At 40.0% G+C, this 288,358-nt stretch overlaps 3 protein-coding genes and 1 pseudogene across 10 annotated transcripts; 2 read left to right on the top strand and 2 right to left on the bottom strand.

The window, feature by feature from the left end:
- Window positions 1-48,583: 48,583 nt before the first annotated feature.
- Window positions 48,584-93,690, bottom strand: LOC125123281 (plasma membrane ascorbate-dependent reductase CYBRD1). Of its 2 annotated transcripts, XM_047772867.1 has the most exons (4): window positions 93,232-93,690; window positions 80,272-80,480; window positions 52,759-52,913; window positions 48,584-52,207 (listed from the first exon to the last, which is right to left on the bottom strand). In XM_047772867.1, exons 1-4 carry the CDS (start codon window positions 93,422-93,424, stop codon window positions 51,907-51,909), a joined length of 858 nt encoding a protein of 285 aa, XP_047628823.1. In that variant the 5' UTR covers window positions 93,425-93,690; the 3' UTR covers window positions 48,584-51,906. The 2 variants fall into 2 exon arrangements, with proteins under 2 accessions (XP_047628823.1, XP_047628824.1); XM_047772868.1 differs by lacking the exon at window positions 80,272-80,480 and having other exon boundaries at window positions 51,930-52,207; window positions 93,232-93,662.
- Window positions 93,691-120,188: 26,498 nt separating this feature from the next.
- LOC125122219 (structural maintenance of chromosomes protein 6-like) lies at window positions 120,189-122,969 on the top strand (annotated as a pseudogene).
- A 21,396-nt stretch (window positions 122,970-144,365) lies between these two features.
- On the bottom strand, window positions 144,366-186,598 carry DCAF17 (DDB1 and CUL4 associated factor 17). Its single transcript, XM_047772858.1, has 14 exons — window positions 186,113-186,598; window positions 185,596-185,699; window positions 180,259-180,349; window positions 176,145-176,281; window positions 175,304-175,382; window positions 173,711-173,800; window positions 171,499-171,603; window positions 171,088-171,193; window positions 163,322-163,464; window positions 152,197-152,306; window positions 148,339-148,429; window positions 147,547-147,630; window positions 145,437-145,592; window positions 144,366-144,650 (listed from the first exon to the last, which is right to left on the bottom strand). Exons 1-14 carry the CDS (start codon window positions 186,236-186,238, stop codon window positions 144,483-144,485), a joined length of 1,590 nt encoding a protein of 529 aa, XP_047628814.1. The 5' UTR covers window positions 186,239-186,598; the 3' UTR covers window positions 144,366-144,482.
- A 122-nt stretch (window positions 186,599-186,720) lies between these two features.
- METTL8 (methyltransferase 8, methylcytidine) lies at window positions 186,721-272,969 on the top strand. 7 transcript variants are annotated; one of them, XM_047772863.1, is made up of 12 exons: window positions 186,721-186,972; window positions 221,131-221,189; window positions 224,904-225,171; window positions 228,198-228,343; window positions 245,924-246,015; window positions 257,647-258,014; window positions 259,619-259,668; window positions 265,383-265,446; window positions 266,903-267,042; window positions 270,853-270,959; window positions 271,106-271,171; window positions 271,955-272,969. In XM_047772863.1, exons 3-12 carry the CDS (start codon window positions 225,160-225,162, stop codon window positions 272,143-272,145), a joined length of 1,236 nt encoding a protein of 411 aa, XP_047628819.1. In that variant the 5' UTR covers window positions 186,721-186,972; window positions 221,131-221,189; window positions 224,904-225,159; the 3' UTR covers window positions 272,146-272,969. The 7 variants fall into 7 exon arrangements, with proteins under 7 accessions (XP_047628819.1, XP_047628817.1, XP_047628816.1 ...); XM_047772861.1 differs by having other exon boundaries at window positions 270,853-270,965; XM_047772860.1 differs by lacking the exon at window positions 221,131-221,189 and adding an exon at window positions 199,545-199,742 and having other exon boundaries at window positions 270,853-270,965.
- Window positions 272,970-288,358: the final 15,389 nt, after the last annotated feature.

The raw sequence follows: 288,358 nt of genomic DNA, 5'->3' as shown, positions 1-288,358 counted from the left end.
CCCTGGTCTCATGTAGTTGAATTTTAAATTTAACGACAGAAAATCAACAAAGATTTGACACCAAGAAAAAAATATATCTAAGGGGCAGGTGAAGAAAATATTACATCCTCCTTAAAAATAAACCTAAAATCCCTTAAATCTTGAATTTTTATGGTTTTGAAACCAAGTTACCTTTATCTTCTCTGTTAAGATTTTGAAGAATTGTAATTGTACATTTTGTGAGAAAATGCAAAGTCTGACAGTAACTTACTCTTCTACTCCCTAGCAAAAAGTCAGAACTATTTATTTCAGAAAGGTTAATTTCAAGTCAAGCGTCACTTTTTGTTTTAAAATAGGTCTTAAGAGAGAATATTTAAGCATAGCCTCAGTTTAATTGGTTTAGCACCCTGGAAACATGTTAAAAATAAGGACATTTATAACAAAGAGAAACTGCCATGGCAGAAAAATTATTACATTCTCAGCTCCCCTTGGATTTTTAATTCATTGTTTTACAAGCCCACCTCAACCTAATTGCTTTTAATTTTTTTCCCCCTTTTCTCCTTCATAAGCTTATAGAGTAGTCTCAACCCAGGAAACTGCTGCCATTTGCTGGAACCGGCAAATAGGTCATCCCAGTTAGTAACAGCAACCAAGGGCAGGTATCAAAAGATGCAATTTCAAGAATACAGCTTTTAAAAGAACATACATAATGGTTTTCTCCTTGCTGAGAGAGCCAGTAAGTGTCAGGAACAACATTTAAATTCAAAGTCTCTGTAGACATCATCCCACAAATTTTGGAAGAGTTAAGTCCAGGCCAAGAGTTAAGGTTGATCAGGATCAACCTTAGGAAAAAGATTTATCTCAGTTTACTTTTTACTTTTTTAAAATTTTAATGTTTTTATTTTTTATGTTTTGTTTTTTGTCTTTTTAGGGCCATACCCATGGCATATGGAAGTTCCCAGGCTAGGGGTCGAATCGGAGCTGTAGCTGCCAGCCTATGCCACAGCCACAGCAATGTGGGATCCGAGCCCCATCTGTGACCTACACCACAGTTCACGGCAACGCCAGATACCTAGCCTTCTGAGTGAGGCCAGGGACTGAACCCATGTCCTCATGGATCCTAGTTAGTTAGTTAGTTAACCACTGAGCCACAACCGGAATTGCTCACTTTACTTTTTAAATGACAAGTTCTGAAAGACACTACTGCTTCTTAGAAAATCGCCCTTCTGGCTCTTGGTTTCAGCTTTATTTCATTCCCTAGGTCACTATCCATATGACATTGGGCTGGACAAAGATCAAAGTCATGCACAGGCTGCAGAAAGGTTTAACCTGTGATTCGAGGAACAGGGACCAAAAGTAGAGACAAGGAGCAGCCTCAAAAGTCCATGAAGAGACTCCGACAGCTTAGCAAGAAGGTCGTGAAAACTACAGTCCAATAAAAGTCTGAAGAAATCAAGCAACAAATGTGTATTTTCAACAATAGTGGGAAGCTTACAAAATTCTGCTGAATGGCACTGGGCCTGTGAGAACTCCAGAAACTCAGCACAAACAACTCCATCCAAATACTGGCATTGAGAGACCTGAACAAACTCTACCATGGCTTCTAGCAGCTGAAGGCCTGAGAAGATTTAGTGACAATTCAGAATCCAAAACCAGACAAACCAAAACCCAACACAAATACCCAACCTCATAATGTTTAATTTAAATGCTGCAGAAATGCACAGCTGAAATGAACCTCAAGGCTTTTGTTTATGAAGGTCGAAGAAAAGCCTAGTAAATGAGACATGAGGAAGGGGAACAAATACCTTTTGGGGAAAACCACTGATGCTTTTCAAACATCATAGTAATCAGTTATATTCGAATGGGTAAAGTGTTGATTGGAATGAAAAGAATATTTTTGTATCATGATGATATTAAGAGGGGTCTTTTTTTTTTTTTTTGTCTTTTTGCCATCTCTTGGGCCGCTCCTGCGGCATATGGAGGTTCCCAGGCTAGGGGTCCAATTGGAGCTGTAGCCACCCGCCTACACCACAGCCACAGCAATGCGGGATCCAAGCCGTGTCCTCGACCTAGATCACAGCGCACGGCAACACCGGATCCTTAACCCACTGAACAAGGCCAGGGATTGAACCACAACCTCCTGGTTCCTAGTCGGATTCATTAACCACTGAGCCACGACGGGAACTCCCTAGAGGGGTCCACTTTTATTGAGATTCAAAGCATGCTATGAAACAAGATAAAATCATCTAAAGGATTATAACGTTTTCTCTAATACGTGTTCCAGGGTTAATTTTAGCAGGAAACTTTGTCTCAACACTCAAAATGAAACGTTACAGTGAAGAAGATTGAGCACTACCTGCTGATAGAATGACCTGGAATTCAATCTAAAGCAGTGAATTCCCTTGAGGTGGGGGATGGTGAGGTGAGAATGTCATGTTTGAATGCCACGTGGTTTAGAAGATTGTGCTTGAGGGTATATGCAGGTCTATTTTCCATCTGGAAATCGATAGTCATATGAAACTGAATATAAACTGTCTTGGATGTTGGCTCCCAAATGTCTAGGAAGCTCAGCTATGGAAAGTTTTGAACAAAGACTGCAGACTCTGCATTCAGAAATCTGAGTGCCTTGGAGAATTAAGAGAAAGGGAAAGGAATGGGAAATACCAACTCAGACCCAAATGGCTTTTCAAGCATGGGGCTCTACATTTACCCCTGGATGAGAAAACGAATATGCTGAAATCACCCCTCTGTAAAGTTGAGGTTTTGGTCCTGAGACAGAAATTTAATAAATTATAAGAGAGGTGATTTTTAGTTTTAGAAATACATTATCCAGCAATTTCTTGAGGTTAAAATACCTGTTTTATTTCCAAAACCAGCCCAGAAGTCTATATCTTGGTTTCTTACTCTGAGAAGAAGAATGGAAGTAGTTTAAAAATGAAAGAATTCTTTAATCTGGCTACTTCTGTGCTCAAGCTATCCCCAGAGAGTAGTACAGATATGCAATCCTGACCCCTCATTTCCTTCCTTTACTTGTTTACATTAAAAAAAAAATATGTATTTTTTTTTTTTGTGCTCAGGCAAAGAATTCACACTTTCTTTAAAAAAAGAAACAACAACATTGTATGGATAATATGTTAAATAGTAACATGAAATGATAAGCTAAACCAAGGCTGTGATTTATTTAATAAATACTTTTTGAGCTTCTGCTATGTAACTGGTACCATAATGATTAGCCTAACAACGTGAATAAGAAAATGTGGGGAGTTCCCATCGTGGCTCAGTGGAAACGAATCTGACTAGTATCCATGAGGATGCAGGTTCGATCCCTGGTCTTGCTCAGTGGGTTAAGGATCCGAGTTGCAGTAAGCTGTGGTGTAGGTCACAGATGTGGCTCAGATCTGGCATTGCTGTGGCTGAGGTGTAGGCTAGCTGCTACAGCTCTGATGAAATCCCTAGCCTGGAAACCTCCATATACCGAGGCGTAGCCCTGAAAAAAAAAAAAAAAGGAAAAGAAGCTATGGAAGTGCTTATAATATTAGTATATACCATTCAAGTCAAGCCAGATTTTTCTTTTTCTCTTTTTTTACCAAAAATGATAAGGGGAATTTATTGGAATTTATTAATACTGAAATTTTCAAGAAATGCTTCAGGCACTGCCAGATCCCGGGTCTCAGTGTCATAGCTCTCTTTATTTCTAGGTTCTGCTTTTCTCTAAAGAAGCTGGATAAACTAGAAAGGAAACCCACAACATAAAGTCTTGGAGGACACATTCATAATCACCATTAAGGGAAATCTCCCTTGAGACTCTTATCTCTTGGTCCCACTTCCTTTGTCTTTAAAATGAAAGATCTGAACTATTGTTTCCAAGGTTTTTTCCAGCTTCAACCTTTAGGTTTAGCAAATAAAAATAAGTACACTTCAAATTCAGATGAACAATGAATAATTTTTCAGTCTAAGTATGAACTGAATATTGTATGAGACATACTTATGCTGAAGAAGTATTTGTTATTTTAATTTCAACTTTAACTGGGCATCCTGCATTTTACCTGGCATTCTAATCCTAGACCTTAAGTTCCATCCAACCACCCATTCCTTCCTTCCTTCCTTCATTCTTTTATCCATCATCTACCCATGCACAGATTTATTCAGATAGTAATGGAGCACCTGCCATGGGGCCAGGTAGGTGCTAGGGATATAGTGATAAAAACAGACCAGATTTCTGCGGTCATGGAACTTTCAACCTCTCTAGCTGGGAAGAGTGACAATAATCATATAATTGCCACGGTGAATACACAATTGCTAGCCAAGTCGAGTGTGCTGAAGGAAAGGAGAGCACATTACAAAGGACCAGAGGTTAGCAAAAGCTTCCCTAAGGAAGTGATGTTTAAGTGACAGCTGAAGGCTGGGCTAGAATTAGCCAAGTCAGGGAAGGGCATTCAAGCTGGAGGAACCAGCCAACATTTTCTGTGTTGAGTGACTACAGAGTTGGACTGAAAGATTGGTTGGCCTCTTTTTGGGCAGAATTGGAGAAAAGCATGCGTAGACTCACCTTCCCACCTCCTCAGTCATACACATAACCCCAGTTTTGCTTTGTGACCATAACAGGGTACTTTCCATGAGCAGTACCACAGTTACCCTAGGGAACCTTTCCGTAGATGTCATTGTAAGGAAATGTGGGCATTAGGCTGAGATACAACTTATGATGCCGGTCCTGAAAACACATTACTGGTCCTATTTCACATCATTTGTCCAAGATGAAACTGCTGCGAATTCACCATAAATGACAACACATGGAATTGTTTTCTAAGTCAGGAGACCTAGATTCCGGCATTCACTCTGCTTCTAGCTCGCTAGGTAAGTGTGGGCATGCCATTTAACCTCAGTGTACTTCCTTTCCCTCAGCTGTCATATGTGATTCACATCGTGAATTCAGCCTAGCTCACTAGGACTTCCCGTCATGGCTCAGCGGTTAACGAATCCGACTAGGAACCATGAGGTTGCGGGTTCGGTCCCTGCCCTTGCTCAGTGGGTTGAGGATCCGGCGTTGCAGTGAGCTGTGGTGTAGGTCACAGATGCGGCTCGGATCCTGAGTTGCTGTGGCTCTGGCGTAGGCTGGTTCGACCCCTAGCCTGGGAAACTCCATATGCCGTGGGAGCGGCCCAAGAAATGGCAAAAAGACAAAAAAAAAAAAAAATAAAAAGATAAAATAACATGGAACCTTATGTTTGAAAATGAGTTGTATTGTTCCTGTATTATTAGTTGTACTGAAATACAACTAATGATAGTTACTACTATCATTTTTGGTGTGGAATAACTTCTATATGATAGTCAACAAAATATGTCTCCTGACATTATACTGGTATATTGAAACTTGGACACATACGAATGTGACATGAATAAGTGCATTTACAGGTTTTTTTCCATCTGTTTGATGAGAAGACTAGTATAGTATTTGCTGGTTTTCCGCCAATGTGGGGTTGAGAGGGTTAATGTAACCAGAGCTCTTTGAAAGTAGGTTGCTTCCTAAACACAAATATAAATCTCAGTTGTTATTATTACTATCATTATAGTTGAAGTTGCTTTTTTAACACATTAACTTCCCTCCACTGAGCAAACTGCTCAATTGTTAGGAAGACATGTCGTCATTCCTCTCTTCTCAATGTGTCTCGCTACTGTTGAGCTAAACAATTCTTTAGCTCCCAGGGTGCTTATTTAATAAATGACGCTGTGAAGTTCCCAAAGAAAGACTTTCAATTTTCCTCTTGTGTGATGGCTGTGATCAAGCTCCAACACCCTGTGGTCTGGTTCAATGAGAATGTATACTTGGAACTCATTCACTAACCTGCTTGTTGTATTTAATCTGTTAAGTTCTATAAACTATAGAAGTACCTAATGCTTTTCTTCTTCTCTTGACAATTTTCTCTTTTACTTTCCCCCAAACTTGGGGAAAAAAGGTTAATTGCTCTATACTTTTGAGCTAATTTTCTCTGACTTTTATAGGACACTATGAAATAAGGAAGTTATCAGTATTTTATGTATCTCTTAAAATGTACACACACACACACACACACACACACACACACACAGATACACAATACATCCTGGCTAGAAGTTGAGTGGAAATAATAGTTGGGGCCCTGAAACTGTAACATCATGGAGAATCTGAGATTTTGAGATCAAGTTCAACTTCTTCATTTCACAGGTGAAGAAACCAAGGCTTAAGGATCTGCTTATTTAAAAAGCTTCTCCCATGAGGGCTGGTCACCCTGAACTTTGAGAACTGTTGATGGATTTAATGGTTTTATTTTTCACGGTTTAAAAATGGTAAAGGAAGATGGAGTTCCCATCGTGGCTCAGGGGTTAATGAACCTGATAGCATCCATGAGGATTCGGGTTTGATCCCTGGCCTTGCTCAGTGGGTTAAGGATCCCTCATTGCTGTGGCTGTGGTGTAGGTATAAGCCAGCGGCTACAGCTCTGATTCGAACCCTACCCTAAGAACCTCCATATGCCACAGGTGTGGCCCTTTAAAAAAAAAAAGGAAGACAGCTTAGCCTAAAGTCATTTTTTTCTCTTCCAAATATTTATTTTACAGATTTATGGAAGTGAAAAAATGCAGGGAAGCTCTCCACCTGTGTACAGTGGGATCCACCATTTCCACAGTTATGCTACAGGCTCCCAAGAAAAACATCAGGAGTTCAAATGCTTCCTATACACACAAATCTGACTTGTTTTCAAGCTTCCCCCAAATGACCTCCAAGTTGGGCAATTTCTTGACCTCTGAACAGAAGAGGTGCCCAACAAAAAGTCAGATCTGAAGGGAAAAAGAAAGTGGCCTTTGAGAGCTCCTGAAATACCACATGATCCCGAGAAGCCCTGCTACACTTTCTGACAGTGACATGGGGGCACACAGGTGGTGGCCCAGGGAGAGGGGAACAAAGGAACGAGAGAAAATCTGAGGACTCTGACAGAGGCAATTCAAGTCCCTGGGAAGGTTCTATGTTGTGGGGTCTCTCTCTCAGAATGTTAGCTACAAGCCAACACAAGTAGATGAACGTGTCCACCCCCACCCTCCCCTCATTTCCTCTAAGATTTATTCAAAGGTTAAAGTACACAGGGCGTATATAGAAATGTTAGAAGAGATGTTTGCCAAAATAGAAACAGTGGCTACCTCTAGATAGTGGATTTCAGGTGGTTGCTATCTTTATAATTTTTGTACTTTCTTTTCCCCAATGAGCATATATTATTCACAAAATCAAAAAGTCAATCACTGTGATTTTAAAACAGTTGTGCATATGAGTTCTTTAAATATGCATGTGGGAGGCTAAATAAAATAATAGCAAAGGATCATAATGGTTTTGAATAGAGATCCGGTCCATTAATTAAAATTCCTCTGTTCTTTGTAGCTGACCCTTGCATCGTGAAGTAAGTCAGGAACAAAAAAGAATGACAGAGTTCTGTGGCTCCCTAACAAGTGGTTTTATTTTCTCCCTCTTTCCCTCCTTCTTCTCAAATTTGAGGAGGAGGAGGAAGGAATAGAGAGAAGAGGTGAGTCAGAGGAGGAAGGAAGAGGAAGGCAGTCGGCTGGGCCCCGGGTGTGGCTGAGGTGGTGGGTGGACAGTAGAGAATTGGCTGGAAAATGGATCGAGAGCTGGAACAGTCCTTTGAGTCTATAAAAGGGCTTGCTGAGATTTTTATTTACTCATCAAGGGTGGACCAGACAAAGTGTATTGCATTAAGAAACCAATGTGGTTCCAACTGCCCCATGGGGTCACCTTACTCTTTTTTTACACAGAAGCCTGTGCCTTATCAGATGCTTTTACTTAACGTAGCAGTAAAGGTAATTTTTCTTTAGGTATTATCTCAGCTCTTAAATAATGGCTTCTAGAATATTTCTTTCTTTCTTTTTTTTTTTTTTGTCTTTTTGCTATTTCTTTGGGCAGCCCCCACGGCATATGGACATTCCCAGGCTAGGGGTCAAATCGGAGCTGTAGCCACTGGCCAACACCAGAGCCACAGCAACAGGGGATCCAAGCCGCATCTGCAACCTACACCACAGCTCACAGCAACGCCGGATCGTCAACCCACTGAGCAAGGGCAGGGACCGAACCTGCAACCTCATGGTTCCTAGTCGGATTCGTTAACCACTGCGCCACGACGGGAACTCCTCTTTCTTTCTTTGCTTTTTTTTGCTTTTTTTTTTTTTTTTTTTTAGGGCCGCACCTGCAGCATATGGAGGTTCCCAGGCTAGGGGTTGAATCAGAGTTGTAGCCGCTGGCCAGTGCCATAGCCACAGCAATGTGGGATCAGACTGAGTCTGTGACCTACACCAAGACGGGGACTCCGAACATTTCCAACTAAAGGGAGTTTACAGGGTTCAGAGTTTTAAAACACCAGCTTACAGAATTAAACTTATATTTTTATTCTTTATATTTTCTTCTGACATGTAAAACATAACTTTGAGGAGTTCCCGTCGTGGCTCAGTGGTTAACGAATCCGACTAGGAACCAGGAGGTTGTGGGTTCGATCCCTGGCCTTGCTCGGTGGGTTAGGATCCGGCGTTGCTGTGAGCTGTGGTGTCCGTCGCAGACGTGGCTTGGATCCCCAGTTTCTGTGACTGTGGCGCAGGTCCGCAGCTGTAGCTCCGATTAGACCCCTAGCCTGGGATCCTCCATATGCCGCGCGGGTGTGGCCCTAGAAAAGACAAAAACAAAAAACAAAAAAACTTTGAAATCTTCACCACACAGCAATATATGTACCCATAATCCACACTTCCAAAGACAACATGATTTTTGCTGGGATAGAAAGATGCCAGGACTGACAAGGGATTTTCTATAAAACTCCATACCACCAAGACCCTTGGGAATTTACAGCGCGTGTGGAAGGGAAACAGGTGGGGAGAGGCCAAGATGAAACACGATAGAGCAACAGAAAGGAGGAGATTTGGCTAAGGATTTTAAAATATAAAGGAGTTCTCATTGTGGCTCAGCGGTAACGAATCTGACTAGGATCCATGAGGATGGGAGTTTGATCCCTGACCTCAATCAGTGAGTTAAGGATCCAGCATTGTCATGAGCTGTGGTGTAGGTTGAAACATGGCTCAGATCCTGCACTGCTGTGGCTGTAGTGTAGCCTGGCAGCTGTAGCTCTGATTCGACCCCTAGTCTGGGAACTTCCCTATGCTGCAGTGTAGCCCTAAAAAGCAATAAAATAAAAGAAAAAAGAGAAACAAGCAAGCTGGTTAAAACTGGGGGGTAAGTGGCAGAGCATTCGGAAGGGTAAGGGGGGCTGGAGGTGAAAAGGAGCCATGGGTATGGAGTTTCAGTTCCACAAGATGAAAAGAGTTCTGGAGATTGGTTGCACAACAACTGAATGTACTTTTTACGTTATTGAGCTGTATATTTGCAAATGGTTAAAATGGTATTTTCTGTTACAGGCATTTTAATATCAGTTTTAAAAGAGAAAAGAAAAAAAAAGGAATGAGTACTGATACATACCATGACATGGATGAACTTGAAAACATTACAGGAAGCAAAAGAAGCCAGACACAAAAGGCCACATATTGTACGATCTCACGTCTGTGAAATGTTAAGACCAGGCAAATCCATGGAGACAAAGAATAAGTTAGAGGCTGCCAAGAGCTGGAGGGAGGGATGAATGAGGAATGACTGCTCAAGCGGACAGAGCTTCCTTTTAGGGTTTTTTGGTTGTTTTTTTGTTTTTGTTTTGCCAAACCCACAGCATGTGGAAGTTCCTGGGCCAGAGATCCCACCCATGCCACGGCAGTGGCAACACAAGATCCTTAACCCACTGAGCCACCAGAGAACTCCAAGAGCTTCCTTTTGGAGTAATTAAAAAGGCATGGAATTAGATAATGGTGATGCTTGTACACTCTGCGTATATACTAAAAACTACTGAACTGTATACTTTAAAAGGATGATCTTTATGTTAATTCTATCTCAAAAAACACATTAATTAATTAATTAATTAATTTTTCTTTTCTTGGCTGCCCTGTGGCACATGGGGTTCCCAGGCCAGGGATCAGATCTGAGCAGCAGTCACAAGCCAAGTTGCAGCTGTGGCAATGCCAGATCCTCAACCCACTGTACCAGGCTGGGGATTGAACTGACGACCCTGTGCTCCCAAGACGCTGCTGATCCTGTTGAGCCACAGCAGGAACTCCAAGATGTTATTTAAAAAAAAAAAAAAAAAAAAAGGCTGCAACAGACTTCAGAGCATATCAGTTGCTGGGGGAGCCCTGTCAATGACACTCCCAGTAGTTACAGACCTACAAGCTGCATTTTTATGGCTACCACACGTGAAGTTCTATCACAAGTCTGTTTTTGGTGTTGGTCATGATAATAGTTCCCTAAAATGCATAAAGTGCAAACCTGAGCAGAGTAATGGGCTAAATTATTTCCCCAAAGGATTTCTTTTTCCAGGATTCAGCAAATACATGGTCCTGGATTTCTTACTGAAGATATAGGCATCATAAAGAAGGTGGACTTTGCACATTTTGAAAGAATAAAAATATGCATTCCAGGTTGACAGCATGAGCAAAGACAGGAATGGAAGAGGCTGGCATGTGTGCTTCACTGCTCTGGAGGTCTTCATTGCTAAAGTTCCTGTGTATTTCAAGTCATTACTGTTTTACTAATGGGAAATTTCAATTCGATAAATTTTCAGTGCCATTTAATTAGTACCTAGCAAAGCAAACGAACAACTGAAATTTTGCTCTCATTTAAGCAGTTTCTATGCACTTAACACTCCCCCAGAGTCTAGGAAGGGCCCAAGAGAAATAATAGGAAAAACTCCTAAGGATTTTCTGGTCCTGGTAGAAAAGGAGTATTTACATGTGTGGAATAATTACAGAGAATGATTAGAGAATTCCTGAAGAAGGCAAAAAAGCAGAGTTTCAAAGAGTCTTGGGAGAAAAAGAAATAGGCCAGGGTTTTGTTGTGAGCTAATTTTGTTGGTCATGACAGCCAGCAGTGAGGGCTCCAGGACACATCAGGTCTTGCGTGGAAGCACTTAAACGTACTAGCTCATTTAAGCTCATGTTCATGAACAGAAAAATCTAGGTCCCAGTGACTTGTATAATGGATGTTTTCCTTCCGTGTTTTACCTACAGAGGCTGATAACACCATCTAGTAGTGTTATCAGCATCTATTAGCTGGTCTTCATGTACACATGTGTGCCCTCATGGGAGCTGGGGACCATGGGGAGGTTGGGAGTGTGTTTCATGGGATGAGACTGATACAGGGAAATCTTTGGGCTGCCTGACTATGGTAAGACTTGGTGTGAATGGATGAGCTGGGCCAACGTGATTCCTTCTCCAGGCTGGTCTACAAACACGGAACGAATCGGATAGTTAGAAGAAGAGAGAAGAGAGAAGGAAGCAGGTACATGAAAAGCAAGAAGCTGAATCACGTTAATGGCCAAACACCAGTGGCCCTTATGGCCCAACCCAATGGCCCATTCTGATTTTTCTAAGGTCTAGTTACTTGGGTTTTTCAAGGGCTCTTTGCACATTCACCCTTTTATAGCTGCTGTGAACTTGAGAGTGTTAGGACTCAGATGTGCAAAGATGTTTTTCTAACTCAACTCCTGTTTTTGGTTTCAACTCAGTCTCTTCTGGGTAATCAAGCATCAAACATAGAATTCTCCTTCCCCTCTTCTCCCTCCTTCTCCTTGGAGGGATATGCATTCCCATATGAAGAGGAATGGGCCCTGGCATCAGGAGGGAGCCCTGGGCTGTGCACTATTCACCCTCCGCCAGAGGCCTACATGGTCCTTTCTATTGCTTGCTGATGCTCTAACCCTAATAGCTCTGAGGCTGGTCCTACATTGTGCCTTTTCCTCCTTCAGTGGCCTAAGGAGCCCTTCTGTCCCTGGAGCCCCCCTCCCAAATGCTCACTTTTCTTTAACAATCTGCACTCTGCCACATATGATTTAGCCAGGCTAAATGTAACCCAAATCGTGGATGAGTTCTTCTAGAAACTTCATTCCTATCCCCTGCTCAAAATTCACTTTTGAAATGTAGGTATCCTGTTCTTGTGTGTTCACACATTCTTTTCCTCTCAAGGGGTTGTTGTATCATGTTCTTGGTACTGAGCGCTTTCAGGGAACACAATCAGACCTGCCTCTCTCTCTCTTTTATTTATTTATTTCTTTAGGGCCACACCTGTGGCATATGGAAGTTCCCAGGCTAGGCGCAGAATCAGAGCTGCAGCAGCCACAGCAACCCAGATCTGAGCCAAATCTGTGACCTACTCCACAGCTTGCAGCAACGCCCAATCCTTAACCCACTGAGCAAAGCCAGGGATCGAACCTGTATCCTCATGGATCCTAGTCGGATTCTTGAGCCACAATGGGAACTCCCAGACCTGACTCTCTTAGCTGATGTGGATCCTGCATTAGAAAATTTACTTCCAAGACTAGTTTCATTTCTTTTTTTAGTTTTAAAAATCTAAATTGGAACTCAAAGGTGAACAATGATTTCTTTGTTCTTGCCTTCATATGCTCTCTTCCTACAGACAGTGAGCATGCCAAGTTGCCTGCTGTCTAAAAGGGAATATAATGGTTACAAGAAAGCTTGAAGAGAAAACCCTGATGGATATTGCAAAATGTTATCTGCTATATAACAATACTTGAATATCTTGATGCCATTTCTTACAACCTGTGCAACAATGCACTGGAATCTCCTTAAAATGCTGATATTTGTGTTCCAGGATAATTTACAGTATGGATTTCCTGAGTTACAGTGCAAGATTTGTATGACATCATTCTGTCCACAGGAAACAATCCAACTCATAATAAGACCAATCCTTGAAATAGCTCCATGATTAGATTTTTCTACACAACTAATTCTTTCAATTTTACATGTAACATGCATGAAATCCACAAATAATCTACTCACTTCATTTTCACCAGTCTCCAAAATCAATCTAAACATATTCTTTTTATGAGCATGAGCAATTATGTCTAGTAAAATAATTAAAACACTAGTTTGGAATTTTTCTCTCTTTTCCAATCCTTGAGGAAGATATTAAGAAAGCGAGAAATTTTTAAAAAGCCAGGATATGACAAAATGGTAGAGACTTTTAAAAACCCAATCAATTTGGAAGAATTAATATTATTAAAACAGCCATACTACTCAAAGCAATCTACAGATTTAATGCAATCTCTATAAAAATACTCAGGACATTTTTCACAGAACTAGAACAAATAATCCTAAAATTTATATGGAATCACAGAAGACCCTAAATTGCCAAAGCACATCTGAGGAAAAAGAACAAAGACAGAGGTATAACCCACCTAGACTTCAGACCATACTACAAAGCAACAGTAATCAGACACATTGATCAATGGAATGGAATAGAGAGCCAAAAATAAACCCACGTAGCTACAGTCAACTAATCTATGACAAAAGAGGTGAGAATATACAATGGAGAAAAGGTAGTCTTTTCAATAAGTGGTGCTGGGAAAACTGGACAGCCACATGGAAAACAATGAGATTAGAACATTCCCATACAACATATATAAAATAAAGCTCAAAATGGTCTAAAGATCTAAACGTAAGGCTTGAAACCATGAAACTCCTAGAACAGAAGAAAGGAAGAACACTCTTTACCATAAATTGTGGCAATATTTTCTTGAATCTGTGTTGTAAGGCAAAAGAAGAGCAAAAATAAGCAAATGGGACCTAATTAAACTTAAAAGCTTTGCACAGCAAAGGAAATCGCTGACAAAATGAAAAGATAACATAGAGAATGGGAGAAAATACTTGCAAATGATGTGACTAATGAGGGGTTAATAACCAAAATGTAGAAATTGCTCACACAACTCAGTATCAAACAAAAAAAATTCAATGAAAATTACACAGAAGAATAGACATTTTCCAAAGGCATACAGATAGCTAACAGGCACATGAAAAGACGCTCAATGTTGCTAATTATTAGAGAAATGCAAATCAAAACCACAATCAGAATCACCTCACACTGGTCAGAATGGCTTTCATCAAAAAGTCTACAAATAACAAATGTTGAAGAGGATGTGGAGAAAGGGGACCTTTGTATACTGCTGTTGAGAATGTAAATTGATGCAGCCACTATAGAAAACAGTATAGAGATTCTTTAAAAAACTAAAAATAGAAGTTACTGTCATGGCTCAGTGGAAATGAATCTGACTAGTATCCATGCAGACGCAGGTTTGATCCCTGGCCTCTCTCAGTGGGTTAAGGATCTGGTGTTGCCATGAGCTGTGGTGTAGGTTGCAGATGTGAAAAAACTGAAAAGAGAGCTACCATACAATCCAGCAATCCCACTTCTGGGCACATATCTGAAAAGACAAAAACTCTAATTTGGAAAGATACATGCAAACCAATGCAAATAGCAGCACCATTTACAACAGCCAAGACATGGACGCAACTCAAGTACCCATCAACACACAACTGGATTATATATGTGAGATACACACACACACATATATAGAATAGAATACTACTCAACCACAAAAAAAGAATCAAATAAGGCAATTTAAAGAGACATGCATGTACCTAGAGAAAGTTATGCTTAGTAAAATAAGACAAAGACAAATATTTATATGTGGAAATTAAAAAAATACTACAAATGAATATATATGTAAAACAGAAATAGACTCACATATATAGAAAACAAACTTGTGGTTACCAAAGGGGAGAGGGAAAGGAGGCGGAACAATTAGGGTTATGGAATTAACAGATACAAACTACTGCATATAAAATAGATAAGCAACAAGGCTAGTACTGTATAGCACAGGGAATTATACCCAGTATCTGCCAATAACCTATAATGGAATATAACCTCTAAAATACTGAATTACTATGCTATACTACTGAAACTAACATAATATTGTAAATCAACTATACATCAATAAATAGAATAAATTAAGAGTACTCCCTGTTGGTCTAGTGGTTAGGACTCAGTGCTGTTACCACTGTGGCCTGAGTCTGATCCCTAGTCTAGGAACTGAAATGCATGCTGCAGCCTAGATAAAAAAATAAAACCCCCAATCCATGCTAGGATCACAACTAGGTAAAATGAATGCATGCAAATTCAGGGCATAAAGGAAGCTTGGAAAACAGATACCAGGTGACTTTTTTAGTGAGATGGGGCTATAGTTTTTTTTAACCCTTTAAATTTTTAAACTAATATTATTGTGTTAAATAGAGGAAACATTCTAAAGCACACAATAATTTGGATTTACAACAGAAAGATCGTTGTTAAAGATTGAGATGAGACAGGAGAGAGAGTAGAAAAATAAAGTCTAAATAATCTTGAAATCTTGATGAATTCTAATCAATTCTCCTTGTCTGGGAAGAAATGACAGGAAACCTATGATATTTAAAAATCACATTAAAACAAAGCTAGACCGTGTCTCACACGTAGGCTCTGGGTAATTCACTTCGTTAAATGGGTGTGCAGAAAGGAGACAGTTTCCCTCCAACTGAACAATTTAGATGTCTAATTTGAGGTCGGACCCATCTTACAGAAGATGTTTTTTGTCTGGCGAATACAGCAAATGCCAAGCGTCTCCTACTCACCCTTTCTCTGGATTATTTGCTTACTCTGGGAAATGAAAGGATGGGATGGCAAGGTTTGTGAATCAGGAGTTGTTATTCTTTGCCTGCATATCATGTTGACTTTTTTTTGTAAGAAAAATTACAAGAATATATAAAAGTTTTTGATGAATAGAACCCTTTATTTTTGGAGAAAATGGATGGAATGGTTTGGCGCTTTGGGGCCGCCTGTTGCTCCTGTGTGAGCACCTCCCACTGCCTTGACTTTTTATTCTGCCGCGTACTTGGTGCCAAGATTTACATGGCCGCTGTGGGGAACAACTGGATTTAGCATAAGTAAGAATAACTGCTTTTCCCCTGGGGAGAGACAAAAAGGATAAGTGCACAAGGTGCAGAGACAATATTATCGGGAGTTATATTCTTGTTCAGCTCTTTTATTCACTCTGAATCCTGGATTCTGTTGCGAATAATAAAAGCAAGAAGCCAGTTGGCTTGGAGCCAAGGTCTGGGATTAGCAGAAGAGCCTATTTTTTTGGAGGCTGAAAATATGTTTGCCAGTGATGATTCTATATATTACAGATATGGCCATGTGGATTAAAAATCGTGGGGTTCCCCCCCCCAACAAACTGAGATATTTGCCAGGAAAGCACAAATTAATAATGATTTGAATTAAGCAGGGAATGGCAGGTTTCTATGAGTGCCTGGACTCCACATGCTGTCCATGCACACCTGTTACTGTTGCCACAGTCTCAGTTTGCACCATGTTCTCTGAAGTTGGGTTGGATTATTATCATTCCCTTAATAAACTGCATCTTGTTCTCTCCCTTAATTCAAATTGTGAGATGTTTTTTACCCTAACACTCTCAAATGATGTCATTTTTTCCTTTTCTCCCTCATTTCAAATATCCCCTTCCCCCCCCCATAAAATACATCGAATTAATTACAAGAACTCATTTTGAGATCAGGCAAACCTCGACAGGAATTCCAGTGTCCCTGTGTGTACCTCTTTGTGATCTTGAGGAAATTAATTTTTCTTTATCTGAATTTCCTGATTGACAAAATGAGGAATAATTATAGCACCTATCTCGTTGAGTTTTGTGAAGATCAATGATATAACACATAAAGAGCATTTTGCATTGCACCTATGCAATGGTAATATTGCATAGTAGTGGTAAGTACTCAACATGATTTTATCTTGATCTTTAGTGTGGAGTAAAGTGGTATTCAGAGGGAAATTTACAGCTTAAAAATATAAAAAAAAAAAGAAAGAAAGCCTTAAAAATGAGATAAGCGTTCAACTTTAAAAGTTAGGAAAACATAAAGAAAATGTCTATATTACAAATATGATGACTTCCATTTCTGGTTACATGGAAGATGTCCAGAGAAGTCTTTCAGTATGGAACTGAAAATTCTGGAGAAAAGATACTTAAAAAAAAAAAATCTCTTAAAATACTTGGCTGGGCTATTGGGAAAAGGAGGATTATCTTTGCCATTGATAATAAGTAAAAAGTCAGAGATGCAAGCCTATACGACGCTGATATTTGCCATGGAGGTGCCTGGCTATCTTAGGTGGCCATGTGCTAAAGTGGACAAGCGCAAGAACTGAGACGATGACTGGAAAACATCCACAGGAAGCCAGAATCCTGGAAGGGTTATACAGGTACATTCAAGAGTGTTGACCTCAAGTGTGGTGGTGAGGGCGGGGTACCCTAGACGGAGAGAGAGTGGAGTGAGTTTACCTATCGTCCTTAGATCTAAATGAAAAGTAAATACAGGCGAAAATACTTGGAGAATCTCTAACCCCAAGTTTGTTGTCTCATGTGTTTGGGACCAGAATTTGTATCATCTGTGTTACCCACCCTCAATCAATCTGAGCCAAATATTTGGTTAGCAAGAACAAAATACTGGAATAAATCTTAAGAAGGTAGAAGGATGGAAATAATGAGAAAAAAATAAGCAGAAAGTGAAGAAACAGTAAAGCACATCTTTTGAAAAGATTAATAGTAATGACAATCCTTCAGAGCTTGACCAAGAAAGAGGAAATAGACAACATTAGCAATGACAAGAGAACATAATTGGCCAATAAATTTGAAAGCAGGTGAAATGCACAAATTCCTACAAGTGTTTCTCAGACTCCAGTATGTATCAGAATCACGTGGAAGCTTTTTACCACCAGAGATCGCTGAGACTTCCTCCCCATAGAAACTGATTTAGCAAGTCTGAGATGGAGTCTGAAAATAGGCAGTTTTAGTAAGTTCCTAGGTGATGAAACACTGAGAACACTGTTCTAGGAAATATAAATTACCAAACATTCTGGAGGAAATAGAAATTATCTTATAATCCCATGTTTATACCTTTTTCACATCATGGCACATACATACAAAATCCAATAACACTGTCACACTGGGGTAAACAGATGAGGTTGCTCTTGCCTGGGAATAATACGCTCCTGAGCTCTGCTTATCCCGGCCCGCCTTGCCCTACCTGTTCTTGGCAGCCCCAGTGACTGACGGAGCAATATCTGAGCTCACGTGTGATCCCTACACCACATACCCGTACGCCTTGGCGCATTTGCTAAGAACTGTGCTAGGATTTAGGCTCAGATGTAATAATTATCTATTGCATCATTATTAACTACCCCGGTTTTGAATAGCTTAAAACAACATACATTTATTATCTCACAGTTCAAGACAAGGCTTAGCTGGGTCCGCTGGCTCAAGGCTCTCACCAGGCTGCTATCAGGACATGGGCAGCTGCGCGGTCATCTTCTGGGGAAGCGTCTGCTTCCAAGCTCTCTCACTTTGCTGTTGGCGGGAGTCAGCTACTGTTAGGCTGCTGGGCTGAACGCTGCTGAGCACCTGAGTTTCTTGCCCTGTGGATGTCTCCATGGCTGCAGCTTGCGGCAAAGGCTTGCTTCTCGCGAGAAAGCAAGGAGAGCCTGAGAACGAGAGTTGGGCCGAAGTCAGTTTTTTGAAACCTCATCTTAGACATGGCATCCCATTACTTTTGCTGTATTCTATTAGAAGCAAGTCACTAGGTGCTGGCCACCCTTCAGGGGGAGAAAATTACACACGGGCATGCAAACTAGGAGGTGGAGATCCCTGGGAGCCGTAGGGTTAATGCACATGTTTAGGTTTACTAGAGAGTTACAGATTCCTGTCTAACTCTGTATGATAGTTGCCATTATCACATGTTTCAGCAACACCTGCTATTGTCAGACATTTTCATTTCTGTCAGTCTTTTATACTGGGGATAAAACAGGAACTCGTATTTCTCTAGTAACTCTAGAGAATAAGATCGGACATATTTTCATATGTTTATCATCACCCAGATAATCTTTTGTGCAACGCTATTCATATATATATATATATATATATATTTTTTTTTTTTTTTTTTTTTTTTTGCCGCACAGAGAGCTCATGGAAGTTTCCAGGCCAGAGATGGAACCTGAATCATAGGAGTGACTTGGTTGCTGCAGTGACAATGCCAGAATCTTAATATGCTGCACTACGAGAGAACTCCTGGCCCATTTTTATGTTAGAGTTTTAGCTTTTTCTCATTGATTTAAAGGAGCTCATATGTCAGGTTACTAACCCTGAGTCCACTATGTTTGTAGTATCTTCCTCCAGTGTTTGATTTCTGGTTTCACTCTCTTGCTAGCTTGACATTCTTTGAGGAACAGCAGTTTCATTATTTCAATGTAGTTAAATTTATGCTTCCAGCTTTATGGTAATAAATCCTTTATTACCTGAAAGTTAAAAAGCTAATTTTCTAAATAGTCTTCTAAAGTTTTAAAGTGTGTTCTTTAAGTCTTTTATCTGTTGAGTATTGATTTCTATCTACAGTTGTAAGATAAAGGGGTCACAACTTTTTCCCTCTTATGACTAATCAGTTAACACCGAGTAGTCTGTCTCCTTCCTCCTAAATCTGTAATGCGGCAGATAAATCTTCCTTGTATTCATCTATTCATGAGTCTTATTCTGGACTGTGTTTTGGTCCACTGGACCTATCTCTGAACTGATAACATGTTCTTAATTATTAATGACTTTATAACAATCTTAGCATCTGGGGGTAGAACCATAGCTTCTCCTGGTTCTTCATGATTGTTTTGGCTGTTCTTGGCTCTTTGCTCTTTTGTATCTTAGAAACAGCATGTCAGGGTCCATGAATAGAATATCATCAAGTCTATAAGTTGTTTTGGGGAAAAATATTGCTTACATCCTCTTTAATGTCCTTTACTGCAGTTTTATGACTTTTTTCCCCATAAAGGACTTGCACATCTTTTCTTAGATTTATCCTAAGGTGCCTTATTTTTTGTTGTTGTTGTCATTGTAATTACCATCTTTCTTTGAATTGTGTCTTCTATATATTTAGTGGTAAAGGGTAGATTTGCATTATATTTTGTCTATTGAGCTTACAGTGGCCTAAAAATTTCTTTTCCCAGTTCTTATCTGGGTTTGGTACTGAGGTTGCTCTAGCCTCAGATAATGAGTTGGATGCTATTCCCTTTCTTTCAGTTTGTCAAGGTTTGGTGTATGATAGGAACTATCCTGAATGTTTAGCTGTGCTTGCCTTTAGAAATAGCAAGGACTAGTGTTTCCTTTGTTGGAAAGTTTGTCACTACCAATTAAATTTCTTTAAATGATAAAAGCAGACTTTTCTATCTGGCGTGTCGTGTAAGCAAACTGATGTGTTCTGGATGGGCTTCAGAGTTTTTACACCCTCAGCGCTGAGGCCAAGGCAGATAGGTGGGAGGTGGAAATGGGGCTGCAGGAGCCAATGGCTGAGTTGCCTCTGTTCATAAGCATCCTCACCCCTAACCCCACTGTGCCTTTGATGTATATCACTAAAGGTTTTTTGATGTCTTCATAAGGATCTTGTACATGTTTTGTTGAATTTATTCCAAGGTGCCTTATAATTTGTTGTCATTGTAATTGGCATCTTTTTGTTCTGTTTTCTAACTATTTGTCGCTAAAAGATGGATGTGCAATTTTTGTCGGTTAATCTTACTTATGGCTCTTCTTAATTCTAGTACTTTTTCTATGTAATAGGTTGTGTGTGTGTGTGTGTGTGCCATGATGTGAAGAAAGTAGGGAAGGACTGCCTCAGAGAAAGATTAGCCTTGGTTTCTTCATCTGTGAAATGGGATTGAAAAAAGTGTTTGCTTTATAAGATTGTTATGAGGATTAAATGAAGTAATTAATCCAAATTAGACAACAGAACTTGGTGAACAGTAAGTGTTTAATTACTAGCTGCTATCCCTCCTCTTCCTTAAGACTTTAAGTTTCCCTCCTGCAGGCGCACCCTGATACCTTAGGCTTTTAGCGGCAGTTTGGACCTTTGTGGGGTCTTATACTCATTCTTAAATGCTGAAGGAAGCTTTGTATCCGTATCCCAGGAAAAGTTAAAAACACATAATTTTGCATGTAATTTGAGGAAGGTCAAGTTTCCTTTATCTATGTGCTTGCATGTTCCCCTTCCTACAAAAAATGTATAGCATCAGGATGAGAATCCTGCTATAGAATAATGCTCCTGGTTTCCTAGAGGCTTTAAGCGGTTCTGGTGGGACTCTCTGTGGATTTGGGATTAATTTACTTCACTCCTAGTCTGGCTGTGACATCGTGCCCCTGTTCTGATAAAGGTGGTTCAGTCCTGCTCCTCTGATTGGCAGCCCAGCTTTGGTAATCAGGGCAAAGTCTTCCTTTCCTTCTGAGCCTGTATGTAAGCAGACAGCTCAGGACCCCTGACATCCCTGAGGTAGGGCTGCTGCCCTGTTTGGTTTTTGTTTTTTTGTTTGTTTGTTTTTTGCCTTTTCGCCTTTTCTTGAACCGCTCCCATGGTATATGAAGGTTCCTGGGCTAGGGGTCCAATCGGAGCTGTAGCCACTGGCCTATGCCAGAGCCACAGCAACGCCAGATCCGAGCCGCGTCTGCAACCTATACCACAGCTCACGGCAACGCTGGATCCTTAACCCACTGAGCAAGGGCAGGGCCCGAACCCGCAACCTCATGGTTCCTAGTCGGATTCGTTAACCACTGCGCCACGACGGGAACTCCTGAGGTAGGGCTGCTGCCCTGTTAATGTTAGTCTCCAAGGCAGGGTTTCTCCACATTGGCACTATTGACATTTATGCTGGACAAACGTCTGAGTGTGTCTGTGTGGAGGGGCTGCTCCATGCATTGTAGAATGTTTTGCAGCATCCCTGGCCTCTTCTCATTAGACGCCATTAGCATCTCCCAATTATAATAATTAAAAATGTCTCCAGACATTGTCGCCATGTGCCCTGGAACGAAAAATCTCCTCCACTTGAGAATCACTATTCTAGAGCCCAAAGTCCTATCCTTAAACTTCTGTTTGTTGCCTGAGGTCCTGCTCTCTGCTGACAGACCTCCCTAAGACCAACTACAAGCCCAGTTCTCCAAATACAGCTTGCTCCTGGATATCCCAGTGCCAGTCTGCCTTCCCATAAAGAAGCCACTGTGATTCTTGCAGCATCTTGCTGGTGCTAACAGCTTGCCCGGACGACCAACTGTTCCGTCTCAAGTTACAATTCTCTCTGGCTTCTATGAATGACTCTTCACCCCCCAACACCTGCTGGCTTTCCTTCAGGGATGGGGTGGGGCTGATTTCAGTCTTTGGATCCAGTTGAGATCCAGTTAGTTCTTCCAAGAGTGGCTGTGTCATGAGAGACAGGAGTGAGAATTTGTTTGTTTTCCTTAGAAAAGTAACCTTCCCAGTGGTTTTTATGTGAGCGAGCCTGTCCTTTTCCTATGTAAGTAGAGATAGTTTTCTGAAGGCAATAAATTGCCCCATTCTCCTGGGCAACAAGTCAGCTAGGAATGAGCAGCAGAACAACAGAATTGCAGCCTTAATAGATGCCAGCCGCACTAAGCTTAATAGCAGAGCCTTAGAGAGAAGGAGAAAGATTGATTGATTGACTGAAAGCTTAGTGCAGAGAACAGAATGAGAGAAAGAACACTGTAGCGCTTTTCAAAGAGAACTTATCTAAGAACCACAGGAGAGAGAGAGTAGAGGAAGTAAGTACAGAACAAATTGTACCTGGCAGTACCCTAAGCCTCCCCTAGTTTTTTACAGTGAGGCAGGGGGCACTGGGAATGGCCCAGAGCCGGAAAGGTATACTCCAGGGGCTGACACAGATAGTGACATTGGGAGAAAATCCATTTGAGAAGGTAGAGAAATGGTATCCAACCGTTTTAACAAGTTAGACGATTATTTCTCTCTCATGGGACAGGATGGTGTTTTTTTCCGTTGCAAAGCAGTCAAGGGGGAGTTCCTGTCGTGGCTTAGTGGTTAACGAATCCGACTAGGAACCATGAGGTTGCAGGTTCGATCCCTGGCCTTGCTCAGTGGATTAACGATCCGGTGTTGCTGTGACCTGTGGTATAGGTCGCAGATGCGGCTTGGATCCCTCATTGCTATGGCTCTGGCTTAGGCCGGTGGCCACAGCTCCGATTGGACCCCTAACCTGGGAACCTCCATATGCCGTGGGAGCAGCCCAAGAAATGGCAAAAAGACAAAAAAAAAAAAAAAAGCAGTCAAGGGCCCAGGTTTTTTTCCCTCTTGTTGCTTTATCATCTTGTGGATGTTACCCTCATTCTTGTGACCAAGATGGTTCATTCTCCCACCCACCGTCCTGTTGGCAGTAAGAGGGAAAGAAGGGACGACACACCCCTTCCTTCTAAAGGCTTACCCCAACAGTTGTGCACTTTATTTTGGCTCACATCCCACTGTCCAGAACTTAGTCACATGGCTGCACCTTGCCTCCAAGGAAGCTAGAAATTCTAGAAGGGCAGGTGCCCAGATAAAAATAAGGGGAACTGGAGTTCCCGTTGTGGTGCAGCGGAAACGAATCCGACTAGGAATCATGAGGTTTGGGGTTCAATTCCTGGCCTCGCTCAGTGGGTTAAGGATACGGCTTGGATCTGGCGTTGCTGTGGCTGTGGTGTAGGGCAGCAACCGTAGCTCGGATTAGACCCCTGGCCTGGGAACCTCCATGTGCTACGGGTGCGGCCCTAAAAAGCTCCCCCCACCCCCCCGAATCAGGGGTCCTCTCTGAGAAATTTCTCTACCACTATTAGCCTGAGTGCTTCTTGGCCTCAGTCTTTTGTCCAAATTCATTTTCCCGTGTGCCCTAAGAACCTGTCTGGCAGATCCATCCTTGGAAAACAGAAGATAGAAAGGAAAAGAGTGGACAAAGATGGAAGTCTCTTGAGCAAAAGGGGATCGGTAAGCACTTCAATTTTGTTCAATGTCTGAAAGAAAGGTGATTTTAAGTATAATGCCATCATGCAGGCAAAGTGACCTCATCCTGTGCCGGGGCCTCTCTTTTACCAGAGGAGTTGCTGGCTAGTAATTGTTGTGAAACTCCAGAGAAGACTGAGGCAATGCTTTGGATTCTTGGACAGCCGGGGCACAGGCTTGTTAAATTGGGACCTGAAATACACCCAGTGTTCTAAGGCAGTCTTCTCTTGTAATGCTCATCTTCCAAAGGAGACTGAATTTGTGGATGCCAGCACAGTTCTGAGAGCGGAAGAGTTAGAAACCTAGAGGGGAAATGCGTCTTTGGCCACAGTGGAAAAGATGCTTCATTATACTGTGAGACTTTGCATCATGCGGGATGTAGTCTCTTGGCTGGAAAATCTCAGCACTACCAGTCTTCACTGTCAGGAGGCCGGGAGGTCGGTGCTTATAGGATATCTCAGGATTGCAAAGCAGTGAAGGCAGAAATGGAGATGAGGAAAGAACGATTTATAGAAAATATATGTTGAGATGATGTATGTAATTGGATGAGACTATCATTTTTTAATATTTAAATAAAAATGTTTAGAACAGTTTCTGATTTACAGAAAAATGGAAGAGGGTGCAGAATCCTCTACATATCTTATATTTTAATTTCATCTTATTTTCACAGATAAAGGAATTTATCATAGCACAGCAGAAAGCATGAACATCTGTGTATTTTTATCATATTTTTACATGCATGTTGTTTATTCCACAACATTTTAATAAGGAAATTAAGAACAAAAATTGGTCAACAATAGAAAAAGCCAATAAGGTACCATTTTCTCTGTTCTGCCACCCCCAAATATGAGCTTTTTAGCAGAATTTGAGCCTCAGTTTTGTCACTTACAAAACAGAAAAAAAAAAACAACCTAATGTTTCATAGAGTTGCTATGGTAACAACATAATAAAGTACATGTAAAATGTCTGTATATGGACCTATTGTAAACTCTGAAATATTGATCAAATCATAGTTCTAGTAATTATTGGGCAGTGCCCTGTGATATTTTAAGTGACTGAACACATTTATGAGCTGACATATAGGGGTTAACATATTTAATTAGCTTGTCATAGGTGAGCCGCCAACTCAAGGAAGGGTTACTAAACTGATGTTGCAAAAAAGCTAAAAAAAAAAAAGCTAAAATCATTAAACAATGAGATTTTCACTATGAAAATAAATATAAAATTTTAGATGACCTAATCATAATTTTCCTTAAATAAAACATATTTAAATATGACTGTTGAAGGGTATGAAGAATAATAATTTTTTTTGGTCTTTTTTTTTTGCTATTTCTTGGGCCACTCCAGCGGCATATGGAGGTTCCCAGGCTAGGGGTCGAATCGGAGCTGTAGCCACAGGCCTACACCAGAGCCACAGCAACGCCGGATCCAAGCCGCATCTGCGACCTACACCACAGCTCACGGCAAAGCCGGATCGTTAACTCACTGAGCAAGTGCAGGGACCCAAACCGCAACCTCATGGTTCCTAGTCGGATTCGTTAACCACTGCACCACAACGGGAACTCCAGAAGAATAATTTTTAAATGTCCTGTATTTACCATCCCTACCTCCTAGGATAAGCAGCAGAAAAAACGGACGGGATTTGTATCTGGAGGGGCTGTGTGAACCAGACAGGAAATAAGGATTTTCCTAACTTGCTAAGGTTCTTGGGGTGTTTGTCATAGATGGTTATCTCTGGATGATGGAATTTAGGGGTAAATTTTTGTCTACTTTTAAACTCATCCAAACTTCCGATAATGAACCTGCATTGTTCTTTTGTAATAAAAGTTGTTTAAGGAGAGATAAATTAAGAGTTTGGAACTAACATATACACACTACTATATATAAAATACATAAACAACTGTATAGCACAGGGAACTATATTCAATGTCTTATAAGAACCTATAATAGAAAAGAATCTGAAAAAAAGATATACATACATACATATACTTGTATGTAAAACTGAATCACTTTCCTTTACACCTAAAACTAACACAACGTTGTAAATTATACTTCATTTTTTTTTTGTCTTTTTGTCTTTTTATGGTGACACCTGCGGCATATGGAGGTTCCCAGACTAGGGTCCAATCCGAGCCGTAGCTGCCAGCCTACACCACAGCAGGATCCGAGCCTTGTCTGCAGCCCACACCAGAGCTCACTGCAACACAGGCTCCTAATCCACTGAGCGAGGCCAGGGACTGAACCCACATCCTCATGGATGATAGTTGAGTTCATTAACTGCTGAGCCACGACGGGAACTCCCTGTACTTCAATTTTTATAAATGCTTTAAAAAGAGTTATTTAAATACTAGGTGTTATTAGTATTCAAAGTAGATGGTGGGTCACCTTGTTAAAACAAAAGCTGTGATGTATTTGTTTAGTTTTTTTCTGGTTGCAAAAAAAGTCATATTTTCTGGAAAATCCCACCAACTACTGAGCATGTTCTTACATTTCCTGCATCCAAGATAAGCCACTTGTGAAGGTGGAAAGTCTCCTATAACGAGCAGACAAGGGTGTGCTACCTTAGTGGCTTTGGGGATCCATGGCATCTCATCAGTCTCAGCGATAAAACCTCGAACGTTTCTCTCTTTTTTTTTGTCTTTTTTGTTGTTGTTATTGTTGTTGTTGTTGTTGCTATTTCTTAGGCCGCTCCCGCGGCATATCGAGGTTCCCAGGCTAGGGGTTGAATCTGAGATATAGCCACCGGCCTATGCTAGAGCCACAGCAACACCAGATCCGAGCCTCGTCTGCAACCTACACCACAGCTCACGGCAACGCCAGATCCTTAACCCACTGAGCAAGGGCAGGGACCGAACCCGCAACCTCATGGTTCCTAGTCGGATTCGTTAACCACTGCGCCACGACGGGAACTCCCTTTTCTCTTTAAATATAATTACTGGCATTGAAAGAAAAGTTGCCTAACAGTCACCTGGAAATTAGAGAAAGTACTAAAAATAAAGAACCAAAAAAAATTTTTTTTTTCTTTTAAAAGCAAGGTCCAAATGAACTGGCTTGAATAAACACATGATTGAAAGTAGATACTTTACTCCTGCCCTTGATTTGTGAAGCCCTCATGTTTTATATAATTGGGAAGCCCAGGAACAAGACCCAGGTGTACTCAGTAATCGGGGTGCAAACTTGGTCTTTGCTGCTCAAGTGTGGTCCACTGATCAGCAGCATCAGCATCACCTGGGAGCCTGTTTGACCATCAGAATCTCAGCCTCCTCCCCAGATTGGCATTTTGACTGGCTCTGCCTTCGACAGGCGATTCGTAGGCACATTAAACTTTGAGGCCCACTGATTGGTCTATTGAATGTTTGGCTAACTTTGAGCTGCCTTACCTGACAGTATTGGCTAAAAGGTCCAGCTATTTGGGACCACTTGGGAATGTGGAGGTGAATCAGTGGCGTCGACATTTCCAAGAAGCTCATCAAAAACCTGCCCAAATGCATCAGGAGTAAAGATGAAAGATGGGGTTAGTTATTCAAAGAAATTATCAGAGCTTTGTGCAAAAAAGCATACTATAGGAGTTCCCGTCGTGGCGCAGTGGTTAACGAATCCGACTAGGAACCATGAGGTTGCGGATTCGGTCCCTGCCCTTGCTCAGTGGGTTAAGGATCCGGCGTTGCCGTGAGCTGTGGTGTAGGTTGCAGACGCGGCTCGGATCTGGTGTTGCTGTGGCTCTGGCGTAGGCAGGTGGCTACAGCTCCGATTCAACCCCTAGCCTGGGAACCTCCATATGCCGCGGGAGCGGCCCAAGAAATAGCCACAACAACAACAACAACAACAAAAAAGACAAAAGAAAAAAAAAGTACAGTTTTTTTTTTTTTTTTGGTCTTTTTGCTATTTCTTGGGCCGCTCCCGCGGCATATGGAGGTTCCCAGGCTAGGGGTCCAATCAGAGCTGTAGCCACCGGCCTACGCCAGAGCCACAGCAACTCAGGATCCGAGCCGCGTCTGCAACCTACACCACAGCTCACGGCAACGCCGGATCGCCAACCCACTGAGCAAGGGCAGGGACCGAACCCGCAACCTCATGGTTCCTAGTCGGATTCGTTAACCACTGCCCCACGACGGGAACTCCTAAAGTACAGTTTTTAAAGTCCTCCTGCCATCATTTACTTAAATGATGCAATGATGTAAATAACAGTCTTCAACAAACATTCATTGAGCATCTAGATTATCTGCTCCCCTTGAGGCTCAGAGTAATGCAGCAGGTCAGTAGGAGAGGTATGAAGTCCATTTCATGGAAGAGGGAGCTCAGATCCCACGGTGGCTTAGGGAAAGGGCTCGAATCTGTGTTCCCAGAAGCCAAAGCCAGTGGTCTTCCTGTCACCACATTGGTCCCAATATTCCACAATTTTGTTCAGTTTAGAGAAGGTGTTTTTCCTAGTTCACGATTCTTTTTCTTTGTATATCTCAAGCTGCTTAGAATGCTTACATCCGCAAGAGTCTTCCTTTACATTGAAAATTAGGCAATGTCCTCTCAGAGATTTCTGAACACTGCTATTATAATCACCTTTTTTTTTTGTCTTTTATTTTTTTAGGGCTGCAGCGAGGCATATGGAAGTTCCCAGGCTAGGGGTTGAACTGGAGCTGTAGCCAATGGCCTACACCACAACCACAGCAATGCAGGATCCCAGCCGTGTCTGTGACCTACACCACAGCTCACGGCAACATCGGATCCTTAACCCACTGAGCAAGGGTAGGGATCAAACCAATGTCTTCTTGGACCCTAATTGGGTTCCTTCACCACTGAGCCACGACAGGGACCCCTACATCATCATTTTGTTGCCAGAGCTGGCACCAGATCCTTGCTCAAAACTCACCAACCCCACCTTACACAGGAGTTAAGTAAATCTTTAAGTCACAGGTTTGGAGATAAGAAAGGAAGCTGTAGGAAGAGAAAAACAAAAATCAGATGGAACCCACTATAACTAAGATGGAAAGGAATCTGACCTCCAACAGACACTGAGTCTCATTAGACACTTATTTTAATACATTAACATATTAAACAACACACGTATGGGCAGTCATGTCAAGAAGTCAAGGACCGACAAAGAATAAAAAGAGGGTGGCACCTCATACCCTTGGAAAGCCCCACCCCTCCCCTGATCAACAAATGCATATGCCTCCTGTTCATTAGCCTCACTCCTCCCTTGGTCTTTACTCTTTATTTATTTATTTTATAATTTTTCTCCCATTATAGCTAATTTACAGTGTTCTGTCCATTTTCTGCTGTACAGCAAGGAGACCCAGTCACACATATATATACATTCTTTTTTTCTCACATTATCATGCCCCATCATAAGTGTCTAGACATAGTTCCCAGTGCCACACAGCAGGATCCCACTAGCTTATCCATTCCAAAGGTTATAGTTTGCATCTATTAACCCCAAATTCCCAGTCCCTCCTACTCCTTCCATCTCCCTCTTGGCAACCACAAGTCTGTTCTCCAAGTCCATGATTTTCTTTTCTGTGGAAAGGTTCATTTGTGCCTTGTATTAGATTCCAGATATAAGTGAAATCATATGGTATTTGTCTTTCTCTTCCTGACTTCACTTAGTATGAGAGTTTCTAGTTCCATCCATGTTGCTGCAAATGGCATTATTTTGTTCTTTTCATGGCTGAGTAGTATTCCGTTGTGTATATATACCACATCTTCTTAATCCAGTTGTCTTGTCTATGGACATTTAGGTTGTCTCCATGTCTTGACTATTGTCAACAGTGATGCTATGAACATGCAGGCACATGTGTCTTTTTCAAGGAAAGTTTTGTCTGCATATATGCCCAAGAGTGGGATTGTTGGGTCATATGGTAGTTCTATGTATAGATTTCTAAGGTACTTCCAGACTGTTTTCCATAGTGGTTGTACCAATTTACATTCCCACCAACAGTGTAGGAGGGTTCCCTTTTCTCCACACCCTCTTTGGCATTTGTTATTTGTGGACTTATTGATGATGGCCATTCTGACTGGTATGAAGTGGTACCTATAGCAGTTTTTGCTTTGCATTTCTCTAGTAATCAGTGATGTTGAGCATTTTTTCAAGTGCTTGTTGGCCATCTGTAGATCTTCTTTGGAGAAATGTCTATCCAGGTCTTTTGCCCATTTTTCAGTTGGGTTGTTGGCTTTTTTGCTGTTGAGTTGTATAAGTTGTTTGTATATTTTATTTTATTTATTTATTTTTATTTTTTAGTCTTTTTTTTTTTTTTTTGCTATTTCTTGGGCCGCTCCTGCGGCATATGGAGGTTCCTAAGCTAGGGGTCAAATCGGAGCTGTAGCTGACGGCCTAGGCCAGAGCCACAGCAACTCAGGATCCGAGCCGCGTCTGCAACCTACACCACAGCTCACGGCAACGCTGGATCATTAACCCACTGAAGAAGGGCAAGGACCGAACCCACAACCTCATGGTTCCTAGTTGGATTCATTAACAACTGCACCACGATGGGAACTCCCTTCTAAGTTTTTTTTTTTGTGTGTGTGTGTGTGTTTGTATATTTTAGAGATTAAGCCCTTGTCATTTGCATCATTTGAAACTATTTTCTCCCATTCTGTAAGTTGTCTTTTTACTTTTTTTATGGTTTCCTTTGCTGTGCAAAAGCTTGTCAATTTGATTAGATCCTATTGGTTTATTTTTGCTTTTATTTCTGTTGCTTTGGGAGACTGACCTGAGAAAACATTTGTAAGGTTGATATCAGAGAATGTTTTGCCTATGTTCTCTTCTAGGAGTTTGATGGTGTCTTGCCTCGTATTTAAGTCTTTAAGCCATTTTGAGTTTATTTTGTGCATGGTGTGAGGGTGTGAACGTTCATTCAGAAATCAGTCACATTTCTGTATACTAACAATGAAATATTAGAAAAGGAATACAAAAATACAATACCTTTTAAAATTGCACCCCCCCCAAAAATACCTGGGAATAAACCTGACCAAGGAGGTGAAAGACATATGCTGAGAACTATAAAACATTAAACAAGGAAATCAAAGAGGATGCAAAGAAATGGAAAGATATTCCATGCTCCTGGGTTGGAAAAATTAATATTGTAAAAATGGCCATACTACCCAAAGCAATCTACAGATTCAATGCAATCTCTATCAAATTACCCATGACATTTTTCACAGAACTAGAACAAACAATCCAAAAATTTATATGGACCCACAAAAAACCCAGAATTGCCAAAGCAATCCTGAGGAACAAAAAACAAGCAGGAGGCATAACTCTCCCAGACTTCAGGCAATATTACAAAGCCACAGTCATCAGGACAGTGTGGTACTGGTACCAAAACAGACACATAGACCAATGGAACAGAATAGAGAACCCAGAAATAAACCCAGACAGCTACAGTCAATCTTCAACAAAGGAGGCAAGAATATAAAAAGGGAAAAAGACAGTCTTTTCAGTAAATGGTGCTGGGAAAACTGGACAGCTGCATGTAAATCAGTGAAACTGGTCTTTACTCTTTAAAATCAAATCCCTTTTGCCATGTGGGTGAGAAGTTAATTTGTGAACTAAATTCCCATTTCTCCATTCTCTGGCCATTGAATAAAGCTTATGCTGCCTCAGTCTTGGCTTAGGTTTTGTTTTGGGGCTGCATGAACCCTAATGGAAAAAGAACCTTCCCCACTGAGGCAGAGGGCCCCCGCCAAGTTGAGTCTAGGCAGGGGGTCTGTCTGACCTAATTCAGTAACACTTTGAGGGGCTTAAGTGCTCAGGGGTCCAGAGTTTCCAAAACTGGGCACTGGGAGATTCAGTAAGAAAACTGGAGACTGGGTGTGACATTTCCCAGCTGAATATGGATTTTAGCAATAATGTCCTAACAAGAAGATCCCACTGAAACCAGCTGTAATTTACCTGCTGTCAAAGGATTCTGCCCTTTATAAAATGCCAATTGTTTGAAAGAAATATTGTTTCTCTGAATATTGTAGCTGTTGACTTCCACTGTACTGTCACAATATAAATGTATGTCTTATTACCTGAGATTATTCACAGGCCTAGTACACTTTGAAAAACAAGTATGTTTTTAAAATAATGAAGCATTTCACCAAGTGTATTGAAAAAAAGAAAAAATAAAGAATGTGAGGCGGTCTGTACCAGATATCAAACGACTATTTATGTTAGTTGTGGTTAAACCTGAATGATTTTTAATTGAAAATGGTCACAATATTTTTCTAAATCCCAGCACTAAAAGAAAAAGCCCTGTTGGCGATGGGTGAGGAAGTCAATGGCGGTCTCGGTTGTCCTTGGAGGCCATGGGTTGCCGGCTGTGCAGTTGCTGCCACCTCGTGGACAGTCCAGATAGCGCAGCCAGGGAGGCGGCTGAGGCCACCCAAGGGAGCAAGCGCCCATAGCCCTGCTAGTCAGTGACACTTTGATAATGCCTCAGCTGAGCTCACTTATTACTTCGGAAGATGGAATGGCCCGAGTGGCTTATTACAGGTATGTGGTGTTTATTAATCCACAACAGTATTGTTTTTGATAGACAACCTAAGATTAAGGCTAATAAAGGACTCTGGGAATGTGGGCTCAATAATTTTATTGGCTTGAGAACAAAGAAGAAAGTCAGTAAATAGTACCTGGATCCTCCAGTAATTACTCCATCTTATAAATTACTGTTTTCTCTTATTCCAGCCCACAGTCTGTCATTCTAGAAAGTATGATATATTAATTTTTAGCTAAGCCATATCCACAGGGAGTAATCAGTCGGCACTGTACAGGTGTTTTTCCCATGAAAAAGGTTACTACTGGAATTATTTATAAACAACATCAGAACCCTGAATATTAACAAAGTGATTTTCATCTGCTTATGAAGTATCTGGAGATACATATGCACCAAACCATGTTGTTCTGGCTGACATTTGAAAGGTCATGCATTATCTAGGAAAGAAGCTCCTTGCCTTCAAGGTGCCATCATTAGTCTTCCTTCTTATCCTTTTTTCTTATTCCTTTTAAATTTTATTTTAAATTTAATTATTATTAAACAAAGTCCTACACAACAATATAAAAATACAATATTGATCATGCTTGACCCCACCACTCAGCTTAAGAAACACAGTATTATCAATACAGGTGAAGCCCTCTGTATCTCCATTGTGTCGCCTTTCTTCCATCACTTCACGCTCCCCTAAATTTAGTTTTTGTCACTCCCATTTCTTTCTTTCTTTCTTTCTTTCTTTCTTTTGGCCACAGTGTGTAGTGGGTTGGTGTGGGATCTCAGTTCCCAGACTGGGGATTGAACCTAGGCTGCAGTGGTGAAAGCACCAAATCTTAACCACGAGACCACCAGGGAATTCCCTCCCATTTTCTTTATGCTTTTTGTCAATATGTATATATCTATAAATAATACAAAGTATCCATTACATGTTTTTAAAGCTTTAAATGGTTTTTTTTCTTGTCATTTGAATTTTTTTCCCCTTCATCCTTGTGATTTGCAAGATTCTTCCATTGCATTATATTCGTAGGGCTGCCATAATGAATCATCACAAACTTGGTTTCTTAAAACAACAGAAATGTATTCTCGCAGTTCAGAGGGCTAGAAGTTGCAATCAAGGTGTCCTCAGGGCTGTCCTTCCTCTGGGCTCTAAGAGAGACTCTGTTCCCACTTCTCCCTGCTTCTGTGGCTCCAGACTTTGCCTGGTTTGTGGCTATATAACTTCTCTCTTCCCCTGACCTGCGTGTGTCTGTGTCTTTGGATAGGGGGTCCACCCTTGTAATCTAGGATGATCTCCCCCCAGTATCATTATTCACATCTACAAAAACCCCAGATAATACATGCTGGAGGCAGGTTTCCAATTGCATGCACTTTGACTGACTCTGCTAATCACTGCATTATATGCCTCCTAAGATCAGATGGCTGAGACTTCCAGTTATTTAAATAAAGGCATTTCGTGTGGCTTAGCCTATACAGGTGAAAACTAGTACTGTGAGGTTACAGGTGGAAGAAATAGTGTGCTAGCTGGGGAGGCAAGTAATCTGGGTTCTGGAGTCAATCCTGTATTGACCCCCAGATTCCAAGGGATAGGAAGCTGTTTCATCACTGTTTTCTCTTCCAAACCATTTACCTGGTTTAACCTGAAGGGAGACTGAGAAGAAATAACCATTGACTTATTCCCTGGGTTTGGGCTGGGAGTGTGCAATGGGATTTTGGGGAACACTTTTTAATTTTTTATTACTAAAGTAAATCATTTTAAGGAAATCTGGAAAATAGAAGGAAAAAAATATTTTTAATTCCACTAACCTAATCCATCTATTTCTGTACATTTTTATAGTTGTAATCATGTGAATCCAATACATCATCCTTTTGCTTGTTGCTAGATAATATTCATAAATGACTTTTTTTTAGCTAACATCCGTTATCTCACAACATAAATCATTTTTTTTTAAGACAAGTACTTTCATCTCCATTTTATAGTTGCAGACACTGAAGCTCAAGAGACTGACTTACTAAAGGTCCCACAATTAGTAAGTGATAAATCTGGGAACCATAAAGAAATTATAATTTATAATGCCTAAAATGTTGTGACTGTTACAAGGTTGCATTTGCATATGGGGATATTTCTAGCAGGTATTTGCACATCAACATCCAGTTAATCTGTTGCCACATAACAAACCACTCCAAAAAGTAGTGCCTTAAATCAATGATTACATTCATTTTCCTCATGAATTTATAATTTGGCTGGGGCTTGGCAAGGACAGTTTGTCTTTGCTCCCCGTGGTATCTCTGCGCTGGGACCACATCTGAAAACTCACCTTCCTACTCACAGGTTGCCGGGTGAGAGTGGCCCTGGGCTGGGACCGCAGCTGGACTGTGGCCAGAACACCTCTACCCTGCCCTCCCTGGTGGCTGCTGGCCCACCTCCCACAGGGGTCAGTGGATTCCAAAGCAAACCTGGCAAGAGAAAAGAAACAAGGCAAAACTGCCTCCCCTTTTGTGAGCTTGTCTGAGAAGTCAAACAGGATCCCTTCTGTCATATTCTATTTGTTAGAAGCAAGCCCCTTTCAAGGGAAGGGGAATTGGGCTCTATCTTTTGTTGGGAAGAACATCAATGAATTCACAGGCATGTTTTAAGACTTCACAGGTGGCCCATGGGACATGAATTCTTTGCATTTCCCCCTACATGTAAGATATACTCACTCCCCCTCCTCTCCATCTGCCAAGACAGCTCAGCAGGTGAGGGCGGAAGAACAGGGTGCCGTGAAACTTAAGGAAAAGTTAACATAAAACAAGACACAGAGACATTTATCTTAAGTAAAGGTGGGAACTGGGGGACTCGAGGTCTCAGGGACCAAGAGCGCTGCCTTAAGAAACCACACTGCTTTTACTGTGCTCTTTAGGATGACATCAAGTGAGGAGGGGGCTATAGGTGTAGGATATAGTTTTTTGTATTATTTTAGAAGTTCTTTTATTATTTTAGAAGTCACACAGCTGGTAGATGGTTAAGCTTTTATTTTGACCTTTAGGCATTTAACAATCATTAGCATTTGGGGAAGCTTGGCTATCTGTGCATAGCATCTAGAGAATCACCATTGTGCTTCCACAAAGGGCGTGTCTATCTGCGGCAACGGGGTGGGGGGGGGGGTGCCTAGGTTTGCACCTTGGTTCTCCTTGCTGATGCATATTCTGCTAATGACCATTCATAAACCACTTGGGGCCATGAGGTTCCTCTTTCTCTTATTTTGATAGGACATATGTTGTGCAGACGCCCTGCCCATCTGCACAGGCGTGCCCATCTGCACAGGTCCGGCATCCCTAGACCAACGCATTATGTCCTCATTCAGCTGACCCTAAGAATAACTTATGCCTTTAGGTCTTTGTTCTTAAGCTTAAGTCGTTTACCAGCACTGCAACTGTTTTTCGAGCAGGAAGATGGGGTAAAGTAAGGCAGGACAAGATGGAGGTTTTAGCATAGAAAATAGAAACAGAGTGGCTAAGAAAATATTGTAGAAACATGTCTCCCGACATCGATCCATGCTTCCAGATCCTATTGTAGCATGTGGCTGAGGCTCCCTGGCTACTGTCCCCTAGGGTAGCTCCACCCAATCTGAACACCTGTGACTCAAGAGACAAGCCATCTCCCCACCATACCCAAAATACAGCAGTGGGTCAAGGTATAGACACTTAGGCTCAAAAGGGAGAAAAGTGTAGTCCCTGGCTCACAGCAGTTCTGCAATCCTCCTGAGTGTGTGCTGCCAGTTCCCTGATGAGGACTCAGTTCTGTTTCCTGGAAGTCATTCACCATATCTGCTCTTGAGTCTACCCTTTGGGTACTTTTCCTTTTCCACTAAAAGTAGCCCATCTTTGCAGCTGAGTTGTTCTCTTAGACTGCTTCCTGCCGTTTGGGAATTCGAAGGCCTGATGTCCCTTATGGTTTAAGTTCATCATAGTTCTTTAAGGAAAAAACATTGCAGGCTTCTTAAGAATCAATTTATGGAGTTCCCGTCGTGGCGCAGTGGTTAACGAATCCGACTAGGAACCATGAGGTTGCGGGTTCGGTCCCTGGCCTTGCTCAGTGGGTTAATGATCCAGCGTTGCCGTGAGCTGTGGTGTAGGTTGCAGACGCGGCTCGGATCCTGAGTTGCTGTGGCTCTGGCGTAGGCCGGTGGCTACAGCTCCGATTAGACCCCTAGCCTGGGAACCTCCATATGCCGCGGGAGCGGCCCAAGAAATAGCAACAACAACAACAACAACAACAAGACAAAAAGACAAAAAAAAAAAAAAGAATCAATTTATGACCCACTCCATTAGGCAAAACCATACCCACAAATCTCATTTAGCTCTTCTCTGCCTTAGTCTCTGCAAAGCTACTGTCTGAGCTTATAGTTTGCAGGTCTTTGTATGCTTGAAAGGGTCTATGAAGCAACACCTTAAAACTTCCTGAGGTCTTAACACAGATTTTTTGTTTTTCCTTCTTATGGCTGCTCCTGTGGCGTATGGAAATTCCCAGGCTAGGGGTTAAATCAGAGCTGTAGCTGCCGGCCTACGCCACAGCAGCGCCAGATCTGAGCTGTGTCTGCTACCTATGCCTCAGCTTGCAGAAACACCAGATCCTTAACCCCACTGAGCAAGGCCAGGGATCAAACCTGCATCCTCATGGACACTAGTTGGGTTTGTTATCAGAGCGGGAACTCCCTACTTTTCATATTTAATTACCGAATATGTAAGGTATAATCTGTAAAGCATGATAGTGCTACAATATTTTACTTGAGAAAGCAGAGCTGTAGGTGTGTGAGGGAGAAGGAGGCAAGGGCGGAAGATTCCTAGTAGGCCTTTGTACACATAAAATCCTCCAATATTGTGAGAAGATACACAGAGCCCTAGTCCATGCCTGCAATGTCTGCAAAAATCCTCAAATGGCTCTTTTCTGGATTAATAGGATCTCAATTATTAATTAAATGAACATTAAGATGATCTCAAGTGAGCTTTTCTAGCTTCTTAACACAAAGAAGAGACCCTCTCAGCCACATGGGTTACGAATCAGGAAACATTATTTTTGTGTGTGTAAAGGCACATGAGTTTATGTTGCTATTAGTGTTCTTTTAATGAATCAAACTCTCTGGCCAGAAACATCTTCAGTTCTGACTTCCTTCTACATTCCTATCAACCACCCTCTAATTTGACATACAAAGCACTTTTACCTGGCCGGCCCCATATTTACCTAAGATACCTGAGCACAGGGGAGCCCTTTAAAACAGCCTGACATTGGGCTCCTTGGACTCTCATTAAGAGGGAATTTGCTCACCAACTGTTGCCCAAAGGTATTTTTGGTCTCAAAGTGAAATTTGTTTTTCTTTTTACAGTTGCACCTGCAGCATTGCAAGTTCCCGGCCCAGGAGTCAACCTAAAGCTGCAGCTGAGGCCATAGCAACACCAGATCTGAGCTGCATCTGCCACCTACACTGCAGCTCACAGAAACCCTGGATCCTTAACCCAATGAGAGAAGCTGGAGATCAGATCTGAATCCTCACAGATGCTATGTCGGGTCCCTAACTTACTGAGCCACAACGGGAACTCCTCAGAGTTAAATTTTGATTAGTAGTCAGTTTGCCTTATGGAATACCTCATGTTTCTTTTCCTTCGACGGCATTTATCCCTGTCTGTGCGTGTTTGCATTTGAACATGAACGTATGTCCTTATGTGAGTGAGTTCCAACTAGTTTGTTTTCCAATTGTTTCTTGATGAGAGGCCTTCGATTTTCTTGGCCAGCACGTTGCTGTACAATGAAGAAAAACAATCAAATGATGATAGGTTAAAATCACAATAAAGGCTGTGTCTAGCAATGGATCTAAATTTCTTCTGAGAAGTAGGAAAATAACATTCCCTGACACTATTATATCCTTTATGACCATGTTTAGTCTGTGTAGTTTTTCTGGAATGAAATACCAGTGTCTATGGATTTTGGCTCTTGTTCCCTATATCTGTCAAAAACCTGTGATCTTAACCATTAGATAGTCAATCTCCAAGGACAACGTTGTTGAGCTTAATCTCACCCTCTCCTGTAGTAAGAGCAAACATATCAGCATTGTTCGGTTCAGACTGGGGTTGCCTGAGAAGAATAATGAATCATACATTGAGGAAAATAAGGCATTTAGACAATCATGCTTAGGAATTTGGCACCATGAATTGCAACTTTCCCCACAGCTTTGGCTCAGGGTTTCTCCCCTTTGCCCCCTCCTCCAAGATGCTCTGAACCACAGGAATTAGGTTCCGGCCCATCTCCCATTCTTTCCTCTGTTTATCCTTTACCCTAGTCCCTTACAAGGACCACTAACTTTCTCTTATTTCTAGAGCTCTCAATACCTAGATTACAAAGGTTTTACTCCACTCTTAAAGCTTGAGAATTCTAGCAGTTCCTGTCGTAGCTCAGCGGTAAAGAAGCCAACGAGGATCCATGAAGACGTGGCTTCGATCCCTGGCCTCGCTCAGTGGGTTAAGGATCCAGCGTTGCCGTGAGCTGTGGTGTAGGTTGCTATGGCTGTGGCGCAAGCTGACAACTGCAGCTTTGATTTGACCCCTAGCCTGAAACTTTCATATGCTGCAGGTGCAGCCCTAAAAAGCAAAAAACAAACAAACAAACAAACAAATCTTGAGAATTCTACATAATTCTGTTGCAGAATGATGGAAATGGTGGTATACATTAAATGGAGTACAAGTCTGCAAAATAACACACTCATAGCAAGTCTGTAAAATAGCACAGGGTCACAGCATTCCAGCATGAGCCGAGGTCAGTGAGGCACCTCAGTAAATAATTGGTGAGTGAATAAGAAGAGCTTGTTTGGGGAGAGGATGGAGGGATCAAGTGACTTGCTGGAGGTTCCACTCCCAGATGACAATGAGTTCTTACCAGAATCCAGATCTTCCTGTTTTATCCAGTTCTCACGCTTCTACATGGCCAAGCTTCCAGTGATTTGCATTACTTTCGGAAACTGGTGCCTCTGGGGATCTGGGGATCAGCAGTGCTGCCAAACAAAGGCATCCTGGGGCCATCTGGTGTCTGACCAAGTTGGGCTCTTAGCAGGGGCTTTGGTTCCTCTTTCCTGGTGTTAAGAAAGCAGTTATTTTGATTTAAAAAAATGGTCTTTGATTTCTTGTTAAATTAGACTAAACCAAGATTCAGATGATGTCAACCATGCAAATGGAGTTCTGCCAATACATAATTTTCAGTGCCATGTTTATCTTAGTACAAAAGTAATACGTGTTAAATATAGGAAATGATATAACAGATAAAACAGAGGGGAATTCAAAATGCCCATTATCCTACTCTATCCCAAAGAGAACCATTATTAGTCAATTAACTGTTTGGTATATCATGTCTTCAGTTATGTATATATGCATATACACACATATATATGCACATTCATATTTACGAATTGTTTTACATATTGTTTATTTCACTTAATATTTTATGAACATCTTTCTGTATTAAGTACTCACCTACAACATAATTTTTGTAATTCCCTACTCAGTGGACACTGTTTCCAAAGACAAGAAATCTTTAAAGACAATTTGCCATACAGATAGTCACAGCAAGAGTGATTCTCAGCCTCCAATGGTATCAGCTCACAACCCAGTGCCCTGCAAATAGGAGAGAGAGCGGGGCTGGCTGCCCCCAGTGGCCTCTGGGCCTCTGGGAGCAAGGATCCACCAGATCACCAACAGAGGAAAAGGTCACTTGACCACCTGATCCTCAGGGCCCCTCTCCTCATCCACCTTGAAGGAGGAACAAAGATTCTCACAACTTGCAGATTTTGTATGCTTCCTTCTTGAAATCATTCAAGCATTTGCACTTGGGAAGGTTGGGGACCAGAAACTGATTGGAGAATGAGGAGAACAACTTTATACATTTAATATAATTATGGAGGGTGGAATTTTTTAAAAGTCTTTTTAGGAGTTCCCTGGTGGCCTAGGAGTTAAGGATCTGACATTGTCATTGCCTTGGCTCAGGTTGGACCACTGGCCTGGGAACTCCCACATGCCCTGGGGCATGGCCAAAAAAAAAGTCTTTTTTTTTTGGCCACCCCAAAGCATACGGAGTTCTGGGGCCAGGGATCAGATCTGGGTTGTCACAGCTGCAGCAATGCTGGATGCTTAAGCCACAGTGCTGGGCTGGGGACTGAACCTGTGTCCCAGGACTCCAGAGATGCTGCCTATCCCAATGCACCACAGTGGGAACATTTTTTTTTTTTTTTTTGGGCCACACATACAGCATATGGAATTTCTGGGCTAGGGGTCAAATCAGAGCTGAGCTGCTGGCCTACACCACAGCCACAGCAACTCGGGATCCAAGCCTCATCTGTGACCTTTGCTGCAGCTTGTGGCAATGTCAGATTCCAATGAGCAGAGCCAGGGATCAAACCCACATCCTCATGAATACTAGTCAGGTTCTTAATCCATCAAGCCATGATGGGAACTTAAAAAGTCTTTTTAATGAAGCAAAGAAATGTGTATCCAGTTCTGCATGTTGATTTAAACTGATGAATTGCAGGTAAGGGAGGATGTGTGTGCACAAGTGTGTGTGTGTGTGTGTGTGTAAGAGAGACAGAGAGACAGAAAATGGGAGTGGAAAGCTAGGTAGAAAAGGAATGATTCTCTTTTTCTTTTTTTTTTTGGCCATGTCCAGGACACGTGGAAGTTCCTGGGCAAGGCATCCGACCCACACCACAGCAGCAACCTGGGCCTCAGCAGTGGCAATGCCAGATCCTTCACCCACTGAGCCACCAGGGAATTTCAGGAAGGAATGATATTTGAAAAAACTACCTGGGGAGTACCATTGTGGCGCAGTGGAAATGAAACTGACTAGTATCCGTGAGGATGTGGGTTTGATCCCTGGCCTTGCTCAGTGGGTTAAGGAAGCCCATATTTCTTATTAAAAAAAAAAGTTTCAAAGTTCTGCTTTCTGATAATGGAGGAGTAGCTTCTATTGGACAAACTTTTCTGCAGATAACAACTAAAAATCCTGCCGTGAGCTGTGGTGTAGGTTGTAGATGCATTTTGGATCCTGAGTTGCTGTGGCTGTGGTGTAGGCTGGCAGCTACAACTCTAATTTAACCCCTGGCCTGGGACCTTCCATATGCCACGGGCGGGGCCCTAAGAAGCCAAAAAACAAACAAACAAACAAACAAAAACTACCTGAAAACTCTAGAAAGCAATGAAAAGCAAGCACGAACTGGAGTAGAGCTTACATTTGGAAGCAGCAAATGACTGCTTTTTTTTTCCACTGTGGGAAGGCCCTGGTCTGTAAAGCAAGGAGACTGAAACTAAGTAGAAAACTCTCAGTTTTACTTGATTGAAGAACGAGAGGACAAATTCAGTGAGACCACAACAGCGTGAAAGAAGGGGGAGAATCCTGGGAAGAAGAAAGCCTGTAAGGAGAGCCTTAAATTCTGCATGTAAACCCTTATTCACATCTCTGACTGACCCTGTATGTAAACCCTTATTCACATCTCTGACTGACCCTGAACTATATATTCCTGGGCAGATTCCAAGAAGTCCATCTAAGGCTAAAAGAACTGAGCAGAGACTTCAGTTGCTGCTTGCTACAAAGTAAAATAGTTTACAGTTTCAATCTGCCTTAGTCAGTACTCTTCAGAGGAATGTAACAGAACCCAGAGTCTCTTCAACCATTCACAATATCTGGGATACATAAAAATCGGTGGACATACAAAGAATTACCTAAATGTAGTCCATATTCAAGAGAAAAGGCAGTAAATAAGAATTCTTCTCAGAATGATCAATAGATTGGTATTAACAAAGATTATAAAGCAGCTATTGAAGTTACACTCAGGAACAGAAATGGAAATATGTTTGTAATAAATAGACAAAGAAATCCATGCCCATACACATCCTAATCAAACACTCAAAAACAAAAGCTCAAGGAAAAATCTTGAAAGCAACAAGAGAGAAAACAGTCTAAGGGGAAAACAATGTAAATGAGCACAGATTTCTCATCAGAAACTGTAGAGGCCAGAAAGGAATGTTAACATTTGCCAAGTGCTTAAAGAAAAAACTGGCAACCCAGAATTCAATATTCACTGGGAATATCTTTCAAGAATGAAGAGAAAATAAAGTCATTCTCAGACACAAGAAAACTAAGAGAATTTGTGGCCAGCAGACATACCCTAAAAGAGAGTAAAGAGAGATTTCTGAACTGAAAGGAATTCTGGAACATCAGGAAGAAAGGAAGAACAATAGGGTAAATATATAGGGTAAAAACAATAGATTTTATTTGGGGTTTTCTAAATTTTGATAGTTGAATCAAAAATTATAATACTGTCTAATGTGATTCTCAATAGGTAGAGGAAATACTTAAGACAACTATAATAAAAATGGTGTGTGTGGGGTAGAGGATATAAATGGAATGGGGGAGAGTAAGTGGATATAAAGATAAAAGAGTATGTATCATGAGCGATCTTTTGTGTGAAGCAATAATTCTGAACATTGATGGTGGTGGTGGTTTCATGGATCTACACATGATAAAGTGGCAAAGAACTATACACTCACATTGTAACAATGTCAATTTTATATTATACCATACTTACGTAAGATAAAATCGTTGAGGCAAACTGGGTCAAAAATACACACAAGATATCTCTATACTATCTTTGCAAGTTCCTGTGAATCTATAATTATTTCAAAATTAAAAGTTTTTTATTTTTAAAAAAATTATTTATTTATTTGTTTGGCTGCGCCCATGGCATGTGGAAGTTCTGGGGCCAGGGACTGGAGCCACAGCAGTGACAATGCTAGATCTGTAATATGCTGTGCCACCTGGGAACTCCTTAAATTTTTTTTCTTTTTTTTTTTAATGGCTGCATCTGCAGCATACGGAAGTTTCAGACTAGGGGTCTAATTGGAACTGCAGCTGCTGGCTACAGCCACAGCCACAGCCACACCACATCCCCGAGTTGTGTCTGTGACCTACAATGCAACTTGTGGCAATGTCAGCTCCTTAACCCACTGAGCAAGGCCAGGGATTGAACCTGTGTCCTCATAGATACTAGTTGGGTTCTTAACCCACTGGGCCACAATAGGAATGCCTTAACAATTTTTCTTAAGTAGAAGAGGGAATATAAAATACAGGAATGTAAACTAACTTGCGGGAGTTCCCGTCGTGGCGCAGTGGTTAACGAATTCGACTAGGAACCATGAGGTTGCCGGTTCAGTCCCTGCCCTTGCTCAGTGGGTTAAGGATCCGGCGTTGCCGTGAGCTGTGGTGTAGGTTGCAGACGCGGCTTGGATCCCGTGTTGCTGTGGCTCTGGTGTAGGCCAGTGGCTACAGCTCCAATTCGACCCCTAGCCTGGGAACCTCCATATGCCGCAGGAGCGGCCCAAGAAATAGCAAAAAGACAAAAAAAAAATAATAATAATAACTTGGACTCTTATTTACTAAAAAAAAAAAAAAGAAAAACGAGAACAAAGCCACAGTGACCTGGAAACAGTATCAAAAGCTCAAACACATAGTAAATGGAGTTCTAGAATGAGAAGAAATAATGGGGGAGAAAAATATTTGAAGACACAATGGCTAAATTTCCCAAATTTGATAAAAGACGCTAACATTTATAGATTCAAGAAAATCAGTAAACCCAAAGCCTGATTTTTTTAAAAAGTGTACACCCAGGTGTATCATAATTAAAATCCTGAAAACCAAAGGTAAAAAGAACATCTTGAAAGCAGCCAGGAACAAAAGGGGAAAAAAATGATACAACCAACAACTGTCTTAACATTATAGATTATTAAGGCCAAAACACAGCAAAATGACATCTTTTGGGTGCCAAAATGAAAAATCTGCCAACCCAGAATTCTATATCCAGAGAATATATCCTTCAAAACTGTTAAGTATGTAGATATTTTTAGAGAAATGAAAACAAGAATAATTTAATCAGCAAAACTGCACTAAAGAATTACCAGTATAAGTTCTTTGGGATGAGGGTAAATGATGCCAGCTGGAAACTTCGACTTCAGGAGAGGATGCAGAACACTGGAAAAGCAAATACGGGTAAATTTTAAAACGCCATTTTTGCGTTTTTTTTTCTTTTTGTTGGTGGGGGTAAGATCTTTTTATTTGAAATATGGTCTGGGCAACACGAGTGTAGTACTTCTTCATTTCTTTAAAATGTCCCTTCATTTCTTTAAAATGTCCCTTGTGACACAGTGCGCTAAGGATCTGGCATTGTCCCTGCAGTGGCAGGTCACTGCTATGGTGTGGGTTCAATCCCTGCCTTGGGAACATCTACATGCCACAGGCGCAGTCAAAAAATATGTATATTATATAAAGCAAAACTTTCTTTCCCCTTTTTAGGGCTGCACCTGTGACATATGGACGTTTCCAGGCTAGGGGCTGAATTGGAGCTACAGCTGCTCACCTTTGCTCCAGCCACAGCAAACCAGATCAGAGCCTGTGACCTCCACTGCAGCTGGAGGCAACACTGGATCAAATCCACTGAATGAGGCCAGGGATTGAACCCCCATCCTTATGGATACTGGTCAGATTCTTAACCCACTAAGCAACAATGGGAACTCCATAAGGCAAAACTTTTAATACTATATTGTGAGTTTGTAATATATGCAGTTGTAATACAGAAGACAAGAGTACTGAGTTGGTTTAGTTTTCATAAATCAAAGTATTTCACCTATTAACAGAATTGGAGAGAAAAACAGTACAATTATTTCAGTAGATGCAGAACAATCATTTGGCACAATTTAACAATTTAACTCAAGATTTTTAAAAAACACTAAGCAAGTTAAGCTTCTTTAACCTGATGAGGGCTGTATATCACATATTTAATGATAAAATATTGAATATTTTCCCTCTTTGATAGTGAACAAAGTAAGAATGTTCCCCCACACCAATTTATTGATTGCAACATTTTGACATGTATAAAAATTTAGGATTGAGTATTTGATGAATAAGAGGATGGATACATGGAGAGAAACATGGTAAAGCAAATATAGCAAACTGTTAATTACAGACTGATGCGGTAGGTATATGCATGTTCACTCTGTAATTCAACTTTTTGGTATGCTTTAAAATGTTCATAGTAAGATCTTGGGGTAAAAGTCGGCAAAGTCTTATATTAGAGAAACCTACTTGTTCGTTTAACTCTGTCTCCCAAACTTCTTTTTCCTTTTTAAAAATTTTATTTTATTGATGTATGGTTGATTTACAATGTTGTGTTAATTTCTACTGCATAGCAAAGTGATTCAGTTATTAATAGATATACATTCTTTTTCATATTCTTTTCCATTATGGTTTATCACAGAATATTGAATATAGTTCCCTGTGCTCTACCGTAGAACCTTGTTTTCTATCCATTCTGTATATAATAGCACGAATTTCTTTTTTCAACAAAACAAAATAAATAAAACCCCTAAGGAAAATGTAACTACCCCTGCAGCACATATTCTGGAAAACATTACCTATTTAGATTTAGTCTACACTCATTTAGGTTTTTAAAATAAGAATGGTGTTGCACATGCACTGATGTATAGCAAACCACCCTAAAACACAGTGGCTTAAGATGAGGACAATTTGTTATTTCTCATGATTCTGTGGATTGACTGGAGCTCAGCTGAGTAGTTTTTTTTTTTTTTTTTTGTCTTTTGTTGTTGTTGTTGTTGCTATTTCTTGGGCTGCTCCCGCGGCATATGGAGGTTCCCAGGCTAGGGGTTGAATTGGAGCTGTAGCCACTGGCCTACGCCAGAGCCACAGCAATGCGGGATCCGAGCCGCGTCTGCAACCTACACCACAGCTCACGGCAACGCCGGATCCTTAACCCACTGAGCAAGGCCAGGGACCGAACCCGCAACCTCATGGTTCCTAGTCGGATTTGTTAACTACTGCGCCACGACGGGAACTCCCTCAGCTGGGTAGTTTTATTGATCTTACCTGGAACCTCTCATGCAACTGAGCTCATCTGAAGCTCAAATATCCAAGATGATTTCTCACCCCCTAGGGTCTCTCTGTGAAGCCTTCAGGTGGCCTGGTCTACCTTCCTCACAGCATAGTGGCTCAGCTCCAAGAAAAGGAAACAGATGTTTTGAGTTCAGTAAGACTATGTCAGTCTTTATTCTAGCACCTCCCATTCCTCTGAGTGGGCCCCTCCCTGAGAATCGTCCACTGCCCACTTGTGTTTCCTATCCCCAACTGTCAATTCTGCTCTCCACCATGAGTTTCCTCTCTTTACCACATGGTTCTTGATTTCTCATCATTTCAGCCTGCCACGAGCCATCATGGCCCTACATCATGATCTGGACCAGGGATTGGCAAACTCTGGGCCTGCGGGCTCAATGTAGCCTGCATTGCTATTGTAAACAAGGCTTTATTGGAACATAGTCATACTCATTCATTTACTATTGTTTCTGGCCTCTACTGGCTACGATGGCAGAGTTGAACAGTTGCAACAGAAACTGTAGTCCACAAATCTACTTGGCTCTGTAGATTTTTTCCTGATCCCTTATGGCTCCTGTTTCTAGGCATTCATTTAGGTGCCATTCTCACTGACTTATTCTTCAAGTATTTTCCAGTCCAAGCACCTACAAGAGAGAAAACCCAAATCCTCTGAAATCCTCATTCCTCAATCTGGAGTGAAATGAGAGAGGACATCCTCATTTCATGCCAGGCCATTCCATAGTGAGCTGGCCAGCTATGGAGAGGCTACACATGGGTGTTCTCCCCCCACTTCCTCCAATTAGCTGTGGCTGAGGAAATGCAGGGAGTGTCAGTAAAACAGAGCAGCCTGGAGGGGCCAGGGCACAGTGGGCATGTGACATGTCTCACACAACTGCAAGTCAAATTGAATGAGCTAATATATATAAAATTACATGATAACGTGCTTGAGCCATATATTTATCAAATGTCAAAAGTACTTACCAATGAAGATCACTCTGATTATAAAAAAAGGATCACTCTGAAATGAACTACAGCACCCCTGTAGTGTATAACATAAATCAGTGACAAAATATGATGTAACCTATACAAATTCAATTCACATACAACATCAAAGCTCTATTGCATAATAGGGCATATGATATTAAGGTGTTATACCTATACCATAACATAAAATACCATTAACATTTCCCAGGAAACAAGAAGTAGGTGAAAAAAGATGAAATGAGCAGTTAAATTAAGATTGGATAAGTATTGGTACCACTTAGAGGCTAATTATCCTTCTTTTGGGAGTTCCTGTTCTGGCTCAGTGCATTAAGAATCCAACTAGCATCCATGAGGATACACGTTTGATCCCTGACCTTGTTCATTGAGTTAAGGATCTAGCACTGCTTGCAGATGTGGCTTGGATCTGGTGTGGGTGTGGCTGTGGCACAGGCCAGCAGCTGCAGCTCTGATTAGACCCCTTGCCTGGGAACTTCCATATGCTGGCGGTGCCACCCTAAAAAGGAAAAAAAAATTACCCTTTTTTTTACTTGGGGAAAAAAATACAATTCATCTATTGTGGATTATGTACTTTCTCAAGGGTAAAAATTCCTATAAACAAGGAGACCTATAATAATCAGCATTTGTAACAGGTTCTTTCTTCCTTGACTTTCCAAATTAAACAGTATCTGTTCTGGTTGCCTCTATCTTGGCCCCCTTCTATGGGACAGAGTACAGCTCCAGTTCAGGTCTTGTACAAAGGAGAACACCAGTTTTGAAACAGTCCTTTGATCCTTGTAGCAATGTAAAAGGATGGCATTCAGAGCACACTTTATAGAGAAATCTGACAGCATTTTCAATAAACAAAGTTAAAAAAATTTCCCTGTTGAACAATAAACCAAACATGGGAAAGAGACTTTCGGAACAATGCCTACAACTTCTGGTCTGGACAAATTATTAACATACACAAATAGCTTCCAAAATAACTTTTATTGCTATATAAAAACAAGGCAAGAAAAAAATAGATGCATATTTTTTCTACAAAATTATAAGATATTCAGGCTGTTTAATATTTTTACATAAATGTATTGAGATAAAAAAGGCAATTTTAAACATAGAAATCTTTTTCACTTAAAGTTTTCAGGTACCTTGTAAGGGGATAAAGAAAATAGTTTTCTTTCTTCTATATTTTCCTATATGTACATTGCAGTTAAGAGTCTGCTAGCAGAGTTATCTAAAAAAGGACATACAAAGATTAAAAATCCCATCATACTGCAATACAATTAGCATAAAGCTTTACTTCTTCCTTTGGGCTTTCAGATTTGGCAGTTGTGGTCAACAGTATTGCACCGGAATTTCCAACACAACAGGGTAAAGAGCCTAATTAAAAACAAGACGTCCTCTTTATTTTGTCCTTTAGAAAACAGAAACCACTTGTCAGTATTCCTTAAAGCGTGCAATTACCTTCTTTGTCATTTGATTGTAAGGTCTGAGATGCTGTCTCTAACCTGCCCGGCTTAAATGAAACCATAGGAGGAGAGGGAAGAGCATACTTTGGAGGGTGGATGTAGCCTGACACAAGGAGCACAGGAAGCTATACATTTTTGATAACATTAATTCAGAAAGTATATTCATTTGAGTTTCTCAATAAGCCCTTCGAGACAAAAGGTTTTAGTGTTGATTTAGATGAGTGTTAAAATAAAGCTTTTTTTCCCCCCTGAAATTAGATTATGGGGTAAGACAAGCCAAACCACCTCTGCAGATGATACAAGCTATAATTATTTGGGAAGATTTCAATCACTGTTTTGGAATTGATACCTAAGGCTTTCTTCTCCTCTATTCTTTTTGTGGGCTTCTTAATGAGATATTTCTGGGGGGGGAGATGCTTTAGTAGGAAATATCAGCTTTTGAAAGATAAAGGTACAATTATCATTAGAATAAAAAGCCCATTAAAAGAAGAGTCTCAAACAGAAAAGTTTTCTAGATATATTTTACTATGCATTGTTTTCATAAAGGTTGAGAATGAAAGAAAAGAAGTTCCTATAATATCTGTATGATTACCCTCACATTAGCCCACAAGACGGATTAAAACAAAGAGCTGAGATGAGGGTGCTCAGATACGCCTCAACAGAGCACAATTTCTAATGCCAAATCCATAATTAACTTTTCACTAATAACCTCTTTCTTGGCCTGTATGAAGGGAGAAGGCAGCTTTAATCCTTGAGGTCGTCACTAATCCCTCCACTTCCCACCCCACCCCCCAAAAAAAACCCTGGAATTTTTTTGCACATCCATATAATGAAACATCCATTTATCAAAGTGTGTGTGTGTGTGTGATGATGCAATTACTCCTTCCACTTAGCACCCAAATTGTAGCACGCTCTACCTACATTGAATTTTATGTGTCTACTATGTACCAGGCATTTTGCAGGGTATTGGGGATCCTGATGACACTATTGCCAATTTTGGAAAAAGAGTTAAATAAGAAGAAAACAGTGTTTTGTCAAAGGAGTTTTGAATGGTTATGGTGAAGCTTAAGGGACGGACGTGATGGAGTGTAGCTGGCACTCAGTCTATAGAAGTAATTATCAGCTACCCTAAAAGGAAGTTCACTAAGTACCAAAAATGTTACGTTTATTTGGTGTAAACTGTGCGGTTTTAATTCACCTTAAAATGTTCCAGTTAAAAATTGCAGGGAGGAGTTCTCATGTGGCTCAGCAGCTGAAGGACCTGGCATTGTCACTGCAGTGGCTTGGGTCACTGCTGTGGTGAGGGTTTGATCTCTGGCCCTGGAACTTTCGCATTCCATGAGTATGGTTCCCCTCCCCCCAATAATAATAATAAATTAACTTAAGAAAATTGCAGGGTAACCAAAAATCAACTCCAAGGTGAAAAGCATCATTTCTGCATGGGCACTGCTGTAGGTTTTTGCTTAAGTCAGCCCAGAGCCTAGACAGAGGTCTTCATGCATGAAAGTTGTCATTTCTGAGTCTCAATTCACTGCTGAGAACCCAAAGCTCAAGATATGCCCTAAAATTCCACCCACGTCGGGAAGGACCCTAGCTTTTACACCTGGAGAAGGGCAGACAACGAAGTCATTCTCTCCTATCTCCAAACCCAGAGCTGGTCAGCAGCTAAAGACCATGAAGAGTTAAAATTACAACTGATGAATCTTCGAAAGCTATGGATGTTCCTGCCTAAATCTTTCTTTCTTTTTTTCCCCTTCTTTTTTGGTCACCCTGAGGCATACGGAGTTCCCAGGCCAGGGATCAGATCCGAGCCACAGTTGCAGCCTATGCCACAGCTGCAGCAATGCCAGATCCTTAACATATTGTGCTGGGCCTGGGATCGAACCTGCATCCTGGCACTGTGGAGACACTGCTGATCCAGTTGTGCCACAGTGGGAACTCCACTAAACCTTTCTTTTTCATCAAGATACAATTTGAAGATCAAAGGGGTATGAAGGTAAGCCGTGTCTGGTTGGCAGTGGCAGGGTGCCCATGAGGAAATTCCAGGTAAGGGTTGGCCCTTTGCCATGGCTATTTGGAGACTCTGCCTTGGAATCAGAGCCAGAAGGTAAATTTTAACAACTCTATTGCACTCCAGCAAATGATGTTTATCCAGAGGGGGGTCAAGGCAGGTATAAATTAGTGCATAACAGCAAAAACAGCCTAGTGAAGTGGTTAGGATCATGGACCGAGGTGTCAAACTGCCAGGTTGTGAATCTTGTTCCAACATTTAAGAGCTGTGTGACCTTTGGGCAAGTTTCTAACCTTCCCCAGTCTCAGATCTCTCATAAGCAAAATGAAGATTTTAATAGTACCTACCGAATGAGGTTTTTCTGAGGATTGAATGAACTGAGATTTGTAAAGTGTTTAGTGTATTGTCTGGCATATAGTATGTTCCATATAAGTACTTTTTAAAATAAAACCAGAAGCTTGGGAAAAAGTGCTCTTTGAGGTTTGGAGAGCAGTTTATACTGCCTAAGCATGCAGGCATATTCTCATTCTAATTCAGTTTGAAATCTGAATCATAAAGTACACTAAACCCAAGGAAGCCTTGGGTGAAGTCAGTTTTGGAAAAACGTCCAGGTCCGATCAGAGGTGACCTGTTTAGCTACATAGGCCCAGTTACTTCTCCAAATGCCCTAAGAAAAACCTCAGTCTCCAGGGCCAATCTAAGGTCAAACGAGCTGGGGAAGGAGCAGAGGGCAGGCACAGGGAAAAGGGAACCGGTTATTCTCCTAAATTTTTTTCTGTGCTCTGGTCATATCTGTGCAGCATAAACCCTTCCCAGATCTTCATGACCTGATTCCGAAACTTTAGAACTAGACTCCCAGAATTAACAGAGAATGACTGCATGACAAGAGCCTGGGGAAGGTGTCAGTTTATCGCATTTACCAACTGATAGAAACATTCTCGTCATTCGTTCTACACAAGGCACGATGCTAAATGCTTTGGTCCTCAACAAGAAAGAGGTAACAGAACCCCAATTTATATCCACTGTTATTTACACTGATCATCTCCCTTTCAATTCAGGTTAAGTTCATAGGCCTCAATCAATACAAACATTTCCAAGAAATCCTACTTCATGATTAGAATAAATATTGGCTCTGTGGAGCTCAATCATCTAACAGCTGAACAGGAGAAGCTAAGCTCTAGAGCTTGTTTGTAAAAGCGATGTTACCTGGTTACCCCTCCACCCCATTTACATGGTGGATCTCTGTCCAGCCTCATCCAGGGCGAAGTTTCTTTTCCTTGCTGCTGCTTCACTGTTTAACTCTGAATCTGATTTGTCCATGTTGCCAAAGTTCACTGCCATGGTACCTTCGGCTCCCTCTGGAGCGCCTCCATTTGGGTGAAGAAGGACAGAATTTGGTTCCTTAGGACGTTTCCATTGCGGTCTGGTGACTATCCAAAAAATGAGAGCCCCAAACACCAGAACCAGAAGGCCGAAGGTATTTGTGAAAACACCTTCTGGTGGAAGGGTTTTGTATGCAGGAGATTGCCTACAAAAAAGGAGAAAGTGTGTCCAATTACAGAGGGTGATACAACAACACGCCACAGAGTCTTGAATGTATCTGCTCAAAATACACACTGGTATGGCTTCAACATAAATCCCTTTAAGGCTTGATAATATGGAGAAATTTAAGTGAGGCCATAATTCACTCAATGGACTAGTATGAAATCGTTAAAAATCATAAGTATGAAAATAATTTATTATCTAAAACACTTGTATTACTTAAAATTGAAAAAAGGACACACAAACATATGCATGCCATAATTACAACTAATATAAAAACATGCACATCAAAAGGACTGCAAGAACATGCATAACTTTAATAATAAAGAGTGGTACAATCTGTTCGACTGTTTTTTCTTCCAAGCATTATTAATGCTAAATTACCTGTATAATATATTTTTTAAAATAAATATTTAACCTTTTTTATTTTCAACCTTTAAAAATTTTGCTACATTTATATTATATTCATTCAATGAAGAAGTATTTAACATTCTGTCACGTAACTACTGCAATTAGGAAAACTATGAACAAACTTACAGGGCAAAAATCAGTTTCTCGGTCACTCCCATAAGTACTGTTGCAATCACTGTTCCAAAGATGAGAAGTCCAGAATAAACGTGTATGGGCATGAGAAGTGCTCGGAGAGAAAGTGGAGCCCAAGGAAGCAGAAAGACGAAAAAACCTAGAAGCAGCTAAATACCGAAAAGTACAAAGGTTATCCTTTATAAGTTTTAACTAATTTAAAAATTATTATCATAAAGCAATACGTATGAAATGAAAAAACATTTCGTGTAAAACTGGCACACACACAAAAAAAACCAAAAAAACAATGGCATAAGATGAAGCTTCCCCACTCCAGTTCCACTCAAAGGTGACGCCTACTATCACTTCCTCAAGTATCCTTCCAGAAAAATTTCTATGACTGAACAAGCGCGCGCGCGCGCGTGAGTGTGTGTGTGTGTGTGTGTGTGTGTGTGTATGTGTGTGTTTAAAGAGAGAGGGAGTTTTTTGAAGTGTAAGTGGGATTTTACTATATATATTTGTTCTGTATATTGCTTTTTTCCTTAGCAGTATATCTTAAGAGATATTTTCATATCAACACATGCTTATAATAGTTTATTCTTTAATGGCTAATATTTTATGTTAAAACTCTAACTTAAATTATTCAGTTCCCTATCAATGGACATTTCCATTTTTTTGCTGTCACTAACAAGGCTACAGTGAACATTCCAAACATTCTCACTTTTTTATTTTTATCAATTTCCTTCAGGCTGCCAAGTAGGAAGGGAAGTACAAGATTTTTAAGTCACTAAACCCAAAATAGGACATATTTCTTCAGTTCAACCTAAGAAAACTCTGTGGAAAAAACCTGAAAATTTTGTTTGACGAGGAAGAAATGAATTCTGCAGAAAATTCCATTTCCCTGATGATTAAATCTCTAGTGGGATAACTCTCTGCAGAGAAGACAAGATTCTTACGTAAACTAAAGTCTGTGAATGCACTCACAATTTTATTTTGTTGCCCCACATCCCTGTACATTAAGTACTCTCTTCTCCTCAAGAAAATGGAGATGACATAGTGACCAATGAGTTACTGAGTTTAAAGGAACATTTTTTTTTTCTCAGATAATCTCTTTGGGATCTAGCACCCCAACAAAACGACTATGAGAAGAGAGGAGAATGAGAGGAAACACTAGCATTGCTGTTCATTTTTCCTGGTTGAGATCAAAAGACTAATGGGAGATGGAGAAGAATGAAGGCAGAAGGGGCATGATGCCCTGAAGCACATTTAGAATCAGCTTTTTTTTTTTCTTTTTGCCTTTTCTAGGGCTGTTCCCGCGGCATATGGAGGTTCCCAGGCTAGGGGTCGAATCGGAGCTGTAGCCACCGGCCTACGCCAGAGCCACAGCAACGCGGGATCTAACCTACAACACAGCTCGCGGCAATGCCAGATCCTTAACCCACTGAGCAAGACCAGGGATTGAACCCAAAACCTCATGGTTCCTAGTCGGATTCGTTAACCACTACGCCACAACAGGAACTCCTAGAATCAGCTTAAAGGTAACAGGGATGAATGGAAAGCAACTGAAAATGCACTGGATAAGCTGATTTGGATGTTTTACTGTCCATTAATAACATGAACTCCTGAATATATTAGAAACAGTTCAGAGTTCCATTGGAGGTTCAGAATGTTCCTAATTCTCCTTCAGTGATCTTTAGTGATTCTTTTAATATCAAATGGCAAGCATCCTGATGTACAAGTTGTACTTTCTGTTTAAAAATGTGTCTTTGGCAGGTGAGTGACTGCCAAAGATTTAGCACAAATTTAAATTTCTATGAATAAGTTATTACATTTTTTTCTGTGACTTACCCATGGGAATATATTTTTCCATATTCCTATTCTCCTGCCTCTTCTATTCCTAAGATTCCTATTGTTTTGAATCTCTTACTGTTTTCTCTTATTTCTTTCAAGATGTATCATGTGTGTCTCTTGTAATCTGTAGAGCTCAATGATCTAAGTAGATGGGACATCAGAAATTTGCTCACAGGGCCCCAAGACAATTTAACTCCTCTAAATTGTACTTTTACCATGAACACATTTCTTTTTTCAACAATAGAAAATTATTTTTAAAAGGAAAGGAAGGAGTTCCTGTTGTGGCTCAGTGGTTAACGAATCTCACTAGGAACCATGAGGTTGCAGGTTCGATCCCTGGCCTCACTCAGTGGGTTAAGGATCTGGCATTGCTGTGAGCTGTGGTGTTGCCGTGAGCTGTGGTGTGGGTCACAGACACATTTCAGATATGGCATTGCTGTGGTGTTGGGTGGCGGCTATAGCTCCGATTAGACCCTAGTCTGGGAACCTCCATATGCCACAAGTGTGGCCCTAAAAAAGACCAAAAAAGAAAGAAAGAAAAAATTTATAGAATGTCTAACTTTGATGGAAAGTGTTACAAACAACACAAATTTATAACATAATAACTTATAAACATTTAAAATTTATATTAATCATTTTTTATTTCCTTTTAACCATCTTAGCCTTACTATCTCACAAATAATATGGCAACTTAAAACCTAGTGGACTGGAGTTCCCGTCGTGGTGCAGTGGAAACTAATATGACTAGGAACCATGAGGTTATGGATTTGATCCCTGGCCTCACTCAGCGGCTTAAGGATCCAGCATTGTCATGAGGTGTGACGTAGGTCACAGATACAGCTCAGATCTGGCACTGCTGTGGCCGTGTCGTAGGCCGGCATCTACAGCTCCAATTTGATCCCTAGCCTGGGAACTTGCATATGTCATGGGTGCAGCCCTAAAAAGACAAAAGACAAAAATAAATAAATAAATAAATATAAAAATAAAAACTTAGTGGACTGAATATTACAAAATCCCTTGGTCCCTTTAAGTCAGTATTTCTTTCCTTTTTTTTTTGGTCTTTTTGCCATTTCTTGGGCTGCTCCCGCGGCATATGGAGGTTCCCAGGCTAGGGGTCTAATCGGAGCTGTAGCTGCTGGCCTACAGCAGAGCCACAGCAATGCGGGATCCAAGCTGCATCTGCGACCTATACCACAGCTCACGGCAATGCCGGATCCTTAACCCACTGAGCAAGGGCAGGGGTCAAACCCGCAACCTCATGATTCCTAGTCGGATTTGTTAACCACTGAGCCACGACCGGAACTCTAAGTCAGTATTTCTTGAAGTGTTGTTCACAGAAGACCTTCATCAGAAACTCTTATTAAGGTGTTTATTTAAAAGATCCCTAGGCCACATCCTACATCAGCATTTCTAGAAGTAGGGTCCAGGGATCTGCATTTTGATGGAACACCAATATGGTTCTTAATACATATTAAAGTCTGAAGACAGCTGCTTTTGATTCACTCAAACTATTTCAGAGATGGGGGTTAAGTACAGTCTGGAAAATTCGTAAAAGTGAAGGCAGTAGAATCTTTTGTCACCTTCAGTCTACAAACACTTATTAAGTACTATAGTGTTTAGGAACCATCACATACAGAAAACTGCTCTTCACCACAACAGAATTTTTAGGCAAGCTAAAGAAAAGTAAAATTTCATTTAAAAAGTTATTACTTGGGAGTTCCCATAGTGGCGCAGTAGAAGCAAACCCGGCCAGTATCCATGAGGTTGCGGGTTCGATCCCTGGCCTTGCTTAGTGGGCCAGAAGCTGTGGTGTAGGTCTCACATTGATCCCAACGTGCTTGGATCCCATGGGGTGGTGTAGATCCCAACTTGGCTTAGATCCCACATTGCTGTGGCTGTGGTGTAGGCCGGCAACTACAGCTCTGAATGGACCCCTAGCCTGGGAACTTCCCTATGCCATAAGTGTGGGCCTAAAAAGACCAAAAAAAGTTATTATTTAGCATTTACACTGTATTAGGTATTATAAGTAACCTAGAGATGATTTAAAGTATACCAGAAGATATGCATAGGTTATATGCAAATACTATGGCAGTTTATATATAGGACTTAAGCATTTGTGGATTTGGAACCAATCATTCGTGGATACTGAAGGATAACTTGTTCACTCATTCCTTCATTTAAAGCACACATTTCTGAGTCCCATCTCTAGAGTTTCTGAGTCAGTAGGTCTGGAGTAGAACCTGAGAATCTATATTGCTAACTTCCCTGGTGATTCTAATGCTGCCATTCTAGGCACCACAGTTTGAGAAGCTCTATCTTAGGTCATTTGTAAGCTGTGTTTTTCAAACATAACAGCACATTTCTTCTGGGGTAAAACGTCTAATCAAAACTAACTATAATATGTTCATAGTTTTTTATAGAAAGAAATGACAGGCATTCAAACTGGACACTAAGTTTCCTGTCAATACCCTACATCTTCTTGCTGCACTGTCTTTCATCACCTTTTCATCCACCTGGTAATTTCTCAACCTGGCTCAGCCATCCTCAAGACAACTCCTGGTCTACCAGGTACCACTGGAGTTAATCACACAGTCAAGGAGAAGATCCTGATGTAGCCTCTGTAAGGATGTGGGTTTGATTTCTGGTCTCTTAGTGGGTTAAGGACCTGGTGTTGCCACAAGTTTCAGCATAGGTTGCAGATATGGCTCAGATCTGGTGTTGCCATGGCTGTGGTGAAGGCTGGGAGCTGTAGCTCCGATCTGACCCTTAACCCTGAAACTACCACATGCAGCAGTTACAGCTGTAAAAAGAAGAAAAAAAAAAAGGAGACTACTATTGCTATAAATTCATGGTTATGATGCTCATGATTATAAGCTCTTGAATGCTGCTCAATAATCCTTCTCTTCTCTGATTTATCAACTGGTCCTCCATGCTCCTCCATGCTCCAATTTGGGCTCTCTTGTGCACCTCCCCACTATTGGCAGATGATCCTACTACTACCACATGAGAAAAGCAGGCAATTTCAACTCTCCCTCTTTTTCAATGGCCTCACGCACAGCATATGGAAATTCCTGGGCCAGGGATCAAATTCGAGTCTATGCCACAGCTGGATCCTTAACCCACTGTGTCAGGCTGGGTATTGAACCCGCACTGCTACAGAGACAACGTCGAATCCTTAACCTGATTCACTACAGCAGGAACTCCAAGAGTGTCATTTTTCTGCCAGCAAACCAAACAAAGCAAAAATCATCCCAAGCCAACAATTCCTTCCCTTCTTCAATTATAATGGAGTTGGTATCCTCCAATTTTCCAGCAGTCTCTGTAATCTGCTTCTTGAAGACACAGCTGTAAAAAATTATTTCCTCTCTCTAGTATTCACTGCCTTTTCCTTTCTGTTGGTGCTATCCTGTGAGCATGTACAAACTTCTCACAATGAAACAAAGTAAAAAAAAAAGGCACCCAAGTGCCTGCCTTGACTCCTGTCTCTGACTGGTAACCACCCTCTCTCTCCTTCCCTTCTTACTCAAACCTCTTGATTGAGTTGCCTCTATTTGCTCACTGTAAATAAAGGAGAAAAAAAGAGAGTTCTGTTCAATATTCTATTCTGCAAGGATTAACCTACTGCACTAACTGACCAACAGACTGAGGAAATGAAGACAAAAACAGAATGCTCTGGGTTTTGAACAAAAAGTCCCCTTAATGAGTTAGATACATGTATCTTGAGAAGAATTCTAATGAACCAGTATTCTCACATCTTCTCATACATGAGAGAGCACTAAAATCATAAACTTGAGATATCCATTCTTTCTAACAGTAATCTTTTACCGAGATGTATACGTGACTGCACATATTCTCCAGCTCTAAATCACATGTACACTGGCTTCTCCTACATTTATTTGGAGTAGGTTACTCAGAGCCACCGAGTGGCTGTCCCCCAGGCTACACTCCTCAGTTAAAACCTTGAATAAAACTTAAACTCACAACTCTCATGTTGTGCATTTTTCTTTCAGTTGGCATTTTTGGCAACCATGAAGGGACACAGAGCAGACTTTTCTCCTTCATCCCAATGCTACCAGAATTCAGAGCCTTGGTACGAGCAAGGGCCCCTTATGCTTGTCTGCTTCCTTGATTCCAGACAACTGAGTGAGTCTTTCTTGGGTCTTAGATCTCCTGTTTTGGTTGAGAACCCTGAGTTTTATTTGGTGGTGGATAAACTTGCTATGAGGAGGAGGTTTTCCCTGAAATTAAGGCAAATCAGGAAGAGGTACCCAAATTCTCAGTGGAAAGACACTGAGAAGGTTGCTCATTTGAATGACACTGAGAAGGTGCAGGCTAAGTGAGTGGATATAGGGCTGATGTGGGTGTCTTTCCTCGAATTGGCTACTTTAACAGTTTGTTGGCATAAAAGTGATGGTAACTTACGAGAGATTTTAGCTCTAAAGACAAGGGACAATAGCTCCTCCTGGCCAGCTATGGCTTTCTCAGGCAACCTAGAAACTTAGGGAAGTAGAGACAAATTCTTGTACCATGCAGTGGACCAATAGGGAAACTCATTCATTAATTAAAAAATAACTTGTCTGGGGTTGCACTTTAAGAATCGGCCATCCAGTGCTCCACATCACCATGGCAGTTTTAGACTGCCAGAGAGAAAGGCCGATGCACATAAAAGAGCTGAAATAACTCTAGGATGATACCTGGAGAAGTTAAACTCACAAAATAGCACACTGGCCCACCACAGTTTCAACAGTAATTTTATCCTGACAAACCAACATCAAAAGGGAAATAAGGTTTCCCAAACAGAAGAGGAGGCCCCAGATAATCGATCTCTAACACATCAGTCAGGTTTATGTACATATGGAGCTGATACTTCTAAGTACTTACTTAGATAGGAAAACTATGCTAAAGGAGATCTTTCCATGAAATGGCCAAAACAGGGCTCTTTCATCATTCTGCATAGGCAGCAAGGAACACTAACTTGAAAAAACCCAAACCCACCTTTTCAAAATTCTGACCCTAAGGAAAGAAAAGTCCTTCTTAAAAGGAGCTTACATTTGTCCCCCTGTGCCTTTGAGATGTAAATGTTTTACCAGGTCTTCTCAGGAAACATTTATCTAGACCATCCCCAATTCCTGAGACAGAGGGGGAAAATGGGAAAAGAAGCTGTTTTAAAGTCAAGTGAGCAAACTTATTCCAACTGTTCTTTATATATAAATTAGTGAGTTTTATACTGTAACATCTCATTCATAACTAAATTTCAAATGAAGCTATGCAGGAGTTTCTGTTGTAGCTCAGTGGTTAACGAATCCGACTGGGAACCATGAGGTTGTGGGTTCGATCCCTAGCCTTGCTCAGTGGGTTGAGGATCTGGCGTTGCTGTGAGCTGTGGTGTAGGTCGCAGACGCGGCTCGGATCCCATGTTGCTGTGGCTGTGGTGTAGGCCAGCGGCTACAGCTCCGATTAGACCCCTAGCCTGGGAACCTCCATATGCCGCGGCCATGGTCCTAGAAAAAAGGCAAACAAACAAACAAACAAAAATAAGATAAAATAAAATAAAATGAAGCTATGAGATCTGTGGTTGTGTCTGTCTGCAGGTCTGTGTGTATGTTATAGATATGACATGTTTCTACCTTTGAGTGGTATTATCAAAATTAATTTGTAAAAGACCTCTATTTAATTGGCTTGAAAGAAAATGCCTATAAGTTAAATATTTCTAAATGTAATAGAAACAAACCCAATGTTTTTCAAGATCATGTAATCTAGGATTAAAGCAAGTTTCAGTTTGTTGGTTTAATAGGCCTAACTTTAGAGTTAACAGCATTAAATGTAAAACTTTTATTGGACCTAGGTTTAATCAAAAGTCACATAAGTTTATATTATCTCTGTTACAAAATCTGTCAGAAAAATAATTTGGCATGATGATATTTTCATAAGTAAATTAAATGTAAATTAAATAAGACATTTTAGGTAAACCCTTTAAGAATAATTATGTTCTATGATAAATCTACTTAAAAATAATTTCTCCAAATCATTTTGGTAACTTGAAACTTTACGATTTTGCTACATTAAGCTAAATGATAGGAATTCACTAAATGTCTGGATCATTCTATATAAAATGAAATAGTGAAACATTAATTGCTAAGCAAGTCTAAATTTACCTACTTTTGTCTTATTAGAGAAAATTAAAGATGTTTGGTTTTTTTCAGACACTTGTATTACACCATGTTGAGAAAAAAATTATGCTACAAGGAAATACATGTTTCTATGAATTATAAAATGTGTTTATAAGTTTGCCAATCAAGAAATTCTGATGTGACAGTCAGTTCATAATTGCTTACTTCTTTGTTTTTTATTTTTTTCTTTCTGGGGTTGCACCCATGGCATATGGAAGTCCCCAGGCTAGGGGTTAAATCAGAGCTGCAGCTGCCGGCATATGCCACAGCCACAGAAACGTGGGATCTGAGCTGCATCTGCAACCTACATTGCAGCTCATGGCAATGCTGGATCCTTAACCCACTGAGTGAGGCTAGGGATTGAACCCACATCCTTCTGGATACTAGTTGGGTGCGTTACTGCTGACCACAAGAGGAACTCCCATAATTGCTTACTTCTTAGTTTTTACTAGCAATTACAGATTAGCAATGAGACCTGTTATGTAGCACTGGGAACTATGTCTAGTCACTTATGATGGAGCATGTTAATATAAGAAAATAGAATGTGTACATGTATGTGTAACTGGGTCACCATGCTATACAGTAGGAAAAAAAATGTATTGGGGAAATAACAATTAAAAAAATAAAAACAAAAATAAAAAGATTTTTAAAGATTAAGAATTCTAATTAAATTATATAATTAAAACTACTGAAATTAATACGGAAAATATCTTTATTTGCAAGAAAAAAATGTGTAGGAAATGGAAATACATTTTGTTAAGGGAAAATAAATAAATTTCGTCCTAAAAAGATGTTAAAAGGAGACACATATTCTGTTCTAAAGAGAGGTTAAAAGGAGAGCATAGGATAAAAACTTGGAGGTAAAGTAAATTATAGAAAGTTTGTGGAAAAGAAACCCTGAGAAAAGAATTTTGTGCACAGTCAGGACTGTTTAAGATTAGAATAAATTTAACTGAGCAAATGAATGTTAATATTAAAGATTAATTAAGGTGGTACAAAAACTAGAACTCAGTTTTCTTTCTGTTAAGAGGACAAATTTTTCTTATAATATTGATCTGTCTTAACAACAGATCGTAAAGTTTATTTACCTTTTAAGTAATCTGCTGTAACCACCTGTATTTGCTTTCAAAATCATTTATTATGACTTTAGTTAGGTGAATAAGCATTGTTTCACAGTGACCTGTGACCCTATTGGACCAGTGTTTTAAAACCTTCTGGAGTTTCTGCTGTGGCTTTATGGGTTAAGAATCTGGCTGCAGCAGCTTGGGTAGCTGTGGAGATGTGGGTTTGATCCCCTGACTGGCACAGTGGGTTAAAGGATCTGGCATTGCCAGGGCTGCAGCACAGATTGCATGGCCCAGGAACTTCCATATGCCCCAGATGCAGCCATAAACAAACAAACAAACAAACAAACAAACCCTTTTGATATCCTTGACAAACTTCTCCAAGTGAAGTCCTTCTGACCTCTACCTAAGTTTGGGATGCTTCAGAGAGCTCCTGAAACATCTCAAAGAGAGATATTAAACTAATTAGGCTTATTTGATATGTTAAATTACATGGAAACATTGTCAAACAAGTGATGATAAACCTTCTTAGGGTATATTATATGGATGAAAGTTATTAATATAAATGTTCTAGAAATTATATGAAATCTCTAAAATTTGGATGTGTCCTGGTATCATGTTATCAGTTATAATTCTAATTATTATCTTAAAAAGTTGTATGTCACAGAAATAAATGTCTTGTCAGATCTTTAACCATTCATTTTAAGCCTTTCCTCATTTATAGACAGGTCTTGTTTTATTCTGGTGCTTTTTCAAACATGCTTCAACTTCAAGAAGATTTATAGAAAAGACTTTCTGAAAGCACAGGTTTCTGATAATGTTCAGAGTATACCACTGAACTGGGTTAAAAAATTAAAGCAGTCTAATGAAAAATCTGATGGTTTCATAAAACTGTTAACAGAATATTAAGATCAACAAGAATTAGTTACATAGGACTGAATGAACTGATAAATTTTATAACATTTATGACTTTTTGTCTGAAATATTACTGGTCCTTTTACTCTTTGCTTTTCCAGATTTAATGAAATCTTTTCTCTTGAGCTTACTATGACTTACAGTAGCTTAGTAAATTATACCTTCGTAAATAAAGATGAAACTTTTATCTTTTTCTCTCTACCTGATCCCTTGAGAATTTGGAAATTCTCACTGAGTATTCTTATTTTCATGGCAATACAGTTATAGCATAAGTTCAAGAAGAATCTGTTCTCCTTATAACAAAACACATTTGGGGCGTTCCCGTCATGGCGCAGTGGTTAACGAATCCGACTAGGAACCAAGAGGTTGCGGGTTCGATCCCTGCCCTTGCTCAGTGGGTTAACGATCCGGTGTCGCTGTGAGCTGTGGTGTAGGTCGCAGATGTGGCTCGGATCCCACTTTGCTGTGGCTCTGGCGTAGGCTGGCAGCTACAGCTCCGACTGGACCCCTAGCCTGGGAACCTCCATGTGCCGTGGGAAGTGGCCCAAGAAATGGCAAAAAGACAAAAAAAAAAAAACCAAAAACATTTGGAAATATTGGTTATATTACCATGGCTTTGACTGGAATGTCATTTTGAGAATATGCATAAAACCAGACATGACCAGACAGCTTAAAAAAAACTAAGATGGATTTTAAAGAGCCATAAAGCTCTTTGGAAAAAAAAAACAGCCTAATGCCTTTTTTACGGGGTTCCCAACAACCTGGCCAGGTGAGTAAAAATGTCCCTTCTTGGTAGGTGCAGGAACCTCAGGATATTTGGGAGACCTCAAGAGAGAGGAATTCCCTCAAATCTGTAGGTATTGCAGATGGCTCTGATGGCAAATCCTTGCTGTGGCTTTCCTGGCCTTGAGAGCCCTTTTTAAAAGTCAATTTGAGATTCCTTATGAAAAGTTCCAGCAAAATAAAATTTAAAATAGCCTATAAGATCTTTAACTATTCCTGTTACCCTTATGCAAACAATGAGGCCAAATTTATTGAAAATAGGCTTATTTTGCAAACGAGTTAGCCTGAAGTTAGCTATATTTGGTAGAAATAGAGATAGAAGAATTAGGTTTCAGTGGATATGGATATTAAGTTCTAGTATTTGTTCACTGTCTTTGAGATTTGGTGAGCCTAAGACTCACTTCCTGGATAGCTCCTTATTTATAATAATGTTATATACCATTATACAATTTTAATGAATTATTAACAGGACATCCTAAACCTGTTTCTGAGGCTTATCACAACAATCTATCTTTGGATTAAGATCAAATGCCCCATAACCTACAACCAGGAGATTATGCATATCACAAAAGACATCATTTAAAGGACGCTTTTCAGCCTACATGTCAAGACCCTTATCAAGTATTCCTAACTAACTCACGCACAGCAAAACTAAAGGGATTCCTATTTCCCACTTAACAAGGGTCTCTGCACCGAACTGGTCTATGGGGAAGACAGCTGACCTCAAAATCACCTTAAATAATGCTCAAACAGAAAAGAAATGACATCCATATCAGCACAAGAAGAAGATGACATCAGAAACAGCTATTTCAAGATATCAAATTTGACGTATACGAATACCTATAGTGTTTTCTTGGTTTCTTGGACCTTTGCAAATGAATCAAAAGTTTTTCTATGATGAGCACAATTCTATACAGTGTTTAAAAATTCAACCCAATCGTTGGGTTTTATGGTCAACTGCTTTGGTGGATTTCTCTTCTCCAAGACCCTGATTGGATGTCCCTAGAAAATTTAGTTTAGAAGAAAGAAGTTATAGTTCTATTTGGGCCACTAATGATATTACTAGATGGGATCCCTTTACTCGGCCCATGAATCATACTTGCTCTGACCCTGGATATAAATATGAATTTTCTTTAAAGGGTATTCAAGCTCAGTCAGAACAGAAAGCTAAATTTCAGTCAAAAAACATAACTTCAAATATTAGGAGGGATCCTCCCTTAGTTATGGGATAGATATATACATGGGTAACACCAGGCTGTAGTCACTTAAGTTTAAAAACTCCCTTATGTTGGGAACAATGAAATCATACTAAGGATAAGCACCCGAGTAACACTAGGAAATTGGGCTGGGTGGCTTATGAACAACATCAACATATCATTACCCTTAACGATAGTGATGGTACGGCACAGACTGGGTTTCATGACCAGAGATATACTGGGTAGCATCTAATGGAACTCAATGGATTTGCAGCACCAATTTATGGCACTGGCTTCAGGCACAATGGATAGGAAGATATACCCTGGGACTCCCTGGGGCTCAAAGCTACAAGCATGTCAATTTGGACATGACTTTCAATATCCTATAGCATCCCAAGGGGGCACTTGAGCTATAATTCAGACTGAAAGCTGTGTCTTTATGCCTGATGAATCCTCTAATATAACACATTTAATGTGCCACATGAAAAATCAGATTTTTGTCTTAAGTGAACCTCTTCCTAGCCTTGATGATTTTTTTCTTTTTTTTCTTTTTCTTTTTTTTTTTTTTTGGTTTGTTTTTTTAGGGCCAGACCTGCAGCCTGTGGAAGTTCCCAGGCTAGGGGTCGAGTTAGAGCTGCAGCTGCCAGCCTATGCCACAGCCATAGCAACTCAGGATTTGAGCTGCATCTGCGACTTACACCGAAGCTCATAGCAACAACTGGATCCTACCCCACTGAATGAGGCCAGGGATTGAATCCGCATCCTCACAGATACTAGTCGGGTTCGTAACTGCTGAGCCACAATGGGAACTCCCACCATGATGATCTTTTGAAGAGCTGGTTTGGTTCTGGAAGTTCTTGACTTAAATTCTTACTTATGACCTTATAAATGCTACCAGCTATATTATATTCTGCCTATTATGCTAGACTTTTGCTTTTTGTTTGTTTGTTTTGGCCATGCCCAAAGTATACAGATATGACCAGGCCAGGGATCGTCCCACATCACAGCTGTAACACGAACCACAGCAATGACGACACTGGATCCTTAACCTGCTGAGCCATGCTGAGCCACAAGGGAACGCCTCTTGTTTCTTATTTTACTTAGTGTGTAACCGACACAAAATTAATGACTAAGTAACTTGAAATGACAGACCAGTTATATAGTTCTATATAAGATCAAAATAATTCTAACAGTGTAACTTTTAGATGCAGGAAGAAGCAATAGAGAGAACCATTTGCTGGACCATAACAGACCTATGGGTGGCCCCAAGGCTCTTAGGGCTCCCATTAGAAGGGCTCAATTTAGTCACTGAATGAAATCTTCACTATCAACAAAATCCTCACTTGACCTAGGAATGAGCCTTCCTAATGCCACAGGTCAGATTGGTTAAAAAATGCCTCCCAAACCTGGGTTGAATTTATAACCAAAAAGGGAGAACAGTAAACAAAGGAGAACAAAAGAGTGTTTTTGCTCAGCAGACTGACAGTGTACCCTGTGTTTCAGACAGAGGAAATGAAGATAAAAACAGGATGCTCTGTGCTTTGACAAACAGGCCCCTTAGGTAGTTAAATGTGTATCTCAAGAAGAATTCTATGAAGCCCAGATTTTTGCATCTTCCCTTATATTAAAAAAAAAAACCACTATAATCATAAACTTGAGACACTTGTTATTTGTGACCAGCAGTAATCCTTTACTGGAATGTAACCTAATGCACATATTCCCAAACCCCAAATCACTTATATACAGGCTTCCCTCCTACCTCTTTGGAGCTACTGAGTGGTTGTCTCCCAGGGTATAGCCCTCAGTAAGACCCTGAGTAAAACAAACTCATAGATCTTACACTGTGCATTTTCTTTCAGTCGGTATCACCTTCCATTCCCTGTTCAATCTCCTGATATCTGGCTTCTGCCTTCCAAAGAAATTGCTCCCCAGGGTCATCAGTGACTTCCAGTCACTAAATCCAATGGATAGTTTTTAGACCTTATTTTCCCTGAACTCCCAGTAGCATCTGGCACTCTTAAGCCCTCTCCTCCTCCTCTAATGCTCCCTTTTTCAGCCCCTACTTGCTTAAATCTCTAAGTGACTCTCCTTCCCCAAATCACTGACTTTCTAAATCTCATTAATTGTACCTCCTGAAAATCTTTAGGAGATTGCTAAAGATATCTAACTTTGCTAACTGCTATTGCTGCTCCTCTAAGCCACCATCGTTTCTCACGGAAAACTCTATAAACATTTGAACCTAGTCTCCCTAAATTTACTCCTGTGCAACCTCCAATTCATCTTCCATACCCTGCTCCAGGCAGCTCGGCCTCCTTCCTGTTCCTCAAATAAAGCTGACTTTTACCCACATACTATTCCATGCATAGAGCACTCGCTCCCATTTCACCACCAACCTCATGATTCCTGGTGTGGGTCTGACTTCCTTTATCCTCTATACCATGTGAGAGCTCTCCAAGAACACTCCTGATTTACCAAATACTCAATGACCTGTCTTCCCTTGAAATCTTCATGAGGGCAGAGAGCATGTCTCTTTGGGTCCCTGTCTTTTGGGACCCTTCACAGTCCAGTAAGGTATCCAATACATAACAGGTATTTAACTGTTGAATAAATGGATGGATTCATGAATAAGATTTCACTGATAACAAAATGCATGTTCTGAACAATGAAGGTGCCTCTGATCCACACCTGAAATGAAAAATGCCATCTTCAGGTCATAAAGGAGCCTAGCACAAGACTTACACCTCTAATAACAACAGCTGACTTGTGTCATTCCAGGAGGCTAAGCCCTAGGCCAAGCGTTTCCATGCATTATTTATCTTTGGTTTCTGTGATGTTGTCAAGGATGTATCAAAGTCTTAGTTTATGGGTGAGTGAACTAAGTCCAGAAAAGTTCAATAACATGCCCAAGGTCACCATCTACGCACAGATGTACCTGATTCAAACAGAGGTTTTCCTGACTCCAAGTCCTATGTTCTTAAATAGTACTTGCTCCCTGGAGTTGAGCAAGGTAGAAACAAGGGGCTAAATTTTCTACTGCTAAATGAAAGTCATGAAGTTGTGACATGACATTTTTGAGAAGCCTAGTTAGCACACAAATAAAATGACAGGAGATAAGAATCTGAATATTTCAGGAGTTCCCGTCATGGCTCAGTGGAAACGAATCGGACTAGCATCTGTGAGGACGCAGGTTCGATCCCTGGCCTTGCTCAATGGGTTAAGGATCTGGCGTGGCCATGAGCTGTGGTGTAGGATGCAGACATGGCTTTGATGCCGCGTTGATGTGGCTGTGGTGAAAGCCAGCAGCTATAATTCCAATTTGACCCCTAGCCTGGGAACCTCCATATGCCATAGGTGCGGTCCTAAAAAGACCAAAATAAATAAATAAGTAATCTGAATATTTCAGAGAGCAAATGAGAATCTTGAGATAATTAAAAATGTTTTCACTTCACTCAAGTTTTAACATGAGAAAATCTATTGATGTAATTACTGCATTAACAGACTAAAGAGGAAAAACCATATTCATCTCAACAGATACAGAAAACACATTCAATAAAATTCTACATGCATTCATGATTTCAAAAAAAACTCCACAAAACCTTTTCACAAACTATAATAAGAAGAAATGTGAAGCACATGTACTGAATAGTGAAATACTAGAGGCATTCTCTTTAAAATAAGAACAATTCGAAGATTCTTTTTTTTTTTTGTCTTTTTTTAGGGCTCCACCCTCAGCATATGGAAGTTCCCAGGCTGGGGAATGAATCAGAGCTACAGCTGCTGGCTTATGCCACAGACACAGCAATGCCAGACCCGAGCTAGTCTGCAACCAACAACACAGCTCACAGCAACGCTGGATCCTTAACCCACTGAGTGAGACCAGGGATCGAACCCACGTCTTCATGGATACTAGTCGGGTTCGTTAATGCTGAGCCACAATGGGAACTCCCCAAAGATTCTTATCTCTACTATTCTATTCTTTGTAAATACTTCTATATACTCCTATATACTTCAAAACTTCTATACTCTTTCAATCCTGTATGGCACTGGCTAGGATGCAGGGGAAAGAATGTATGACAAAACTGTCATTGCAGAAAAGTGGCAAGGACAGGGAAAATTCAATACAAGATACCAAGGAAAGAGTTTATTGATACGGGAAAAAAAGAAGTTAGAGAACCATATCACATCATGAACTAAAATTAATTCTAGATGAACTAAGTACTTAAATATCAAAGACAAGACTTTAACACTCCTAATTAAAAAAAGCATGATAAATTAAAATTTTCATTAATATTACTGTAATGTAACCTCTTGCCTAGTGCAGGCTTTTCTCTTAGGCCAGCTGTTCTCAGATATTGGCACACATCTGGATCACCTGGCGGGCCTACAAAAGCACAAATTCCTGAGCCCCACACCCCCGAGTTTTCTGATCTAAGAGGTAGATCAGAACCTAAGAATCTGGTTTGGGGTAGAACCTAAGAATCTGGTTTGTTTTGAGCTAAGGGTAGGAAAGGATTTCATAAACAAATCATCAAAACAAAACAAAAAATAATAACCTTAAAGGAAAACATGATTAACTTGTTTCATTAAAACTGAGAATTTGTTTATCAAAAATACTAACAAAAGAGAGAAAACACAAGCTCAAAATGGAAGATATATGCAATACATACAAACGAAAAGGAATTTGACACAGAACGTCCACAAATCTTTAGGAAGAAGTAAAACAAACTCATTTCATGAATGGACAAAAGACATGAACAGTTTTTTTTTTTTTTTAGAGGTGAAACATAAGTAATCAGTGAAATAAACAACACTGCCATAAGAAGACATCATTTTATACCCACTAGTTTCACAATATTTAAAAAGTTTGAAGAGGACACATGTTGGCAAGAATGTGCCATGTGAGAGCTCTTATTTGCTGCTGGTAGGAACATTAACTGGGATCAAACGCTATGGAAAACAACTTTGCATTACTTTTTTTTTTTTGTCTTTTTAGGGCCTTACCAGCAGCAATATGGAGGTTCCCAGGCTAGGGGTTGAATCAGAGCTGCAGCCTCCAGTCAACACCACAACCATAGCAACACCAGGTCTAAGCTGCATCTGCAACCTGCACCACAGCTCATAGCAACGCCAGATCATTAACCCACTGAGCAAGGCCAGGCAGGGATTGAACCTGCATCCTCATGGATACTAGTCAGATTGAACTCTGGCATTACTTTTTTAGACGAAGTATACTGTCAGAGAAACTTTTGCATATGAGGATCAAGAGATGTGTATATACATGTTCAATGCAGCACTGTTTGTAACAGAAAACAACTGAAAATAAGCCAAGCGTCTAAGAGCAAAATAGATAAGCAAACTTGTGCCTTATTTATACAGTGGAAAACAAAAGAAAAAGTGAACAAACTGTATATACCTAGAGGACTCAATGCAGTAGAATGAAAAAGTTGTAATCAAATATATATATTATGATTTTTTTTGTCTTTTTTGCTATTTCTTGGGCCACTCCCGCGCCATATGGAGATTCCCAGGCTAGGGGTCCAATCAGAGCTGTAGCCACCGGCCTACGCCAGAGCCACAGCAATGCGGGATCCAAGCCGCGTCTGCAACCTACACCACAGCTCACGGCAACGCCGGATCCTTAACCCACTGAGCAAGGGCAGGGACCGAACCCGCAACCTCATGGTTCCTAGTCGGATTCGTTAACCACTGCGCCACGACGGGAACTCCTGATTTTTTTTTTAAAGTAAAAAATAGGAAGTTCCCTTGTGGCATAGCGGGTTAAAGATCCAGGGTTATCACTGCAGCATGGGTTGGATCCTTAGCCCAGGGAACTTCCACATGGCCGAAAAAAAAAAAAAGCCAAAACCAAACAAGTAAAAAGTAAAAAATAAACAACACATTGTTTCAGAATTTATGGTATGAGGTAAATTTATAAAGAAAAGTAGGAATGAGAAGAAAACTTCTGGGGAGTTATTGTGGCTCAGTGGAAACGAATCCGACAAGCATCCATGAAGTTGCAGGTTTGATCCCTGGCCTTGCTCAGTGGGTCAAAGATCTGGCATTGCCATGAGCTGTGGTGTAGGTCACAGATGTGGCTCAGATCCCATGTTGCTGTGGCTGTGGCAGAGGCCAACAGCTGTAGCTCCGATTCTACTCCTAGCCTGGGAACTTCCATATGCTGCACTTGTGGCCTTAAAAAGCAAAAAAGAAAAAAAGAAAAAAGAAAAAAGAAACTTCTGGAGAATGGTTACCTCCAGGAGTTGCGATAGGTAGAGAGACATGGGATCAAACTGGAGATCAAAATGGAGAGGTTCTATGTTTTCTGAATTAAATTGGATGGTGGAATCATGAGAGTTACCTCTATTGTGCTTCATAACTTCTATATACACACAATGGTTTGTTATTTTCCTACTTATGGTTTAGATCTCATAAGTAGAAAAAAGTCTACATTTGAAATGCTTTGTAATTAATGTATAAACATGAAGAAGGGTGGGGACTTTTCCGTTTTAGTTGTATTGGTTTGGTGCTTGTCTTCATCCTTTCCTCCTTTTATTTATTGAAACAACCTGGACATTGGCTGCATTTGGTGGGTAAATTATGACTTTGCCTAGTGGTTAAAGCAACCCCCAACAAGACTAAGGAAAGCTCTTGACAATCCTCCCCATGCTCTTCATACCCTGTAGTAGATTTGTTTCTGGAGTTGGACTTGGGAGGAATGTAAATAGACCTCACAGGGGTCTGCACACAATTACAGCTTGCAACTGAAGTGCACAAAGGTTCTGGCTGTGTAAGTGAGCAGCAAGCAGGCTGCTGCAGCTGCTGGGAGAGAGGGTGGGCCTTTTCTGCCCTCCACCCACAAGTGGCAGCTCCTAGAACCTCTACTTAGGGAGAGCGAATGCATTGTAATTCACAAAGAGGAACTGCTTCCCCTTTTTACTCCTAACTTAAGAAAATCTAACAGAGGCATATCTCTGTCGAAGCATGTTTGGGGGCCCATGAATTTTTGCAGCTAAGAATAGGCAGGAATCTTTGTAAACCTAATGAGAAAGGAGTGCCTTCAAACAGTGAAGAAAGCAAGCTTAGAATTGGTTTCTTTCCATGGGTAAATGAAACATTCTTTCCTTTAATTTCTCCCTGAGAACATCTGGGTGATTTGTTCTGTCACTTCTACAGAGAAGCAATGCAAACAACTTAAAAACAGCTTGTATGCAACAAAAGAATAAAACTGGAATGCAGTCATCTTTTCCAGAATAGGAAACTATTCATCTGGTTCCTGAACGAACAACCAGAAGGCACCACACATGACATGAATATTCATAACCTGAGGTGAGGGGACACTCTTTGCTTATTTAGTTTTAAAAATTATGTACATATGATTTTTATGTAACATATGTGATTTACTTATCTTTAAAAGAGCCACATGTTCAAGCTGGAAAAACAAGATATATTAAAAATTTAATACCCTTCCAAACAATCCCCCCCACAATAGTAATTTGGTATATTCTCCCATACCTGTTTTTACGTACCTTTTTTCCCTTTCTTTCCTTCCCCCTCCCCCCAAAATGACACTTTATACATTTTTATTCAGTATTTTTTCTACTAAACACATCATGATTTCACTCTTGGTCAGCAGACAATGCTACATTCTTTGTAACAGCTGTCCAACATTTAACATGGAGTTCCCACAAATTATTCAACTATTCCCTTATGTTTTTGTTTGTTTGTCTTTTGGCCATGCCTATGGCATGTGGAAGTTCCCGGGCCAGGGACTGAACCTGAGCCACAGCAGTAACTAGAGCCACAGCAGTGACAATACTGGACCCTTAAGCCACCGATCCACCAGGGAATTCCATAACCTTATTCCCTTACTGATGGACATTTAGGTTGCTTCCTATTTCCTGGCCGCATAAACATGGCCACACTAAAAATCTGTTTTCGAGTTCCTTTTGTGAGAGTATTTTCACAATACTATTGCTAGATTAAAGGTATAAAAATTAAAAGTATATACACACACATATATATACATATATATTTTTTTGGTCTTTTTGTCTTTTTAGGGCTGCACCCGTAGCATATGGAGGTTCCCAGGCTAGGGGTCTAATCGAAGCTGTTGCTGCCAGCCTACGCCAGAGCCACAGCAATGCGGGATCTACATCTCGTCTGCGACCTACACCACAGCTCATGGCAACGCCAGATCCTTAACCCACTTAGCGAGGCCAGGGATTGAACTTGCAACCTCATGATTCCTAGTCGGATTTGTTTCTGCTGCGCCAAGACGGGAACTCCAAAAGTATATTTTAAAAAATATAGTAGATGTTAACCAACTACTTCCCTAATTTGGTGGCAATTCACTTTCCCACTAGCAGTGTAGGAAAGCACCCTTAACCCCACATTCATGCCAGCAACAGACATCACTGTTGTTGTTCTGTCAGTCTCATGGGAGGAAATGGTATTTTACTGCTGTTTTAATTTACATTTCCATAACTTCTTAGTGAGGTTGGACATTTTATCATATGCTCCTTGGTGATTTAACATTTTTCTTTGTGGAACTACCATTCAATCTTTTGTTCATTGTTCTATTAGGTTGCCTTTTTATTATTAATTTTCAGGAGTTGTTTTGTATATTAAACACATTAACCCTTAACAGATGACATGATTATTCTCCATATCCCCTTGTGCAGTTCTGCTGATTTTAATATCATTTGTCACATAGACAGTTGGCCCTCTGTATTCACAGATTCAGCATCCATGAATTCCATCAACCTCAGATCAAAAATATTCAGAAATAAAACAAATTCCAGAAAGTTCCAAAAAGCAAAACTTGGAGTTCTCTTATTGTGCAGCAGGTTAAGGATAAAGCATTGTCACTGGAGCAGCCTGGGTCGCTGCTATGGTGCAGGTTTGATCCCTGGCCCAGGTAATTCCACATGCCAAAATCCCAGCCAAAATAAACAAGCAGAAACAAAAAGCAAAACTTGAATTTGCCACTGATCAGCAACTATTTATATAGGCTTTACATTGTATTTACGTATCATTTATATTGATTTGGCATTTTAGATAATCTAGAGACGATTTAAAGTATAAAGGAGATGTGTGTAGATTATATGCAAACACCATGCCATTTTATTAAAGGAACTTAAGCATCCTCAGATTTTGGTGTCCCAGGGGGTCCTGGAACCAATCCCCCAAAGATACTGAGATGACTGCATTTTTTTTTTTTAATTTTATGTAATGAATGGAGTTCCCATCGTGGCTCAGTGGTTAACGAACCTGACTAGGATCCATGAGGATGTGGGTTCGATCCCTGGCCTTGCTCAGTGGGTTGAGGATCTGGTGTTGCCGTGAGCTGTGGTGTAGGTCACAGACGTGGCTCAGATCCCCCGTTGCTGTGGTTGTGGCGTAAGCTGGTGGCTACAGCTCCAATTTGACCTCTAGCCTGAGAACCTCCATATGCCAAGAGTATAGCCCTAAAAATAGCAGAAAAAGAAAAAAGAAAAGAAACTGCACCATAGCAGCAACCCAAGCCAATGCAGTGACAACACTGGTTTCTTAACCGGCTGTACCACAAGAGAACTCTGATGATAACATTTATTAAATAAGCATTCTTTTATACACCTGGGTTGTTTCAGTCCTCTCTATTCTTGCCAGGAATGTATTTTGTTTATTTCTACGTGAATATCTTGCTTTGAATAAAGAAAGTCTCCCTTCACTTCTTCAAAATTCTTGGTTATCTGTGGATACTTGCTTTTCTGAATAAAGTTTAAAATTCCCACTGGTCTTTTTTTTTTTTTTTTACATTTCCATCATTTTTTACTTTTTATTATTGAAAAATTTAAACACATACAAAAGTAGATGGAACTCTGCATAATGAATCCTGAGTATCCATCACTCTGCTTCTACATTTCCAACCAATTTACCAGCCTCCTCCCTCATACAGGATTTTTTTTTTTTTCAGACTGGATTAGGGCAATACCCTAATGGCTTCATTTTATTTTATTTTTTATTTTTTTATTCACTCAATGAATTTTATTATATTTATAGATGTACAACAATCATCACAACCAAATTTTATAGCATTTCCATGCCAAACCCTCAGTGCATCTCCCCATCCCCCAACCTGTCTCTTTTGGAAACCATAGGTTTTTCAAAGTCTGTGAATCAGTATCTGTTCTGCAAAGAAGTTCATTGTGTCCTTTTTTTAGATTCCACATGTAAGTAATAGCATTTGATGTTGGTATCTCATTGTCTGAGAAAACCATGATTCGAAAAGATACATGTACTCCAATGTTCACTGCAGCAACATATACAATAGTCAAGACATAGAAACAACCTAAATGCCAATCGACAGAGGAGTGGATAAAGAAGATGTGGTACAATTTACAATGGACTATTACTCAGTCATTAAAAGGAAAGAAAGAACGGTATTTGCAACACAGCTGGACCTAGACATTATCATGTTAAGTGAAATTAAATTAGAATTATATTAAATATAAATATTAGTTGGAGAGGGAATGATGTTTCTATACTATTCTTTCTCTTTCAGTAACATGGTATTGCTCTAATCATATCATGTTTCTTGTTTTTCAAAAAGATGTTATAGTATTCTACCATAAGATTTGTAGGCTTCTACTTCTTATGCTAAATGGTTATTTCTAACATGATCAAAAATTATTGGATTATGTACGTCTACCTTATATCCAGACACATTTTCAAATTATCTTATTATTTTAGTCATTTCCTGGGTCTAGACATACATTATATAATCTGCAAACAGGAAAAAAATCACAAATTTTCTATTATTTATCCAGATTTTTTTTCATTGCCTGTACATGGATTAAAACCTCTAAAACGTGCTTGAGTGACAAAGGTAGCAAGTATCAGTGTCTTATTTATTTAATGAAAATTTCTTCAGTATTTCAGAGTTTAAGCTTGTGTTTGCTGCTGGATGTTGGTAAAGGTATTTATCATCCGAGCTGCCACCTTAGATGTGAAGCATGTACTTAGATGTGAAGTATGTAGTGCACGTTTTCACCCCGTGCACTGGATCAGTTGAAAGTATCTGTTCTCTTTTTTTGGCCTTTTGTCTTTTTAGGGCCACACCCATGGCATATGGAGGTTCCCAGGCTAGGGGTTGAATCAGCTGAAGCTGTCAGCCTACCCCACAGTCACAGCAACACCAGATCTGACCTGTGTCTGCAACCTGCACCACAGCTCATGGCAACGCCAGATCCTTAACCCACTGAGCAAGGCCAAGGATCGAACTTAACTCCTCATGATGCTAGTCAGGTTCATTAACTGTTGAGCCATAACAGGAACTCCTAAAGTATCTGTTCTTTGAAGGTCAAAGGTATAAAACTATCTGATGCCTTTTTTAGTGATAGATATCTTTTTTTTTTTTTCATTTTTTGGTTGGGCCCAGGGCATGTGAAAGTTCCTGGGGCAGGGATTGAACCTGTGCCACAGCAGCGATCTAAGCCACTTCAGTGACAATGCTGGATCCTTAAACTGCCGTGTCACAAGGGAACACCAGTAATAGATTTCAAATGATTTTACCAATTGCTTATAACGTTATTAGTCTGCTTAGGTTTTCTAATTCTTCTTGGGTCAAATTTGGTAGTTTCTATCTGGCAAGAAAATAATTCCCTTTTCTTTAAGATTTTTAAGAACATTATCATATATTAAAATTTAATTCATTGTCCTATTTTAAAATATTATTTGTATCTATGATTACATTTCTTTCTTATTCTGAATGTTGTATTTTTTTCCATAGATTGGCAATGGTTTATCTTTATTCTGTTTTGTTTTTATCTTTTTGTCTTTTCTAGGGCTGTACCTGCAGCATATGGAGGTTCCCGGGCTAGAGGTTTAATCGGAGCTGTGGCCACTGGCCTATGCCAGAGCCACAGCAACTTGGGAACCGAGCCGCGTCTGCGACCTACACCACAGCTCACGGCAACACTGGATCCTTAACCACTGAGCGAGGCCAGGGATCGAACCTAAAACCTCATGGTTCCTAGTCAGATTTGTTAACCACTGAGCCACGACAGGAACTCCTGTTTGTTTGTGTTTTAAGAACCATTTATCATTTTATTGATAACTTCTGTTCTTTATTTACAGTTGAGATAGGCTGAGTCATGCTCCTTCCCAAAGACGTCCACAACCTAATCCCTGAAAGCTGTGAATATGTTATATGGCAAAACACACTTTGCTGATGTAATTAGGGTTATGAATTTTATGACTGGGAGATAATACTGGATTATATGGGCAGCCCAACTGAATCACACAAACCCTTTCAAAAGCAGAGAACTTTGGCTAGAGGAAGAAAAGATGAAGAGGAGAAAGAAGGAGAAGTCAGGAAGATTCTAAGCCAGTGAGATGGAAGGGGCCGTGTGCAAGGAACAGAGAGAAGTGATAAGAGCTAAGGACAACCCTCAGCTGAGAGCCAGTGAGAGAATGGGGACCTCAGTCTTACCACCACAAGGAACTAGATTCTGCCAATAACCTGAATTAGGCTGCAAGCTCATTCTACCCCAGAGTCTTCCTATATGAGCCCAGGCTGGCTGACGCCTTGGTTTTGGTCCTTTGAGACCCTGAGCAGAGAAACCAGCCACTAAGTTTGTGGTAAACTGCTATGGCGACAATAGAAAATTAATACAATTTTTCGTGGATTTTTTTGGTCTTTGTTTACTTTTCCTTGTATATTTTATTCTCCTCTTTAGTTTTTTTATTTTAGTTATATTGAGATATAATTAATCTTTCAGTTTTTAAAGTGAATACTTAGTTTAAATATTTTGTTTTTCTTCCCAATAAAGGCATTTAAGCCTATATTTCCCAGATACTTCTCTTTTTTTTGTCTTTTTGTTGTTGTTGTTGTTGTTGTTGCTATTTCTTGGGCCGCTCCTGCGGCATATGGAGGTTCCCAGGCTAGGGGTTGAATCGGAGCTGTAGCCACCGGCCTACGCCAGAGCCACAGCAACTCGGGATCCGAGCCGCGTCTGCAACCTACACCACAGCTCCCGGCAACGCCGGATCGTTAACCCACTGAGCAAGGGCAGGGACCGAACCCGCAACCTCAGGGTTCTTAGTTGGATTCGTTAACCACTGCGCCACGACGGGAACTCCCCAGATACATCTTTATCTAACATATTAAGATATAGAGCACAGAATAAATTGGTTTTTAGAAAATCCAGATTGAAAGGCATATCTAGTACAGAAAACTTTTTTTTTTTTTTAGCTTTAAAAGCTTTTTATTGTTATACAAGAAATGCAGGTGTATTTACTAGGTACAGAAAGTGAAAAGAAAAATAATCAACTAGAATCCAGCCACCTAGAGATTATCACTGTTAACATTCTGATGTGTATCTTTCCAAAAATGTTCAGAGAATGCTTTGGCATATAACTAACTCAGTAGAGGCATTTTATCCAGTCCATTTCAACCACTCAAGACTACAGATGCTTTCACAGGGAAGCTACATAGAGTTTTGGGGTTATTTCCATTCTGTTTGTCAGAGATACAGCCCTCCACTGAGGATCTCAAAAACAGGCTGAGTGATTGTGGGGACACAGTGGGACAAAATGGGGAGGGCTTGGGATTGGAAAGACCAGGGTCTGAGTCCCAGCTCTGCCACCTGCTGTGCAACCTGTGCGTCCTCAGCATCTGTAAAGCCTGTCTTACTTAAAAGACTATGTGAGATAAGCAGAATGCTTCCCACTGTGCTCTGACTGTGGTGTCTTGCAGCCTGTCCTGAGTGGTGCAGAGGATCTGGGGCAAAGGGAGAGGAAGAGACCAGTGAAAGCAGAACAGAGAACTGAGAAAGTCCCAGAGAGATGCCAGGAGGCCAAGGGGATCCCCAAAGCAAGTGATAGCATCTCAATGGCCACTGCTCTTGCCTCTGTCTGAAGGGAGAGGGTCCACCAGTTGGTAGCGGAGGAGGAAGCTGGCTCCCAGATGAGAACACGGAGGGAAAATCAACTTTGAGAGCAGATCTGAGCTAAGCTCAGCCATCCAATATGAGATATTTTCCTTGTTCCTTCTTGATCAGGAAGATCATGTTTGATAAGGGTTTTCCTCATGCTCTCCTCCTGTCTAATCCCGTTCAATTTACTAATCCCTACCTCCAGGCATGCTAGTGCAACCTTAAATAATTAACATCTATACAGATATCAAGTTTTAGTTAATTAAAATTCAGAAAGCCTTAAGGCTTTAAAAGCCTTACTTTTAGAAGAATGTCTGCTAAGAGATCCTTTTTTTAAATTAAAAAAAATTATTTTTATGGCTGCACCCACTGCATATGTAAATTTCCAGGCCAGAGACTGAATCTGACCTGCACCTGCGACCTACACTGTAGCTGTGGCAGCATCAGATCCTTTAATCCACTGCACCAGGCCAAGGTGAACCCATGTCTCAGTAGTGACCTGAGCTGCTGCAGTCAGTTTCTTAACCCACTGAACTGCAGCAGGAACTCCAAGAGATTCTTTTCTTTTCTTTCTTTCTTTTTTTTTTTGTCTTTTTAGGGCCATACCTATGGCGTATGGAGGTTCCCAGACTAGGGGGTGATTCAGAGCTGTAGCTACCAGCCTACACCAGAGCCACAGCAGCGCTGGATACAAGCTGCGTCTGCAACCTATACCGCAGCTCATGGCAATGCCGGATCCTTAACCCAGTGAGCAAAGCCAGGGATCAAACCTGCGTCCTCATAGGACAGTCGAGTTTGTTAACCGCTGAGCCACAATGGGAACTTCCCCCAGGAGATCCTTTTTTAAAGATGTCACACATTCACATAGTCTAAAATATGCCTTGGGGTTTTGTGAACTCACACCAGTTTCTTACTTCTCCTATATCCACAGAAAAGTAAAATTCACAGTGATATCCCAGTCAGGAGTTGGATATATGTACTAAGAAAGGGAAGGGAATTGACATAGTTTACAAACATTTTAACAAGGTGGGTAACACCCAAAACTTTAAAAATGAACCTTTACTTTAGTGACCTAGAAGAGCCAAATTCATTTTTCATTCCATTGACTTATATTTAAATATAGTGCACATATCTTTAACACATTTGAGATTAAACACATCTCAAGAGTATGTGTTTTTAATAACTGAAGAAAAGACGGGGGGAAAGAAAATAATCACTGAGCCTTCAAAATCTAACAGAGATAAAAATTCATTTTTCTACTCTTAAAGTTAAACTTAGAAAACAGAAGTAACAGACAGTGTGGGAAAGAAATCAATAGCTCTTGCTTATGCTAGTATAACCAGCACATGGAATTTCAAGTTCAAACAACAGCAACCTAGATGTTATGAGATGGCAATCCCTACATCCATAGGTCCATATTTAAAACCTCACATTCTGGCTCATAACTGCAAATTCTGCAGTTCTGGTGCCCCTTCAGGGGAAAACACTTACTAGAAACAAACTGAAACATGACTAGTGGGAATAAGATGATTTCCAAGAAATTATGAATGTACAGACAACATTGACAGTATGTGAACTTTTGTGAACTGTTTTACTTTTTATATCTGACTTATACACACACTGAGACACTGACCTGTAACATGTAGAGGATGACAGCTGCCAGTCCAACCCAGCTATGCAGACTGTACATATTGGGGATTTTTGCGGCATTGTGGAAATCAAAAACGGCCACGAGAGAAATAATTGCAAGAATGGCAGCAACAGTATTCAACCCTGCGTGGATGGATTTCATCAGGAGCTTGCTGCATTTCCAGGTCCACGGCAATCTGTATACGATGATGGCTAGAAAGAGAGGAAAAAGGGATAGAATGTGTTATTGTTGTTGTTTTAATCAACCAAGATGAACAGTTTGACACTCAAACCCTTCCGTGAAACCCTTTTGTCTTGGGTTTTCTCTTGGGTTCTTGGGCTCTTTGCTGGCATCTTTTTTATTCCCAACTTATGAATGAACCTTGGTACCCCTCAGGCTCAGATTAGAACTTTTTCCTCCCTCTGCTCCTCTGTGGAACTTATTCTTTCAAGGAAATGCTACCTACATGGCAGGGACTCCAAAATCCTCATCTACAGCCCAGAACTTTCTTTTGAACTCCAGACCCACATAATCAAATGGCTTCTTGACATCTCCACATAGCTATCTCCCAAATATCTCAAGCTCAACGCATCCAAAACTAAATTCTTATGATCTGGTTTCTTCATATAAGTGCCCTAGTTTGGTAAGAAAAAGACAGACTAAAGAATAGAAAAACATGCACACACATTTAAACAAACAAAAGAATACATCCAAATATTTCACAAAAGTGTATACCCAAGTGGCTAATAAACATAATAAATACATGAACTTCATTAGTCAGGTGAGAAATGAGAATACCTCTACTACAAATCAGAATGGCTAAACATGGAAAATACTGAGTACTGAAGAGGTTGTGAAGCAATCAGAACTCATGTCCTGTTGGTAAGAGTTTAGATGAGAACAAACACTTAGGAAAACTAGCAGTATCTACTTATGCTAAACTTACATATACTTTACGATCTAGTAATTCTACTCTTGGGTATGTGCCCCAAAGAAATAGGTACATGTGTTTGCCAAAACACATGTACCAGAGTATTATTACAGCAATATTTGTTGTGGCCAAAACCTGGAAACTTCCCAAATGTCCATCATTAAGAGACTGAAAAATAAGTTGTGATATATTCACACTATGGAATAAAAACAGCAAAGAGAATGAAGGATCTAAAACTAGAAATTTACCTGACAATATGGACCAACCTACAAAGTTAATGCTAAGAAACCAGACATAAACAAGTATATACTGATATGAAGTATAAAAACAGGCAAAGCTCAACTCTGCAATAAGAAAAGTCAGGAAAGCGGTTGCCCTTGTGAGGAAGGGGTATAGCAACCCGAAAGGCATGCACAAGGGTTTTCTAAGCTCCTGGTAGTATTCTGATTTCCAACATAGGTTCTGGTCATGTAGGTGATTTCAGAAGGAAGATTCATTAAGCTATACATCTATATGTATATTTTTCTGAATGTAGATTAAACTTCAACAAAAAGATTCTTGAAAAGCTTTTTTTTTTTTTAGTGTCTTGGTTTAAGCAATATATTATATGGCTTCCCTAATCAGCATGCAATTTATTTTTGTTCTCAAGACAATATCATGCCCCTACCCATCCCCTTTCTGTCCATGTCAGGGAAAATTTAGATACCTGGAAATGTATGATTGAAAAAGTTTATTTTGTTTTTTGTTGTTGCTGTTGTTGTTTTTTGTCTTTTTTGCTATTTCTTGGGCCGCTCCTGCGGCATATGGAGGGTTCCCAGGCTAGGGGTCCAATCGGAGCTGTAGCCACCAGCCTACGCCAGAGCCACAGCAACGCGGGATCCGAGCGGTGTCTGCAACCTACACCACAGCTCACGGCAACGCCGGATCATTAACCCACTGAGCAAGGGCAGGGACCGAACCCGCAACCTCATGGTTCCTAGTCGGATTCGTTAACCACTGCGCCACAACGGGAACTCCCTGTTTTATGTCTTTTTGACAAAGTTTAAAGCATACTTCCTTGGAAGATGGATTCCATTATACCAGTAGTGAATCATGTATTTCTAGAAGGAGAAGAAAGGAAGAAGCAGCTGCTGTCTTTTTCCTTCAAAGACATTTATAATTTGAATATATGAAACTTAATTGGATCATAAAAATGTAAAAGATCTCATCCATTTTCAGGTAGAAGCACAAAAACGCCACAAAGAGATGTGAATTCTGCCTCTTGAAAGCTTTCGGCGCAAGATGTCAATCTTCTCATTCTCTGATCCCATATTCCAACACTTGACGGCTTCACCACTAGGACAGTTTTCCTTCTATCTGGTTCAAATTCCAAAGGATTACTACTTACTAATTTTAGTGCTTATATCTATCTTATAAGCGTTGATTTATTATATTCCCTTGAGGACATGGAAACTTTGTAGTAATCATTTCTATACTCAACAAATCTTTTCAAACCATTTAATGCAATACTTTTAAAGGTACACTTTTCAAAGTTCATTCAAGGCTCCTTCTCACCCTACTTCCTCCTCTTTGAGGGCAGAAACGTGTCTTGCTCTTTCTCCTTGTATCTCCACAGGTGAGGAGAGCCTTGAATTCAAAATATGTATGTAGGAGTTCCCGTCGTGGCGCAGTGGTTAACGAATCCAACTAGGAACCATGAGGTTGCGGGTTCGGTCCCTGCCCTTGCTCAGTGGGTTAAGGATCCGGCGTTGCCGGGAGCTGTGGTGTAGGTTGCAGACGCGGCTCGGATCCCGCGTTGCTGTGGCTCTGGCATAGGCCGGTGGCTACAGCTCCGATGGGACCCCTAGCCTGGAACCTCCATGTGCCGCGGGAGCGGCCCAAGAAAGAGCAAAAAAAAAAAAAAAAAAAAAGACAAAATATGTATGTAGCTCTATGAGTATTTTTTAACTCTTATTTTGAGATTACTGTGGATTTACATGCAGTTGTAACAAATAGTACAGAGAGATTCCACATACTCTTCACACAGTTTCCCCCAATGGTAACAGCTTCCATAACTACAGTACAGTGTGACAACCAGGGAACTGATATCAATGTAATCCACTGACCTTATTCAGACTTTGCTAGTTTTATTTGTGTGTATGTCAGATCCTTAAGGTTTTTTTTGTTTTGTTTTGTGTTTTTAGGGCTGCACCTGCGGCATATGGAGGTTCCCAGGCTAGGGGTCCAGTGGGAGCTGTAGCCACCAGCCTATGCCACAGCCACAGCAACACTGGACCCTTAACCCACTGAGCAAGGACAAGGGTCGAACCTGCATCCTCACGGATGCTAGTCAGATTCATTTCTCCTGCACCATGACTGGAACTCCTTAAGTTTTTTTTCTAAACAAATAAATGTAAGGCATTTTCTGCAGGCTGATCAAAGTCCAGAAAACAAATTGATGTCAATTCCAATACTACGGTTTCCCTCCTTATGCTTTTTCTTCTCATTAAATTATTTTTATACTTAAAATTATATCAACATTTCACATATTAAATTATCTTTGAAAACATGAATTTAAAGACTGTACAATATTCTCGTACACATTGTTTCCTAGATAATAGACTAATCAATTGTATGTTGACATATAATGGACATATAATTTCCAATAATTACTAAAATAAATTTCATTGTTGTAATTTTATGATTCTCTACTTTTTTTTTTGTCTTTTTGCTATTTCTTGGGCCACTCCTGCGGCATATGCAGGTTCCAGGCTAGGGGTCGAATCAGAGCTGTGGCCACTGGCCTGTGCCAGAGCCACAGCAACGCGGGATCCAAGCTGCATCTGCAACCTACACCACAGCTCCCGGCAACGCCGGATCCTTAACCCACTGAGCAAGGGCAGGGATAGAACCCGCAACCTCATGGTTCCTAGTCGGATTCGCTAACCACTGAGCCACGACAGGAACTCCTGATTCTCTACTTTTTAAGGAAGGCAAAAGCCTCTTTACCCAAGGACTTAGAGACCTTTTATCCACACAGTCAAGCCTTTTGCAATCTGTGTGATTAGGCAGGGATAAAAATGTGCAAAATATCAAAACCTAATGATATTTTTTCCTTCCTCTTGGTTTAACCTTATTTATCTCTCTCTCACACACACAGACACAGACACACAGACAAACCTGAGCCCTTTTTATCATCATCACCATCATCATATCATTCAGGTACCACCTCAGGGAAAGGAATTTTTTTTTCTTTTTTTTTGCTTTCTAGGGCCACACTCGCAGCATATGGAAATTTTCAGGCTAGGGTCAAACTGGAGGTACAGGTGCCAGCCCACACCACAGCCACAGCAACGCCAAATCTGACCCATGTCTGCAACCTACACTGCAGTTCACAGCAACATCAGATCCCCAACCCACTGAGCAAGGCCAAGTATCGAACCCACATCCTCATGGACACTAGTCGGATTTCTGCTGTGCCACAACAAGAATTCCCAGGGAGAGGAATTTTAGATGAGGGAACTTAAACATCTACATGCAAAAAGAAAATACTCAAGATGTTTGCTTAAAAAGCAAATTCTGAACATATAAAGCACAATGGCTTTTCCTCCCCAATCTGAATCATATTATATCAAAAATTTCCAAAATGAAAACTAACCTCAGATGTTAAAAATGAGGGATAGCTATCAGGATTGAGGAGAGTTATAAGGGTTACCAGGACGACTGTGGGGTGCTGGGAATGTTATTTCAGGATTGGTACATGAGTGTGTTCATGTGATGAAAACACATCACTTATGATTTAGGTACTTTTCTGCATGTATGTGGTTCTTCAATAAAAAGTACCTTTAAAATGATGCCCCAGGAGTTCCTGTCGTGGCTCAGTGGGTTACAAACCCAACTAGTATCCATGAGGATGCGGGTTTGATCCCTGGTCTCATTCAGTGGGTTAAGGACCTGGCATTGCTGCAGCTGTGGTGCAGGCTGGCACCTGTAGCTCCTGCTGAGGTGTGGACCTAAAAAGAAAAAAAAAAAAAGCCCCAAACCAAAGACAGCTACGTTCCTAGTAAAGAATTTTCACTCTTCTCAAAACTGTGGGCACCACAGAGATATCTGCTAAATTTTCCATGAAACTGAAGTCTTCCCCCCTTGAGTGCCAAAACTTGATTTTTAAATCTTTCACATTTACTCAAAGGTTTTTCAAATTGATTGCACACTAGCTTGCCCTCTCCAGCAGTAGCCTGAATGGAACACAATTTAATCTTGTACTGATGATTATGGGTGATCAATAAAACATATTGTCCTACTACTATAAGAGAAAGTCCTTAGGGACTTTTGAAGCAGGAGAGGTCCTTACCTCTGATCCAAACAGGGCCAGACAATTATGATTTTTCAGTCCTGGGTCTAGTTTAGAGTTTTTCTATCACCTCTTTCAGTTTCTTGCTCAGGTTAGGGTGCCTGTCACCAACCTAGCCCCTCCATCAGCCTGCATTGTCTTTTATTCATACCAGCTTTAAGTTCTAGTTTATAAATTTTTATGATTGCAAAAATTTTAACATCTGTTAAATCTGGGCAGTGAGTACACAGGGATCTGTTATACTATTTTTTTGTATGGTTGAAAGAGTTCATAATGGTTTTAAAGTTAGAACAATATTTTTGTAAGCTTCCAAACCCAATAACCAATTAGTCTCAACTGCTAAGTAGGCAGCTTGTAGAAATCCCAGGGGCTTCCACATGCATTGAGGCATGGAGTTTTCGGCACATATTCTGATGATAGAAAAGTTTTGCTGGGTGGCTGACTTTGTTTCCAAATGCTTTCTGGATAAATGGAGGATAACTGCAAAACATTACATTTGCATAAGTTGTTTACATGCTTTTAAAAAATGCATAAATAACCAAAATACGGAGGACTTCAGGAGAAAAGGGCGACCTTCACAAATGGACCACATTTCTTAAACAAGAAACTCTTTTCAACAGTTGTAAAAACTTCCTGGCGAGTGGAATTTAAATATCTCTTGCTTTGGCTTGGCACTTACCTAGACACCATTCCTGAAGTTCAGTGAGAAGGAAGAAAAAGTTCTCATAAGCCCATGAGGATGGAAATGTTATCAAACGGCTACTTGTGACTGAAACAAGGGTTTTCTGTTAGAGGCCCTAGCTGGCAAGAACTTTTTCACCCAGAAAATGAGGGGCAACATGAACACATATATGTGAAAAACATTTAAAATCTTTTCAGGAGTTCCTGCTGTGGCACAATGGGATCAGCAGTGTCTCTGCGGCTCCAGGGCACAGGTTTAACCCACAGCCTGGCACAATGGGTTAAAGGATCCAGCATTGCCGCAGGGGCAGCATAGGTTATGACTGTGGCTGGGATCTGATCCCTGGCCTGGGAATTCCATATGCTGCAGGGAGACCAAAAATGAAAAAAAAAAAAAAAAGAAAGAAAGAAATCTTTTCTGAAGAAATATTATTAGCTGTGGAACATGCTATTGTGATGAACTTAAAAAGGATGGAAAGAAGGAAGGAAGGGGAAGGAGGGAGGGAGGGGAGAATGGAGAGAAGGAAGGAAAGGAGAAAGAAATCAATCCCTATGTATAATTACTCTTTTGACAATGAAGGGGAAAATGCAGTTAACTTGAGCTGAATTATTAGAAAATTGCTCAGTTGCTAGCAGAATAATCAACTCAGGAATATGTGAAATATATATTCTCTAAGGTATCTGTTTTTTATTATTATAGTATATTATTAACATAGTATTATTTGTTGTGTCAATTTCTGTTGTATAGCAAAGTGACTCAGTCATACATATATGTGTATATATATATATATATATACATTCCCTTTCTTATATTATCTTCTATCAAGATCTATCCCAAGAGACTAGGTATAGTTCCTTCTGCTAAGGACCTCATAATCTTTGGTTTGATACCAGTTTTCCATCCATAGATCATTATGGGAACTATCCATATATACAAGGCTGTCTCATAGCAGGCAATGCATATTTAGAATTTGCTGAAGTGACTATGAGGAGAAGGGTACTTAGAGGGAGAGAAATCTCCCCAAACATAGAAAACAATAATGTGAGAAAAAGAATGTATATATATGTATATCTGAGTCACTTTGCTATACAGCAGACATTGACAGAACATTGTAAATCCAGTATAATAAAAAATTTTAAATATAAATAAGTAAAAGAATAAATTATTGAGGTTGAAATACAGTGGAATTTTAAGACACTTATAAATTCTACTTAAATACAATGCGCTCGGTACACTTTCTCTTTGAATAAAGAATTATTTTGACCTCCTTGGTAGAATGTTCTGAGCAGGATTATCGAGATTTACAGTTGATTTCCCTGTGCACCCCAGAATTTATCAGACTCAATCCAAAGGACCTCAAGTTTAAATGTAAAAGCAGAGACCCCTCTTTAAATACACATCTTGAAAAGAGTCCTGAAGGGGCTATCAAAGGAAATCTAAGCTCTGAAACATGCCTCTGCACTCAAACTGTCTCACAGCATGAATAACATGAAACTGAAAACCGCTGGAGAATCAAAGTGAGGGAAGTGATTTGGAAGATTTGTTTTAGCATCTTGGCATCAGAAGCAGCTCTTTGAAGTGACTGAAATGCTCACAAAGGTGGCAACTTGGTACCAAGTAGTGTATGAAAAGAGAATAATTCAGTTAACTGGCTATACATTTACAAATACCCAGAAATTCTTCACTGTTAGAAACACCAGCTATATTTACTTGTGCCTCATATCAATGTTAAGACAGATTAGAAATAGTATTGGCTCTGATATTACCTGGTGGTCTAACCCTGGTCAGCGCTAAATATTTAGGGCTCATGTTTTCTGAAAGAAAACCCTAACTTCGGCCTAACAAACTCAAATGAGAAAAGCCTGTAGGCAGGGCTACATTTTACTCATTTGTTTTACACAGTATCTGGCATACAATTAGTGCTTAATATATGTAGGCTAATTAAATAAATAGGATAATATATGAAGAAGTTGAAAGAATGAGTGAGTGAATGCACAGACTCAGGGAAAAAATCTCCAGCTGAAGTCTGTAGTCATTTCAAAGCCTGTTTTAACCTTTCAAGAAAGTTTCTATAGGAAGAAAAAAGTTATAACAAAAACATCTGTCTATCTTTCTTAAAAGGGAAGACTTTTACTTTCTGTTGTCGTTTGGTTTCTTTCTTTTTTTTTGGCCATGCCTGCGGCAGGTGGAAGTTGCAGAGCCAGGGATCAAACCCACACCACAGCAGTGACCCAAACTACAGTAGTGATAACACCAGATCCTTAACCTGCTGAGCCATCAGGGAACTCCAGGTGTGGTCGTTTTTAAGATGGTAGAAATTATAACACATTGGAAATAACCCAATGAGGGAGAAACTTGATGCACAAGGAAAGAGAGAATTGATGAGTAATGTCCTTAGGCAAAAGGAGGCGTGTATAATAGTTAGGCAGTAATATTCTAATGAGCTTGAGGCCTTTGGAAGAGGTACATTTCCAATATAATATAATACCCATGCTCCCCTGAGGTTGACTAAATCAGTGATTCCCAACAGGCTGTAAACAAGAGAATCGTGGAGGGGAAGGGAGGGCACTATTACTTTAGATGCTACTGTTATCAACACAAATGAGTGGCTGTGAAATGGCATTTTGTTGCTAACAATTAACAATGATACCGAAATTATCACTCATTCATTCAACAATTATTTATTGGCCTACTTTGTGCTAGTTAGTTCTAGGTGTTATTCTAGATGCTATGGAAACAACAGTGAGCAAAATACTCATTTCCAAAACAGTTTGATTAGTTACATTACGAAGAGATCTGCATGTATTTATTTACAACAAAAAAATGTGTTCGGGGTTGTCTTTTTATTATTATTCATTCTTCAATGTGGTTGTCTTCAATTGTGTCTTCATGTTTTGCAAAACCCTTTTCTTTATGAGTAATAGGTTTATTATCTTTGGTGTCCCCCAAGCTGGTTTTGGGGTAGATACCTGAGGTACTTTCTCCATTTTCCTCTTTGCCAGGCTTTACTCTGAGAGCCTTTTCGAATATATTTAAGAGGTCTTGGAATTTGGTCACTTTTAGATACATTAATAGGATATCCCATTTAACCTTTTAAGAACTACCCTTAATTTCTTTTTGTTAGTCTTTTAAGTGTTATTTAAATGAAGTTATATTCTCTCACAAAACCACACTGAGATCATCATACTATTGAATTTCTCTTCCTTCAGTTTATATAGTAAAAAGAGAGTTCTACGTGTGGAATAGAAAGGAGTATAGAATTGCTGAGATTTCTTTTCACTAAATTTATATACTTGAATTTTCCACCTTTTACTAAAGAACACATTCCACCTTGCTGAACCTTTTAAAAGGCCAACAGGCACTTTGAGAGCATTTATTTGTTTCAGTCTTTTCTGGGGCCTTATTCAAGTTTTGTTTCTCTGATTTCCTGGCAGTATATTTATTTCATGGGAAACATTCCTCTTAGAGAAGCACAAAGCTCTTCTAACATTCTCCCTGCAACTTCCTCATTCATGTTCCCTAGATTTCCTACTAGTTTAAAATTTTCTTTCAGTTTTAGATATCCTATTGTGTCTGTTACATTTTATTTTAGAATATAAATATTTTCCAAAATACACTCATAGATTTTTGTCACTTCTTCATTAAGCTTTGCCTTCTTTAGAGCTTACTTCTTAAAGGTGTTTCAAAGGACACATGTTTTCCCATAGTTTTAAATAGTGTTTACTGTTTGCATTTGTAAAACATTTTATGCTTAAGAGTAATAGTTGTACTTTGGCCCTTCCTTTGCATCTCGAAACATTCATCTATCAATTACATCATGTTCATTATCAGGGCTCTGAAATAACACAGCCTAAAAATGTGCTCCTTGAAGCAATTACACATAGTAAAAAAGCTTTCATAACATGGCTAGTCTGTAACATGTGTGTTTCCCTTCTGGCCTTTAAAGTCAACTATTTACTCCTTCTACCGGATGCTTCCTAACACTGGATATGAGGAGGTGCAGGTGGGCCAGGATTTGCAAGAACTTATGAGTGCTATTCCTGTGCCTATATGTATGAAAGTTTACATTCATGTCAGTTAAATGCATTATCTGATTAAACTGCTTTGCAAATCTGGAAGCCAAATAGTAAACAGGATGGATAATGTCAACAGGACAAACATTCCAAAACTAACACAAACACAGCAGCTAAGCTTAAATAAAAGCAGCAGATGAAAACTTCCAAAATATTCATGTACAGAGTCTTGCCCCAAAGTGAATATAAACAGATTAAGCCTAAAGTTTAGGAGTCCCATCGTGGCTCAGTAGAAACAAATCTGACTAGCATCCATGAGGAGGCAGGTTCGACCCCTGGCCTCGTTCAGTGGGTTAAGGATCTGGTGTTGCCGTGAGCTGTGGTGTAGGTCACAGAAGCATCTCGGATCTGGCGTTGCTGTGGCTGTGGTGTAGGCCTGCAGCCACAGCTCTGATTTGATCCCTAGCCTGGAACCTCCATATGCTGCAGGTGTGGCCCTAAAAAAAAGACAAAAAGAAAAAAAAGAAAATTGCAAAGTTTAGACATACTATAAATTCTTTTAGGAAAACTGTAATGGACTCTAACATGAACAAAGAATTTCAAAGTATTTCAGATGAAGCTTTTTGCTTCTCTTAAAAGAATACTTTGCAGAAAATATGCATATTGCCATAAAAACAAAGAAGTGAACCTTGAAAATAAAGCTACTGAAGAGACATACTACTTCTGTGGGTAAATTACTTACCTGCTCTGTGCCTCAGTTTATTCTCATATATCTGTAAAATAATCCACTTACTGGGCACACAGAAGGCACTCAAATGTTAGACTCTCTCTTTTTATGTTAAGAAATAAGTACTATTACCACCTGTGTTTCCCTTAACCTTAATTATGAGAAGATATCCCAGCCCATCTGGAAGGTTTCTTAGTATTAGGAGCTGCTCTGGAGAGTTGGTTGGAAGGGATGAAGAGACTGTTCCTACTGCTTTGAGCAAAGAGAGCTGAGAGCTCCAGCCAAACCTAAGGGCTCCACCACGAAGGAAAGAGTGCTTCTGCTGACAACGACTTTGGAACTTGAGTATGTTTTTCTCTTTTTAGTTTAGTGGGGAAATAACTGGGACTTACGCAATGAAATAACTCAGCTGGCCAGTGGCACTCATACCCGGATGCCAGTCTCACACCAGGAAAGCCTCAGAACCACAGGTGGACCACAGCTGGACACTGGCAACATCTTCCAACCACTGTCTCCCAGAGCAGGAGGATGCCGGCCATGCCGGCCACACCGGCCATACCGGCCAAGGCTGCTGCCCAAGTTTTAGACAGAAACAAAAAATCTTTTCTTTAGGAATGAGATCGGCACTTTTTTGTTCTCTTGTTTGTTTGTGGAAAATTAAATACTGGAGGAGAAAAGGCAGCTTGCTCAGAAAAGGACTCCGAGGAAACGCTAGAGTTTTTAGCCTCTGAGCACTTCTTGCCCAACCCTTTCCCCTCCTCGCCATTACTTTCTACGACATTAACCCAGGTCCACCACTGTCTGCCTTTTTCTAGACACTTTCTCTGCCAAGGGCTTGACTTCACTTTTTGGAAAGTGGTTACAAATAAATGGCACTTGCACCACTAGTTAGAGGTTCTTCCAGCCCAACAGCAGCTGAGGGAAAGGAAACTGCCAGAACTTTGTGAGTAGTACCACGCAACGACAACAAAAACGGCCACTGACCAGGAGAGAAGGTAGGCGGCAAAGTCACCTTCACCCACTTAGAGTATAAGCCCTGGGGACTTACAGCATGGTGACTACAGCTGATGGTACTATATTGTATACTTGAACGTTGCTAAAGACACTAGATCTTAAAAGTTTTCGTCCCAAGGGGGAAAAAATGTAACTATGTGAGGTGGTGGACTTTAACTAGACATTATAGTGATCATTTCCATAACTGTCATACACCTGAAATTAATATATCAATAATATCTCAAAAAAAGCCCCCCCCCAAACCAAAACTCCAAAATGCCATCCACTGAGCCCTCCCTCGGCGCCAGCCACATCCCAGAGAATGCAGGCCGACGGAGCAAGCCCCAAATATGTCCCAAGCAGAAGCATCTCTCCCAGCAGGGCGGCCATGGCCCGCTGCGGACCCCTTACGGGCATCCTCGGCCCCGCGTTCCGGGCCAGCGCCCAACCGGAAGCCCAGCAGGCGAACTTTCTCCAGTCAGCAGCCGCAAAAACAAGTCGGACTCAAGACTGTCCAATGACCAAGCCTGGCAGCGAAACACCCTTTTGGAGTCCTGGCAGCTTCTCGGGCTCGACTGAGTTTAACGCTGTAGAAGGCGTGAAACCAGAACTGATGCTTCCTTCGCCCACCTCGGCTACCCGCCGACCGCTGACTGGCCCCTTCGCTCAGGACTGAGGACGAGATAAAAGAAGGGGCAAATTCTCGCCCCTTCATTCCCCTCCCCCCCTCGCTGCTTTCCCCTCCTCATCGGCAGCCTTGAAGCAAGTTCAAGGCCTCGCCTCAAGATATCTCCGAGCCCTTGACTGCGCAGGCTCGCGCCTCAGGGGGCTATTTTCCGGGGTCGAAGGCTGCGGGGCCGCAAGGCGCTCCCGCAGCTCTCCTCCGTTCCCGCGTCTGGCGTCGTGGGGGCACCACAAGTGCGTCGTGCGTTGCAGCCACTTGCAGCAAAGAGTTAACGCAGCCGGGCCGGCGTGCTCGGGCCAACCCTCCCCGCTCCGCCGGTGCCCATGCGACCTCGCTAAGCGTCTTGCCGTGAATTCCCGCCCCACGCGCCCCGCCCCAGCACCCGGACTCCCGCGCTCGCCCAAGTCGGCTGGGCCAGCGGCCCCGAAGTCCCGGAACCCGCCCCCCTCTCTCCAGCGCCGCGCCGGGGGACTCGGCTTCCCCCCGCGAGTCCGAGCGCTGCTCTCTCACCCCCTCCCTCGCTCAGCCCCACTCGGTGGGTGCTCGGTCGGGAACCCCCGGCCCCTCTGTCCCCTCTGCCTCCCAAAAAGTGCCAGTACCGATGCCCTGGATGAAGACGAAGCCGGTGACTATGAGCACTGGGTGCCAGTTAAACTCCAGCGCAGTCCCGTCCCAGCCGAGCCCCTCTCGGTAGTGGAGGACCCAAATAAGGGTGAAGATCACGGACAGGAAGCCGACGAGCAGAGCCGACACCAGCAGCGCCAGGAAACCCCTGTAACCTTCCATGGCCATCAGTGCCCCATACTCCGCACGGTGGCAGCCGCAGGAACTCGACGAGGCGGCGGCCGCGGCAGCCTCTGGATACTGGCCCCGCGGCGGGACGCGGCGTCGACTTCTTGAAGCTGTCTCCACCCGGGGGAGGGGCTTTCTCGCGGGCCTGTCGGGGATGCGGGGCCTCGGTGGTGCGCAGCTGGCCGTCGCTCAGAGACCAGCCCCACCCTCGGGATCCCGTAGCCGCCCAGAGCTCTCGCTGCGCCCCTCCTGGCCCAGCATCTGAATTTGCAGAGAGCTGGAGAAACCAATCCAGTTAGTTACGAGCGAGCGTTCGGAGGATTCCATACCCACCACTTTCTTTTAACTCTTCCCGTGTCGCTTCCTTATTTGAGGGAAGGCTGAGTAAGGCAGTGGTGCGCACTGGCGTTGTGGGTGTGATTTTGACTAGAAGTCTCCTGAGCCTCAGTCCTCGAAGATCGGCTCTGTTTGATGCCAAGGAGGAGCTTGTGGGATAGTGTGGACCTGGCCTTAGCAAGGAAACTACGGTGCCGCTTGTGCTTAAGAAAAGGAAGACAGACACCTCCTGGAGCCTGGACTTGCCCCTGTGTGATAAAAAATGGATTTTATAAGTACCACCTGCTCCAACCTATTTGGCCTAAAGCCCCACCTTGGTGGAGTGAAGCTCACTCACTCCCTGCTCTCTTTCCAACATTAATTTCATCCTTCGTCATTGGACAAGAAACAGCGTTGGAGGTTATCTACTGCTGCTAAAGAAAACGAGGTTCTGGCAATTAGGGATCCTAGAATGCATTTGGAAAAGTTCACTTCTAGCCCTCTTCCTACTCATCTCCAAGGACAGTTTCCCATATTGTCGTGTTGCCATTTTTAAAGACCTCGGCATGTGCAGGTGGTATATGGGAGTGATTTTCAATGGAAAAGACAGGTTTTAGGCAATGAAGTAGGAGCGTCAAGCACTGGTAGTGGGGTAAGATTGAGGTTTAAGAGTAAGAGGCTGTGGTGTCATTTTCCCCTCTGTGGTTAAAAAAAAAAAAAGAAAGAAAGAAAGAAAGAAAAAGAAAGGAAGCAAATGGAAAAGAAGGACCCCTCCCAGCAGTATAAAGCTTTCTATGGTCTGACCCTAATGTTCACTGCTTCTCTCCCACCTTCTGACCACTGCCTACCCATATCTCTGTCTCTATATTTGCCCAACTCCATCTTCACCAAGAAACCTTCCCTGGGTCTGCCTATACCCCTGTGTTACACTTCCACCCACTTCCCCAACCAGTGCCTTTCTGCATCACTTATCAAGATGTGCTATGACCGGAGTTCCTGTCGTGGCTCAGTGCTTAACAAATCCACTAGGAACCATGAGGTTGCGGGTTTGATCCCTGGCCTTGTTCAGTGGGTTAGGGATCCGGCGTTGCCATGAGCTGTAGTGTAGGTTGCAGATGCTGCTCAAATCCCGGGTTGCTGTGGCTCTGGCATAGGCCAGTGGCTACAGCTCCAATTCAATCCCTAGCCTGGGAACCTCCATATGCTGCGGGAGCAGCCCAAGAAATGGCCAAAAGACAAAAAAAAAAAAAAAAAAAGATGGGCTATGACCATCTGTTTCTGTAGCTGTCTCCGCTCCCCAGACAGCCCCCTTGAGGTTAGGTAGTCCCTGTCATTTTAGTCTTCCTTGGCATGTTTGTTGGGAGAAGAATGGGACTGAGTGGGTCAGTCAGGGCTCTGGGCAGGAAACAGGTTACTCCTTCTGACTGGGCAATTTAACAACGAGCAGGGCTATTTACAAAGTTGTGGGCAGGGTGTGAGAAACCACAAGAGCATTGCAGTGCCCCAACTTGAATAGGAGAGGGTTACTGAAATCTAGAGAGAGAAAGAGACAGAGACACACCCAGAGAGAGGAGTGTGGAGAGGGCAGCCTGACTGGGGCTAGGGCCTTGAGTTGAGGGATACAGCCAGCCTGCAGGGACCCCACAGGGAAGGAAAATGGAAGGCAGCGTGACTGGTCTAGCCTTACTCTCTTCCCTTCCAAATGGCTGAAGCTCGTTTGAATCCCGGAAGGAAGATGATGTGTCGCATATAGGTCAGCTCCCAGGACACAGCAGCATGGAGAAGGGTGAGGGTAGAGCAGAGACAAACAGAAACTGTCACTGAATCTTCCAGTTTTAATTTTTCAGGGTTTTTGGGATTCCTGAGTGCTACAAAGATTCCTTGTTTAATTTTATGCTGTTTCTCTTCCTCTCTGACCTTTAACTAGTAATTCTTTCACAACAATGTCATTGTGTCCCTGTTCTTCTCTGTAAAAGTATCTAGTCCTTGTCCCCAGGTAACTTCTTCACCCTTTCAACCCAACACCTTCCCTCCACCCTTGAGCTGATTGTCTTCGACAGCTGCAGCAAAGAATCTCTGGGATTCTAGATTCCATTTAACAAAATACCTCAGGACAATGAAAACATGGATGGTGTTGAATCATCTTTAAGTTACAAGTTAAACTGAGAAAATTTCAACTTTTAAGTTGTTCTTTAAGAACCTAACTTAATTTTTTTAATTAAAGTATAGTCAATTTACAATGTGCCAATTTCTGCTATACAGCAAATTGACTCATATATAATCCCTTATATATATAATCCTATTATATATATATATATATATGTTATACATATATATATGTAATCCTTTTTAAGATATTCTTTTCCATCATGGTCTGTCTCAGGAAATGGGGTATAGTTTCCTGTGCTAAACAGTAGGACCCTATTTTTCACCCATTCTGAATGTAATAGTTTGCATGTACTAACCCTCAAATCCCAGTCCATCCCTCTCTCTTCCTCCTTTTCCCCACTGGCAACCACAAGTCTGCCCTCTATGTCTGTGACTCTGTTTCTGCTTTATAGATAGATTCATTTGTGTCATATTTTAGATTCCACATATAAGTGATATCATATGGTATTTGTCTTTCTGACATTTCACTTAGTATGATAATCTCTCGTTGCATCCATGTTACTGCCAATGGCAATATTTCATTCTTTTTTATGGCTGCGTAGTATTTCATTGTATATATGTACATTTTCTTAATCCATTTATCTGTCAGTGGGCATTTAGGTTGTTTCCTTGTCTTGGCTATTGTGAAGAGTGCTGCAATGAACATAGGGGGTGCTTGGGGGGTCCTTATAGTATTGTAAGGACCTAACTTTGATAAAACTTCCCACTTGAAAGAGGAAAAATTTTAATAAATATTGTAGGGGCTTAATATTAACAACTTTTAAAAATAGAGTTGTTAAATAATATCAGTTTCTCTGATGGGGGTAAACAATATCACACCAAAGTGTTTACTCAAGTACTTCACTTAAGTACTTTTTACATGAATGCTATCAAAGGGTTTCCTGATATGAGTGGAGGATGGAGGATGAAGTGGGGCACTGAACTGTTTAGCCTTCCTAAACACTGTGATTCCAGAAACATGTACATATTGACACAGATTTTTATTGTCCCCAACAGGCACATAATGTAGAGCAGGGAGATAGAATGTGAAGGAATGGGGAGAAAAAAAATCTACCACCATGCCCCATCGCAACATCAGGAACCAGGTGCTTTGTTCGCCATTTACCTGCTGAACTTGCAGGAAGCAGTGTTGCATTTCTTTGGTGCTTATAGAAGTTGAGTATTCTAATGTAAAGTATAGTAAGTTGAACACAGTAGTTTGTTTTGTGAGATGAGTGGGCCATTTTTTAAACTCAAATGCTGACTGTGTGTTTGTTCTTCTATGTTTGCCCCTCTATTCTCCACCCTTCTTGGCCTTGCCCTCTGCCCTGGCAGGCTCTTTGCCTTCTGGCTTCCAACTGACTTTGGCCGATGGGTGGTGGTAGAAGGAGATCAGAGGGCAGGAAGAAAGAGAGGTCATCAACCTATGTATCCCACTGAGCCTCCTTGCCAGCCCACGGTTTTGACAGTGGCTGTGTTCCTCTTTGTCATGAGGACTTTTTTTTTTGTCTTTTTACCTTTTCTAGGACCGCTTCCGGCGGCATATGGAGGTTCCCAGGCTAGGGGTCGAATCGGATCTGTAGCCACCAGCCTACGCCAGAGCCACAGCAACACGGGATCCGAGTCGCATCTGCAGCCTACACCACAGCTCATGGCAACTCTGGATCCTTAGCCCACTGAGCAAGGCCAGGGATCGAACCTGCAACCTCATGGTTCCTAGTCAGATTCGTTAACCACTGGGCCACGACGGGAACTCCTGTCATGAGGACTTTTGAGTGTCCCCTCTTCCCCATCTACAGCTCTCCCTGGGTCCAGTAGCACCATGCCCGCTCTTTCGTCCAGGCCTACCTGGGGTATCTACTGCCTTCTGGTGTTTGTCCCTAGTCTTCACCCTTCCTTGATGGGTTCTTAACCCAAACAGACTGAGGAGTCTGTGTGCACCCCTGTAAAGAGTCCCCCTTAGTAAACTCTCTTGAATGAAAGCCTTTGTGCAAACCAGCTGTTTCCTGCAACATCCTGACAGAAAAATATTCTTTCCTAGCATTGTTTCCCCAGCCCCACCCAACTGTCTATGCCTTCTTAAGATGCACTATGAAAGGAGGAAGCGATGAAGCAAGAAAAGAAATCACAAGCAGGAGGGATGAGCTCTTCTCCTGGACGAGAGACTTGGGGATCAGAAAGCTGTCTCAGATGACTAAGATAAAGCCGCTCTCAGCTGACACCATGACTCACTCAGTAAGCCAAGCCCAGGCAGTTGTCAAAGCCTCCTTAGCCTAAGAAAACAAGAGTTTTGAAAAGAATACAGTCAAACCCACATTAATGAGAGGAATATATATTTACATCCTCCTGTGAGGCTAGACTGTGTTGTCTTCAGAGCAAAAACCAAATGTCTGCGTTGCCAACCAAGGTGTTTCTCCTTTGCGGGAACTGCTGAGGAGATGGTGCTGTGGGGTGAGTGGCTATGGAGTTGGCCTCAACCACCTCCCTCACCTTAGGCTCTCAGGGTCCACTCGCTCTAAGCGGACAAGGAAAGAGTTCATCTGTTCTGGCACAACCTGAGGAGCCCCCATGTGGGAAGAGGCGGGCAGTAACTCTCTTCCTGAGGAAGCCAACCCCGGGAAGAGGAAGGTGTCTGGAGAGAGCAGAGGGAGTGAGGAGAGCACCCTGGGAGGTGCCCAAGAGGAGAGCCAACTCAATAGCACTTCTTCCCCATGGGGGCATGGGGGTGGGGTAGGTTAGACCTAGGCATTGGTTCTGTTCGTGCCATACTGCCCTGCTTTGTAAGATCTACCTAAGTTTGAGATTGCTCCCATCATCATCCCGCCCGAGTTTGGTGAAGCAGGAAGCACATAGGAAAGCGATCGTGGTAATGCTTCCTAAACATCTTGCATCTTCCTAATCATCTGGGAAGATAAAAGTACAATGACCCCATCCTGACTTTATCTGCTCAGCCCAGGCGTTAGTCGTGGCATATAACTGAGGCAGAATCTGAGCCCCATCCAGGCAGAAGAGAACCAGAACAAACTCCTCCATTCCCCAATTCTCATTTACCGCACTTACCCCATAGGTTAGCAAGAAATAACCAGGTGAGGAAGGAAAGGATGGGCTTGATCCCACCTATGCTATTTATTCTAAAGTGCTCCTCCCCATGCAAATTTATCAACCCTAGGTTAAAATGTAAACTCCTTGAAGGTGAGGATTTGGTCTGACCTTTTCACTGCTGTTCTGCCTAGGCCTATGTTCTAAAAATGTGCTGGGATTTGGTTTCAAACGGTGTGTATGACACACAGGCATGAAAACGATTGTCATGAAGGAAGTGGTTGTTTTCTTGTATTCACAGTTCCCTGGGAACAGGAGGTACCACCTGCCATGCAGGGCCGCATAGCGAGATGAGCCAGCAGAGAAGGCAACTGTGGTCAGGGAAGGAATGGGGCAAATCAAGTCAAGCAGGTGGAACAAACTTAGGATTGAACAGCATTGTTTAAATAATGTGGGCAGGAGTTCCCGTCGTGGTGCAGTGGAAACAAATCCGACTAGGAACCACGAGGTTGCAGGTTCGATTCCTGGCCTCTTAAGGATCTGGCGTTGCTGTGAGCTGTGGTGTGGGTCGAAGATGCAACTCAGATCTGGCGTTGCTGTGGCTCTGGCGCAGGCCAGCAGCTCCAGCTCCGATTAGACCCCTAACCTGGGAACCTCCATATGCCGCTGGTGTGGCCCTCAAAAGACAAAAATAAATAAATAAATAAAGTGGGCAGCTTATAGGGGTGTCCCCAGTTGCCTGGCACCTGGCCTTGAAGTAATGGGACAAGGGATGGTGTCCCGGACTAGGGAAGTCTGATAAAAGGAGTGGAGTTGGGGGGATAGACCTGAAGTGGTCTGTCTCCACATCAAAAATATGCTGGGGAGTTCCCGTCGTGGCGCAGTGGTTAACGAATCCAACTAGGAACCATGAGGTTGCGGGTTCGGTCCCTGCCCTTGTTCAGTTGGTTAAGGATCCGGCATTGCCGTGAGCTGTGGTGTAGGTTGCAGACGCGGCTCGGATCCCACGTTGCTATAGCTCTGGCGTAGGCCGGTGGCTACAGCTCTGATTCAACCCCTAGCCTGGGAACCTCCATATGCCGCGGGAGCGGCCCAAGAATTAGCAACAACAACAACAATAACAACAACAAAAAAGACAAAAAAAAAATGCTGGAAGGCAACTTATCTCCAGCAAGCAGTTAACCCTTGGAGGAGTGGCTTCTGGCCTATCAGGCTCCAAATGCCAGAGCATGAAGAATACAGAAAAGAATACAAATTTCCAGTCATAAGATAAATAAGTACTAGGGATGTAATGTACAATATGATAAATATGATTAACATCTCTGTATGGCTTACATTTCTTGTTGGCCTTGCCTGAGGCACGTGGAAGCCCCCCAGCGGAATCAAACCTGTGCCACAGCAGTGACAAGGCCAGAAGCTCCTTAACCCCCTGAGCCACCAGGGAACTCTGACACTGCTATATGTTACATATAAAAGTTAAGAGAGCAAATCCTAAGAGTTGTCATCACAAGAAAAAATATTTCTTTAATTTTGGATCTGTATGAAATGATGGATGTTCACTAGACTTGTGGTAATCATTTCATGATATATGTAAATCAAATCATTATGCTGTACACTTCAAACTTAAACAGTGTTGTATGTTAATTATATCTCAATAAACCTAGAAGATAAAAGGAGTTCTCTTGGAGTTCTCGTCATGGCTCAGCAGTAACAAACCCAACTAGTACCCATGAGGACTCAGGTTCAATCCCTGACCTCGCTCTGTGGGTTAAGGATCCAGCATTGCTGTGAGCTGTGGTGTAGGTCACAGATGCGGCTCCAATCCTGCATTGCTGTGGCAGTGGCCTGTAGCTATAGCTCTGATTTGACCCCTAGCCTGGGAACTTTCTTGTGTCTCAGGTGTGGCCCTAAAAAGAAAAGAAAAAAGACAGAGTTCTCTTTTGGCACAGTGGGTTAAGGATCTGGCATTGCTGCAGTGGCTTGGGTTGCTGCTGTGGCATGGGTTCGATCCCTGGCCCAGGAACTTCCCACATGCTGCAGGTGGGAAAAAAAGAAAAAAAAAAAACTGGAAGAAATAAAAGAATACAGAACAGAAAATAATATAATTAACACAGCCTAGAATAGTCAGTTGTTAACCAAGGAAAAGGCATTTAAAAACACATTCCTAGACTGGTAGACTGACAAAGTTAGAATAGCCTAAAATCAAGCCAGAGAATTAGCAAAGGAAGGAATGCTCTGGAACACTCCTTTTATGACTAGGCTTTCTTCCACATAAATCAAGTTTTATAAGCACAATGGACTATTTGGATGGAGTATTATAGTATGTGAAGAACTGGGTTATACTATTATTAATGAGTAGCCCAAACACCATTTACTTTTGAAGAACTTTTATTGAATGCTTCCTTGTTTGACGTTGTAATAACAGGCACGAGTGCTCTAATTACAGTCCTTTCCGTCGCTGAGGCAGTTTTTGAAGGGCGTTCACAGACAGAGTATCTCAGAAATATATTTCCAGAATTTTTGCTCACAGATGTCAAGATTTTATTAAAGTATGAAGAAATTGTGCATTTCCAAAGAAGAACTCTGAAAGTAGACCAGAGAGGCTTTCTTAATTGGCCAAATATTTGGCTACATAAATTTTATCTGTGAACAGTTTAGACAGACCTCACTGAATCTTGGGAAGGCTTGATTATAATTTCTGTTAGCAGACAAAGCTCTTTTTAAAAGAGAAAACCAAATGTTGGGAAGTCCAAATTTTACTTTTCTTCCAAAATAATTTAGCAGGGCTTCTTCATTTATATATTTCTCCAAACCTAGATCATTGATCAAGAAGCAGTCTGGAATAAGGGAACAGACATTGCTCCAGGACTTCAATCTGCTACCGCTTTACTTAATAACCAGTTTACAGGGGTCAAAAACTGGGAGGCAGTTGGCTAGTCTGTGACAGGACAGCTTCGAGATAGATCATGGTTCTTTTTTTTCAATCACATCTGTAGTTGTATAATGATCATCACAACCCAATTTCACAGGATTTCCATCTAACAACCCAAGCATGTCCCGCTACCCCCTACCTCCGGAGACCGTAAGTTTTTCAGTGTCTGTGAGTCAGCATCTGTTCTGCAAAGAAGTTCAGTCTGTCCTTTTCTCACATTCCACATGTCAGTGAAAGCATTTGATGTTGGTGTCTCATGGTATAGATCATGGTTCTTAACCTGATGTCTATGGATAGAACCTAAATGGGAGAAAAATAGAGTCTTTATTTTCATTAACTTTTAACTGAAAATTAGCAATCCCTTTAATTATGAACACAGACAAGTCCAATAGTATTTGCAGTGGCCATAATTTTGTTACTAGTAGGAATCACTGATATTCTCGCTTCCCATGGAGGGTTGTTGTAAATATCTCAGCTTAGCATCTGTGCTCAGCACCTCTTCAGAGTCACAGCAGTTATTAGCCTGCAGCTACATTTTTTTTTGTCTTTTTGTCTTTTTAGGGCTGCACCCCAAGGTTCCCAGGCTAGGGGTCTAATCGGAGCTGTAGCTGCTGGCCTACATCACAGCCACAGCAGTGCCAGATCCAACCTGCGTCTGCGACCTACAGCACAGCTCATGGCAATGCTGGATCCTTAACCCACTGAGCAAGGCCAGGGATCAAACCCTCAACCTCACGGTTCCTAGTTGGATTCGTTTCCGATGTGCCATAACAGGAACGCCATGCAGCTACATCTTTCTTGGCTCTTCTTCCCAGCAGCCATGTTTTGTATGAGAACTCCCAAAACTCATTCTTCTCTTACCACCGTCAAGATTCCAGATGGAGACTTAACCATTTTTTTTACCCCCTATCAATATGGAGTAATTACAGGGCTCTTTCATGCTAAGTATTGATGGCCGATGGTCATACTAATCATGAAAATTATTAGTACTATGATCACTTCATATGTGCCAGGCACAGTTCTATGAATTCTCCAGGTATGTATTAATTTAATTCTTACAAAACCCCATTTTATAGCTGGGAAAAATGAGTCACACAGAAAGTAAACTACCAGCCCAAGATCCCACGGCACAGAAGGAATGAAATTGGGTTTCAAACTCAAGTAGTCTGGCTCTACAGCCCTCACTTACAGACACGTGCTAGACTTTCATGATTTACTTAACAAATTCTCCATTTGTTGATATTGACATTTATGTTGTTTATAGTTTTTTACTACTAGAAAATTGCCTTAACAAATGTCTTAATACATAATAATTTCCCATATTGCTGGTTATTTCTTTAGGGCAAATTTCTGAAAGTTAAACTGTTAGATAAAAGGTTTTTTTACACAAATTGCTAAATTACTTCACAAAAGATGATAGCCACTTGGCCAGAATTATATGATTATGCTCCTTCACACCATTGCTGATAAAGGGTATTATCGTTCTGTATTTTTAAAATATTTGCCAGCCAGATGGACATCACATGATGCTCACTGTAATTTGCTTTATAGGAAGCAACATTTTTCATATATTAATTGGTCATTTGTGTTTCTTGTTTTGAGATTGCTTGTTCCTTTCCTTGACTCTTTTATTATTTTATGTACTATTTCTTTCCTAATAAATTCTTAATGTAGTTCTTTGGAAAGATTTAACCAGAAATAATAAATGTTCTGTGGACAGACCTACAGAAAGTTACGCTTAGTGAGACAGAGAAAGACAAACACTGTATGATATCACTTTTATTTTATTTATTTTATTTTATTATTTTTTTTTTGTCTTTTTGCTATTTCTTTGGGCCGCTCCCGTGGCATATGGACGTTCCCAGGCTAGGGGTCTAATGGGAGACATAGCTGCTGGCCCACACACAGCCACAGCAATGCCAGATCCGAGCTGCGTCTGCGACCTACACCACAGTTCACGGCAACACCGGATCCTTAACCCACTGAGCAAGGCCAGGGATCGAACCCGCAACCTCATGGTTCCTAGTCAGATTCGTTAACCACTAGCCACAACGGGAACTCCTGATATCACTTTTAGGTGGAATCTAGAAAACAATACAAATGAGTGAATATGCAAAATAGAAACAGCATCAGGGGGAAAAATGTAATTGTAATGTATACATGTAAGGATAACCTCACCCCCTTGCTGTACAGTGGGAAAAAAATAATAATAAATAATTTAAAAAAAAATGAAAAAAAAGAAACAGCTTCAGATGCAGAAAACCATCTAATGGTTATCAAAGGGAAGAGGGAAGTGGGGAGGGGCAAATTAGGTGTATGTGATTAAGAGATACAAAGTAATATGTATAAAATAAATAAGCAACAAGAATATATTATTGCACAGGGAATTACAGCCCTTATCTTGTGATAACTTTTAAAAGAGTATAATCTATAAAAATACTAAATCACTCTGCTGTATTCCTGAAGCAAATATGATATTGTAAATCAACTCTACTTCAATTTAAACACATACACACATACATACCGATGTACATCAATGGGGGAAAAAAGAATGTTAGTTCTTTACTGAGCATGAGAAGATTGAGATTGCACAATGTCTGACAATGTTTAGCGTCATGAGACCTAGGGAATTTGGGTGACTTTAAGTCATCAACAGCATTCTCAGCTCTTTCTGAGTACCTCTTGGTTTGAGCAGGGAAACTCTTTCTGTTCCTGTACTTTGTCCTTGAGATTCTCAAACTGCATTTCATCTGATTGCAACCCTACTGCAATGAGAAGACAGGAAAAATAATTCCCTACTAAGCACATTTCTATTCTCAACCTCCTTGTATCTTGTAACTTTTTAGCACACATATTGATTACTACTACCCATGCTACCATAAATTACTTTTTTTCCACACACCTCAAATTTTCCACATTCTTCAGAAATCACTGGAGGGAGGGATTCCTTCCTGTCTTTTGAGGTTCTCTCCCCTTGTTAGCCCCTATCTCCAATTAATGGGTCCATTCTCCTCCCTTAGAAATCTATTCATTTCTCTCCATCTTTACCACTATTCTAGCTCCAGCCACCTTCATATCAAGCCTAGATTAGCATCCAACCATCAACTGGTTTTCTTGCTTCTCTCTCCTCCATGCAGTGCAGTTCCCACATTCTATCAAAGATAATCCAGAATTGCCAACTGCAGCACATTCCTCTGATTAAAAGTCTTTCAAGAGAGTTCCCATTGTGGCTCAGAAGTAACAAATCTGACTAGTATCCATGAGGATGCGATTAGACCCCTGGCTTTGCTCATTTGGTTAAGGATACAATGTTGCCTTGAGCTGTGGTGTAGACCACAGATGTGGCTTGGATCCCTCACTGCCTGTGGCTGCGGCGTAGGCCAGCAGCTAGGGCTCTGTTTCAACTCGTAGCCTGGGAACCTTGATATGCCTAGGGTGCAGCCCTAAAAAGACAAAAAAGCCCCACGTCTTTCAATGGTACCAGGGTTGGCATGGCATGCAAGAGCTTTCTGACCCAGCCGTTGGCTTATCACCCCAGCCTCTTCCCTCTCCTCTCTCCTCCAGCAATCTACTGCCTCTGCCACCATCCTAGATTATTTAGCATCTCTCAAAGTGCTGTGTCCTTTTTATCTTTGGATCTTTCCTTTGCACACACTGTTGCTAAAAATTAGAATTCAGTGGCCACACGACCCCTCTTCTGCCTGATGGCTTAATCCACATTAAGTAGTTACGAATCAGAAAAAGCCATTAAAATTAACTCATGAGTCTTTTGCAGATATAATCATGTTTATTGCCACTCTGAACAGCTATACAGTTCTCAGGTCTATAGTTTAAAATAATTAAGGAAAAGACTGTGAAATGAATTATAAGGGTTTTGGGAGCCAAATAACAGTCCATTTGACATAGCAAAAAAAAAAATTGTATAAGAATGATGAAGTAATGTTAAGAAAAGATAAATGGTAAGCATGATAAAGATAGTGCTTAGAAAAAAGAGTCCTTTAATCTCAGATCAGATTCCTTGCTTAATATGCAATGTGCTTATCCCCAACTGTGCTGGAAACAAAGAAATAACATTCCAGCTTCTCACAGCTTTGGATTCTGTTACATTGATAATGATGGAAATTTGGGATATTTAAGTAACTTAAGATTTGAAAATCAGGCATCTGCAAAAGGGACATATTATTTTTTTTTAAATCACTCTCTTCCTGGGAGGCTGCATAATATCACATATATAGAGTTGACATTTCTGAATTGTATTTCTTTTCTTTCTTTTCTTTTTAGGGCTGCACCAGCGACATGTGGAAATTCTCAGGTTAGGGGTCCAATCGGAGCCACAGCTGCTGGCCTATGCCACAGCCACAGCAATGCCAGATCTGAGCCATGTCTGTGACCTACACCACAGCTCACGGCAACGCCAGATTCTTAACCCACTGAGTGAGGCCAGCGATCAAACCTGCACCCTCATGGATGCTAGTCAGATTCATTTCTGCTGAGCCAAGACAGGAACTCCAGGGAGAGTAGATAACTTAAAAGGGCTCAACCTCTGCATGAAATGGTGTCCAGTCAATGAAATTGAGCTATTACTCAAATAGTAGATTGAGAAGGCCAGTAGTGGCTATGGATGCTCTAGGGAAGAATCTTCTTTTATACCTTGTTTGATATAAACCTAATCCTTTTTATTTTTCAGTTTGTCCCCATTATTTTATTTTATTTATTTTCTCTTTTTATGGCTGCACCTGCGTCATATGGACATTCCCAGGCTAGGGGTCAAATTGGAGTTGCAGCTTCCAGCCTACACCACAGCCACAGCAATGCCAGGTCAGGGCCGCATCTGCAACCTATGCCATGACCTATGTCAATGCCAAATCTTTAACCCACTGAGCAAGGCCAGGGATCAAACCCAAGTCCTCATGGATACTAGTTGGGTTCTTAAACCACTGATCCACAATGGGAACATTGGTTTTTGTTTTTTGCTTTTTGTTTTTTTCTTTTTTGGCTGCCCTGTGGCATACAGAGTTCCCAGGCCAGGGATCAGATCCAAGCCACAGTCTCAACCTAAGCTGCAGCTGTGGCAACACCAGATCCTTAACCCACTGTATCAGGCTTGGGATTGAACCTGTGTCCCAGCGCTCCCAAGATGCTGCCAATCCCATTGTGCCATAGAGGGGAACTCCTGGGGTTCTTAAGTGGTTTTATCACCAGAGAACATGGTAAGGTTCTTGATGGAAATGTAGGCATAGGAAAATGACCAACACTAGAAGGTAAAGTGGCATTTTACAATGAGCTGATTATGAACCCACACCTCAAAGTGGAAATCTGGTATGCTGAGCTATACTGTGTGAAAGGCTCTGTTTCCCTAAATTAGCCGAAGTATGCTTTGAGCTCTATCTTTCCACATTCACTCAATCAGAACAACTTCTCTTTATATAAAGATTTAGAGATTCTGTGTGTCTATATCTGCATCTATTTATAAAGATAGATGCCAGATCCTATGCTAGATGCTGAGAATATAATTGAGCAAAAACTGACAAGGTCTCTGTCTGGATGGAACTCACAGTCCTCTCCAAATCCTAAACTTGAATCCTGGACCTGAAATCAGTTCTGGTATGAGGAAAAGTAGATCCAGTGCCTGCTTTAGCAGGAGGGGAAAGGAGCCTAGAGAGAATGTGGAAGGGAGTTACTTGAGGCAGGTCGTTTCCTCAATGACTGATCTTTTACTGAGCTTTTAACATCAGAACTCTCTGTTCCTAGAACACTCAGCCCAGTCATTGTCCAGGTTTCTAACTCATCAATCAGCAACCTCTCCTAGGGGATGAGGTAAAGATGGAGATTGAGGGAGAAAGCATAGGAGGCCTCCTTGTCTTGAATTTAAAAATAAGGTATTGTTGGAGTTCCCATTGTGGCTCAGTGGGTTAAGAACTCGAGGTGGTCTCCATGAGGATGCAGGTTCAATCCCTAGCCTTGCTCAGTGGGTTTAGGATCCAGTGTTGCCTCAAGCTGCAGCATAGGTCACAGATGGCCTAGGATCCAATGTTGCTGTGGCTGTGGCATAGGCCAGCAGCTGCAGCTCCGATTTGACTCCTAGCCTGGGAACTTCCATGTGCTGCAGGTGCAGCCCTAAAAAGAAAAAAAAAAAGTAATATGGAATTGCTATGTTGTGTTGTCTGTAAAAGACTAAGCTGTTTGCAACACAGAAAGAAAACTAGTTCAATGTCTTGAATTTATTATATGCCCGGCCCTTGGGACCAGATCAGTGAAAAAAACAAAGACCAGTTCCCTTTTAAAACTTACATCCTAGTGAATGGGGATTGAGGGAATGGAGGTAAACTATACCCACCCTTTGAGGCTTGTCCTTCCTCCCTTCCTTCCTTCCTTCCTTCCTTCCTTCCTTCCTTCCCTCCCTTCCTCCCTTTTTTCTGCCATACCCACAGCATGTAGAAGTTCCAGGGCCAGGGACTGAACCCATGCCACACCCGTGCCAGAGGCAGGGCAGTGACAATACCAGATCCTTAACCCACTGAGCCACAAGGAAACTCCTTGACTCAGGCTTTCTGATGGAACATGATACGTAACAAGGCTTGTGAACCCAGATTATAGGGTAGGTAGGCTCATGATCATAAAAGCCTGGGTAACTTTTTTCTTGCTTGCTTTCCACAGTTTCAATGTTTTTAATTGCCCAAGTGGTATTTGTTTATTTTGGAAAAAAGAAAAAAACCTGGGAAGACAGACTGATTCCAATGCAACAGCAGTTTCATCCTCAGAAACCAAAGCACATCACCAGTTCATCTCTCTTGCTCTTTAAGTTCCCTGAGCAGCGATTAGACTCAGTCCTTTGCGGCCCCAAACTCAAGGGAACACAAATTAAGCTTTTTAAGCCCCTCTAACTAGACTTGAAGTGAAGGGGCAGTTACTCCCTACCGATATTCTCCTGGAAAAAGAGAGAACAAACTCCATACTGCTCTGCCCAGAGAAAACCTCAACAAAATAGCCTATCTCCACTTTCAAAATCTTTATATATCTTCCTTGTGGGTCTTATGGCTATATAACATGTCAACTACTTTCATGTTTCTGGCATCACACTTCCTATATTTCATATCTACTATTTTATGGTACCTATTTTCCATAGCTGCTGCAACAAATTACCACACACTTAGCAGCTTAACCAACACAAATTTATTACCTTACGGTTCTGTAGGACAGAAGGCTGACATTGGTCTTGCTAGGCTAAAATTAAGGGGTCACAGGGCTGCATTTCTTTCTGGAGATTCTAGGGGAGGATCCATTCCCTGCCTCTTCTAGCTTCTACACGCCACCCACAGTCCTGGGCTCACCGCCCCCTGCTCCATCTTCAAAGCGAGCAAACCACGCATCTCTGTGCCTTTCTTCTACCATCACATGTCTTTCTCTGACTCTCTTCTCTAGTCATCCTCTCCTACTTTCAAGTACTCTTAAATGTCCTACTTGGATAACCTAGAATAATCTCCCAGTTTTAAGGTCAGCTGATTATTAAGCTGAGCTATTGGCAACCTGAATTCTCCTTGGCTATGTAAGGTAGCATAGCCACAGGTTCTGAACGTTAGGATGCGAAGCTCTTTGGGAGGCTGTTATTCTGCCTACCACAGTGTTTCAACCAAAATTTTGTATTTACACAACCAGATACAATAGTAATTGTGTTGTGAACACAGGTTTATGGACATAAACATTCTTTTACATGCCTTTTAATATATTATATTTTAGTATGTAGATATACCATAAATTTTAACCACTTCTGTATTGTTGGGCAGTTAGGTCATAGCCTATTTTTTATCATTATAAATAGCACTGCAGTGAAAATCTCTGTAGTTAATTTTCAGCACACTTTCTACAGTGACTTTGTATTGTGTCAGGATACCTGGACTTATGTTTCCTAGAAGCCCCTTCCCTGCATGGTTCCAAGTGAGTGACAGCCATACTTTTTTTTTTTTTTTAGGGCCACACCCACGGCATATGGAGGTTCCCAGGCTAGGAGTCCAATCAGAGCTACAGCTGCCAGCCTACACCACAGCCACAGCAGCGCAAGATCCAAAGCCACATCTGCAACCTACACCACAGCTCACAGCAATACCAGCTCCTTAACCCACTGAGTGAGGCCAGAGATCGCACCTGTAACCTCATGGTTCCTGGTTGGATTTGTTTCCGCTGCGCCACGACAGGAACTCCGAGCCATACATTTTTCACGTGAGATTTAGATGGTAGAAATGAAGCAGCAGGCATGCTGCCGGCTGGAAGGCTGGTGCAGGGTCAGATACTGTTGCAGCTCGTGCACATCGTCATGGATCTGCTGGTTCATCTTGTCAAAGAGCCACAGCAAGGCCTGTGGCAACTACTTAGTTCTTTATGGGCTCACACTGGATCTCCTCTTTCAGCTTCTCCAAATCCTGGCCCAGGTGTAGGTGCAGCCCTGTGGTGATGTGTACTAGATCTTCTAGAGGTCTTCCTCATTTTTTTTTTTTTGTCTTTTTGCCACTTCTTGGGCCACTCTCGCGGCATACGGAGGTTCCCAGGCTAGGGGTTGAATTGGAGCTGTAGCCGCCGGCCTGCACCAGAGCCACAGCAAGGCGGGATCCAAGCTGTGTCTGCAACCTACACCACAGCTCACGGCAACGCCGGATCCTTAACCCACTGAGCAAGGGCAGAGATCAAACCCCCAACCTCATGGTTCCTAGTCGGATTCGCTAACCACTGAGCCACGACGGGAACTCCTAGAGGTCTTCCACATTACTGAAGTTGGATGTTTGGAAGAAGTGAGAGGCAGATGCAAGTTTCAGTTCCATCCTGTCAGTTTTCGCTCATCCTGTGGGTTCCAATTTGTTCCCCCTCTCTTCCACTGCACAGGCATCTTCCCTCCCTAACTGCTGTCCTGCTGATTTCAGGCCTGACACTGGATGCAGAGCCACAGGCTTACACAGCTCCCACAACTGGGGAAGGTGCAATCTCTACACAAATGCCTCTCTATCCCTCATAAGTGGTTCTGCCTCTCTGATCAAACTCTAATTGACACACATTCATAACTATTTATTTTGGATAAATTCCTAGATGTGCAAAAGCTGGATAGAGATAGTTCTTTTTTCTTTTTTCCTTTTATGGCCACACCTGTGGCATGTGAGAGTTCCAGGGCTAGGAGTCAGGGATAAAATCAGAGCTGCAGCTGTGGCCTACACCACAGCTACAGCAATACCAGATACAAGCTGCATCTGCAACCTATGCTGCAGCTTGCAGAAATGCTGGATCCTTAACCAGGATTGAACCTACATCCTCACAGAGACAACATTGGGTCCTTAACCTGCTGAGCCAAAAGGAAACTTCCAGAAATAGTTCTTTTTTTGGTCCCTAAATATTTATTTTTTGTACATTTTTTTAATTTGGTGAAATCTTTTTTTGAAAAAAGTCTACTTTATTTCTACTCTATTAGGAAGACTCGAAATAAGGTATTTTTGCCTGTACTTGAACCAGAACTTTAATGGCAGAGCCCTGGACTATTGGGCCACAGTGCCTGTGGCAGTAGCAAGAATCCAGAGGAGGTGAAATACAAAAGGAGGTGGTTAGATGCACTTGCTGAATCACCCCTCGATGATACTGCAAGGTGAAGAAAATCTTTAAGATTCTGAATCCTTAACTATTGGTAGACTTTGTCTGTTCCAGCTGTCTCCATATACCTATTTGGACAGCCATTTATTTATTATTCCTGCATTCCAATATCTATTTTCAGTCCACCTGCTGGGGCATATAGCAGGTCTATGATGTCTATGTGAATGGCATCATCTAAGTTTGTGCAGCGCATGATTTGAACAACCGTATTCATCAGTTTTAAGTTACCTACCCCAGGTCGCACCTACCTGTTGCTGACTTGATCTTTCTGTTGTTTGTGGCCATAGCTTTTAGATACCACTGTCTATCTTCTGGCTGGACATCTACCCATGGCCATCATCAGTTAGGTCAGTTCCCTCGGTGTCTTCCCCAATCAGGTAGGCAGAGTAACACTAGGAATAGGCAACTATAAAAATCAGTGAATCCCTGGAGTTCCTGTTGTGACTCAGTGGGTGTTGGACCCAATGTCATCTCTGTGAGAATATAGGTTCAATCTCTGGCCTCACTCAGTGTTAAGGATCTGATGTTGTCATAAGCTGTGACATGGGTTGCAGGTGTGGCTCTGATCCGGTGTTGCCATGGCTGTGGTGCAGGCCACAGTTGTAACTGCAATTCAACCCCTAGCCCGGGAACTTCTGTATGCTATAGGTGCAGTTGTAAAAAGAAAAAAAAAAAAAAAAAAATCAGTGCATCCCCATTGTGGACCAGGCCACTCCAGGTCTAGCTGCATTCTAAGCTATGACAAACTTAGCTTCTAGAAAATCCTCCAAACCCATCTCTTAGGTAATAAATTTGCATTTGAGGTATGTCAAGATGATTACTTAAGTCTAAAGTATTAAAGCAAGGTTCTAGTAACCTCCTGGTTTTCTTTCTTTTCTTTCCCTTTCTTTCTTTTTTTTTTTAATTTTTTTTATTTTTTGATATTTCTTGGTCCGCTTCCTCGGCATATGGAGATTCCCAGGCTAGGGGTCGAATTGGAGCCGTAGCCACCAGTCTACACCATAGCCACAGCAACGCAGGATCCGAGCCACGTCTGCAACCTACACCACAGCTCACGGCAACGCCGGATCCTTAACCCACTGAGCAAGGGCAGGGACCGAACCCGCAACCTCATGGTTCCTAGTCAGATTCGTTAACCACTGCGCCACGACGGGAACTCCTCTTTCTCTCTTTCTCTCTTTCTTTCTTTCTTTTCTGTCTGTCTGTCTGTCTGTCTGTCTTTCTTTCTTTCTTTCTTTCTTTCTTTCTTTCTTTCTTTCTTTCTTCTTTCTCTTTCTTTCTTTCTGTCTGTCTGTCTGTCTTTCTTTCTTTCTGTCTTTCTTTCTGTCTTTCTTTCTTTCTGTCTTTCTTTCTTTCTGTCTTTCTTTCTGTCTTTCTTTCTTTCTGTCTTTCTTTCTGTCTTTTTTTCTCTCTTTAGGACTATTACCTGCAGCACATGGAGGTTCCCAGACTAGGGGTTGAATCTAGGGGTTTAGCAGTAGCTGCCAGCCTACACCACAGCCATAGCAACGTCAGATCCAAGCCTCGGATGCAACCTAAACCACAGCTCACAGCAATGCCAGATCCTTAATCCACTGAGGCCAGGGATCAAACCCGTGTCCACATGGATGCCGGTCAGATTTGTTTCCACCGAGCCATGACAGGAACTCCCCGGTTTTCTTTGCTTATGTACAGAGTCTTAAAAGCCATTGGTTTGAGGATTTGATTTTTGGCAGTCTCCTTTAAACAGCAATTTTTGGCAAAGATAGAAACTGCCAACTATGAAATGAGTAATGGTATTTCTTTTCTTTTCTTTCTTTCTTTCTTTTCTTTCTTTTTTTTTTTTTTTTTTTGGTCTTTTTGTCCTTTTGTCTTTTTAGGCTGCACCCATGGCATACGGAGGTTCCCAGGCTAGAGGTCAAATCGGAGCTACAGCTGCCGGCCACAGCCACAGCCACAGCCACAGCAAAGCCAGATCTGAGCCATGTCTGTGACCTACACCACAGCTCATGACAACGCTGGATCCTTAACCCACTGAATGAAGCCAGGGATCGAATCCACAACCTCATTGTTAGTAGTCGGGTTCATTAACCACTGAGCCACTATGGGAACTCCAGTTACAGTATTTCTTTTTCATGTTCTTACCCATATCTGTCCATGTGGGAATAGTCTTTATTTGGAAGTAATTAAGTACTAATGACTTTTTTTAACTTGCGTGATTCACCCAGGTAAAATTCATGGGAAGTTGTTTTATGGAAATGTATAATGATGTATAAGGAAGTCCAGCCTTAGCTCTCTGGTTTGACATAGGCATTAAAACTGAGAAGACTACATCTGTGTGCTGAGCACTTAAATATTTTTCTAACATTAAACTTAGAACATTTTACATTGATTCTAGAGTGGTATGGTTTTCACAGCAAGGATATTTGCCATCAGCCTTAAATTTTTGGTAGGAGACTTTTAAGTGATGCTTCTCCTTAAGCACTAGAATGACTATTTTAGTTGTTCAGAATGTCCTCCTTATTACTAAAATCCAGCTCCATAGAATTAGAGGTTATTTTCTTTGGATGGTTTCCATCACTGGCATCTTTTGTACATCAAAAGTTGAAACTTAGGGAGTTCCCTGGTGGTCTAGTGGTTAGGATTTGGTGCTTTCACCACTGAGGCCAGGACAATTTGGTCTAGGAACTGAGACCCCACATCAAGCTTCTGCGTGTGGTGGCCAAAATTTTTTAAAAGGTGAAACTTAGAACAGAATGATAAGGGTTTTTTTTTGGGGGGGGGGGTTGCTGCACCCGCAGCATGCAGGAGTTCCAGGGCCAGGAACTGAACCCAAGCCACAACAGTAACAAAACTGAGTCCTTAATTGCTACCCACCAAGGAACTCCCAGAATGATAATTCTGTTAATATACTGGAAGCAGACTTAATCAGAAACTTTTGTACATTTGCACTGCTTTTAACTGTTGAGCAAGTCACAATCTTTCTGTGTCTCACTCTTTACCTAGGATGAATTAGGAGAATAATTCAGGTATTCTTTGCAATTCCTCCAATTCTAAAATAACTGAATTTTAAAAATATGGTATTTACCTTGTGGCTTAAATGTTTAAAATGTCTGTTAATCTTTTCCAAGGGCAAGAGCTAAAGAGTAAATATTTTGCAAAATAATAACTTGCGATTAACTGTCAGATTTTTCTAACCATAGTGTTAAGGCTATATGCTTAGTTTGGATATAGTCTAAAGGAGAACTGTCAAATCCTTGTGTAGTTTAAATAAAAAATAATTCAATTAGTGGCTCAAACATAGGAAGTATAAGAATATATTCTGCTGGTCAAATATACATACATTATTGTGTCTCCAAAGACATTAAAAATCTTTAATGTGAGAATCTAAACTTGCTTTACCTTGAAGATAGTCTGCATTAGATACACTAGTGTCCTAAATCAGAAAACCTGGGGATGACATGAAAATCCTTTCCCTTTGTTTGCCTCCAAAGGAATTTACTACTATAATTCTAAAACAAGAACAGAGGTAATTTCAGTCAATAGTATTCTAAGTTAATGATTAGTGTTCATATCCTTAAAGTTCAGCTATATTTAAGTTTATGAATGCTGAAGAAGCTGGGCTAATTTTCTATCATAAAAATACCACTGGAAAGTGCTATTAGCTTTAAGTGCAGAAGAAATAAGATAATGGGATCTGTTGCCCGTTTTAGCTGTACTTTTCTTTTTTTATTTTTTATTTTTTTTTATTTTTTGTCTTTTTGTTGTTGTTGTTGCTATTTCTTGGGCCGCTCCCGCGGCATATGGACGTTCCCAGGCTAGGGGTTGAATCGGAGCTGTAGCCACCGGCCTACACCAGAGCCACAGCAAGGCGGGATCCGAGCCGCGTCTGCAACCTACACCACAGCTCACGGCAACGCCGGATCATCAACCCACTGAGCAAGGGCAGGGACCGAACCCGCAACCTCATGGTTCCTAGTCGGATTCGTTAACCACTGCGCCACGACGGGAACTCCTTAGCTGTACTTTTCATTCCATGACATTTGTTCTGTTAAAGGACTTCAGACTTTCATACTTATTTAAATTAATTTACAATAAATGATTCACAAATTAATTGACTAAATTCAAAGTTCTACAATAATAAATTTTTGGAAAGCTTGGTTCTTGATAGAGAAAGAGAAACAAGATAGTCTTCCATATGTAAAGAGTAACACACTTGGGACATTTGAGATTTGCTTTATGATACAGCATTTGACCAGTTTTGCTTAATATTCCATGTGTACTTTCAAAGTTCTACTCTTTCCCCAAATCCCATAATATCTTCATTTTGATGAGTTGAGTAAAATATCCAAATCACAATACTGTATCTATGCTACAGCTAAACATTGTGGTATATTTCCTAAAAGTTGCATAAAGCAAACATTCTATGTATATTTCAGTATTTATAAACAATGCTATTTTTGATATAAATATGGCAGTAAAGCAATAAGACTTTGCAAACTTTAGGATTCTTAAAAGTTACCTGGAAAACCCAACAGACAAAAAGGCAAAGATTAGGAACATAATAATTCAAAGAAAAGGAAATATAAATTTATTTTAGATGTATAAAAAAGCACCCAATCTCATCCATAGTAAAAAAAAAAAATACAAAATGAAATTATGAAATAACATTTTCAACATTAGATGAATAAATATAAAAGTTTTAAAATGCATTTGCTGAGAATATGGAAATATAGGCATGATCCTACATTTCTGTGGTTTAAATTGATAACAAACTCTATGCCGGGGGTGAGGACATGTAATCCAATAGTTCTATCTCTAGGAATTTTTTTTTTTTAATGGCTCACCCACAGCATAAGGAAGTTCCTGGGCCAGGGATTGAATCTGAGCCGCAGCTGTGACCTACACCATAGCTTTGCAATGCCGTATCATTTAATTACTGCGCCAGGCTAGGAACTGAACCCACACCTCTGCAGCAACCTGAGCTGTTGCAGTTGAATTCTTTTTTTTTTTCTTTTCTTGTCTTTTATTTATTTATTTTTTTAGGGCTGCACATGCGGCATATGGAAGTTCCCAGGTTAGGGGTTGAATCAGAGCTACAACTGCCAGCCTATACCACAGCCACAGCAATGCAGGATCCAAGCCATGTCTATGACCTATATGCCACACCTCATGGCAACTCTAGATCCTTAAACCCACTGAGCAAGGCCAGGGATCGAACTCAAATCCTCATGGATACTAGCTGGGTTTGTTACTGCTGAGCCACAATGGGAATTCCTGAAGTTGGATTCTTAACCCACTGCACCACAGCAGGAACTCCTCTAGGAATTTATAATACAGATATACTCACATAGGTGTGAAATTACACTGCAACATGTATAATAAATAATTGAATCAAAACTAAAGGTCCACCATTGGGAACTGGTTAAATAAATTTCATACAATAGGTTACTATGCAGCCTTATAAAAGAATGAAAAGGCTCTATATGTACTTACCTGCAGAAATAAGCAAAATATATTATTAAGGACTTCCAGATGGTATTATAACTGATTAGGTGCACAGAGGCACTTTTCTTCTAAGGAACAACTAGACATGGGATAGTCCATCTCTTTGAGACACTGTTGGTCTCTCAAAAGATAGGGGATGTTTCTGAAGACCCTTTCCCTCCAAAAATCAAAATAAAACCAGGATTGTTCTGAGGGAAATGACGATAGTAGAAACACTGCTATTGCGATACTGAGGGTTTGGCCAACAAAAGGTTGGGAAGGATGAACTGAGCCAAGACCCTGATGTGATCCCAGAATGACAGCATCATTGGTTACAGGCAGAAGCAAAAACAAATCCTCCTTGAAGGAAAGTTTTCCTAGCATGGCGCTATGGGACTCTCACAGATTAAGATCAAGAAGTGAGTTTACGATCAAACAGCATCAAGCTCATGAGAAGGCAAGGCAAGTCACCATTAGTGAGACTCCTCATAAACAAGCAACAAGATATAGAAAAGGAATGAATAAAATGTTTAAGAAATAAAAGAAAATAAAAATCAGTTCCAGGTAGATTGAAGCCTAGATAAGACAGACAAAATGGTAATGCTCTTAGATAAGAATGGAGGAGAGTTATCTTCATAGCCCCAGGACAGTAAAAAATGTATAAAAGAAAGAAGGTGCAAACATAGCAACTCTAAAAGACTGATAAATTTAACCACATTAAAATTAAAAAACTCTTCTTCTTAAAAGATTCCATTATTATTAGAACTCGAGTTAAAAAAAGATAGAAGATATCTGCAATATATATAATCAACAAAGCCTATAAACATTCCTATTACAAACTGATGGCACAATCAAATAGAAAAATGCCTAAGAGATTTTTAACAGGTACTACACAAAATGTGATATCCAAATGACAATTAAGTAGACATTCCCTTTAGTAATTAGAGAGGTACACATTAAAACAACAATGGGATATACATTTATCAGATTGGGAAAAAAAAGTTGAAAATCTGACACTATTAAGTGTTGGAGAGAAAGTGGAGCAACGGGAACATTCGAACAGTGCTGGTGAATTGTAAATTTGTAGAACCTATAGGAAAAATCATGTGGCATCCAGTAAAGTTGAACATATGCGTACCTCCGACCAAAGAATTTAAATCCAAGATCTATACCTTAAGAGAAATATTTGCAGATGTGCCTATGAATGTATATAAAAGAATCTTTGTGGTGGTATTGTTAATAATGGGCTCAAACTGGAAACAACCCAAATGCCCACCAATAGTAGAATGCATACATAAATTTTGATGTAACTGAATATGATAATAAAAGTCAACTAAAAAGCAATAAAAGGAAAGGCTGGAGATGTATAAATGAATCTTATATACCTAATATTGAGTAAAAAAAAAAAAAGCAGGACTCAAAACAATACATACAATGTGATTATATACTTAAAGGATAAAAAGAGGCAAAAATAAGCCCTTTTGTTTAGAGATATCCACAGAGGTAGTACCTTTATAAAGAAAATCAGATAAATTATTCTAGGTCAGGATAATGATTACATCTTGGGGGAGAGACAGAATTGTGATCAGAAAGGCTCACACATGTGGTTTCTGCAGTAATGATAATATTCTATTTCTTGACTTGGAGGATGGGTTATGTGGTTACTTGTTTTGTGGCTATTTTTTGAATTATGTTTTTTTTTTGCATGATGAGCATTATATTTCACAGTTTAATTTTTTAAAAAAAGAAATAAAGGAAATCACCACTAGGATAAACAAGCCACAAGACAGTATCAGGAATGAACAGGCATATTCAGGGGGAAAGTAGAACCTTCCAGGCATCCATGGAAAATAAAGCAAAATTAAACAGATGTTGGACTGCAAAGCAAGTCTCAAAATATTTCAAAGAATTAAAATGACACTGACCATATTCTCTGACCACAGTGGAAGCAAGCTAAAAAAAAAAAAAATTGTAAGGAGAAAATTCACATGTTTCTAAATTAAGTAATGTATTTCTCAATAGTCCACTGTTAAAACAAGAAATCATTCAGGATATTAGAAAATATTTATTTATTTATTTATTTATTTATTTATTTATTGCTTTTTAGGGCCACACCCGTGGCATATGGAGGTTACCAGGCTAGGGGGCTAATGGAGCTACAGCTACCAGCCTACACCACAGCTCACAGCAATGCCAGATCCTTAACCCACTGAGCAAGGCCAGGGATCGAACCTGGAACCTCATGGTTCCTAATCAGATTCATTTCCACTGCGTCAAGACGGGAACTCTGAGAAAATATTTTATAACAGACTCACAGAGTTTGAAAAACATGGTTACCAAAGGGGACAGGTGGAGGAAGGGAGGGATGGACTGGGGATTTGGGACTGGCATATGCACACAGGTATATGGAATGACTGGCCAATGAGGACCTGCTATATAGCACAGAGAACTCTACCCAATATTCTGTGATAATCTATGTGGGAAAAGAATCTGAAAGGGAATGGATGTTTGTACATGTATAACTGAATCACCTTATTGTACAGCAGTAATTATCACAGCATTGAAATCAGTTATACTTCAATAAAACTTTTTAAAAATGAAAAAAAGAAAATATTTTAAATAGATTAATATCAAAAACACAACCTATCCCAACTTGTGAGATGCAGTAAAAGCCATGCTGAGAGGTAAATTTATAGTATATAAAATGTGCATATTAATAAAGAAGGAAGACTGGAAACTAATGATCAAAAAAATCTGTCTCATAAATTGGGAGTTCCCATTGTGGCGCAGTGGTTGACGAATCCGACTAGGAGCCATGAGGTTGCGGGTTCGGTCCCTGCCCTTGCTCGGTGGGTTGATGATCCGGCATTGCCGTGAGCTGTGGTGTAGGTTGCAGACGCGGCTCGGATCCCAGGTTGCTGTGGCTCTGGTGTAGGCCGGTGGCTACAGCTCTGATTCGATCCCTAGCCTGGGAACCTCCATATGCCGCGGGAGCGGCCTAAGAAATAGCAACAACAACAACAACAACAACAAAAGACAAAAGACAAAAAAAAAATCTGTCTCATAAATTATAAAAACAGCAAAGGCAGGCGTGGAGCATTGGGTGGCAGGTACAAGGCTCCTGGAGGGCCAGTGGTGGCCAGGTGAGGCCAAGACGTCCACAGGTGGCCTTAGGATAGGGTTGCGCACTACAGCCCTACCAAGTGGGTTCCTTGAGGAGCTTTGACTTGAGACCTGATGGCCAAAAGAAAGGAATAAAATTTCTTTTCTCTTGAAAATTCCAAATGACAGAGATAAGAGTTAGAGGATTTTGATAAAGTAATGAAGATGACTTTCTTTCACTAATGGTACTTCCATTTTGCAGCAGGAATGAGCAGAATAATTGAGAGAATTCAGCTAAGAAACTTCATGTGTCATTTGATCCTTGGACCCTTTAAATCTGGTTCTAATAACAACTTTGTCTTTGGCAACAATGGAACTCAGCAGCTATCTCAATAACATTCAGGAACAGCAGAGGCGATGCCTACAAAACAAATGTGTACAGTGACTCTACAGCTGTGCAACATCCCATCAGCATGGACAGAAGTTTATCTTATAAACTAAAAAGTGAAATGGGAACCATGGTTTCTGCTAGGAAAGAAATGCTGATTTCAGTTCTTGATCATTTTAACATACAGGTGAATAATATAGTTTCTGTTTTGTTGTTGTTGTTGTTGTTGCTATTTCTTGGGCCGCTCCCGCGGCATATGGAGGTTCCCGGGCTAGGGATTGAATCAGAGCTGTAGCCACCGGCCTACACCAGAGCCACAGCAACGCGGGATCCGAGCCACGTCTGCAACCTACACCACAGCTCACGGCAACGCTGAATCGTTAACCCACTGAGCAAGGGCAGGGACCGAACCCACAACCTCATGGTTCCTAGTCGGATTCGTTAACCACTGCGCCACGACGGGAACTCCTAGTTTCTGTTTTAACACAAGAGATGAGGACCCAATTATGGCCATCTAAAACTGAAGGAGATGGATACAAATTCTTCATGAAAGCAATCCAACTTGAACAGATGAAGGAAGATTATTTAACATTATGGAAACAAAAGAAAGAACAAAGCCGATAAACCAAGGAAGAGCAATTTATTGAACTGAGGTGCCAGTGTTGAGAGAAAAAAGAACTTTTTCAAAGTATTGCTGGTTTAATGAAGGCTAATTTAGGATACTTGAAATGTGAAATGGCTCAGGCAGTGGTCAATGAAATTGAAAAACAATTGAATGCTATCAGAGCTAATATAAAAATTGGAGAAGACTGTGCTGCTAGGCTTGACAGGAAAATGGAAGAACAGCAGGTCAGACTTAATGAAACAGAAAAAATACAAGGATATTCAAGATAAAATAGAAAAGAGAAAAATGCATACCAGACTGTATGGTACTGAAAGCAGATGTTACTCCTAAGAAAAAGGGCCTATAATGAAGCTGAAGTTTTATATAACCATTCCCTAAACATGTATAGACATTAAAGAAAGATGATGAGCAGCTTTGCAAAAGAACTGAAGAACTAAAAAAAAAAAAAAAAAAAAAAACCCAAAACAAGTACCAATCAATCTTTGGAACTTGAGCAGCTGGAAAGGCAAAAAAAATCTTGGTGAAAGAGAGTATAAAGGCCTTACAGATTAAGAAAGCTCAGTCGATCAAGAAAGTGAACAGTTTCAGCAAGCCATATAAAAGGACAAAGAACATACCAGAATTAAGAGAGAAGAATTAGATGTGAACCATACGCTGGACTATAATCAGAAGCAACTGAAAGAACTCAAAAGATAGTACCAATCGACTAAAAGGATTTAGCCCTCATGTTCCAATGCTTCTTGAAGCCATAGATGAGGCTTATAGATGTGGACATTTTATATATAAGCCTGTAGGCCCTTCAGGAGCTTGCATTCATCCTCAGGCCCCTGAGGTTGCTCTGGCTATTGAATTTTGCTTAAAAGGACTTCTGTGAGCCTACTGTTGCCATAATCATGCTGATGAAAGAATGCTTCGGGCACTGATGAAAAGGTTTTATTCACCAGGGGCCTCACAGCTACAGATAATAGTTTCTGAGTTTTAGAATAAGATGTATGATGTTAGACACAGAGCTGCTTATCATCTCGTTTCCAACAGTTCTGACAGCTTTAGAAATAGAAAATGCAGTTGTTGCAAATAGCCTGACATGAGAGGCATAGAGACAGTGCTACTAATCAAAAATAACTGTGTAGCTTATGCAGTCATGCAGTCTCAAAGCTACCCAAGAATGACAGCTTTTACTGCTGATGGTCATCAAGTTTTTGCAGGACATTATTATTTATCTGAAAACACAAGACCTAATGTGAGACTTCAAGGCCTCTCCGAGGAGATAAACGCAAAGAGCCTCTGGTCCGTACAAAAATTATCAGGCACTTATCGTCACACCAGTCTCACTGCGTTACAAAGTTCTTAAGTCCCCAACCCCCTGGCACCCCACCCCCACCCCTAGCAACCTAGCCTACTCCCTCCTGCACCATTTTAGGAAAGGTATTTTGTCCACTCCTCACTCCACCCCACGGGGGCATTATATGCCCCCAACCAACCAGCAAGGGCATCATAAGACCCCCTCTTTCCCCAACCAGTCAGTAGGTCAGCAGGTGTATCCTAAGACCTCTCCTCTCTCCTTTGTCCCTGAGCTATAAAAACAAACATGGACCAGGGTCAGCACTTAGGGTTAGCTCTCCCTTATTATCAGGAAGTTGGCTCGCTGTGCTAGCAGCGTTTCCTGCCTCAACAAACTAATCTTTCTCTACACATTGCTCTCAGTCTGGAAATTCTTTTCCAACTTGGGCACAGACCACAACACATAAGTTTCTAAGCAGAGATGTGGTAATTTGGAGAAGGAGGTTGAAAATAAGCCCAGATATGAAAACTTCAGCAACATTTGTCTACCCTTGAAAAAGATATTAAACACAATGAAAATTTTCTCAGAAGGAGCCAACTACATCATAAAGAGTTAAGATGAGAGTACTTCTAAAATTTGGGAACTTGAGAATATAGAAGAAAACCAGTCTGTAACTATTGCAACATTGGAAAATCAGGCTCAAGAAAATCAAATGAAAATGGTTGAGAAAAATATGGAATAACAAAAAGGAAAACATAAAACACCTTCACCTAAAAAGTCTGAAAATAGAAGCTGAAAAGAAATATGATGCAGCCAAACTGAAAATTAATCAGCTAGTAGATTCACTTAAGGATGGATTAAATCTTGATTCTGGGAGTTCCCTTGTGGTGCAGCAGGTTAAGGATCCAGTGTTGTCACGGTAGCAGCTCTGGTTGCTGCTGTGGTGAGGGTTTGATCCCTGGTATGGGAACTTCCACATGCTGTGGGCATGGCCAAAAAAAAATCTTGCTGAAGAAAAACAAAAAGAACACTTAGATAGATACTTTAAATAGAAAGAAATGAGAACTAGATTTGAAAGAAAAAGAGCTAGAGGAGAAAATGGCACAAAAAAGCAAGACAAATCTGCTCAGAGTAGACAAAAGAAAAAAATTCTGCATCAACTCTAGACAAAGAAATGAACAGATTAAGACAAAAGATACAGGCAGAACATGCTACTCATGTAGTTCAAGAGGAAATAATGAGGCAGCACTAAGAAGCAAGAGAAATCTATCTTGACCTGGATAATAATGTAAGGACTTTAAAAAGATTTATTAAATTACTAAAAGAAATAAGGACCTATAGATACAAATATATCAACAATTTAGAAGGTGTTTTACTTTGCAATGCAAATTGTACTTTGACAACTTGTTATCCCAGCAGACCTGGTGTGGAGAAATGAATTTTGATCACAAGGATGAAACACTCACTATATCAGTTCAGCCTGGAGAGGGAAACAAAGCTGCTTTTAATGGCATGAGGGTCTTGATTGGAGGTAAATGTTCTTTTTCCATGGTTTGCTTCATTCTTTCTCTGTGGTCTATTGCTGAATCTCCTTTCAGATGCCTGGATAAGTATGATGTCTATGTGATACAAGGTTAATTGATAAACTACAATCAATGGACATGATACTTAAGACAGCAGATTTTCAGTGTTTCAGACAATTTATCTTGCTTACTCCTCAAAGCATGAACTCAGTTCTGGCAAGTAAACTGATTAGAATTCTGACCTGTGACTCAATAGGAAGACCAAAGTTGATTTGTAACTTAAATGCCATGCGTTTGTGTTGAAAGATGTGAAAGGGAAAAACATTCAGGACAATTTTGATGAAATAAAATGAAACCAAATACTTCTAAAGTAAAAGAAGCGCCTTTATATTATACCTGACAGCAAGAAAATATGTAAATAAGCCTACAAAACCAATTAAAATCAGCAATTTTATTTATTTATTTATTTATTTATTTATTATTTTAATTTCATTTTTTGTCTTTTTGTCTTTTCTAGGGATCAACCCGCAGCATGTGGAGGTTCCCAGGCTAGGAGTTGAATCGGAGCTGGCCTATACCACAGCCACAGCCACAGCAACGCCGGATCCTTAACCCACTGAGCACAGCCAGGGATCAAACCCGAAACCTCATGGTTCCTAGTCGGATTCATTAACCACTGAGCCATGACGGTAGCTCCAAAATCAGCAATTTTAAATTACTTTTACTTCAAGAAAATCAATTTCACAGTGCTAGTTTTAATCTTTTTAAGTTGTTTTATTTAACTGTCTACTTTTATAGATTCTTCTTCAGAAGTAAAATTTTGAACATATATACATGTACACATCTTTTTAGTTTGGATTCATTTTTGTTTTGTTTTGTCTTTTTGCTATTTCTTTGGGCCGCTCCCACGGCATATGGACGTTCCCAGGCTAGGGGTCTAATCGGAGCTGTAGCCACTGGCCTACACCAGAGCCACAGCAAGGCGGGATCCGAGCCGCGTCTGCAACCTACACCACAGCTCACGGCAACGCCGGATCATCAACCCACTGAGCAAGGGCAGGGACCGAACCCGCAACCTCATGGTTCCTAGTCGGATTCGTTAACCACTGCGCCACGACGGGAACTCCTGGATTCATTTTTATAGCATTTTGTAAGAATGAAAAGTTTAAAGCACCTGAAAAAAAAAAAGAAAAATAATAGAAATAAAACCCAAAGAAAGTGGAAGAGGCATTCCTATTGTGGCTCATTGGGTTAAGAACCCGACACAGTATCCATGAAGATGCAGGTTCGATCCCTGGCCCCACTCAGAGGGTAAAGGATCTGGTGCTGCTGCAAGCTATGGGTAGGTTGCAAATGCAGCTCGGATCTGGTATTGCTGTGGCTGTGGTGTAGGCCGGCAGCTGCAGCTCTGATTCAACCCCTAGCCTAGGAACCTCCATATGCTGCAGGTGCGGCCCTAAAAAGACAAACAAACAAAAAAATTATTAGGTGAGTTTAACAAGTTTAAAGGATACATATTACTATGCAAAAACTAGTGGGGTTTCCCTTGTTGAGCATCAAACTACTAAAAACTGAAACTTAAAAAGGTACCATTTACAACAGCATCAAAACACATCAAACACCTAGTAATGAATCTAAAGAAATATGTGCGATACTTCTATACAGAAAACCTAAAGCATTTTTAGAGAAATTAAAATGATCTAAATAAATGGAAGGATGTACAATGTCAATGTATTAGAAGACTCAAAATAGTAAAGATGTCATTTCTCCCTAGGTTTACCTATAGAGTCAATGTAATCCCAATGGATTCTAAAGTGTAAGGGTAGGGAGTTCTCTGGTGGTTCAGTTGGTGAAGGATCTGTCATTGTCACTGCTGTGGCTTGGCTTGCTGCTGTGGTGTGGGTTAGATCCCTGGCCAGGTGTGTTCAAAAAAAGTGAAATTAAAAAATAAAATGTAAAGGTAAAGAATATGTTGTGGGTCAAGAATAACCATGACAGGGAGTTCCCGTAGTGGCTAGCAGAGACGAGCCCGACTAGTATCCATGAGGATGCAGGTTCAATCCCTGACCTCGCTTAGTGGGTCCGGGATCCGGCATTGCTGTGAACTGTGGTGTAGGTCGCAGACGTGTCTGGGATCCGGAGTTGCTGTGGCTGTTGGCATAGGCCTGCAGATGTAGCTCTGATTTGACCCCTACCCTGGGAATATCCATATGCTATGGGTGCAGCCCTAAAAACGAAGACAAAAAAGAAAGAATAACCATGACAACACTCCTGAGAAAGAAAAATGGGTGAGGACATACCCTATTGAATATTGAGATACATATCTACAGTAATTAACACAGTATGATATGAGTGAAAATATTGACAAATAGACCAGAGGAACAGAGTGAGTCCATAAATAGACACTTCATATGATAAAGGTGTCACTGAAAAAGTAGTGCTGGATTAACTGGACTTTTTATGAAAAGGGAAAGAGACACCACCACCCTCACCTCACACCATAAGCAAAAACCAATTCCACGAGGATTGTAGCTCCAAACGTAAAAGATAAGGATTAGGAAGAGACAGCCCAGGCACAGACCCAGAGAGGGGTGAGAGAGATTTACTTCTCATTTCCGAACATTTTGAATTTTGTACCTGCATTGGAACTGGAAGGTACCCCATTAAAACATATCTAAGTGACATAGATATGGAGGCTAATAGTAACTGGCTCTTTGAAGAGATCTAGACGCTTTTCTTGAAATATAGACCCAGACTTGGGAGAGACACTATCAGAAACCACTAAATTCCTTCCTTTGTGATTAGGACCTTGAGGCCAAAGAGCTTCACTGAGCTGTGATTCCCAGGGTTCCTATCCTCAGTCATATACTGACAGTCCAGTATATGGTGCATTTCCAGCTGCTTCCAACACCTTGGATGAGGACATCTCCCTATTCCTCATAGGGAGGAATACTCCTCATAGTCCTTCATAAGTGTGGACTGTCTTGCTACTAGAAAAAGAACTCAGAAATTCCCCTTCCTCCTGATTAATCTGTTGATTCTCCTGGGATCATCAATATTTTTTTCAAAACTTTAAAGATGAGTAAATGTCCTAAGTATTAAAAACTCACTAGCTAGGAGTTCCTATCGTGGTGCAGTGGTTAACGAATCCGACTAGGAACCATGAGGTTCAGGTTTGATCCCTGGTCTTGCTCAGTGGGTTAAGGATCCGGTGTTGCCGTGAGCTGTGGTGTAGGTTGCAGATGTGACTCGGATCCCGTGTTGCTGTGGCTGTGGTGTAGGCCGGCAGCTGCAGCTCCGATTCAACCCCTAGCCTGGAAACCTCCATATGCCACCGGAGCGGCCCTGGAAAAGGCAGAAAGACAGAAGAAAGAAAGAAAAAAAAAAACCTCACTAACTATATACTATACTAACTATAGTACTATAGTACTAACTATAGTACTATACCTCAAACGATATTATTAGAATGACTGTGACTTTGCACTTGTGAACTCACCTATATATAGCACTTTCCCTCACCAGAGTTTTAGATTAACATCAGCACACAGAGTCTTATTTCAATAATCTGTATGTAATTTTAGCATTCATTGACACGGTCACTTTAGTACTACCTGCACTTTCTTGCCTAACATACGTTTCTTCTAGCAGGTATCAATTGTTAAAAGGCATCTTGTTTTATTCCTATGTCATTAAAAAGCACAATTAACAATGATAAGCACACCTAATGAGTTCAATGATCAAACTCATGAGATGGCCATGGACGTTGCTGGGTCTAAATGTTTTAGTCTTTAAAGCAGGCACGTCCCTGCGATGACTCAAAAGCATTCTTAGACAGTTCTACGTAGTCTATTAAGTTCAAAATGGGTAACAAGTATTTATCATAGCATATTATCAAAATTCTAAGATAGATGCTGAGACAGAAAAAGTTAATAATTGCTCAGAAAGTTATACAAGCTTGTTAACACAAGCTGTATTTTGCCCTCACCCGTTAAGAGTCAATATTTATAAAATTACAGGTATTAATTTCACTCATCGTGGAATGCATATTCATTCACAGGAGGAGCATGTGAAAAACCACAATTACCTCAACTTTGGGGAAGTCAACATATTTAAGAATTATGGAGTAGATAATCCCCGTCAATGGGTCTGATATGTTGGCAGTACCTTTGTGTTTCTCCCACAGGAGGAGCAGATGAAGTAGATGAAATCTTACACCTTCAGGAGTTCCCATCGTGGCTCAGTGGTTAACGAATCAGACTAGGAACCATGAGGTTGAGGGTTCGATCCTCGGCCTTGCTCAGTGGGTTAAGAATCCAGGTGTTGCCCTGAGCTGTGGTGTAGGTTGCAGACGCGGCTCGGATCCTACGTTGATGTGGCTCTGGCATAGGCTGGCAGCTACGGCTCTGATTGAACCCCTAGCCTGGGAACCTCCATATGCCGTGGAAGTGGCCCAAGAAATGGCAAAAAGACAAAAAAAAAAAAAGAAAGAAATCTTACACCTTCAGCTCTAGGTCAGGCCAGTGGCTGGGGCCTGTTTCTCTCATCACCCCCAACTGGGAATGGACTGCTAGCAACATCCCTCCTAACTTTCATGCTCACCCTTCCCAGGGCAGGCCTTAGCCTCACATTTGGAAATAAACATAGACTCAAACTGTTGTTTGTTTTCTGGGTATTAGAAGGAGAGATAAAAAGTAAGTTAGCAAGAGTTTCCGTCGTGGCTCAGTGGTTAAAGAATCTGACTAGGAACCATGAGTTTTTGGGTTCGATCCCTGATCTTGCTCATTGGGTTAAGGATCTGGCATTGCCGTGAGCTGTGGTGTAGGTTGCAGACTCGGCTTGGATCCTGCTTTGCTGTGGCTCTGGCATAGACTGGTGGCTACAGCTCCAATTAGACCCTTAGCCTGGGAACCTCCATATGCCACGGGAGTGGCCCAATAAATGGCAAAAAGAAGAAAAAAAAAAGTAAGTTAGCAGTATTAACTTTAAATTCCATTAATTTTAAGGTATAGATTAAAACAATCAACTTAAATATAAAGACTAATGAAAAAGTCTTTGAAGAAAATATAGGAGTATATTTAAAACCTTAGATTAGGCAATTGTTTCTTATGGCATCAAGAGCACAAGAAACAAAAGCAAAATAAATAAATTGGACTTCATCAAAATTAAAAACTTTTATGCTTTAAAAGACACTATCAAGAGGAGTTCCCATTGTGGGGCGGGGGGTGGAAACGAATCTGACTAATATCCATGAGTCTGCGGGTTTGATCGCTGGCCTCACTCAGTGGGTTAAGGATCCTGTGTTGCCATGAGTTGTGGTGTAAGTTGCAGACGTGGCTCAGATCCTGAGTTACTGTGGCTGTGGTGTAGGCTGGCACCTGTAGCTCTGATTCGATCCCTAGCCTGGAAACCTCCCTATGCTGTGGGTGGGGCCCTAAAAAGAAAAAAAAAAAAAAAGACACTATCAAGAAAGAAAAAAAACCTTACAGAGTGAGAGAAAATATTTGCAAATCGCACATCTGATAAGGGGCTTATATCCAGAATATATAGAGAACTCTTACAACTCAATTATAAAAAGACAATGACATTAAAATGGGTAAAGGATTTGAGTAGCTATGTCTCCAAAGATGATATAAATGGCCAATAAGCACATGAAAAGATGCTCAACATCATTAGACACTAGGTCTAAATCAAAACCACAATGAGGAGTTCCCTAGTGGCTCAGTAGGTTAAAGATCCAGCATTGTCACTGCTGTGGCAAGGGTTCCCTGGCCCAAGAACTTTTTTTTTAACAGGCACGCCTGTGGCATATGAAAGTTCCTGGGCTAGGGGTTGAATTGGAGCTCCAGCGACCAGCCGATGCCACAGCCACAGCAACAACACTGGATCCTTAACCCACTGAGACGCCAGGGATCAAACCTGTATCTTCACAGAGACTATGTCGGGTTCTTAAGCCACTCAGCCACAACGGGAACTCTGCCAGGAACTTCTGCATGCCACAGCTGCTTTGGAAAATTGTCTGGCAGTTTCTCAAAAACTGAGCTACCATATGACCCAGTAATTCTACTCCTAGGTCTTTGTCAGAAGAATTGCAAACAAGTAGCTATACAAAAACATGCATATAAACGTGCACAGCAGTGTTATTGAAAAATAGCTGAAAACGGAATCAACGCATCCATCAACAGATGAATGGATAAACAAAGTGTGTTACATTTATATGGTGAAATATTATTTGGCCGTAACGTGAAATAGAGTTCTGATACAGGACACAACATGGATGGAAATTTGAAAACATCATGCTGAATGAAAGAAGCTGTGCACAAAAAACTACATTTTGTATGATTCCATTTTTATGAAATGTCCAGAATAGGCAGAGCCATAGAGATAGAAAGTAGAGTAGTGGTTGCCAGAGACTGGGGGAAAGGGAGGAATCACTGCAAAGGTACACAGGGCTTCTCTCTGGGGTGATGAAAATGTTCTAGAATTAGATAGTGATAATGGTATGTCCAGAATTATACAGTGATAGTGGTATGTTCTAGAATTAGATAGTGATAGTGGTATGTTCCAGAATTAGTGATAATGGTTGCAACTTTGTCAATACACTAAAAATCATTGAAGTGTATGCTTTCAAAGAGTGAATTTTATGGTATGTGAATTATAGCACAATAAAGCTGTTATTTAAAAAATCAATATCCTACGGTACAGCACAGAGAACTGTATTCAATATCCTGTAATGATCTATAGTGGAAAATAATCTGAAAGAGAATACACACACACATTAATAACTGAATTATTTTTTCTGTACACTTGAAACTAACATTGTAAATCAACTACATTTCAATACAAAAATCAATATCTCCCCACTATTTAAAATCAAAGAAATATTCAAAAAAATCAATGCCTTAATCTTTTAGAAAGAATAAACAAGTTCTATTATCTGACATTATTGAGGAAGGCTGAACAGTTAAATTTGAAAGTTAATTAAAAAGGAGGAATCCCCATCATGGCTCAGTGGTTAATGAATCTGACTAGGAACCATGAGGTTCGATCCCTGGCCTTGCTCAGTGGGTTAAGGATCTAGTGTTGCCATGAGCTGTGGTGTAGGTCACAGAGGCGGCTTGGATCTGGTGTTGCTGTGGCTGTGGTGTAGGCCAGTGGCTACAGCTCCGATTAGACCCTAGCCTAGGAACCTCCATGTGCTGCAAGTGTGGCCTTGAAAAGCCAAAAAAAGAGGAAATCATTGTATAAAGATATATGTGTGTATACACAAACACACACACAACCTGTAACCATTTTATTAAGCTTAAAACATAAAAGGGTATATTCATTTAACTATCCTTGATGTAAGGCTAACGAGTTTTCTTTAGGTTTGATTTTGCTGACTGGTGGTCTCTGGCATAAACTATACTTGTCAGATATCACTTCCAGAACTGGCATTTTTAAAGCAGACCAGAACTTGGAGACACAGATGAATGAATCTGAATCTAGAATCCTTCCATTTTTTCCAATTCCCACTTTTATCAGACACCCGGCATGAAATCAGATCCTCTTGGCCTCACCCCCTCCTGTTCTAGCCACTGCTACCAACACCAGTCTGTGTGGACGCTGCAAATTTCATGCTGGCACAGCCTGCCTAACAGGACCTCATTCATACCATATGTTGCTCTGAGTTCCCCTTCCTCCCTGCCTGTTGATGTCAAGGTGAACTTTAGCCTTGTACAGTCCGGAAATTCAGGGGAATTATGTTCTGGGGGTGAGCCTTTGAAGAGTGGCAGATGATAAGAACTGGGGGACAAGTTCTCCATTTCCCCCATCACAAACTGCCCAGGGGCAATTAGGTGGCTTCTTGGAGGTTAAACCATGAGATAAGCATTAAGTTGCACTTAGCCAGCTTGATACTGGGTTTCCTTCTGTATCTCCTTCATTCCCTCTGCCTCTCATTCCTGTAGGGATTTCACTATCACAAGAGCAGTACATAAGCTTTGCTTCAGGCTGTTTTTGAGGGAACTCAAAGCTAAAACATTTCTCAATCTTTCACAGCTATTTTGTCCATTCATTTAATGGCAATTTATAGTGACCTGATTTTAGCAAGACTTTCGAGTTTTTTGGGTTTTTTTTTTTTTTCCTTTTAGAGGTTAGGGGTTGAATTGGAACTGAAGCTGCCGGCCTACACCATAGCTCACAGCAACACAGGATCCTTAACCCACTGAGCAAGGCCAGGGATTGCACTGGCATCCTCATGGATGCTAATTGGACTCCTAACCCACTGAGCCACAACGGGAACTCCCAGCAGTCTTTCTAAAGCATTTAATCATTAGTGGGCTTTTTTTTTTTTTTTTGGTAATTTTTTACAAAGTTCTCAGGCCAGGGACTGAACCTGCGCCATAGTAGCAATCCAAGGCATTATAGTGACAATGTCAGATCCTTAACCAGCTGTGCCACAGGGGAACTCCTCTAAAGCATTTAATCTTTCTAATAGTAAAAGCAAACTTTTCTTTTTTAATACTCATATTTCATGGGTTAATGTAATAAATAATTATATAATGGCAGTAGTACACATTACTGGCAAAAAGAGATTTAGAAATACGGTTGACCCTTGGTAGGTATACCCATAAGTATGCTGTAAAGCAGTCAGGAGTCTGCCAATTTGTCTTTGTCCATACCAATTTACATTTTTAAAATTTGATGTATAGTTGATTTACAACATTATGATACTTTCAGGTGTACAGCAGAGTGATTCAGTTATATATATGTTTTTTCAGATTATTTTCTATTATAGGTTATTACAAGATTTTGAATACAGTTCCCTGTTACACAATAAAACCTTGTTGTCTATCTTTTTGATGTATAGTAGTTTGTATCTATTAATCTTAGTCCTATTTCCCCACCCCTCTTTCCCCTCTGGTAACCATAAGCTTGTTTTCCATGTCTGTGAGTCTGTGTCTGTTATAGATTCATTTGTATTATTTTTTAGATTCTACAGATAAGTGATATCACATATTTATCTTCCTCTGTCAGACTTAATTCATTTAGTGTGATATTTTCTGGGTCCATTCATGTTGCTGCAAAAGACAGTATATTTCATTTTTTTATGACTAATATCCCATTGTATATGTATACCTCATCTTTTTAAACCAATTGTCTGTTGATGAGCACTTGGGTCGTTTCCATGTCTTGGCTACTGTAAATAGTGATGCTATGAACACTGGGGTGCACGTATCTTTTCAAATTAAGTTTTCGTCTTTTCCAGATAAATGCCCATCAGGGAGACTGCTAATTATATCGTAGCTCGATTTTTAGTTTTTTAGGGAAACTCCATTATTGTATTCATTCCATAGTGGCTTCACCATTTACAGTCTAACAGTGTAGGCAGATTCCCTTTTCTCCACACCCTCTCCAGCATTTATTATAGACTTTTTTTTTTTTTTTTTAACCATACCCATGGCATGTGAAAGTTCCTGGGCTAGGGATCAAACCTGCACCACAGCTGCAGCAACACCAGATCCTTAACCTGCTGTGCCACAAGGTAACTTCCTGTAGACTTCTTGATGATAGTTATTCTGATAGGTGTGAGGTGATACCTCATTACTACTTGCATTTCTCTAATAATGAGCAATGGTTAGCATCTTTTCATGAGCTTATTGGCCATCTGGATATCTTCTTTGGAGAAACACCTCTTTAGGTTTTCTGCCCATGTTTTGATTGGATTGTTTTTATGACATTGAGTTGTATGAACTGTTGATATATTTTGGAGATTAACCCCTTATCAGTGGCATTGCTTGCAAATATTTTCTCCAGTATATAGGTTGATGGTTTCCTTTGCTGTGCCAAAGTTCTAACTTTGATTAGGCCCCATTTGTTTATTTTTGCTTTTATTTCAATTGCCTTGGGAGACTGATATAAGAAAATATCACAACAATTTATGTCTGAGAATGTTTTGCCTATGTTCTCTTCTAGGAGTTTTATGGTGTCACGTCTTATATTTTTGAACATGGTGTGAAGGAGTGTTCTGTTTTCATTGATTTACATCCAGCTTTCCCAATACCACTTGTCTTCTTTGTCACAGATTAACTGTCCATAGGTATGTGGGTTTATTTCTGAGCACTCTATTCTATTCCATTGATCCATGTATGTTTTTGTGCCAGTACCACAGTTTTGATTACTGTAGCTTTGTAGTATTTTCTGAAATTTGGGAGGATTATGCCTCCAGTTTTGTTCTTTTCCCTCTGGATTGCTTTAGCAACTCTGGGTCTTTTATGGTTCCACATAAATTTCAGGATTACTTGTTCTATGTGAAGAATGCCCTGGGTATTTTGATAGGGATTCCATTAAAACTGTAGATTGCTTTGGGTAGTATGGCCATTTTAACAACATCAATTCTTCCAGTCAAAGAGCATGGGCTATCTTTCCATTTGTTTGAATCATCTTAAGTTTCCTTTATCAGTGTTTTATAGCTTTCAGTATATAGGTCTTCACTTCCTTGGTTAAGTTTATTTGATTTTTTTCTTTTTTTTTCCCCAGATGCAGCACATGAAAATTCCCATGCCAGGGATCAAATCTGAGCTAGAGCTGCAAACTATGCCACATCTGCAGCAATGATGGAGCCTTAACCCACTGCACCAGGCTGGGGATCAAACTGGTGCCTCCACAGAGACAAGTCGGTCATTAACCTACTGTGCCAGAGCAGGAACTCCTTTTGATGCAATTTTTTAAAGTATTAAAAAAAAAAAAACTTTCTCTTTATGGCATTTCATTGTTAGTGTAAAGAAATGCAACAGATTTCTGTATATTAATCTTGTACCCTGCTACTTTGCTGAATTCATTTATTAGTTCTAATAGTTTCTATGTGGTCTTTAGGGTTCTCTATATAGAGTATCACATCATGCAGGTTGTTTGGCTTGTGTAGTGTTTTAAAAATCAGAATTAAGGGCCATCATTTAAAATGAAAACATTTAATACAAATCAAGATTTCTAAGAGTTCCCCTGGTGGCACAGCAGGTCAAGGATCTGGTGTGGTCACTGCTGTGGTTCCAGTTTGCTGTTGTGGTGTGGATTCGATCCCTGGCCTGGGAACTTCTGCACGCCTCAGACACAGACAAAAAGGAAAAAAAAAATCAAGATTTCTCCCATTAAAAAAAAAAAAAATCCTAAGACCTGGCAATATTAGATTCTTGTAGAAATGGTGGGTCTACTGACAGATGTTAAGCCTAGGGAATTGATCTTCACTTTACCTAGTCTCACAGTAAAAACTCAAGAATGTGTTGGGATGGCTTTGTAGTAGTACCTGGTTAAATGGAGGCACAAAACAGTCTCTAGAATCAGGTAAGTATAAAATTCCCCATGAAGAGGGAAAATTGAGTGGTTCATGCCTGGAGGAACCTCACTTGGCATGAACTTCATCAGCTGTTTATCCCTGTGAGAATTTGTAAAGCCTGTATCTTCAGCATGCTTTGTGGTTCCCTGCATTGGGGGGGGGGGATCAGATCTGTAGATTTTCACACTTTTTTATTACAGAAAATTTTGTATCCTCTAGCTCTGTCTGTTGGTGTCCTTCTATCATTCATTTTACTTTTCTGTTTGAAGATACAAATTGGTATCAGGAATGAGACTGACACAAAGACCCTAGACCTTAAAATGGCTGCGTTGATTTGAGAGAGACATAGGTAAACTGTAGGAGGAAACATCCTGGAATACAAGGGTAACAACAGGATCACCTTTGGTACAAGGGACTGTAAATGGTTTGCAGATGAAAATGAGAAATTGTTTCAATGAGGTATGTCCTTGACTTTGAGAAACTAGGATACTAATTGAAAAGAAATTACAATGTGTTAAGTAGGTAGATTTATAATTCCCTGATTACTTCTATTAGATCTAGGTAGGGTGACCAGGCTCCCCAAGAGGCCTGGTTTATGCCTATTGGCCAGGGATGATTAGTAATGTCTCCTTTCACTCTCAAGAGGGTCTGTATTTGGACAATAGGTTATATTATCACTCTAACTCTAGCTAAAGTGCAGAGGTACCTGAGATGCTCCAGAGGAAGCTGAAATAGAAACCAATGGATCAAGAGTCTAGCTGGCAAGGGAGACCAAGAGAAACTCTGGGAATGGGACATCCAGGATCTCACATTAGTGGAGCAGTGGGCCCAAGGGCCTCTTCAAGTTCACACTAGGTGTCAGCACATCTTCAAGCAGATAGTCCACAATAAGTGAGGTTTTAGGTGCGTGAGGGGCTGGGGTTGGGAGACGCTTTAACTCTCATTGGCTTTGCTTGCTAAAAAAAGACAGACTATGGACGTAAATTAAGTGTTAGAATGGCTTTAAAACTGTATTTCATCAACCTGCTTTAAATAGTCTTGTTCTTCCAGGTAAAGCTTGAAAAACTGTGCCCTTGGAGGCTGTGATTTTCCAAGAAAAAAAATGGTGTTTAAGATAGAAGGATTCAGAAGGGATTGTCTTTTTGAGCAGATGCCCTTTTAAGAGACAATCAAAAATACTTAATTGAGGCATAAAACTTACTGGTTAAAAAAATGGTAAAGAATTTACTGGTAAATAATTTTCTTCTGAAAATTTCATTTGAGAGAGCAATTTATGGATGCTGATTACCTGAGCAGGAAGAGAGGTTTCAATATGAATCCTTTCACTGATTTAATCTTTATGAATTTAGTTAACTAATTTTCATCACTTCCACAGTGGTCCTATGTTTCAAAGTATATCAAACTAAAATGGGTTCAAAGCAACAACTGAAGGCATATAAACTGACTGTTCTACTTCAGATATAATTTTATTTAGTGTATCGCATTTTTAGACTGAGATAAGACAGGGAGAGATTGGCAACATGCCCAGAGCTTCTCCAAATTAGCTTATAAGTCCTAACTTGCTAGTAAATTCTGTTTATATGAGAATAAAGCCTCTAGCAAAGGGCCAAAAAATATCTGGAAATTATCTGTAAAGGCAGAACATCATCTAAATGTAAATAACTTGAAACCATTAATGTGTACCACAGTACAAATATGATGGTAAATTTATAAATTCATTATTTTTCACACAATGTGAAAAAGTGGAGCTGCAGAAATAGTCTGACTAAAAATGTGGTTAGAAATTTAGAAGTCTCAGGTGAGTTTGTCCCAATTATTCAAGGTTGGTTTTAACATTCAAAAAGCAATCAAAGCTGCTTATCATATATTAATAGCCTGAAATAGGAAAAACCATATGACCATTTCACTAGATGCAGAAAAAGCATTTGACAGACTCCATCTGTATCCAATAAAAATTCAGAAAATTAGGACTAAAAGGGAACTTTTTCAAATGCTAAAGTGCATCTATGAACTACCTACAACTAATACCGTACTTAATGGTAAAAAATTGAATGCTATCCCCTATGTATTCAATATCCATATGCAAAAAAAGAACTTTGATCCATACTTTGTACCATATACAAAAGTTATATGGATTATAGATCTAAATGCAAAACCTAGACTAAATGGCTAAGATTAAAAAGACTGACTACAGGAAGTATTGGCACAGACATAGTGCAACTGGAACTTTCATACTGATGATGGAAATATAAAATGGTACAGTCATTTTTGGAAAAATGGTTTGGAAGTGTCTTAAAAAGAATATGTCCAAATATAATTATGCATATGACCATACAAATCTGTCTGTAAATGGTCATAGTAGCTTTATTGGTAGCAGCCAAAAAATGGAAACAACCCAAATGTATATTAACAGGTGACTGCATTAACAAGTTGTGACTACATAAATACAATGGAGTGCTACTACTCAGCAATAAAAAGGAGTTCCTGTCATGGCGCAGTGGTTAATGAATCCGTCTGGGAACCATGAAGTGGCGGGTTTGATCCCTGGCCTTGCTCAGCGGGTGGAGGGTCCGGCGTTGCCGTGAGCTGTGGTGTAGGTTGCAGACGTGGCTCGGATCCCGCGTTGCTGTGGCTCTGGCATAGGCTAGTGGCTACAGCTCCGATTAGACCCCTAGCCTGGGAATCTCCATATGCCATGGGAGGGGCCCAAGAAAAGGCAAAAAGACAAAAAAAAAAAGAAAGAAATGAAGTATTAACACATGCAACACGGATTGATCTCAAAATAACAATACTGAGTGAAAGAAGCCAGAAGAAAAAAGTACTTACAATGTAACTTCATTTATAGAAAACTCTAGAAAATTCAAACTAATCTAAAGCAACAGGAATTCCCATTGTGGCTCAGTGGAAATGAATCTGACTAGTATCCAGGAGGACGTAGGTTTAATCCCTGGCCTTGGTCAGTGGGTTAAGGATATGGCGTTGCTGTGAGTTGTGGTGTAGGTCACAGATGCTGCTGGGATCTGGCGTCTCTGTGGCTGTGGCATAGGCCAGTAGCTACATCTCCCACGGCATATGGGAACCTCCACATGCCGTGGGTGTAGCCCTAAAGAGACAATAAATAAATAAATAAAGTGACACAAACAGATTAGTGGTTGCCTTGGGAACGGGGAGGGGCGAGAGAGGCAGGAGGGAGGAATCACAAAGGAAGTAGGAAACATTTTGGGGTGATGGATGTATTTTTATCTTGATTGTGGTGATGGTTTCTTCAGTGCATACATGTCAAAATTATAAAACTGTACACTTCAAATATGCAGTTTATTGTATGTACATTATACCTCAATAAATTTGTTCAGAAAATTAAAAATTTACACATGGCAAATAAGCATATGAAAATGTGCTATCATTAGTTAAAAGGAAATATATATTAAAACCACGCAGAGATCTAATATAGTCATTGGCAAAAGGATAAAGCTTGTTTAATATACTTTCATATTAGCATCAAAAATTCACCTGATTTAGAAATAACATGACGTCATAATCTTTACAGGAAAAGGTCTTGTTCTGCTTTTATTACAATGTTTTATGTGGCATCTTCTCTGGTGCCATCTAGCTCCAGCAGTCATGTGGAACAGTTTAAGATGTCCCTTTAGCAATCCAGGTTTTTTCTCACATGTTGGTTTTCATTAAAGGAAAAAAGGTTCCTTGGTGAGCAATGTATTCCATGGTTGAGAAAGAATAACTCGAGCTGAGTTTGGGTTTACCTTAACTATTACCACAAATAAAGAACATTTTTAGGAATTCCTGGTGGGGAGTGGTGTTCAAAAGGATAAAGGGATAAATCTGACAAGAGGGCTGCTAGGTTTAAGAAGAAACAATCTAAGTATCAATCGGAAATGGTAATAAATACTAAGATACAAAAGAAAAACAACCACAAGATGTGAAGCAGCTCATAGTTTCCACTGCCGCTGGCATGTAAAATGGTACAATCCTTTGGGAAAAAAGCTCTGGCAGTTTTTTATTAAACTAAACATACACCTACCCTACAATCCAATGATTCCATCCTTAGCTATTTACTCAAGAGGAATAAAGACATGCATTTAAAAAAAAAAAAAAATCTGGAGTTCCTGTCGTGGCGCAGTGGTTAACGAATCCGACTAGGAACCATGAGGCTGCGGGTTCGGTCCCTGCCCTTGCTCAGTGGGTTAATGATCCGGCGTTGCCGTGAGCTGTGGTGTAGGTTGCAGACGCGGCTCGGATCCCACGTTGCTGTGGCTCTGGCGTAGGCCGGTGGCTACAGCTCCGATTCAACCCCTAGCCTGGGAACCTCCATATGCCGCGGGAGAGGCCCAAGAAATGGCAAAAAGACCAAAAAAAAAAAAAAAAAAATCTGTGTAAGTATGTTCATAGCACTCTTTCTCATAATAGCAAAAAAGAAAGAAAAAGAAGAAAAACAAACTATGACATATTCATGTAAGAGAATACTCAGCAATAAAAAGGAATGAACAACTGATACAGGCAACATGAATTAATCTCAAAAACATGCTGAGTGAAAGAAGCATTATGCTTTGTATGATTTCATTTACATGAAGCTTTAAAATAGGCAGGCTTAATCTGTGAGGCAAAATAACCAGAAGAGTAGTTACATCTGAGAGGTGGGGTGGGTACTGACTAGAAAGGGGTATGAGGAAACTTTCTGGCATAACTACATTGTTCTAAATTTTGATAAGGGTTTAGGTCACACGAGTCTATGGATTTGTGAAAAATGAGCAAATTTATACTTAACATTTGTGCACTGCATTTCATGTAAGTGTACATTAACAATTTTAAAAACTAAATCATATTAAACTCTACTTAATGATACTTGCTTTGAAGTATTTATAGGGATGTAGACTGATGCCTGCAATTTATTTTGAAATGTATCATAAAATAACATGGATGATTAATAAAACATTCTGAATAAAAAAAGATCCATATGATTGGTATTGAGTATTTATTGTAAAATTCTGTCAATTTTGCTGTGTTTCAAAAATTTTGTAATAAAATGAGGGGGAAAAACCCCCCATTGGTCTTATCTTTCTATTACATATCCTTGGCCTGAAATAAATTATTCTTTCTATAGGATAGAGACTCTATAGAAACACAGGGACCAGAAATTAGCACTTGCATCCTTCCTGGGATCCTAAAAGATAAGTCATACATGTAAACATTGTAAGAAAGGTAAGAAAATATAATAATTATTGAAAAGGAAACCAAGTTCCAGTGAGAGTAATTACTAATACCGGTGTTTATTATCACCACAAACAAGAAGAGAGTTCCATTTTTTGTACCTTTTAAAAAACTGATTTTTTTAATCATTGCAGGAAGAGCCATCTTTTATGTCAAGTTATATACCTGTATAGGCCCAGTGCATCTCACCCAAACTTTGTCCGAAATTTGCATGTACAATCATCATTTAAAAACCACTGTTAAGCATTTTCCTATGTACCAAATATTATCATTGTTAATATGCTATATAAGGGATATAATAACGTTTTTGGCCTTTTGAGAGCTTTAGAGGAGATTTGGCATGTTTGTATCAAACAAATCTGAATGTGTTTCCCGTCTCTATACTCTCTAGTTGTAGGACTTTGGGCAAATTAACTTCTGTAAACCTCACTTTCCTCCTCTGTAAAATGAGGAAGGATAATGGTAGTCCATAACTGATACGGTTATTCTAAATGTTAAGTGAGACCACTTATTTTACCTGTAGCACAGTGATTGGCAGATAGAAAGCACTCAGTAAATATAAGCTTTCATTAAGGAAAAAAGTATGTACAAGAAACAAAACATTCAACTGATGAAAAACGTGGAGTACCTTAATCGGTTTAAATAGAACAGTATTATCTCCTCACTAGGTAGGTCAAATAGCAACTACAATAGGTTTGGTTTTGTTTTCTCTCAGGGGTGTGAGAAATGTTTTAGAAAGTCAAAGAGCAATAATTTTGCTGCACTGATACTTGAGAATACAGAATCTTAGATCAAAGAGTAAAATGCAGAAATACACCTCTTATCAGCTTAACATCTGGACCTGCTGAAAGAAGCTACCCCGCTTCACCCAATCTTGCATTAAACACTTAGACTGTCACCCGTAAATGTTTCATGCCTGTCGCTAGGACCTGTTAAGTAGGTGGGCACATAAAGTCTCTCAAAGAGTCAGGTAGAGGGGGGTTAAGGGGAGCAGGAGGACATTAACTACCATTTCCCTCTACCATTTCCCTCTGGCAGGTGGCACAATGAGCAGCTGCATGCCACTGTGGAAGCTGGGAAGTCCATAATGTGGGGGGAAGCATGCTGCACTGTCTCCTGTGATGTGTGTTATTTGAATACTTCCCACATTCTTCGCTGTCTTCTTTATCTTTTGGCATCTTTTTATTAACATTCCTGTTAACAATCACGGAGTCGACATTCCCACATAATGTTGCAATTGGCTGAAACTAAGCAGTAGCAGCTTATCCCTTTAGTTGGGGCATAGGCTTTCCTGCTTGTTATACTGCCCACAACTCCCTGCTGTCTTTCGCACCAGGTGTGTTTCCTGCCTGGCCCATAAGGCATGTGGATCCAGGTCTAGTTTGATCTGGGAAGCAGTGAGACATCAGGAGTTCTTAGTGTCAGCTTCCATCTCCACTAGAAGTATTCCACTCACCCCTGCCCCCACCAAAAAAGCAGCCAGCAATCTCAGACAGTTCTTAGATGCCTTTCTGAATAGATGAGTTCCTTTCTATCACTTCATCAAAAGAAGGGAATGACTTAGAGAAAACTCAACAAACCCCCTTTAAGAAAAAATCTGACAGGACTGAAGATCCTTTTCTGAGACACTTTTAGAAATGGAGAGCAGGCTTTCTGCTTCTACAAAGCACAGCATCTACTTTGAAACCCACACACATTGACTTCTTTTCTCTGGTATTTTTTAAATCTATTCCCTCTTATTGGACTTGTTTTTCAAGATATGAATTCACAGACTGTTTAGAAATAGCTCTTGTCTAGCTGGAAATTTGGGGCAACATCTAGCACATCATAACTATACAACTGCTTTGTCATCACAATCATGTCTCCAAAATACTCTGAGAGCTTCAAATACTATATTACACAGGACCATTTAATATGCATAAAATGAGAATGGATTTTTCAATTATTCAACATAAAAGTATTAGAATTTAATATGTGAAGATAGTTTTATCATCTTGCTCATGAGGTAATCATTTCTACTTTCCCACAGGGTTATTACACACAGGAGCAGATTTGGAAAGATTTTTTTTTTTGCCAACATATATTTTCCCTTATTCTAAAATGCTAGCAAACTTCTTTTTTATTGTAAAAAAGACAGTTTTAGGTTTGTTCCCTTTATTTCTCTTCAGTTTTTGGACTCTGCTACTAATTTAACTTTTGGAATAGTTAACACCCTTCTCACAGGTGCCCTGTTGATCATAATAAGCTTGAAATTTATCTGCAAACTTCAAGAGTAGAACATGTTCTTAACAAGGGATCAAGCCAAAACTGAAGGAAAAACTTGAGGATTTTTTTTATTTATTTTTTTGTCTTTTTAGGGATGCACACACAGCGTAGGGAAGTCCCCAAGTGAGGGGCTGAATCAGAGCTGGAGCTGCCAGCCTACGCCACAGCCACAGCAATGCCAGATCGGAGCCATGTCTGTGAACTATACCATAGCTCACAGCAATGTCAGATCCTTAACCCACTGAGTAGGGTCAGGGATCAAACCCATACCGTCAGGGATACTAGTTACCACTGAACCACAATGGGAACTCCAAAAACTGGAAAATTTTAATATAAATCCTCCAAGCTAAAATCCCATATTTTAACTTTAAATTTGAATTAGCAAAGATTTTTACTGCTGTTTCTTGCCCTTCTGTTCTTACTAGCTACTCTTTTAAGCCAAAATCAGAGAAATGTGCTAATAAACACGTAGACTGTAAGCAACTGGATGTCTCAAACAGGAAGCACAAAGAAACAATTTCTCCCTTTACTTTGGTTGCTTTTATTTAACATTCTGAAGAATGGTTATTTGAGTTCAAGGATCATATTTCTATTGCTTCCAACAAAGAAGAAAAAATGCTTATTTCGCAACTAAGATAGAGCCAAAAGCTTTTTCTAGCTATCAGTCCGTTTCCAAGCTAGTAAGAACTCCTTGGACTTTATCTACTCTTTCACAGGGAGCAGAGCTGGTACAACCCAGGATACTTTTATCTTATGGCTTAGGTGTGAACATGCTGCCTAAGCAGAACTGAAAGACTCACCAAATAAACAGAATGTTGAAATGAATACAACATTCTTAGATTATTAACCACTAACGGGCTACATATGAGAAAAAAATTTCACTTAAAGCTTGCTTGAAATTTTTTACATTAGTCTAATAGAAACACAAAAAACCAAGAGAATAAAACCATCAAGCCAAGAGAATAAAACCATGGAAGAAAGGACAACTTGGGAACTATAGCCAATTTCCTCTTTTTTTGTCTTTTTTTTTTTTTTTTTTTGCTATTTCTTGGGCTCCTCCCTCGTCATATGGAGGTTCCCAGGCTAGGGGTCGAGTCGGATCTGTAGCCACCGACCTACGCCAGAGCCACAGCAACTCGGGATCCGAGCCGCGTCTGCAACCTACACCACAGCTCACGGCAACGCCGGATCCTTAACCCACTGAACAAGGGCAGGAACTGAACCCACAACCTCATGGTTCCCAGTCGGATTCGTTAACCACTGCGCCACGACGGGAACTCCCAATTTCTTAATACCATATACAGATAGAAAACATATATACAGACATATTTTCTAAAAACTGTGATTAACTTTTTTTTTGGTTCAAAGTACACCTTCATATTATAGATCCCATTTTCCATGCTTAAACCAAGTTTTGTTTAGAGGACAGAGGATTTCTTTCTGTATCTTTTGCATCTTTTTTTCTGTTTCTCCTCTTGGATTTACCAATCAAAATTCCATGCCATCCTACAATAACCATGTTAAGCACCTCCTTATCAAAGACTTTCTTCTAATAACTGAAATTAACGTGTCCTTCTCTGTTCTTCATTTGCATGACCACCCACCTAAAAGCTGCAAAATGCTAGCCTTCTTGAGATGTTATTCTTAAAAACCTTATAGGGCAAGAGTTTTAAAAAAGAAGTCATAGTCATCTGAAGTCAACACAAGGTTTTTTCTGGAAAATACTGGGGAATATGTTATGCAGGTAATAAAAAGGAGGATTGGACATGGCTGCTGGAGTGTTTGGCTAGAAGTCTCATAAGTTACATCTCAAAATTTAAAATTACCGCAGTCTTTCTTACAACTTCTGTTTGTGGTTTCTTCTTCATCCCCATGGTCACATACCATCTGGTAAACATAGCAGCTGAAGACCCTGCTGGGTTTCTGTTCTATGTGTAATACCAAGTCTCTGTCAAAGTAGACTTCATGGCTATATGTCTGTAATGAAAACACAGGCAAATGGGATCTCCTCTTCACATAACCATATTCACTATTGTTTCATTAAAATGTCACCGCATCTATGCCAAGGATGTTCAAATATACACTAGGAGGCAAAACAGTTGCCAGAAATAGTTTATTTTTCATTATTTGTGAATACGCAAATGACTTATGAGAAAAGCATTACACAAAACATTGAGAATGAAAAGAGCCCTGGACTCCCAGATTCTATCACCAAGATTACTGCTATTTCACTTGTGACCATGGGCAAGTTGCTAAACCTTTCAGGTTCTCCACTGATAAAACAATGATGGGATAAAGTCACATCTACTGTTCCTTATAACTTTTATATTCTATAATACTCAGAAGAGCAGACAAATGTTTCCAAGAATGCTTGAAATCGCTACATGCTTAGACTCATCTCTATTAAATAACTGTGGGGATTCAATACAGTCTATTTTTGTTTGAAAAAAACATTACCAAACTTATAAAATAGGAGAAAACCAGACCATGGTAAGGAAATAGGCAGCATGTCTCAGAAAAAAAAAAAAACAAAAAACCCATAAATCTTTATCTTTGAGGCCACTGGTAAGGAGGCACCCTCTACTCTAAGGGAGAAAGGCTGAAGAGGTACTCATTTTGTCCTGCATATAGGATGATAACCTCTTCCATGTGATCACTGGTATAGGTGAACCTGGACTGACATGAACGCAGTAACATCTGTTCCAATAAATGTCACCCACAAAGAAATCTCTCACAACTATATATTCCATGGACTCTACTTACCACATCCCATGATTCCACGAGTGGAATGCTTTTAAGTAAAGTTCCATATTCATTACAGTGGAAATCCAGGTGAGCTTTTCCTTCGGCATCTATTTGAGTAACGGCTACCACAGAAAGCAAATCCAACTCATCTTCATAGTCCACAATTTTGAAAGTCTTGGGGAATAGATGGATAAGGCAGAAGAAAAGAGGAGCAAAATCCAGTTAATATTATTTCCACATTTGTGGCTTAACTATTCTATTACTTATAAAAATATATAGAAAGAAAAAAGAATGGGTAGGAACATAGATAGAAATGTCTCCACTTATCTGCCTAGTAACACACCACTCCCAAGATTTTTAAGAATCAAGTAGTAGCCTACAGATTTTGATGAACAGAACCAAGTCCATGTAGCTCTCAGCCAAAGCAAAACTGAAATTCTCTACTATGATAGTGAGCCAGAGCTCCAAATTCAAAAGAAGTTTTCGACTGCTGCTGCTGACAAGTATGTTTACTGGTTTCCAGACAGGACGAAATGTACGAAGTTCTGTTCTGAACTGAAGACGGCCTGCCGTGCTCAGAAGGTGCTTACACCAGAAAAGCACAAGTCATTTCAAGAAGAACTGAGAGCCCGTCATACACGACTACTTTGACTCTATTTTCCATCTTCGTTTTGGTTCCCTAAGAAAGCAAAAATGGCTGCTCGTACTTGAGGGAGAATATTAGGAACTGAAATCCAACCCATAGAGCAAGACGGGGATAAGAAATGTTAGTTGGAAATGACTAACGATGGTAAAGACGATAAGAGAGAACAATCTAACCCCACAACTCTGTCTCAAGGAAGATAACCTGGACTCCAGCAGCCTCATGAGAAAGCAGATCCATGTCCACCATCCAGGGATGGCACATCTTGGCAGGCACCATATACTAATCCTTCATTCATATTTGGTCAAACTGCTTTTTATTTTAATCCATTTATATTTTCTGCCTTTATTCACTGATGACATAAAAATTTACATAGTGATTCCTTTTGTTTACTTTTTTGTCTTCATCTTACCTTGTCAAACTTCAAAGTGTGACTTCTTGCCTGAGTGTCAGGATTTTAGTTATAACTCCTTTTAACTTTTCCTTTACAAGTGAAAAGTTTTTGTTTTCTAATCTCACAATGAAGAGTATCTTTCTCTTTGCTACTAACTTCTCTGCTCTTATTCTTGCTACCTCTTGCTACTTCTGGTATGTTTTCCTTAAATCCAATTTTATATACCAAATAGGAAGCTTCTGCTTTGTTCTCAATAGATTCCTATGGTCTAAAAGAATAAATATATATTTTTGCTTTTTTGAGAGTAGCCACATACTGTGCCACCTCCAGCCCATTTTAAAAGATTTTCAAAGACCATCCTTAGAGGTCCACTCTATAATTCTACCTAGAGATGGTTATACAAACAATATAGTTATAAATGGATTCAGTATTTATGCAATGGCTATGTATTTGAAATACGATCACTTTCAGTTGATTTCATAAGTACTTCCAATGCTTTTTGAAAGGAAAGGGTAAAAATGCATTAGCTCAGTGACTGGCAATGTCAAGTTGCGGCCAAAGGCTGAACTGATTCACCACACCCTCACACCCTCCTCCCCTGGCTTATGAACACCGACAAACACATCTACATCTAGTAAGTGAAAAATAAGGCAAAAGCCACAGTCATCAGGATATAACTCAATAATTTTCTATGAAAAGATTTCCCTAGGAAGTATACACATTAATAAAACAAAACAGTAAGCTAATAATAATAGTGTTTTCAATTATTTTGGTCCTTTGAATGCTTCTGCAAACAAAATCTTATGAAAAGAGAGGATGAGAAGTTTTCTAGTGGCGAAGCAGAGTAATCTGGCATTGTCTCTGCAGTTGCTGTTGTGGCAGAGGGGTTTGAATCCTGGCCCAAGAACTTGTACATGCCACAGGCACAGCTTAAAAAAAAAAAAAAAGAAAAGAAAAGAGAAGGATGATAGGGATGAATTGGTTCAAATAGCACACACAGTCCTACAGACTAAGGGTGCATGGAGCTACCCCATCTCTACCCCACAGCAAGTTATACTAGTTTAGTTTATTATTTCTGGCTAAAGTAATACCTCTTGTTCTGGGTCATCATCCAGAAGGTTAAAACTTTTTTTTACCACCCGTCCAGAAGCTGTAACAGTGGGTAAGTTTTCATTCTATAGTGTGGAGAGAAATAAAAAGATATGACAAGTCCTATTATATGTAGTCAATGGCAAAACTCTATTAACAATTTTGTTAAAACTAACCAACCTTTCTCCAACATCCACAATTCTTCCCTCAATGAGAAAATTCTGAATCAGATTTCAGATCTTCCCCTTAGTGAAAATACTTCATTAAAGTTTTTAATAGATAAAATACCAAAATAGGCAAAAATAAATACAAAGGTTACTACTTCATTTGCTTTTCTGATTTTTGCCTTAGTAATAGTACAGCAAATAAAGAGTGGATCTGCTTTTGGAAATTTCTCTCTGCATGATTTTCTTCATGTTCTTAATCTATATGCTAAAGAAAAAAAAACCGTCTGAAGCTAAAGAATAGTGATGATTTTTAAAGCTTTACATCTACCCCAACTTATCCTAAGTTTGCACAATTAATTAAACAAACCCAAAGGTCAATAATAATTCATCAATAAAAGCTTAAAGAGAAACCCAGAAAGGAAACAGAAACTAAGCAAAAGATAAGCTCAATACAATCGACTCTCTTCAAATCTCCTAGGTACATGGGCTAAGACTGGCTACCCAGGTCAAAACGAACAGACTGTACTGTTCTTTTCAGCCACACTAAAAGGCAAACACATTTGCATATTACATTCTTATATAGATAGGCAGTGATATACAAAGGATTTTAAAGTACTCCAGACTTACTTTGTTCTTCTCCCTGTTAGCCAAAATGACAAAATCTTCAGAGATCTGATGCTGGGCACTATTATTTTCTACTTCACTTAGTTTTAAAACTCTGAAAAAAGTAAAAAAGATTCTAAGAACCTAAGACCTCAACATACCATCAAAGTGTCAAAACTGAACTATTGAAAAGAAACTCAACAAATGAAAATTACAGTAACAACAGTGAGTTAGTTTTCTTCTCCTCCTGATTAGCCCAAAATATTCATATCTGATAACTTGTGTCCATAAATTTCTTTTTAGAGGTTTTGTTAAACGGAAAAACATAAAGACTTGTGGCAGCAGGTGCTAATGCAGCAGCCTGCTGAGGCTTATGTCATCTTCCAAACTGGCTTAATGAAAGCTATTTTAAAGAACCTCCCCTCTGCTATCCTGCAGCGTCTTTAATGTTTCAGCTTTAGCAATGGCATTATGGTAGATAATTACATTTCTATTTCTGAATATAGAACGAGGTATCAATGAACAACACCCTGAATTAAATATAATACAGACTGGATTAGCAACAAAACCTAACCTAAGAGTTTTCATGATAAGAGTAATTTTTTTTTTTTTTGGTGGGGGCACACCTGTGGCATATGGAAGTTCCCAGGCTAGGGGTCTAATCAGAGCTATAGCTGCTAACCACAGCCACAGCTCACGGCAACGCCAGATCCTTAACCAACTGAGGGAGGCCAGGATCGAACTCGAAACCTCATGCTTCCTAGTCGGGTTCATTTCCACTGCGCCATGACGGGAACTCCTCATGATAGAATAATATTTTAAAATTGCAAATGACTTGGCGTTCCCGTCGTGGCGCAGTTGTTAACAAATCCGACTAGGAACCATGAGGTTTCAGGTTTGATTCCTGGCCTTGCTCAGCGGGTTAAGGATCCAGCGTTGCCATGAGCTGTGGTGGAGGTTGCAAACACGGCTTGAATCCCGAGTTGCTGTGGCTCTGGTGTAGGCCGGCAGCTACAGCTCCGATTGGACCCCTAGCCTGGGAACCTCCATATGCCTCGGGAGTGGCCCAAGAAATGGCAAAAAAAAAAAAAAGACAAAAAACAAAACCAAAAACCTGCAAATGACTTAATATATTTATTTTTTCTTCGTATTTTACTGAAAGATTTGGGTTTTCTGAATGCAAATGGCCTCATGGATCAAGCTTATCAAGCAAGTGAAAATAAAATGACTTTCTCACCACCCACACAAATCTGTTCATAGCATTAACAAGCATCAAACATACAATGTCCTCAAATCTCAAAGTCTCAAATGCAGGCAAAGAGAACAGCAGCGAGAAGCTGCTGCTGTGGTTGGGGAGAACTGGAGGTCTTAGAATTTGCCAGAGACAACGAAATTAGATTATATTTTACATTCATTAATTAGTTAATTAGTGGCAACATTTAAGATCAGCTATCTTTCAAAACCTGGAGAAAGGGAACAAACTCTCTGTGGACCTTATTTTCTTAGACTCAAACTAATATGAGTGGTAACAAACATTAAGAGTAAGGCTTACTAAAGTTTAACCACAGTTTTACCACCTTGTGTAAAAGTTCATTATCTTTTTTTCATTAAGCACCTTCATCCTCCTTGTAATTGATTCAGAGTAGACTAATTGTCATGAAGTATAAAAAAATAAAGAAGGCAGACACTGCCCTTCTTATTCAACAAATACTGAGCACCTACTCTGTACTAAGACCTGTGCTCAGTGCGAGTGTTATAGGTGTCAGCAAAACAGACTCATTTCTTGTTGTTATGGAGTTCATGATTCCAAAGTTAGGTATTTCAACAGATAATCACACAAATAATTAATTTAAATTGCTGTTAAGTTCTACAGAGTTTTACAGAGTAGATGCCATGAAAATATGACGGGAGAGCTAACTTAATGAGGGCTATCAGGGAAGGACTCTTTGAAAAAGAGACATTTAATAGGGCATAAAATATGAATAGAAATTAGGATGGAGTACAGGTAGGGAAAACCGGCTCCAAACAGAAGGACCAGATCTTCAGCTTTCTGAAAAGACAGCATGACTGATGTAATCAGAGTGGGAGGAATCTTTTAGACCAGTTAAGTAAGTCAGTCTTTTTTTTTTTTGCTTCTTAGGGCTGCACCTGCGGCATATGGAGGTTCCCAGGCTAGGGGTCAAATTGGAGCTACAGCTGCTGGCCTACACCACAGCCACAGCAATGCAGGATCCAAGCCACATCTATGACCTATAACACAGCTCACAGCAATGCCAGGTCCTTAACCCACTGAGGAAGGCCAGGGATTGAACCTGCAACCTCATGGTTTCTAGTCGGATTTGTTTCTGCTGCACCATGACGGGGACTCCAAGTATGTCAGTCTTTATCTCAAATGCAACAGGAGGACATAAAGAGGGTTAATGCATAATCCGTTAATGTTTCTAAAAATAACTCTAGCTGCTGAGAAGAAAACAGACATAAAAGAGTAAAAAGTGGTTTCTTAGAATCCTATAGGCAGGCTATTTACTGTAGTATAGGCTAGTGATGACAATGGTCTGACCAAAATAGTGGTAGTGGCCAAGGGCAGAAAGAGGCAGATTTAAGAAATATTCAGTAGCAAAATAAACTACACTGACAGACTATACAGGGGGGTGTGTGTGTGTGTGTGTGTGTGTGAGAGACAGAGAGGCGGTGGGGAATGCAGGCGTTTTAAGTATATGTAGACTGATGAAAGACAAAAAGATAAGAAAGTGTCAAGAATGGTTCCAGATTTATGACACAAGCTTAGATGACAGCTTTGGGTTAACATATACATTTTGGAGTTTTGGTGCATACATAATCTTTGGAGCCAAGGAATAAAACAGAAAAATCATATAAAAAGATAATGAAGAGTGAGAAAAGAAGGTCTAAGGACTGAGGTCATCCAACAATTAAAGTCTGGGTAGAAGAGGAAGAACGTGAAAGGATCCTAAGAAAGATAAGAGAGGGAGGAAAATATTCAGGAGCACTGTGGTGTTGGGGAAGCCAAATGAAGAGTGTTTAAAGGAAGGTGAGGTCAACTGTGTGGAAGATGCGGGTAACAAAAACAAAACAAGGGGAGTTCCTGTTGTGGCTCAGTGGTTAATGGATCCGACTAGGAACCATGAGGTTGCAGGTTCGATCCCTGCCCTTGCTCAGTGGGTTAAGGATCTGGCGTTGCCGTGAGCTGTGGTGTAGGTTGCAGACGTGGCTTGGATCCTGCGTTGCTGTGGCTCTGGTGTAGGTTGGTGGCTACAGCTCCAACTGGACCCCTAGCCTGGGAACCTCCATATGCCATGGGAGTGGCCCTAGAAAAGGCAAAAAGACCAAAAAAAAAAAATAAATAAATAAAATAAAATAAAATAAAACAAGGGCTGGAGCTCCCTGGTAGCCTAGCAGTTAATAAGGATCTGACATTGTCACTCCTGTGGCTTGGGTTTTATCCCTGGCAGGGGAACTTCCACATGCCGCACACATGGCCAAAAATACCCCCAACAAACAAAGTTTTACTTGAAAAAACCTCACGCTTCTCTGCAAGTAACGCTGTCTTTTACAATAAAAATAAATCATCTCTCTCATTAATCCTTGAGAATGAATTAAGGCCTGATGAGGATGAACCGACCGGTAATCTCCTTTCACTAATACATCATCTCTCACCCATCAAAGGACTTAGTCAAATGTACTATTTTCAGTCAATGACGAGGTTGAAAGAATAAAGTCAGGTTTTCTCCATGCTGGTCTCTACAGAAGCACCCTACCATAAGCTAATTATTTCCTCAACTGACTCAACAGGTAGCTGACAAAAATAAAGATGCCACTAAATACTACCAAAAGCTACTTTTAACTTTAAAGGAAAATACTCACTTGACCTGATTTGGGCCAACATGTATTATTCTACCAGAAGCATCAGGATGGAAATAAATCCAGTCAGATTCTAGAGAACAGCACTCCATTTCTTGGATCCCATTTTTGGCCTGAAGTTGGGACAAAATATTGAAAATAAAAATTAAGGGAAAATAAAATAATTCTGCAAATTCAACACAATGATAGATCAGTTAAGTCGAAGGTAAAAGGAAGAGAAAATATTAACAAGTTGAACTGCGATATGTATTAGGGCTGAACTAGGACACTCAAAATTGAGAAATCTAGAACATTTAAATTCCGAAATTTCATAGATTAACCATGCATCATACATTAAAGCCTCACAAATAATAACTTAACAGTTACCATATCTCGAGCACCTAATTTGTGTCTGGTACTGTATTTGATGTTTTATACTCATTATTTCTTTTGATCTTAGCAACTCAAAGCATATACTATTATCTCCATTTTATGGATGAGGAAACTGAGGCACAAAGAGGATAAATCATTTGCTTAATGTTCTGCACCTACTGAACAGCAGATCAGACTCCAAAATCCATGGATTTTCCACTATTTAATTTTGCCAAAATTATGTACATGCAGCCCCTATAACCTCTTCCTCCCTTTCCCATCCCCAACAAACTGTCAATCAGAAGAGTGGATAGAACAAAAATAAACATGCGCCCAAATAGGTCATTAAATCTCCTTGGCTAAGTCAGATATTAAATGCTGATGCATTTAAGGTAAGCAGAGTGATTTATTTCATGTCAGTATATTTAGACATTAAAATAAAGATACCTCCAGGTGTATTCACATAATGTCATAAATGTTTTACCTTATACACAGTAGCACTGGGGGCTAATACCAGCATGGATACATTAACTTCACTGGCTTTATCCGAATCATTTACTGTAATTTCTCCAACATAAATGAAATGATACCATCTTTCCTATTAGATATTCATAAGATTTTTTGACATGTAAAATTATTAACTCCATTCACATATACTCACAGGACACTATATTTAAGGTATCACACTAAGCATTCACATGACATCCATTAAGCATAATCTTTGTCAACAAGAAGCTCACATTCAAGGGAGAAGCACAAATAGAAAATAAAGCAAAAAATAAAACACAAAGCAGTCAAGCCATACACAGGATATTAACAAGCATCCAACCTAGGTAAACAGAATTTCAAGAGCCTGAACTTAGCTTTGAAATGAGAAGAAAATGGCTACAAAGAAGAAACAGCAAAATCAAAAGCACAGGAGCATGTGCACAAACACGTAGCATGTGCACAAACATGGGTAGCAGACAAAATTGAACTGAGAAGTAGAGTGTTCAGTCAAGAGGTAGGCTGGGGCCACATCACAAGTGCTTTGTATGCCATGCTTTTTTTTAAAAAATGGTATTTAATACTTTTTAAGTATCAATTAAAAAATTATGACCTTTAATTTTTCAATAATTTTTATAAGTATCCTAACATTTTCTAATAGAAATGGTGGTATTACTACATTTTACATCTAAGAAAAACAATGCCATTAAAAATCTTGGTTACAACCAGTGAAATTAATGTGTCCATTTTGGCATTAGCTCCAAATGTTCCTTTGTTTAACATAAAACTTTTTTTATACTGTTTGTGTGGGTACCCACACACACACACACCTTTAAGAGACTCTTCTCTTTATTGTAATATCTAAATACAACACGTAAATGAAACATTATCTCTCTTTTGTTAAATACTAGGCAGCATTATTACTAGCTTCTGTAATGTTTATTATTGCTCAAATGTTAGTTTGAAGCTCAGTTTAAGAGAAGGCTATGAATCATTTTCTGAATCCTTCAGTTTGCCTGCAAATATGTTTTGGGGTTACCTACTTTTCTGACTGACAGGTAGGGAGGTAATGGCCACATACATCATTAAGATAGTATCAATGCAACAAAGTAGTCCAGCAAAAGGACTGAAAACTCCCCTGGATTTAGCGATTATTTAAGAATATATTGAAATACAGAACTGACTAAATGTTAATCAGTAATTACAGGAGCCCACTTGACAGCACACCTGATGTAGATGTTCGAGGCCATTTTATACACACACACAAAAGAAAATGTATTATCAGTTCTTAGACTAGGTACTAACTGTCCAGAATGTAAACTGCAGGGTTTGACTGGATGCAAAAGTTTGGTATAAGGGAGGATGGCACTGGGCTGGGCCAAACAGGAACTGCCACATGTGTTAAGTTTGTAAGAAAAAGGAAGGCAACAAAGCTCTTACGGAAAACAACAAGACACTATACACAATATTCCCAGGTGGCCACGACATCAAGGAAAATGGATAATTGGATCTAAGACTGTGCAGATCTTCAGTGTGGTGATAGGCGACCTGTGACTCTCATAGCTAGTGGATCTAACAGTGACTGATGAGAAAGATTCTGGAAGAAAAGGCGTAAAATAGGCTGAGTCTGCCTCAGAAGTTCCAGAAACAAACTAAACTAAAACAGCAATATACAATAGAGATAGAACCTCCCTCTGTGCACTCACTCTTCAGCACTTATCTCAATCACTGTACTTAATGGACTGCATCTTATTTATCTACGTGTTTGCTTTCGAGAGTGTAAGCACCCTGTGGGAAGGGAATATGTCCCCAGCAAGTCTGGCACATGGCAGGCCCTAAATGATGTTTATTAAATGATAAGTCAATGTCTAAATCATATTTTTAAAGAAACTAAAGAATTAATTCAAGGGATAGAAATTTCTATTGTCTTGCCATGTACCCTTTCTTTCTATTCTGCCATATATAACTTAAAAATACCCTTGAAGAGAGAGGACAAGATGGCGGAGGAGTAGGGGGACACGCTCGCCCTCTCCTACAAACACAACAAAAAAAAGCACATCTACAGAATAAATGACTCGCACAGAACAGCAACCAATCGCTGCCAGAAGAACCTAAACTCCAATAACGGCAAGAAGTTCGTGACATTACGGGGCAGAACGGGAGAAAAGAGGAAAGTGAGAGAAGGTGAATCCGAGCGGGAAGGGTGCTCCCGAAAGGGAACTGCGGAGGAGAAAGGGATCCCACACCCTGGAAAGTCACCTACACGGGGGAAAGATCAAACAAACTGGAGGAATCTCCAGATGCAGAGAAGAGTGTAGCAGTAAGTTGGAGTACGGAAAAGCCGATCAAGAACCGAAGGGACCATCTGAACTACGGGCACAGTCACCAAAAATTGAGACGCCTGGGTGGGGACTGGGCACCGAGTCCTCGGCTCCAGAGGTTAGTCCCCGGGGAAGGGCCAGGGGACGCCTGGGTGGGGGCTGGGCACCGAGACCTAGGCTCCAGAGGTTAGTCCCCGGGCTGGGGGGGGGCGGGGCGGAGCAGAAACTGCTTGGGAGGTCTAGAACCCATTTGACGGGGCAGAGACTGCCTGGGAGACTAGAAAACAAAGCTGTCGCAGAGGAAGGGAGCAATACTCTAGGGGCGGGGAAGTGGAAAGCCGCATCAGAGGGAACCTGGGAAAAGAGCCTGGTCTGCGCCCGTGCTGGGGAGGGGAGAGAAGAAGGGGTGGGTCCCCATAGAATACCCCCCACTCCACAGCAAGCTTACAGGCCCGCTAGCTAGCTGAAAGCTGTGCTTCCCAGTGCATCCCCTCCCCCCACCCCCGCCACCCCCTACGCTCTCACCGGACCTGGGGCTGCCTGCCATCCAGGAGTGCTGGCCTCAACAATTGCCTAAAGCCTACCACCGCAGGGGCTGTCCCTGCACAGGCCTGCTTGCCCTTTGGAGGGGCTACACTTCCACAGAGTAGCACCAAACACCACCAGCCCCCGAGAAAAGGCCTGCAGCCCAGAAAAGCTAGAACAAGCCTAGCCAGGCAGTGAATAGATCTGCCTAATTCCCGGATGGTTTTTCTGAGTCGGGCTGCCCCGGGGAGGAGCCTCTTCGGTTTCCAGCGGCCCTGCTACCCGCCCAAGCCCCCAGGGGGTGCCCTAGTGGATCAGCTGCATAGGACTGCCAGCTCCAGGCAGGACCCCCTACAGCCCAGAAAAGCTGCAACAAGCTGGCTGAGTCGGGAAAAGATCTCAGACGGTCTTTCTGAGTCGGGCTGCCCTGGGGAGGAGCCTCTAGGGTTTCCAGTGGCCCTGCTACCCACCCAAGCCCCCAGGGGGTGCCCTAGTGGATCAGCTGTATAGGACTGCCAGCTCCAGGCAGGACCCCCTACAGCCCAGAAAAGCTGCAACAAGCCTGGCCAAGCCGGGAAAAGATCTCAGACGGTCTTTCTGAGTCGGGCTGCCCTGGGGAGGAGCCTCTTGGGTTTCCAGTCGCCCTGCTACCCGCCAAAGCCCCTAGGGGGTGCCCCACTCCCACAGAATAGCTGCTCAGCACCACCAGCCCCCTAGAAGAGCCCCTGCAGCCCAGAAAAGCTGCAACAAGCTTGGCCAGACTGTGAAAAGATCTGCCTACATTCTCAGGCCATCCTTCTGAGTTGGGCTGCCCTAGGGAAGAGCCTCTTAGGTTCTCAGTGAGCCAGATAGCTGCTCCAGCCTCCAGGGGGTGCTGCACTCCTGAGGAACAGCTGCCCAACACCGCCAACCCTCTGCAAGAACCCCACAGCCTAAAAACACCAGAGCAAGCTCTGCATGACCAAGTGAAATCTGCTACCATTGGGGTGTGGACCTCCCAGTCCTGTCTGCCCTCAGGAAGTCCTCCTTTGCTTCAAAGAAACACTGTTAGCCCCATCAACACTCCAGAAAAGCCACACTGCCTCAAAAAAGATTGACCAACAACGCCAGCCCTCAGGAAATATTCCACGGCAGTGACAAGGCAAACACTGCCTGATCACGGAGAGTACAACTCCCTCAGGAGAAAGAAAGCAACAAGCAAGATGAAGAAGCTGAGAAACCACCCCCAGTCAAACCAACCTAAAACAGTCAACAATGAAACAGATCTCTGCAGTCTGACAGACCTGGGGTTCAAAAGAGAAATAGTGAAAGTACTGAAGGAATTAAGAGAAGATATGAACAGTAATGCAGATACCCTCAGAAAGGAACTAGAAAATATAAGGAGGAGCCAAGAAAAACTACAACATTCATTTGCAGAGATGCAAACTGAACTAAGGGCAGTAAAAACCAGAATGAATAATGCAGAAGAACGAATCAGTGATATGGAAGATAGAATAATGGAAATCACTCAATCCAGTCAACAGACAGAAAACCGAATCAAAAAACTGGAAAGCAATATAAGAGACCTATGGGATAATATAAAGCGGGCCAATCTATGCATAATAGGAATTCCATAAGGAGTAGAAAAAGATAAGGGGGTGGAAAATATATTTGAAGAAATTATCGCTGGAAACTTCCCAAATCTAAAGGATACTGGGTTCAAGATACAAGAAGCACAGAGGGCCCCAAACAAACTGAACCCAAATAGGCCCACAGCAAGACACATCATAATAAAAATGGCAAAAGTTAGTGATAAAGAGAGGATCCTAAAGGCAGCAAGAGAAAAACAGAATGTTACCTACAAGGGAACCCCCCATAAGAATATCAGCTGACTTCTCTACAGAAACACTACAGGCCAGGAGGGAATGGCAAGAGATATTTAAAGTGCTAAAAGGAAAAAATATGCAACCTAGAATACTCTATCCAGCAAGAATATCATTTAAAATAGAAGGGGAAATAAAACTTTTTTCCAACAAACAAAAACTTAAAGAATACTGCAACACAAAACCCAGGTTAAAGGAAATATTGAAAGGGCTTCTCTAAACCAAAAAGAAAGGAAGGAAAGGGAAGAAAAAAGAAAAGAAAAAAAAAAAAAAGAAGAGGAAGAACTAGGACTGAGGAAACCGCAATCAGAGAGCAGTCACTCAAATAAGCCAGCATACAGGTTTAATCATGAACATGCTTCAAACAAAATAAAATGAAAAAGAAAAAAATAAAAAAGAGTCATCAAAACCATAAAATGTGGGCAAGGGATGTTAGGAAGTAAATAACCCTTTTTGTTTGTTTGTATGTTTCTCTTCTTAATTTTAATATAGTAATGAAGTGTTTGAACTTACAGGACCATCAGGCTAAAACACACAATTATGGGAAGGGGTTAGCATACTTAAAAAACAGGGCAACCACAAGCCAAAACCAAATATTGCATTTGCAAAAAATGAAAAAAAAATACACTCAGGCAGATAATAACAGGAGACCATCCAACCAAAAAAAAAAAAAAAAGAAAGGAAGAATGGAGAACCATAGAATCAACTGGAACACGAGGTTCAAATGGCAATAAATAATCATCTACCAATTATCACCTTAAATGTCAATGGACTGGATGCTACAATCAAAAGACACAGAGTGGCTGAGTGGATAAAAAGGCAAAAACCTTCAATATGCTGCCTACAAGAAACTCACCTCAGGACAAAAGATACATATAGATTGAAAGTCAAAGGGTGGGGAAAAATATTTCACGCCAATAGACATGACAGAAAAGCAGGAGTCGCAACGCTCATATCAGACAAAATAGACTTTAAAACAAAAGACATAAAGAAAGACAAAGAAGGACACTACTTAATGATTAAGGGATCCATCCAAGGAGAGGATGTTACTATCGTCAACATATATGCCCCAAATACAGGAGCACCCAGATACATACAACAAATAGTAACAGACATAAAGGGAGATATTGATGAGAATACAATCATAGTAGGAGACCTTAATACCCCCCTCACATCAATGGACAGATCCTCTAGACAGAAAACCAATAAAGCAACAGAGATCCTAAAGGAAACAATAGAAAAGTTAGACTTTTTTGATATCTTCAGGACACTACATCCAAAAAAAGCAGAATACACATTCTTCTCAAATGGATTCTTCTCATGGAACATTCTCAAGAATCGACCACATATTGGGACACAAAGCTAATCTCAGTAAATTTAGGAGCATAGAAATTATCTCAAGTATCTTCTCTGACCACAATGCCATGAAATTAGAAATCAACCATGGGAAAAGGAAAGAGAAAAAAACCTACTGCATGGAGACTAAACAACATGCTACTAAAAAACCAATGGGTCAATGAGGAAATCAAGAAGGAAATTAAAAACTACCTTGAAACAAATGATAATGAAGACATAACCTCTCAAAACCCATGGGATGCTGCGAAAGCAGTGCTCAGAGGGAAATTTATTGCAATACAGGCCTTTCTCAAAAAAGAAGAAAGACCCCAAATTGACAACTTAACCCTCCACCTAAATGAATTAGAAAAAGAAGAACAAAAAAGTCCTAAAGTCAGCAGAAGGAAGGAAATTATAAAGATCAAAGAAGAAATCAATAAAATAGAGATTCAAAAAACAATAGAGAAAATTAATAAAACCAAGAGCTGGTTCTTTGAAAAGGTAAACAAAATTGACAAACCCCTGGCCAGACTCACTAAAAAGAGGAGAGAAAGAGCCCAAATAACCAAAATTATAAATGAAAAAGGAGAAATCACAACAGATACAGCAGAAATACAAAAAACCATAAGAGAATACTATGAACAACTATATGGCAACAAGTTTGACAATCTGGAAGAAATGGACAATTTTCTAGAATCTTACAGCCTGCCCAAACTGAATCAAGTAGAAACAGACCAACTGAACAGACCGGTCACTAGAAATGAAATTGAAGAGGTCATAAAATCACTCCCTACAAATAAAAGTCCAGGACCAGATGGCTTCACAGGTGAATTCTATCAAACATATAAAGAGGAATTGGTGCCCATCCTCCTTAAACTCTTTCAAAAGGTTGAAGAAGAAGGAATACTCCCAAAGACATTCTATGATGCCACCATCACCCTCATTCCAAAACCAGACAGAGATACCACCAAAAAAGAAAACTATCGCCCAATATCATTGATGAATATAGATGCAAAAATTCTCAACAAAATCTTAGCCAACCGAATCCAACAACATATCAAAAAAATTATACACAATGACCAGGTTGGGTTCATCCCAGGTTCACAAGGATGGTTCAACATACGCAAATCAATCAGCATCATACACCACATTAACAAAAAAAAAAAGTCAAAAATCACATGATCATCTCAATAGATGCAGAAAAAGCATTTGACAAAGTCCAACATCCATTCATGATCAAGACCCTCGCCAAAGTGGGTATAGAGGGAACATTCCTGAATATAATCAAAGCCATTTATGAGAAACCCACAGCAAATATAATACTCAATGGGGAAAAACAGAAAGCCTTCTCCCTCAAATCTGGAATAAGACAGGGATGCCCACTCTCACCACTGCTCTTCAACATAGTTTTGGAAGTCCTAGCCACAGCCATCAGACAAACCAAAGAAATAAAAGGCATCCATATAGGAAGAGAAGAGATCAAACTGTCATGTATGCAGATGACATGATACTATACATAGAAAACCCTAAGGACTCAACCCCAAAACGCCTTGAACTGATTCATAAATTCAGCAAAGTAGCAGGATAGAAGATTAACATTCAGAAGTCAGTTGCATTTCTGTATACCAGCAATGAAATATTAGAAAAGGAATACAAAAATACGATACCTTTTAAAATTGCACCTCACAAAATCAAATACCTCGGAATACACCTGACCAAGGAGGGAAAGGACCTATATGCTGAGAACTATAAAACTTTAATCAAAGAAATCAAAGAAGATGGAAAGAAATGGAAAGATATTCCATGTTCCTGGATTGGGAAAATCAATATTGTAAAAATGGCCATACTACCCAAAGCAATCTACAGATTCAATGCAATCCCTATCAAATTACCCAGGACATTTGTCACAGAACTAGAACAAACAATCCAAACATTTATATGGAACAACAAAAGACCCAGAATCGCCAAAGCAATCCTGAGAAACAAAAACCAAGCAGGAGGCATAACTCTCCCAGGCTTCAAGAAATACTACAAAGCCACAGTCATCAAAACAGTGTGGTACTGGTATCAAAACAGACAGACAGACCAATGGAACAGAATAGAGAATCCAGAAATAAACCCTGACACCTATGGTCAATTAATCTTTGACAAGGGAGGTAAGAACACAGAATGGGAAAAAGAAAGTCTATTCAGCAAGCATTGCTGGGAAACCTGGACAGCTGCATGCAAAGCAATGAAACTAGAACACACCCTCACACCATGCATAAAAATAAACTCAAAATGGCTGAAAGACTTAAATATACGACAGGACACCATCAAACTCCTAGAAGAGAACATAGGCAAAACACTCTCTGACATCAACATCATGAATATTTTCTCAGGTCAGTCTCCCAAAGCAATAGCAATTAGAGCAAAAATAAACCCATGGGACCTCATCAAACTGAAAAGCTTTTGCACAGCAAAGGAAACCCAAAAAAAACCAAAAAGACAACTTACAGAATGGGAGAAAATAGTTTCAAATGATGCAACCGACAAGGGCTTAATCTCTAGAATATATAAACAACTTATACAACCCAGCAGCAAAAAAGCCAATCAATCAATGGAAAAATGGGCAAAAGACCTGAATAGACATTTCTCCAAAGAAGATATACAGATGGCCAACAAACACATGAAAAAATGCTCAACATCGCTGGTTATAAGAGAAATGCAAATCAAAACCACCATGAGATATCACCTCACACCAGTCAGAATGGCCATCATTAATAAATCCACAAATAACAAGTGCTGGAGGGGGTGTGGAGAAAAGGGAACCCTCGTGCACGGTTGGTGGGAATGTGAACTGGTACAGCCACTATAGAGAACAGTTTGGAGATACCTTAGACATCTATACATAGAACTTCCATATGACCCCGCAATCCCACTCTTGGGCATCTATCCGGACAAAACTCTACTTAAAAGAGACACGTGCACCCGCATGTTCATTGCAGCACTAGTCACAATAGCCAGGACATGGAAACAACCCAAATGTCCATTAACAGATGATTGAATTCAGAAGATGTGGTATTTATTAACAATGGAATACTACTCAGCCATAAAAAAGAATGACATAATGCCATTTGCAGCAACATGGATGGAGCTAGAGACTCTCATACTGAGTGAAATGAGCCAGAGAGACAAAGACAAATACCATATGATATCACTTATAACTGGAATCTAATATCCAGCACAAATGAACATCTCCTTAGAAAAGAAAATCATGGATTTGGAGAAGAGACTTGTGGCTGCCTGATGGGAGGGGGAGGGAGTGGGAGGGATCGGGAGCTTGGGCTTATCAGACACAACTTAGAATAGATTTACAAGGAGATCCTGCAGAATAGCATTGAGAACTTTGTCTAGATACTCATGTTGCAACAGAAGAAAGGCTGGGGGAAAAATGTAATTGTAATGTATACATGTAAGGATAACCTGACCCCCTTGCTGTACAGTGGGGGAAAACAAAAAAACAAAAAAACAAACAAAAAAAAAACCCTTGAAAACTTAGAGTGGGTTTTTTTTTTTTTTTTTTTAGTCTCTTTAGGGCCACACCCACGGCATAGAGGTTCCCAGGTTAGGGGTCGAATTGGAGCTACAGCTGCCGGCCTAGGCTACAGCAAGCAACGTGGGATCTGAGCTGCGTCTGCGACTGACACCACAGTTCACGACATTGCCAGAATCTTAACCCACTGAGCGAGGCCAGGGATGGAACCCGCAACCTCATGGATACTAGTCGGATTTTTTTCCACTGCGCCACAACAGGAACTCCAAAACTCAAAAGTGTTTTAATGCTTATATTGTGACCAACAGAATTCCATCTGGATCTGCTCTGGAAGGCAAAGAGCAACAAACCACAAAGCAGTAGAACCAAAAACACATTCCGCCAGTAATTTCAGAGACAGCCTGAATATATTCCAACAATTCCCTCCATAGAGCTTCAGAGATGTTTTACATGGGATCAAGGAGACTGGTAAGAAAAAAAAAACTAATAAATCTTTGGTGCCCTGAGAATTTTCAAATGTTAATGTTTTAAAATTCTGGGTAGTATGTACAGTGTTGTTATATTCTTTGTACTCTTCTGTACTTTAGATTGTCTACAAATTATTAATACAAACAAAAAAGTAATTCTTAGGAATGGGTACCATGGCTAGAAAAGTAGAGAATAAGGAATTTCCGATATAAATTTACTACTAAAGTCTGATCACCAGGATTTACCAAGGAATTGTCCTTGAGGGCACAAATATGGAAAACTCCTTTCTGTTTCTTCTTATTAGGTGTGATGATGTAGTGCCAAGGATGGCCTCCAATCTGAAAAGCATTCTCCAGGGAGGACACCTCAAAAAGCAGTGGTGGTGTGTCTGTAAAGATGGGCAAAAGGAATTTATTAGCTTCTTTGTTCTGGAAGACTTGGAACATTCATTAACTGGATTCAATCTTTCTTTGCATGCATCATCTATGAATTTCCATTAATGAAAAATTACTATGTTCAAGGGAATAAAATACAATTGAAGTAAGAGGCTTACTGCTAAGAAAAGAAAAAGCTGGTAGGAAATAACTGTTAGGTTCTGAGTCAACTTTCTAGACATCTGTTTTGAGGATATGTGTGACGTGAAACTGGATGGAGATAAAAAGTGGGCTGAAGGTGCTTATAGTGACAAAAAATGACAAAGTAGACCAAATAAATGCAGCTGCCATTTAATAAGCACCTACTATCTATAAGGATTAGATACTATTTCCAACTTTCATAACAATCCAGGAAGGTAATTAGGTCTAATAATTTCTTCAAATGTGAGGAATTTCATATTCTAGACTAACAGGTTATACTTAAGCAAACTTTACAAGAGCAGTGTTTAAGATTTCCACTTTGGGAGTTCCCATCGTGGCTCAGTGGTTAACAAATCCAACTAGGAACCATAAGGTTGTGGGGTCGATCCCTGGCCTTGCTCAGTGGGTTAAGGATCTGGCGTTGCTGTGGCTGTGGCATAGGCCGGCGGCTACAGTGCAGCTCAGATTAGACCCCTAGCCTGGGAACCTCCATACGCTGCGGGAGCGGCCCTGGAAAAGGCAAAAAGACAAAAAAAAAAAAAAAAAAGATTTCCACTTTGAAGTGCTATCAAATCGCTGGATCTTTAATCCACTGAGCAAGGCCAGGGATCGAACCTGCAACCTCATGGTTCCTAGTCAGATTCATTAACCACTGCTTAGGGTGGGTTCTGTCACAGTGGAAGCTTTAAGAAAGGATAGTCACTACTGTCATATAATTATGAGATGGGTTAATTTTAAGGTAGTTTAGACACATCCAAACAGCCATTGTCTTTCAGAGGCTGACACTACAAAAGAACTATCTGTTAGTGCTAATGTTACTAATGAACTAACTAACATGTTAGTGCACATGTTACTAATCCTAGCCTTCTTTGATGACAATTAATTTTAGGTAGAGCATAACTGATTTACTTTTGGAGCAATACATAAATGGATGGTACTGCTGCTTTAGAAGACCAGAATTCCTTTGGGAAGCCCTTATGAAACTCCACTTGAATGTGTTTGGGAAGGTGGCTGATCTACATGTTGTTTGCTGACCCCTCTAACCTGAGTGGTAACCAGTGAGGCTACCACTGTCAGTAAAGAAACTTGTCTTAGGGAGACCATTCACTGAAGAGTCACATGTTACATACAGAAGTGTGTGCCTTATTAGGCCTCTTCATAAGGGCAATTTACTACTTAGAGCTTTACAAAGGAGAAAAATGATGAAAAGTTGAGTTTACAAACTGACAATCTTGAGAAGAAAGAAGAGACAGGTATAAACATATCAAACATATGTAAAGTGCCCTTTCATTAAACTTTTAAAGAAAAGGTAATATTCTTAGAGATTGTTTAATTTTTTAATTTGTATTTATTTATTATTATTATTATTTTGTCTTTTTGCCATTTCTTGAGCCGCTCCCGCACATATGGAGGTTCCCAGGCTAGGCATTGAATCGGAGCTATAGCCGCTGGCCTACACCACAGCCACAGCAACACAGGATCCGAGCCACGTCTGTGACCTATACCACAGCTCACGGCAACGCTGGATCCTTAACCCACTGAGCAAAGCCAGGGATGGAACCCCCAACCTCATGGTTCCTAGTTGGATTTGATAACCACTGGGCCAAGACAGGAATTTCCTAGAGGTCTTTTTAAATAATAAGAAAACTATGAATACCCCAACAGAAAAATGGGCAAAGGACACCAAAAAGTAAATTATGAAAGAAATATAAACATAATATATGATAATATGGTGGCTATCAAATGATGGTCAGTGAGGAAAATAAGAATTATAAAAAGAAAAAATACAGTTAGAGTTTGAATTGGGGGTTAAAATTTTAAGTAGGTATGTTGCAGAGAAAATAGGAATTCAAAATAGAACAAAAATCAATGCAAAAACATGTGTTTAAAAAGAAATACTTTTCAGAGTTTCCATCATGGCTCAGTGGTTAACGAATCCAACTAGGAACCATGAGGTTGCGGGTTCAATACCTGGCCTTGCTCAGTGGGTTGGGAATCTGGCGTTGCTGTGAGCTGTGGTTGCAGACGTGGCTCGGATCCCGCGTTGCTGTGGCTCTGGCGTAGGCCGGTGGCTACAGCTCTGATGAGACCCCTAGCCTGGGAACCTCCAAATGCCACGGGTGCGGTCCTAGAAAATGCAAAAAGACCAAATAAATAAATAAAAAGAAATACTTTTCTCAGCAATTGCTAAAAATGGCCCCAAAGCAATAGCAGGACTCTGCTCACCACAGCTCTGATGGGTCCCCATTAGCCCCAGGAGCCCAAATTTTGATCTCTAATACCATGGTCAATTGAAAGGGCCAAGGAATTCTCAGAGAATGGCTGATTTCAAGTCTTGTGGTGAGGAAATTTTAGGATCATTAATAGTTACAGGAATATTCCTGACCTGTTTATAGTCACAGAAAATTAAAAACAACCTAAATGTCCACAGTAAACTGATTAAATAAATTTAAAGTTCAAGCATAAAATGGTATAAATCAAGTTCTTGAAACCTCGAGTTGCTTAGTGTGTATACACATATACACAGGACCACTTCCTAGCAATGGGAATACAAGCACTGACTCAAAAAGCATCTGAAGAAATATAACGAAAACTCAAGTCTTCTTCTCATTTATATCCCTCAGAGGTAACTACTATTTATCAGGTTTCTGTGTGTCCTTCCAGATATTTCAAGCAATCCTAAAAGCATAAGCTTATATACATATATATATATATATATATATATATATATATATATACACACACACTTTTAATACACGAATATGAATACTTAAACACAATGAGGCTATTTTTTTTTTGGCCACCTCCATGGCATGTGGAAGTCGAGGGACTAGAGATCAAACCTCAGCCACAGCAGTGACAATGCTGGATCCTTAATCTGCTGAGCCACTGGGGAAATCCAAAATGAGGCTTTTTATTACACAGTTTTATACTCCTTTTTTTCCACTTACATTGGAAATTGCTCTCTACCCATGTAAAAATAATTCCTGTTTCTTTTTAACAATTAAATTTATGACAAAGCCAAATGATGAAATAATACTAACGTCACCTATCAATGTACACATTATTTCCAAACTTTTGCTGTAAGATACAATGCTGTAATTGTACAGTTGTCATTTGTACACATGTGAACATAGCTGGGGTAAATTCCTAGAAATGTAAGTGTTTGAAGACTATATGCATTTAAAATTTTGATACATACTGACAAAACTGTTTTTCACAAGAGACTCCAAAAGTAACTGAAAGTGACTCTTCTAGGCTATCATCAACCCTGTAACCTAACATTTTGATATTTGAGAAACTAAAAAGAAGTATCTTATGATAATGTTAATTTGTACTTCTCTTATCAGTGACATTGGGCTTTGTCCTCCCCTAATTAAAAGTCATTGATAGTTCCTCTTCTTTTGAACAATATCCTTTGCTCATTTTTTGTTGTTGTTTCTGTGCTGTCACTTTTTCTTACTGATCTGCAGAATTTGGATATAATGAGTAAATTACCCCTTATATACACTACAAATATGTCCTGTTTGTAGTTTGATTTTTGAGTTGGTTTGTGTGTTTTAGTTTTTTTATTTTTAGTCTTTTTTTTTTTTTTGCTATTTCTTGGGCCGCTGCTGCAGCATATGGAGGTTCCCAGGCTAGGGGTCGAATCGGAGCTGCAGCCACCAGCCTACGCCAGAGCCACAGCAACGCGGGATCCGAGCCACGTCTGCAACCTACACCACAGCTCACGGCAACGCCGGATCCTTAACCCACTGAGCAAGGGCAGGGAACGAACCCGCAACCTCGTGGTTCCTAGTCGGATTCGTTAACCACTGCGCCACGACGGGAACTCCCTTGTGTGTTTTAATTTTTGTTTTTGTTTTTGCCCTGCAGCACTTTATTTTTATGTAAGCAAATTATCAATCCCTTTAATGGCTCTGGGTTTTGTGTCAGAAAGTTCTTCTCAATTCTGAGATAAAATGATTCTCCAAGTTTTCTTATAGAACTTTAATCCATCTATTATTTATTTTGATGTAAAGAGTGATATAGGACTCCAACTTTATTGATTTCCTAACACCATCTATTAAATAATCTAGATGAAAATTAATGTTTGTAATATATTAACATTTAAAAGCTGGTTAGGCTACAGATATGTGCAATAATATGCGATGGATCTCAAAAGTAATATGGTGAGTGAAAGAAGCCAGACAAAAAAAGGACTTGTCACATGCTTCCATTTATATGAAACTCTAGAAATCCAGAGTGAAAGAAGGCAGTTTCACTGGTTGCCTAAGACTGGGAATAGGAAGGAGATTAACTGGAAAGGGCACAGAGGAACATTTTGGAGTGATGAAGAAATTCTAAGTCTTGATTATAGTGGTGGTTTCATGGATATAAACATTTGGCAAAACTCAAACTGTACAGTTAAAATGAGTGCATTGAAGTGCATATGAATTATACTTCAACGGAACTGATTTTTTAAAAGGCAAGTTATGAAAGCGTATTCTCAGCATGATTTTTTTTGTTTGTTTTAGACATATAGAAATATATACATTATAAGATTACAAAAAAAACCCACACAGGTGATAACAGTTAACTCTATGCAGGAGCACTATGACTGTTTAAAACTTTATCATTATTTCCTAATTTTTACGTAATGAAAATGAACTGCTTTGGATTAAAAAAATATTTAAAGTTAAAATGAACATTATTTTGTATAGACGTTAATGACCCTGAAAAACAGAACTGGAGAAATAAACAGGATTTCAGTCAATATGGTATGAAAAAATACTCAAAGTTTCCTATATACCATGCTACTTTTATTAGCCAAACATCCAACAATCACTGTATTGTTTTACAATGGCTCATGATTTCATAGATCATATTTTGAAATGTTATTATTTTAAGGTTGATAAAAGTGAGGCCCAGAGAGGTTAAGTAATTTACTCATTATCATACCATCGGTTACAGTGGAATTTCACTCTTACTAGTAGCAGAACAAGACTGTGATTTCAAAGCCAATCTCTCTACAAACAGGACCAAAATCACGGCACAATCAAAGGGTCTATGAGCTTTCTTTGTCACCCTGTTCTTTGTTTTACTTGCTTGTTAACTGCATTTCAATGAGAACAATGCTGCCATTGTAGTAAATTCTCTTCAAAATAATTCAATTTAAGTTGCTATGGCTGTGGTATAGGCTGGCAGCTACAGCTCTGATTTGACCCCTAGCCTGGGAACCTCCATATGCCATGGGTGCAGCCCTAAAAAGACAAAAAAAAAAAAGATAAAAAATAAATAAATAAATTAAATAATTCAATTTAGGTACTACTGGGGCCTACCGTTTTAAGATTCTTAATAGATTCCTACCAGTGAATTTGTATCAAATTTAGGAGGTATTGCCAAAGCAGAGTTTTCACAAAACTGCCTAATTCAGCTTGTCCAAGACATCTAACAATGTGATTTATTTATTTTTTTAAATTTATATTTATTTATTTATTTAGGGCCACATCTGTGGCATATGGAAGTTCCTGGGCTGGGGATTGAACTTGCACCTCAGCAGCAACCAGAGCCTCCACAGAGACAATACTGGATCCTTAACCCACTGTACTACAGTGGGAACTCCAAAACTTGAGTATTTTGAGCCTCTCGGATAGCTTAATTGGCTATACTGGACTCTGATTGTTTTTTGTCCTTTTAGGGCTGCACACATGTATATGGAGGTTCCCAGGCTAGGGGCTGAGTCAGAGCTACAGCTGCCGGCCTACGCCACCGCCACCGCCACCGCCACAGCCACAGCGATGCCAGATCCAAACCTTGTCTGCAACCTACACCACAGCTCACAGCAACACCAGATCCTTTAACCCAGTGAGGGAGGCCTGGGATCGAACCTGCATTTCGTGGATAGTAGTCAGGTTCATTACTGCTGAGCCATGATAACTCCTCTCTGCTTTTTATAGTTTGTCAGTTACTAATAAAAAGAACATCTTGGGAGTTCCTGTCGTGGCTCAGTGGTTAATGAATCTGACTAGAAACCATGAGATTTCAGGTTCAATCCCTGGCCTTGCTCGTGGGTTAAGGATCCAGCGTTGCCGTGAGCTGTGGTGTAGGTCACAGACGCAGCTCGGATCCCGCGTTGCTGTGGCTGTGGTGTAGGCTGGCGGCTACAGCTCCGATTCGACCCCTAGCCTGGGAACCTCCATATGCTGCTGGTGAGGGCCTAGAAAAGATTAAAAAAAAAAAGAACATCTTTGTCACAATTAAATCTTTCATTTGTTTCTTGATCTGTTGATGATACAATGTTAATAATAACAAAAAAAAATTATTGCCTTGGAGTTCCCGTCGTGGTGCAGTGGTTAACGAATCCGACTAGGAACCATGAGGTTGCGGGTTCGGTCCCTGCCTTTGCTCAGTGGGTTGACAATCCGGCGTTGCCGTGAGCTGTGGTGTAGGTTGCAGACGCGGCTCGGATCCCGCGTTGCTGTGGCTCTGGCGTAGGCCGGTGGCTACAGCTCCGATTCAACGCCTAGCCTGGGAACCTCCATATGCCGTGGGAGCGGCCCAAGAAATAGCAACAACGACAACAACAAAAAAAGACAAAAAAGACAAAAAAAAATTATTGCCTTATTTGACCCATATTAGAAAAACCTTTGGAGTTTCACCTAAATATGTGTTTATTGGCTAGAAGTAAAAGGAAATGTCCTCAACATGACAATGGTTCTTAATGACCTAAACAAAGATAAAAATTATGGTAAAAAATATATTTTATTTATCCACATGATTTTTATACCTATTTGCATTAATTTATCCCAGTTTTGCTGAGACAAACTCTGGTAAGTCATGGTTTATTTGAGTAGTAGGTGATTTCTTTTTTAATAAACTGATGAATTTGATAAGCTAGTTAAATATAGAACATTTTTATTATATTTATAAAATTATGTATAATTTTCTTTTTTGTACTTTGTTGTTGTTTTTTCTTTTTTTTTTGGTTGTGCGCATGGCATATGGAAGTTCCTGGGCCAGAGATCAAATCTGAGCTATAGCAGTGACAATGCTAGATGATTAACCCGATGCACCACAAGAGAATCCTGTTGATTTTTAAGTTGGGTAAATTTCACAGACTTGTAAAATTTCAAGTTATAAAGGAACTAAGATGGTATCATTTGCTGCAACTTATTATTTTGCAAATAAGGAAATCAAGGACTGAAAGGTAAAGTAACTTGCCAAAGGTCACTGATCTCTGGCCAACCAAAGTCCAGCACCCCCAGGCCTTTATGTCAATGAATAACAGATTTTTGTGGACACCTATTCAAAAGCAAGGAATACTCTGTATAGGAGTAAAATGAATGGAATTTATAATTAAATTATGAGAAAAACATTTGGATGATTACAATTAATAAATACTAATATAACCACTTAATTTTTAAGGTGAAAAAAGTACTATATTGTAGCCATACCTGTGATTTTAATATTACAAGGAATGCCAAAAGGAGCCTCTCCTACAGTTCCAGTAGTCCCACCCCATCTGCATGCACACCCTAAGTCAAGTTTCTGTTGCATGAACTAAAAACAAAACAAAACAAAAAATGGTGGCTTTAGCACCTACTTATTTGCTGTCTGGAGAGAAAAAAATCAAATTGACATGTATATGACAGAGGAAATGGCTTTATTTATTCAAGGGCCTTTCTTGTTTATCTTCCCACCCCTCTCTTAAAGGTTACTTTGTCTTTCTGCATTTTTACAGTTTTGTAGAGTTGAAATCTACACAAGCGCCTTACTTTAAAAACATCCCATTAAAAAAAAAATCATACTTCAGTCTAAACTAAACATACTTCAGTTGTATTATGGCAACTTTCAGTTTTCTTTACCTGTTCAGTGATGGCTTGGAAGCTATAAAGTCTGACCAGTCCTGAGCTATACATCACAATCAGTATTCCATGAGACAAGGTGGCATCTGTAACGTTCCCGAAAATCTGAGGGGAAAGGTAGATATCACCTGAGAAAAGACCAGAAGGCCAATCCTCTGAGTGTTTACAGTGTTTGTGTATCTGCTTAATACTCAAGTAATCCCTATAACACTGCTGCCTAACATTATATCATAATTATAATTCAGAAACTTGAAGCTAAGGTGTTATTAGGCATGAGCGGAAGCCACTGGGGTCTCAAACTGAAGCACTATGGGAGTGCAGCACAAATCCCTCAAAAGGATGCCGCAGCATTCATTTGCTTCATCCATTTGCTTCACTGTTTTGTCAGTCTTTAAATAACAAATCCTTTTCCTCATGGACATAGGTGTAAACTGAGTCTATTTAATACCACCATGCAGGATATGCATAGTTGAGTAAGTACAGGGATCTATTCCTTTAGGGTAAAATGTTATCTATAAAAGGACATTTTTAAGCTAGAGATGAAATGATTGGGTCTAAGAACGTAATTCTAATAAAAACCAACTAACTCCAGAATTTTATCATTACCTGTTCTTTAAATATCTAATACTGTTTGATTTTTTTAGACACACAAAAACCAAATATGTTAAAGACCAAATACATACAAAGACATTTAGCCTAGTTGACTGTGAGTAACGCTTTGCCCTTTCTGTCTCTGTTCCATGTACAGGATTATGTCATGATTCTCTACAGAGCTCTGGTAAAGAACTTAATTCTGTGCCTATTTTAATATTTAACAAAAGCCAACCAACATACGCAAATATTCACAGCACTGAAAGAATAAGTGAAGGATCTTCACTAGAAATAAGTGAGGATCTGTTTCTGTTTCTACTCATTTAGTGACGATTTACTACCCCAACAAATAGCTTAAAGTACATTCTGAGCCTGGCCTCTGGTTAGTCTTGTTAAGCGTGGTAAGTGAAAAATTTACTTAAATTCAAATGACCATAATCAAAATCAGATCCCTCAAATGATTATTTGAATATGTAAGAATAAATAGAAATAATTTATGACTTTGCTAAGTGTTCATTCCTGTTGTAAACTGTAATAAGTATATTGACAAGCACAAAGAGAACAATTAAATTCACTGAGTTGTGTTTTCTGTCACCTCTTAAAAGAATAAATACGGTTTGCTTTGTTCTTACTATGACTTTTTATTATCTTATCCTCATTCCTCACTTTAAAAAGGAGTAATTCCTATGTACTTTTCAAATAATGAACACTACAATAGACATTCTATTTTAAAATTTGGTTTAATCTTTGGAATCAAATTTAGGCTTTTCCATTTACTACCTTTAGGATTTCGGCAGCCACTTAACCTAGTTGAATACTTTTTATGTTACACTATCATCATATTCTGTAAAATATTCAAAATACCTGGTACAAAACAAACCATAAATAATTAACATCATTATGCCTTTATGCCGTTTAGTATATTATTCTTATATAAATTTTTCAAAAATACATTCATCTTGTTTGCTCATGAATATTAGTGGACACTCAAGATCTGGCCTCAATAGTATTTCTGGTGCTTAATATTAGTAGACTAGATCAATAAATAACTATTTACCCAGTCTAAGTAACAATTTTTTTAAAGAAGAGTAGATAACTATTGATTCTTTTACTCAAAGGAAATATGCCCTTTCTTTCTCTCCATAGAATCACCCTACAAATCAAGAATAATGGCAACAACAAAAAAACCCAACACTGAATGAGTTGAAAAATTTACATATTTAATTCATAAAAAGGTAGAGCTATACCTTATAATTAAAATAAGGCTCTTTGTTGCAGCTTTCCACCTTTTTTAATGATCATTTTAACAAGCTTTGGAATATTCCCTCTGAAAAAAATGCTCATTTCATAATTTTATAAAACAGCGCTTTGTTAATGACCACAGATATTTAACACTGTCCACTTGAGAAACATAAAAACATGCAGAAAGATGAAGGGATGATTAGGCTCTCTTCCCGAATGTTCTCGTGTATTTTGATATGAAACAAACCAGATCAGCAAGCATTTTATAGTTAATGGACCATTTCCAATCCACAGACTTAATAAACCTATCATTAAACAATGACATTACATCTCATTGTCAAAAATTAATATTACAATTAAATCAGAAATGAGTTCTTACCTTTTTGTTGATTTCCAAAATCCCTATCAGTGAGAAAGGTAGCACATGGAACACTGCAAGGTACAGCAAAACAGGCTGTTGAATGCCTGCCTAAAAGGAGAAACTAAAATCATAGACAGCTCTCAGGAGTACTTTACAACCAATGTTTTCCTAGTGCTTACCAGTGGGGAGAGGGAAGTGGGGAGGGGCAACATGGGGGCAGGGGATTAAGAGGTACAGACTATTATGTATAAAAGTGGCTATAAGGGTACACTGGTCAACTGGGGAATAAAGCCAATATTTTATAATAACTAGAAATGGAATATAACCTTTAAAAATAATGAATCATTACATTGTACACGTGTAACTTATACAGTACTATACATCAACAATACTTCAATTTAAAACAATTTTTTAAATTAAAAAAAAAAACATTCTGGGAGTTCCCGTCATGGCTAAGCAGTAAATGTACTCGACTAATGTCCATGAGGACACGGGTGGATCCCTGGCCTTGCTCAGTGGGTTAAGAATCCAGTGTCACCAGGAGCTGTGGTGTAGGTTGCAGACTCGGCTTGGATCCTGAGTTGATGTGGCTGTGGTGTAGGCTGGTGGCTTCAGCTCCGATTCAACCCCTAGCCTGAGAACCTCCATATGGTGCAGGTACAGCCAGCACTAAAAAGACCAAAAAAAAAAATCCCAAAAAACCAAACACTGCTTCCATGAGTTGAAAACATCCCTCTATCTACATAGCAAATTTACTTAAACAGGAAGGTCTACATATTCAAAATATGTCCACTAAACCTTTAGCTCTTCAGACACTACAAAATGCATGACACACAAAAATCTATAAAAGTAAACATAACAGTAAAAATTTCTTAACAAAATACATTTTACAAAAACATATTTTACATACTAAAAGCAAAATATATTGTATATACTATATGATTGTTATAATATAAATGAGTACATATTTACATGAATATAATATAAATATAGCATATTTATAATACATTATTATGCAATATAATTTATACTATAAATTTGAATTATAATAGTAAAGAGCCTCATCAAAAGATACATAGTTATCATGGTTATATCATTTAACATTACAAAACAGCGTTACACTGACATGGCTAAATGAAATTTTAAAAATATCAACAGGAAGTTCCCATGGTGGCTCAGCAGTAACGAGCCCCACTAGCCTACATGAGGATGTAGGTTTGATCCTTGGCCTCCTCAGTAGGTTAAGGATCTGGTGTTGCTATGGCTTGTGGTGTAGGCCAGTTCCAATTCAAGCCCTAGCCTAAGAGCCTCCATATGCCATGGGTGCGGCCCTAAAAAAAACAAACAGAAAAAACCAAACTTGAGCCATTTCTCTTCCTGAAGACAAGAGCTCCCTTACTTTGAAGAATAAGGTTTAGCCAATTTCTTTTCACTATAGAATATAAAATAATCTTCCCCAGAGTGGCTTGAAGGGAATTTCTTAAATTGTGGTATGCAACTTTTATGGTGTCCTTTAGAAATCAAAGATCATCAGTTCTTTCATGACAAATTTTCAGACAAATTCCTCTGGAAACAAATGCTTCATTTTATTGAATGTTTAAAGATGTCTACCTGCCGGGCCAATGTTGAGCCTTTGTTTTGAGCTGACTTGATTGCAATGACTTCTTGAGGAGTATCCCAACTCAAGTATCTTTTGAAAGAATGAAGAAAAGTTTATTATTTGAGTCTGTTTCCTTACACTTAAAACAAAATAGATATTTTATGAGTGAACAATTTTCAGTTACTTAAATTATAAAAGCAAAGTAATTTATTAAACAAATAAATAGCTAAAAGAATTCCCTTTAGAGTCTTCTATGCATTTATTCCTATTTAAAAATACACATATAATTTTAATCCTTCCAGAGTATCAATGAATAAAAATAGTTTCCATTTGATAATATTCAAAACTTAGAAAACAAAAAAACTCCTGCTGTAGAATGTTAAAAGTTACAAAATCATTTAAAGTGTTACATTCACATTTGTATGCACATATTCCCTGCAAAAATTTATATCTAATTTATAAAACTACTGGTTAAAATAACAGTTCTTAGATTATACGAGGTAGGTTATTTAACTGCAACAAACTAGCCTTCAAAAAATCTGCCATAAAATACATCCTACACATCCTACTTATAAAATACTACTTGTACAAAGGCAACTTTTCAAAAAAAGGGTATTTGCCAACTACTAGAAGTTAGTTACTTATGAGGAATACACAGATAAATGATAAAATGTCTCTACCCTCAGATCTTCAAAAGTAGTCATAAGGAGAGAAAAAGAGAGAATAGGTTAATAAAGTGAGATCCAGGTACACAATGGAAAACTTAAAAAAAAAAAAAATCTTGAAATATCCTAGGCCACAAGTCTCAAAATTTTATAATAAAATTTTCAATAACAGAGTCACAGTTAATACCTGAATTTGCAATATGAAGCAAGATATATTTTCTCAAGTACTTTTCCGGTAGTTGCTGATATACGAAGTAGCCAATTATGAGCAGTCAGCGCTATGAGTGAGGATTTATAATCTGATGAATTGGGAAGCATTTCGCCCTTAAAAAAAGAAATGAGGTATAAAACTGAAACTGCTTGGTCATGAATGATCTGCAGTAATCCACCTCCAAAGAAAGTAACTAAACACTTAAAGCAATAGTCAAATAAGTAAAGAAGAAATATTAATGCACAAACACAGAATTAAGATAAGAAATATTAAAACTTGAGTAATTTTTTCACCATTAATTTCCTGAGTTTATTCATATAGAGTACAAAAACAGTACCAGTAATAATTTATTATTACTTATTACTACAACCTTGTAAATTAACTATGCTTCAATAAAACTTAAAAAATAACTTATTATAACTATTAATCAATCACTAAGTATTCAACAAATGTCAGCCAACTGTCATCATAATAACTACAGCAATAGGAGTACTACTAATGATGCTGCTGTGATAACAATGACAATAGCAGTAACAGTTCTTAAAACTGCGTATAACACTAGCATAAGAAATTACGAGTCATCTGCTAGAATAGATATTTCTTTATTCCAAGTCTTGTTTTCCTTTTGATAGAAGGCAAAATGGCAAAAGGGCAAATTAACCCATTGTTCACTGTGGCGCTACTCTAACCTCAAATGAAAAGCTAAAATCCAGAATCAAGGCAGCCAAAGAACAGAAATGTACCTAATTCTAAAGATAACCTCTGTCTCGGAAGTTCCTGTTGTGGCTCAGCAGTAATGAGCTCGACTAGTATCCATGAGGATGCAGGTTCGATCCCTGGCCTCACTCAGTGGGTTAAGGATCCGGCATTACCCTTGTGGTGTAGGTCGAAGATGCGGTTCGGATCCTGCGTTGCTGTGGCTGTGGTATAGGCCAGCAGCTGTAGCTTCGATTTGACTCTTGGCCAGGGAACTTCATATGCAACAGGTTCAGCCCTAAAGAGCAAAAACAAAAAAAAGTACCTCTGTCTCCAGTTAAATACTCTCAACAATGAGAGAGGAAAGCTGCCTAGGTGTATCTGCCCCTGAGGAGCTGTCACAAGGTGAAAGTCTAAGGCAGGAAGAGAAAGAGAAGCAAAGGGTTCTACTTTGATTTGTAAGGGAAGGTCTAACAGAAAAATTAAGAAAAGTTGAAATCAATCTATTATTTGGTCAGGCTGAAAAGTGAATAGAAAAGAATGTAGGTGTAGTTATTTATACTCCTAAGCTTTACCTCCCCTTTCAAATGTTAGGGAAAGAATCAAGGTTTTTTGTTGTTGTTTCTTGGTTTTGCGTGTGTGTGTGTGTTTAAGCTTATTAGCTACTGAAATTTTATACTAAAATCATCATCACAAAAGAATGTAAATATTTTTATTATTTGGTGTCTTATTTAAGCATCATCTCAAGGAGAATTTAAAACTTTTAAAAATGTACCACTCATACCTTGTTTCCTTAAAATAAAGAATTATTAGGTAGAATGTATAATAGATTTGAGCTATTTTCCTAAATTAAAAGTTATATTTCGCACATTGTATCAGAAAACAAAGGTGCTAGTTTAAATGTAGTTTCACATCAGCATGTTAACAACATGCTTCATATGGAGTCCCTGTCGTGGCGCAGTAGTTAACGAATCCGACTAGGAACCATGAGGTTGCAGGTTCTGTCCCTGCTCTTGCTCAGTGGGTTATCGATCTGGCATTGCCGTGAGCTGCGGTGTAGGTTGCAGATGCGGCTCGGACCCCGTGTTGCTGTGGCTCTGGCGTAGGCCAGTGGCTACAGCTCCGATTCGACCCCTAGCCTGGGAACCTCCATATGCCCCGGGAGCAGCTCAAAGAAATAGCAAAAAGACAAAGAAAACAAAAACAAAAACAAAAACAATATGCTTCACGGTTTTTCTTAGGGGAAAATCCTGCTTCACTTCAAATAAGAACAAAATGTTAAAGGTGAGATTAGGAATTCGGTTACTAGAAACTTTATTTTTGCAGGATTGCTCTAAATTGTTATTTTGCACTGGTGTCTTTGAAACTTTTCTCTATTAAGAAATCTGCCATCATGGAGTTCCCATCGTGGTGCAGCGGAAACAAATCCGACTAGGAACCATGAGGTTGCGGGTTCGATCCCTGGCCTTGCTCAGTGGGTTAAGGATCTGGCATTGCCGTGAGCTGTGGTGCAGGTCACAGACATGGCTTGGATCTGGCATTGCTGTGGCTCTGGTGTAGGCCGGTGGCTACAGCTCCAATTAGACCCCTAGCCTGGGAACCTCCATGTGCCCCTGGTGCGGCCCTCAATGGCCAAAAAGACAAAAAAAAAAAAAAAGAAATCTGCCATCTTCTTGCCCTCACCAATGAGCATGGATTAAAAGACTGGATGTGGGGGTCACAATAGTTTTTTTTTGTTTGTTTGTTTGTTTTTTAATTTTCAATAAGGAGTTAGGGAAGAAAGCATAGATTTAAAGTTTTATTGATTTTTAAAAAGGAGCCTTTTATGAAAAGAGAGTAACTGTCCAGGAAAACAGAAAGCAGCAGTCTAGAAAACTATAATTTTATGTATGTGCAAGTCTTTAAAAAAAAAAAAAAAAAAAAGAAGACGTTCCTATTGCAGTGCAACAGGATCGGCAGTGTCTCTACCGCAGCTCCAAGACGCAGGTTTGATCCCTGGCTGGGCACAGTGGTTTTGCAATTGCAGCTCAGATCTGATGCCTGGCACAGGAAATCCATATGCCACGGGGTGGCCAAAAAAGGAAAAAAAGAAAAAAGAATTTTTGTTTTTGGCTACACTCATAGCATGTGAAAACTTCCTGCACCAGGGGTGGAACCCCTGCAACAGCAGCAACTGGAGCCACTGCAATGACAACGAGGGATCCTTAACCTGCTGTGCCACAAGGGAACTCCAAAAAAAAATTTTTAATAGTAAATTCAAAGCCTAGTCTCTTAACCTTTAAACATTATTTTTGGTCACAGATTCTGAGTTCTACTTTTCCCAAAAAACAGATAGCCAGATTTAGAGACCTGATTAATTTGTTGCAGCACTTTTTTTTTTGTCTTTTTGCCTTTTCTTGAGCCATTCCCACGGCATATGGAGGTTCCCAGGCTTGGGGTTGAATCGGAGCTGTAGCCACTGGCCTACACCAGAGCCACAGCAACTCGGGATTCGAGCCACATCTGCAACCTACACCACAGCTCAGGGCAATGCTGGATCCTTAACCCACTGAGCAAGGCCAGGGATTGAACCCGCAACCTCATGGTTTCTAGTCAGATTTGTTAACCACTGAGCCACGATGGGAACTCCCTGTTGCAGTACTTTTTAAGTGTGTTTCTTAGAACACTGATCTCATGAAAAAATAATGCTTAGAAATATATCTCAAAAAAGTTCTACAATGGAGTTGGGAAAATGGCCTTATAATCATCATACACATAATTATTCTAAGTATTATTATCATTATTAAAAGCTCTGAGAAGTAATTCTATAAATAAATTTGTTTAACCCTTTAAACAACCTAATTCTCTCAAGTCCTTAACCAAGAATAAAATGTTAACAGGTTATGAAAACAGTATTCTGAAAAATCCACATTGGGGCAATGCTAGTCTGATGGAATGAGCTTATCTATCATTTTATTTTTTATTTTTATCTTATTATTTTCCTAACAAGATACATAGAGGAAACTCATAGACTACACTTTCAAAGATAACTGTTGCCCTAATATTTTATTGTCTCAACATATTAAGTAGAATAATCTCTTAAATACTAAGAATAACTATAAACCAGCTTATATTGCTAATGAAACTTTTAATCAGTTCATAACTTTTTCTAGTTTTCAAGATTTATAAATGGTATCAAAAGTTAAAATATATTCATAGTATCAAAAAATATAGCTAAGATCAAAATTATTTCATGAGAAAAATGACAAATGACAAGCTCTCTTCCTGACTCCTTTCAAGATTTAAGAATAACTATGATACTTAAGTTTTATTTCTTTATACAATATAGTAACGATACTCAGTTCTTCCAGGCTAAAAATGTTTTAGAAACAAATGCTTTAAAAACAAATCTTACCACTGGGCATTCCCATAATAAAGCATCCTCTATTTTTTCTGATTTGGAACATTTTGGCATTTCATAGAGTTTTCTTGGCTCTGATGCAACACTGAAGGAAAAAAAAGATTATTCTTCATAAATGAGAGTGTTTACTCAGATTTGCGTGGGGTTTTTTGTTGTTGTTTTATTTAAATTCAGAGATTCAGAATACCAAAAATACAACTTGCTACTTTGCTTTCCCTCTTAACTAAATGTTAACATTTCTTCTGATCATGACTGAAGAAAAATCTAAAATATATAATAAATTACACTATAAAACCATCCAAAATAACAGTTACTAACATTTTGGTTTATTTCTGTCTAGTTTTTCCTTACATCTATATACCTACCTGCAGATCATTTTCCAAAATTGGATACTGAATTCTTTCTTTACCCTTAAACATTGACTATTAATATCTCTGTGGAATTCCATATCATTCCAACATTGTAAAATGAAAATTAGTTAAAGAGTTGTTTTATTTCAAGATGAAAATTAGTAAATAAAAATGGAAATATTCTTTAAGGTCTTTTTTATTTCCAAGTTGCCTCTCAGAAAGGTTGAACAAGTTTATACTTCTGCTAATATTGAACACTTCATTTATTTTTTTTAGGGTTGCACGTTTGGCATACGGAGGTTCCCAGGCTAGGGGTTGAATCAGGGCTACAGCTGCTGGCCTACACCACAGCCAAAGCAATGCCAGATCTGAGCTGAGTCTGCATTCTACACCAGAGCTTGTGCCAATTTGAAATCCTTATCCCACTGAGTGGGGCCAGGGATTGAACCTGCATCCTCATGGATACTAGTCAAGTTTGTTTCCTCTGAGCCACAGTAAGCACTCCTGAACACTATATTTTTGATATGAAAAAGAGTCCCTTACCTTTAATTTATACTCCTCTGATTACTACTGAGATGTGATCACAGGTGTTTTCATTTTTTCAAACACATGAACTTTAAAATTAAACTATTTACAAACAATTCTTAAGGTGATAATTTCATTCACCTTTGATGTTTTCTCACTGATTCAAAGATTTAAACCAGAGTTTCACAGGAATTAAAGCAAACTTATATATGATTTTTTTCTTTTCTTTTTAGGGTCGCACTCACGGTATATGGAAGTTCCCAGGCTAGGGGTCAAATTGGAGCTGCAGCTGCCAGCCTATGGCACGGCCACAGCAATGTGGGATCTGAGCTGCATCTGCGACCTACACCACAGCTCACAGCAATGCCAGATCCCTGAACTACTGATCAAGGCCAGGGATCAAACCTGTATCCTCATGGATCCCAGTTGGGTCTGTTAACCACTGAACCATGAAGGGAACTCTGAAACCTTATGTATGATTTAACCTATGGGTAAAACACCTCTGAAAGGCATATTAAAGAACTCTAATACTATTTATCACTGGATCACCAACCAGTGCCACTTACTCCGATTTTTTTTTTAATTTAATTAGGAGTTCCTATCATGGCTCAGAGGTAACGAACCCAACTAGTATCCATAGGACAGGGGTTTGATCCCTGGCCTTGCTCACTGGGTTAGGGATCTGTTGTTGCTGTGAGCTTGTGGTATAGGTCGCAGATGCAACTCAGATCCTGCATTGTTGTGGCTGTGGTGTAGGCTGGCACCTATAGCTCCAATTAGACCCCTAGCCTGGGAACTTCCATATGCCATGGGTGTGGCCCTCAAAAGACACACGCACTCACACACACACAAATTAATTAAAGCAGATACCTTAAAATTGGAAAAATTATGAAAATGGGCATGAAATGGACATTAAATTCCCAAAGAACTGGGAGCTCTTTTTGTTGTGCAGCGGAAACAAACCCGACTAGTATCCATGAGGATGTGGTTTCAATCCCTGGCTTCACTCAGTGGGGCTGGGAATCTGGCATTGCCATGAGCTGTGGTATAGGTCACAGACGTGGCTTGGATCCCACGTTACTGTGGCTGTGGCAGAGGTCAGCAGCTGTAACTGTGATTTAACCCCTAGCCTGGGAACTTCCATATGCTATGGGCAGGGCCCTAAAAAGTAAAAACAAACAAACAAAAAACCAAATAATTACTGTTAATTTTGTTACACATGATAAATGACATATGCTCATATAGGAAGGTACACAGATTTTCACTTTCAGCATGAGATCTGTGGGCATTGCTCCCCAGGAAAATTTTAAAAGGACAACTGATTAATATCTCTGAAAGTGCTCCTAGGACCATACAGCAAACAGAAGAACATCTACTAAAAAATCTACTAGAGTTCAGTAAAAACAGTGAGAGTCTATGGTGTTTGAAATAGGATGTGCTTCCTTCCCACCATTCTCAGCTCAGCAAGATGAAAACTGTCAAGAGGTGGGACTCCCTTCTTCTGCCTAGCCCCGACTCAACACTACCAAAAAAACCATCGTCTCTAACTCCTGGTTTCTGGTCCATCACTCATGTTCTCACAACAAGAAAAAACTAAATAAACTGGAAAATCAACAACTCTTATGATGACATCAGAAAACTGAGGTCACAGGACAAACTGCTGCCCCCCCCTCCCCAAATCAGAGAGAGAGGTGGATACCAAGAATCACAGCTTACTAGAAACAAAAACCCAAGGGTAAGTCGCTCGAGTCCATACTGAGGAGACAAAAACAAGGACACTAGAGAAAATTTTAGGCTCTGACACCTACAGCTACAGCAAACAACAAAACACAGCCTAACCCCTAGCCAGATAAACATAAATCTCACTCTAAAGACCTATTTCCTGCAATTTCTAGTCCCTGATACGTCACATGCAACTTTCAATAAAAAAAATAACAAAGCATTCTAAAATGCAAAATACGAGATTGAAGAGAAAAAGCAAGCATCAGAACCAGACTTAAGTGATGGCAGAAATTTTGGAATTATCAAATTGGGGACCCAAAATGGCTATGATTAATATGGCTAAAGGTTCTAATGGAAAAAGCGAACACATGCAGGAACAGATGGATAATTAAACAGAGAGAGAAAAAAAACCCTACGAAAAATCAAAAGGAAATGCTAGAAATCAAAAACACCATAATACAAATGAAGAATGTCTTTGATGAGCTTATCAGTAGACTAGACATTGCCAAGGAAAGAATTAATGAGCCTGAAGGTATGTCAACAGAAACTTTCCCAAACTAGAAAGAAAAAAGAATGAAAAAAGCAGAACAGACTGAGAACTGTGGGATAATTAGAAAATGTGCAACATATACATAATGGGAATAGCAAAAGGAGAAGAAAAAGAACAAAACAGAAGAAACACTTGAAATAATAATGGCTGAGAATTTTCCAAAATTAATGACAGACACCAAACTACATGTACAGAAAGCTTGCAGAACGTGAAGTATGATAAATACCAAAAATCTATACCTAGGCATATCATAGTCTAACTGTAGAAAAGCAAAAACAAAGAGAACATTGTGAAAGAAGGCAGAGGGGAAAAAAGCACTTTGCCTCTAGAGGAACAGGGTAAGAGTTACACAGGACTTCACTTCAGAAACCATGCCAGCAAGTAGAGAGTGGAGTGAACTATTTAAAGCGATGAAACAAAACAAAACCTCCTACCAACCTAGAATTCTGTGTCCTGGGAGGTTAACCTTCAGAAGTTGAGGAGAGGAGTTCCCCTCATGGTGCAGTGGAAACAAATCTGACTAGGAACCATGAGGTTTCGGGTTCGATCCCTGGCCTGCTGAGTGGGTTAAGGATCTGGCATTGCTGTGAGCTGTGGTGTAAATCGCAGACATGGCTCGGATCTGGCATTGCTGTGGCTGTGGCATAGGCCGGCAGCTGTAGCTCTGATTGGACCCCTAGCCTGGGAACCTCCATATGCCACAGGTGTGGTCCTAAAAAGCACACCCCCCCCCCCGCCCCCCAGTGCTTAAAGGGAAATGTACGGCATTAAATAAAGATACTAGAAAAGGAAAAGTGCTTCCAGGTTAGTGAACACAGGAAGATTTAGGGAGAGTGGCCTGAATGCAGAGCCTGATCAGAGCTCTGTGCTCCTTCCCATATACCTTGTCCTATGCATCTCTCCCTTCTGGCTATTCCTGACTTATGAACTTTTATAATAAATTGGTAATCTAGGGAGTTCCCATCGTGGCTCAGTGGTTAACGAATCCGACTAGGAACCATGAAGTTTTGGGTTCGATCCCTGGCCCTGCTCAGTGGGTTAAGGATCTGGCATTGCCTGTGAGCTGTGGTGTAGGTTGCAGACACAGCTCGGACCCCGCATTGGTGTGGCTCTGGCATGGCTCTGGTGTAGGCCAGCAGCTATGGCTCCAATTTGACCCGTAGCCTGGGAACTTCCATATGCCGTGGGAGTGGCCCAAGAAATGGCAAAAAAAAACAAAAGAAATAAAAAATAAATACAGCCAATCACAAATAAATCACATACAATGTGATTTCATTTTTTTGAAATGTCCAGAATAGATCAATCTATAGAGAAAGAAAATAAACTACTAGTTGCTTAGGGCTGAGAGTGTTGAAGGTATTGCTGTGATAGTTAAAGGGTATAGTGTTTCTTTCTCAGGTGATGAAAATGTTCTAAAATTAACTGTAATGACGGTTGCCTATATGAATCACCAATGGTTCATCAAATTCATTTTCATTGAATACGAATTTCAAGGAAGTAAAATTCATTGAATCACACAGTTTAAATCAGTGAATTATAAAGCTGTTTAAAAAGAAGGAACGAAGGGAGTTCCCATTGTGGCTCAGTGGTTAACAAATCCGACTAGGAACCATGGGGTTGCGGGTTCTACCATGGGGTTGTGGGTTCGATCCCTGGCCTTGGTCAGTGGGTTGAGGATCTGGCGTTGCCGGGAGCTGTGGTGTAGGTTGCAGACGCGGCTCGGATCCCGCGTTGCTGTGGCTCTACTGTAGGCCGGCAGCTACAGCCCCGATTAGACCCCTAGCCTGGGAACCTCCATATGCCACAGGAGCAGCCCAAGAAATGGCAAAAAGACAATAAATAAATAAATAAGCATCTAATTATTAGGTACCTGTATCTCTTGACTCTATCTTTTAAGCAGAATAAAATACTACATTGTACCCAGCAAGCTATCATTTTGCCTGCAACATGAATTTGCTATAAATTGGTATTATAGCGAATACCAATAAAATGAAAATGAAACCTCAAACTTTAGATTTAACAAGATTTTTAAGTTAACACGCATTTTATCCCCTACTCTTATTTTTGGACCCATTTTTCCATTCTCTTATTTCACAAGCACTAATGTAGGCATAAGTGTTTCCATAAATATTAGAGTTCAGATCAACAGTCAAATGAATTACAACAAAAATTTTCACCAGATACCTGCTGACACAGCATCGATAATTATCAAAATATATTCTTCCTCTCTCATAGGCTATAGGTGACTTGGAATGAGTCGTCCAAACATTCTTAAATTTAGTACTTTCCTGAAAGACACAAGGAACTTCAGTTTAGGAAATAACTCATAAGCTTCCACTCTGCACCAATTTTAAGTTGGATGGTTAAATTGACAGTTTTCAAAGTAATCTCATGTACTTTTTAAAAAACATTATGTTCAATGCTTCCTCAATCTGCCCTCGCGTTTTGGCTTAAGTGGAGTGATCGATTTTTAGAAAAACTGTTTCTAAGAAGATATACGAAGGTTAAAACTAAAAGCATGCGGCGGTTCCGTTTTAATGGTTATTTACTAAACCCCCCGCTTCAAGGCCTGGATCACCCTGACCATCACGTGAGATCTTAAAAACGGGTTGTCCTGCAGAAAAACTGCACCCCAGCAAGAAGTCTTGACCTCCCCGTCGCCCCGCTGCCCCAGGTTCGGCTCCCGGTGGCGGGTGGTCACCTGGCACACCAGCGCCCGCAAGATGCCCAGGTTGGTCCTCTGCACCACGCCCGCGTCGCGCGAGAAGAAGCCCAGCGCCCGGCGACTCAGCCGGCAGCACACGTTGGGCTTCTGACTTGGCCCCATGGAGGCGCGGGCCAATCGCGGAGTTGTCCGGGCTCAAGAGGGGCGCGCCCCTCACTCGCGCGCAGAGCAAGGGCCCCTACCGCCGAACTTCCAGGCCCCAACTCCCTGAGGGGCCCAGGAAAAGGTGACACCGGGAGCCTGGCGGTGGGCGCAAGGCGGTGGGGCGAGGGAAGGCAAAGCCGGTGCTGCCCGTGAGTGGAGAAGTGGGAAGGAAAAGCAACTCCCTTCTCCGCCGCCCCCTCCAACGCTCTAGGGCTCGGGACCCGGCTGCCGACAGCACGATGCCGGCGTAACGCGCGGTCGGCTGGAGCCGTTCCCTCACCGGGAAATGTAGTTCCCAGTACACTCTGAGGGAGCCTGGCTTGTTCCCAGAACTACAATCCCCATCAGGCAGCGGGCAGCGAGCCCTTGCCCTGGCCCCGCCTTCAACCCACCGCGGCCCCGCCCCGCCCCTCCTCCTGGGGCTGGGCTGAGTCTGCGCTGTAGGCCTGGCGCGGTTTTCCGGGTCTGCACGCGGCGCCGGGGGAGGGCCTGGTGGCTCTGTACTGCCGCCTCCTGGTCTCGGTTTCTCAGAATACGCCCTTCGCCCAGGGATTCGTTCCTTGCCGCCCCGGTACCCCCAAGCCTCTGAACCCCTGGACTCTTGCTTTGGGAGGCCCTGGCGGGGCGCCGAGAGGGGCATTGTGTCGTGTGCGATCCCTTCCCCCCGAGGCAGCATCATGTGCTAAAGAAAGGTACGCCCTCGGCTTTCCCTTCAGTGTACTGTGAACGTTTTGGATGAGATGTATAGTTAAACATTTGGGATCAGTAAACACTATGCTTTTGTGTTATGAGTTAGTGGTGAAGATGCTGGCATTCCCGCCAAACTGGAGTTGAATTACCCTTTACCAGAGGTCTGCCCTGCTGTGGCCCTCAGAGATGCGGGCAGGTTTTGCAATAATTGCTGCATTTTCCTTTCACATTTTACTCCCTCCTTATCGGGAATGAAATATCAAATATTTACATTATTATTGAACTGCCCGAGGCATTCCAGTTTGATTGCTCTTAAGTAAAAGATGACTTTGTGACTATCCCTGCCTGTAGGTCAGAGTTCCCACTATACTGCATTTTCAGCAATCTTGCACCAGACTTGTCCTATTGCTCTGCTTATGAGTCCCTTGAGGGTGGTGTCTTTGCATTTCCCACGTGGCCTCTTGTTCAGAGGTAGGCAAGGCAGCAACTCCATCTGACAGAGCAAAAAGTACAACCCTGGGTGAGTGTGTTGGGTTAAGTGTTGAGGAAAAATTTGTCATATCTCTTTTTAACCCTGCTGAATATCCTTTAGGGCCTAGGCTTTTGCTGATTTTTCATATCTTATTTACAGCATACTGTGGAGTGCTTTGTATATTTTTAGAGAGCGCTATAATAGTTAATTTGCTAATTCATGAATGCAGCTGTCGCTGAGAAAACTGGGACCCAGAAAAGATAACGGGATTTTCTTTGGCTGAAATGAAATTCAAATCATTGCTGAATTGAATTCATAATCTTTTTTCATCTTCCCCTTCACCCCCACTTGTTTGTCTTCCAGTGGTCTTTATCTCACCTTCCAAGCCCCAAGTCACCCAAGGGACAGCCATCTTTTCTCTCATCCTCAACCAAGTACTTTTGATTTTGATATCTGTCTCCTCTTCATACCCCAGCATAATTTAGGGCCTCACCATTTTATCACATTATTATGTTAAATAGCCTCCTTTCTGCCTTACTTAAATACTTTCAATTCCAGCCCTCCACTCTGCTGCCAGAATGATTCTTCTAAAGCACAAATCTGTCATTTCCCTATTAAATCTTTTACGTGGCTCCCAATCACCCAGAGCAGAATTTCTCAAACCCACGTAGATACCCAGGATTAACTTAAAATATGATCAGTATGTTAAATATATGCAAATATGAAACTGTATATAAACTCCTTATGTTGTATCTTTTGTACAGCTATAATGCTCAATTATATGTTAAATGAAGCAAAACTATAATATACATAAATTCTGATGATTGCTTGTTCATTGTTACCAATGAGACTGTTTTTGCTGGACCTATAATGCTCTAAAACAATCTTCACTGTACTTTGGGGCATAAATTCCTTACCGAAAAGCCCGTTTATATTGTCCTTGTGTTGAGAGATTACGCAACGACTTCACCCCTTTATTTAAGCCTGTAAAACTTTCCTTTGATCCATATGTCATGATTTCATTTGCTCTTCACCTGACAGTCTCCATGTCTCTCATTAACCTGCACCAATGACAAATGGTACCACTTGTTTTCCAGTGCAGTCCTGAACACAAACGTGTAAAATGAAATCTTGTGACAGTAATCAATTAAAAGGTGGCTATCCAGGTGATCCAGAATATCCTTTTGTTCAAAAAAACTTTTTTTCTCTTTGGATTTTTATTAAATTGGAAATAAAAAATTTCTCTCGAGACATCTTATCACCTTGAGGCTACATATACAAATCCCTCGAGGTATGTCTAGGTCCCCTTATAGGACAAAATCTGAATGCCTTAGTGTAGAATACAGGCCACTCTCTTATCTGTATCTTGCCCCCATTTTCAGCCTTGTCAGCCTTGCCCACATTTTGCTCTCATGGTTCTGATATGTTGCCTACTTGTTCAAACCGGGGTGCCTTTACATTGAACATGTCTTTGTCTGGAGCTCCCTTCTTCTCTTGTGTGTTTATCTCAATACTCATCCCAGGTCTTCTAGCTCCACTCAGACACTTCCAGACCCCTCTGTTTTAGATGTAGTTTTGCCTCTTCTCACATGTTACTTTGCATACATTGGTTGTGGCACTAATAGAATTGTTGTTTGTCTCTCTTCCCAACATATTGTGTTCAGAGCTGTCCATTCATTCATTTAGCCTCCTTATGCATTAACCACATTTTAGGCAGTATACTCCAGATGCATACGAATATGGAATGAATGAACTATTCTGAAAACAATGTTTGTGTAGGTTGTATTATCAGCAACTAAGTACTTGTAACATAGAATCAGATTTAGTCTTTTTATTTCCAAATAAATAGGAAATGACAATATTAATCAGAAGAAATAACATTTTAAAAACTTTAATCCCTAACAGTTTTACCTATAAAGTAGATATTTTCTTATTGAAGGTAAAATGGCGTGAACATATATCTCTAGCTTAAGATTTGGAAATGACTTCTCTTAATTTGGGGCATAAAATAAACATTGGTGTTTGGTTTGTTTGAATTTTTTCATTCTTTGTCTGTGATATTTATGGAATACTTAACTATCCTTGCCATGATATTTTAAAGACAAAAAAGAGGAGATGTGAGTTCAGAAGTTAATAAAATCCTTTTTGTTTGTATACTTTGTTTAAAGAGGCATAGTATAACGGAATAAAGACATAAGACACTCTGTTTATTAAGCCTGAACATTTGTTCAGAGACAAAGAAATTTGGACCAAGGTCACAAGAGGTCATTGATTCAACATGTAACTTTTTTCATCTACATTGTGCTGGGAACTATTTTGGCATCGGGTCTAACAGGGAACAGGGAACAAGGTCCTCATGTGTGGGGGGAGATAGACAATAGATTTAAAAAAATAAGATTTTCAGGTAGTTATAAGTGCTGTGAGGAAGATAAAACAGGGTGATGTGCTCCACAGTGAGTGGTTGGGAGCCCTGCTGTAACCAGAATGGTCAGAAAGGCCTCTCTGAAAAGTGGACTTTGGAGCAGAGCGCTGAGTAATGAGGATGATCCCATCTGCACAGAACTAAGGTGTGAGTAGTCCAGACAGAGGGACACTCCAGTGCAGGGTCCCCAAGGCAATAACAACATTGGTTTATTCTCAAACTGTTAGAAGGCTCGTGTGATTCTTTAGTGTGCATGAGGGAGGTGAACTTGCAGAGGTAGGCTGGGACCGAGTCACGTCAGGTGAAAGGAGTTTTGGATTTTATTCTCTTGTGATGGGAAGCCGTAGGACACCTTGAAGAAGGAGAGCGACAGGATCCCATCTGTTGTAATAACATCATGAAGGCTGTTGTGTGGAAGATGAACAGCAGTGGGAAGAATGGAAGCAAGGAGACAGGTGGCATTGCATTGGTCCCCGTAAGAGATAATAGACAGACTAGAGTGGTAGCAAGAAAGATAGAAAGAAGGGACCAGATTCAGGATGTGTGTATTTTGAAAGTAGAGTCGATAGGACTTCTGATGTAGTGGATATTAAAGATGAAGAAAAGGGTCAAGTGAAATCATTATAAAGCATAACCACAAACAACCCACCCCAAACTCCCCAGAACAAATGGAAAACGGAAATGCTCATGATATATGGTGTCAGTGAAATGATGCATAGGTTTTATTATACATTCGCATTATAGACATTAATGCTGGCGAATGTTAGGATCTGTCCCATGGTTGGGGCATGTGGGGAGAGAGGAATAAAATCAGGTCCCAGAAGTAGGCAGGGGTCAGAGTGTGTGGGACCGTGGTGGTGTGATGGATACAACATTCCCTTTCAGATATGGTTGGGTACAATATCAGGGACGAGAGTGAAGTTGAGAGACCAGTTAGCAGGTAATTGTAGTTTCAGGTGAAAGTGAGTCACTTTGGGAAATTTATTTTGAAATTAGCAAGGCTTTTGACCAATTTTTTTCTCTCTATATTTTAATGATATGTGTCTGAAACTGTAGCACATTCATTCATTTACAAAAATCGGGAAGATTTATCTTTGAAGGATTGATAGTAAAGTTTGCAAACTATTCCTCTTATTTGAAAAGATTATTTTATTTATTCAAAAGAACATGTGTAGATAACATAGCTTAACATAATGCAAATAATTATAAAATGAATACCCGTATAGCTAACATCAACTTTAAAAAAAACAGAACATTACCTAAAACTTTGACATCTCCCATGTGAGGCTTCCTGGATCTCTCTTTCCTCCAAATAAAACATAAGTTTTGAATATTTTTGAAGTGAACATCATATAAATGGAATCATATTGTATGTATGTACTCTTCTGCAACTTGTCTGTTTTTTCTTCAATGTTACACTTGACAAAATACTTGTAGTTCATTTATTCTTATTAATATATAGTTATTTCACTGTATGAATTTACTACAATTTATTTATCCATTTTCTCCTAGCTGGGCATTTGTTTCTTTTGGATTCTTTATTCCTAGAAAAGCGCTGCTGTAGACCTCCTTCAACCTGTCTTTTAGTGTACACATTAAAGAACATATTTGTGGAGCGAATTACCACAAACTAAGCAGCCTAAACTAATACCCATTTATTGTCTTTTTTTTCCCTACACCAATAATCCAATAACCACTTGTCCCAGAACCATTTATTGAAAGGGCTTTCATTTCTTCACAGATACACGTCAATCCATTTCTAGGTGCTTTTTTCTGGTCTATTGTTCTGTTTTTCTATCTCAGGGTTAATGAATCCTTGACCATTTTTATAAGGCTTGTGAGCTGGTAGAGCTTGTCCTCTACTTTATTCCTTTGCTTCGAGCGTGTCATTTCTTTTTTTTTTTTTGGCCATTTGTACTTCTACATACATTTTAACTAATTAATTAATTAATTTTAGGGCCACACACGCAGCATATGGAAGTTCCCAGGCTAGGAGCTGAATCAGAGCTGCAGCTGCCAGTCTACACCACAATTCATGGCAGTGCCAGATCCTTAACCCACGGAGCGGGGCCACAGATCGAACCTGCATCCTCATGGATACTACTTGGGTTCATTACTTCTGATCCACAATGGGAACTCCCTACATACATTTTAAAATCAGCTTAAGTTCTGTAAAAACCTTATTGGAATTTTGATTAGGATGACATTAAGTCTACATATGAATTTGAAAAGAACTGACATCACCATATCAAATTATTCTATCTGAAGACATCCCTCTATTTATTTAGATCTTCTTTAGTGTCTTTATTTATTTATTTATTTTATACTCCTTTTTTTTTTTTTTTTTTTTTTTTTTTGCCATTTCTTGGGCTGCTCCCTCGGCATATAGAGGTTCCCAGGCTAGGGGTCCAATCGGAGCTGTAGCTGCCAGCCTACACCAGAGCCACAGCAACGCGGGATCCCAGCCGAATCTGCGACCTACATCACAGCTCACTGCAACGCTGGATTCTTAACCCACTGAGCAAGGGCAGGGACCGAACCCGCAACCTCATGGTTCCTAGTCGGATTCGTTAACCACTGCGCCACGATGGGAACTCCTCTTTAGTGTCTTTAAATGATATTTTATAATTTTTTCTCTTCAGCTAAGACAGCAGATAATTTATTGTACACGTGTTACATTCAGCCACAACTGAGAACAGAACTAGTCCAGAAAGTCACAGGTCCAGGGCAAAAAACCAAAAGGGACCATTTTGATATGAGCAAGGTGGGTCTCAGAGTGGTCCAGGCGATCAGAACGGTGAAAAGTTGTTCTAGACCCATTGAGACAAGTTCTAGACAGAAGGCATGCAGTCCAACAAATTGTACCAATTGTACCTGGCCTCTGGGATTTCTTTGTTTCTGCTCCTTTGGCTTCCACGGTGTACAAGTTTACTTGGACCTCTGCCTCATCTTTCTTCTTTTGCGCTTCAGCCTGCGCGTTCGCTTCTTCCTCCACTTCGCTCTCATGGCGCAGAGGTTTCTCAGAAGATGGCGCTAAGGGCGAGAGGTATTTTATAATTATTTTCTTAATGCATTGCATATTTTACAACTCCCTAAGTAAATTATATTTTTGGTCAGTGTTGTAAATGATATATTTTAAATTAGATTTTTCTAAGTATATTTTTGCTAGTATATAAACATGTAATTGTCTTTATTGATCTTTTGGTTAGCAATGTTACCAAACTTTAATAGCAATAGTTGTCATTTGTAAGATTTGGGGGATTTTTCTATATAAATAATTGTGTCCTCAGGAAACTGATGGTTTTGTTACTTTCTTCTCAATTCTTGGAGTTCCCGTCCTGGCTCAGTGGTTAACGAAATCGACAAGTAACCATGAGGTTGCGGGTTGGATCTCTGGCTTCACTCAGTGGGTTAAGGAACCGGCATTGCCACCAGCTGTGGTGCAGATCGCAGACACAGCTTGGATCCTGCGTGGCTGTGGCGTGGGCGGGTAGCTGTAGCTCCGATTGGACCCCTAGCCTGGGAACCTCCATATGCCTCGGGGGCCACCCCCCCCCAAAAAAAAGGACTAAAGTCAATTCTTTTACCTTTTTTTCTCTTTCTTTTCTTACTACACTGGCCAGGACCTCCAGTGCAGTGTTGAATAGAATCAGTGATAGTGGACATCCTTGTCTTATTTATGTTTATAAATGGAATACTTCTAATACTTCACCATTAAGGATGATATTGTAGGTTTTTGGTAGCTACCTTTCATCAGGTTAATGAATTTCTTTTTCACTTTATATTTGCTAAAAGTTTTATTCTTTTTTTTTTGCTTTTTAGGGCCGCACTTGTGGCACATGGAGGTTCCCGGGTTTGGGCGTCGCTTTGGAGCTGTAGCCTCTGGCCTATGCCATAGCCAAAGCAATGCCAGATCTGAGTCGCTTCTATGACCTACACCACAGCTCACGGCAACGCTGGATCCTTAACCCACTGAGCGAGGCCAAGGATTGAATCCACGTCTTCATGGATGCTAGTCAGATTCGTTTCTGCTGAGCCATGACAGGAACTCCTTGTTCATTTTATTTTCAATCATGAATGGGTGTTGAATTTTATCAAATACTTTGTAACTTCTGAGATGATGTAATTTTTTTCTTATAATCTGATAATGTGGTAATTACATAAATATATTTTCTGATGTTAAATGAAGCTTGAATTTATTTAAATACATTTTTGTGTTTTGTTTTTTTTTAATCCACTGTGGGATTTGGACAACTGGTGGCTTCATTGCTCTCTCAGCTCTTTGTATCTTTGGTCTCTGAGTTCTTTTGGTCTCTGAGGATTTCTCTTTCTTTCTTGCTGGTTCACTGATGTTTTTAACAAGATATACTTTTCTGATGTATTTGTCCAGCCTTTTGGGAATAATTTATAGCAGAAAGGTTTTTGGGGTATCAGGTTCACCAAATTACTAGAACTAGAATTCCACTTCCTCATATTTTTAGTGTAAAAGCTTCCATTAGTGCAACATATGATCACTTACCACCATTTCTGTCCTCTCCTTGTCTCTGTATACAACCATGATCCTTCCTGTTGAAAACAAGGAAGTAAAGTTGTGTAATTGAAAGAGCATCACAGCAGGATCTAAAGGCACAAGTTGTGGCACCAGCAGCATCACTTAGTAAGATCTTGACCAAGCCATTTACTCTTTCTGAGTCTCATTCAATCATCTGCTAAGTGGAAACAGAACTGGATTGAGAATCACATGAATTTATAAAGTTGTAGAGAGTTTGGGGAGGAGAGAGAGTTGATTAGGTAGCACACAGAATTTTTCTTTTTAGGGTGGAGAAAATGATTTTGTATGATACTCTAATGGTGGATGCATTAACACTATGCATTTATTAAAACCTGTATAGCTTTACAGCACAAAAGTAAACCTTAATGTATACAAAATTTAAAAAACAAGGGCAGTTCTATTCTATTCCAGGATAGAATGCATGCTATAACCAAAGAATCTAGCCGTATTACAAATGTATGTGGTAGCCTCAATGAAAGAGGCCAAGGAAAAAGTGCTGATGTTAAGTAGTAACTTTGAAATTGACACTGTAAAACTAAAGGCAGTAGGAGAACTATGCATAAGCACTGTACTCTAGTTGATAAAAGTTTCCCAGAGGGGTATGGGTTAACAATTCTGAAATTATCACACATGTGTCTGGAATTGAACAATTAATAACTGATGGTGGACGATGGGAACCAGGTTTTTTACTGGTGGAGTAGGAGGTTATATATAAGAGGAGAAGCCTAGAAGGATCCATGTGATAATGGATTAGAGTTGGAGACATTAGTATAAACTCTAGCTTACTGTGGATTTAGATGGATACATATGAAAAGATTTACAGATGAAGATATTTGTATATATACACAGTTTAGTATACACATATATATTTACTTGCTTTGTCGGTCGAGAGGGCCTAGAAGCAATAACAGCCTAATAGCAAGGGGCACACCCAGCATCCAGACCATTTCCAATAAAAGGAACAAACACATTTAGAGAAATGGCTGATTCTAGGACTGGGTCAAGGAATATACAAGAGCCTGCGACATCTCGTAGTGCCAGAAAGTAAGGAAGTGCCTCAAAATACAATGATAAGAGGGTGGCAAAAGGATATAGGAGCCAAGTGAAAGCCCTTGATGGCCAAAGCAGGAATAGTTTGAACAACAAAATTAAGTAGTTTTGGGTTGTAGCACAAAGTTTAAAATAAATATCTGTGAATCTATACTGATATAAAGAAATGAAATAAATGAGGGAGAAGAAACAAATCTCCCGGGCAAAAGAATTCCAAATGATTTTAAAAGGCGAAACAGGCAGTTCCCTTGTGGTGCAGCAGGTTAAGGATCCAGCGTTGCAGCAGCTGTGGTGTAGGTCACAACTGCAGCATGGGTTTCATCCCTGGCCCAGGAACTTCCACATGCCTCGTGCAGCCAAAAAAAAAAAAAAAAAAAAAAAAAGGTGGAACATAATTCCTCCCTCCTTAAGTGTTGGCTGTGCGTAGTCACTTCTTGCCAAGGTAGACACTGTGTGGGAGTCGGGGGAGATTACAGTGGAGAAATCTGTCAGTCCCTACCTCAGCCAGTTTATCAGATTAACATCAACAGTGAGAAGTCATGTGTCTCTCATGTACCCTTGATATGATGTGGTAAGAATGGCACTTTACCTCTGTGGTTTTCCTCCCTAAAACCCATAACCCCAGTCTAACATGAGAAGAACATCTCATAAATATTGATAAATAACTTATCTAAAGATCAGTACTTCTCGAAACTGTCAAGATCTTCAAAAACAAAGTTTGAGAAACTGTTAGAGCCAAGCATGCTCCTAAGGAGGCCCAATGACGAGATATAATGTGGTGTCCTAGACAGAATCCTGGAAGAGAGAAAGGACATTAGGGGGAAAAAAGGAAATCTGATAAAGTGTGGGTTTAAGTTTATAATAATTTGTTAATATTGACTTATTAATTGTAGCAAGGACACCATGTAATGTAAGATTTTAATAGTAGGGGAAACTGTCAGACTATGGGAGTTCTCTGTACTACCTGCAACTTTTCTGTAAATCTAAAACCATTCTAGAACTAAAAGTTTACTTTAAAAATGCAGCAGGGGTGTTCCCTTGTGCAGTCAGTTAAGAATCCAACATTGTTGCTGCAGCAGCTCAGGTCACTGCTGTGGTGCAGGTTCCATCCCTGCCTGGGAATTTTCACATACCATGGGCATGGCCAAAAAAAAAAAAAAAGAGCAAAAGGAATATGGTAGATACCACTGTATAGAGGCAGCGTAGTTTTAGTGGTTAAGAAGATGAACCAGTCTGCCTGGCTTCAGATCTCAGCTTCACTACTTATTAGCTTTGTGAACATTGTTACCCTAAGTAACTGGAATTACTTAACCTGTGTGTGTCTCAATTTACTTATCTGTTAAATGAGGTCTTGGGAGGACTAAGTGAACTAATATAGGTACAGCATTCAGAGTAATGCCTGGCATATAGCCAGCACTATATAATTATTTGAATCTGTTTATCATTACTGCTTTTCTTTGCTTTTTTTTTTTTTTGGTCTTTTCATCTTTTTTTTTAAGGGCTGCACCCTCGGCATATGGAGGTTCCCAGGCTAGGGGTCCAATCTGAGGTGTAGCACTGGCCTATGCCAGAGTCACAGCAACGCCAGATCCGAGCCGCATCTTGGACCTACACCACAGCTCATGGCAACACCGGATCCTTAACCCACTGAGCGAGGCCAGGGGTCAAACACGCGACCTCATGGTTCCTAGTCGGATTCGTTTCTGCTGCGCCACGACGAGAACTCCTCCTTTGCTCTTTAGTTTTGAGGATCTCTGTGATTATAGCTGAATTTCGCTGATTCTTTCTCCTTCAGCATACAATTTTTAGCCTGGCACTCTGACAAAACAGTATTCATGTTTTGTTGGTAAGGTGGAAATCATTAAGGTTATAAAGAATAAAGAGAAGGCGGGACTAGAACTTGCTGGTTCCCAGCCCCAGTTTTCTGCTGCATGCAAGTAGTATCAACTGAGTGAATGGAGAAACTGCAAAACCTGACAGGATCTACTTTTTATGGGGCTAGACAGGCCACACATTGAAATTCTGAAGTTAACGTTGTTGGTTTTCAGTAGATCCTCATTCAAATATCCACTTCCCTTATTAAACTGATGTTCTTTTAGGGCAAAACACTGCCTACAGGGCGCACCCTCAGACTGAGAATTCAGCACCTAAAATTTTGATGATATTTGAAACCAAATGGAATGAATGTATTATAGCAATATGTTTTGGCCTTTTACTTCTCTGCCTAGTTTATATACCAACTCTTCAGTACACCCCTTATAGAACAGCATCTCAGGTAGAATTTGGAGTCTGGAAACCTGCCTGGAGTGTGGGCTCTGTGTAATCAAGGCAACTCATGTAACTCCTTTGAACCTTAGCTCCCATCTGTAAAATGGTGATAACAAAATCTTGCCCTGCCTTCCTCCCTGGCTTATAGAATTGTTATAGGATTAAGTGTGAAAATGAATGTGAGAGCTCTTTGTAAGTTGTAAAGCCTATACAAGTATTATTTGTTATAATAATCTCAGGTTTTCAACCAGAGTAAAATTCTAGCGGCGCTTTATAGCCATGTCGTGTTGTAGTCATCTGCACACCTTTACTTATTTATTATGTAGTAAATGGAAATCATTTGAATTTAAAATGCTTTTTTTTTTTGTCTTTTTGTCTTGTTGTTGTTGTTGTTGTTGCTATTTCTTGGGCCGCTCCCGCGGCATATGGAGGTTCCCAGGCTAGGGGTCCAATCGGAGCTGTAGCCATCGGCCTACGCCAGAGCCACAGCAACGCGGGATCCGAGCCGCGTCTGCAACCTACACCACAGCTCACGGCAACGCCAGATCCTTAACCACTGAGCAAGGGCAGGGACCGAACCCGCAACCTCATGGTTCCTAATCGGATTCGTTAACCACTGCGCCACGACGGGAACTCCCTAAAATGCTTTTGATGGTATGTTTCCTCACAGGACTTTGGTTTTTATGATATTTTTCTTTGGTGTAACAAAGGAGGGCATTGTTTTAATCTGGAATTGTCTATTTCAAGTGGCAGTTTGAGGAAATGGTTTCCAAACTCTTCACTGAAATTGGCTAAATAGAGAACACAAAATTGTATCCCTCTGATTGAGGAATTTGTCTCCTGCAGACACAGCCCCTCCTGTCTTGCTATGGAGCTGACCAGCAGAGGGTGCACGAGCTTTCCCAGGAGCTAGGCTGGGCAGACCTGACTGGTGCCATCTGTGTTTGCTGCCTGATGATTAACAAGTACTATAAATGAAAAGGTTCTAGCACATCAGAAATACCAAATGGAGGGAGACAGCGAGAGCAGCCATAATGTCACACAGCAGTGTAGCAACTACCTGCCCTAGAGGGTGAATAGGACGTTTCTGGATAACTGGGATTTGACATTCTATCATAAGCTATTCTGCTTTCTTCCTCTTGCTGCTTCTCTTTGCCTTTTCCAATTTCTTTCTTCGCCAGGTTCTTCGCCTCACCTTCTCAGCATCTGCAGTTGTTTGCCTCATGTGGTCTAAAAACTTGGGGTCTTTTAAAAGTAGCCTTTCGGAGTTCCCGTTGTGGCACAGTGGTTAACAAATCTGACTAGGAACCATGAGGTTGCAGGTTCGATCCCTGCCCTTGCTCAGTGGGTTAACGATCCGGCGTTGCGTGGGCTATGGTGTAGGTTGCAGACATGGCTCGGATCCCGAGTTGCTGTGGCTCTGGCGTAGGCTGGCAGCTACAGCTCCAATTAGACCCCTAGCCTGGGAACCTCCATATGCCGCGGGAGCAGCTCAAGAAATGGCAAAAAGACAAAAAAAAAAAAAGACAAAAAAAAAGTAGCCTTTCTCTGGACTTTTGGCCCTAAGGTATTTGGGTCCTGAATCCAGCCAGCCACAGCACCCTGTCTGGGTCCCACTAACCAGGCACTTACAGACTCCATGATATCTTTTCCTCCTTGGAAAATTTTGCAACCTTTTAGTGTTACTGTCACTACTGCCCATATCATCTTTACCCCCCCTTCCTTACCAAGCATTCTACCCATGAATATTATTTAGAATGTATGTATTTAGTGGTTTTAATAATATTTTTATGTTTTCTGATTATGAAAGTAACTTGGAGTCCCTGGTGGCCAAGCACTTAAGGATTCAGCATTGTCGTTGCTGTGACTCAGGTTCAGTCCCTGGCCTGGGAACTTCTACATGGTGCAGACACAGGGGGAAAAAAAAAGGTGACTGGATTTTACGTGAAAAGAACATTGCGAGGGCATATTAAGAAGAAAAGGATCACTTTGAGCTTTTCAATCAAAGGTAACTATGGTAAACTCTTCTAGACTTTTCTAAGTATACATATATCCTTTGGTATATATATTCATTTTCTAAATGAGATAATATCCTGAGTACTCTTTTGTGCCTTTTTTGGATTTCTTTCCATATCAATAAATTTAAGTCCTTAGCAACATTTAAAGTAGCTACAGGAGTTTCCTTGTGGTATAGCATGTTAAGAATCCAGTGTTGTCACTGCAGTGGCTGGGATCACTGCTGTGGGGTGGGTTCCATTCCTGGCCTGAGAACTTCCACATGCTGTGGGCGAGACCGAAGAAAGAAAGAAAATTGTTAAGTAGCTACAAAATTTTCCCTTATAGGGGTGTACAATAATTTCAGCAATCCTCCGAAGATGGGTATTTGGATTGCTTGCAGTTTTTCAGCAAGCTAAGTTAAACCCTCAATATATTCTTCTGATTATAGTCTTAGGATGTATTTCTAGAAATGTAATTTTCCATCAGATTTCTTCTTTAAAAATTTTCATGTGTGTTGCCAGAGTTCCCTCCAGAAAGGCCTTTTGGTGCAATATCCGTGACAATGTGTGAGGATGCTTGTTCCTGCACATCATTGATCACAGTATTTCACCTTTGCCAAAATGATAGTAAGCCATTGCACCTTTTTTTTTTTTTTTCTTTTTAGGGCCACACTCACAGCATATGGAGGTTCTCAGGCTAGGGGTCCAATCGGAGCTGTAGCTGCCGGCCTATGCCACAGCCACAGCAATGAGGGATCCCAGCCGTGTCTGCAATTTACAGCACAGCTCACCTTAACGCCAGATCCTTAACCCACTGAGCGAGACTAGGGATCCAACCTGCATCCTCATGGATCCTAGTCGGGTTCGGTAACTGCTGGGCCATGACAGGAACTCTTGCACCATTTTTTTAAGTGACATGTACCCCAGGAAATTAATCTAAGGCAGTGGTTCTCAAGCTTTTTGGTTTCAGGACCCCTTGGCATGCTGAAAAATTATAAATCCTACCCCCCCAGAGCTATTGTTTATGTGGATCATAGTTATCATATTTGCTATATTAAAGATTAAACCTAAGAAAAATTTAAATATTTAAATTGATTTAAAATAGCAGTATTTTATTGCATATTAGCATGAATGCCCTTTTAATTAAAAAATATTTTCCAAAAGAAATAGTTAGAAGAGTGATGTGGTTTTTACATTTTTGCAAATCTTCTTAATGTATGGACTGAGAGAAGATGACTAGATTTTTATATTTGCTTCTGCATTAAGTCTGTTATGATATGTTGTTCTTGTTGATATATATGAAGAAAATTTGATCTCTCATGTATATAAGTGGTTGGAAAGGGGAGAGGTACCTTAATATTCTATTCAGATGAAGGTGAAGAGTCTCCATTGATACTACACTAAATCCCAGTAAGTGGTAGTTTCTTAAAGGTTAATTGGAATATGATATTTGAAATCATTATCTGTAAACTTTTTGTACTCTGTGACATTAAAATCCATTGGTCTTTCTTGCACTTTGAGTGGATCTTTTACCTGTGCATGATTTTGTGATGTGATATGTTGGCCATCTGGAAAATATTGGTTCACTGAGTTGTGCAGGTCTTCCAAATGTTGACACATTTCATTATGTAACATCAAAAATACTCTATTCTCAACAGAATAGTGTTAAAGTATCAGTGAGCTGTTAAGCTTACAGTAGTGGACACAGGTTTTCCAAAATTCTAATTTTTTGCTTGAAAGCTTAAATTTTATCAGTGGCAACGGATGATGTCCGTTGTTGTCTTGACAGGCTTACTTTGTTTTTGAGAAAATGCCAAAGTAAAAATGGTATTCCACGAAAACAATCTTTATTGCTTCATCAAAGGTATACTTAAGTAAAATTTTTTTTTTCTCTTTTTTCTTCACATGCATGGCTGCTGAAGAAGGCAGTGACCTCCAGTACATTTTGGTGCTACTGCCTTGATTCAGACCAAGGTGCCAGCAATTTTTCCATTATTGCCTGTGCACCATCAGTGCAAATGTCACCACAGTAAAAAAGGCAAAGAACCTATGGATGGTATTAAAATAATTCTGACCTTTTGCAGAACCCCTTGAAGTGTCTTGGGGCTCCCTAGGGAACTGTGGACCACACTCTGAGAATCTCTGGACGAAGGTAATCATAGGAACCCATTCTCTTAGCAGAGACTGGTTTAGAGATAGTTTGTGACCGAATTCTGGCCTGTGAAATTTGAGAGCAAGTTTATGAGGAGCCTGTGAGAAAGTTTCCTCATCACAAAAGAAAAATATAAGGTGATCCTTTTCTTCCTCTGAATGTTGCCATGTCAGTGTGATGCTTGGAACTGCTGCAGCCACTTTATAAGTGGCAAAGCAAACGAGCCTTATGATGAAGGTGATGCTGTTTGGATCGAGATGGAGCAATGGTATGAACCTGGGTCCTTGATGACATTATAGAATTGAAACTATACCTGGAACTTACAGTTATGAGAGATAACATTCTCTTATTATTTGAATAGTGTCTTCTGTTATTTGCAGTCAAAAGCATCCCCCAAAGATATTTATTATTAATGTGATGAACATTTTTAAGTGTTTCGAGGGCATTTGCATTTCTTGTGTGAATGCTTATTGACGGTTTTAGCTTTTTTTTTTTAATTTTTAATTATTATTATTATTATTATTTTTTTTGTCTTTTCTAGGGCTGCACCCGAGGCATATGGAAGTTCCCAGGCTAGGGGTCCAGTCAGAGCTGTAGCCGCCAGCCTTTGCCACAGCCACGGCAACTCAGCATCCAAGCCGAGTCTGTGACATATACCACAGCTCACGGCAACGCCGGATCCTTAACCCATTTGTTAACCACTGAGCCACGACGGGAACTCCACATTTTTTTTTTTTTGGTCCGCACCTGCGGCTTATGGAGGTTCCCAGGCTAGGGGTTGAATTGGAGCTGTAGCCACTGGCCTATACCACAGCCACAGCAACACCAGATCCAAGCTGCATCTGCAACCTGCACCAGAGCTCATGCCAATGCCAGATCATTAACCCACTGATCAAGGCCAGGGATTGAACCTGTGTCCTCATGGATACAAGTCAGATTTGTTTCTGCTGAGCCACGTTGGGAACTCCAGCACATTTTTTTACTAAGGGTCATTTCTAATTATTTTCTAGACATTCCTTATATATTAGTAATCATAACATACTATTTTGCATTTATTTCCATGAGTGTCTTTTGTAGTGTATCATCTCATACATTCTTATAAACAATCAGTTAATCTTTTTTTCTTTTATACTTTGTGGCTTTGGTATCATTTTTATTTTTATTTTTATTTATTTATTTATTTGTCTTTTTGCTATTTCTTTGGGCTGCTCCCACAGCATATGGAGGTTCCCAGGCTAGGGGTCCAATCGGAGCTGTAGCCACTGGCCTACGCCAGAGCCACAGCAACGTGGGATCCAAGCCGCGTCTGCAACCTACACCACAGCTCACGGCAACGCCGGATCGTTAACCCACTGAGCAAGGGCAGGGACCAAACCCGCAACCTCATGGTTCCTAGTCGGATTCGTTAACCACTGCGCCACGACAGGAACTCCTGGTATCATTTTTAAGAGTCTTTTTCACCCCTATTTTTTATTAAGTAGTCACTTGTATTTTTCCTAGGCCTCTTAAAAAGTATATTTTACATTAGAAACTTTAATTCATCTGGAATCTATTTTGATGTTAATGGAGTAGGGATATAACTTTATTTTTACTAAGTAGATAGCCCCCCCCTTTTTTTTCTTTCATAGCAACTTTTTTTATTTTTATTTTTTAATTACTCAATGAATTTTATTATATTTATAGTTGTGCAACAATCATCACGACCAAATTTTAGGGCACTTCCATCCCAAACCCTCAGTGCACCCCCCCATCCCCCAACCTGTCTCATTTGGAAACCAAAAGTTTTTCAAAGTCTGTGAGTCAGTATCTGTTCTGCAAAGAAGTTCATTGTGTCCTTTTTTTAGATTCCACATGTAAGTGATAACATTTGATGTTAGTGTCTTATTGACTGACTTCACTTAGCATAATTTCTGGGTCCATCCATGTTGCTGCAAATGCCATTATTTCTTTCCTTTTAATGACTAATATTCCATTGTGTACATGTACCACATCTTCTTTATCCACTCTTCTGTTGGTGAACATTTAGTCTGTTTCCTTGTCTTATCTATTGTATATAGTGCTACAGTGAACATTGGAGTACATGTGTCTTTTCAAGTCATGGTTTTCTCTGGATAGATGCCCAGGAGTGGGATTGTTGGATCAAATAGTAATTCTATTTTTAGTTTTCTGAGGAATCTCTATACTGATTTCCACAGTGGTTGTACCAATTTACATTTCCACCAACAGTGTACTAGGGTTCCTTTTTCTCCACACCCTCTCCAGCACTTCTTGTTTGTAGACTTTTTGATGATGGCCATTCTGGCTGGTGTAAGGTGGTACCTCACAGTGGTTTTGGTTTGCATTTCTCTGATGATGAATGACATTGAACATCTTCTCATGTGTTTCTCGGCCAATTGTATGTCTTCTTTGGAGATTTTTCTGTTTGGATCTTCTGCCCATTTTTTGATGGGGTTGTTTGTTTTTTTGGTATTGAGCTGCAGAAGGTGTTCATAAATTTTGGAGATTAATCCCTTGTCAGTCGATTCACTTGCAAAGATTTTCTCCCATTCTGTGGGTTGTCTTTTCATTTTGTTTAGGGTTTCCTTTGCTGTGCAGAAACTTTTAAGTTTAATTAAGTCCAATTTGTTTATTTTCGTTATTGTCATTACTCTAGGAGGTGGATCTGAGAAGATGTTGCTGTCATTTATGTCAGAGTGTTTAGCCTGTTTTCCTCTAAGAGTTTTATGGTATCTGGTCTTATATCTAGGTCTTTAATCCATTTTGAGTTTATTTTTGTGTCTGGTGTTAGGAAGTGGTCTAATTTCATTCTTTTCCATGTGGCTGTCCAGTTTTCCCAGTTCCACTTATTGAAGGGACTGTCTTTTCTCCATTGTATATTCTTGCCTCCTTTGTCATAGATTAGTTGACTATAGGTGCGTGGGTTTAATTCTGGGCCTTCTATTCTGTTCCACTGATCTATATTTCTGTCTTTGTGCCAGTACCATACAGTTTTTTTTGTTTTTTTGTTTTTTTTGGTCTTTTTTGTTGTTGTTGTTGTTGTTGTTGTTGCTATTTCTTGGGCCGCTCCCGCGGCATATGGAGGTTCCCAGGCTAGGGGTCTAATCGGAGCTGCAGCCACCAGCCTACGCCAGAGCCACAGCAACGCGGGATCCGATCCGCGTCTGCAACCTACACCACAGCTCACGGCAATGCTGGATCGTTAACCCACTGAGCAAGGGCAGGGACCGAACCCGCAACCTCATGGTTCCTAATCGGATTCGTTAACCACTGCGCCACGACGGGAACTCCACCATACAGTTTTGATGAGTGTAGCTTCAGTATAGTCTGAAGTCAGGGAGCCTGATTCCTCCAGCTCCATTTTTCTTTTTCAGGATGTCTTTGGCTATTCTGGGTCTTTTGTGCTTCCAAACAAACTTTAAAATATTTTGTTCGAGTTCTGTGAAAAATGTCTTTGGTAATTTGATAGGGATTGCATTGAATCTGTAGATTGCCTTGGGTAGTATAGTCATTTTGATAATATTGACTCCTCCAATCCAAGAGCATGGTATGTCTTTCCATCTATTTGTGTCATCTTTGATCGACAGCCCCTTTTCTTAATACTTTCTTTGAATGAGCCAGCCTTAATCTACTGATTAAAATACTAGCCTTATTACAAATGAAATAGACTAGTTTCTGGACTTTCTATTCTGTTCTACTGCTCTGACGGTCTGTCCTGGCACTATAGACATGGCCAGCATATATACTTGCTTTATAGGATGCTGTAATGTATGGAAGGGCAAACACTGCCCCCACTCTCCTTAACCCTCCACTGCCCTACCACAGTCAACAACACTCATTTCCCCTCCAGTATTTTCCTGATACTTCCTGCATGTTTATTCTTCCAGATGAACTTTAAAATTATTTATTCAAGTTCCCAAAAAAAGTTTTTGGAACTTTGATTGGAATTACTTTAATTTTGGCAAGAATTTACATTTTTTACAATACTGAATCTTCAGCTCCATAAAACCCATGCACTATCTTCCTGTCTTTATTAATTATCTTCCATGCTTCTCTGTAGAGTTCTCTAACTTTTTTCGTGTCAGTCCTGTACATTTCTGACTAACTTGACTCCTAGGTATTTCATACTTTTTTTTTGTCGCGATCATAAGAAAGATCTTTCCCTTGTATATTTACTGTTTTCATTGTTAATATATAAAAAAACTATAAAAGTCTAGCTCATATTTCCAGATAGTTTTGGTTTCTCAAAAAGATTAAGCACAAAGCATACTGTCATTTGTGGTCGTACAGTGTGGACTTGATTTATGAGGTATGACTGTTTAAGGCCATTAAAGGAAACAGGACATACCAGAGCTATATCTCAGTGAATATGATCCTCTTCCAAGCTGGCTTTGTTGGGAATCTATACACTTACAGCAACAAGAACAACTTACTCTAAAAACAACAAAGAGCAAAAAGCAAAAAAATTGCCACCACTAAGGAGATATATATGGAAAAAATCTGCTAGCTTACTATGAGGACATTATCTAAAAGTAATGTTTTTAAAGATGTTTTACTGTTATGGGCATAAATAATAATCTCTTAAGATTTACTTGAAAGGACAACATTTATTTTTATGTAAAGGTGTAGTTTTTAGTTAAATAACATTACTTTATAGACACATCTTATGTTATCCAGTGGCAAAGAGATGGCTGATAGGTTTTTTATGTGTTTGTTGCTGTTGTTGTTTTAAAAGAATCATTTAATCTGATTGTTTTTGTTTTAAGATTCATGTTGCCCCAGGCATTATGGTTTGGCAGTGTTTCAGCTGTTTGGGAAAATGGAATTTGCCAGTTTTCTAAGAGTATGTAAAATAAACAAACATTTCTTTTCATCCACATTATGGATTTCAAAAGCATGTGTAGTCTAGCCTGGTATTTTAATCATCAATTAAAATATTCCTATAGGAGTTCCTATCGTGGCTCAGCAGAAACGAATCAGACTTATCCATGAGGACATAGGTTCAATCCCTGGGCTCGCTCAGTGGGTTAAAGATCCAGTGCCATGAGCTGTGGTCACAGACTTGGCTCAGATCTGGCATTGCTGTGGCTGTGGCGCTTAGGCCAGCAGCTACAGCTCCATTTCGACCCCTAGCCTGGGAACCCCCATATGCTGCAAGTGCAGCCCTAAAAAGCAAATATATATATATTCCTATAGAACATGTGGTTCTGAGCTCTTAACAGCTAACTTACCAGTTGTCTTAGAAATAAGACCGTTTATGAAGTGAAGATTTAAAAAATAAAAAGTTAAAAATTAAAATAAATTATAGAAGTTCCCGTCGTGGCTCAGCGGTAATGAACCCGAATAGTATCCATGTGGATGCAGGTTCAATTCCTGGCCTCCCTCAGTGGGTTAAGGATCCAGCGTTGCCATGAGCTGTGGTGTAGATCACACATGCAGCTCGGATCCTGTGTTGCTGTGATGTAGGCCAGCAGCTGCAGCTCTGATTTGACCCCTAGCCTTAGAACTTCCACATGCCTGAGGTATGGCCCTAAAAACGTAAAAAAATTTAAAAAATAAATTGAAGACTACCAAGTTTTCTCTACATGTTGTAGTCCTTAGAAGTTAAGAGTATAATTAGTATTCTCAATTATTCTTAAGCAACTTGCTGTTTCATTATTATTCATGGGCTGTTTTAAAATCATTCTTGGAGTTCCCATGGTGGAGCAGTGGCGTCAAATCTGACTGGGAACCATGAGGTTGCGTGTTTGATCCCTGGCCTCGCTCGGTGGGTTAAGGATCTGGCGTTGCCATGAACTGTGGTGTAGATCGGAGACACAGCTTGGATCCTGCGTTGCTGTGGCATAGGCCAGCAGCTGTAGCTGTGATTGGAACCCTAGCCTGGGAACCTCCAGATGCTGGGGACGGGGGTGGGGGGGGGCCCTAAAAAGAAAAAATAATAAATCATTCTTAAAGGTATTTATTTTTTTAGTTTACATAACTTCTTGGAATGGGTATATGCTAAGAATGCTTGTATTCTTTTTGGGGGGCGGGAGTGAGGAGTCTGGCCCTAGGTCAGAATCATGTGCGTGATCTTTCAGACTTGACCATAAGCGATTAGAACTTTTCCTGCAAGGCCTCATCAGGAGAAGCTGAAATCCGCACACCAGCATTGGTATATAACCCATGCATTGCATTTTCTGGAGGAATTTCAGTCAAGACCTCCTCTCTCCCACCAGCCCTCCCTGCTCCTTGCGGCCATGCTCTTAGGTATATCTGCATTCCGATAAAGTTAATTCATATATGGGGACCCATTTGGTCCAGGGGCCTGGTCCAGGTCGTGTTTCTAAATCTCAGTTAGCCTGCACTTGTGGGAAACACCTGTCAGGGAAACCTAACATACTCCAGTCACAATCCTCCAACCTAATTTTAGCTAGCTCACCTTACTCTAGAAAACAGGGCCTACTGGCCTTATAAGGAAATCCCTGACGTCCTAGGCAATCATGTCCTGAGTTCCCATTGCTCTTCTAAGATACTATAAAACCCACTCTTGGCCCAGACCCCTTGGGAGGAGCGCCCCACTACTTGTGAGGCTTTATATTCCTTCAGTCCGTGGATTGTTTCCCCTTGAATCAAGGGCATCCATGTCCTTACTGACTTGTTTAGTGTTTTCATTTGAGAATTCCTAGACCAGATGCATTCAGAAGACTCCTTACTGGAGGCCTCTAAGGAGACACTCTCTCCGCTTCCGTCCCATACCATTCCACTCTAGCTCTTTCCATCCCCTTTGCCCCACCCCCACATCCACCCCCGTCCATGGGCCCACAAAAAGGCATTAGCCTCTTTTTCAGGGGTCCTGGGCAGTGAGCCAATTGCCCCCATCTGTGTTGCATCCCCTTGATCCTGGCCTGGTGCTGTTGCACAAGAGAAAATGGGAGCTGTGCCTCTTTTCGCCTCTTGCCTGTACTGTTACAGTAGGTAAAAGCCTTGATTATTACTTTCGGTTTGCCTTTTTGTCATAATGGGCCACCTCAATACCTGATTGTTCAGCAGTAGGAAGTGGAAATGATATTCCTAATGATTTATTTTGTGTGATTTTTTTTTCCTCTTCAGGTTTGAAGGGGTGCCCTTTAGAAATGTTCCCTAAATTCACTGAATAATAATTTGACTTTACATTTGTAAAACACTATTTATTTTATAAGAACTTTATGTCTTTGGGATTATCTCTATTTTACAAATGAGCCTTAGGCAAAGTAAGTGACTTTCCCCAAAATCATGACTGATCAGTTGGCTGGACCATAACTTGATGCTTATACTGTTCTCAGTTCAGCACCTTTCTTACATATACTTTATTGGTAAATTAATCTCTTAGTTTCCTGGGAAGTTGGGGCTACTTTAGGGCTATTTAATAAACAGAGTGGAAGGCTTGATCCTATGATGTTCATGAAGCCCTATGGAAATTGAAAGAAGAGCCCTATGGAATTGTAATGGTAACAACAGTAATATCATCTAAAGTGTTTTGAGCACTTACCATTCACCCAGCACTATTATATAGATGTTAGATAGATCACCTCCTATAAACCTTCCCATACTTTGCAATAATCTTCTTAGTCACATTGTATTGAGGAAATTAAAATTAACAAAGTATCAGAGGTTATGTGGTAGTAAAGGGCAGAGCCTGGATTCAACTTAATCCACTCTTTGCCTCTTCACCTGAAATTGTTTCCAAGGAGAATTGAGGTGATTTGGCCCTACTTGGAGTATTTCTTAAGGTGGGGTGAGAGAAGAAATCTCCGCAACAGAATCTTCTAATACTGTATTTCTCTGCATTTCTCAATGTTGAAAAATATATAAACTTCCATTTAAAGGAAACAAAATTCTCAGACCCCGAGTTGATCTTTTACTACATTATTACATAAATCTCGGTAAAAGCTCCTTGTACATAGAGCTCTTATTCAGCTATAAAATCAAAATAAGTACAAATAGAACCACAAAGCCTATAAAATTCAAATGAACAGTATAATCTGACTGCTGATGTTTCACCCAACTGATTTGCAGCTCTCATTATAAACAAGGAACTGTCCACCACACAGGTTCTTTTGATTTCAGCCTATCTGTACTGTGTGCTTTGTGTCTTCTCAATTCCTTCACCACTTCTCTCAATTCAAAATGCTGCAGAATCTTTTTACAGTATGCTGTATACTCAGATGCATCTTTTCCATCTTTCATCTGTGCTGCTTGTTGCCAACAAGATCACCATAGAGGCCCTGAAATCAATTAGCAGTTAGATGCTTGCTCCTATTGATTTTATTTTTAGATTACCGTGATAAATACACAATTTAAAAGGGTGTCATAGGATCTTTTTTTTCTTTCTTGGTCTTTTTGCCATTTCTAGGGCTGCTCCCGTGGCGTATGGAGGTTCCCAGGCTAGGGGTTGAATCGGAGCTGTAGCCGCCAGCCTACGCCAGAGCAACGCGGGACCGAGCTGCGTTTGTGACCTACACCACAGCTCACGGCAACGCCGGATCCTTAACCGACTGAGCAAGGCCAGGTATTGAACCCGCAACCTCATGGTTCCTAGTCGGATTCGTTAACCACTGAGCCACGACAGGAATAGGATCTCATTTGTATCCAGTGAGTGATTGTTCCTGGAGAGCAAAGAATGGTGATTTATTATTAACCTTCTAAAGATTAAAATGAGGTGGTGGGTGGGAGTCCATATTTCAACTTTTTGTCCATGCCAAAAAGTTTCTTTTTCCTAAGTGTTTTTGACCTTGTTGTTTTCTCACCCTGTAAAAGTCTCTCATTCAAAGCAGAATTTCCTTTTTGTTACAGTATGACCTTTTGTTACTGGGTGACAGGGGTTAGCAAGCTCAGAAGGTCTAATTACTTACCAGTGCCTTCTATTTGTCTTTCTTTCCCCTTGTTTCTATTAAACTCAGACCTCAGCCACATCAAACACATCAACCTTCCCCCACCTCCAATCCTCCTTCTCTCCCCTCTTAATTTTTAAATTTCTAGGCATTTGGGGCTTACTTTATGGTTATCAGTTATAGTCTCCCTAATTCCACATCCTAAATCACCACTACTTTCTGTACTAGCAAGCCTGGACAGGCCTAATCTAGATAAAGCTGAATATTTTCCCCCAGACTGCCAAGTGATAGAGGAAGTCACATAACTGCTATATTATGTTACTTTTGATTGGAAATAACAGAAAACTCAGACTGGCTTAAACAATTAAGGGGACATATTGACTCAATAACTGAAAAAGGCAGAGGTGTGACTTGCTTCAAATGAAACTAACAAAGTAATAGTGGGACCTAATTTCTTTTTATTTTACCAGTTTTCCTTCATCAGAGTTGGCTTTGTCCTAAAGTTGTACCATGCCAATCACCTTTAGGCCAGACAACTCATGGCTTTAAGATAGCTTTTTTTAATGGACTGAATTGTCTCCTCCCCCCAAATTCATACTTTGAAGTCCCCAAATCCCCATATGACTGTGTATAGGGCCTTTATGGAAGTAAATAAAAGTTAAATGAGGTCATAAGAGTGGAACCCTAATCCGATGGAACTGTGTCCTTATGGGATTTTTGCCTTTTGTTTTGATTGTGTGTGTGTATGTGTGTATGCGTGCCTGTGCACACACACACCACACCCATGGAATGCAGAAGTTCCCAGGCCAGGGATTGAACCTGGCAACAGCAGTAGTCTGAGCCACAGACAGCCACAGCAGTGACAGTGACAGGCCCTTAACCCTCTGCACACCAGGGAACTCCTAGAACTGTGTCCTTATAAGAAGGGAAGGAGATATCAGCGGTCTTTCTCTCCACAACAATGTAAGATGGAAGGCCATGTGAGAACACAACAAGAAGGCAGCAAGAAAGGCCTCGTTTTTGTTAAGGCAGCCTGAGTGACTAAGACAGCTTTCAACAGCTCTATGGCTTCATACTTCCTCTTTCATGTATAACAGCTGTGAGAAATCATCTTTGTCTCCACATCTCTAGCACTAGACCTAAGATGCATTCTGTTGGCCAGAGTTTGTCTCCTGCTCACCTCTGAACTAGACAGTATGCCCACAGGTGTGGAGTGTGCTGACTGGTTTAGCATAGGTTATACAGTCCGTTTCTGGCTTCAGCCAGGTCCCCTGTGGCTTCCCTGCAGACTCATAGATCCCAGGTCCATGAGCTACTGGAAGTGTGGAGTCATTGCTCAGGAGGCAGCCAATAAATGATTGCTAACTTGAGATGCAACTTCACATGGGCCAGTTATGGTGTTGACATTCCTTTATTCAAATGTCGTTAGTTTCCTTTCTCATTTTTTTTCTGATTCCTTCTTTTCTCAAGTCCCCTACCTTGCAGCCTCTCCCTTCACGAAAAAGAGCACAAGGGGCTCTCTTAACAACCATCCCTTCTACTCCAAACACACCTGCTGTCACTCATCAGCTGATGAGATTGTTCTTGATAACTTAATGGGGATAACACGTTTTCTGTGTACTTAGTCCTCCTCCGTGCCTCCTACTTCTTGAAACTTGTTTGTCAGCTATCCATCTCTTTCTAATATTTTCAGTCTATTTTGTTTCCATCATTAGGTTTTCTCTCATTCTACAAAGATAATTAGTATTCTCTGCATTTTAACAAATACTCTTCTTTGACTTCTGGAATCCCCAAAGAGACAGCCCAACTTCTCTCTTTTCCTCTTCACTGACTCTCAGGGTCATCTGCATTTACAGCTCCACCACCCCACTGACCTGCTTATTCTTACTCTGCGTTCTGCTGGCACAGCCAGGATTCACATCACTTTGATAAAGGTCATCATTGATCTGTACTTCCAAAACCAATTATTTATTTTTAGCTTCTTTTAAAATATTCCTTAATATTTGATCACATAAACTGGCTCCTCTTCCTCAGCCTGTCTCCTAAGTGTTGTAGTCCCATGACTTGTTTCTGTCTCACTTTTTCTTGATCAATTCATTATGACTTCACCCGCCACCTATAAACCAGACTTGCCTCTGAAATCTGTGTCTCTGATGCCTATAAATTACCTGAACTCATTTCCAAGTACATATTGAGGATATCCATGTGAATGTATTGTGGGAACCTTAAAATGTATGTGCAAACTGAACTTACCCTCTCCCCTTCCCTTCCCCCATCCCACTATTATCCACCTTTTTTGGAACTCTGTCTTGAATAGTGTCATCACCTACCCAGTTACCCAGGTCAGAAATCTTTGCTCCTATTTGGCTTCATCCTGCTTTCACAGCTAGTCATTTCAAAAAATCTGTTGATTCAGCTTCTGAAATGTTTTGACTTTTCCCCTTCCTTGATTTTTTTATGCCACTTCCTTCGGCTGTGATGATCTGGGATAATTTTTTTTTAAGTAAGGTAAATAAGTATTTATTAAAAGAAAAAAAAAGAGGAGTTCCCATCGTGGCGCAGTGGTTATCGAATCCGACTAGGAACCATGAGGTTGCGGGTTCAATCCCTGGCCTTGCTCAGTGGGTTAAGGATCCGGTGTTGCCGTAAGCTGTGGTGTAGGTCGCAGGCACAGCTCAGATCCTGCATTGCTGTGGCTGTGGTGTAGGCCAGCAGCTGTAGCTCCAATTTGACCCCTTGCCTGGGAACCTCCATATGCCGCAGGTGCGGCCGCAAAAAAAAAAAGAGAGAGAGAGAGAGAGAGAAGATAGGTGTGGAGAAAGCACAGGCAGGGTTGGGGGGAAGGGGAGGGATGGAGAGAGAGAGAGACAGAAAGAGCAAGAAAGGGAGATGACAGATTGTCACTATGTATAGCCCCCATCTAATCAGTTCTGTATAGGAGTGGTTCTCAGTCACTGATGTACATCAGGATCATATATGAAGATTTAAAAAGCTATAAAAATCCTGTTCCCAGAGCTTTGATTTTTACTGCTCTGGTGTAGGGCCTAGCAGTTGGCAGGATAAGACCATCATAACAATCCTTGTAAAGTAAATATCTGACCATGTGGCTTACCTGTTTAGAACTCTTCAGTTGTTTAGCAGTGTCTGTAAGAAAATATTCAGACCGCTTAATGTGGTATACATAAAGATTCCTCACTATCTGGCCCCTCCCTAATTTTCCAACCTCATAAACACCTCTCCACTCCAACCTCCATCTGTCCCTCACATATAGGCTCTAAGCATACTAAATTACTTTCTAAAAATAAACTTTTAATTTTAGAACAGTTGTAGATTTACAGAGAAATTTCAAGAATAGTAATAGATAGTTACCATATACTCCATCAAGATAGAATAGATAGTTACCATATACTCCATACTGGATTTCCTGATTATCAACATCTTACATTAATACTTTTTTTAGATTGTTTTTTTTTTTTTTCCCTGTTTTTACCTAATTTCTTTTTTCTATTCCGGAACCCATCCAAGGTACATTACATTTAGTCGTTGTATCTCTGGTTCCTCTTGACTCTGACAGTTTCTCAGATTTAACTTGTTTTTTGATGATCTTGACAGTGTGGGGGAGTACTGCTCAGATACCTTGTAGAATGTTCCTCGGTTGGGGTTTGTCTGAGGTCTTTCTCATGATTAGACTGGAGTGGTGAGTTTGGGGAGGAAAAATACAGGAACAAAGCGATATTCTCATCACATCACATAAAGAATACATGTCAACAGGACTTACTCACTGTTGAGGTTAACCTTGATCACCTGACTGCAATAGTGCGCACTTTCTCCACTGCAGAGTTACTCCCCCACAACCCCGTACAGTACTTTTTTTTTTTTTCTTTTTGGGGCTGCACCTGGGGCATATGGAAGTTTCCAGGCAAGGGGGTGCAGAGCTATAGCCGCTGGCCTATACCACAGACACAGCAACGTATGACCTGAGCCGCATCTGCGACCTACACCACAGCTCACAGCGCCGGAACTTTAACCCACTGAGTGAGGCCAGGGATTGAACCCACGTCCTCATGGATACTAGTCGTGTTCGTTTCCTCTGTGCCACAACAGGGACTCCCTGCACTGTACTCTTTAGAAGGAAGTAACTAAGCGTGACCCACACTTAAAGAATGAGGAGTTAGGCTCCACCTCCTTGAGGGTGGCGTGTCTATATAAATTATTTGGATTTCTTCTGCATGGGAGATTTGTCTCTTTTTCCCCATTTATTTATCCTGTCAGTCATTTGTATCAATATAAACACATGGGTATTTATTTTATATTTTGCGTTATAAGCCAAGATTATTTTGTTGTTCAGAGTACTTCAGCTTTGGCCATTGGGACCTCTTGCAGTTTGCTTATGGGTCCCTTGACATACCCTTATCGTCGTGGGCCTGTTTATTTGTTTGAGCAGTTCCTTACTTTCTGGCACTATGCCACAGGCTCATTTTATATATTTCCTGCCCTAATCCTAACATGAGCCATTTCTTTAAAAAGCCCTGGTTCCTTTTTATCAGAGAATGGTATTAGAAACCAATGGCTTCTTGCCACAGGGGTATGTTTGCCTCTCAACTGTCAGAATAAGGAGATATACACGTATACTAACCCATGTATACACACATATCTACAAATAGTTCTGTATGTACCATCTGTATTTATATTAAGCTAAATATGAGTTCATACTGATGACTCCAGTCCTAATTCATTAACATATGAATTATTCTAGCTTTCTCCCCTTGCATATATGTAACCTTCCACTCCTGGTGAGAAACCTGTGTTCTACTGTCTTTTTCTTAATTGTTCAACTCCAGTATATTTGTATAGTGGTTTCAGAACTGTTAACCCTCTGTCAATTAAAGTACAGAGCTTATTACAATTCTCCTTGCCTTTAGTATTACAGACTCTACTCATTTCCAAAGTTACTTAGCGTCTTTCTTCAAATTACTTTTGATTCCCTGAATGTATCATGCTTCCACACTTTTTTGCCTTTATTTGTGCTCATCTCTCTTGCTGAGATGCCTGAGCTTTTACCCTTATCTCCTTAGAATATTGCCACCCCATCTTCTGGACCCAGCACAGATGTTCCCTCCACCAGGAGGCTTTCCCGAACATGTCAAGGCTCTTTGTATCTCATTCTTCTTCACTTGGTGGTAAGGTTCTTGAGGGCAGGAACTAAATAGATTTGTCCCTGGATTCCTAGTGGTGGATGTTGTGTTAGAATGCTCTTGAGTGAAAATAACAGCAAACCTAATAGTGGCCAGAATATATAAGGATTTGTTTTTCTCATCTAGCAGGAAGTTCACAGGAAAGTGGTAACCATCATTGGTTTACCTATTCAATGATACCATCAAGAACCAGGCCCTTTTCCTCCTCCGTGCACACAGCATCACTTTCCTTTGTTGAGGAAAGAGGCAGAGTGAAGGTGCCAGCGAGCTCTTCTCCAACCCCTTTTCCTTCTGTATAGAAGAAGACTTTTGCCCTTTAGCAGACTTCTATCCTCTAGAACATGGTCACATGTCTCCTCCAACTGCAAGAGAAGCTGGGGAGGTGAATTTTTTAGGATGGCTAATCTTTTCAATGAGAAGATGTTGGAATTAAGCTCCGTGTAATCACAAGGCCACAAGGAAATCAGGGATCTGTTTCATATTGAATGAAAGACCTAAGGATAGATAGAAGACCAGGCCAAGAAGACTCTTCAAGGCAAGAGGAGAAAAGGGGTGATCCCAGTGGGAGCAGCACCTGACTGTTAAAGTATAAAGCACAGTGCATCTAATGAGGAATCTTAACATACTCTATCTACCCACTATATCTTGTCCTTTAGCATTCTGTACTGCTTTCTGGAAACTTTCAACGTGTCTGTTCTCATGAAGAACTTCTACCATTCTTGTGAATTTTAGTTTCCATTCTCTGGCCCCTTTTCTGACTATGTCATGCCTTCTATGGTTGGCAGCTAAAATTTTACCTGATAGACCATGCAGTTTGCCTTGCTTTTTTGCAGATTATAACTAATCATAGTTTTTAAAATAGAATTTATGCAGCGCTATAACCTCTGCCTACCTAAATCTCACATTCTTTTGAAATTATGGAAATACATTCATTTGGACACTTTTATTCACTAGTGTTATATTTCAAATTTTTTATATATAACATTGATTTGTGGCTTGAATTTTTAATAATATTCCATTTTTGTGCCAGGACAGCCTTATTGGTACATTTGTCCAAACATGACTGGGTAAATCCTGCATACGGGTACAAGCATCATCTGCCCTCTAGTGTACCTAGGTTTAGAGACATCTGCAGTGAATCAGACAGCAGAAATCTCATTAGAAGTCTCATTAGAAATCCACTAATGTCGTCCATGTGAGTCTTTTACTAGAACTTGCAAGGACTAGTAATGCATAAAGCATGCATATAACTTAATACTTTTCTTAGTACCCAAAATCTGATTACTACTGCCAGACGTTATCATAGTGCACACAAATGTGAAATGCCAGGTGAATGAGTTAAAACAGACTTTATTCTGGTCCAGCATAATGTTTTTGGAGACAACTTCCATGGCAATTAGAATCGTATATCTTGGAGTTCCCACTGTGGCACAGTGGGTTAAGGACTTTGACTGCAGGAGTTCCCATGGTGGCTCAGTGGTACAAACCTGACTAGTATCCATGAGGATGCAGGTTTGATCCCTGGCCTTGCTCAGTGGATTAAGGAAGGATCCAGTTTTGCCATGAGGTACAGTGTAGGTTGCAGATGTGGCTTGGATCCTGCATTGCTGTGGCTGTGGTGTAGGCTGGCAGCTGCAGCTCCAATTCGACCACTAGCCTGGAAACCTCCATGTGCCGTGGGTGCAGCCCTTAAAAGCAAAAAAAAAAAAAAAAAAAAGAATCTGATTGTAGCGGCTGGGGTTGCTGCAGAGATGCAAGTTAGATCCCAAGTCCAAAGCAGAGGGTTAAAGATCTGGTGTTGCCAAAGTGGCGGATTGGATAAAAAAAGCAAAAACCTTCAGTCTGCTGCCTACAAGAAACCCACCTTAGAGCAAAGGACACATATAGATTGAAAGTGAAGGGATGGGAAAAGATATTTCATGTCAATGGACAAGACAGGACATCGGGAGTTGCAATACTCATATCAGACAAAATATACTTTAAAACGAAGCCCGTAAAGAAAGACAAAGAAGGACACTATTTACTGGTTAAAGGATCCATTCAAGAAGAGGATATTACAATCATCACTATATATGCCCCTAATATAGGAGCACCCAGATACCTACAACAAATACTAACAGACATAAAAGGAGAAATTGATGGGAATACAATCATAGTAGGAGACTTTAACACCCCACTCACAACAGTGGACAGACCCTCTAGACAGAAGATCAGTAAGGCAACAGAGACCTGAAAGGACACAGTAGAAAAGTTAGACTTAATCGACATTTTCAGGACATTCCATCTAAAGGATCTGGTGTTGCTGCTGTGACATACGTTGCAGCTGTGGCCCAGATTCACTTACTGTCCTGGGAACTTCATATGCCATGGAGTACAACCATAAAATTTTAAAAAGAAAGAAGAGAATCATATACCCTTCAAATATTTAGGATTACTTAGTTCTGAGATGGGTTTACATGAACTCCCTCAAAAAACATGTGAGTCCCAGTAACCTGTTTGTGTGTGAGTACCTGGTGACGCCTTTAAGGGTGGTCACAGAGAGCAGACAGCATGAGATTCCCATTTTGAAGCTGCAGGGTGACTGAAGTCATACTGTGATCAAAGTGCTCTGCAAATACTTACTGTATTTATTGTTGTTCTGTTCCTGCTAATAACCTTATTTATACTCTGAAATTATAATCATCCAAAGAGAGATTAAAACAAGATGTGTGAGTTGCCTGAGCTGTTTGCCTCATAGATGGTCACCCTCAGAGTTCTCTGAAATCACCGGGGTTGATTGAAGCTTCAGTTTTCACCGCAGTGTGGTTGATACTTCAGTGTTTCCTACCTGTCGGCTTTCACTATCCAAAATAGTACAATAGCATTTTAATTTGCTCCTCGTTAATGGGAGCCCCTCAGGTCATGTTAGTGCGGCTTTATCTAGATCATGTTTGTTCCTCTGAATGAAACCTTTGTACCAGCTTCCCATCTGAGAAGAGCTAAACAGTTACAAAAGCTAAAACACGAATGTCTCACTCATTTATTTGTTTAAAGGATGCTGAGAACCCAGGAAACACTGAAGGAAAGTTAACTTTTAAACGAAGGGCAGGCATTTAGTGTATGATTAATGGCAGTTTCTTTCCCTCAGTGAGCTGAGACCACGGGGAATCACTCTTAGGGAGGCAGCTCAGAGCCCGAGAAGTGCTCCAAGGATAATCATTGCAGATTCACACAAATGGCAATACCACTTGCTCTAGTTCTCTAGTGCTCCTCCATTTGTACTGAGATGTGGAAAATAATCCTAGGCTCAAGTTTAAAGAGCAAGGGAAGTAAGTCTTTCTTTGCCTCTCCTCCTCAGCTGCGTAAAAGTAGAAGAGCAGTGAAAAGAACTGGCATTAAAATGTCATGTTCCAGGAGCTCCCTCTGAGGCACAACAGGATTGGGAGCACTGGGATGCAGTTTCGATCCCTGGACCGGCACGGTGGGCTAAGGATCCGGCGTTGCTGGAGCTGCAGCTTAGTTTGCAGTGGCGGCTCAGATATCATCCCTGGCCTGGGCGCTCCATATGCCATGGGGGCAGCCAGAAAAAAAAAAAAAAGTCATGTTTCATACATGATGCAAGAGCACTGTGCCTGTATCTTGAGATTTGAGTACTGAAAAGAGAATAACTATGTTCCCTGACATCTGGGGAGTGGTGTCGGCCAGCGACAGAGCTTGCTATTTGATTAAGGCCCAAGAGAAAAAAACGGGATTGAGGAAGATGAAGGGAGAGAAAGAAATTCTAGGCCTCCTTAAATCAAATACAACAAAATAGCAACCCTAGTCATGGCTAGGGAATCAGTACCGTGACCCTTGTTGTATGTGTGGTGTGCAGAAGTAGATGGCAAATTGTATGTGTGTGGATAACAAAGATGTTAAAAAAAGATAGAGCATAGGCTCTCCAGTTGACTGCCTGGGTTCAAATTGAAGCCCTATCAGTTGCTAGTTGGGTAACTTTTAAGTGTGTTCTATTACTTCATACTATGTGAGGTTTTCCTCTGTAATACGAGTATAAAAATAGAACCCTTTGGTAGAGAAATGGAGGTTAAATAAGATAATACATGTAAAGTGCTTAGAACAGGGCCTCGATGGCTAATAATTACCTTTTTTAAAATTCAGTTTTATATGAGAGATAAATTGGGATTGGTGCTTTAGTTCCTCAAAGATTTTTTTCAAATTGCAAAATATACTATGGAGTGTTTCCTTTAACTAAAATCATCCTTTTCATTAAAAACTACTTAATCTACAAAAAATAACATTTGCAATTACTTGAATAGTTTTTCATGTTTGTAACATGAAATATCCTATCTACAGCTTACCTGTTATGATAGAATATGATATAGTTTGTTGGTATGGTAAGGTCTGTGAGTTATTGTAAAAAAGGCTCCATTTTATTTTTTTATTTTTTATTTATTTATTTTTTTTTGTCTTTTGTCTTTTTTAGAGCCGCACCTGCGGCATATGGAGGTTCCCAGCTTAGGGGTAGAATCGGAGCTGTCGCTACCGGCTTATGCCACAGCCACAGCAACGCCAGATCTGAGCCGCTTCTGCGACCTACACAGCTCACAGCAATGCCAGATCATTGACCCTCTGAGCGAGGACAGGGATCAATCCCACAAGCTCATGGTCCCTAGTTGGATTCGTTTCCGCTGCGCCACGATGGGAACTCCAAAAAGGGCTTCATTTTAATGAAAAGCAAAGCCTCTAGCCAAAATTTGGAAATAGGGTGGAGCTCTCTTTCCCCACAAGTCATCATTCTACACCAAGGCTGCTGCTTTTGCCACAAGCGTATGTGGTGGTAGTGGTGGGCTCAGAACACTTGTATTAAAACCACTTTCTCCTTGGCCTGTCATACTACATGTATGTGAAACCCAAGTCATTTTGTATATTTGTTCATTTCCTTGCATTCTAAAGTGAGTGCGCACATACCTACGTCTAAGAGCTGGCAGAAAGTATGTCAGCTCATGGCATACTTCTGTATAGTTATAGCATAATAAATGCTATTGATAATGAAATTCTGTCACTCTGATACCTACATGAGCTTCAGTTCCCTTCTGAATCTGTTCCTTAGTGATTACTTTAGCCAATTGACTATTCATGTCTGAGTCTTGGCCTGGAGATCTCAGAGGGCCATGGTCCTAAAGGCATGCTCATTCTTCATTCTGTTTCATTTTGACTCTAACAGGACTTGAGAGGAAGAATTGCCATAGGATTGTGAGCTGAAAGTGAGGCCCTGTAGGCCAAGTGAGTAAAGAAATACTACTGATTAGTATTTGAACTAATGTATGGACTAGAATTTGATATGGCAGAATTAGTTTGAGCAAAGTTAAGGGTCAGGACCATAAACCTTTCAGGTGCTTCCAACAGGAAATAAAAACTCTCGCAAACATATCTAACAAGAACTTGTGGAGATTCTTGTTTCCTAAAATATTTCTCTACTCTGGACTGATATAACTCAAACTAAATATAAGCCTTAGCAATTAGAGTATACCAAGACATACCTAGAAAACTCTTGCCAGGTTTCCACTCTTTGGAATTCTGCAAATTTTATTCCTGATAGACACTTGGTAACTCAGAACTATAATGAGAGGCCATAAGTCTGTGGGAAAACTGCATGTAACAGTGTGGCCAGTATTCAAACCTTTATTTCATATACTACTTTTCCAAGTTAGGCTGGCCTCGTAAAATAAATTGAGTGTTCTCCCCTCTGTTTTCTGAAATAAACTGTGTAAGAACATTTAATATTCATTGGAGAAGACATCAGGGCCTCCAGTTTTCTTTGTAAGAAGGTTTTTTGGTTTTTTTTTTATTGTGGTAAAATATACATAAAATTTGCCATTTTAACCTTTTGTAGGTGTACACTTCAGTGGCATTAAGTTTATTCATATTGTTGTACAAACACCATAACCAACCATCTCCAGAACTTTTTCATCTTCCTCCAACTCTATACCTATTAAACACTTAGCTCTCCTATTTCCCCTCTCCCCAGACCCCGGCAACACCATTCTACTTTCTGTCTCTGTACACTTTGATCACTCTAGAAATTTTACACAAGAATGATATAACATTTATATATTTTTGCAATTGGCTTATTTCACTTCGCATAATGCCTTCAAGGCTTATCCATGTTGTAGCATGTGCCAAAATTCACTTCTTTTTTTATTTTTTATTTTTCTATTTTTAAAAGTCTTTTGGGGGCCACACCTGTGGCATGTGGAATTCCTAGGGGAGGGGTTGAATTGGAGCTATAGCTGCCGGCCTACACCACAGCCACAGCAATGCTGGATCCAAGTGAGTCTGCAGCCTATGCAGCAGCTCATGGCAATGATAGATCCTTAACCCAATGAGTGAGGCCAGGGATCAAAGCCAAATCCTCATGGATACTATTTAGGTTCTTAACCCGCAGAGCCACAACAGAAATTCCAAAAATTCCTATCTTTTTAAAGCTGAGTAATATTCCATTTTATGTGTATATCAGCTTTTGTTTACCCATTCATCTTTCAGTGGACACTTGGATTGTTTCCACCTTTTGTGGTATGTTGTGGGTAATGCTGCTGTGAAAACTTGGTGTGCAGATATCTCTTTGAGTCCTTGCTTTAGCATCTTTTGGATATATATCCAGAAGTAAAATTCCTGGATTATATGGTAATTCCATGTTTAATATTTTGAAAAACTGCCATACTGTTTTTCACCGTGGCTACACCATTTTAACATACCCACCAGCAATGCACAAAGATTCCAGTTTCTCCATATCCTCACCAAACACTTATTATTTTCTTTTTCTTTGTCTTTTTAGGGCCTTACCCGTGGCATATGGAGGTTCCTAGGCTAGGGGTCTAATCAAAGCTACAGCTGCTGGCCATAGTCACAGCCACAGCAACTTGGGATCTGAGCCATGTCTGCGACCTATACCACAGCTCAGGGCAACACTGGATCCTTAACCCTCTGAGTGAGGCCAGGGATGGAACCCGCAACCTCATGGTTCCTAGTTGGATTTGTTTCTGCTGTGCCACGACGGGAACTCCCACTTATTATTTTCTGTTTTGTTTTTGTTTTTTTTTTAATATACCCATCCTAATGGATGTAATATTTGTTTTGCTTTTAATTGCAAATTTAATTTACTTAATAAATTTAGGGATATTTAGATTTTTGTGCTCTTTTAGTAAATTATTATTGGTAAACTGTATTTTTCAAGGCATTTATCCCACCTAATAAATGGAATAAAATTGTTCATAATAATCATCTTATATCTGGCATTGTTGCAAGATGCTGTGTAGGTTACAGATGGAGGCTTGGATTCGATCCCTAGCCTAGGAATTTCCATATGCTGCAAGAGTGGCCCTAAAAAAAAAAAAAAGAAAAAAAAATCTCCTTATTAGCATTTTCAAGGTCTGTAGGGGCTGTAGTGATGTCTCCTCTTTCATTCATGTTATTAGAAATTTTTATTTTTTGAAACAAACGTCTGATGTCAGTCTTGCCAAGGTTTATCAGTTTTATTAATATTTTCAAAGAAGTAGCTTTTAACTTTGATCTTCTCTGTTTTGGTCATTTTCTATTTCATTGATTTCTGCTTTTATATTTATTATTTTCTCCTTTCTGCTTACTTTGTATCAGATTTACTATTTTTCTAGTTTCTTGATATGGAAGTGGATATCATTAATTTGAGATTTTTCTTCCTTTCTAATAGAAGCATTTAAAACCAGACATTTTTGCCTAAACAGGGTTTTAGCTACATCCCATAATATTTAATATTTTAAGATTTAATTATTATTCAGTTCAACATATTTTCTAATTTACCTTAAGATTTACTAACTCATGTAGTGATTTAGAAGTATGTTGCTTAATTTCAAAATATTTGGAAATTTTTCTAGATAGCTTGTTATTTTATGTTTGGATAAAAAAGCAAGGATCAACAATATGCTCCTTTTTCAAATGTAACCACAGAAACATATTTTTAAATAGGTATACCATATACAATACTGCATACGACAGCTGGTGGGGTTAATGTTAGATAGAGTAGACTTCAAGAAAATGGAGTTCCCGTCGTGGCTCAGTGGTTAACGAATCCGACTAGGAACCATGAGGTTGCGGTTTGGGTCCCTGACCTTGCTCAGTGGGTTAACGATCCGGCTTTGCCGTGAGCTGTGGTGTAGGTTGCAGACGCGGCTCAGATCCTGGTTGCTGTGGCTCTGGTGTAGGCTGGAGGCTACAGCTCCGATTCAACCCCTAGCCTGGGAACCTCCATATGCCACGGGAGCGGCCCAAGAAATGGCAAAAAAGAAAAAAAAAAAAGAAAATGACTATTACTAGAAATGAGGGATATTTATTAATGAATCAATTCATAAAAATGTTAACATTTACTGTTATTATTGTGGTCAGAAAACATACTCTGTATGATTTGAATACTTTGGAATTTATGACTTGTATCACCCAGTGTATATGGTCTGCTTTGGCAAATTCTCCATGTTCTCTTAAAAGGAGTGTATATTCTGTTATTATGTATATTGTTTTTTCTATAAATGTCATTCAGGTCAAGTTGGTAATGTTCAAATCTTCTGTGTCCTTATTGATTTTTTGAGAATTTGTTTCTGAGTGTTGCGCTGTTTTATTACTGAGAGAGGGCTATTAAAATCTCTCAAGTATTGCTGAGAATTTAACTTTTCCTTTTAAAAATTCTGTTTATTTGTTTCATGTATTTTGAAGCTCTGTTATTAAGTACATGCACATTTATTAGGCTTGTTGTGTCTTGATGAATTGGCTCATCATTATTGAATGCAATATTCTTTTTAATAATTACATTTTCTGTTATTATACCTCCAACCAGTTTTTTCATGCAGTGTTTGCATGGTGTCTCTTTTTAAATTGCAGTCTATTTGTATCTTTAAAGTCCTTCTTTTATAGACAATACAGGTATGCCCCACTTTTTAAAAGATTGCTTTACCCACTTCACTTTCATAGAAGACCTGCCTTGGTACCTGTTTTCACTAAATGAAAACAATCTGAAGAGGATTTTCACTTTTACGGAAAAAAGTGAAAACAAAAATAGCCTTCAGCACTTGTTTCTCAGCGAGCTGTTATAGAAGGCAGTGTGAACCCTGAGCATCAAGAGTGGCACCTCCAAGCTCCTTCCCTGGGAATGACGCTGGGCATCAAACTGCCATAGCTTTGAGCATTTGTGCTTTTTCTGGATTTATTTTGCACATCTATTAGCAAGATGTGTCGGAAGGTAATTGCTTTTTTGCTTTAAACATCATTTTGGCTTACGAAAGGTTTCACAGGAATACTCCATTTTTAGTTAGTGGGGGAAGTCTGTATATAGTTGAGTCTTGCTTTTTCATACAAATTAACAATCTGTGTCTTTTAACATTTACATTTAATGTAATTACTGATATGAGTGGGTTTAAATATGCTGTCTTGATATTTGCTTTCTAATTGTCCCATCTGTTTTTATTTCCTCTTTCTTCCTTTCCTGCCTTCTTTTGGATCTTTTGGATAAATGGAATATTTTTAGGTATACTACTTTGTGTTATTTCAAATAAAAATACTACTTATCCATATAGTTTCATTATGCAAATAATATAGTTAAACTTGTATTCAAATTAGGATATACCAAAAAAGAGTTAATAGAGGGTATATGAAGAGAGTGGGGCTCCCTGGTAGCAGAAACCAACTTTTTCTACTAGATTTCTTTTTGAGGCTGACCCTACCCTTCTGTTCTTTTCCCATCAAAAAATGGAACCATGACCTAGTAAACATTAAGCCGACATGATGATCATGATATAAAACACATATTTGTTAATCATTGCAGTCTGTAACTGGATAGCTGCTTGCATACCGTCACAGTCTTCTGTCACTTCCTTCTTCCACACTGCAAGGATCTAAGGAGCAACCTTGAGAAATATGAAGTAACTTCCTTCCAACCTAATTTATGTCAAGACAAGTATCATTGTTGGGTCATCAGTCATACAACTCACAAGCAGCTCATTGCTGCTCTTAGAAGTTTTCAATTTAGTTGAGAAGGCATTTATATAATGTTATTATGTATTTGTCTACATTAAACTTATTACTTATGTTTACTGTATGATTATATAATAAAAATGATAAAGAGCAATGCAAGGCTGTGTGTGACTGTTACAGATAGTAAATAAATGAAATGGATAAAGATGTTTGTGTTGTTAATTAGTAAAACAGCTGCCGAAGCAGGACAAATTGTCACATATTTTGGCCCTGGCCATGCCATACTTATTTTATGGGCTAGCAACTTGCAAGGCACACAATTCCCTGACATTTTTGTGAATTGCCTAATATCCAGTCTGGTTATGACTTTTTTGTCTCCTGCTGTCCATATAGATTCTTGGTCATTTATAAAGAGAGAAACTCATATCTTTTTTCCCCCTCTCTTCCTCTTCTATATATAGATAGATAGAGATAAGTATCACATGATTATTTGAAGGATTGAAATTTCGTTTTGATTTGGCTTTCCTGGGTGGAAAACATTTACATCATTTTGTACTTTTGAGCAGGAATTGCCTCTTTTTTTAAAGTGTGATCCTTTTCTACTCTTCAGCATGTAGGAGATTTTATGAATAATATTCGCTGCAGAAAGAGAGCTCTAAAAATAATTGTGCTGGTAAGGGTTTTGTTAGTCTTACTGGAACAGCAGCAGAAGAAAAGAACAAAGGCACATCAGAGGAAAGGTAGTGGTAGGCGGAGCATTTGATTTTATTTTGCCTCTGCCAAAGAGCTTGCTTTTAGTGGAGAAGGAAAAACAAATAAGAAACAGGAGATCTGCACTAGCAATCAAATGTTTCCTTTCTCATCACTCTTCATCACATTTGAATGGAACCATTACAGTCTTTTTGGTGTGTATAACTAAGCCTTTTTTTTTGTTTTTTTTTTAAAGAAAAATGTTAAATTTTATGTTTAAAATCACAATGAAATGTTTTTGATATTCTGCAGTTTGTTTTGGAATTCAGTCTTAAAACCCAATGACTTTCTGTAAGGTGCTAAAAGATATATAATACATGTCATTTTTATGCCTAATGGCATCTTGGATGGTCTCTAATGCATATTATATATATACACCTTTTAGCATCTGTTTCTACCTGACAGCTTACAGCATTAGGCTGAATGTTGTGATGAAAAACTGAATGGGGGTGAAATGCCGAGTGGTATTACAGTGGATTCTTATTGGAAAAAGCAAGCTCTCTAGAGCTGCTATTTGATACTTTTATAAAGATTTTAGACTGATATATATACCAATATGTAATTAAATTATCATACTCTTTAAATGTTTAAGTTATTCTTCCAGAAATGAGGGTAGTTTTGGCTAATCAGCTGATGATTCTCCTCTTGAGACAGAATTTAAGCATTTGTTTTATGCAGGGAAATCTACTTTGCAAACATATTACTGACTATTCTTTAAAATGTATGTATACAGGCTTGTTAGAATTAAGAATTGCTAAGATCATATCTTAATACAGTATTTACTTATTTATTTGAATAATTTTCATATTATTCAGCTTAGCCCAAAGAATGAGATCTAATACATTCGTTTTCTTATTCTGCTCCTATTGGGTTTTTGGGTCTAGTAGTTATCATGTAATCCCAGAACTATGTTTGCCTAGAATTCCCAAAACAAAATAATAAAATCACTTTACAGAGCTTTTTTAATATACAAAGTCCAGATTTCTGGGCTTACATGCTTTGACCATTGCTAAAAATTATATAAGCAAATTCCAAACAAAGCAAAGTTGGTCAAGGCTGTGACTAATAAAGAATGCCAGCCAGGGTTTCACACTCCAGATATTCTTTTCCCTTCTCTTGGCCTGAAAAATGCTATAGGAGTTCTCGTTGTGGCTCAGCGGTAACAAACCCAACCAGTACCCATGAGGATATTGGTTCGATCCCTGGCCTTACTCAGTGGGTTAAGAATCCTGCCTTGCTGTGAGATGCAGTGTAGGTTACAGAGCAGCTCAGATCTGGCATCGCTGTGGCTGTGATGTAGGCCAGCAGCTGCAGCTCCGATTTGACCCCAGCCCAGGAACTTCCATATGCCACAGGTGTGGCTATAAAAAGAAAAAAAAAAAAATGCTGTAGGAGAGAAGCTATCATGCCCATCTTTCATTTAAAAATTTTTAGTTTTCATGTCCTTTCTCAGCTTTATAAACCTTTTTATACCTGTTTTTAGCTATTAGATAAACATTATACTGTGTAATCTATATTGACCAATTAATCAATGTAACTTTCCAGGTACTGAGTGTGATGTGGAGAAATTATATTTCCTGTCGAAGAATAAGAAAGCTGCCGCACAGGTACCAAAGTCATTATCACCCAGTGGCCCCTCTGGGATCAAGGATTTTAACTGACCCAGCTAAAGTTTTTGAACACAACATGTGGTGAGTTATCTTTCTAGGTCTGATATTATGTTGGTACATTAAGCATCACCAGTGTTACTATTTTCACTTAGTGCCTGAAAAGGGTTTTTAAAACCAAACACTTAACTTACATTGTTGAGGTTCAGAAGCCAGGGTAACTGATCCTAACTTAAGTGTTGCCAGTTCTGAATTTCTTTGCAAATAGAATTGGAAAAGTGAAGGTTCCCAAGTGCTTTCCTCAGCTTTAGGGTTTTTGCAGGCCCTTTTCCACTCATCTCATTTGGCAGCATATCAGCAAGGGGGCCTCTTTTCTAGGTACAGCCCTCCTCCAGCCCCACAGACTCTTCCCTCTTGCCAGTACTTGCCAGCAAATGTGTACTCTGTACCTGCTGCTTACTGAGAACCAGGGAGAATGCATTGGTTTGACCTTAATCCATGCTTTTAGGAATTCCACCTGCCATTTGTAAAGATAAATGGATATTTATAGGGAAAATTGGTAATTATCAATATAAGGGAGTAAATTATAAAGGCCCAGTGTGTTCTTTTCAGGCTTGAGTCTCTGTAAGAACAACTCAGCAATACAAAACCATTTCTGTTTTGGCATAGGAAGATTTTTTTAAATTGTGTTATTTTTAGTTTCACTTTATTGAGGTATAATTGGCATATAAAGGAAGAATTAAGTGGGGAAACGGAAACGTGTCTGGTACCTGGTACAGTGCCTGACACATAAGTATTTGCAGAATAATGACTTAGATAGATGATGATGCTGGACTGAGGTCATTCTAGGTGGGTAGAGAGTCATACCACCTAGAGATGAGAGAGTGTAAGGCATATTCAGAACAGGATGTTTTGCCTAAAATAAAGGCTCTCCTAGGGGGTTGGTAAATAGTAAGGTTGGGATGATAAAGGCCATGTGGGGGCAGGAGCAAGATAGTGTGTGGTCTTAAATTTGCAGCTTCAGTGAGAGGTATTACAGAGCCCCTGAAGAGAAATGGCATTTGTTATACATGTTATATTAAGTGTAAGTATTTAGGTAATAGTATACTGGGCAGATCAGTGGGTGGAACTAGGAGTCAGGAAGGGCTGATGAGACAGAGATGGCAAAGAAAGAAAAATGAGAACTTAGTGCTTTTGTAGAATAAAGGAAAAGGAAACATTTGATTCTGAAGGTTTGATCCTAGATGACTAATAGAAATAGAAAAATTCAAGAGGTACATTGATTTTTTTTTTTTCTATTTTGGAATAAAGATGGTGCATTTAATTTTTTTTTTTTTTTTTTTTTTTGCTTTTTAGGGCCACACCCGCAGCATATGGAGGTTCCCAGGCTAAGGGTCTAATCAGAGCTATAGCTGTTGGCCTACACCACAGCCACAGCAATGCCGGATCCTTAACCCACTGAGAGAGGCCAGGGATTGAACCCGCAACCTCATAGTTCCTAGTAGGATTCATTTCTGCTGCACCATGATGGGAACTCCAAAGATGGTGCATTTAGTTTAAAATATTTTTAATAGGTTTTGGGAGCAAGACATTCTGAGAAAAATGTCCAGAACACAAGACTCCACTGCTAGGAAGAGAGAGGGAGGGCTGAAGATGTAAAGTTGGGTATGATATCTGCAGACAAAATTCTTCACTGACTGTTTTTGAGAGCAGTGCCTCTAAAGCTTGGAAGGTGATTCATGGACTTCTTGTGTTTTTACTGCAACATAATTTCAATTTTAAAAGGAAATAGATTGACCTTTTATGAATTGGTCTTGCACTATATGATACGGTGGCCACTAGCCCCATGTGATTATTAAGCTCTTGAAACCTTGTTAGTTTAATTGAGATGTGCTATAATCTTTTGAAGACTTAATACAAATAAGAGGTAAAATATATCATTAATAGTTTTTGAACTTAATTAAATGTTAAAATATCATTTTTCATATATTGAAGTAAATAAAATGTGTTATTAAAATTAATTTATTTTCACTTTTTTTGACGTGGCTCCTGGAAAATTTTAAATTACATGTGTGGTTGACATTAGACTTTCTTGAAGCTTGCTGAATTAAACCATTTTACCTATCATCATTAATTTGGACAGTTATAATAGGCTATGAGACAAATGCCAAGCAGTTAAACCTCCAGAAGAACTTCTGATCCTAGGCAAGCTCCTCATTTGCCAGGGTTTTGTTGTTGTTGTTGTTGTTGTTTATTTTTTGTTTCTTTGTCATTAGACTCTAAAGAGTTAGTTGTCTGCATCTCTTTTTCCATCTGCTACCACCAGTTCTTTTGCCCAAGATTCCTGCCTGCACGTTTAAGTTCTGTCGTCATAGGCTTTCAAGGGGGCAGGGGTCATCTGGCTCAGTGCCTCTCAAACACTGTGGCCTAGCTTAGGGCTGCTGCCCAAGAATCCCTTGGAAGGTTATTATTTCACTAGGTCTAGAAGTATGGCCCAGGAGTTTGTCATTTGAAAAAGCTCTTTGAGTAAACCTGTTGAGTAGCCAGGTTTAGGAATCCTTGAGCCAGTCCAGTGGTTTTCAAACTTTATTTTTTTAAGGACTGCACCCATGGCATACGGAAGTTTCTAGGCGAGGGGTCCAGTTGGAGCTGCAGCTACCGGCCTACGCCATAGCCACAGTAATGCCAAATCCAAGCCACATCTGCTACCTGTGCCGCAGCTCGAGGCAACAACAGATCCTTAACCCACTGAGTGAGGATCAAATCTACATCCTCATGGATGCTAGTCAGGTTCTTAACCTGCTGAGCCACACCAGGAACTTCCAAGCTTTTCCTTAGGAGCAGAATTTTCTCATAAGTGAAGTCTTAACATTAGAATCACAATATTTAAAAGGTTAAAAAAAAAAACCCTACTCTGAGTGAAGTGGGCATGGAGGCTTAAGACATCAACAGCTCTACCTCCCTTTTCCTCTCCCACCCCTCCCTTACTCCAGCAGCTTAGAGGACCTTTAGGGGTCGGTTGATCCATTTGAAAAACTTTGATCTGTTCTCTTAATCCATCCTCCTCCATAACATACCCTTCAAGAGGTTGTCCTGCCTGTGCCAGGATACCTCCAGTGAACTCACTTCAAAGATACACTCTAATAATCATAACAATAATTTCCTCCGAAGGAGGAGGGAGGAAATTGCTTCACATCATGTAATTGCTTCACATCACGTTCCTGTGTCCCCACCCCCCTTACCTCCACCCCCTCCTTTTTTTTTTTGGCTTGAGGAGGAGACATGTAAGTTAAACTGAAAACCAGAGGACAGGTTTACTTTCCCCTTAATTCAGGTCCAAAGTTCTGTCCAAAAGTTCTCTCAGAGTTCCCGTCATGGCTCGGCAGAAATGAATCTGACTAGTATCCATGGAGACGCAGGTTCGATCCCTGACCTTACTCAGTGGGTTAAGGATCAGGTGTTGCTGTGCGTTGTGATATAGGTTGCACACGCGGCTCAGATCTGGTATTGCTGTGGCTGTGGCATAGGCCAGCGGCTACAACTCCAATTTGACCCCTAGCCTGGAAACCTCCATATGCCCTAAAGAGACAAAAAAGAGGCAAAAAGAAAAAGTCCTCTCTTCCTTCCTTATTTCCTCCTTTATATAAAGAATAATGTTTTCTTGTGCTGAATTTTGATTCTTTAAGATATTTCTTTAAAGGCACACATGTTTTCTCTCAGAGACATTAGACCTGTCTATAGTTCACTTTCCCTTTAGCTTCTAGTTTAGTCAGTAAAAACTATTTATATATGAACCTCTTTTCAAAATTTTTATGAGAAAAAATAAAAATACCTTTTTTAAATTTATGATATCCTGAATAATATTTGCCCTCAAGTATCTGGATATTTGTATTGCTAGTATTTACATCTGCCTATGGGCTCTTAATTCTTAATAGTTTAAATGAATTTCACATAAAGTTAACCATTTTAAGGTGAACGATTCAGTGACGTTAGTTTCATTCACAACATTGTGTAAGCAGCATCTCTAACTCATTCAAAAACATTTTTATCACTCTAAAGCAAAATCCCTTACCTGTTAAGCAGTTTATACTCATGTACAGTTCTGAGCCCTGGCAATTACTAATCTGTGTTTTGTGTCTACAGAGTCACCTCTTCTGGATATTTTGTATAAATGAGATCATGCAATGTATGATCTCTTGGGTCTGGCTTCTTTCAATTAGCCTAAAATCTAGGCAGCCCATCCGCATTACACATGTATCAATGCTTCATTCCTTTTTATGACAGAATAATATTCCATTGTGTATATATACCAGAGTTGGTTTATCCATTCATTCACTGATGGACATTTAAGCAATTTCTGCCTTTTGGCTCTTGTAAATAGAGCTGCTGTGAACACATGTGTACATGTACTTATTTAAGTCCTTGTTTTCAACTCTTTAAGAAATATACCTAGGAATGGAATTGTGGAGTCATGTGGTAATTTTATATTTAACTTTTTGAGGAACCGCCAAACTCTTCCACAGTGACTGAACCACTTTGTATACTGCTTGTAGTCTTTTAATTATACTTAGTTTATCATTTATCATTTATACATTTATCAATTTGGTGGGCACTGACCTGAAACTATATTCAGAATGTTAATGAGACATTTCCCAGACATCTGTCTACATTGAGCAACTTACACTGTTACTTGGAAAAATCATTCTTTATTGCACATTGTTCCTAGTTTAAGTGTGTAGAAACTTTTCAGGGAACCCCTGAAATTTATAAGGAAGTGGTAAGCACTTGTATTATCATTAGACAAAATCAGCTAGGCAAGCAGCTTTTGGGCTTTTTGACATGGTCCACAGTAAGAAGTACAATTTACATCATGGACCAATGTGTAAACACATAGCACATGCACATATATGAAATAGGAATAAAAGTTTCCTATACAGTTTTACCATGTGAGACATGTGCTGATAATTTCCATTTATTCTTTTCTGTTTCATTTTTGTTTATCTTTTTAAGTGTAGGTAGACTAAGTTGATTTTACAACTCATAAAACATGTTGTCACCTTTAGTTTAAAAACACTGAGCTAAGCAATTCTCTGTAGATCCATAGTAGAACCTATATCCTGCAGCATGGCTTTCTATTATATATCCTATTTAAATAATTGACTGTTTTCAGAATCCCAATAGAGTTCAGATATCAAGAATTTTTTCTTATATAATCTGAACTTTTCTTTTTCTTTTCCTTTTTTTTTTTTGTCTTTTGCCTTTTTAGGGCCGCACCCATGGCATATGGAGGTTCCCAGGCTAGAATTAGAATTTTCATACACTGATGGTGGAATATATAATGGTGTAACCACTTTGGATAATAGCTTGGCAGTTTCTTTAAAAAATAAATATATGCCTTCTATATCTGGACAAAACTACTTAAAAGAGACACATGCACCCGCATGTTCATTGCAGCACTATTCACAATAGCCAAGACATGGAAACAACTTAAATGTCCATCGACAGATGAATGGATTAGGAAGATGTGGTATATATACACAATGGAATACTACTCAGCCATAAAAAAGAATGACATAATGCCATTTGCAGCAACATGGATGGAACTAGAGAATCTCATACTGAGTGAAATGAGCCAGAAAGACTAAGACAAATACCATATGATATCACTTATAACTGGAATCTAATATCCAGCACAAATGAACATCTCCTTAGAAAAGAAAATCATGGACTTGGAGAAGAGACTTGTGGCTGCCTGATGGGAGGGAGTGGGAGGGATCGGGAGCTTGGGCTTATCAGACACAACTTAGAATAGATTTACAAGGAGATCCTGCAGAATAGCATTGAGAACTTTGTCTAGATACTCATGTTGCAACAGAACAAAGGGTGGGGGGGGGGAAATGCAATTGTAATGTATACATGTAAGGATAACTTGATCCCCTTGCTGAACAGTGGGAAAATAAAATAAAATAAATAAATAAATATATGCCCTCTATGTGATTTAGGCCATTCCATTCCTAAATATTTATCCAGGAGAAAAGAAATATGTTCAGGAGTTCCCTGGTGACCTAGCGGTTAAGGATTCGGCATTGTCACAGCTATGGCTCAGGTTTGATCCCTGGCCCAAGAACTTCCACATGCCATGGGTGAGGCCAAAAAAAAAAAAAGAAAAAGAAAGAAAGCATATGTCCATACAGATACTTGGACAGGATTGTTCATAGCCAAATTTGGAAACAACATGTCCATCCACAAGTAAATGGATTAGCAAATTGTAGTATTTCTATATAGTGGAATATTACTGATAAAAAGGAATACAGGAGTTCCCTTGTGGTGCAGGAGGGGAGGGATCCAGCGTTGTCACTGCTGTGGCTTGGGTCACTGCTGTGGTACAGGTTTAGTCCCTGGCCCAGGAACTTTCGAGTGCTTCAGGTGCAGGCCCTCCCCCCACCTCAAAAAAAAAAAAAAAAGATTTATAAAAAAAGGAATATATAACAGCTTGAATGAATTTCACAATAATTATGCTAAGTGAAAGAAGCTAGAGATAGAGTATATATTGTAGTTTTACTCTACTAGAAAATGCCAACTAATCTATAGAGGCAAGCAATAGATCAGTGGTTGTCAGTGGAGCAGGAAGAAGGATGGCAAGAAGGGAGAAGTGGAAGGGAGGAATTTCAGAAGTGCACAAGGAAACTTCTGAGGGTGATGGATATAGTCATTATCTTGATTGTAGTGATGGTTTCATGAGTGTTACGTTTGTCAAAACATCAAGTCGTACACTTTAAGTATATGCCATATGTCAGTTATACCTCAGTAAAGCCATTTTAAAAATATGGTTACATCCTTACATTGGAAAATAACACAACAGTGAATAAAAATAAGATCCATGTGTATTGATATCAAGAAATAACTTTGATATGTCATTAAACAAAATGAGCAAGTTGCAGAGAAGTATCTCTGGTATGGTCTCATTTTTATTAAGGAATTGGTTTTGATGTACGTGTGCTATGTGTGTATATGTATCTGTTTTTATATGCATAGAGAAACATCTGGAAAGGTCCACATCATACTGATAACAATGTTTATCTCAGGATGGGCATAGAGATGAGAGGTAGGATAGAGTCAAAACTTCATATTTTATAAGCATTAGTAGTATTTGAATTTGAATTTTTTAGAAAGAATGCCTCCCCATGAACCTACTCCCATCTTATTGCCTATCTGTAACCAATTACCATTCCTCATCTTCTTAGCAATTTTATATTCTACCAAATCTTCATTTTCATGTTCCCAGTTCACAGCCCAATGCCTGATAGGTAGAGGTTCTCAATAAATGTGTAACGAGAGAAGTGAATATTGGTTTCTTCCAACAGCTGTGACCTCTACTCCATTGTACGCAGAAATGGGAAGGCATTGGTTCTTCTCTGTGTCTTTTGTAAGTTGCTCATTCTGAAGTAAGAAACTGATTTGCTAATAAGAATAATCAGCTGAAATATTTAGTACAGCCAAAAAGATAAATGGAAAGGCAGGAGTCAGAAATATAAATTAGTGTCAATAGTTGAAAAGATTTAATTGAAGTTAGTTCAGCTATTCACCAATATACCCATAGCAACTATGTTTTATCCATGTGAGAATCACGTTTTTTTTTTTCACCAATTAACATCTCTGAAATCATGGTATTTCTTGCAATTGATGGCATCTTACAATTATAATTGGTCTTAGACTTGGTGAAGTAAGGTAATTATAATTTCAAAGTACATAATCTTAATTGTACCCTGTTTTGGGAAGAATATTTACTTAACTGATACAAAAACTGAGAGACACAGAAAATGTAAATTATTTTCTACTGCCATACATCAAGGTTAACATTTGAGTACCAGTTATATTGTTAGAAAAGCATGAAAACCCTTTGTTATATGGGTAAGTGGGTAACAGACATGGGTAGAAAGTTGGCCCAGAGGAAGTACATATGAACGTGTGGGAAGATATACAACATTAAGAGAAATACAAATCAAAACAATTTGGTACCTTTTTAGATCTATTAAGATAGCACCAAAAAAGAAAGAGAAAGAGATAGAGAAAGAAATTTAAGCTAACATCCAGTCCTGGTAGCATTGAAGGTTAATACCATCTGGTTTTATTTCTGTATATTTTTTGGCTCATCTGTTCTTTTATTTTCTCTATGGGTTTTCTGGCTATACATCTTTAGTTTATTTTTTTAGGTGTTATGTTAGAGCAGTATTTTAGCCTTAGGAGCCCTGTACACTGTTAAATCATTGAGAATTACAAAGACCTTTTATTTATGTGGATTATATACCTATTGATATGTTTCATGTTAGAGATTGAAACTGAACATTAAAAATATTTATTAATTCATTTTAAAACAACAGTAAACTCATTATACATTAACATAAATTACATGTTTTAATGAAAATATCTATTTTCTTCTAACAAATATAGTGCAGAGAATGGCATTGTTTTAAATGTTTGACAGTTTCTTTAATGTGTGGCTTAATGGAAAAAGCTGGATTCTCATATCTGCTTCTTTATCCAATCTGTTGTGTTAGGTTGTTTAAGTTGAATTATATGAAGAAAATTTGGCCTGACACAGATAAGTACTTGTAAAGGAAAGGAGTTTTATAATAGCTTTTAAAGGTAATTTTAGGTATTTTTCTTGAGATTACACTAAACCTCAGCAATAGCAGTTTCTTAGTTGCGATATGGAACATGAACTTTCGGTATTCTGCTATACTGTAATCCATTTGTACACCTTATACTTTGGATGGATCTTTTTTTAACCTATGCATAATTTTATAACATCATACATGAATAAGTTTAGTGCCTTATTTTATGTAGATCCAAATGACACATTTCATTATACAATATTAAAAAAATCACATTTTTAATATTACCATTATTCTCATCAGGAAAATCTCTAAATAATAATTAGGAAGCTATCCAGCTCATGATGGTGGACACTACTTTCCAAAACTAAAAATTCTAACTTTTGTTCGAGAGCACAAAATTTATCCTTGATAACAATTACTGTCATTATTTTTCTTCAAGGGCTATGCTCACTTTGTTATTCTTTTAAGAGATGTTGTATGCCCAAGTCTGAATAGTATTACTTTGTCTACAGTTGCTCTTTCAAGTAGAAATAGCATTCCATGAAAAAAGCACATGGTTCAGTTCGCAATGCAGTCATTCAAGTGCTCTTCCATAAGTTGGTCATCAGATTTCAGTATGCAGCTTTTTGCATGCCTCCTATTTTGTCCTATAGAATATTAAAAATAAGTGTATCCCAGGGTCAGTATTTTGTGAAATAGCATACCACTTCATCAAGCAGATTCTTCGGTGAATTGAAATTTTTAAAATAAAAATTGGTGTATTCTTTATCATCCTCTGGCTGGTAGCATAGAATTAATGCCTACTAGTACAGCTCTTCCACATCTCACGGTGGGGTTACATCTCAGTAAATCCAGTGTAAGATGAAAATATTAAAAGTCAAAAATGCATTTCAGGGAGTTCCCATTGTAGCTCAGCAGAAATGAACATGGTTAGTATCCATGAGGATGCAGGTTTGATCCCCGGCCTTGCTCAGTGGGTTAAGTAAGGATCCGGCATTGCCACAAGCTGTGGTGTAGGTCATAGATGCAGCTCGGATCTGGTGTTGCTGTGGCTGCGGTGCAGGCTGGTGGCTATAGCTCCGATTGGACCCCTAGCCTGGGAACCTCCATATACTGCAGGTGCGGCCCTGAAAAGCAAAAAAAAAAAAAAAAAAATCATTTCAGATCACTTAATATTAGCCCATAGTTGGGCTGAGTCATCTAATATCACACCTATTTTATAATACAGTGTTGAATGTCTCATGTAGTTTATTGAAGACTGTACCAAAAATGAAAAACAGAATGTTGGTGGACACAGAATGTTTGCAGGTATATTTCTTGTGATCACTTGGCTGACTGGGAGCTACAGCTCACTGCCAATGCCCAGCATCATGAGAGCATCTTATACCACATATGATTAGCCCAGGAAAAGTTCAAGATTCAAAAGTCAAAGTACTGTTTCTGATGAATGCATAGAACTTTCACACCATCGTAGTGTCAAAAATCATAAATTGGAGTTCCTGTCGTGGCGCAGTGGTTAACAAATCCGACTAAGAACCATGAGGTTGCAGGTTCGGTCCCTGGCCTTGCTCAGTGGGTTAAAGGATCTGGCGTTGCCGTGAGGTGTGGTGTGGGTTGCAGACGCGGCTGGGATCCCGTGTTGCTGTGGCTCTGGCATAGGCCAGTGGCTACAGCTCCGACTGGACCCCTAGCCTGGGAACCTCCATATGCCGCAGGAGCGGCCCAAGAAATAGCAAAAAGACAAAAAAAAAATCATAAATTGAACCATCGTTAAGTTATAGATTATCTATATATTTTGATGCCACTGCCTTGTTCATCCTAGGGCAGTTGCAGTTTTACCCACCATTGTTTTTATACCATCAGGGCAAATGTCACACAGTGAAAAAGGCAAATTAACAGTATTATTATGAAAATAGTTTTTTCTTTTTAGTTGTGACTGCTGCATGCAGAAGTTCCTGGACCAGGGATTAGAACCTGTGCCACAGCAGTGACCTGAACTGCAGCAGTTACAACTCTGGATCCTTAACTTGCTGCCCCACAAGGGAACTCCCATGAAAATACTTTTGACTTAGGAGTTCCTGTGGTGGTGTAGTGGGGTAAGGACCTGACATTGTCTCTGTGACGATGCTGGTTTGATCCCTGGCCTCGCTCAGTGGGTTAAGGATGTAGCATTGCCGACTCAGACCTGGTGTTGCAGAGGCTGTGGCATAGGCCCCAACTGCAGCTCTGATTTGACCCCTGGCCTAGGAACTCCCACATGCTGCAAGTGGGGCTGAAAAAAAGGGAGAACAAAAGTAGCTTTGACTTAGTGGGACACTGAATGAGTGGATGGATCATACTTTGAGAACCACAGTTCTAGAGTTTACAGTTTGCTTCCTTAACTTAATACAGTCTACTTAGAATTAATATTGTACTACATTATATAAAATGTAAGAACCTTATAATATTGTGATACCATTTACTCATCCAGTGTTTGCTATATTGTTGTCCTATCATTTCCTTCTATACATGTTATAAGCTCTATAATTCCTTATTATTTTTGTTGTATATAGTTAGTGATTTTTTTAAAAGAAATTAAGAAAGCATTAAAAAAAGATTGTCTTTTATTGGTAGCTGCATATTTATCACTTCTGGTCTCTTTATTCCATTCTACAGGTCTGAGTCTATCTGGTACCACTTTTCTTTAGTCTGAAGAAACTTCTTTAACATTTCTTGTAGACTCTGCTAATAATAGCCTCTCCCAGATTTTATTTACCTGAAAATGACTATTTAAAATTTTCAATGTTATCTTAATTGCATATAGAAATCAAAGTTGACATTTTTTTTTTCTTTCAGCATTTTAAAGATGTTATTTCTTTGTGTTCTGGCCTCCATTTTTTCTGATTAGTCATCTGTCATTTGCATTGCTTTTTCCATTATAAATAATAGCACTTTTAAGATTTCTCTTTAGCTTTAATTTTTAGCAGTTTTGTGTGTATTTATCTTCCCTCAGGTTTGCTGTGCTTCCTGGATTTATTGATTGCACTTTTTTAAAATTTGGAGAATTTTTAGCCAGTATTTTTTCAGTTTCTTTCCCCACCCCACCCCCTCCTCTATTTCTGGGACTTCAATTTATGTGTTTCTTAGACCAATTTGTATTATCCCATAGTTTACCAAGACTAGTACTTTTTTTTCCAATCCTCTGTTTCTCTGTTCTTCAGTTTGGATATTTTCTCTATCATTAAGTTCACTCATCTTTACTTTTTTCTTTCTTTTTTTTTTCCTTTTTTGGCCACCCTAAGGCATATGGGGTTCCCAGGCCAGGGATCAGATTTGAGCCATAGCTGCAATCTAAGCCACAGCTGCCCCAGTGATGATCCTTAACCCACTGTGCCGGGCTGGGAACTGAACCTGTGTCCCAGCACTCCCAAGATGCTATTGATCTCATTGCACCATAGTGGGAACTCCTCACTGACCCTTTCTTTGTGCAGTATCAGCTTTTAAGCCTACACAATGAATTTTTTATTTTATATATTACATATGGGTAAGTTCTAGAATTTCCTTTTAATAGTTAGCATTTCTTTGCTAAGGTGTCCCCCATCTATTTATTTACTCTGTCCAACTTTTCCTTTAAATCTTGAAACATTTTTAAAAGCTGTTTTAAAGTCCTTGTGTATTAGTTTTAGCATTTGGATTTTCTCACAGTCTATATTTGTTGACTGCCTTTTCTCTTAATTAGGGATCACATTTTCCTGCTTCTTCACATGCTAATTTTGATTGTACAGTGGACATTATAGGTGAGATTTTATGTGGAATCTGGATTATGTTTTTTTCTTCCTTTAAAGGTGTTGAGTTTTTTCCTGGCAAGCGGTTAAATTATTGTCAGATCTTCTTGGTCAGGTCAGGTATAATTTTAGGTATTGTTAGGGTGGGATTATTTTGATATTAGTTCTGTCTAGTGTGGTAGTCTTATTCCTATAGCAAGGCATTTCTGGGGTCTTAACTGAATACTCAAAGTGTTCAGAGAGATCTCTCCATTCTGCTTAGCCAGAACTCCAGTATCTCCAAGCACTGCACGGCACTGCCTCTGCAGACTTCAGGGACCTCCCCTTTGTCCAGCCACCCCTGTTCTTCAGTGTTCTGCTGCACAAAGTCTCACCATCTCAGCAACTCTGAAGCCTGATCACTGCCTTCTCAATTCACAACACTGCTACTCAGTGAGAGAGCAAGGCTCTGCTCGAGTTCCACCTCTGCACCACAGTCTAGAACGTGTCTAGAAGGCCAGGGTAAATGTGAGGATTGGCCTCTTGTGTTTCTCTTAAGGAACATGGTCCTGTGCTGTCTGAAAATTTAAATTTGTCTTTAAATTTTGTTCCAGTGCCTAAAAACAGTTGTGTCATATACTCTTTTATTTTATTATTGTTTATGCAGGAGGATAAGACCATTTCTAGGCCCAAATCATAGGTCCTATATGGCAGTTTTAAGTTAGAATTATGAAGATTTTGTAACTATAGAGAAGAATGTTTTTTTTGTGTGTATATGTGTCCATACAGGAAGGGAACTGTTAATTGATTAGGGTGAGACTTTTTCTCTTTAAAATTTTCTGTTACTACTGTAATTGTAACTTTAAAATGACTCTTTTATGGAATTAAAGATTATTGAAATAGTGTTTGTTTTTTTGTTTGTTTGTTTGTTTTTTTGTCTTTTTGCCTTTTCTAGGGCTGCTCCCGCGGCATATGGAGGTTCCCAGGCTAGGGGTCGAATTGGAGCTGTAGCTGCCGGCCTTCACCAGAGCCACAGCAACGCGGGATCTGAGCTGAGTCTGTGACCTACACCACAGCTCACGGCAACACCAGATCCTTAACCTTCTGAGCAAGGCCAGGGATCGAACCCACAACCTCATGGTTCCTAGTCGGATTCCTTAACCACTGAGCCACGACGGGAACTCCCAAAGATTACTGAAATAGTTTTAAGGTGAAACTAATAAACTTTATTTATTCCCTTTACCTAAGAATATTTTATTTTTAATACCCTAGTCTCCTAATACATTTGTTACATTTGTCTTTAAATTTTGTTCTTTAACGACACTTTTGCATACACAGTAAATGACAAAGACAGAAAAATATTTTAGCCACATAGCTTACACTGTGGGTGCTTTGGTTTATATCTGATTGTTAAAAATTATAATAGGAAGTGGCACCACATTCAGCAGAATTTTCTATCTGTAAGATTCTCAAAAATATTAGTACTCAAGCCAAACAACTGAGGAGAAGGGGTGTGTGTGTGTATGTTTAACTTTTCCAAATCAAACCAAATACACAATTGGTTAGACTTTTATTGCCATGAATTTAAAGCTAAAGGAAGGAATCATCATCCAGTTGCACTATACACATGGAAGGAATATGAAATATACACACACACACACACATTAAAGTCATAGGATTTATGACTTAATTCTACTAGCCATGTTGTGAAAATTTCTTGCTAAAAATCCTATCTTTTATTTATTTTTAAAAAAATTTTTGGAGTTCCTGTTGTGGCTCAGTGGTGGCGAGCCCCGCTGGTATCCATGAGGACGCAGGTTCAATCCCTGGCCTCACTCAGTGGGTTAAGGATACATTGTTGCCATGAGCTGTGATGTGGTTTGCCCGCACGCTTGGCTGTGGTGTAGGCTGGCAGCTGTAGCTCCCATTCAGCCCCTAGCCTGGGAACCTACATGTGCCATGGGTGTGGCCCCGAAAAAATGTTTTTAAAATTTTTTTGGCCACACCCAAGGCATACAGAAGTTCTGGGGCCAGAGCTCAAATCCACTCCACAGCTATAATCAAAGCCACATCAGTGACGATGCCAGATCCTTAATCTGCTGAGCCACGAGGGAACTCTGCTATCTTTTATTTATAGGATTTCTTTTTCTCAAATTCAAGTTTTCAGGAAAAATACTCAGAATATTTTGTATTTTCTTTTCAATTCTCTTATTTAAGAAATATATATATATATATATATATTTTTGTCTTTTTGCCTTTTCTAGGGCTGCTCCCACGGCATATGGAGGTTCCCAGGCTAGAAGTCTAATCAGAGCTGTAGCCGCAGCCTACGCCAGAGCCACAGCAACGCAGGATTCAAGCCACATCTGCGACCTACAGCACGGCTCATGGCAACGCCAGATCCTTAACCCTCTGAGCGAGGCCAGGGATCGAACCCTCAACCTCATGGTTCCTAGTCGGATTCATTAACCACTGAGCCACCACAGGAACTCCAAGAGAATATATCTTCTTTTTAATTACAAAGATTGCTAGGTTTTCCCATAAGAAGGATGATAAAAATTGTAATGACCGTTTTTATATGTCTTAAACATACAGTATAGTTTTTTTAATTAAAGATAATTTTTTAAAAATTATCTCTAGTTGAAGCAGCTTTACAATATTAGGGAAATTTTAAGGCAGTTATCTCTTAATTCCACTATTCTAATATAATTGTTTTTAATCTCACCTAGTGTATATATACTTTTATATAGTTGTGATTAAAATACATATGCCTTTGGGGATCTGCTGCTTTATTCATGCTATTTCATACATACTTTTCCATGTTGTTACATAACCTTCATATCTACCATTTTAAATGTTGACATAATATTCCTTTGAGTTACTATAATTTTTCCATTTCTTATCACTGAGGTTGCTGCTAATTTTTTACTATTGTTACATTTGATATTCCAGTGAATACTGTTGTACAGATACTTCTCTGTATAGAACTTCTCTCTCTCTCTTTTTCTTTTTTAGTGGCTTCATTACAATAAATTCCCAGAAGTACAATTTGCAAGTCAAACAATATGAACCATTTTCTCCCTTCGGTGGTGCTGGTAGTTGTTGTTAAATACCTGATTATTTTGCAGTTTGTTTGTTAGTTGTCTCTGTGTTTGAATCCTACTATAATTGTATTTATTACTTATAAACCTGGGTGATTCTTTTATTGCCGTCTGTTGGGTTTTGGTGTGCATGAATCAGACTCTTCTAATATAAAGAACTGCCATAAAGCAGCAGGTCTGGAGGAAGTCCCCATAAATACAGTAGAAACATTTTATAGATTTCTATGGGGATTCTTTAACGGTACAGTGGAAGATCTGTTCTGTAGGGGCCTAGGGTATAATATTCTCCTTACTTAGCAGTTAAGAAAATGAAGCAACATAAAAAACAATGTAAGGAAGTTAAAACAATTTAAGAAATAACTCAATCTATTAAATACTCAGGAAGAGGCAAGTTAAACTAACAGTTTAAAACAAATGCTCAAAGCTAAAAACCACATTCACTGTCTTTGTCTCAGGCTTGATTTTTTTTACAGAGAAATGGACTGTTCTATTTTCCTTCTTATATTTTGTAGAAATTTATAGATGAGAAACTTGTCCCCAGTCTTAATAATACTGTTTTTTAAATAAATGGTTTATTATCTTTAATGTCATAAGTGTTACATGATGATTAATATCCTCTCTATATTTATATGTACAGAATTAAAATGTAGTTACCAGCTCCAAATTATGTATTTGATTGCTCATATATATTAAAGTAAGTCAAAGTAAGAATTTGTTCTCATGTCATTTATTACAGCAAGTGACAAAGCTGTTTAGTCCTTATTTGGGTTGTAAATAACTGCATTTTATTTGAAATAATGGTAGTTAAAATTTCATCTGTGAAACTCTGATTTTTGCATTACGATATACGTTTCCTAGGAATTTCAATATACCAGTTTTCATCCTTCTTAAAAGAAAAAATTTCTCACCTTTCAGTGGTATATTTATAGCCAGGTTACTGGAATATACCCTTTCATATCTGATTGAATAAACATGACTTAAAATAGTAGCAAGCTTATTATCATTCCACCCAAAGCAACTCCTTGTTCTGTCATTGTTACCCTCATTTTCCTTCATACTCAGTTTTAAGACTTTGGAATTATTCTTGACTTATTCTTCTCCCCCGAACGTCTAGTTAATCTCTAGGTCATAACTACTGTTTTCTTTCATAGTGTGTCTCCCTCCACTCTGCGCTTCTGTTTTCCATTGCTACCAGCTTCGTCTAGGACTCATTGCTCCTAGGCCACTGCAACAGACTTGAATTTTTGGGCATGCAGTTTCTTTATTGTTTAGAAAAATGGTTTATTCCAGGAAACTACATCATTCACTTACAGTTTTACTTATTAGAAAAAAAGAAATGCAGACTTTATAAAAACAAAACCTTGGAGTTCCCTTCATGGCTCAGTGCTTAACAAACCTGACTAGGATCCCTGAGGATGTGGGTTCAATTCCCGGCCTGGCTCAGTGGGTTGGGGATCTGGCGTTGCAGTGAGATATGGTGTAGGTTGCAGACATGGCTCAGATCTGGTGTTGCTGTGGCTGTGGCGTAGGCTGGCGGCTACAGCTCCAATTCGACCCCTAGTCTGGGAACTTCCATGTGCCTCGCGCTAAAAAAAAAAAAAACCTTTTTTTGTATAAAGATGTTTCTTCTATTCCAAGAAATTTTGGTAGCAGAAAATAATATCCTTTCATATAGAGTAAATTCGGAAAATGAAAACACATGTAGAAAGTGCCAGATCCTAGAAAGATGACCTTACAAGCTATATCAAATAGTCTATCATTTAAATATAAATGAATTCATATACAGAAATTAAGGCGGCTAATAAGAAAAGTGTAAAAGGAGTATTAAAAAACTATCAAAGAATGCCCTGTTCATAAATTAACAAAAAGGTAAATAAATTTAGCCTTAGTGTGAAACAGCAAACCATGCCAGCACCCAAATAAACGTACACCATGGTCCTCCTGGAGCATAACTTTAGCAATCATTTCCCAGAGGTGGCTGGGGCTTGCAACAAAACAAGCTTTAAACAGAACCGTAGGAGTTCCAGGGTTGTACCAGCACCATCCGAAGGAACATTGGACAGAGTATATTTATTTGAGATGGAATTTGTTTGTATCATTTGTCTTTGTTGTATCTAGAATAAAAGACATATCCCTTGTCACTCTTTTTCTGCCTTTTTCAGTTATAAAGCATGTTTTATGATCTTCATTTTTTTTTGAAAGGGATCACATGCAGTGGTCAAAAGAAGAAGAAGCAGCAGCCAGAAAAAAAGTGGAGGAAAACTCAGCTGTTCGTGTCCTTTTAGAAGAGCAAGGTAGGCAACTGCATGTTGTCACACCTGGAGCCTGGCTTTTCTGTTTGACCTTCCACTGATTCAGTTCGCAACTTTGTCTCTTTTCTTTCTGCTTGTGTCACTACTTTGGAGGGTTTCTAGCTCCTCCCTGTGCTAATCTACTTGTTCCTTTGGGAGAATTCCCAGTTATTTCAGTGTAGTGGGACCAAAGTTAATTAAATAAATTCACCCTAGACTTGCTCTTTCAATAGTCATATTATTGCTTTCTCTGGGAGATACATAAGGGTGGCATTTCAAACAAGATATGAAGACACACTTTTTTTTTTTTTGCTATTTGGTTTTGTTTTTTTGGCTATATCCAGCATGTGGAAGTTCCTGGGCCAGGAATCGAACCTGTGCCACAGCAGCGACCCAAGCTGCTGCAGTGACAACACTGGATCCTTAATCCATTGTGTCACAGGAGAACTCCAAAACATAATTTAAAATTTTTCTCTCTTGCTATGCATCTTTTAGTATGCTGTTAGACATTTCACCTACTAGGATCATTCAACCAATTCAGAAACTTTGAGCTGAGAGGATAAAGTCATATCAAAATGTCGCTGGTCTTTTAGGATGAATGTAAAGTTTCCATATGGATTTGAGGTTCTTTTTTTTGGAGGCCTTTGCTACTTAGAGTTTAATTTGGGTACAGCTTTGCCAGCCTTCAAAAAATGGCTTCTGGGAGCTCCCGTCGTGTCTCAGTGGTTAACAAATCCGACTAGGAATCATGAGGTTTTGGGTTCCATCTCTGGCCTCACTCAGTGGGTTAAGGATCCAGTGTTGCTGTGAGCTGTGGTGTAGGTCGCAGACAGCTCGGATCCCGCGTTGCTGTGGCTGTGGTGTAGGCTGGTGGCTACAGCTCCGATTGGACCCCTAGCCTGGGAACCTCCATATGCCGCGGGTGTGGCCCTAAAAGGACAAAAGACCCAAAAAAGGGGGGGGGAGGGACTTCTAAAAAATTGGTCTGTGCTACATTCACAAAACCAGAAAACAATAAGTGTGCATGAAGAGGTGAAGAAATGGAATCCTTATGCACTCTCAGTGTAATTATAAAAGGGTATACACTCTCTATTGAAAGCAGTATGGAATTTCCTCCAAAAATTGAAAATGGAACTACCGTAGGATGTAGCAGTTCCACCTCTGAATATACAACCAGAAGAATCGAAAGGGTCTTGAAGACATATTTATATTTGCACACCAATGTTCATAGCAACAACTTTCACAATAGGCAAAAGGTGGAAGCAACCTAAATGTCCAACATAACTTGATAAACAAAATGTGGTCTGTTGGGATTCCTGTTGTGGCTCAGCACATTAAGAACCCAACACGGGAGTTCCCGTCATGGCGTGGTACAGTGGTTAACGAATCTGACTAGGAACCATGAGGTTGCAGGTTTGATCCCTGGCCTTGCTCAGTGGGTTAAGGATCCGGCGTTGCCATGAACTGTGGTGTAGGTCACAGACGTGGCTCACATCTGGCATTGCTGTGGCTCTGGTGTAGGCTGGTGGCTACAGCTCCGATTGGACCCCTAGTCTGGGAACCTCCATAAGCCGTGGGAGCAGCCCTAGAAAAGGCAAAAAGTCGAAAAAAAAAATGAACCTTACACCATGTCTGTGGGGGTACAGATTTGATCCCTGGCCTCGCTCAGTAAGTTAAGGGTCTGGTATTGCTACAAGCTGTGGTGTAAGTTGCAGAAGTGGGCTCAGATCCGGCGTGGCTGTGGCTGTGATGGCAGCTGCAGGTGGCAGCTGCAGCTCCAATTCAACCCCTAGCCTGCAAACTTCCATATGCCTCAGTTGTGGCTGTAAAAACAAAAACAAAAAACAAAACATGGTCTATTAATATGGAATTTTATTAAACCATAAAAAGAAATGGAATCCCTGTCCCATGCTGTAATTTGAGTGAACCTTGAGGACATTATGTTAAGGAAATAAGCCAGTCACAAAAAGGCAAATTCTGTGATTCCACTTACATGAGGTACCTAAAGTAGTCAGATTCATAGAAACAGAAAGCAGAATGGTGGTTAACAAAGGCTGAGGGGTGGAGGAAACACAGAGTTGTTATTTAATGTAGAGTTTTGGATTTGCAGGATGAAAAAGTTCCAGACATCTGTTCCTCAACAATGTAAATATACTTTAACTCTGCTGGACTGTTCATTTAAAAATGGTTAAGATGGTAAATTTTATGTTATGTGGTTTTTACCACAATTTTTTTTAAAAAGCACACTGAAAAAAATTTGACCTCTGTCCTTCTCACTGCATAGCTGGGAACCCACAGACAGTTGGCCCAACCCCTCCACTCTCTAGAGAGGATTTTCTACCTTATTTTTCTTAAATGATTTCTCCTTAAAAAACAGTTTATTGAGGTTCCAGACACACAGAAATTAACACAACTCATAAACTAGTTCTCACAAAACTCAGTGAATTTTCCCAATACCCACATGAAGAAATAGAATATTATCAGTAACCCAGAAACTTCACCATGCTTCGTTTCAATTATTTTCCCAAACCCCTAAAATTCCACAAAGAGCAACCACTATTCTGACTCCTAATGCCATAGATTAGTTTTGCCAGAACACTTGGTCCTGGTCATCATCATTTCTCTCTCTCTTTCATTTTTTTTTCCCACCTCCCCTTTGGTTGCGCCTGCAGCATAAAGAAATTCCCAGGCCAGGTATCAAACCCACACCACAGCAGTGACAACACCATATCCTTAACCCCCTGAGCCATCAGGGAACTTCCATCATCATTTCTCAATCACTCTTGTAGCAATATCAGTGTGCCTGTTAAAACAAGAGGCAGCAAACTATGGCTAGGGGCCAAATCCAGCCCACTGCCTGTTTTTATAAATAAAGTTTTATTGGAACACATGCTCACTTGCTAACATTGCCTATGGCTGCTTTTGAGCTATATAGAGTTGAATAGTTGCAGCAGAGACCTTATGTAGCCCACACAGACTTCTTACTATCTGGCCCTTGACAGAAAAAATTTGCCAACCCACGAAATAGAATTTTGTTTCCAGATTGATCAGCTGTTCTGAAACTCCCCAGGGAAAGATATTCGCATTCTTCTGTGCAAGCCAAGCGTGGTGAAAATCACTAATCCCACTGGTAGTTAACTGTTGTTCGGGTGACTTTCGTCTACAATTGAAGCTAAACTCTGAAGCAAAGGTAGCTGTTGAAACAGCTAATGAGACAGCCCTCCTTAGCTGCCCTTACCCAGTGAAGTGGGCACTGTGGCCCTGTCTTATCTTCTGGCATCATCTGTTGTCCCTCAGAACTAGTTTTCCTTCTTTACCCTAAGCATGAATGTGTTCTGGAGGATGGACAGGAAAGAAGAGCACCTGATCCACAGTGGAACCATTCTATTTTTATGAGCTCCAGCCATGCACTCCCAGAGTGGGATGTGGCCAGGGAGTGTTGGGGTTGGATTTGAGAGTGCATACCAGTGGCAGTTCTGCTTACAAATCAGCCAACATTGCATTCCTTTGCAGGAACTCTGTCACACTATTTCCGAGGAAGTATAATTTTGCTTCTTTGCCAGCAGCTGCACAGACATATTTTCCACATTACTCAAGCTTCTGCTAGTGGCCACCTGGATGTGACAGAGTCAGGCCTAAAGAGAATTAAAAGATATCAGTCATCTTAATTCTTTTCCAGGAAGTTAAAAATTATCCACAGTGTATTTCCTGAGAATATGAAAAACCCAGGATTTTTTTGTCCATACTCTTTTGAGTATTTCTATTTAGAACATAAATAGATGAGCAGTGCTGATAATGTTCCCTTTAAGTGCTCTTGCACATGGCTGCCTATTTTGGCCTATTTATGTTAACAATGAACTTGAGTGAAGCTAATGAGAAGGTTATTTTCAGGCCTTGGAAACCACAGTAAAGGAAAAATGACAGTTCCCACAGAACCATAATGTGACTGAAATAGAAAGGTGGTGACTGGCCTCTTTCTATAGAAGCAGGAAAAGCAGGCTGGAGAGGACTGAGGATATTGCTTTGAAGCATTTGGTTTGCTTATTAGCATGTCCAGTTCCTTTCTGATCAAGCCTTCTGGCTGCCTTGGAGACACAGAACAAAAGAGTCCATTTCAGAATGACTCAGAGGGATGAAGGCTTCTGCTGGGTCCCCTCTGCGTCCCGCCTTAGCACTGCTCAGTGCAGTGGACTTCATACATGCCGTGCATGTTGGAGAACGGCTGCTCCAAGGAGAGGACCACACAACGAGGATGCCTGTTTCCTCACCCTTAAGCAAGGTTGCACAGAGCAGCAACTGAGGCTGCCGTGAAGGTGGCAAAGAAAGCAAATTTGTGTCCTCAGGAACTATGTTGAGTAACAGGACATTACAGTGAGAGCACACATCTACCCACCCCCCCAGTCCAATGTCTGCCAGGGATGATCAGCCTGCTAGTCTGCAGAAGTCCTAGTTGAGACTTCTAATTTGATACTTAACATCTGATGAATATGGGTCAGGGTGAATAGATGCACTTAAAAGCTCTACTCCCAGACATTGTGAAAACCCAGAGGAAGCTCTGACCCGTTTCTTCTCCCAGTGCTCCTGTTAACTACCATCTCTTCTTATCCAGCAGGGTCCTAAATCTTTGCAAGAGCCAGTTTCGTCCATCGTAGTATTCCATTTGTAGATTAGTATACGGCATGACCACTGTTCATTGATTTTGTCTTCCTTATTTTAGTGCCGCTGGGAGGAAATACAGGTTGTTCTTCCAGGCTGGCCAGCTCTCTGGCACATTTCTTTTGGTCTCTGTGTGTGTCAGTCTCTCCTGTCACTCCCATTTCCCATTTCTCACCTATTGTCTCAGCTGTTGGTGAGAACTGAAGTCAGGAAACACCCTCACAATTCTGAAAATAAGAACCTATCCATCACAAATGAGACAGTCTTTTGCTGTACAATGGTTGATATTTCAATCTGTGATTAAAATGTATAGCATCCAAGCTCTGATTAGCAATATTTCTTTCAATTAGATGCCCAGATTAATGATTTTTAATTCCACATTTCCTTTGGGTAATTTATTTTAAATTTTATAATAGCTCAGGTTTCTTTTTAGAGCAGGTTAATGCAGAGACATGAGAAAGATATATTTGGCAGTTTTTGAGTTAACATGATTATATTTTATAATTTCCTAAAAACATCTCCAGTGTGTTATATCTCAGCTGGTTACTTAGCAAATGTAATGGGTTTCTAAAACTTAATAACAAAAGCAGCTGCTATGTTTGCTTTAAAATACTGTTGTAAATAACCATCTACCTAGAATGAGTTACCTATGTCAAGGGGAATAGTAAGAGAATCCATCCCACTATACCTTCCTTTGTGGGTACTTTAGCATTTGAGGGTGTCCTGTGTGAAAAAACAAAATAGAGAGTAGCTAAGTGTTTTGTGTGCTGATAAGTTTAGGGCAATTGATTATAGGTCAGCTTTGGTTGTTTAAAATTTCATACAGTGCTCTTAGAAATATACTTTAAATTTCATAACTTCAGGAGTTTTCTTTTATTAGACAGTGTCATGTGGAAATTTCCAACTTTGAGAGCTCAGGTATTTGTGTAACTGATGTGCAGAAATGACTTTAAATTGCCTTTTGTTACATTGCAACTTAGAATAAATTTTCATAATTCATATTAATCATATCATAGATGTCAGAGATATAAATGGTTTAATTCAATTTCTAAGTTGTGATATTCGGTGTGATTCAGGGTGAGTTCTGAATATTTAAATATGGTTACTGTGTCATATTCCTTCTTCCCCTCAGCAGTATTGAATTTAATAAATAAATAAATGAGAAGTCGCTTCATTTGTCTGTGTGTGAACAAATCACTACATCCCTTTTACTGCCGTTGAGCAGTTAACTCTGAATTGGCAAACTAGGAAAGGAAAAAGGAAAAAATGCTCCTCCAGGAAAAATTCATCATTAATATACCTGTTTACAAAATCAGTTGGACAAGAGAAAACAGAGCAGATTTCTCCACACTATACTCTTTTATCATTATAATGGCCTGCACTTGAGATGAGTGAACAGCAGGTTTAAACTCAATTTTTCACTCATGGTCAGGAAAGTCACTCTTTCAGTTTCCCTGTTATCACAAATACTCTTGCAGTTCAGGAAATTAAATCATGCTAGAGGTGTTTACCTTGTCTCATAACCATAATCATGAGTTTGTTTGAGCTTCCATGGAGTCTCAGAAGCTGTTACATTTTACTGGGAAGTGTGGAGTTGCCAGCATTAATTGAAGGTGCTGCTGAAAGCACAACTTTAAAAAGAAAGACAAAACAAAGTTCCAGTCCCTTTGCCTTTATCCCAGCCCATCCTGTTTTGTTTCTGTTTTGTTGCTGTCCCACAAACCCAGCTATTTGCATAGAGCATTGTATGTTCCCATTGCTTGTCATAATTTCATCCTGCAACCTTGCATAGTTTATATTTTATATAACACAAATCGGGTTTAATTCATTCTGTATTTCTTTTCTTTTTTTTGCCTTTTCTAGGGCCGCTCCCACAGCATGTGGAGGTTCCCAGGCTAGGGGTCAAATTGGAGCTGTAGCTGCCGGCCTACGCCAGAGCCACAGCAACATGGGATCTGAGCCACAGCCACGTCTGCAACCTACACCACAGCTCAAGGCAATGCCGGATCCTTAACCCACTGAGCAAGGCCAGGGATCGAACCCAAAACTTCATGGTTCCTAGTCGGATTCGTTAACCACTGAGCCACGATGGGAATTCTTCATTCTGTATTTCTGATCTGTTTTTTATGTAGGTCCACTCCAGTCAGCATTATTTTTACTATTTGTTTATACTAATTATAAGTCACACTAAGGTTGTAATTTCAACTTGATGCTTCATAACGAGAGGAAAAGATAGAATTAGGAAAACAGTATTTTCAGAGGTATTTTGGAGGGGGTTAATCTTGGTTTTTGTCCTAGGAAGGCAATATAGTATAATAGTTAAGAGCATGAAGTCAGAAAGACTTGGTTCAAGTCCTGGCTCTGCTGGATGACCTTGGGCAAATTTTTTATCTTCTCTGACCGTGAACTTCTTTGTCTGTAAATCAAAATAATATGTCTATCTGAGAGGTATTATTAGGACTGAATGGGAAAAAGTAAAGCATTGGACATGCCTGGCACAAAATAAACACTTAGTGCATGCTATTGTTATTTTTAATGCTGCTGTTGTTGGTATAATGATTTATGGACTTGTTTGGTTTTTTTCCCTCCTAATTCCTGAGTGGGAAATACTTGAAAAAGACTTGAAAGTGTGTATACTCGCAGAACTTGACTGTTGTCTCCTAATAGTAACCAGATCCTTTTTAAAGATTGGACAGCCTAGGGTTGAATTTAGGTGCTTGATATATTTGGTATCTGAAGCAGATCCCAGTCACCTCACTGCAGATTCATTTTCTTTATGAACTGTAGAAATTAAAACAGTAGTAGAGGCTCATTTTTATGATAGCAATCTGATCCAAGATTTTGCAGTTTGTAGAACTGATAATGTTTAATGTTCATAAATTCACGGGATTTAATATGAAAGTACATAGACTTTTTAGAGCTTGAACATAGAGATACTCTAATTCAACTACCCCATCAAATGAAGAAGCTCTTCAGGCAAGTAGAATGAAGAATTCAATCCTGATTCTTTATCTTTGTGTAAGATATAGCCAAAACTTTGCAAAAGACAGACCTCAAAATTGTTAAATTGTCACCATCACTGCAGGTTTTCATCTGATTGTTACAAATGACAATAAAATAAATTTTAGATTTGCAATCACTGTATAGACCATTCTGTGTGGCTGTTTTCTCTCAATATTATTATTCTTTTAGTTGCTATGTAAGATTACTCTTGTTTTGACATGCATGGTTCACTTGGTCATTCCTATGTTGTTGGCTGTTTGAGTTATTTCCACTTTTTCTTATTATAAATAGCACTGTTATGAACATCTTTCCTTTCAAGTTACTCCCCTGCTGTTTGTTCCTACTGTCTATCCCTCCTTCCCCTCCATTAATTCTTAGGGGAATATTTCCTCAAAATCATCAAGGTATAGTATTACTTTCTAGTTACTGATAGTTAGGTTCAAACTCACTTCACAAGTAGCTTGGTATTGGAAACTCAGATAATAGAGATTTGACTAAATATAGGTCTTCTTAGGTGGTTGCTTTTTATTAAGCAGAAAAATCTTTTACCACCGTAGAGTAAGTTACAAATAGAGTTTTTAAAAGTAAAAGGAAGATGAGACGGTATAAGAAGACCTTGGGGAAACTTGACAGTTTCCTAATTCCTCCTGAGTTAGAATGTGGTTTTGTTTTCTTACATAGTATATCAGGTACACTCCAATTTTTTAAAGTAGAGATAGAACTATATTAAAGATAGACAATATTTTTAGATTACCAAAAATAGGCTTCCTCCCATTAGGGCAGATGTGAGTGTGTTTTGTTCTTCAGCATCACATAATTCTTTTGTTACAAAAATATGCTTTCATTTCTCAGACTTTAAATGCAGATGGGAGTTTCTGTCTTTATAGCTGTCCTGCTGCCAGATACAGTTCAGCCTGGATGGGAAGGAAGTCTTGTGGCCACATGGGTGGAGGTCCATGATACAAGGCCATAAAGATTAAAGTGGAAAGAAAGGGAAAACTATAAGGGCTTCAGGACGGGGTTCTCTAACAGAGATGAACTGCTTATTCTGAGGGTAGGGGCTTCTTTAAAATTATGAAAGAAACGAGACTATTGGTTTCAGTTGTGGTTTATATTTGAAATAAATAATAATTTCACATGGATCAAAATTCAAATGAAAATTCTTCCTCAAACCCTGGTACCCAGTCACTCAGTTCGACTCTTTAGAGGCAACCTGTATTAGTAATTATGTGACTATCCTTTCAGAAGTATTCTGTCCATATACCAGCAAATATGTGTATATACATACATACATGACTGTTTTTATGTGAATGTCCACACATATATTCTTTTTCTTTTTGTTCTAACAAATGGTTGCATCATATACATAATGTTTTACACTTTGCTTTCTCACCTAACATTAAGTCTTAGAAATTACTCTATATCAATGGAAGTTTTGTTTTTGCTTTTGTTTTCTTGAAGGCACTTTAAAAACGTCCTGTGTCAAGTTTGGGATTAGCATATGCACACTGTAGTATATGGAACTATGGTATAGCACAGGGAACTCTACCCAGCATTCTGTGATAATCTATGTGGCAAAAGAATCTGAAAAAGAATGGATATGTGTATATGTATATGTATAACTGAATCACTTTGTTGTACAGAAGAAATGATCACAATATTGTAAATAAACTATATTTCAATAAAACTTAAAAAAATGTCCTGTGCCTACACTGGGTGAAAGTTGTTTTTTTTTTTTTTTTATCTTTCTGCCATTTTCTTGGGCCGCTCTTGCAGCATATGGAGGTTCCCAGGCTAGGGGTCAAATTGGAGCTGTAGCTGCTGGCCTGCACCAGAGCCAGAGCAATGTGGGATCTGAGCCGCGTCTGCAACCTACACCACAGCTCAAGGCAACGCCAGATCGTTAACCCACTGAGCAAGGGCAGGGACCGAACCTGCAACCTCATGGTTCCTAGTCGGATTCGTTAACCACTGAGCCACGACAGGAACTGCTGGGTGAAAGTAATTCTTAACCCAGGGATTAGGCCTGGTATATATTAGTATCCAGTAAATGTTTGTTGAATGAATGAGTGAGAGAGTGAGTGAATTAATGATTTTATTAATTTAAGCTAGAGATAGAGGCAGAAAGCTAAGAACTACTTGAAGTTCTGATACTGTGGACCTAACCCTGATGGTGGGACCCAGGGTAATCTAAGGAATGACATCACAAAATGCATATCTTTTTAAAAAATGCATTAGAAATTCTCTTCAGGCTTCATACTAGGAAGTGTCAGTAAGAAGAGATGCCTCTGGAGGTGAGGGAAGAATGGAGTTATGGGGATGGCCCCTAGATTTCAGGAGTCAGGATACGTGGTCCTGGTTCTGTTGTGACAGGGCTCCAGGACCTGGAACAAGTGGGCTCATCTCTTTGTGCTGTCCTTTCTTCAGATATGAAACAAGAGTGTTGGAATAGATTATATCAGTGGGCTATTCTAACTCTAAGATTGTGTCATTTATCTATCTATCTATTTATTAATTTATAGGGCTGCACCTGCAGCATATGTAAGTTCCTAGGCTAGGGCTCCAGTTGGAGCTGCAGCTACCAGCCCACGCCACAGCCACAGCAATGCCAGATCCAAGCTGACCCTGCAACGTACACCACAGCTCACACTGTAGCCTTAACGCTCAAAGCAGGGCCAGGGATCGAATCTGCGTCCTCACAGATACTAGTCAGGTTCATTATCACTGAACCACAATGGAAACTCCTCTAAGATTATGTCATTTATAATTCCAGTTTTGTGTCTGCTTACCAGTTTGCACAGGCATTTGTCATGTTGAAACTGCATTTACAGAGACAAAAAAGATGAGGTATCCTTTGTCTAAGGCAATAAAAAGCCTTGGGGATTACTGATAAAATTTGATTATTGGAGTTCCCGTCCTGGCTCAGTGTTTAACGAATCCAACCAGGAACCATGAGGTTGCGGGTTTGATCCCTGGCCTTGCTCAGTGGGTTAAGGATCTGGCGTTGCCCTGAGCTGTGATGTAGGTCACAGATGCGGCTTGGATCCTGTGTTGCTGTGGCTGTGGCATAGGCCAGCAGCTACAGCTCCGATTCAACCCCTAGCCTGGGAATCTCCATATGCTGCGGGTGCGGCCCTAGAAAAGATAGACAAAAAAAAAAAAAAATTGATTACTAAGATTCCAGGATTAGACTGTAGAAAGTAGTTTGCTATGATTATATTCCTCACAAAAATTTATTGGCTAAACTATAAAGACAGAAGCAAATTTACAGATGTAGTCCTAAATACCCCACACATTGACACATTTTAAGAGGATTAAGGGAGTTCCCGTCGTGGCTCAGTGGTTAACGAATCCAACTAGGAACCATGAGGTTACAGGTTCGATCCCTGGCCTTGCTCAGTGGGTTAACGATCCAGCGTTGCCTTGAGCTGTGGTGTGGGTCACAAACATGGCTTGGATCCCGCATTGCTGTGGCTCTGGTGTAGACCAGCGGCTACATCTCCGATTCGACCCCTAGCCTGGGAACCTCCATGTGCTGCAGGAGCTGCTCAAGAAAAGGCAAAAAGACAAAAAAAAAAAAAAGGATTAGTACTCTAGTTTTTTTTTAATACTCTGTAGTTTTAATCTTTAAGAGGTTAAATAAGATAAAAATTATGAATAGTAGTAAATATAATTGTTTTATATGATAAACAGTATATGTAATATATTTAATTATTAAATGTATTTAGTTATTAAAATAGTAACTAGTAGGAGTTCCTTTGTGGCTTAGCAGTAATGAACCCAGCTTGTATCCATTAGGAAGTGGGTTCAAGATCCATTGTTGTCACTGCAGTGGCTCTGGTTATTGCTGTGACACAGGTTTGATCCCTGGCCCAAAAGCTTACGTATGCTGTGGGCGCAGCCAGAAAAAAAATACAGTTACTAGCAGTAAATATAATTTATAGTAAAATAAATCTTTTTTTCCCTTTATTTTAGTTAAGTATGAAAATGAAGCTAGTAAATATTGGGACACATTTTACAAGATTCATAAGAATAAGTTTTTCAAAGATCGTAATTGGCTATTGAGGGAATTTCCTGAAATTCTTCCAATCAATCAAAATACTGAAGAGAAGACGAAAGAATTACCACAGGATCATGTAAAAATGAATGCTCCAAATTGTTTCTCAAGAATGTACTGCACTACTGTGCCTGAAGAAAAAAATTATAAAAAAAATTCTGGCTTATCTGATGGTCAAAGCAAAGCAGGATCTGATTTTTCCAACCTAGATTCTAAAGAACACAGAAAAGGACCTTCGAAGACTGAATTGTTTCCTGGTAGCAATGCCACTTTCAGAATCCTAGAGGTACTGTACCACAGCGGCAACATTTTTTTAATGTAACATTCCATATTACTTCATTAACAATCCATTTTTTTTAGGGGGAAAATGATCAAGTCTAACTAAGTGTTCATATACTTTTGTACATAAAAATTATTTAGGGGATTTATATCTTAGGTTTTGATTTGTAGTTGTAAATTTTTTTCTAACTTGGCTTTTAATTTCTAACTTAAAGGCAGTTTTAAATATCAATAAAGTTTTGGCTTTAATTTCTAACTCTTACTTCTTAGGTGAGATAGAAATAAGTGAGGTATATGATTTGCTATGTAGACCTGGATTTTCTTTTTTAAAAAAACAAAGCTGGAGCTCCCGTCGTGGCGCAGTGGTTAACGAATCCGACTAGGAACCATGAGGTTGCAGGTTCGATCCCTGGCCTTGTTCAGTGGGTTAAGGATCCGGCATTGCCTTGAGCTGTGGTGTAGGTTGCAGGCACAGCTCGGATCCCGCGTTGCTGTGGCTGTGGCATAGGCCAGTGGCTACAACTCCAATTGGACCCCTAGCCTGGGAACCTCCATATGCTGCGAGAGCAGCCCAAGAAATGGCAGAGACCAAAAAAAAAAAAAAAAAAAAAAAAAAGCTTTTCCTTCTGATCATAAAGGTAGTGTATATTGATCACAGAGAATTTGTTAAAAGAGTAGGGAAGAGAAATAATAAAATTATCTACGATCCTATAAACAAGGGATTTAACCATTGTTAATATGTAACTGACTTTTTCTCCTTTTATTTATACTGTGTTACATAGTTGAGCTGTGCTGTACCTGCATTTTGGGGTTTTGCTTTGTTTCTTTTTAATATTATAAGCAATTTTCTTTCTATCTTTAAAAATTCTCTATAAACATTTTCATGGCTGCAAAATACTTTACTGTGTGGAGTACTGTAATTCTTCTTATCTGTTTTTACTTGACTGGGCATTCGAATTGTTTTCAGGTTTTCTACAGCAAATGTCTTTGAGTATAGACTTTTCTGCATTTTCCTTTATTATTTGGGTTCAAATTTACTAGTTCATAATTTATTAAAACTTTTAATACTGTTAAAATATATTGCCAAACTGCTTTGTAAGAAATTGTACTGATACCCATTCATAGCAAATGTAGGTCTTTTTCATCATACCCTCATTGATTGGAATAGTCTTATTTTAGTGCTTTCTGCTTTGTTAGACAAGAATTATACCTTGTTTCAATTTGCATTTCTCTGATTGTTGAATACGTCACATAGTTCTTCAAATGTTTAGAAGCCATTTACATTTCTTTTGTCTTCTGTTTATTTCCTTTATCAGTTTTTTTTTTAAATGAGCTCTTTGAATCATATTTAATGCAGATTTTTTTTCAGTGTGTTGGTCACCTTTTAATTTGGTTTATTTTGGGGTTTGGATGTATAAAAATTTTAAATATTTCCATAGTCAAATAATTTCTCAGTACGTATTATTCTTGTGATTTATTCCATTGCTTTTGAATTTTGAAAACTATACCCAGAGAGCCAGTAAATATCTTTTAGGGTTTTTTTAATTAAAAATCTGACATGGGTGAAGAAAATTTAACTTTTTTTCTTATTTGTTTATTTTTTGATTTTAGGTTGGCTGTGGTGCTGGGAATAGTGTTTTTCCAATTCTGAACACTCTGCAGTGAGTTTTACTAGAGTTTTTTCCTACAAGATTTTACATATATATATGAGATGTGGAGAAATTCTGGAAAAATGTTGTCCTCTATATGCCTGTAGTGCTCTTGTTCCCATGTAAACAATGACTAAAGTAAATTTCAAAAGAAGTCTTAGGGTCTAATTTCATGTGAACTGGGAATTACTCTGAAAATAATATTTTACAGGCATGGCTTGTCCACCATGAGTTAAAGTCATTTTTTCAGCTTATGTTTGTGTGGATAAGGGAATAAGAAAAGAGCAAGAGATTTGATCCTTCTGCTAAGCTGGGAATTGCTGAACTTCAGAGATTTATTTGCTCCTCCAGGATGCTTAGGTATCGTCTTACACATAGAGAATTGAGTTTAGAGTTTACGCTTTATTTGGAGTAAGCATTATACTCACTTTATACTCATTTTATTTGACATGACTTTTGGAGTCACACTGGTATAAAAACTTCCTGTATCAAATGACTGTAGACTTGAAATTATTTGGAATTATAGCACTTAATCCTAAGATTCAAAAATGCAGAAGTGGCTGATAGGAACAGAGATGTTCTCCTGACCTGCCCTTCCTGTTCACCACCTCACCTATGCATTTTACTAGGTAACAAGGAAGACACACCTCAATAAACTTCAGCACATTTGACCTATGGCTGGTCTGTCAGGACCTATTCTTTTTTTTTTTAAGTTTACACAGTAGCTTTCCCATTATTTTTCCGTGACAAAATAAACATAAGCACATCATAGAACATGTCCATTAGGTGAAAGGTCGGGGGCAGGGGGGCCTAACCCATTCTTCCCACATCATAACATAACTGCTGACAGAATTTTTATTATTGTTTCTTTCAGTCTTTTCACTACGCATATTTGTAAATTTAAGAATGCCTTTTTGGAGTCCTCTTTTGTTTTGTTTTGTTTTGTTTTTTTGTCTTTTTGCCATTTCTAGGGCCACTCCCGCAGCACATGGAGGTTCCCAGGCTAGGGGTCAAATCAGAGCGGTAGCTGCCAGCCTACACCCACAGCCACAGTAACGCAGGATCTGAGCTGCATCTGCAACCCACACCACAGCTCAAGGCAACGCCGGATCCTTAACCCACTGAGCAAGGCCAGGGATCGAACCCACAACCTCATGGTTCCTAGTCAGATTCGTTAACCACTGAGCCATGATGGGACGGAATTCTCTTGTGATGCAGCAGGTTAAGTATCTAGCATTGTCACTGCAGCAGCTTGGGTTGCTGCTGTGGTGTGGGTTCCATCCCTGGCCCAAGAACTTCCATATGACACAGGCCTGGCCAAAAAAAAAGATTTCCTTATTAAAAAAATGTACATTGTGAAATGTAAAAGCATTCAGAAAAAAATGTACATTGTGAAAATGTAAAAGCATTCAATGGATTCTCATATACCCACCACCTTGATGCAGCAGTTATTAACATTAAAGCCAACATGAAACTTCAATTTTAAATACTTATGATGAATCTCCAAAAATTAGGATATTCTTCATTACTCTTATAAACCTAATATATTATAAATATTAATAATTCCCTAGGAGTTCCCATCATGGCTCAGTGGTTAACGAATACGACCAGGAACCATGAGGTTGCAGGTTCGATCCCTGGCCTTGCTCAGTGGGTTAAGGATCCGGCGTTGCCGGGAGCTGTGGTGTAGGTTGCACAGCTCGGATCCCGCGTTGCTGTGGCTCTGGCGTAGGCTGGCGGCTACAGCTCTGATTCGACGCCTAGCCTGGGAACCTCCATGTGCCGTGGGAGAGGCCCAAGAAGTGGCAAAAAGACAAAAAAAAAAAAGAATTCCCTAATATCATCAAATTACCAGTTAAAGTGGTTAGCCAGAAGTGATGCTGGCCAGTCTGCAGTTCTGAATGGCCTTTCTCTTTGAGGATTTATTTTCTTTGTTTTTCCTTTTCCAATTTCTGGGCTAAATTTCCTGTTCTTTTACACCACATAGCCACATCCCTTCACCCCAGTGACCTCTGAACTTGTAATACACACAAATCTACTACATTGACAGTTGATTATGTGTTTACTTTATGACTCAACTCAGGCTATATTTAGCATGTCATTTCTTTTATGTCTTTTCTCTCCAACCACTGTTTATATATTCCTTGAGGAAGAGAGCGTATTTTACTCTAATCTGATTTTCCAGGTAGTCTAACAGTACAATATAGTTAGATAGAGCTCAGTATATACTGACTGATTAGTATCTCTGATTTCCCACTTGTCATTTGTATTTTTTGCTTCCTACTTCTCTCTCCAACTAATAATTCAAGCTCCTCCTTCCTCACCCCCTGACTTTTTTTTGTGGCTGTGTCTTTTTTGCCTCATATCCATATTTTAGAAATCGTGTAGCTCAAAAACATGAGATAATTAATTCACTTTTAAAAAGAAACCAGTGATTAGCCTTCCAAAGGGAGTATTAGACTTTTTTTCCCTACCAAAGAAATTATGTTTTATTACTTTTAGAGAGTATAGGAGTAATGTATTACATTTTCAGAATATTTTACCGTAATTAGACCTCTGAAATTGATTGGTTTTATCATTCTCCAAGGATCATTTAATTCTTAAGCCCCCTGCCAAGATAGTGCTTGGTGGTGTGGTGGTGGCAGTGATATTTACACCTGTTTGCTGGGAAAAGGGCCAAGGCAGTCAGCTGATTTTACAGAAGATCTCTGGAAAGTCATTGGGTGGTCACAAGACTTCAACTTGGGTTGCTGATGCAATGGCAATTCCGCCTCAGAGGTCATGCTGCTGTCTGGGTAGGACATATGGCAGATGGCACATGCTTTCCTTTAGCTACTAGACTATTCTATATTTTGTGGGTGTTCAGTAACCACTGCCTGAAGGTAGACTGCATACCCTTCATAATGAGCTACATGTGCCAGTGTCCAAAAAAGGTATTTTGAGCTCTATGGAAGTTTTTACAGACCCATGTTAAGTTCTTCAGTTTTTAAGTTCATTGGATGATCTGCTCTCCTGGAAGGCAGAGGCAGATCATCCAATGATGATGACATTAATAGTGATGACGACGATAATAAGAATGACTAACATTTATCAGGTGCTTACTCTGAGTCAGGCACCTTTCTGGAAACTTTACCTTATGAGTCCATTCAATCCTCACAACCACCTTAGATGCCATATTTATCTCTGTTTTAAATATGAAGAAACCGGGAGTTCCCATTGTGGCTCAGCAAATTACAAACCCAGCTAGTATTCATGAAGTAGAGGGTTGGATCTCTGGCCTCACTCAGTGGGTTAAGGATCCAGCATTGCCATGGGCTGTGGTGTAGGTCACAGATGCAGCTCAGATCTGGTGTTGCTGTAGCTGTGGTGTCAGCCAGTAGCTGCAGCTCCAATTTGACCCCTAGCCTGGGAACTTCCATATGCCGCAGTTAATGGCCCCTAAAAAGCAAAAATAAAATTAAATTAAATTAAAATTAAAAATTAAAAAAAAATAAAGATGAAGAAACCAATTACAGAGAAATTAGGTAACTATTCCATGGTCACCCAACTAAGTAGTAGGGTCAGGATTCAACCTTGAGCAGTCTGGTTTCAGAGCCCTTGCCTTCAGCCATCATACCACGTAATACTACATGCATATTGAGAACATTTCAAACATGTGTGACCACCCAACAAATTGTGAGTCACAAATGTGTGAATTTCATAGGAAACAATAAGGACATATGCTGCAATAAAGCACCATTTTTATATGGGGTAGTTGAGAAAAGACAAGCAGCACAAGTTTTAACTTTGATTCATTACTGGTTAACTTTTCATGGCCAAATCCTATTCCTCAAATGTTAATTTATTTGCACAGATCATAATTTGAATGCAAATCCCTCGAGCCATGGAATAAATGAGTTATACACGAATGTAGTATTCATCAATGAGTAGTATTTAAGAGTGTAATGTGAGTCGGGGTGTGATTCTGCTACATGCATGCTTGTGCTTATATTCCATATTTATTTAGAAGTCCTCTTCACTTGAAATGCCTCCTGAATCAAATTAGAAGTTCTAATCATGTGCTTCAAAGCCCATTTTTGTCTCCTACAACATTCTGGGCTCTTGGGATCCACACTGCTTCCCATCCCTGGCATGTGACTCCCACCTCTAAAAAACCCTTTCCCCTTTTCCCCACTTAGCTAGCAGTGCCATCCCCCTCCGTCAAAATTCTTAAGACTTTCACCTCAGGATGCTTGCCCTATCCATACTTCTGTAGACATTGTATATGTCCCAAGCTAGGCTGTAAAATCCATAAGAGCCAGGACCATACTTTTAATTACTGTTTTAAGGACACACTGATCTCTTTCTGTGATTCATATACACTGCTAAGCAAGATGATGCAAGGATTCTTTGATAATAGCATATAAGATATGATCAAGAAGGCTACTCACCCACAAAATTCAGAACACAGTTGACCCTTGAGTAATGAGTGGAGGTTAATCCATGAATAATTTATTGTCGACCCTTTATTTGTGGTTCCTCCGTAGCTGCAACCACGGGCCATGTAGCATTTACTATTGAAAAATATCTGCATGTAAGTGGGCCTGCAAAGTTCAAGCCTATGTTGTTCAGGGGACAACTGTATATGTCTGCCCATTAGTAACCATGGCTCAGCCATTGTTCCTGGATTTCAGATAAAGGCCAAATAGAACTTGTCTGAGTTCAGTGGAGGTCAGTTAAAATTAGTCAAGATTTTCATACAGATAAATAGTACCACTCCCCCCCCAAAAAAAACCCCCTGAATTTGTTTACTTTATTTAGAATATATGAGTCTCAGAGAAGCTAAGTCTAATGCAGTGTTTATAAGTGGCAGTGAGTTCCCTGGTGGCTCAGTGGGTTAAGGATCCAGCTTTGTCACTGTCATGGCATGGATTCAGTCTCCAGCCCAGGAACTTCTGCATGCCATGGGAGTGGCCCCCCAAAAAGTGGCAAGTGCAGGATTTAAACACAGATTTAAGTGGTTCCCAAATCCTGTACTCTTACTATTTCCTTAGTTTCATTTATTAGTTTGTATTCTCATGCTTGGTACATATATGAGGCTCAATAAAAGTTTGAAAATAACTTGAAAAGATAACAAAAAGTTAACATACTGGTGTTTTATTATTTTATTAACATTTGATAGCACATAAATAAAACTTCTAAAAATGTATATGTGTGTGTTTATATTTATCATCATCATCATTAGTACATCAAGCTTCTATGAGAGGCCCGGGGCAAATGAGTTGCACACACAGAAAGAGGGCACCGGAGTTTGAAAAGGGAAGAACTTAGCTAAGCTAAGAGGGGTTACAGGCCATGCTGGCTAGAGGCAGAGAAGAAAGAGAGCCTGTGGGCGGTAGGAGGAAAATTGAGCGATGCCAATGGATGGCTTTGGAAGTTTCCCACGTGAGAGCATGATGGGATAGAGGACAGGTAGGCCCAAGTAATGGAGGGCCTTAAAACCAGGACAGGAATTTGAAAGTTACCCTGTAATTGGTAAGTGTTTGAGACAATGCTGGTTCAGAAATAACATGCAGACACCCACACGTCACTATACAATATCTAAAAAGAGGAAATGATAAGCCAAGAGTCATTCACAATTCTATTGAAGAAACACTTTTTAACAAGTTCAGACCTATAGTTTTCTTTCTTCTTTAGCTGTAGCATATCTGGACTCTTATGTTTAAATATTTCTTCCATTCTCATAGGAATACTCCAGAGTCCTTTCTTTATTGTTGTGATTTTGCTTCTGGAGCTGTGGAACTAGTAAAGGTATGCCTTATATTTTCTTTAAAGAGACCTATATCTTTAAAAATCTAATTTATTTGCTGTTGAGGTGGATTTTTTAATGTTATATCTGTGACCATTTTTAACTGAGCTGTTACTATTTCTGTGAATCATATCATCAGCTGACAGCTAAGATATTATCCTAAAACAATAGTCGTTGTCTTAGATTTAACATAGAGTTCAAGGGAGTGGTACACATAGAAAGGCCAACAGCTGGAGCTCTGTCATGACTCAGTGGAAATGAATCTGACTAGCATCCATAAGGATGGCCTCACTCAGTGGCTTGGGGATCCAACTTTGCCATGAGCTGTGGTATAGGTTGCAGTTGATGCTCTGACCCTGAGTTGCTGTGGCTGAGGCTGCTGTGGCTGAGGCGTAGACTGGCAGCTGCAGCTCTGACCCAGCCCCTAGCCTGGGAAACTTCATATGCTTCCGTGCAGTCCTTAAAAAAAAAGAAAGAAAGAAAGAAAGGCCAGCACCTCCTAGAAGGTAATATTCCAATTTATGTTCCTAGAGCTTTACACACATAGCACATAGTAAGCACTCATTAAATTAAAAATTGGGGGGGAAAAGTCTGAAAAGACATATATTACAAATCTAAAATGTCTTAGACTATCAGGAAAATAGTGGTGGGAACTTGGCTTTATGTAACCAATTCCCAAATGCTAATAAGCATTATAGCAAAAAGAATAACTCAGGAAATGGAAAAGGAAAGGGGATTCTCCTAACAAAAATGTATAGTAAACACATGGAACATAATTTCTGATAATGGAGTTAATAGTTTTTCATTGTAGACATTTTCTAAAATTCTGAAAAGCCCAAAGGGGAAATTAAAATCCACCTATGATCATGCTTCCTGGAGTCCTCAGGTGAATCAGTGTTAGTACTTTGTATATATCCTTCTGGTGTTGTTTTAATAGGGAAATTGTGTGTGTGCTCTAATGCCATTTTTAAAAATAGCGTCTTTATTGAGATATAGTTCACATACCATAACATTTACCATTTTCAAGTATAGAATCCAGTTATTCTCTCTATTTGTGCAAACATCACCACTACATATGTTGATTATGTGCCATAGGATATTTATATTTTAAGCCAAAGGAGGCATGAAACACAGAGCCCGGGACCATCTCAATGTCTCAGAAGTAAAACAGGGTGGGCTTCCCATTAGCACTGCCTGTTGACTCAGAAATGACTGCCCTACCCTGCTTTTTAAATTAAAGAGGGATTGCAAAGTATATTTGTTATCAAGTCCCAGTGCTAGATTTAATTTTTTATGACATCTTGAAATAAGCTAACAGAATACATGATCGGAAAATCAAATTTGTAGAAGAAAGGCGCTTTGAAGAGGTTAAAAAAAAATGGACCTTTTTAATTTAAGAAAAATATTCGTAGTCTGCTGACACCTTTTTTGTCTCTCTTCATTCCTTTATCGTGACAGTCACACCCATCTTACAGAGCAGCCCAGTGCTGTGCTTTTGTTCATGACGTTTGTGACGATGGCTTAGCCTACCCTTTCCCAGACGGGATCCTGGATGTCATTCTCCTTGTCTTTGTGCTCTCTTCTATTCATCCTGACAGGTAAATGACAACGACGAAAGGGCAGAGCACACGTGTACAGCCCCTTTATCAGGAGTGGTTTTCAGAACTATCAAAGCAAAAATGACAATTCTGGAATTTATTATTTAGTGAACTACATTATGTATACTATGCAGCCTTTTAAGTGCGGTTTTTCCTTTCGTCAGACTTTTAGAAAGAAACTGGTCAGACTACTTCATTAGTGAGCTTTCTGTCACTGTCAGAATGAAGTGAGCATCTTCTGGCAAAGCACATACCTATTAAAAGTGACAGTGCTTCAAGGAAATTACAAATTCAGAACAGCCTAATAGACTCCCAAGAGGAAAATTGTACTTGGTGATCAGAAACAAACATCTTTGATTTAACATCTTGCTGAATGTTCTTGAAGAGGTGGGCTGTGAATCTGTTTGGCTTCACACAGGTCTGGGACGGGCTTTAAAATAATTTGTTTTAAAGAAGCCCACTGGGGAACTAGGGGGTTATCAAGATTTACCAGATTAACCTGGGACCTTTATCCTCTAAGGGTGGCCTAGTGCCATTATTTAAATATTTATGGCTTAAATCTTTTTGTTCCCTGTTTTGAAATAATAAATACAGCTTTTCTTCAAAGAGGAAGCCCAAGGAGCTAGTACCAGCAATTAAAATGATCACTTTTCTTAAAATTTCACTACCTCATATGTTTTAAGACACATATGTGGCAAGTGTCGGAGGTTGTGCCTTCATAAGTTTTCTTAAAATTGGATTTTCATGATCTTCTGGTAGTCAGTACAGACTTGGCACCCGATGCTTTTTGTTTGGTGAATGTGACTCTTACCCAAAGAAATCGAGTTATTGTGTGCATCTTTCTTTGCTATTACAAGGTCACGAGGACCCTTCATAGTCCTTTCACTTCTCATTCAGAGATGAGCAAGTGGAATTACTGGTGGAAAAACAAATTAGACTTCCAGATAATGAATAAAATAGATAATTGCACCTGGTGTGATATATCAAGTTCCATGAAGTTACTTTTCCCTCCCAGTTTCTATAACCTATTTCTTTCTGTTAATCTGTTTATACTGTTGGCATTATTCGGGTACTGGGTGAAAGATGTCATCTCTGTATTTTGTTTCATAGTTAAAAGGATAGAGTAGGAGGGTAGTGAACAAGATTTTCTATCTGACACCCATAACAGGAAATGTTTAAATTCAAAATCAGACCTCAAAAAGATTATTTGACATTAGTTTAGATGATGTCTTTTTTTCATGATTTAAATTGAACATTAAAGAGAAGGGGAAGCCGATGCCTTGGGAAGATTGTTTTCATAGTACGTATATTCATTCTATTTATTTATTATAAAATAAGTTCAGATGTATCGTGTTAAGTAGCTACTTTCTTACCTACCTGGAAATGATCTAAAAATAAGATGAATAAGTAGAAAATGGGTAAGAGTAAAGTAAAAAGTAAGGCAGTATCTTTAGGGTCATCCGGCACCATGGTAGTAGATTCAGACCCAGGAAAATTCTAGCAAAGTGTCTTCTTGCTACCTTGGAAAATCCATGCAAAAATGAATGACAAGTGATTAGCTAGATTTTGAATCTGAGGTTCCCAGCTTAAATAGGAGTAAACCATAGAAGGCTACAAAAGAAGAGATAACTGTCTTTCTTGTTACTGAAATAAAAGTATAATGTATTTTCTAATGATCCGAGCATAAAGTAGATAGTCAGTACTCATTTTTAAAATCGCTTCTTTTCCTTCTCTCTCCCTCCATCCAGAGGTAGGTGAGGATAGCAGAGTTGGCCCAAGTCATATTTTTTTTAAAAAAGGAGATTTCCTCCATTTTTATCTTGTCCATCTCACCCCCAACCCACTCGCACCTGCATTTCTCAGAAACTGGCTCTGGAACTGCAAAATGAGCCAAGACAGGATAGATGGTAAGAGAAGCAGCTCCCATCTCTTGCCTTTACCCACAACACAGATGTTAAAGGACAGTTGGGAGGAAAGGATTTGCAGAAGCAGGCTACATGCTGAAGTAGTTGGTTCTTTGTTTTTCTGTATTTTTGTTTCATGCTTGTTTTGCAGATAATTGCAAAGTGATTTTTCTCTGTACATGAAACATTTATCCTGAAAGTGAATATTTTAAGGTTTAGATATGGTTTTCTTTAATTGCCAAGTCCTAAGCATGTAAACACAGTGTGAAAATAACCTGTAATAAACAAGGAAAAATGCTTTTCTTTTTCTCTCTCATGTATTCATGTTCCAGTTTTTTTTTTTTTTTAAAGATTTTCTTCTAATCATGCCACCTTTTCCTGTCATGTTTCTCTCTTCTTTTCAGAGTTCCTTTCATTTTCTCACCACCTACTTCCTTCATAGCCTGACATACTTTCACCCCATGATTCCACTGAACAGTGTTTTAATTGGAAGGACTTTACAGATTAACAGATCCAAACCCCTCATTTTAAAAATAGGGAACCCTCAGAAGCTTTAAGTTGCTTGGATAAGGCAGAGACGACGAGGATTAGTACACAGGCTGCCATTTACCATTCTCTGCCCAGAGCAGACATTGATAACTGATTTTGTAGATTGTCATTCCCAGTGAGTCTTAAGAGTCCTTCTCAAAAGAGCTCTGTAGGCAACCAATGCCAGTCACTTGTCTTGATAGGAGATCCGAAATCTTTGCTATCTCTTTTTATCACACATAAAGCCTTGAATGCTTAACCAAAAACATTAAATCGAGAGCAGTTACAAGTGGTCATATTTGATTGGGAGACAGACGGGTAGAATAAATAGTAAAAGAAAGAAACTAAAGGCTTCCCGGTATTGTGCTGGGACTTGGAATGTGAATAGAATTTAAATAGGCAGGGAGTAAGGAGAATTCTTTGAGGGGAAACCACGTGAGCAAAGGCATGGACTGCTAAAGCCTAGCATGTAACAGTTTGCTAGAGATGCTTCAGATTAGGAAGTAGTGGGAAAGACGTTGGAAAGATTGAGGCCAGTTGTAGGGGCTCAGCTAGGAAACTAAGATTTTACCCTATGGATAAATCATGAAAATTTGAGCAAAGGGATGATTTGACAAAACCATCGTTTTATGCAAATAATTCATCAATAATATGCAGGAGGGATTGGCAGGGAGAAGAAAGTTTGTTGGAAAGTAATTCTGTTTCCAGCTGGAGGAGGTTGGAGTTTGTACTAAGGGAGTAGCATTGGAAAACAAAAGGGAGACAACATCAAATATATGCCATTTAAAAAAAAAAGGAAAAAGAAAGACATGCAATTTGATGACCAAATGATTGTGGAGAGGATAGAGGAAGAAGAGAAAAATAAAAGAGGGAAAGGGCTTAAAGATTTCTCTGGGGTGTTTGGTGAGTGATGGTATCTTTTAACTAAAGAAAGAAGTTGGGAGGTAGTAGCTAGTTTTGGAAAGACGACCCCTGATTAGATATGTACAACTTGGGACGGCTCTGGCATGTTTTTTTGCAAGAGAAGTGAAATGACTTCAGTTTTTTCTGCCTTGGAACCACCTTAATTTGCTATAAATATCAGGAATGTCTATATGGTTTTGCAATTTAGCTTTGACATCACACCTCAAGCTCTGTGAAGTTACCACTCTGGTTATTTGGGTGATTTCTTGATATTCTAGGCTTTTTTAACCTGATTATTTAACAAGTGGGTATCCTTTTTTCTTTCTATACAAAATATTTTTGGTTTTGTTGCCCTTATGTCTGTGGCTTAGATTTCTTTGTTGTCATCAAGCTTTGCTTCTTTTATCGTTGAGAAGGTTAAATGTGGCATATAAAACAAGACTTCCACAAACAGTCTTTTGCTTTGTTTTCAAAGGATGCAAGGTGTTGTGAACCAGCTGTCCAAGTTACTGAAACCTGGGGGGATGCTGTTATTTCGGGACTATGGAAGATATGATAAGACTCAGCTTCGTTTTAAAAGGGGTAATGGTATATATTCAGTTTGAAATTATTTTCATGTGTTTTAAAGAATGCCATTGTTTACATTTCATGTCAGTTTTATTGGTGGTGGTGGTAGTTTCTTTTTTTTAAGAAACATTAAGTTTCTCTTGTCACAATTTTTTTTTTAGGACACTGTTTATCTGAAAATTTTTATGTTCGAGGAGATGGTACCAGAGCATATTTCTTTACAAAAGGTATGCTTATCTATAAAAGGAAATAATTAGCTGGGGTTTTTTATTTAAAAAAACAAACAAACCCACCTCTCCTTGGGTATTATTTGCAGGGACAAATTCAAAAGCTCTAAAAATGAGGCTTTAACAGTTGATTAAATATTAAATGCCTTTATACTTTGGTGATTAATACCTGTTGTAGGTAAGCTTGAAAATGGCCGTTTTTTGCCCTTTCATCTTTTTCCAGTTGAAACTGCTTTAAAGAATCACTTGTTCCTCCTCATAACCAAATGAAGTTTCCATTTTGGAGGTACCATTAACGCAGATAGGAAAATATTCGTATGACATACCACTACCAAAAGAAGGAATTTGATTTTCAGAGTCCATAGAAAATGACTTATCTCTAGTCAATTCCTCATTTTAAAAAAGCATTTAAAATGAATCATACATTCAGGCACTTTCCCCAAATGTATGTGAGTACCCTTATCGTGTGTCATTTGGGATCTCTGCAAACCAACACAAACACAAAACATTGAAAGCTGCAACTAGTAGTGTTATTTATCTATTTACAACTGCTGCGTTCAACTGTTTATTCTTGGTGCATTTGTGTGAAGTAGAAGAAACCCATTTGGTGTCACAGGTTTCCTTTATCAGTTTGAACTAGAGAGTGTTTCTTGGTGTAAAAATGAAATTTAGGTGGTCCGTCATTCCATGAATTTCCATTCCGTTCTATTAATGTCCCATTGTTCCTGACCGAACCCTCCCTCATCACATATCATACATTTGATTGCTGTTTCTATTCGACAGGGGAAGTCCACGATATGTTCTGCAAGGCTGGGTTAGATGAGAAGCAAAATTTGGTTGATCGTCGCCTGCAAGTTAATAGGAAGAAAAAAGTGAAAATGCACCGAGTGTGGGTCCAAGGCAAATTCCAGAAACCATTATACTTGACTCAAAAAAGCTCCAAACGGGTATTTTCCGTCGTTTCTCATGGCTGAACTGAACTGTGCATCATGTTAAAGTAGAAACCAGAGGATCACACTCTTCAAAGTCTTCTGTAAATCTTTCACTTTTGAAAAGACAACCAAAAGAAAAAAATGTGTATGTCCTGCTGTTTACCATGGGTGCACTCTTTTGTGCATTTGTAAGCACATGCAAGTGATTTGGAAGAAAGCACACTATTATTCTGTGTTTTCAAACCTTAATATACCCAAGCTTGTTTGGATTTATTACGTCTTAACCATTTTGTTTCTTCTTTGAGTCTTATAAGCATTCACTTAAGTTCCTGATATTAAGGATTCTGAGAAACCATAACTTGCCATTTTCTAGAAGTGAGAAAACTCATCTACTTTATTTATGCTTTAGTTAAATACAGTTGAACTTTTCTCCATTGTTAACTGATAGCAGAGAGGCAGCTCACTTTGTTTCCAAGGAAAGTCACAAGGCCAAGACAAAGGTATATTGTTTTTTGTTTTGTTGTTGTCCGTCTCAAACCTTTGTGTTTTTTAGGAGACTAATGTCTGAAATAGAATTTTAGTTTCTCTTTCCTTAAATTGGGGAAGTATGATCATTGTTTTCAGGCTATTCTTAGGTATACAAGTTGTAAGCCCTCTTTAAGGTAACTGTTATACCCAAGAAAAGTCTTCAATTATAGCAATTAAAAATGTATTTACCACTTTGCTTCAGAGAGGATATAGGTTGGCTTGCAAATTGCACTTGGTATAAATGGAGTTTCTAAGACTGGTCTTGCATTCATTACCTAGTACTTGCATTGTACTGAATTATATAGAATAATACAACAAATAAAGCTGGCTAAGCAAAATGTGTACATCCCAAGCCTCTAAATCATGATCCAAGATAATATACAAGTAAATACTCAAACAGGGAGCTTATCAGCTAAACGTTGACTATGAGCCACAGAAATCTGGAAGAAAATCTTTTTTTTTTATTGAAGTATAGTTTATTTATAATGTGCCAATTTCTGCTGTACAGCAAAGAGACCCAGACATACACATAAATACATTCTTTTTCTCTTATTATTTTCTATCATAGTCTATCCCAAGAAGACAGTCTCTTAGAAAGACCACCATAAGAATGATCAGTTACAACTGTTTTTATAACTTAAAATTCAACTTCCCGGGAGTATTCGTATGGCGCAGTGGATTAAGTATCCCCAGCATTGTCACTGCAGTGGCTTGTGTTGCTGCTGTGGTGCAGGTCCCGTCCCCGGCCCCAGAACTTCCATATGCCTCAGGTGTAGCAAAAAAAAAAAAAAAAAAATTCAACTTCCTGGAAGAATGTGATAGGTCCAGTTTGGGTCACGGATTCATCTCTTGACAGGCTAGGGCAAGGCAGATTATTTGATGGCACCACCAGTCTATATGGAATGGGGGGAAGTTCCTCAAAGGAAAGTAAAAATGCTGTTATCAAAAAGAGGGAAGGAAGAATTTCCATTGTGGCTCAGTGGGTTAAGCACCTGGCGCTGTCTCTAGAGGGTGCAGGATCCCTGGCCTCGCTCAGTGGATTAAGGATCCAGCACTGCCGCAAGCTGTGGCACAGGTCACAGATGCGACTTGGATCCTGTGCTGCTCTGGCTGTGGTATAAGCCAGAAGCTGCAGCTGCAGTTGGACTCCTAGCCTGGGAACTTCCATATGTCACAAGTTCGGCCTTAAAAAGAAAAAAACACAGCAAAGAAGGGAGGGATGCTGCCCAGGCACAAACAACATGCGTTGGTAGCAGTGGTGATAATGGTTCTGAAGAGAGAGAAAGATCAGCTATAGAAAGGAAAGGGGAGAATCAGTGTCCTAAGAGAAGGTGAGTGTCAGGCTCATCCTTGACCATATGTTCCCAGAAGATCATGAGAAGACAGGTATGTTTGGTTGAGACATTCATGATCCAGAATAGTGGAGAAAAGATGAGGGGGGTATCAGTTTGCAGACAGCCTTGAATAAAGTCTGTGTTGGGTTCTAGTCTCTGGACTGGAGCCATCTGAAGGTTGTTTCTGTTTTATCCTGGCCATGGCATGTTATAAACATAGAGAGATCGACTGAGGAGACAGCTGTAGAATGGAATCCAGTGAGGTCAGAGATTGGAAAGAAGACAGCATAAGACACAAAAATGTGTTTTCTGCACACATTTGCCTTGGTGGCAAGGCCTCAGAAATACAGTATCAAAGTTTCTGCTTAAGTGTGCAGTAAATGTAAAGTTAGAATTTGCCCAAGACTCCTAGCTCCATTGTATTTCCTAATTGAAGTATACATTTAAAAGCCAAACTAGTAATGAAAGTATTCTATACAACAAGGGCAGTTAGATAAGTTAATGTTGCTATGGGAACCCCAGCAGCTCTTCTTGTGTCTCAATTTAAAAATCATGGCCCAAGGTGGTTTTAAAAACAACAGAAGGTAAAATTATTCCCACATTCTCACACATGTAAATTGTACTGTCTCTCTCAGTCCTAAATAGCAGATTCAAGCCAGCTTCTTGACTGGCACAGTAAAATCCTGCTTCGTGTCTTTCTATAATGTATTACAGCATGTAGTTAACCTTTAGAAACTTCAAAAATACATCAACCAAATTTGGACTGTGAGACACTTAACTGGGCTCTTTCGGGCTCTGTCTAGCATAGACCTCCTATTCCACATGGCTGCTCTTCAGGCCATTTCTACCAGTGTTTTCTGTTTATCTGGTCAGTTTCTCTGTCCCTTAGCCTATCTTAATCAATCCCTTACTTGGAGTTTGCTGCCAGACAAGAATGTAGATTTTTGGCAGAGGAAAAAAAGAGAGAAAGACCTGATTTGTTATACTGCCTATAGATATTAGGAAATCACGAAATGTTGCAAATGTATCTGCTTGGGTATTAGGTTCAAGTATTTGATAACTGCTTGAAGTTGTCATTTTTCCCTCCTATCAATAGAGCTAGGACTAGTTATGTAGGTAGAGTTTGATATTTAAAAATTCATCTGTTGAGGGAGCTGAATTTCAAAAGGACCATTTTCTTTCTAACAGAAAAAGCTATCTTCCTTCATCTTATAATGCAGAAACAATGAAATATGCTTTATTAAAAATGCACCTTCCATTTTCCTCCATTTCTAAAAACACTTTTGAGCCATTTTCCAAATGTAAAAAATTCTCACACGCATAAAGTCCTGTTTCAAGAAGGTTGTGAGAAAGCCAAGGTAACAGTTTCTATTATTAAAAGTTTTGCATTTCGGTATGACACATTTGTCGTATTGAAACAGCCAGTTAATGTTGACTTCTGAGAACTTATTTGCTTTGCTTGTCTCGGTTCCATATGCTTTGTCTCTACATTACAAACACATCGAGGATTCTACCGTCATGCAGTCTAAATTTTTGCTATACTTGTTTGTACATGAAAATTATTCACACAGATGCGAAGAGCTGCCCTCCTGGGCATCTGAACCATTTGCACCATTAAACTCCAGGTAACTTCAGTTCTTGCCCCAAATTCCTATGCTGTATTCCTTCTGCTTTTCCAACCCATCAAAGCCAAGTTCTGAAGCCGGACTATATCATGCCTTGTTACTTCTAATTGGTTTTAATGTTTATTATGCTCGTCACAAGTGTAGATAAACTTCACATTTGCATCATTAATAGACCTCTTTCAGCGCCTCAGCTCCTTCTGCTTCCTGTCTCTTATTAGTCATCAGTGGATGACATGCTGGCGTGGGTATTCCCCCACCTTGTGAAAGTTCATTGTAAAATCTGAAGCACTGAAGAAATGTGAAGTATTGTTATTAGTAACAGCATTTACAGCCTACAAGGCAGTACACAGAGTACTCCAGCAACAGAAACTTTTTCCATGCTTTTATGAGACCCTGTGAGAAAGACAGTAAAAATACATGGAAAAGGATTGCCTGGGAGTCAGACAGTGAAGCATGGGTCCTGGTTCCTACTGAACCACTAAGCTGCTCTTAATTTAGCTCCGAGTGCTAATAAGTCCTTTATAGACTACACTTTTATATACCACATTATTCCTTCATTTAATCCTCCATCTTCTATAGATTAGTTGTTATTATAACCATTTAACAGAGGAGGCTGGGGCTCTGAGGTATTGGGTACTTTGCCTAGGACATCACCACCAGTCAGTGGCAGAAACATAATTTGGACCTGGAACTGTATGATTCCAAAACCCTTCCTTTCATTAATGCACTTTTAATTGATAGACTCAAATGCTGCTCGAGAAAGCTGCTGGAGAAGAAAAACGAGCTCCTGAATCAAGCAGAATTACAGCAATGGGTGGGAGTTTGGATCAGACTCTCTTCACTTGACAGCTCATTCTGGATCCAGTGAGTCTATGAAGTAAGTAAGTAGCACTTGTCCACGGCTACAAACTGGGAAGGCAGAGAAGGAAAGGAATGGCGGGGAATTACAAAGCAAAAGCTTGCAGTCGGTTCTTTTCAGCATTCTGCATGTGTTTACTTCTGCTCTCACCCCACCCCCTTCAGGCTTCAGCCTTCCGCTTGGCTCCCCTCCAGAGCACCCATCACTTGCACACTCCTCACTTAAAGAAAAAAATCAGTCTGTACTGCAAGGCGGGGGTGAGGGGAACCCTTAAAATGCCCTCAAAGGGATTAGCTCCAGCATAATCAAAAATATGTGATCAGGGAGTGTCAATAATAAAATTTGAGTGAAAACATCTTTATTTTAAAAATTGTATGTACATCAATGCCACATTAATGCCAACTCAAGCATGAAATGTTGCGCATTTCTTGGAATATGGTTTGGGATTTGAGAGGCACACAGCTACCTGCAAGATGATGGCTTTGGTGTAGTTATAAATAGAAGTAAAATAACAGTTGCATCTTCATTTGTAATGAATATATACTGTGGCCTCAAAGCTACAAAGGAGAGAGGATGCCAAGGTCTGTCTTTCATTAACATATGCCTTAAATGACAGAGAAGAGGTGTTAAGACAAAATTACTTTTTCCACTGAGTATGAATCAGCAACATGCAGTAACAAGCAAGTAATGATAGTTCTTCGTGTGAGTGCCTACAGAGGGCAAGAAAAACAGCATCAAATGCAGGTTCACCTGCACAAGAGGCCCAGGAGGCTTAGCCTACAGCGCCCTTGAGCACCATCCTGAAGTGTTTCAGGGCACAGTGGCCCCAACCCTGGTGGCAAGCCAGGTTGGCACAAGCTGCATGGACCACATTCAAACCTCCAGATGGTCAAAGACAGCCCACCCTCAGCTGCTCTCGCAGCTCATCAAAAGCAAGCTACGAGGCACCACCACTGTTCAAGAGTTTAAAACAGCTGCTTTGGATTCTGCAGTGCATGTGGTTTCACAGCCACTTAACCTGTAGTGAGGAACAGCTAGAGGCAGGCGAATGGATAAATACATGTTAACATTACATAAGGAGGAAAAAAATCAATACTATTTAGAAGCACATGGAATTCAAATAGTCACAGATAGTGTTTAGTTAGCTGTGTCCTTGGCATCCCAGTGATTTGCGTCTTTCTCTTTGATTTTCTCCAGTAGGTAGGCACCAAGCAGAGCCTGAACTCCATCCAGAAAGTAGAAGCTTTCCTCTGAGTATGAATCAGGTGTTACCTACCAAATTAAGTGAGCTATTGATTGCCTCCTAAAAAGCCCCAAACATCTCTCCTATTTGGGCTGATGGGGTTTAGTCCAGGAAAACCAAATTGTGTTATCCTCATGCAAATTCTTTGGGAATGTTTTCAACCCATTTCTTCTTTATGAAACTTCCTAATTCACGCAGAAAAAGCAGAATTTTTTTTTTTTTGGTTAATCTCTAAGAATTAATTGTTGATTGCTTCAAAAAAAATTTAGGGACGGGCGATCACCCTTCCAGTCTTTAAGCCTTTCTCTTTGGGAAAAAGCTCTAAACTGTAACTTCCTAAAATTGATGATGAGAGTCTGTTGAGTCACTTGCATTCGTTTGCTGTTTATTTGTCCATTTTTTTAAATGCTGTGTAGTTAACACAAGCAACATCGTGCCATTGCTGCCTTATTTCTCTCACCCCCTGCCTCCCAAGAGTGACTTGTCTTTCTCCCAAAGGCATCCTGCTATACCGAACTCGAGAGCTCACCAAACATCTGTACTTATGGCCCCTCCCTCAGGTGAGCTGAGGCAGCGTCCCCTTAAGCAGCAATTGCAACTTGCCTTGAAAGCCCGAAAGAGAATGGCTGAAATTGCCAGTGTCACTTGCCACACTGAAGCAAGGAAATTCGTCTCCAAGGATAATAGTGCTTCTCGTGGCTCATACATCTTCCTCCACAGCCCTCATTTATTTTAATGTGTATCTTCCATTTTGACTCTCCAGAAGATATTTTTAAAGGTTTGTAAAAAATCCAAACGAAAGATGAAATTCAGGATCCAGAAAAGCATTTCTTCTGTTTCTCCTGTGCATGAATGTATTCTTAATCAACCAGTCTTTCTGAGCGGTCTCTTCATTTGCTGCTTTGTTTCATAACAAAACACTTGGGCTCTGGAGATTAGGGAGACAAAGCCTCATTATGGCCATCCTTGTTTTACTCCCATGTCTTATATGCTTTCTCTTCCTAACTCACTCTCCAGGTGCTTCTTTCTCTTGCCAAATAGAGCAAGAAAATACTTTTGCAGATCTTTTGTTTACTTAAAAAAAAAAAAAGCAGAAAAACACTGATCCAGCCTTTCCCATTCGGGAGCGCTGCTCATTTCCTCACTGGCCTTTAAAGTCTGGCTCACTAGCAACCTGGGGATTCGTTTTCTACCCAGAGTGAACGGAGCTGGGTGCCCAGCAGTCCCATGCTGGAATGAGAATTAAATTCTGCTCATTCCCTGGATAAGCAAGTGGATGCTTTCCTCATAGATTTTTTTCTTCTTCTTCTTCTGTTCCTTGGAGTTTTAATGTTTAGTCATTTAGCTTTGGCTTTTTAAAAGATATTTTAGGAGTGTTGTTTCTCCTCCAAGTGCATGCAGAAGCTGATCATGGGCACAGAGAACCTCTCAAGAATAAAGAATTCCCTGTTTGCTGTTTTTTACCTCCAATGAAAATGATACATAACCCATGCAGCGCTTACCCCTACTGCAGTTCCATTACCAATTGCCTGGCGTGGTACAGGAGGAACCATAACATCTAAGGAATTTGGCTCGAGCTACCTCATTCTCTAGATCCCCAAGACTGCTGAGTTAATGAAGCTTCGGTTATTATTCAACTGAACGTTTTCTTATTTCATGTAAGTGTTAAACATCTTGCTGTTTCTTCTCTTTGGCACATTTACATTACTTTTTATTCTAGTTATGCAACTGGGTCTATACCATCATTGTGTATACGTGAATACAAGTTACTCTTGGTTCATCCTACCTTGGGGAATTTATTCGTAGTTTGTTATGAGGTGTCAGTAACTTTCCAAAGAGACTGGCTTTCTAAACCTGGAGCCAGTCTTTTTATATATTAATGCATTTTTATATTCAAAGATGTTCGAACTAGGAAAGTTGGATGATAAATAGAAAGCGACTGACAAAGATCTTAACTACATGGGGTGGGCATTGTCTTTAAGGTCTTAATCTTTAATATTAAATAATACGGCAGAGTTCACATTGTGGCTTAGCAGGTTAAGACCCCGACATTGTCTCTGTGAGAATGAGGGTTCGATCCCTGGCCTCCCTCACTGGGTTAAGGATCTGGTGTTATCACAAGCTGCAGCATATGTCACAGGCGCATCTCGGATCTGGTATTGCTGTGGCTGTGGTGTAGGCCAGCAGCTTCAGCTCCAATTGGACCCCTAGCCTGGGAACTTCCATATGCTGCAGGTGAGGCCCTAAAAGAAAAAAATAATAATATGGCAAATAAAATGCGATATGTGTGTGGGTGGTGGTGGGGATTACAGACAATGTCACTGGTATAGATAAGGTGCAGTTGAAGAAGTGTGCCATGTCAGTATGGTGACAGGGAATCTAGGGTCAGTCATTCCTCTAAAATTCAGCCAAGCATAGACAGTGACCACTAGGAAGGGCTACCAGCAGAAGCAGCTGGCACTCTAGCTTAGAGAAAGTAGTCAGTGTTCACAGCCAGAATAGCCAAATACGGTTCCAGTGACCCAAAGAAAAATGCAAAGTCACAGAATTGTAGCAAGAGTGACTTCTAACTGAACCGAAGAGAACTAGACTGTAAGCTTAAATGCCCCCTGGCCTGGCTCAGGAAGAACCAAAGAAAGCTCACCGAGTCTTGGGAATAGGGAGGTTGCAGAGGCCACGAGCTCTTGTTTCTGTGTATCTGAATTGGATCACAGAAATGGCCCTTAAGACATTTTGTTCTTGACACTTTTTTTTTGCCAGTTCTAGGGCCGCACCCACGGCATATGGAGGTTCCCAGGCTAGGGGTCGAATCGGAGCTGTAGCCTCCAGCCTACGCCAGAGCCACAGCAACGCGGGATCCGAGCCGCGTCTGCAACCTACACCACAGCTCACGGGAATGCCAGATCCTTAACCCACTGAGCAAGGCCAGGGATCGAACCTGCGACCTCGTGGTTCCTAGTCGGATTTGTTAACCACTGCACCAAGACGGGAACTCCATTTTGTTCTTGATACTTTTTAGAAGAGCAAAAGCTTGCCTTTACCAGATTCTTACTTTTGATTCCAGAGCCCTTGTGTTTGTTTTCCACCATGACATATCACACACAGTATGACTTTATTGTCCTCATAAACCTGGGAAGGTGGGGTACAGCTTTAGGATAAACACACCCAGAGAGGTACAGGTGAAAGGAGACATTGGCCAGGCCAAGAGATTGTCCTCATTCCCCAGTGTGACAGAGGAGGATCTAGCTCCTACTTTGCAGAAGGGAACAGATTAAGTATTAGTATAAATAGAGTCACCAAGTGATTCAAGATCTGCTGACCCTCTGCAAGGAAACAAACAGAGGGCAAGGGGAGAACACAGGCCAGAACAGCCTACAAGACAGTACCACAATCTGCAGTCACCACTATCTGGTGAGGTTTGAAAGGCTCCCAAAAGATTACCTGCCAACATTTTAAACCAACTAAGGAAGACTAAGGGGTCAACAGATGAAGATTAAAATATAAACGTAACTACTGCTAAAGCTGATCCTGGAGAGACTGGCTCAGGGTGCATGGAAACAGCTCTCCCCCTAGTAGTGAACCCCAGAATCAAGACCCCTAGCCGGACAGCCCCAAGATTCTACTCATGGGGGTCTGCCCTTGTCAAGTCTTTTTTACAGAGTAGTTGGCTTCCAAGAGAGACTGAAAGAGGACTAGGTGAAAGATGCCTAGTTCATTTCCCAAATGAATTATTACCTCAGTCATTTCACCTCTCCCAGGGATGAGGAAGACAGTTGCTGTCCCTCTTCATGGCAAAAAGCAACAGGAGTGGGAATTGCCTAAACGTTCTGTAAGTGCCAGGTAAAATGTACCCCACACATACTAAGGCTGGAGCAGTGTGGAATGGCCTGTGCTTTGTCCTTTTGTCACTTTCTGAGTCGTCTGCTCAGAGATACACCAGCATTTACCTGTAAGCCTGCGGCAGCTTACCTAGTCTGGAAGCATCTGCCTTTGTGATGGGTGGACTCTGTACCCATCAGATGCTTGTACGTGGTTAGAATATTGGAACTGCAAACACAATGAATACTGGAACAATACTGGAACCCTACAACACTAAAATCTTTACCAGATTGCCAAATAAATGGCCAGGAGGTCTAGCAACTCTGCCAAGCACCACGTCTACCTTGACTTAGTGTACCCCAGCACTTCTCAAACTATCTGAGGTGAAGGACCAGTGGTTGCCTTTGGTTTTGTCCATTTCCAACCTGTCACAGACTAATACTTTTGTAAAACACAATAAAGATGGACTAGTAGGGGAAAATCCACTACCTGGCATTGTTTCCTGGTCACTGTCCTCTCCCCACAATCTCCTATGACCCCCCCAGGCAGCAAGTGTGTACCAGCTGCCTGTCAAGCATTGCTCTAGGTTTGGGGAATGAAGGGATGAACAAAGAAATAGTATAGATAGGAGTTCCCATCGTGGCTCAGTGGTTAACGAATCCCACCAGGAACCATGAGGTTGTGGGTTTGATCCCTGCCCTTGCTCAGTGGGTTAACGATCCGGCGTTGCTGTGAGCTGTGGTGTAGGTTGCAGATCCCGCGTTGCTGTGGCTCTGGCGTAGGCCAGCAGCTACAGATCCAATTAGACCCCTAGCCTGGGAACCTCCATATGCCGTGAGAGCTGGTCCTAGAAAAGGCAAAATAAATAAATAAATAAATAGTATATAGATAGACAAACCCAAGATTTTTGCTAGATTCAGCAGATATAAACTTACTCAGTCTTTCTACTTACCCATCAAGACTGGGAATGAAACGGTTCACAGACCAGCACCCAACCACAACCCACCCCTTGAGCTGCTCTGCTCTAAACCACAGAGAGACTAAATCTATGTCACAGTATTTGTCCAACTTGGCCTCCTGAACCCTATTGTCTCTCTTCACCTCAGGGTGTACAGTGCCAAGGCCTGGGCCCTTGCACCTAGAAAATGTTTGGTCCAGATGTTCCGTGCTTTCCACCAGTATCTTTTTCATCCAGTTGTCTTTGTTAAGCACATAAAACCACATCTCACCACCCAGCTCCCTCACCAGAGTTCCTGGTGATTATTGTTCCTTTCATTTGTTCACTTTTTAAAATTTTGACTTTCTGTGAATATGTGATTTGGTGCAAAATCATTTCTATGCTGACGTAAGATGAAAAGGGAAATGATTCATTCCTTTCCTTGAGATCAAAACTTATGATTCACACACACACACACACACACACTCAATAGTATTTAAATACAGGGTTGATGCCAAACTCAACATGGAGAACTTGGAGAGAGGCCAGAGAAAGCTAAAAGACTATTGATAGTTTGTTTTATAAGGACCATGATTAGAGGCTGAAGAAAACGTGTGTATTTACCCTAGAAGAAGAGCATGCTAGAAGGCGAGAATGATAGCTCCCAGGAAGAAACAGGTAAGAAGGGTTCTCAGAGAAGGAACATGTGGCCCATTTGGATATAAATCCTAGCTTTGCTCCTGCTGGTTGTATAATCTTAAGACACTTAGCATCTCTGAGCCTGAGTAATTAGAGATGATTATTTCTTACCTGAAGACTGCTGCAAGGACTGAATATAATGCACATCAAGTACAGGGCATGATGCCTGGAGATATTTGTTGCTTAATAAGCAGTAATTAATAGATATTTTTAACAAAAGATGTTGATCAAGTCTTTATCTTTTTGAGGAAGGGAGGAGAAATGCACTCCTCCTGCAATATAGATAATTTAAATTAGCCATAAGAAACTATCCTAACTATGAAGAGTTTTCTTATTTCGTATTATTGCTGTCTCTTTGGCTTACATTCAGTTCCATGCAAACACATATTAGGCATCCATCCACTGTGTCCCAGAAACTGCCAGACCCACAAGACTGGAATGAATAGGACTTGGCCCTTGCTTTTTAGATGCCTACAACTTAGGGTGGATTCCCATTTGTCTGACATGCGGTGTCTCCTACTCAAATATCTTGGCTTCAGCTGGCCACCACAATTTAACCACCATAGACTACCCATCATTGGCATATCAACTAGCATCCTAGTTTCTGAGATCCTTTTCAAAACTCTCCATGAATAAATCTAGTCATGTGCTGGGAGTTCCCCTTGTGGCTCAGTGGTAGTGAACCCCTAGGATCCATGAGGATGCAAGTTCGACCCCTGGCCTCCCTCAGTGGGTTAAGGGTCTCCAGTATTGCCGTGAGCTGTGGTGTACATCACAGATCCAGCACGGTTACTGCATTGCTGTGGCTGTGGTGTAGGCTGGCAGCTGCAGCTCTGATTGGACCCCTAGCCTGGGAAAGAAAAAAAGGAAAATCTGGTCATGTGCTACACAGCAAAATCCAAACAAAGCATGTGAAACAAGTCCTCAAGGTGTAACCCCTGTGTCACATACAACCTGGTGTCCAAGGTCACTTAATAATGCTGCCCATACACCAGTCACCTCCTGCCACAGAATTTAGGGCTTCCACTTACTATAACTTACAGTACCATTCAGGTTACCACAATCCGTCCAACCTGCCACAATTGAGGCGAGGTCTGCGCTGTTTTCTAGAAAGCTACAAAATTCCCCCTGTTGGAGTTCCCATCATGGCTCAGAGGAAACGAATCTGATTAGCATCCATTTGACCTCACTCAGTGGATTAAGTATCCAGCATTGCCATGAGCTGTGGTGTAGGTAGCAGACACGGCTCAGATCCTGCATTGCTGTGGCTGTGGCGTAGGCCAGGAGCTATAGCTCCAGTTGGACCCATATGCCTTGGGAGCAGCCCTAAAAAGCAAAAAAAAAAAAAAAAAAATCTCCTATTAATGCTGCAAATCCCCACCCCACCACACTGCATTCACCTGAGTTGGTCATCCAAGCAAGGAACTTGATCTGGCTCATCTCTTGCCACAGTCATCTCCTGACCATATAAATTTAAAAACCAGCCCCTGTGGAGCCCAGAAATAGAAGAATCATGCATATAATCTCAAATGATTTTTGCAAAGGGAACCAAGAGCTTTCAATGAGAAAAGTACAGTCTTTCCAACAAATTATATTGGGAAAACTCCCAATGTAAATTATATTGGGAAAACTCTCCACATGTAAAAGAATTAAGTTGGAACCTAACTTTAAATCACATAGAAAAATTAATTCAAAATGGATTTTTTAAAAGCAAATATAAACCCTAGAACCATAAAACTTTTAGAAGAAAACATAGGCTAAAAGGCTCATGATATTGGATTTGGCAATGATTTCTTGGAATATGACACAAACAACACAAGCAACAACAACAGAATAGATCAATTGGAATACATCAAAATTTTAAATTTTTGGGAGTTCCTGCTGTGGCTCAGCAAATTAAGAATCTGGCATTGTCTCTGTAATGGCAGAGGTTCAATACCTGGTTTGGTGAGGTGGGTTGAGGATCCAACATTGCTGCAGCTGTGGCATAGGTCATAGCTTCGACTCTGATTTGATTCTTGGACCAGAAACTTCCATATGCCTCAGGTACAGCCAAAAAAGTAAAAAAAAAAAGACTCAACAGATTGAAAAGGCAACCCATAGAACAGGAGAAAATATCCTCAAATCATATACTTGATAAGGGGTTAATACCCAGCATATATAAAGAACTCCTATAATTCAACAAGAAAAAACTCAAAAAATGAGCTATGGGGAGTTCCTGTGGTGGTGCAGTGGTTAACGAATCTGACTAGGAACCGTGAGGTTGCAGGTTTGATCCCTGGCCTCACTCAGTGGGTTAAGGACCCAGTGTTGCTGTGAGCTGTGGTGTAGGTCGTAGATGCAGCTTGGATCTGGTGTTGCTGTGGCTCTGGCGTAGGCTGGCAGCTACAGCTCCGATGAGACTCCTAGCCTGGGAACCTCCATATGCTCCTGGTGCGGCCCTAGAAAAGACAAAAAAAAAAACCCACGGGAAGTTCCTTGGTGGCTCAGTGGGTTAAGGATCTTATACATTGGTAGCATTTTTCATAATAACCAAAAGATGGAAACAACCTCATCAGCATATGAATGGGGAAACAAAACATGGTATAGACATAAAAAGGAAATTCTGACACATGCTATAACATGGGTGAACCTCGAAGACACTATACTAGTTCATATAAGCCAGTCACAAAAGGACAAGGTATGGGTTCCACTTATTTGAAGTACCTGTAACTCAAAGAAATAGGCTGCGTGACATTGGATTTAGCAATGATTTCTTGGAATATGACACCACATTCAAATTCATAGATTCATAGACACAGTAAGTAGCCTGGGATTGCCGGCGTTTTCGTTTTGCAAGATGGAAAGAGGGTGTGGGTGGATGGTGGTGATGGTAACAGTGTGATATACTTAATGCCACTGAGCTGTACACTAAAAATGGTTCAGGTGGTAAATTTATGTAATGTGTATTTTTGCCACAGTTAAAAACAAACGAAAGCTAGCCCTGTGTTCAACCTGATCTCCCAGATGGTGAACTTGCTGCCTCTGTCTCTAGCTCTCTGCCCTTCCCACTCCCCGTGCACGCCACCCCACCTCCCACCATTTTTCACTATGCCTTGCCCACTTGGACTCACCCTGGCACTCTGCATACACTCACATCACCTGGTCCCAGGAGAGGGGACTTAAGTACAAGGGATCCTGGGCTATTAGCACCACAGTACCTTCTCGTAGCACTTGCCACTAAGAATGCCCTAAGATCATCACATCCTTCACCAAGCAGACGGGAAAAAATTTCAGACCTTCCACTAACCCCTGGAGTTGGGAGTGATGGGTAAATGGAAAGGGCCTAAAGCAAACGTGTTATGGTTGAGTCTCCAGCACGGTGCACTGGCACAACAGAAGAGAACCACCCCTGTCTTTGTTGAAGCCCTTTGTTGGAATTTTAGGCACTGCCTTTACTCCGGCTTTCCACCTCCTGCCTTCTGACAAAAATGTTCGTTTCCCTTTTTCTGATCTTGCATCTCCCTTCAGAGTTCATTCTCATCTTACTTATTACCGTGGCTCCCCCGCTTTTTCAATCCAAATGTCCCTTCCTACTGTGCTCCCTAAGGGTTGGTCCTAGGGAGTGTCACAAATATGATACCCATGGCAACCCTGAGAGGTAGAGGACAATATAGAAAGGTCCATGCTACCAAATTCAGTATTTCCTTGACTTTAAAGGAAATATTTAGATCAGGCGAGCAAGTTAAAAGTTTTGGTCATACAAAATGAGGCCATGTTCACTTTCTGTTTTGCCCTTTTTTTATTACAAAAAAAAAGTTTATTATTTTTTTGTTGCTTACCTCTGCCCATTCTATTCTAGAATTAACCACCTGACCTAATTATCCTAGATCCTTTCTGTACTCAAAGGTGGTTTGCAGCATCAGCATCACCAGGGGAAGTAGTTGGAAATTCAGAATCTCCATCCCCACCCCAGACCTATTAAATCAAGATCTGCATTTTAACAAGCTCCCCAGGTAATTCATATGCATATTAAAAGTAGGACTATCTAGAAAGCCCATAATTGTTTCTCTTGGAGCAAGGGATCTCTACCTGGCTGTTCTTTACAAGCACTTGGGGGCTCTTAAAACCTGTTGACATTTCAGTCCCATCACCTGATTTTGATTTTATCCATCTACCCGGGGCCCTAGGCATTGGTGTTTGTTTTTTATTTTCTCAAGAGATTTTGATGTTTAGCCAAGGTGGAGAACCAATAAGAGTACGACTTAAAGAAAAATATCACAGAGAAGTCCATGAATTTTGAACTGATTTGGAGTTGTAAAAATGTAGTCAGATTGTTAAATCTAAATAGGCTTCACATCTAAATATATGAATATTAACTTGAAACTGCAGGTTGTATGTATAAGTGATTTAAAAGTCTTCCTCTCTTATTCCTTAGTTGTTTCTTATTGTCTTTTTCCTCAGTCCTTAGGGCATCTCAACAGCTCTCTCCTATTAAATGGCATCCAGGGCTTTCCACCAAGCCCAGTGAGAAGGCCATGCTCTTGTCCCAGTGCCCAAAGCTGGTGCTGCTTCCCGCTCTGTTGAAGGCTCAGGTACAGGCTACTGGTAGGGACAGGCACCACTGTCATGTTGGCTGCTGGTACCATTTGGTTGATGCCCCAGAAACTCATTGTATTAATGCACTCTGCCCAGGCATGCTTGAATCCCAGCAGTGAGCACATCATGGCCTCAGCTTGACCTTAGTCACACTTCTTATACATCAGCCTTGGGGGCTCACTGTAACTGCCCAAGACACACGCTTACTAGAACTTTACTATCGCCACACTAACAGGCAACTTCAACATTTTTTTAGTCTCTTCCTTGTTTGTTGTTCCCGGGACAGAGATCAGATCTGAGCCCCAGTTTCCACCTAAGCTGCGTTTGCAGCAACGCCAGACACTTAACCCACTGTGCCGGACCAGGGATCAAACCTATGTCCCAGGGCTCACAAGACCCTGCCGCTGATCCCTTTGAGCCACAGCAGGAACTTCTCATTTGTTTTTCATCTGTCCTTTCAGAGAGCCCAGCGGAATCAATCATAATCTAAATGGGTTTAAGTGTAGAGTGTCACCTGCCAGGTGGGTCTTCTCCTGAAGACACGCTTTTCTTTTGTGGTCCCAGATGAGTAGATGAGAGCCTCCAGGCAAGACCTATGTAAACATTTATATGTTTACCCATATTCTTCATTTC

Source organism: Phacochoerus africanus, chromosome 3 (assembly GCF_016906955.1).
Source record: "Phacochoerus africanus isolate WHEZ1 chromosome 3, ROS_Pafr_v1, whole genome shotgun sequence".
Taxonomy (NCBI): Eukaryota; Metazoa; Chordata; class Mammalia; order Artiodactyla; family Suidae; genus Phacochoerus; species Phacochoerus africanus.
Note: the sequence above shows the minus strand (reverse complement) of the source record. Positions and strands in the feature narration are given on the sequence as shown.

Excerpts from the sequence above, each read along its gene's own strand:
- LOC125123281 (XM_047772867.1), bottom strand. The coding sequence starts at position 93,424 with ATGGCCATGGAAGGTTACAGGGGTTTCCTGGCGCTGCTGGTGTCGGCT. Across the intron at positions 52,914-80,271 it reads TCATCCTCTACATGTTACAG|CTGCTTCTAGGTTTTTTCGT; the intron begins GTCAGTGTCTCA and ends TTCGGTATTTAG. Across the intron at positions 52,208-52,758 it reads GAGAAACTGATTTTTGCCCT|GCAATCTCCTGCATACAAAA; the intron begins GTAAGTTTGTTC and ends CCTTTTTTGTAG.
- DCAF17 (XM_047772858.1), bottom strand. The coding sequence starts at position 186,238 with ATGGGGCCAAGTCAGAAGCCCAACGTGTGCTGCCGGCTGAGTCGCCGG. Across the intron at positions 176,282-180,258 it reads TATTATGGGAATGCCCAGTG|GGCGAAATGCTTCCCAATTC; the intron begins GTAAGATTTGTT and ends TCTTTTTTTAAG. Across the intron at positions 175,383-176,144 it reads GCTTCATATTGCAAATTCAG|ATACTTGAGTTGGGATACTC; the intron begins GTATTAACTGTG and ends TTCTTTCAAAAG.
- METTL8 (XM_047772862.1), top strand. Across the intron at positions 259,669-265,382 it reads CCAATTCTGAACACTCTGCA|GAATACTCCAGAGTCCTTTC; the intron begins GTGAGTTTTACT and ends CCATTCTCATAG. Across the intron at positions 267,043-270,852 it reads TCTTCTATTCATCCTGACAG|GATGCAAGGTGTTGTGAACC; the intron begins GTAAATGACAAC and ends TTGTTTTCAAAG.